Source organism: Apteryx mantelli, chromosome 1 (assembly GCF_036417845.1).
Source record: "Apteryx mantelli isolate bAptMan1 chromosome 1, bAptMan1.hap1, whole genome shotgun sequence".
NCBI classification, from domain to species: Eukaryota; Metazoa; Chordata; class Aves; order Apterygiformes; family Apterygidae; genus Apteryx; species Apteryx mantelli.
This window is the reverse complement of record NC_089978.1, coordinates 200,069,317-200,357,674: the sequence shown is the minus strand read 5'-3', so window position 1 is coordinate 200,357,674 and position 288,358 is coordinate 200,069,317. Positions and strand designations below refer to the sequence as shown.

The window sequence follows — 288,358 nt, the reverse complement described above, 5'->3', positions numbered from 1 at the left end:
AACCAGTCCTTAAATTACACCACTACCTTCTCCTTACTTTAAGATCACTTCCTGTGCAGTTATTTTCTCTCTCTCAAGGGGACCGAATCAAAGCTCATTATGTGAAAGTCTAAAGAGGTTTTGCAGTAGCTTTCTGAGCTGGACCCACAGCAGCTTTGTCTCCAGGCACCATCCACCTTCCTTGCAGCTGCCTGCCCCTGCGGCTGGGGGGGCTCACCGGGCCAGCGCTGCCTTTGTGACCTCTGCGGGCTGCCGCTCCAGGCGGGCAGCTCGCCACAGGCTTCCCAGCTGCGCTGGGGAAGTGCATCATCTACCTGCACTAATTAGTGTTACAAGCAACCAGAGATTTACTCTGTGTCAAACACCAACATACAAAATCGCTTGGCCAGGGAGGGTGGACAGTAGCAGAGGGCACAGAGGGAATCACTTTGAATTACAAAAGCATTTGCCCACAGAGTCAGATTTACAGCCAAACCTTCTCCAGCTGAGAAAGGCTTTTTATGTAGGGCTGCCAGCCCTACTTCGTTGTTTCAAAAGTCTATCTCTTACCTCCAAGGTTTTCTTTTTTGCATCGGACTAGAAAGTTCAACCTCTGGAGCAGCATCCATGGAAGGATGCAAAAGGCCTCCTGGTTACCAGGGGTGTGGGGAAGAGGCCTTGCACCTGGCACAGTGCACGGTCCCCACCATGGCATGAAGGACCCATGGCCAGGCTGGGAGCCCAGAGGAGGCATCTCTGCTGGAAAGTAGAACCTATGGCTGGTAGTTCTGTGATGACTTCTTTCTAGTCTCACCTGTTCCTCCCCTTATGAATCTAAAACAGACAGAAAAACCTTGGGTATGGTGACATACCTAACTGCTACCTCACGCTCAATCCAAATTCTAACTTAATCATTCTGTTTAGCCTATTTTTCTTTTCCTTTTTTATGAATGCCATTTTCTTCATCTCTTATTAAAACATTAAGGAGTCTAATGCGATGCTGTTCCGTGATGGGTGAACTTGCCCTTTAGCAGAAAATCTTTAGAGGTTCCCAAAGAAAGGTAAATATTCCCCACTACACCCTGTTATTAGCTTCTTTCTGACCATTCCTGACAGAAAAACAAAAATCAGTAGCTGTATAAATGGTTCTTACTGTTTGGGGGAGAACATTTCAAACCACTGGAGGTCAAAGGACCTTAAAGACTCTCAGCACCTTGTTAGTGTAGGCTTTTTGTGAAAAGGAAATTCCTTAAGAACGTGTCACATGCCGTTATAGTTTCTTTTCCCATCACCTCAGTATTAAAAGTAGTATCTACTTAGATCCAAACTTCTGGATAGCCAAAGCAATCATCATTTGACACAAAGGACACCTCTTGAAGACGCAGGTACAGATTCAGTTTTACAAAGGCAAGTATGTTATCACATAAAAGAAAACAAACAGTTAAAATACATTCAAAATATTCTGCATATGACTCTCAATCTTTTCCCTCTACAAAAGTTCATGAAGAACTTTTATAATATCTACCTCCTCTTCCAGCCTTCAACCCATCTGTGAGATTTAAAAAGTTGTTTGGATATTATTTTTTATTTTTAGGTAGACCTGTCACTATTTCTTTGTGACTTTCAAAAGAATAATGTACTTCTGTGAATGTTTACACAAGTACCACCATTAAAGGCATCAGATCTGGCAATATTTAAGGAAACAGCAGTTGCATCTGTAGTTGACGATGTATTAGCCTGGACAAAACTACACAATGTTTTAGGTTTATGGAGAGGTTGCTGTATAAATGGTCTTAAAAGGCACTGCTCTAAACTTGGAAGGGTATTCACCATATATTAAAATGCCGTAATAAATGTCAGCTTTTCCAAAAACAAAACATCCTAGCATACCTGAAGTGCTCCACCCCCATTGTAACATACCTCTTTCTCACTTGACTTCTTCTCCCCAAAAGCCTACAAAAACAGATGAGCTTTGAAGTATGCCCTGAAAAATGGTTTGGGTTATTTCAGATTAAAGAGGGAACTTCACAGTCTAGAATCTTTCAAGATACACAACAAAAAAAAACACCACTTTGTCAGCAGCCATCCTTAGTTAAATTAAAAAGTCTATTAACATGGAAATTCTTATATTGTCCTAAATCTACTCATTCATACAAGTAACTGAGCTAGGAGAAAAAGATAATCTGTATGGGAGATATCCCTTGTTTAAGGACAGATACATTTTTAAGTTTTGAAGATAGTGAGGAAAACAAATATATGAAAAGTAACATACCTAAAACCACATTTTTGTGAGTGAAAATACTTTCTTCAGATCCGTAGTATCTCCTATTATTTGGCAGATTGTTTGTTTACTGCTATTTTTTGCTTTGGCTGGCAGATCCTGTGTCTGGCCCCCTAGTTTTACGCTAACTCTTCACAACAGATGAAAGCAAAAGCCCCTTACCCCTTTAAACAGTCCAGAAATGGAAGCTTAATGGGAGAGAATTTTCTGTTTTTACCTCTCCAATTATGATGTCAATCCACATTCTGAGTTCCCACATAACAAAGTCTTTTATTTTATATAAAAGCAATGAGATGCAAAACAACTTTACAACTCCTACAAAAGTGAAGTATAAGCAAAAATATCAATTATGACTTGTACTCATAACTTTACAAAAGCATTTATCAGTTACACTTACTGCACAACTGCAGTTATAACAATCTCTTGCAAATATATGAAGCCTACTGCATATCGTCATATTTATTTATTCAAACTTTGCTATCAGCATAAATCCATGTGATTCATTACCTTGTTTCCAAAGGAATCTTTTAAAGCAACACTAAGATACAGATATCAACAGCAATGAAGTCCTTTACAGGTAAGATAGAGGTGTTAAAAATATTACCAATGTATTTCAAAATTATTAGAAAGATACGTTATTTACTGTATCATTTATTGGCTCCTACTGCTGTAACTATATTGCTGTTTATAAACCGAAAAGTTTCAAAGCCTTAATTCAAACAGTTGTATTATTGTATTGTATTGTCCGCATTTGTAGAATCCAAACTACTGAGCCATCTGCACCACAACTGCTTTCCAGGCTTTGTCTTTGTCAAAATCCTTTAAGGTATTATTGGAAACCTAAAAGAAAACAAATTTCAGACAAATGGAAACATGAAACAATGCAAATACTGAAGTTCAAGCAAGTAAATATTTGAGAGAATCACAGGGAATGTAAATAGGAATACCTGTAGTCTGAGCTATTAAAATATTCTATACATTGTAAACTGTGTAATTTTGTATATTGTACAGTACATGTTTATAATATACTATTTTATATATATATATATATATAAAAAATGTAATTTGCATTCAGATATTTGGGTCAATAAGATTTGTCCAAATCCCTATTTTAAACACGTTACAACATTTTTCCAAGATTTTTGTGAAAATGTGACTCAAAGCCCTAGCACCTAAATCCCTAAATCCAAAATCAGAAATCACCTACAGTGCAACTGAAGTAGGATTTATCTATGTACATGCAAGCAAACTAGAGTCTTGCCTAGGAACAACAGATGCCTGAGAAGCCATAGGAACCGAAGTCTTCACCCCTAACATTATTTATGTGTCTAAATGTTACAAAACACTCTAAAAAGGTGTTGTCTTTCTGGACAAAGTGCTTATTTTAGCATTTAATTCACATCTAGTTCCCCAGCAAGTCACAAACCAGGCATTTTACTTATGTAAATCCCCAGAAGAGAACAATTCAGCCATGTCACCACCCATACTCAAAAACTGGTAGCTGTGGAAGTGCTGCTGTGCTCCATCTTTTATATAAAATGTAATTCTTAGAACACAGATCCAGAAAATCAGCAACCTACACTGAACGCCCTTAGTAGCCTGAAGGGACTTATATCCACAGCTTCCACTTCCCATTACCAGAAGTAAAATGACTGGACTGAATTTCAGCCCCTGCTCCCAATACTTTATACCCAGTATCATTTCAATAGAGATGTCGTTTCCAGAGCAGAAACTGAATTCAGTACTCTCCCTTTCCAGTGCTGGGCCATACAGTAATCTTCCAGCTCACTTACTCTCTCCCAGGCTTTAAGAATATAGCATTTTGTTCTGTACAGCAGAGATGAGGAAAGACTAAAGGCTACAGTGCTGTGACAGGAGTTGGATGTAGCTGACCTTCACAGGCTGAAGAAAGCATTGAAGATGTGTTTCCCCAGTCCCTGAACACACACTCTAGCCCCGAATGACTATATGAGTATCAGCAATACTGGCACCACTAGGCTCTAAAAAAAAGTATGTGCTGAAGCTATATCTGAATGAATAGCTTGACCATACAAGTGCAGCAAGGAAATGGAGGATATGAGTTCTGATCTTTAAGATCACCAACTTCAACAGTGTAATGAGGACATGGAGAGACCTGGGAGTACAGCAACCCTCCTCTGCTCACTGTTTCACACTATCTGGCACAGGCAGCCACTCACTCGGTTTGCTGAGTGTTGTTGTTCTTATACTCTGGGTTCCCAGCTCTTCCATTCATAGTTTAGGGAACTTACACAACTAACTTGGGTTAGTAAATTCACTCCCCCGCAGCAGGTCTTGGAAAGGTACAATATTGAGCACTCATTTCATAGCTCAAAACTTCTGCTTATATTTAAAAGGTTAAGTCCATTCCTTTCTTGATAGATGCCTACCTCGTTATCAGAACATGGGCATGTGGGTCCCACCATCTTTTATATAACCTCATACTGATAAATAAATAGCTATTATGGATCTGTGGGGCAGGACTACGACTTTATCTTAGTACAATGATGGTCCTCATCCATAACTGGGAGCCCATAATACAAATAATCAGAACAAAGGGAGCTTTACCCTTACAACTGTTTTTTTCTCGTAACAGGACTTGTCACATATTTACAGATACTGAGTCTGTCATGCCGCAGTTAACATTTAACAAACAAAATATTACTCTATTCATTACCAAATTCATCACTGCATTAACATCTTTACATTTTTACAGGGCAGCTTTTAATCATGATCTGAATTAAATAACACCAAACATTGTAAAAAAAAATGTGTTTTAAATAAGATTTTTTTAAAATTTTAGAGGGGATACAAACATATACCTCTGTTGTTCTGTATTCCTGTTTTTTAACCTGTGAAGTTGTCCATGATGAATCATGCAATTTCATTTTTGTCTTGTAATTCACACACTGTATGACAGTGCCAATAGTAAGGCATGCCTGAATTAGCAGCATCAGCATCAGAAGCAACAAGAGCACATCATAAGATTGCTAAAAATAAATACACAGATACTTGTTAACCACTCAGATAAAATACTTTTTGCCTTTCCCGCTCCCATATTCTTGAGATTTGTATCTAGATTTCATTTTTTACCTCAAAATATAATTTAAACCTGACTTCAACATGAAGCTTCAGTTAAAAGTTAACTTGCAACTGTGCCTGCCTTTGCTCAGACTAGAACTGATGGGGAATTTTTAACCAAATGTTAATTTATCAAATGATCTTTTCCTCTAGAAATAGAACAGAATTGAGGAAACCATCATCTAATATATAAAATTTTGTTCAAAGCACAGAGATTCCTATACCTCAAGGACCAGGACACTCCCTAGAACACATGAGACTCAGATTCAAGTTCCTACTGTACTGGAACCTAGGTCTCTTGCATTCCATTGGATCCTGTTGGACTCAGTCTCTCCTCTTTGAATAAATAATTAAGCATTCCCTAGGTTACAAAGAAACCATCTTTTAACATAATGATCAGAAAGCTCACTGTGAATGTAAGAGACCACACTTAAGTCCCAACCTTATTTTACGTAAGTAGAATAATTCTAAGAGGAGAGAAATCTCTACATTAAAACCACCAATAGCCTGTTGGTCAGAACATGAAGTCCCTCGAATCTCCAACAGGTGTCCTACCTCCTAGATTACTTGACAGTCTGGTGGGTGTAACTGGGTATCTGCCCTTTTCTTTAAGAAAACAAGAAAACAGAAAAGCAGCTTGTTTTCTCAATGTTCAAAGGAACATTCCTTTAATCTAGAGAGTATGTGAAAACAAAGAACAACTTTCAATTAGTACCACTGATATATTTACACACTTCTATGCACTTTTCAAAAAATCTGGGCTGAATTTTGAGTTAGAATTAAACCAGAAATTTGGGTTATCTTTTCATGTCAGAAGATTTCACATCAAAAGGCTGTAATAATCTTTATTATCTGTTTTCTATCTCCTCACTACAGCTTTGGCCTGTATCTTCTCTTTGAACAACTTAGTGATACGTCTTTCCTCCTGCTCCCATTTACAAGAAAATCTAGGGTTCTAAAATGATGAGTTGACTAGACCTGCCATCTTGGGTTTTCTTCACTGATCCAAGACTAATCTGAAAGTTCAGTCTCATTTCATGAAATAACATTTCATTTCAAAAATAACATTTTCTTCCTTTAATTTTGCATATAGGTCTACTCCTACTTCATGATATTTAGTTAATATTTATGGTAAAAGAACATTACAGTAAATTTAGCTGAAGCATTTTTAATAAAAATACTTCTGTCCTGTTTCATGCAAGTAGTTCAGCGCATTACATCTGACTATTGCTATAATTAAGCTGCAAAATATAAACTGTTTTCTAATTAGTACAAGTTGGAAGAATTGTTCATGTTGTTCAGTCACTCTGCTTAATAGTCATGTTAAAAAGGCTTCTCGTCTGCCCAGCAGTACTATGCGGTAACAATCCAATTGATGTGGAAAAGCTTCAGACCAGGCTAGATTCCAGTGGCCTCACTCAGATCAAATACATCAGATATCAGAGCCTTAGCAAAGACTAAGAGGCAAACCTGCCTTACATATCCCACTGTGGCAAGTGCCCCTAAATTGGTTCAAATACACTCAAATCTCACAGGTTACTGCTGGCACTGCCCCAGGAAAGAGAATGCAGACTACCATTTGGGAAGAGAGAGTCACAGCACCGAGAACCAAACAACTGAGAAAACATTAAGGTCACTGAGCACCAGAATGATTTGCTATAGCTCTACCAATGTCACAGAAACTCCGTAAGAGCCTCAGAACCTCACAGAAATCAGATACCTATTTACGGAATAAGGTACTGTTCAATATGCTTGAACACCGCAGTCTGACCTGCTATATTCCGAATTTTACATTTTGTAATTTGAATCATTGATCAAAGTATCCCTTTTGGCAAAGTAGTATCAATACTTTCACAATCAAACTTTTGCTACCAAAAGAATTGTTATTTTGGATTTGCATTTTTCTTCCATATCCTAACACTCAAAGCATCTGGGTCCTGAATGCACCAACCTCTTCCCCCTTTCCTGGGGGCTTTGCTGCTGATGTTTAAGTTCAGTTCTGAACTATGTAAACCTGAATCAGACTGCTGTGGAAACAGCTAAACTATAAGAAAGCTTTTAGAAGCCTTGTTTGGGGCCTCCACCCTTTAGCTTGGGAGCTGCATTTAAGCTAAGGCCCTTGCTGTTGGTCCCTGCCTGAGCTACACTGTAGCTATGTCTGTGCCTGGCTTGTTCTGTGCTGACTCTGACCTTGCCTTGCTGACTTGACTTCCTAGCTGACCTCACACCTACCTCATTACTATGGACTTGTTTGGCAATCACTGGCCTGTTGGCTGAACCTGGTTACAGTTGCCGAATTTGCTTTATTCTTCTTTTTCAGGTACTATGGGATTGTGTCTCTTGTCAATAAGGTCACTGCCCCTCTTTGCCTTGCTGTCACCTTCAGCTCCTGTGCGCATCCTCCTTTGCAGAGCAGCCCGCTCTTGCTGCTCCCAGACACACAGTACCACAACAATGGAAGAAATGCTCTACGGGGTCATGCCAATAGTCTAGACAATCCAGTCTTCTGTCTCCAACACTTGCAACAAGAGACCACGTAATCCTTGGCCACCTTGAGGGCCAACAATGCCTGTCTCCAACACTGTCCACTATCAGAACAAGACCACATACTCAAAAGCTGGATTTCCAGTCCCTAAGACCTCAATTTAATCAACAGTTTCCCTCTCTTGTTCTAGAATTACAGAAGAACTTAGGGAGTGTGGGTACAAATGGCTGGGTCAAGACTCTTCTTCTAACACTACTTTAATCTCTGTAGATGGTCCTATTAACATCATCTCTAATCTCTAAACAGTTTGAGGCTATAGCCCTAGAAAGCCCTTCAGTGATGCACTGGTAATATTTCACATTGAAATGCCTTAAGTTTTGCAACCTTTTTTCTTCTCTGCCCCAGTCCTGGCTTTAAATAAGTCCAGGTGTAAGTTTATGATCCCATTATGCCACCTGTTAGTAGACATCCTAAGAAACAGAAAACTGTATTCTTCAAGTAAAGCTAGAACCTTGAATTTACATACTACAAATTTATAAAAACCTCAAGCAGTCCAAAATACTACACATTATTTTTACTGATTCTTTAGAACAATATCCCGTTGTCTTTAAACTAGAATTCCAGGGTGGCAGCAGATTTAACATTCTTTAAAATGTTATCTTTAGTTAAATATGAGTTTTTGAACAATTTCTGTAACATTTTATTCAGTCTCTTTACTGCAATACCTCGTCTTCTTATATTTCCTAATTCATTCTTGAGTTGCTCCCTGTAATCCTATTTTAACTGGTAGATGTTAATTTTGCAATTGCATAAGAATACATACTTTAACAGCAGGTGGATAATTTTTAAAGATGTCAACAACTTGCATGATACTAAAGGATAAGTATGCAGAAGCTGTGAACAACAATGGAGAGGTGACACTGCTAATGGCGATCAGGACCTCAACCTAATTAAAATAAGATAATAAATGTTAAACAGGAAAAAAACAAGTAACATTTTTTGTCTGAGCTGTGCATCCTTGAAGCAAACATAACAGAAACGTGTAACTAAGATTACACGAGACAAATCTTAAGAGCTATCCACACTGAAGATACAGAAGCAAAACTCTCAATAAATTAAGTTTCCTAGCCAAAACACTGTTGTTCTGTAATTCATTTTTCATTTAACAAGGATGAGGTTTTTTTGTTCACTTGATTTTAAGTGTCTTTCATATGCAGATAGAGGAAACAATACCAAATTCAGAGAGCTAGTACAGAAGGATCATTTATTTTTCAGTTTGTATGAAATAATGAGAATTAACTGCAGATATTACAGGCTTACAACCTAAAATAACTATGCAAATAGATTTGAGTGCTTTGAGGCAAATTTATTGCAATACAATAGCAGCCTAGTTTTCATTCAAATAATATTCTACAGGATAAAATTCTGACTTCAGTTGTGGTCATGCATCATTACTGACTTCAGTATGGTTGCATGACTGTAACTGAGAACAGCTGACTTATGGAGACTTAATTACACAGCTGGGACTCAAGGGATAAATGCACCATATTGAATATTCTTAGTCCTGGTTGCCAGTCATGCAGATCAGGAATCTGGTCAGAATATGTTCTAGGTCCACTGCAGCTTGCACACCTGATTTTCTTCTTTTACAAAAGACCATGGCACATAATAGCAGGGAAAGGGAAAAGGAATGGGAAGAAGTCTAGAGAGGAAGAAAGCAGATACATACCTCAGTCTCACTCTCATATCATGTTGGAAGTCTTGCATGCACCTTTATATTAGAAGGGTAGGTACCTCAGCTCAGGAACATGAAAGCACTTCCAGATATACCATATGAGGTACGTCCATTCCATATAGTAATATATAAAACTTTACCAAGGAATCAATACAAAAGAAAGCCTTTTGACTTCTTTTCTAGAATTGATGGAACTAAATCTCCAAAGGACCTGCTGGATTCCTTTTTAGGAATATCAGCTTACATTTGTGCTACATATTTCTATTACATTTTGTAAAAGTAATTAAAAGTAAATGGACAAACATGAGTAGTGCCCACTATCAGAGAAAGGCTTTTTTAGTATTATTCCACTCTAATGACAAAATCCAAGGATTTTACTCACTTACCAAACATTTGCTTGGATATTCAGCAGCTACATGACTTGCAATAGCACTTGGAAAGCACTAAATATAAGACAAAAAAGCATAACAAAATGAATCTTTACCTAGTTGAAAATTACACAAATTACAACAGAATTACACTGATTCCCACTAGTCACAGATCACATCCTGAATTTCCTGAAAAGGTAAAACCATATATGATTTTTTATGACAGTATTAGGAATCAAATAGTTAAATGGAGAGAAAATGAATCTCCATTTCACCTGCATTTAGTGAGTATCATGTATTAAACCTATGCACACTGAGATATGAGTATTATCCACATAACCTGATGTTTCTGCATAAAACCCTCATAAACCCAACTGAACTTTATGAGTTCTGAACACTGAAGAACCCTGCTGTTATTTTGTCCACTTCATGTTAAGGGATTTTCCAGGCATAGGAGCCATACAAAGCCTAGTATTCACTGCCTTCTTTCTCAGCCAGTCTCATCTGTGGGAAGTAGGGCAGCATATCATGCTCTGTGAATCCATGGCTTCAAGATACAGGCTGTTATTAGCGACAAGGATTAGCAATCACAGTCTCAGGCTTTTAAGACATTTAAGGCCGATGGGCAAAAAGTGATTTTCTAAGAATTCCGTGATGTTGTAACTAAACATCACTTTTTATTTTGCAGCCAGACATATTCTAATAACTAGGACTTGTTTGACAAAAGACTGCTTTTAATACTTTTAATACCCTTATTATTCATCTCCATTTTACTGAACTGAGGACTGAAAATTTATCAGAATATGTTATAAGGACCAAAGTATTATAAACTGAAATAGAAAAGAATATTGCATAATATATTAAGCATAATCAAGTGTTAATTTATTTGTTAAGCAGCAACTGTCAATTAATATTAGGGCCAAATAAACATCATGCTAGAGAAAAATAAAATAAAAGACATTCTTTTAAAAGATTATGTTCACTTTGCACTACTTACAGCAACTAAGATCCAAAAGAATGTTACTGAAAGATATGGACCTGAGACTAGAACATCCATATTCAAAGCAATTATTCCACCAAATACTGATGAAATTCCAATAATCACCTCAATTACCTGAAACAATGTAGAGCACACAAATTATTAACAGTGCATTTGAACAGCAAATTTTCTATCTGCATATAGAAAGAGACTCACTGGAAGAAGAAAAAATGCATTTATGATATTAGATATGCATGAAGTCAATGTTTTGCAAATGTAAATGTATTTATTAGCTCCACTGAAAAACAGTACTGTTTAAACTATTTATCCTCAAGTCATTAAGTAGTCTCTCTCCTCCTGTACATGGCAGTTATCATTTATCTTGCAACACTATAAAAGGAAATATTTTAGGATATATCTCATATTTCTGTCTCTAAGTCTGTTCTTTCCGTTATTACCTACACTGATCTTTTCCTGGCTTAAAATTAGTTTAGTACTTGGAAGGATGAAAGATGAGATAACAAACTGATTCAATGAAAGAAAACAATACTTTTCTTACAGAGTACGACTTCAGGATTCGAGTTGGAAAGCTGACATTGCTCAAAACAGTGGTATTGTCATATGCATTATTCTAGAGGGAAAAAAATCATGATCAGAAAAAGTATGCAAAGCAATGCATTTCTTCTAATATCCTGTACAATCTGTTATAGTTCCTACTGATTGCATGCAATGTCTGGTTGTCCCATCAGAGCTGACAGCGACATACCACGGTGTTCCTCAGTGTCAGACCACATCAATCAGACTAAAAACAAATGAGGTAGTCCCCGTTTAGCTGTTATACAACCACTATCCAATAATGAAAATGTTTATCTTCTCTCCCTTTTCCACCTGCAAAATCTCAACACACACGGTATCCCTCAGCTTTCCAAAGTTCTTCCAGATTTTGCTGGCATGGATAAACAGTAACTGAAAGAGGACACAGCTTTCTACATGACTTTGTCTAGCAAACAGTATTTCTACTGGAACACACAATGTTATAGCACAAATATTTGCTTCACTATTAGGTAAAGCAAGTACTGTTGTGGAAAATAGGGTGTGGGATTTGGGAGAGCACTTCTGACTAAAGATAAACAGAAAGTTTTATTTATAGACCCAAATCCTGAAACTAATATTCATTGTACAGATATCAGCAAATCTTCATATGTGAAGAATACTTTCTCCACCTCAGGGTTCAAAACATTGCTTGCATACATAGTCACAGTATTTTAGTATTTCATGAAGTTTTGCTCTACAAGATACAAACAAAACAGTTACCATGACTGTTTATAAGATATTCACACAACCCTGTGCTGCATAATTGCAACAGTTGCACTTTGCAGAAGGCCCACCGCACTCCTGAAGAAGAGAGTATTACCGTTTAGTATGGTACTTTTATTTATCAGACAAACCTAATTTTACCATGAAATACGAAATTATATACTGGAGTAACCAGTAACTTGTCAACTTACAGAATAAAGGAGAAATCTAATATTTTTAATGGTTACTTAGAAAAACAAGCAAAAAAAATCAAATAATGTTTTCATTCTTAAGGATACCTACTTTCTTCCTCATACAGCAGTCTTCAGTAGACCTAGCTGAAATGATCACAGTAGTTGCCATGAAGATTTCCAGCAGAATAAGTAGAATCAAGTTGAAATTTATCTGTCAGCAGAATCCCAGACATAAATGAGTTACATCTTCCATATTAAAAATATAAGAGGAGGTGGGATCCAGCTGTGACATTTAGACACCTCTATTAATTAGGTATATTGCTCAACTATTTTCTTGGTTCTTTGTAAATCCCTAGGGCAACCCTTAGTTGTGCACAGAAATACTCAGAAGCCTAATCTGAGAGACAGACATTCATTTCATTTATAGAAATACCCTGCCTGAAGAAGACTGTATTACTGTCTTCCAGGAGAGTACATATCCACCAGGGGGGTGGTCGCTTTGTATTCTTGTATTTTGCAACAGAACATCCCATGCGAAACCAGAGCACAGCAGTAAATCATGAACGATTCAGAGGACCAGAAAGAGGGCAAATGAGGGAGCATAACAAGCCCAGCAGTTAAGGCAATCCACTGGGAGGGAAGGAGGGTCATAGGCTTCCAGTCCCTACAGTGCAATCCCAATGGTGTAAAGTAATAGCTACTGCTGAAGTCAAACACAATCAGAAGAACTAGGTCGAGAATCCTAGGTGTGTGCTCTACTAACACAGTGCTAGGAGAGAGCCGATGAACAAGCTTTGGATACAGTTTCACAACTCTCACAGATCTGTAGAGATTATTATGCAAAAATGTGGGTCCTGCCACTCCTCCTGCCATTGCTCATCTTTAAGAGAAGACCAAGTGAATGGAGTACTTAACATTTCTTTTCAGTTCCTTATTGTCTCAAAAAAAGATACAACTATTTTAAGTGGGCTGAATCATTTTCTAGAACCACATAAGTCAGGCAGACTGGATTCCCCACCATAAGTCTTCAAAAGTACCATGTTTTTCCACTGGCAGCACAAGCAGACATTTAGTGGTTAGGTCAGGCCATTGGGCGAAGTACCAAAAGTTTAAGGAGACTGGATCTCCTGCAGAGCCTATGCAATTATAGCAAGCCATTGCTCAGTGACTTGGAACAGAATGATATTGTTCCCTCATGTCAGGCTTGCTTGGGGAAGATCACATCTTCAGTTCCTCTCCGACATGTGTCTTACAGCACAAGTTTTTTGAAAAAGATCATAAGCAGCAGATTTTAGAGCCTTTTGGGACTCTGGAATTCATCCTTCTCAGGAATTCGTAATTAGAACTACGTATCTAACAGCACATGACTGTACAGTTTTGCTAGAGCCACAAACAGCAATAAATGTCAGAGAGGTAAGTTTCTAGGGAAAGTGCTAGCCTGAAGAATAAAGACATTATTTGGCAGAAGAAGGGGTATCAAACGTGTGGCCTGCAGAACAACTTAATCTAGCCTGAAAATTCCCAGGATTTGGATGTGTTTTGACATGTAGTGCTGGCTCTGACGTGGGCTAGCAAGCCCACACTGTACAGTGCAGTGCCAAGCAAACATACAAGTTCAGGTCCAGATATCTTTACAATATTTTTTTCTGATGTGATGTATCCAGAATATCAGAAAGAACCTTCCACTCATAAAATTACTTCAACAGCCCTAAACCAAAGTGAAATTATCATCTCCAGTTCTGGAAATTTTCTTTTTTTAAAACAAATACAGCTAAAACTAGAAGTAAGCACCTTTTTAAACTATCTGTAATAGAGGAAAATAGGTTAGATTTCTAAGCAGTAAAGAAAATTCTCATTATAACTACCACTTGCTTATATAAATTCTATCTCTGGATAAAGAGAACCAAGTAAACTGTGTTCCTAATCCTCCTCCATGACAATGAACATGCAGTGTAACTGAGGAGAAAGTAGTGGATCATCACTACTTTAATCCAGTTTGCTCTGAACCTGGACCACATATTAAAAATGTGGTCCTTGGAACTGTATGATAAGTAGAATTCAGTTCAAGATTAAATCATTTCAAGTTCAATTTAGTTGCTTAAACACATACATTAGTACTATCTGAAACACGCTACAGATGTTCCAAGCTATCTCCATGAGTCTGACAGATGACAGAGGACCTACAGGAGACTGATGCCCTCCCGGACCAGTAGGTGGAGCCAGGCAGGATAAGCTAGGGCATAGCTAATGGTGGCAGACACTTAATGTTAACCACCTAAATCAGGCACATACAGTATCTACATGCAGCCAAGATGTCTAAGCTGCCATTCCGGTCAATGGAAATCTAGACAATACAGTCACTGAAGGGAACCCTGAAAGCTATTCAGTCAACCAGTCTCTAGGGATAGGATTAAGTTTTATAAACACAGGTTTCTAGTGCCATTTGAGATACTCAGGCATATTGCACATGCTTGCATGAATGGAACATATGACATGGGACTTATGGGAAATCCTCATGTGTCCAGAGCAGCAGCAGCAGGCACAAAGAATATGCCACACCACATAAAATGATAAGAGATGTCTGTGGCCACTGAATCCTGCCTTAGGCATCTACTTTGAGGTGAACAAGATCACAGGTTTGGGTTTCAGGGTCCCAAGCACAGGAACATGCATGAACGGCACATATGACATGGGACTACACTAGGAGTACAGACACCCAACTCACATGGAGACAATTAAATGCATGTACTTAATTTGGAGTTAATCTGAATCCCCTTCAAGGTCTGAACTCTTTTAGCTGCAGTAGCCAGCTTGCATGAGGTTCAATTCAAGCATGCTCTTTTTTGCCCAGCAGGCTTCTTAGTCTGAGAGCTGCAAAGGAACAGGGCGGCGGCAGCAGCAGGCAGTTACATCCTTTACACTTTGAAAGTTTCATCGGTAGCACACTGACTACAGAACTTCTCCACGCTACTGGAGTTGTATAACACAGTCACAATCTGGGATGTGGCTTATATTTTGAATTCCATTTATCTGTTTAAAGAAATTTTATAAAGTTATCCATCAACGTGAGTAAAGATGACCAAGAATTACCCAGGTCCTCTCTAACAGTATGGTTTTTTTTTAAATATTAATTGCCTTACTTAAATACTTTTTTTTTTTTAAATGAGCCTTACTGCTTCTAAATTACTGGCAATGATTTCACATCAGAGCCAATATTGTTTTCTTATGCAGTTTCCCATGGGAAGGGGAAAAAAATTGATGATGAAAGAACATTTAAAGAGATGGTATTCTACATGTTGTTTGCACCACGTGGTTAATGGAAAATAGCTGTACAAGTGAGCTGCCAAACAGTGAGACCAGTATAATGGTATCCTTCAAAAAGGAAAGCAAGTCAGCACCATAAGCTACTCTTATGATAGAAAGGTACAAAAAGGGTTCAAAGCCAGCTTTGCATACCTGGTTATTCTGACTTATCTTTATCCAGTGATCTAGAACATAGTAGTGACATACAACAGGCATGTGAAAAGTATGAAAATCACAAAAAACAAAGATGTCTCATGGATATTGCTGTAGATCACCAGCATCTGACAAATACAGAATTTAATTCATCTTGCTATAAATTTAATGTTTGACACACTTTTCTAGTCCTAATATAATCTCTTTTTCCAAAAGGTTTGTTTGGTCTGCCTTGAAAATACAAAAGCTTTTAATATTTAATAATACAAATCTTCAAGCAATCTAAAAACTACTCTGAAGAGAAAACATTTCAAAAGTAGGCAACTAAAGTTAAGTTCTTACATACAGGGCCAGCTCAAAGCTTCTTCAAAACATAAGCAAAATTAATTTTGTCACACAGGGGATCATGACAAAATAATTCATTGCAGCAGCAAAATGACTCCCTTGGGCCTATCTTTCCTGGGCAGACATAGCCATCCACTGTCCTGACAGTGCTGTGATCATGTGCATGCTTACTAGGGGAAGGGAATGTAAAGAGACTGATTCTTCTCCAGTCATACTTCTGTTCTCTCTCAAAATCTAGGACTGGTTTCTAACATTTGAACTGTCTACCCAGCAAAGAAAGGTAAAAGGGATAAAGCCAATATCCCTATGTCTGGTATATAATTAATTGAGTCCTAACAGCCCAAGACACTCAGAGAGAAAAATGCATGAGGAAGCTGCTATACTAGCAATAAGCTAGCAAAGGCTATGCAAAGAACTGTGGCTTGTATAAACCGAGAAACACATATAACCCAGGGGGGCATGACTATATACAGGCCTCAAAACATTTTATCACAGCTGAAAACAAAGCTGTAGTTTTATTGTTTGGCTCAGACTACCAAAACCAAATTTTAGAAGGTTGTGACTCAAAAAGATAGAACTTTTCCCAGCATGAAATATGTGTGCAACAGATAACATAACAGTCTTTTTCGCATTGTTGCTGACGTAAGGGAAAAAATGTTTGTCAAAAGTTTCTTTATTGGTGGTCTCCAAAGCAAAACTATCCATTAAATAATATCCAAGAAAGGATTATCTTAATCCGAAGATGAAATGTCCTAGAAGTAGCGTAGTTTGGGACGCCTTCTTATTTCAGGACAATTAAACCCTAACAATTGGCTAATCTACAGATGAGCCACCAATTTACTTTTGATTTTCTCTTCCAATCCTGCTCCTTAAAAAAAAAAGACAAACAAAAAAAACCCAAAAAATAACAAAAGTTATTACAGTCAACAAAAAGAGAAATAGCCAGCTGATCAAACTGGATCACATGTGATGATCTAATTTATGTTTTGGATTGACAGACAACTTCTATGAGAAGGCAGGAAAATCATCTCTATATTAATCTCCTCTAAGTTAGCTGCACTGTGCATCTTTTAGCCATATAAGGTTTTATCTCTGATCTCAATTTTCCAGTCTTGCCTTACTCAGAAGAGACAATTACTGCTAGGTAATCTCTTCACTTTGATGTATTAACAACAAGGTAACCACACATGATCTACACCTTTTCTATAAAGACAAATGGAGCATTAGTTAGTAATTATTTTAGTGACTTACATTTATAGCTGATGGATTGAGAACAAGTTTGCATCCAAACCAAATTAAACATGTTGTTGTAACAGCAAATGTAGAGACAAACAAAATCTGAAAACTGGGTATCTGAAAAACAATTTCAAAATATGTTTCTTTCTCATTTTAAGCACAGAAAAAAGATATAATTGCCAATAAAAATCTTACACTTACCACATTAATTTTATTCCTTGCTATAGCAAAGCTCACAACAGCTGAAGGAACACACTAGAAAAATTAAGAGAAGACTAGTGGAATATTCTGCAGAAAGATTTTTTTATATATTTCCATATATGCTTTTTATTGGGTATGGTTACATACTGTAGTTTAACAACTTAAGTGGAAGATCAGAAATTCTGAGAAAAAGCTGTCACTACTGTTTGAACTCAGTAACTACATTTGAAGATTACGAGCATTTTAAAAGAGCTTTCCATACCCCTCAGTTTTGACTAGCTACCTAGCACAACGTGATGAGTAAAGGAAAGAAGCGTTTCATGAGGCATTTCATGTCTTTGTTAGTTCTAATTAACTCTAGGAGGCCTGCAATCCAAAAGCAGGAAAAGAAAACACAACTATGACCATATTAGGCCTCCACACTTTTAAAAAGACAACGTCAGGGTTATTTAAGCTAAATTTTGGCCAATTTCAGCAATGGTACAGTTCTGAAGAACTTTGTAAAACTAATCTGTTGAGTCAAATTATGTTTTAAGAACTGTGCCTAGGATCTTCACTGTCTTAACTGGGAATTGTGTTTCTATACTTAGGGCCAGAGCTAGATCTTCAGCAAGTTGTACTGTACAGACCCAACTCTACCTTACACAAATATATAATGTTGCAACATACTTTTAAGCAAAACAAAGATACACTAAAAATATATTTAAAATGTTTCCATGTTAAAGAACGAATCCTGTAACAAATGCTGCATTTCTTCACTAATTATCTTTTTGCAATCTAAGCACTGACAGCTTAACAATAGAACCACTATAATTAGATTAATATCTACATCTAAAATATCTAAAATTCTTAGCAGCACTTCCTCAACACCAGCTGACCTATATTTAACATCATTAAAACTAATATATACGTCCTAGATACCCTGGAGTCTCTCAAACACAACATGACTATATCAGGCAACTGAATCCTATCCACAGTCAGGACAGTCAAAAAGCCTAGAGAGCAATTCAGTCCATCCTAACTAGACACTTAGTAGTCAGTCAGCCAAACAGCTCTCTAGGCTCTTCTGACTATATCGACTCCTTTATCTTTTGTGGGAGTTGGAACACCTTGCTCACAGACACCCAAATGTACACGTCTTCACGTAGAACTCAGTCCTGCCCACAGCGACCCATTCAAACCCAATGTAAAAGTGATTTGTCACCTAACCTTCTGCTCCTATCAGATCTTTGGAAATTCTGAAGGAATACAGAAAATTCGCAAAGTTCAAAAAGTCAAGATTTTGGGGCAGAAAGAGAGACATCTGAATAATGACAGTCCAAAGCATAATAGATCAGTGAAGATATTAACTTCACAAACTGCTTCAACTTTATTCATAACACCTCTAACAGAAACACAAGCGACAGTCCACTCATGGAGCAACTCCTGGGACGTAGTTTGTTTAAAGTAAAGTACCACTCTTGTACCTAACCTAAAGCAGACTTGCAAGTAGGGTTGCTAAAATAACAAAAAAAAACAGAATCTTGTCACAAACAAAGCAATTACATGAGATTTATCTTATCCACAGAGATCTGAAGTGTGGGTTAGGCATATATAATAGAGTAAGACAAAAATGACCTATTAAATAAATAGCAAAAATTATGGGACTTTGAAAAATGTAAGACATCTTTCATACATATTGTACTAATAAAACAATATTTAAGATAACTTTTTCAGGTTTTGTTCAATACTTGGATATTATGGCAAAATACCGTGAACAGCAGATATGTCTGAAATACATTCTGAGAGTATTTAGCCAAGAAATTCCACAAATCTATAACAATGCAAATTTTCTTACAATCAAGCACAGAAAAACTACTGAAAGTAACTGATAGATGGCTGCCTATTGTGATCTGGTTAAAAAACCACTGTCTATGACAACTGTTATTCCCTTAACGATACAATGAAAATTCATTAAATCTTCCATGAAGAAAGTTAGTATTAAAAAGACAGACAGAATGAAAATATATCCACAAAAAATGTTTACTACTGTTTTTGCTGTCAAACAGTTACAGCAAATAATTAAGAATGCTTACTGAACCTGCTGCACAACGTAAATAATCCATTTCAGATGGAAAAATATTTCCCAGATATAACGAAAATCCAGAAGTAATAAGGAGGCAAGTCTGCAAAGCAACAAAAAATGTAAATTAATATGAATAAAATGACTTCAAAAAGAGCAGCTAGTCAGATGGAAATCAATAATTCCTTTCAAATCGAGCTATTGTTGAACATTAATAATGCAGTCTTCACATGAAAAGTTTTGAAGCAAAATATCAAAATATGTTGAGTTCTGAAGAACATGTTTTGCTGGTTACCAAGACTTAACATTGAACAATAAAAGTACATTTGAATTAAGTATTGTGTACCAACTTGGCAAATAGCTAACGAGATGCTAAAAAGGTAATCGCAGACAGTTCGGTGGAAAAAATGAACTTTCAGAACCAGTTTCAGAAACCTCAACTAAGTGTCTACTTCACATTCTGTGCTTGGTTCTGCAAACATTCATTATGCATATGGGCAGCTGGGAAATTACCAACTGGAATACAGTAATAAAAATAATACTAGGATACACAGGTGGAAGAATCTTCACCAGTCTTCCTTTCTCCCTTCGTACTGCCTTCAGGCTTTGGTCCTGTGGTGCACCAATAAATGTTGAACTCCTGCTGCTTCCTTTGCTAAACATTTTGTTATTCCGTAATTATCAGAGAGCTACATTCTCAATATTAAATGACAAATATATTCTACTAATATTTTTTTGTTTTGCTTGTTTTTTCTCTGAGTAGACTTTCTTTGAAGCGGTTGAGGACGATGAGAGAATGAATGGCTCTTTTGTTTTATTTAGGCTTTTTTCATGTTGTAACATTATGCAGGTCTTAAAAGTCCTCTGCAAAAGACAGGTGAAAGAAAATTAGGACAGTGTATATGCGTGTATAAACACACACACAGACACGCAGAATTCTGGCACCCTGGAATAATGGTATTTATAGAACACAACTTGAAATTGTGCTTGAAGCATATTGAACTATTCCTGCACAAGAACAGTCTGTGCTGAAACTGGTTATGGAATACAAGTGGCAGACACTTTGATGTTACCCTATGGTATGCAACTGCTCCCTGAACCGTAATAGTTTTGTTCACTATGGAACTTTTGTTCCTTAGCACGTAGACTTTGCTTTATGGACCACTGTTTCAGATGAGTTGAGAGATTAACCACTGTAATATTTGGGATAAAAAAAAAAAAAAATTGGAATTTATCAGGTTGGTTTGTTAATAAAATTGCATTTTCATTTAGCCATAAAATTCATGCTTCTTGATAAACATGACTTCAGCAAATGAACATTAATCACAAGTAATGTCCAATCATGTACAACTTAGTAAACAAGAAAAATCTAATTAAAGAGAGTTATCCTTTTTGACAATTAAATTTGACAGTCTCTGAAAAGATTTAAAGCAAAGAAAGCCAGCTCTTCTTTTGCTCTTTTTATGTAATGGTACATCTGAAAGGAAACTCCAGATTCTCAAGCAAATCAAATTGTCAGAAAGGAAAAAGAGTTCAGATGTTTCCATCAAAGAAAGGCACTGCTTTCATTCATTATGCAAAAATAAGTAATTACTGTAGTAATGCTGAAATAAACGTTTTCAGCTCTGGTCAAAATTACTCTGCAAAACACACAGGCTAACAGAAAAAGGAAAATAAAAAGACAGTCATAATTGCTATAATAAACTTTAATTATCGTGGGCCAAAATATGAAGAAGCATATGGTGCACACGCAAGATCATAGTGCTCTATGATGCTAGTAGTGACACAAAAATTTAAATCATTATGATGTTCATGAAAAAAACAGAAGTATATAACTCACTACATAAAGATTCTACCAAAGAATCACATGACTATCAAACAGAGGAAGAAGCAGCAATCAAATATCATACATAGTTTTAATGCCAAAATGTTATTAGGGCAAGCAAACTACCTTTAATAGTTAAAAATATGTTAAAAGAAGGCATATGATGAGGCTACTTTACAAAAAAGCATTGCTTGTATGTGCATATGTACATATGTGGTCATATTTTACCACTACTACATTTACTCTCCGTTTATGCTGTAGGATTAACAGTAAAGATAAATTCATCCTTCAGATAGACTATTTGAGGAGCATAGAAGTATCCAAAAATTACCATTAGCCAAGAAGTGTTACATTCTATATTTGCTAAACATGTTCCATCTGTACCAATATTTATATTCAATACTATCAATGTCAAATTGTGATTCCCTGAATGATTTGAAAGAGGACAGATTCCTGGGCACTGAAATTTTTAAATTTAATATGATTTAAAGTACTCACTCCCATCAGCAAAGAAAAGATCCACGTTCTATAATTAAAACAAGGATGTAGCCGCTTTGATAGCTGAAGGTCACTAGATTTAATATCAGGTACATAACTTCCATTCTCTTGCTTTCCGCGCTCCAAAGTTGGCATCCTGTCATAGCTAAATTCTTCTCTGTAACCGTCTTCCCTGGTCATAACACTTCACAAAGGCAATTAAATGATAATAATAATGGCAAAGCAAATGATGCAGAAAGATCAAAAATACAATTTAGTTTCTTCACACACTTGGATCAGTGCTAAACTGGTTTTTAAGTCTATTTAGGACATGGTAAATAAAAGTAATAATTAGTATTGAGCTGTATTTACATTTAAAAATAGTTAAGCATACTAACAGCTGACTTGCATACAAGCATATTACATCCTATAGCCACAATTCATAATAATTTAGTATGAATACCAAAAAATTAAAGTTTGCTATCTATGATACTTCAATAGATGAAGATTTAAGAACAATCTTTGGAGGAATATTTTAAAAAAAACATAAAGTTAGCACTTATGACTAAAATGCTTAATTTGAGAATTACTCTATAACCAAAGCATTCTTTTCTTGTTAGGATAGTAGATTTTTAGATGTACTTAATTTTAACTTGTATTTGATTTAACACTTGTTATCAGACATCTACAATGATACGCTTCACTATGACTCAGATAAACTAATATACTCACAGTAACTCAGCTACAGCAGATTGTTTTTTCTAAATCACCTAGTATCAACCATTTTGCTTGTTCACTTAGCTCTGTTTTTACTCATCTCACTGCTTGCTAAGCTGTTCAAATACCTTGAGGAATATGTTATATTAAGGTAAGTTATAGCACATTTTTCAACAGTCAAAAACCTTCATGCTTACCTTCAAATGAAAAGTTAACTGTCACTTTAAAATAGTCTTGTGAAAACAGCTGCCTGTACACTTTGTGATATTCTCACCGTTCAGTGAGTCATGCAGTCTTTGAAAAGTTCTCCCTTACACTTTGGCTTCCAACAACATCTATTCATATACTGAACAAAAGCACAGCAAAAACTTCAGTTAAGCCAGGGAACAGGAAAATGCCTCCTGAATTTTAATTAACAGAATACACTAGAAAATGGCTGTACTACATTCTCACAAGGCTGCTTCCAAATCAGACCAACAAATTAAAAATGTTTCAAATCTCTTTTTTAATTGAGTGCTATCCTATAATTGGCTATTTAAATAAAATCTTTCTCATCAGTTTTAGTTATTATAGCAGCCACTGATGATATTCAACAATCTGGTTCTTGTTTCAAAAGAGCAAAAAATACTTAAAAATGCAATATTTAAACTATAGATAAAAAAGTTTCAAGTATCCCAACAAATAAGTTAGATACCTATAAAAAATTATCTTCTTCACTGTAGAATTCTTATTTATCTTTTTCTACTAATCCTACTTTTCTAGAATGTTCAGATAAACCCTGCACACTTGAATTGTACTGATATTTACAGAACACCATGATGATTAAACAATGCATTTAAAATCTAGCAGGCAGCAGCGACATGCAATGGCCAGTGTACACTGGAACCAGTCCTGCTGCTTAATAGGCAATAAAAAATAAAAGAATGCTTGTATCTTGAAGATGTTGTCATCCTGACAACTACAGCAATGACAGTGTCTTTTGTATACACTTTAAAGGCTGTTGTAATCAAGACACAATCAAATATTCAGTCCTCTGAAGAGCATCACCTTTTAAAGTATGCTAGAAACTTTTCAATTTGTACCGACTGTAGATTTTGTTCTTTTCAAAATATCAGCCAATACTGAAAAAAATATTAAAATGTTACAGTTGTTTGAATAGACTGAAGCATAGAAATTAATCATGCATTATATACAGCTGTAACTGCAAAAAAAATTTAAAAGAAACTGTGTATCCTGGCAAAACTTAAAGTAAGTCATTCTCATCTTCTTTGTTCATGGAAAAACATAACCCAAATATCTTCATGATCTGTATCCTTTTAGAGATTATATTTTAATGGAAAATAAGTAATACTTCACATCTTTTTCAGTGAATGCTAGGTGTGCTCTAATGTGAATTATAATAGATATAAAACAGGATCATATTTTATTCCTTATGACTGTTTTAGTCAATTGAGGGAGGTCAGTTTTTAGAAGAAACTGGTGAGATATTCAGGTATTTATTTGGTTTCACCTCTTTGAGTAAAAGGAATCTAGAGTCCTGCTTCCCTGAACAGAACAGGGCTCAGACACCGTGAGGCATCTTTGCTCACAGGTCCACACATTTCAGCTGGCACGGTACCTGAAAGCTCCCTCTCTCAAGAGTTGTGCTGCAGTATTTCCTCTGGTTACGCTGAGATTCCTTCTTCCCCCTTGCCTCTGCACTTCTCAGTATTTGCTACTTTCCTTTTGCACAGAGGTTTACCATGTGATTATTGTACCCGTTGCATTTGGCATCAGTTTCAATAGAAACCACTCAAACCACACAGTTCAGTTTCCACTCAACAACTCCTTCGGGGCCCTTATTTTAGGTTTCCTTAATTTCATGCTTCTGAATCCTAAAAAGGCTTCATCATTTCTGTGCATACACAACTACACAGGAAGATTTGGTAGTCAGAAGCCAAAGTCATCAGCCAAGACCCTATAACACTAGGTGCTATACAAACAGTAAAAAGATTCTTTCTAATACTAAAAAGCACATAAAAAACCTACACAAAGAATGCAGTGAATAATGTAGTAATGCTAACAGAACATTACAGGCTTCTGAAAAGACTTTACAAATGAAGTGTTTTTATTCTAAGTTAGGTCAAAAGGAGATGTCAAGGGAAGACAAATCAAATCAAACAGGCTATGAAGAGAGGCTATGAAGAACTTCTTACCTTTAAGCAAGAACTGGCCACTGAACAAGCTCAGGCTGCCTGAAGAAGCTGTATCAGTCACTAGGTCATTTGCTAGCACTCGGCCATACAAGCATCCTCTGCAGTAACCACAGAAGATAAAAACTGAAGATTACATCTGATCTGCCAAGGGACAACATGATAAAACAGGTACATAAACTTACTGTACTTGTAAGGTTTATATTAGTACTTAATAATAAAAAAAAAAGCACACTGCCCTGGAGCAGTTCCCCTGGTATTAAACCCAGGCTCATGCCAATATTCCTGTATCTAAATGCAACAATACACAACACCTGAGCTCAGGTGAATTTATTTTTACCATGCTGACCAACACTTCCTTCTTGAGTTTTTAATAGCTACACTACCAATGTATTCTTTCATACAATATATTACACTATTTAATTCATTACCTGTATTCCATCTTTAATATTTTCAGCTCTTAAAAACTTGGCTCTTTGAAGTATTCTGTTTTTCTGGAGCTGATTCCTCAAAACCCTTTTGTTCCCAGCTTACACCTGGGGGCCATGAACCAAACAAAGAGCAAAATGGGGGTCCAATAGCTTCAAAGGGATTTGTCTCCTCCCCCTTGTATAATACAAACTTTTTTTGGATTTACTGCCCTTCGCAGGAATCACCATCTGAAGAGTTCAAACAGGCTCAGTCAGTATTTGTCCTATCCACTTATTACTATTAAAAATATAAAATATTTCTAACTTTATGGATGTAATAAACAAATGCATCATGTTAGTATTTTAAAGGGCATCCAGATTAAATACTTGTCTTTCCTGCCTACGCCATTTGCTTTCATAAGATTTTTGAGGTGAGCAGCCAGCCTGGGAAGGCTGTCATATATTATGAGCTCAGGGACAGGGTCTTCAGGCAGAATTGCTGCGTGGGTAGCTACCCTCCCTGGTAAAACAATTTCCTTACTAGTTACACTCCTGCTGACCAACATTCATTCCTCTTTGGGGCTATACAGCTGGGACACCGAGATTAAACATAAATCTCTTCCTAGCAACTTAGACTTTTCCAAGTATCTGAGGAACACAGCCTTGGAAGCCTTTTAAATGTCACAAATATTTTGGAAAAGCCTAATTCACTCCAGATCGGCTCACACAGAATCAGACGACGTTTACCAAGTACAGACCGAACACCCAAACAGTGCCAGGTACGAGAGGGGAGAAGCGGGCAGAGGCTGCCAGGAGCCACCGGCGCGGGCGCTGCTCCCGAGGCAGCGCGCGCCCCCCCAGAGCGCGGCCTCGATGCGGCGGGGGGGCGGGGAAGGGGGTGCCGCTGCGCCACATCACACCCGACTCGCCCTTCAGCCGCGTGGCCTGCCTGCGCCGGGCCTCCGACGAGCTTGGTGCCGGACGAAGCTGCTCGGCTCCTGCCCCTGGGCCGCTAAACCCGCCGAATGCGCCCGCGCGCCGCAGGCGGGAAAGGGGCCACACTAGCCGTTAACGTCTCGCTTCCCCGGCCTCGGCCCCGTGGCCCCGGGGGGAGGGGCGGGCTCGCGCACGTGGCTAGGAGCGAGCCGCCTGATTGGCCGGCGGCCTCGCGGGGGCTCGAAGCGCGGCCGTTAGGAGCGTGTTGGTGGTGGTTTGGTTGTGGGGTTGGCGTTCCTCGGGATGTTTCGGTTGCTGTCTAAGGCACTCTCCTACTTCTGGAGGCGTGCGGGTGGCGAGGAAGGCCCAGATGGGAGGTGGGCGATCTCAGGTAGAAGTTTCCGGCCCTGTTGTGGGTCTGTGGTGCTGGGAGTGGGACCTGGTTGCAGCTTCAAGCTGGTGGAGTGTGGCTCTGGTGCTGAGGGTATTGGTGATCTGGCTTTGTGGGGCTTGGTCTAGGCCTACCCTTGCTTAAGGAAGGAGTAGGCGAACAGGAAAAGAAGACTGCTTTTTGACCTCAAAGCATGTGATACTGTTCCTAAAAGAAGTTTTTCATTTATCTTCTGAGTAGTTCTGATTGCTGTTACTGGTTAGTATGGTGTAAAAGGAATGTTGTGATAGTGGGTGACAGAGCTGGGTCACTTATCCTGTCTTCACAAATAAGTCTCTTTTGCTTCATTTCTATTGCACTGTAAAATGGTATAACTCTGATGTTTTGAGGCTTCAAAGTGTTGCTCATTTAAGGTACTTTCAAAAGTTATTCATGAGCTTTCTTTTAAAAAAGCAGCTCTACAATTAGATATGTGTATGAGAAAACAATAGGCATTGGTTTTTGTTCTTTTCCTAGGTCAGATTCTAAAAAAACTGTTTTAAAATACTTTCCTCTTGCTCAGGTCACTTAGGCTGTTCTGGACGTGAGTTCTGCTTATTGCATAATTGTGAGCAAGTTTCCATGTACAGTTCACTTTATCACAGGACTTGTGATCAACTTGTTGGCAATTTTCAAGTACCAAGTTTTGTTAACTAGAATTCTTTGAATATTGTTACACAAGCTCCCACAGGAATGTGTGTTTCTTAACCCCTGCCTTTATGAATTAGTTGCATCAAAATATGGAGGGTTGTGGCTTTTACAAGGCTGGAGGCTCACAATGTTTCTTACAGTGCTATTAGGGGTTTTTTTTGAAAAATACTGTCTTTTAGCTTTAAAAAAAATTATGGTTTTCAGTGTTAGGATTTTTTTCATGTATAATGGCAATATGTTTAGGCTGTAGGATAATACTGGCTCTTTTTTGGATTGGACTAGGAGAAATGGGGAGTGTAGGGAGGTTTAAGTAATTTGGAGGAGCTTTCCAGACAACCTAAACAAACACTAGGTTTCTTTGGTCAGCTGCAAGACAAACCCTAACTAGGATAAATGAAAAGATATCTTACAAATAGTGCATTATTCAAAGTAGGAGCAACTACTTAGGAGTACTAAAAGCAAGAGAGACAACTTGTATTAATAGCCTTGACTTTGAATATAGTTAGTTTATACTTACAATGGAAGTTATTAACATACTTCAGTCCAACTTTAAGCCTGAAATAGTGGTACAGTGCTGCTGAGTGAAAGTTATGTGATACATAAGTAGATAGTATTTTTAATCTGTAAGACTTGAAACTAGTGGATCTGTAAAGGAACAGCACCACTTCTCAGTTCTGATGCATATTAACTATGATATCACATAAACTACTTTTAAGAGTTCTGTTTGTGTAGCATCAGTGCTTGTTTACTTCTCCCACTTTCTGCAATATAGAAGCCTTAAATGTATTGCAAAAAATGCTGAGAATTGTTTATTTTGCTGTGGAAATTATTGAAAATAGTTGGCCCTTAGCTTTGGGGGGAAGTTGTTTAGCTTGCAGGTGTTTTAATCTTAAATTTTTAAAGGTGTGTTTTCATGTAGCTTAAAAAGAACATTGTAAAAACAAAATTGTTTGGATTTAACCGGCCTTTTTCATTAGTTGAAACCATAACAACTTATAAGAGACTTAAATGTGAAACTGATTAGTTGTGATTTGTTGGGGTTTTTTTTCAAGTTTGACAAGTGAATGACTTCTGTCAAAGTGATAGCACTTAAATAGCATTCCTTTTTATGTAGTTCTGTGAATAAGCAATCTGTCTTTATGCTAACACTTTTTCTCTGGATTCAGGTGATAAAGAATTAAAAACTGTACAAGGAGTAGTGACAAGATTTTGCCATGATTATGGGATGATAGATGACTTGATAATCTTCACAAATGATGCTGTTGTGAACAGTGTGCTGTTGACTGTTGGACAGAAAGTTATTGCCACTGTTGAAGAGGACAAAATATCAAGTGGCTTGAAGGCCATTAGGGTAAGAGATGAAGACAAGTGATAGTCTCACTTTCTCTGTGAAGTAATTCTTTCAGACTTTATTCTGGAGGTTACTATAGTTTTACACTTCTGAATGGTACAAAAATAGGAGAAATCGCCAGCCCTTCACCTAATAGGGGTGAGGTGGTTTTCCTGTGTGTGTTTTTTGGGGTGGCTTTTTTTAGATGTTTCCTTTACAGTGTTATCCGCTTTAATACTTATTCTCTGAATTTGAGTCTAGATGTGGTGAATATGAAACTATTGTTTGTGATAACTGCATCAGAATTTGTTTAATCATACCTAGTTCAAATCTATGTATACTATTCTTTTTTTAAATTCATAGTTTTATAAAGCTACTTTGTGAATGAATAGGAAAACAAGAACAGTGGCTGCAGAAAAGCAAGCTTATGGAAATGAATAAGAAGACAAATTTCAGAACCCTTTGTGCGACATTCTTTAGTTGCCTTTTTTTTTCTGCCCTAGAAAACAGACTTGTTTAAAAGATGTATAGATTTCAGTGCTGGTTTTACTCAACACTTCTGTAAACCTACTTCAAGCTTGATTATCTGTTGCTTCAACTTCGGGCTGCTGTAGTTTTCTTAAATCATATAGCCTGAACTCTCAGGTACCTGTGATAGCTTCTCTTACTCAGTCTAGCTCTCATACTCAAACTGCCCTTCTTAGTTTGGATATTACATAAACATGACTCTGGGGTTTCAAATGCTGACATTAGCACAGAAGGAGCTGATAACTGCTGGGTAGTACCAGACCCTCCTTCTTGGCTTCTGTCTACTGGGCTTAGCTGCATTATGCTTTGAGTACAGCACTGGACTAGCGTACTTAGCAATAAACTCTCCCTGGAAAAAAAAAGCTTGAGCCAAAGTAAGTAGATGTAGCTGGACTCAAACTGCCTGTTCAGAGCCAATCTCAGTATAGCTCTGCAGTTTGTAAGTTCATTTTAACTTTCTAGTAAGTATTTTATAATTAAGGATCTTTCCAACTCATGTTGTTTGTAAAGGATATAATCAAACAGAATGGCTTCAGGCTTAAAATTTCAAATAATGATTAGGCAAAGTATTCTAATGTTTCTAGTAATCTTGCTAATAAAGTTCTAATACACTGCTACAGTATGAGTAAGTTACCAGATTGAAGAGTTCATCATTAATATTTCTTTTACTACATTCTACTGGTAAATGATCCCATATAAATTGGGGAAAGAAAATCAAAATCCCGTACTGATTAGTATATAGTGTTTCTAATTCTTCATGCCTCACTTTCATGTCCAGTCCTGGTTTTGGTATGTCAGAGACATTTTAGTCAGTTGTCAGCAGCGTCCAGGCATAATCAACTGTTTTATGGAAGTGAGTTTGTACTATCTTGACACGCGTTGCAGTTTTGTTGATATCGAGCAGAGTATATTAGTAGGGTGAATTATAGTTCATTACTCCAGTGATACAAGCTATTTCAGATTGTACAATTTTCAAAATTAGTCTGTTGACCAATCCTGATGCTGTTCATTTTAATGGTAAGTAGGGATATATCTTTAAAAATGCTCTTCCACCTATCACCATGGGACTACTTTTCACTTATACTTATGTCCTGTTGGGCTTGGCTCTTATCTTTTCTTGATAAACTTGAGCAGATGAAGCTAGATTGGATTTCTGTGTGCACACTTCTTGAAAAGAATTTGGAGGCTTGTAAGTAAGGCCTGGAATATCAGGGGAGGTGTTGACATGTCCGAGGTTGTACAGTGCATCTTCTCTTTCTCCTCCTACCCTATCCCCCATCAAACTTTGAGGACTTGATTCAGCTATTTTTCCCAGGTATCTGGAAGTCAAGCTAAAACAGTAAACTACTGAATGAGCACTTGGAAATCCAGGGGATTGTATGCATGTGAAGAGGCCTCTGCAATGCATCTGTGATGTGCAGGGCATGTAACTGCTTTTGTGTCATTGCTGCATGAAACATCTAGTTAAAATTGAGAAGATGATGGATACTGTGGAAGGCGTGCTGTACATGTACATACAGCTCACATACACATATATGACTATGTGACGATAATGAAAATGGTAACATCGGCTGTTGCTGATGCTTGGTTTTTGAAGAGCTGCAGTATTAACCAGCAGATTCTCTGTAAGCAATGACCAAATACCACTGTAGACTGCCTTGTGAGTGACAACACAAATAGTTTAGTGCAATGCATTCTAGCCACTGTAAGTCTTCCCTTCATGCTGCTACAACGAGGCTTTAGTATGACTGCATTATCATGTGCATGAAAAAGAAATGAAGGAGTTTACTCTCTGTAAAAGTTTCCTCCTATGAATTGCATGTTATCACAGAGTAGTTGGGGATGGAAGGGGCCTCTGGAGATCATCCAGTTCAACCCCTGACTCAGGCAGGGACAGCTTTAGCAGATTGCCCAGGACCATGTGCAGTCGGGTTTTGAATATCTCCAAGGATGGAGACTCCACAAACACTCTGGGCTACCTGTTCCAGTGTTCAGCCACCCTCACAGTAAAGAATTGTTTTCCTGTGTTTAAGTGGGACTTGCTGTGTTTTAGTTTGTGCTCATTGCCTGTTGTCCTGTCACTGGGCACCACTGAGAAGAATCTGGCCCTGTCCCCTTGACACCCTTCCATCAGATACTTAACATTGACCTTCTCTGACCTGACTTCTGGCCTTCTCTTCTCCAGACTAAACAGTTCCAGCTCTCTTGGCTTCTGCTAATATAAGAGATGCTCCAGTTCCTTAATCATCTTTGTGGCCCTTCACTAGACTCGCTCCAGTAAATCAATGCATCCTGTATTGGGGAGCCAGAACAGGACACAGCACTCCAGAAGTGGCCTCACCAGTGCTGAGGAGAGGGGAAGGATCACCTCCCTCAACCTGCTGGCAATGCTCTTCCTAATGCACCCCAGGATATTGTTGGCCGCCTTTGCCACAAGGGTTCCTGTGTTCAACTTATTGTCCACCAGGACTCCCAGGTCCTTCTCTGCAAAGCTGTTCTCCAGCTGGTTGGGCCCCACCCTGTACTGATGCATGGGGTTGTTCCTCCCCAGGTGCAGGACCTTGCACTTCCCTTTGTTGAACTTCATGAGGCTCCTCTCTGCCCATTCCTCAAGCCTGTTGAGGTCCCTCTGAATAGCAGCACAACCAGCTCATGTATTAGTCGCTTCTCCCAGTTCTGCAGTGTCTGCAAACTTGCTGAGGGTGCATTTGATCCCCTTATTCAGGTCGTAAATGAAGATATTGAACAGTATTGGACTGAGTGTCAATCCCTGAGGCACACCACTAATGGCTGGCCTCTAGCTGGACTTCATGCTGCTGATCTCAACCCCCTGAGCTTGGCAGTTCAGCCAGTCTTCAGTCTACCTCACTGAGCACTTATTTAGTCCATATTTCATCAGCTTGTCTATGAGGATGTTATGGGAGACAGTGTCAAAAGCCTTACTGAAGTCAGTGTAAACAACATCCACTGCTCTCCCCTCATCCACCATGCCAGTCTCCTCATCATAGGAGGCTATCAGGTTGGCTAAGCATGATTTCCCCTTTGTAAATCCATGTTGACTACTCATGATCACTTGCTTGTTCTTTATGTGTCTGGAAATAGTATCCAGTATTAGTTGCTCCATCACCTTCCCAGGGATCGAGGTGAGGCTGTCTGGCCTGTAGTTTCCCAAATTCTTCTTCTTGCACTTCTTGAAGGTAGGAGTGACATTTATTCTCTTCCAGTCTTCAGGAAGACCATGATCACCATGACCTTTCAAAGATAATCGAAAGTGACCTTGCAATGACATTGGCCACCTCCCTCAGCACTCGCAGATGCATCCCACCATGGCCCATGAACTTGTGTATGTCCAGTTTAAGTGTTTCTTACCCTTGGAGGAGGAGGATCAGGTTAAGTCTTCATTGCTCCAGACTTCCCCTTTGTTCTCAATGGCTTGGGATTCCTGACGGTGTGCTCTTCCCCCCCCCCCGATGTGCTCTCTTCCCCTCAACCTGACCTCCCTGTAAACAGCATGTATGTAGGGGGCTAGTTGAGCATGCGCCAACTAAGGCCCGTCTAGTATGCAAATATGACTATGAGTCAGTCATCTCCCCCCCCTCCATAAATAGGGGGCAGCCCAGAGCCCGTTGAGCTCTCCTGCACGGCAGTGGGCTGCACTGCAGAACACCCTCTTGAGCAGGAATGCCTCTCAAGGTTACTCCTTGAGGCTGAGAGAGATTCCTTATCCATGACAGATCCTCAGTAAGTGATTAATAGCATGTTGAACTTTTGCGAACTTCGCAAAACTTTGCAGTTATATCTCTGACTAATTGCACACATAATTCCTTAGACATAAACCATTGACCAAGTCTGAGACTAGGACTGGATCCAGCCGCACCTAGGCTCCTCTCCAAAGGAGTTTAGAAAGCAAGGGGGTCCAGTCTGAACCTCATGACTCAATGGGAGGATCTCTGTTGCACACGCATCTGACCCTGTCCTTCATGCAGTAAATAACTGAGTGAACCTTGCCAATCGAACCTCGTTAAATCTTTCTTATTTACAATTGAACTTTGTTAAGTCACTGTCTTACTGCAATAAACGTAGTGCTGCTTCCCTCTTACGAGGGAAGTGCATCACTCCTTTCACGACAGATGGTCAGTCTTGCCACTGAAGATCGTGGTGAGGAAGGCTTTCAGTACCTCTGCCTTTTCTATGTCCTATGTCACAAGGTCTTCTGCCCCATTTAGCAGCAGGCCTGCATTTTCCCTATCCTTCCTTTTGCTGCTGCTGTACTTGTAGAAGCCTTTCTTGTTGCCCTTCTCACTGCTAGTCAGTTTCGACTCTGGGTGGCTTTAGCTCTCCTAACCCCATCCATGCATGCTCAGTGTTTCTATATTCCTCCTGGATCACCTGTCCATGCTTCCACCTCTTGTATACTGCAACCAGGTCTTGAAAACCTCCAAGACAATGACAAACCTTCTAAGAATGGAAGGAGACTGCACAACCTCTCTGGGCAGCTTCTTCCAATGCTTGGCTTTCTTCATGATGAAGAAATTTCTCCTTATATCCAGTCTGAAAGCTCTTGTTTCAATTTATGTCTGTTATCTCTTGTCCTCCTGCCATGCCCCACTCTCTGAAGAGCCTGGCTCTGTGTTCTCAGTGGCCTCCCTTTGGTCCTCCTGAAATCACTTCTTCTCCAGGCTGAACAAGCCCAGCTCCCTCAGCTTTCTTCACAGGGCAAGTGTTCTGGCCTGGCTGTTGCAGAGGCCCTCTGCTGAACTTGCTCTAGTTGACTGATGTTTTTCTTGGGTCAGAGGATGACAAACCTGGTCACAGTATTCTCTATGTGATCAAGCAAGTGCTTAGTAAAGGGGCATAATCACTTCCTTCAATCTACTGGCTTTTTTATGTTCCAGTGTATTTTGTAAGCTTTCTGAAATTAACTGATTTAGACTAATAATTCATAGTACATCTACTGTCATGGTTGCATCTCACTTGTGTAACAGTCACTGTAATGGGCTGTGCTGGAGTATGATCATCACTCCAGCCATTACCTCTACAATGGGCATATATCAGCTGTGGCAGTACATATGCAAGGTGGCTATCCAAGGACAGCTTTCCCTGCATAAACACTATGTAAAGCTTTAGACAATACTTGTATGTAGAATCCATTGACAGTTCCTTTGCCGAGCAAGTCTTCATTGTAAGAGAAGCCAGCTCATAGGCTAATTTAGGCAGTTCAGAGAGCTTCTCTCACTGTTATTCTGTAATGCCTTAGCCTCTAGAACAGGATCCATATGTTCAAGATAGAGCAGCTAATGTTCAAACTATCTCTTCTTGCTTTGTAATGTACTTGTGTTCTTAGTGAAAGCTGTGCTTCCAAGAAGTGCAACGCACAAGGGCAGTCACATCATATAAACAGTGTAAAACTCATTTTCGTATTTATCAAAAGTGCAAGTATGGAAGGACTGTTTTTCATCTGCATGCAGATATTGATCTGTAAAAGAGGACACTATATAGATTATTTTGCTAGTGTTTTACTTTTTTTACACTGTGCATTAAGAAGAGAAAATACTTTTTGTTCCAAGGTTCTAATCTTGAAGTAGAGGTGGAAACACTGCAGTTAACGATATTTTTTTTTTCTTCCTTCCAGTTAGGTTTTTTGGTTGCTCTTACCTGCATTATTCTGATTTCCCACTCAGTTTCTTTATTCTGATTGTGAATTTGTAAACATTTGGTTTTCTGAATATAAGGGTATGTGGAATGTGAGAGCATCTAATTGATTAAGGTTATCTGATCAAAGATCTCTTCAATACAAGAAGGATAATAAGTAAAGGGGGAAGCCAAAAACAAAACACACAGACTCAGACCTGAAAGACAAGGGATAACTCAGACAATGACAAAAACCAAAAGTCTCCAGTCACTAATTGATGTGACATTAAGGAACTGCTGACAGGGCCAACCTGGACTTTGTAAAGAAGGAAGAAACGAGATGAAAACAAGAATCTGGAGTCAGTGATTCTTGCTTGACAGTATCAAAGGTTTCTAGCCAGTGTCAATGGGAGTTGTTACTGGTTTCAGTAACCATTGCCAAAAGCAAGGAAGCTTTGAAGGACAAAAGTGATTGATTTGTAGAGCAGGAACTCCTGATCCCATGTTGGTGATGGCCCTTTGAAAGCAGGGAAGAGAAGTCACAACTCTAGGAATTCTTACTGTGTTTATGGAGTAATTAAGAGATGCTATATCCTTGCCCCAGCACAGCTGGGAAAAATGGGTTTGATTACATTAATGGTTTCTTCTGGCTTGTGTTCTGCATAGGGCTGCTTAAGCAAGTAAACTTACTTCTGAGGTGGTGATCTGGAGAGCCCATAAGAAGCAGCTCTCTTGTAGTATCTTAGTAGTATCTTGAACATGTACATTGTTTTCTGCAGTAGTGATACAGTAGTGGAACTAGAGCAAAATCAAATTGTTGTGTTTTGGGGGAGAAGTTCCTCTTGTCAGTGTTAAGATAAATCTTAGGATAGACCTAGGGCAAGAGGGAGCATAAGAAAGACTTGACAAATCAACGTATAATTCTAGTAGTTGCCAGTGCTGAAGCATTTAGCATACTTCTTAAAACAGGTTACTTACTGTTTACTACCTGCGTCTTTGTTTACAAAATGAAGAGCTAAAGTGGGTGTAGAATTGTCTAATAAGGGGCTTGGCTTTCAGAAGCAGTTGAAATTCTGGTATTTGTAATAGTAATATGTTTAACTTCGTGCTTTATAGAATAAACATATACAGTAACAGCTGTTTGAATGTTGGAGGTTTTTTGGGTTTCTTTTTGTTGTTTTTTTGTATTAATAGGTAGAAGCAGTCCAGAACACATGGGAAGACTCCAGTCCCACTTATGATGCTTCTGAAATGAATACAAAACTACTAATTGGTAATATTACCTTTCTCTCAAAGGATGGTGGCTGTATTAATCAGAAAACGTTTTTTGCAATGGAAGAAGTTTGTGAAGGTATGTAGAGGTTTTCTTGTTTGTGTGCCAAGAGTATGTGGAATGTGAGAGCATCTGATTGATTAAGGTTTAGAGAGAGAGAGAGAGAAAGAGAGAGAGAGAGAGAAAATCTTGTGATAAATGTGTAGTCCGCATCCCCAAAAAGTTCTAATAGAGTGTACAAGTGAAGCAAATGTAAGGATTTGGGTGAAGAAAGTTACCTATTCATTCTCACTCAGCATAATTTACATATGGTCCTGCTATAAGCAATTATATTTTCCACTGGCATCTCTTATGTACTTTGGCATAACCTACTGAGGATAAGAAGAATAGAAAAGAGAAGTTTAAGCTCTCAGTGAATCTGAATAATGCATTGTTCTGGCTGGTCACTTTTTAACTTAAACTAGTTCCATATGGCAGTAATGTGAATGCCTTCAGTAGCAATTAAACTTGAAAAATGTTCTGTTTTATATAGGTTTCAAACCTTATAAAGGTGACTGGGTGCAAGCTAAATATTTTATTAACCCAACAACGTGGAGCAGTGAAGCAGTTGCTGTAAAACCTTTGAGATACAAGCGAGTGGACAAGGTAGATGTTTGTGTGTTTGTTTTGGCAAGAAGAGTTTTGTGTGATGTGCAGGTTTTTTTGGGGTGTTCTTAAGTTGCTGATATTGGTAGATCTTTTATAACAGGCCTTTAATTAAAAGATAAAATATACTGACTCATTTATTTATAGGATTACTTCTAAAATAACATAGCCATTTGAAAAAGCATGCATGTTTTGTTTAGTGCGGGATGAATAACTGACACTTACTGGTCATCAATTGTTAATTTGGATGCTTACTGTGTTTTTGGCTATGGATTTTCAATTTTTTTTTTAATATTGACTATTAGTGCTTAAAGACTGTGGAATGTTATGTTTTATTTATCCAATTATTTTGTCTTAAAAAGGTAACTGTCTGTTTTTCTTATTCTGCTGAAAATATTTGTTCCCTCTATGTATACGTATATTGTTTTTATGACTTACTGTGTTTGACAGTTTTATATATTGGATAATATCTGCTTGTCAAGCATATAAAAAATTTTTTCTTCCTACTGTGATTGCTAAAATTGAAATGTAAATTAGATAAGTTTCAAGACAGGCATCACAATGAAGTCAAATATATGTATTGTAGCATATGCTTAAGTGGAACCTAATGCTTATCTGAAATTCTGGTGTGTGGGGTTTTTTTTTTGTTTTTTGTTTTTTTTTGTTTAATCTAAAGACAAACACAATGATTACAGATTAGAGCTGTATATTTATCTCCCTTGAATAACTGAAATTTAGATTAGAAATTAGAAATTTAGTTCTGTTAATGCATAATAGTAGAATGACTACTGCAGAAAACAACGTAGTGCTAGTATGCCTGTTAGCTTAAGTAATGATATCAAGAAAGACCGAATAACAAACTCTTACAGGTTCGTATTTCCAGCATCTGTGGAAGAAGTGGTACAATAGATGAGAATATATTTTTCACTTTGGATTCAGTGAGACTTCCTGATGGCTATTCACCTTGTGTACAAGATCTAGTGAATGTGATTGTGGTGGAAAGTAATCAGTCATGTTATATTTGGAGAGCTCTCTGTTTGGCTCCAGTCGACCAGAATGGGTAACATTCATTCTCTTGTTCTCTTTCTGCTTACTAACAACTAGAGATGAATTGTAATTATACAGATAAATTTTGTAGTGCATATTAAACAAGTAATACTGTGGTCTACTACTCTCCACTATTTGGCTAGAAGGTATGACATATCATTGGGAAGATCGCAGAGCGATATGTTTGACCCCTGCTTTTTTCCCATTCCTTTGAGGAGGTGGGAACATCCATACTCCTTAGAAAAGCAAGACCAGTGTCAGCGGAGCTCAGTGATACAGCTAGGCAAGGAAGGAATTTTGCAGTTTCATTAGAAAAATGCCAAGACCATGATCCTTTGTTGTGCTTCCTCTACTCTGTGTTATTCTACTAGTGAGAACTTCACTGCTTGAGAACTGAATGAAACTGTTGCAGTGAAACTGCTATGAAATGGATGTTTCCTTTAATCTATTTTGCTTAAGTATAGTTCTTCAGGAGGAAACACACTGAGTAATTCTTCAGAGCTGTCCTAAACAGAACAGTTTAATGATCTTAAATAATAGAGATTTGCTAGGTTTGCAAATATCATCAAATTGAGAGATTCTGCAAGCACTTTGGATGGCTAATTTGATCTGAGGAGGATCAAGGCAGACTGCAGAAGAGGTTGGAAAAAATAAGTATTATTCAGTATGGGGAAGAAGCAGAACATTTGCTCAGGCAGAAATAATCAACTGCACAAATGTAGAATGGAAAACAACTGCTTGGTAGCAGTTTTGAAGGAAAGATCTGGAGTTTGTGACTCGTGAGTTCAAATGTCTGTCCTTTGTGAAAAACACCACCCAAATGTGTATATATAGGGTTATTATTTGTAAAATCTGTCTTTCTCAGTGCTGATAAGGCTTTGGCAGGATTACTGAGTCTGATACTGGAGACCCGCCCCCACCCCCCTCAAAAAAAGTGTGGACCAATGGGAGAGGCTAAAGGAGAGCAGGACATTCATTCACATATCTAGAAACCATAGTCTTTGGGGGAACTTGCCTTGTTCCATCTTTAGGAAAGATGGCTAAAGGCAATACATGGATCTTCGAAGGAGCTAAGAAGAATGGAATGAGCTCTTTGTTTTCACTGAAGATAATGTAGCATATAATAGGCTTCATGTAAGTGTGCATGTTTAATGTCTAACCTGATTCTTTCTCATAGGAAGGAGAAATACTGAAAGTTTCTGTTGTGTTGGAATTGAAAGGGAGCTATGGAATTACCTCTGAAGGTTAGAAACTGGTCAGACAAATCTTGTCAGGAGTCATTTTGGTATAGCTGCCTATCCCTTTCTCTGCCTCCTGCCAAGTCAGAAATCAAATGGCCTCTCAGGACTCTAAAAGACGTCTTGAGTCCAACACTTGAGCAGTGTGTTGTTACACATAGTGATTCACTAATGAAGGTCACTTGCAGTGGCAGAATTTTATTGTAGCTTCAGGTGTTTTTTTTCCTTTACACAACTGTGCAATTTGTTCACCAGTTTTTCCAGTTGGACCTATTTTTAATCACTGATGGACTAGCCACAGAAAATTATTACTAAAGCCAAATTATAAAAGTAGACCTTATGTTTGTTTTCTCAAATTTAGCATATTTCCTAGCATATCAAAAACTGTGGCAGGGTGAACTGCAGGGGGAGACATCTAGTGGGCTTTCAGAGTAAACTCTGACATAGTAAATAACAGCAGCAGTAATTTTCTACTTTATTGCCTTAGATAACCAAGGAGTACTTAGGGTATGTAAATATTGGAGAGATCTTTAAAATACTTTGAAGTGTTTTAGTGCCATTCTATTATCTAACTGAATAGCTTATTAATTGTAGGATAAAAACATCACTTTTAAAACAGTGTTCTTTAGGTAGCTGAGACTGAGAGGTTAGCTACAGTCACTGCCTCAAAGAAGAGTGTGTGACTTCAGTTTGGTAGGCTCTTTTTGTCAGTAGTATGTGCAGTAGTGTTTAAGGATGCTTCTTGTTTTTCACCTTTTTTCAATTATTGTTCCTCGGTTTCCTGTTTCAGATTGTAGCCATAGGCAGAAGACATGATAAGCAGGTGCTTTGGGTACCTGCTTAAACATCACAGAAAAAGGAAATTAACCAGCATTCTCCAGTCTAGTCATCTTATCTCCTAAGCTCCAGTACTAAGCAGGACTCTTGCTAAGGACCTAGCTCTTTGTTGTTGTGTTTTGGTTCAGCTCTGAGAGAGATCCACAGGACTTACTAGCTTCATTTGCCATTTGGCTCAGCTCTTCGACAAAGACCAGCTAGCTTCTGAATCATTTTAATCTTGTAGTCAAAGTTTTGGCCCTGGTTTATTGAGTTGCTGTGGAAACGCTTGTTTTTAAATTGCTGCTTAAACTAGTAAAGGTAACTTGATGGTTTTGGAAGTATAAGTAGCTGAGTGTACCCTCTCACCTGCTTCCTCTTAAATACTGGGACAATATTTTAGTCTAGTAATTCCTAAACTTGTGGTGAATTGAAGATATTTCCTGAGTCTATTTGTGTTTCAAAATCACTGTATATAATTCTGTCTTCTTACAGACTGTCTCACTCTAATGGAGTGAATCTGGACGAGCCTTATGAAAACTTAATGAGAGACAAAGGAGGGTTGGAGGTATCAAGAATGACTAATTTTGGAACCCTGAAGCAGGGAGAATCTAAAAGCATGACCATTTGGATAGAGTAAGCCCTTTCAGTTGTTCCAAGCTTTCTTCCTTTCCACCATGCCATAGTCTGTACAACTGTCTCTCATACAGAAGCCTCCCATAGTTGGTCCTTGTGGTTTATAGCCTTCAAGTAACCCTCAGATATAATGGAATTAAAGAGGATTTTATATCGGGCTTAATGACATTATTGAGCAGACATCTTGCAGATAGTGCTTTGAGGTTCTCCCAATTCAATCCTAATAAAAATCCTTTCTGGAATGAGGACTAAAGTAAATGCTTTTATTTGTGTAGGTATGTTTAAATTAAGCTACAGATGTGCTGTGTTACCCAAATCTTAGGACAAGGAGACTGCTGCGTACTTGCACATTAAAAGCAGACCATTTTTTGGTTGTTGTTGTTGTTTTCTCCCCTCTTAAACTTGGATGCTGGAGAATTATTTTGGTGTATCCTTGGGGGGGGGGGCGTTGTGTTTTGGGGGGGATTTTTTTGTTCTTGTTTTGTTTTAATGGAATTTTTTTGTTTTCCACTTCTAGGCATAGAGGCTTAAATGAGGTCAGACCTGAATGGCCTCCATTTTGTTGCTATTTTTTTTCCTAAAGGTTAGCTGCCTATGATGAATTTTAAGTTACAATAGCTTCTTCTTTAATACACAGTATTTCTGTGTACTTATTGCTGATTCTTTTGCAGTATTTTATATGGTAGTTGATATGACCTGTAAGTATTGACATCTAGCAGAGGTTTTAGTTCTCATGAGTTAAAATTTGCCAAGCAATTTCTTTCTGAAGGAAATAGTCATTATGAAATAACCATGAACTGACCTACTACAGACTGTTGTATTTTACTTCAGGTAGAATTATGCTTCCCAAGAACATTAACTATGCATTTAATTATATAATTAACCACATAACTGCTTATAGGAATAAAGGGAGTGTACCACAGTCCTTAATCAGCTGCAGATTAGCTGGATGGGTAAAAGACAAGCAATTCCATTTTCAAATTCCTCAAAAATGCCAGAACAATTCAGCAGCATATCTGTCATCTCCTCCAATAAATCAAGAAAATGTCTCAAAAGCTACAATTAATTCATATAGTGACAGCAGAGGAACAACACATGAGTCATTGAATAATGCATCTATTACAAAGAATGAAGTCATTCCAGGTAGAGTGATGTTTTAACGTTTGAATTCTGAGTGTTTAACTCCTCAGAAGGCCCGTAGGGGTTTTTTTGAGGAGACTTGCCTATGCCAGCTATAGCAATTGTGATAATAGTACTATCATAATCTGTCTACTACAGAAGGAATTAATTCTCAGGATCCAAATTTTTCAAGGAAAAAAGAAAACTTTTCCTTGGTAGAAAATGAAAATCTACATAATGGAGTAAATGAGCAAAGAGAAGATGTGGAAGAACAATCGATAAATGAGGCTGGTATTACTGGAGAAATTGTCATACCACCGGGTGGAAAAACATTCATGGTGATGGTATGCACTGCCATGTAAGTGTTTCTTTGTTCTGACTTACATAATCAAATCATAAAAACTGACTTAATACTTCCCTTATTTGTGGCGCAGTTCCTCTTTGGTGTAATATAAAGTAAACCAGTATATATTAGCAAATGATATAGAGATCTATACTAGAGCTTGAAAGTAGTTAGCATTTTCAACGCTTGATTCTGATTTTTGTCCCAAGAAAATGGTGGTAATAGTAAATGAAGAAATACTGTCGGAGTAGATAGCTCCGGTAGAAATGGAAATAAGATGAAGAAAATGGCTACAGGTGGTTATATTCTATCTGGAAAAGCAGTTGCTCCATGAGCACTATAGTTGGTGTAGATTTGCTGTGGATTTTTGTGTTGTCTAATGTTTCTTTCAGACTCCGTATCCTGAAATCATCTTCAAGTCCCTGTCCAAATTTCTTAACTTCTCTGTCCTGTGATATTGAATGCCAGTTAGCTATGCTGGGGAAAAAAGCTTCCTTCCATCAAAGTATTGTTCATAAGGGGAATAGCTTTCAAGTCTTAGAAAACCCTTGAAAAACAAAAGTACTTTGCTGGACAAAATACATCTTGAAATAGTTAAGAAATAAAAAGGCTTGGCATCAATTGTGTGAGCTCCTTCGGAATTCAAGAAGGAACCTCATGCTGGAAAGCTTACTTTCACATACTTTGGGGGGTACTTCGAGCTGTAGCTGTACAAACTCTGCATACCACATCCATTGATCCTCATGATCATCATTTAAAGGTTGGACAGGGAAAAGCAAAATCAAATTTTTTCCATTCATCAAAGCAACTTTCAGATTACTTCTGCTCCATTTTAAATGGTGACATAGAGGGTTGAAATTCATGTAGGAGGATTATCTAGCTCCAGTTTCAAAGGTAAACTGTAGGCAGGGCCTGCCTTTGCAGAGAAAGACATGCATATAATTTCGCTGTAGAACTGTAAATGTCACAAAATCTGAGAGACTTCTAATAATACAAAACCATCCACACAATTCCATAGAATGCAGCATGATGATTTAACAAGTATTTGCTGACTTCTGCACTTAGGAGACCATAGACCCTGAAAATCTAGACCAGTTGTAGACAGTTCAGTTTCTGTATTGAGCTAGTGTACTGTAGATAAAATCAGGCTAGCTTTAACCTGAGTAAGTCATGTTAGTTAGCATGGAAAGTGATACTCCTGCCAAAAAAGAGAAAATAAGCTGAAATCCTCTCAGGATATTGTTGTTCCAGCTACTTAGTGACAGCATTGGACTATGTTGTTAGTGTTAAGGAGAGAATTTGGCTCTAGGCTGTGCTGGGATGAATTCAGTAAGGGATTACAGAGCAGATGGTGTGTGCAAGGACCTTTGGTCTTAAGTTCCTTGGAACCCGATTTGAAGAAACTAATTACCTGTGATCTTTTCCATTTGTCACTCCCCAAACCTTGCTTGCACATACAAAGTATCATTCTTCAGAAGATAAAGGATCCTTTCTTCCTTCTTCACTAGATGTGTTTGCAGTTAGGTTGAGTTCTGAGTAGCCTTGAGCAAGGTGGAGGAAAGCTGCTGCTGCACACAGTGAAGGAATATACTGTGGGTTCCTGTAATGGAACTGCTTGGCTAACCTTTTTCAGTTACAGTAAATACAAGATGTTTCTTGTGGGGAAAAAAATATTATTTTTGTACGTTGCATGTTGAGGAGGAAATATTGTTTGTTAATATCTAGGGTTTTTTGATGAAATTGGGATTTTGAGGTTTGTTTTCACTGTGTAAGATAACTGAAAGCCAGACTGCACTCAAGGTGGGGAGTGAATGTTGAGGAATTGCCCTAAATTATTAGTTCTCTTATGTTACTGAAAAGATAAACTACAATTTTGTTAAAATTACTTATAGCTGGGGGAAAGGAAGTGTGAATATCATGGTTTTAAGAACCTAACTTTTGCTTGCTTGAAGAAATCCCGGATATAATAAAGAACTCCTGTTGCTTGGTTTTTCTGATTTTGTTATTGGACGCTATATTGAAACCACTGTAACAAATGAAGAAGAATCACTAATAGCGCCTGTGGAACCATTTTCTCCAAGAAAGCCTAAAATTATTTCAGTGCCTCAGCAAAGGAAGACAACAGTTGTTGCAACTAAATACAGAAGGTACTGTGAATTAGAGAAAAAAATAACTTAGCAATGCTAAACACAATGGTAATGAATATCTCTGTTCTGTAATGCTGACAAAGGAAATGTAAAACTGGGAGTCTTTGTGCATTATATATGTACATTGTAAGCAAGATAATAACTGTGGACTTTACTGACAGAAAGCTTTTGGGTTTTTTTTTGTATACTTAAGAATATCTTTTTAGATCTGTTTGTATAGGAGCTCTTTAGACTGTATAATGTGGTGATAAACTTTTTAGAACTAGATTACTCTGCAACACTACAAGTAACAGTTGTTAGTGTCATTAAAAAAGATGGAAAATCTGAAATCATTTTCTGAGAGTAATTTCTTATGTAACTTCTCAAGCAACTTTACAACTGTATCTGATTCATTAGTTTGTGTGAACAGGAACATCTTTCTTCAGAAGAACTCTTCCTTTTGCGAGTAAACTTCCACAATACATATAGTATTTACTTAGTTATAAAATTATCCCTAAACGAGAAGAACATAAAAGCAGAGTACGTGATGTTTTAAAGTAATCTGTAACTGCAACACTTCATTCTCTTCCCAGTGTAGCAAGTTTCTAATTGTCACTTTGAAGCAATCACTGGGTTTGGCATGTTTTTTCATAGCATTGATGATAAGGCTTGCTAATTAGCTGTCCTTCACATACAATTTGAGAATACTAAATGATGTGGCATACTTCTTTTGTTTTAGAAATCGCAGAAGGCAGTTGCCAAGCTTTCTCCCATATTATACCATACCAGATGGATTAAGAAAATGTGTGGAGCAGAAATTAGACATACTGACTTTTCAGCCTCTCCTTGCAGAGGTACGCAAGTGTACATTTATATAAGAAAACATACTTTATGTAGGTTTTACGTTCATGCTGGCATTAATTTAGCAAAAATGTGTAGCTTTAAGTGTAGTGGAAGCTAAAGTAATAATATAACCAAGCAGATTAAGGTTTTAATCTGTATCCCTTAACCTAAGTGGGTTTTAATATGTCACAGAATCCAAGTTTATGTTGAATGCAAAAGGGTAAATGTGAAAAACCAAAAAGGAATTGGAAGTATACTGGAGAGGGATATTACAGCAAACTGAACAAAGATTCCTGCTCACTACCACTATTTAGGCATCATTAGAAAGTGTTTGTTATCATAGTAGTAGTCCAGCAACTCTGTTTCATAGGAAATAAAGCAGAATTTTTTAAGTTTTTTTTGTTTTTGTTTTTTTGAAGTAAAAGAGGATTCTTTTCTGGTTGCCCAAAAACAATTTATTTATTTTTTTAACCCTCAAGTGTAATTCACCACAGCTTGCTCAAGTTCTTCCTGCAAGTATAGCAATTTCAGAATATATAACAAGAGAACTGGAAGTCTAATAATAATATTAGTGATTCTTTCTCCAAAGCATTATGTTGTGATTTCTAGTAGGAAACATTGCAGCCACTTGCTTTTCTTATTTTTTTTCCAACTTTTTAAGGACTAAGGCTAAATAAAAGGTAAAGGCCAAATGCTATGTTGTCTTCTAAACATCTCGTCAAAAAAATAGAACTGAGGTGATTGCAGTGAGTTAGCAGGGCAGTGATTCTGGTTTTTTAAGACTTGTTTGAAATAATTTTATACTGACAGCCTATCAGTAATAGTGATATTTTTTACATGACACCTAAAGTCTCGTCTGATGCTGGTGAGGGTTCTGGTACAGAAAACAATGCTCATTCTACTTGTAGTTGGGCAAGAATATGTCTAATAGAAAACATTCTTTGCCAGTCACTGTTTAGATAGAGCTGTGTTTATGCTGTTGGAGAATGTCTTCAGCAAGATGCATTAAGCTCTGAGGGAGAAAGTTTAGATACTTTCAGATTTGTCATAAATTGTATAAGCATGAGGCAGACCAGAGACTGACATGACTTCATCCCTTCACCCATGTCTCCCCAGTATACTTAGATTTTATGTATTCTACGATTGCTGAGCACAGAATTCAGTTTGCAGACTGACCCCTACATTTAAGTGTTGAAACTCCCATGGTAGTCACGGGAGACCTGGTTTACTCTTCAGCTAACTGTTAGCTATTATGTCTGACCTCCAAGGTCTATATTAATTCTGCACTGACTACAGTGGGAGTTTAAAAGTTCAGCTAGCATGCAGATACCTGTATTTTGGTACCTTAATTGGTAAGCTGGTTGCTGCACAGTCTGTCTAAAGAGCTGTTTTATAGAACATTTAGAACAGTGGGGCCTGTATCTGAGTAGAAGCTACAGTTGTAGTGTATGCTGTTTTGTTTTTCAGCATCTTAATCTAGATAATTATAAAGCAAACTTTTCTACTCTCCTGTGGCTTGAAGAAATCCATGCAGAAATGGAGATAAAAGATTATAACATGAGTGGGATTACTTTGAAAAGGAATGGGAACTCTTTGGTGTTGGAAGTGCCAGGAGTGGAAGAAGGCAGACCTTCCTTGAGTATAGGTAGTAATTAATGTGAAATAAAGCCAAATAGCATGTTGTCAGTATCTTAAGTGCAGTATAAACTACAGTGCATTGTTGTTTGTTAAAATAGTCTTTCACACTTTTGAACACAAAATTAATCCAAGCTACCAGACATGTGAACTACGTTACTGGTGTCTCACTGTTTGTCTTGCAGTGGCTTGCTCTCTGAGGAAGCACTGCATGTGTCTGTTATTACGCTTGTTCTGATGTCTTCAGATTTTTCATGTACAAGAATTGATAGGGCTTTCCACAAAATTAAGCTGTGTAATGTAGTAATAACTAAAAGGCAAGAGGTGTTTCAAAACTAAAAGCAGGGAAAAGATTTGAAATTGAATTCAGAATCTCAAATGTTATGATTTATAGGATATTGTTTTCGGTAAGTGTTCCAGATTTGATGGCATCAATACTAGATGCCTTTTAAAAAGTTATACTCAATTCATATTCCAGTTCGGAACTAGGGCCTAAATGAAGTGCTGACATACTCATGAATAAGGCAACTTCACTGAAGTTAACGTTTGGCATCCTGCAAATTTCTAGTTTAACCATGCAAAAGAAGAAATTGTTAAGTGTTGCAGTGAGAATTTTACCATTTCTTGTAACCGTGTGTTGCTTTTTAACTTTGTTTATAATTAGGCGATAAGGTGATACTGAAAAGTCAGATCTACTCTGAGCATGTAATAGAGTATGTAGCCTATATTACTGAGGTAAGCAAGCTGTGTCTTCTGTTGAAAATACTGTGGTCAACAGGATTCTAAAGGGAAGCTGGCAATTCATGGAGGCCAGACTAGGGTTTTTAGGAGTTTGTTTTTGTTTGGTTTATGAAGTTAGATTTTTTTTTTTTAATCTACGTTCTAGTGGCTAGTAGGTTTCTACTTTTATTGTTTTATTATATCGTGAACTAGGGTTTGTTTTGGGGGCTTTTGGTGTTTTGTTTTTTGGGGGGTTGGGGTTTTTTTGTTTTTGGTTTGGGTGGTTTTTTTTTTTTTTTTTTTTTTTTTTTTTTTTTTTTTGAAGACTTCATAGGCTTCCCTTTTCTCTGTAGATTATAACTTTTATCTGCTCTGAAAGCACTCCATAATAATCTAGAAATGTAATATGTTGACAGTTAGTAAATCTAGTTTCATGGGTTTTTTTTAAATGCTTTCAAAGATACTTCTATACATGTATAAACTACTAAATGCCTTCATCAGTAAACTGACTTTTTTTTTTTTAATCCTTGCAACAGATTCATAATGAAGATGTTACTCTTAAATTTCATCCGGACTTTGAACAGGTTTACAACTCAGAACCCATGGATGTGGAATTTGTTCACTCTAGGTATTTTTATAGGTTTCCAAAAAGCTGCATTTCATGATTTCTCCAGTAAGGTTACTTTTAAACTATGCATGACTATTCAGTGGTTTATTCTAATGGATATAGATATGGGAAGGACACAACTAGGTTTTTTGGTGCCAAGAAGAAAAAACATACCAATATGGCTGCAAGATTATGAAAAAAGTTGCTGATGTTAACCACCTATACTTTTTTTAATACCAGCAATATCGTATTTCATTTATGGAATGTTATCTGTATTTAATTGCTTAATCTTCTCTGTAAAATTAGCTTTGTATGAAACTTATTTGAAAGACTACCTAATTCTGGAGTACATGGTTCTCTAGCTCTCCACTGAGACAAAGAGGATAAATGCATCAGAATGTTATTCATAGCAAAGCTTTTGATTAATATTTTTGCAGCCTATTTCTCAATAAATACTTAAATACTCCTATAGAAAATTCTTTTTTTATAAGCACTGGTGCATAGAAAATACTGGATGGCTTGTATGTGTATTCTGTTGTAGCTTTTGGAAATTTAAGCTTTTACTCTAATCCACAAATTACTATTCTAATAACAGGATTACCAGCAGGCGATGCCAGTTGGCAGTTGAGCAAGCTATGTATCTGGGTGAAAAAGGTATCCTTAAGTAGATTTAAACTGTCTAGAGGTGTTTGGTTGTGGGGAGTCTGTTGTTTTTCATTGCTTTCGCATCTGAGAAGTGATTCTTCTCAGATACTGAAGCATACTGAGAAGAATGCATTCTAGTCTGTTTTTAGAGGAATTTCCTAATATACATGTATATATAGATAAATAGATTTTAAAAGCAACTATTGGATGTAGAGTATGTGTTACTGGAATGATTTCATCTGTTTTCTATCACAAGGGAGAGGGCTTTACACTGTTTTTATGAGCAGTTTGAACCAATAAGAACTGTATAAATCATACTGTTGTAACAATATTATGTGAAATGCCAGTGTTTTCTGTTACCTCAAAATGTATTAGAATGCACTGATTCAATTATATGGATCATTCTGCTCAACTATAGTAAAGTCGCACAGATCTTTCTCACTAGTACGTTAGTTCTCATAAACCTATTTGGCAACTTGGAGCAAACCAGTGTATCAGCAGCAGTATGATTAACAGAACATGAATAAAGTATTTATGTGGCTTTCAGACTTCTTTCTCTTTTTCCTCTAAATTTAAAGTGTTATTTCCAGAAAGGCTCCTTTTACAATCACCACAAGTGGAATATTCTATTGTTGATGATGGCCTTGAACAAGGTTCCAAGCAGGAAAGTAAGGTAAATGTTTCTTAAAGTACTTAGAGCATTCAGATTAGTAAGATACCTACTGTAAAGCTATTTTTAGAAAGGACTTGTGTAATAGGGCATCAAAGAGTCAAAGTTGTATTCTGCTTTCTGATGATGGAAGTATTTGTTTACTGCTAGGGGGAAAAGAGGGGAGCCTATGATAACTGATTATTATTAGGCTAACACTCCCATCTAAAATGGAAAATGCTTATAAAAATCTTAATGGATTAGAACTGGAATTTTCAGATTTGTTTTAAACTAGTTTTCATAGCTTTTTTTTAACAAATACATTAAATTTCATCACTATGGCAGGAAATATTTTTATGATAAAATGTAATCATCCTATTCCAAAGAGATTTATCCAGGCTTCTTAACTGCTAGTTAAACTGTAAAAAGGAATCTTAGAAATCTTCCTTAGAAGGGACTCCAGAAGGTGACCTAGTGCAACTTCTATTTGAAGCAGGACTGTCACCAATACTAGATCAGGTCAGCTGTGGGAGGGGGTGTTTGTGTAGGGTTTGGGGGAGTTGTTTGTTTGTTTTTATTTTTTGTCTGGCAAAGTCTTTGAAACCTCCAAAGATGGAGATTCCACAGTCCCTGGATAACCTGTTCCTTACTGTTGATTCCTCTCTTCCCCCACTCCCTCTTCAAATGCCCAGTCTGAATTTTCCAGATAAAACTTGTGGATGTTGCCCCTTATTATATCATATGCTACTATTAAGAAGAGTTTGGTTCTGTCATTTTTTTGTAACTTGGATTTAAGTTGCTGTAGGTTATTAGACTACCTTTTCAACTTCTCCTCGCCAAACTAAAAAAGCCAAGCTCTCCCAACCTGTCCAGTTCATACCAAGAACATGCTGTTGGCACATACACAATCCTAGTATCCAGAGCAGCCCCAGGCCCTGAAAAGGGCCTGGGGATTACTGTGTGGCCAGTGGATACCCAGACAATATTGATTCGTGCAATTATTCCATTTTACTTCTCCTTATTGAATTTCATGAGTTTTCTGTTGGCTCAATTGTCAAGTCTCTCCTGGTCTGTCTGGATTGTTGATAGACCATGTGGCATTTCAGCACAACTCCTGGTTTTGTGTTGTCTGCAAACTTGGTAAGGGTATGTGTCTTATCCCATTCATTGAGGGAAGATAGTACTGACCCCAAAAGCAAACCTGGGATCCTCAGTTTGTGACCAACTTCCAGTTGAGTATCTAACTACTTGGGTTCAGTAGTTCAGTCAATTTTCAACCCATTTAGTAGTCGGTCTGTTGGGCTAGTATGTCCTCAGCCCACAGATAAGAATGCTGTGGTAAGTACACCATGTCAAAAGCTTTCCCAAAGTCAGTGAAGTCAAGGAATACTACAACTACTGCTTTTTGTTTGACCACATGATCAGTCACTTCGTAGAAGGAAATCAGGCTGGTCACGCAAGATCTGCCCCTTGGTATAGCCACATTGACTGTTCCTGGTGACCTTCTTTTCCAACTATGTGAAGAGCATGGAATCCAAAAGGATTTGCTGCATGGTCTTTTCAGGGATTGGAGTGAGGCTGACTGGCTGTAGTTCACCAGGTCTTCTTTCTTGTCTGTCTTAAATTGGAGTGTTGTTAGCCTTTTTCCTGTCACCAAAGACATGCTCTGACTGCTCATGATTTCTTTTTGTGCATAATAAGCAGAAGCATTGTCTTGGCAAATCATGGATGACCCTATGAATTTAAATACATTTATGTCTCCAAGCAGTTCCTAGCTTGTTCCTCCCTTTCTGTTACTAGTCCCTTTCTTTTCGAAGGTGGTTTGCACAGGAGTCTAGAGGCCTGCTTGTGAGGCAGAAAGCACATCAAATTATCCAGCCTTGTCCGTACCATCCATCAATAAGCTGTCTTCTCCCATGAGTTTACAGACCTATGTTTTCTTTACATTTTTTCAGCACAACATTTGCAGAAATCCTTCTTGCTCTGTTTCTGCCTAATTTTAGCTTTAGTTGGACTTTGATATCTTTGACCTGTCTGATTTTGTCCCCATGTGCTTTTGTACTTTGTTGCTTGTCCTTGTTTTCACTTCTGATAGCTGCTTTAGGAATTCAAGCAGCTCCATGCTTAGCTAAGTAGGCCTTCTGCTGAAATTCATAATTATCTTGTGCAACAGGGTGGCTTGTCCGAGTCTCAATAAGCAGATTTTAAACGAACAAAATCATCTAGCTTTCCTGGGCACCTTTTTCCCCTCCATGGTAGCTTCCCAGAAGACTTGGCTTAGCGATTCCCTAAAGAAACCAAAGTCTGTCCTTGAAAGTCCAGTGTTCTGACTCTGCAGCTTCTTAGGCTTCCTGCATATCCTGAACCCAGTCACCTTGCAATCTCTGCAACCCAAGCTGCTATATATGAACACATTTGCTGTTTCCTATGTGTGAGCAGCAGGTCAACTAGAGCATTATTCCTGATCAGTGCCTCTGCCATTTATGTTAGGAAGCTGTCACCAACTCGGTCTAGAAATATCCTGGGTTACTTGCAACAGGTGTGGAAATGATTGGAATCTCCCATGGACACCATGACCTGTGATCAGAAGACTATGCTAGTTGTTTGTGGAAAGTCTCATCCATGTTGTCCTCCTTGTCTGGTCTGTAACAACTGCCCACCACAACATAACCACTGTTCAATCTTCCTCTGATAACAGCTCAGCCACATCTCTGGTTTTGCAATGCAAAATGTCCCGTCAAGGAGCTCCTTCATGTAGACCCAGAGCCATGCTGGTAAATAGAAGTGGCACAGCGAGGAGTTGTTATGCAAGATGCCTGCTCCTACTGGGGCCTTTCTGTTTCCACAGAGAGCAGAGGAGAGCATCACCTGGACCCCTCATGCTTGCCCTAGAGCTATATCATACCCTGAAACTTTGATTTACTCAAGGTGTCATTAATACCCACATGGATAAGCATCAAAGGGGAGCAATCAGAAGGCCAACTGACCCTTGCAGTCTTTCCAAGACATGGCTCTGGGCAAGCAGCAGACATTCCTGGATGGTATGTTTGGCCAGCAAGCAAGCACACACCTGTGTCCTGTACAAGAAGGAGTAATCAACCACCACCACTTGTCACTTCACTGGATTAGGATCAGTATTATTAAGAAAACTGAGATATCAAGTCCTGAACCTGTTTCAGAAACTTTAAATATAAATTGGGAACTCTTAGCATCTTTTCCTTCTCTGTTCCATCTTCCTCTCTTCCCAGTAGATACCATATTTAATGAGATAGCACTATTGGAAAAATAAAAACCCAACAACTTTGAAAGTATTAGTGAAGATAGTTGCATGTCACCTTAAGATTATAAATGCATTTACCTTAGCTTGGTGATGTTTTCAGGTCAAAAATCTACAGAACAAACAGACAAAATGCATGGCATCAAGGGAGATGAACATACCAGATGTGGTGACAGTTCCTCCCCCAACAAGTCAACCTGGTATATTTTAATACTTCTTTATATTCAAGTATAACAAGCTCAGGATTGCAGTTACTTTGGTAAATCAGGGCTGATTAGGTGCTTTTTAGATGCCCTCCAGCTCTGTCTTTTTAAGAAACTGTAGAATAGTAGTGGCAGGAAATTTCCTACTTAGAAACATCTTCAGTTCAACAAGTAGCTAGTGTAATATTTTGTGGTCAGTAAATTATCATTTCCCAATCAGTACTTTACTGGAAAACTGTAATCTTCACACAAAGTATCTTATTTGTTACTGGGATGGTGTCTCATCTTTGGGATAGACATTTCATAAAGATATTAAAAACTTGACAAAAGTTTCAGAAAGTACAGGTCATTCCTATGCTTATCTGGAAAGTATGACTTGAAATACCAGTATACTTAATTTAATAGAAAGAGTGATTTTATCACATTATAGCAATAGGATCCCTAAATGAATAGGGAATACCTAGAGGCACTTCTATAGAAGGGTTGGTAAGGTACTGTCCTAGAAAGCCCATCTAAATCAGACAGGAGCAGTTGTCGTATCATTTACCACTTGTCACCAGTACTGGTATTATCCCTGAAAAGTTGCTTTTTAGCAACTTTTTTAGCTGTTCTAGGAAAAACAAATGTGGGTTTAACGCTTAAATTATTCAATACAGTTTTTATAGGATGTTAGAGTGGATAATCGTAGTCCTTTTCTGGCCTTCGATTTTATAAAAGATGCAATGCACTTTTGAAATCTTATTGGCCATTTTCTACATGCTGTTTTATGAAATGAGAGTTTCTGAGGGCTTCATTAACTGTTACCACTTGAAAAATGAACTTCTGTTCTTTAAATCATGATGTGAACTTGAAATTGCATTAATGTATGTATGTTAAAAAATATTTTTGTGTAGTTTTAATGTATGCTTATCTTACTGGATTACAGTCAGTGAAAGTGTGACACTTAAACAGACAGCAGGCAACTTTTTCAATCCTTTGCTGAATGAGCACCAGAAACTGGCAGTGAAAAGGATACTGGCTGGTGAATGTCGTCCAACTCCTTATGTCCTCTTTGGACCACCAGGAACAGGAAAAACGTTAACAATAATTGAAGCTATTTTACAGGTAATAGTGGATGACAAATCAGTCATCTCTCATCTTTTCAATATTAGAACACAGTAATTCTGCAAGTACAATTGTTTTGCTTCCAAATACCAAGAGTCTTTGAAATGTTCCTTTCAAAAATCTTTCTTTATAATTCAGTGAAAGAGGAAAGATCTAGATATGAATTTGTTAACAAATTCCTAAATGACTTATTTTCAAGGCTTCATATTTTTATATCTTTAAAGCTTTAGTAAATAGTATCTAACCAGTGGTTCCAATACTGCATAATAGGTTTATGAAGCACAAATATACTTTAATATGATGACTGTAAATTAATTTCAAATTCAGTGCACTCAGCTTGTGAATACTGAACAGTCTTGACTCTCAAGACTGGTGTTCTTGAACTGCAGAGGAGTGGATGAATATCATGTGTATACAAAACTCTTCTGAATTTTATATTCAGTGGCTATAAAATGACATGGGCCTATGTTTGAGCTATTGCTACTTATCCAAATACCTTTTCTTTAAATGTCTTTCTTCTTGAATGTAGATACATTATACTTTACCAGACAGTCGAATTTTGGTCTGTGCACCATCAAATACTGCAACAGATCTGATTTGCATGCGGCTGCATGAAAGCAATCTGTTAAAACCAGGAACCATGGTCCGAGTTAATGCTAGCTGCAGGTCTCCAGAGGTAAGTGTATAGATATCCACCAGTTAATATTTCCATTTTCACATGTTGATCTTAAAATACTGTTTTAATAACATACCACTGCTGTTTCTTAGGCTGATTATCCTTGTTCAGGATCCAGAGTAATTCACTGGAAAATGTTTGTCATAGCTCTTAAAACAATTGTACGAGCATAGAATCTGAGCCTATTTCCTGTAGCACATAACTCTACTAGGTAGCACATGATGTGTCAGTGGGGATTTTTAATGTGATAAGATTCTTTCAATCATGAAACAATCCCAAAATCTGTTATTCACGTCAAGCCTTTACCTCTCCAAATTAAGACTGCTTACATAGAAAAGTGAACAAGTAGAACTGTCATCTTTGTATCCAGAGTGTATGTTTGTGTATTTATACATATATGTTCAATTTTGTCCTTAAAATAAAGGAAGTGTGCCTTGCATAGGTACTATTTTATTCAGGCAAATTTGTGAAGAATTCATTTCAGTGAATGAATGGGTCCAAATCTAAGCATTCCTTAGTTTCTAAAATGAAGTTTTTAGTGGTCATTTTTTGATTCGTATTAAAATGTTTAGTTTGAGTGGCATCTTGTTTTACAAAATACTCTTTTCTGTTTCTGCAGCAAATTGATGACATAGTGAAGCCTTACTGCAAAGATGGTGATGATATTTGGAAAGCATTATGGTTCAGGATAATAATTACCACATGCAGCAGTGCAGGACTGTTCTATCAAACGGGAATACGGTACAGTACTACAGATATGAATATCACTGAGATAAACTTTGGATTTTGTAATATCCAGCTTAGATTTCCTCCATACTGTAACTTAAGCTGTTTTAATTTATTGCATGTACCTCTATTTAGACATTGCTGAGTCTCAACAGTTTCCTATCATAATTCTTGTTTTTTAGTAATGTTTCAGCTGAGACTTCCTCTATAGTAAATTTAAGAACTATCTTGAATAACATTAAAAGTTCTTGATACAGTAATTTTCCCTCTACTATGAGCAGGATCCTAGACAATTATGTTGCTGTTTGCAATCATGTTGGCCCAAAAGCATTTTGGGAGTTCATACTAAGACCATATTGTAGTTAGCTTTTCATCAAGTCACCTTTACTAGCTATAAAAATAAATTGTGTAAAGTATTATTAACTAAAGATTCCTGTGTGATTCTGCTTTTAACTGTGTAAAATGACACTTCTGAAATCTAACTCGCTCAAGTTGTTTTGCAATAACAGAGCCTAAAGGGATTGTGCATGCCAAACCAAGCGCATTATTCCAATTAAATAGCCAGAGGAAATTGAGAACAAGGAAGAATCTTCTAAATGTCATTAAACCTTTGTTTATAGCAAGGTTATTAAGATAAGCAGTGGTTGTGTATAGCAGACTACGTAAGAGAAATCACAGATGAGGACTTAAACATAGTAGGTTGCTTCTTCTACCTTTTATGTTGAAATACCTTTGATGTGTATGTGGAGTTGCCTGGTACACTTGAGCCAAGAAGTTTACATAATCGCTGAGGCCAACCACAGGGTGGCAGAATGAACTAATCTGAAAACAGCCCTGTTTGGGTCATGTTATTTAACTCTAGGCTTGGACACTTCACACATGTGATTTTGGATGAGGCAGGGCAAGCAAGTGAACCAGAGAGCCTGATTCCTCTTGGGTTGATTTCAGAAGCTAATGGACAGGTATTTCTCTTAGCATCATCTTCTGAAAGCATGAAAGTTTTGGCTTTTTCTTTTTTATCATTGTGAATGATGTCACATGACTTCTAATCACTTCATAATCTGCAATGCAAACTGCTATTTCCTGGTAATGAGTAAGAAATGCTGAATGCTTGTAATCTTATTAATACATGATTTTACTAACTTAATTTTAAATTTTGGACACAGTGTCCATTTCCCACACTTAAAAATAGTTGACTTACATCTTAAAAAGCCTACTTTGGTAGTACAGGATTCAGAGCATGGAATGTGTAAAAATAAAAATATGCTATTTTTAGAGCTTAATACAATAATATGTTGCTATTCTGGGCCTAGACCTTCCTCACAAAAACATTTTGGAGGAAAGCAGAAAACTTAATACAAATTGGCTTTTAAATTCTGAAGTGTGTAACTAGACTTTTAATCACTGTTTTAATACAAGATTTTCTTAACTGCATATACAGATAGTTCTTGTTGGAGATCCAAAGCAGTTAGGGCCAGTAATAAAATCTAAAGTTGCAGCGGCTTTTGGATTGAATATATCCTTGCTGGAAAGGCTGATGTCACGATCTATGTATCTGAGAGATGAGGATGCTTTTAGCGTCTGTGGATCATACAATCCTTTGTTGGTGAGTAAAAAAACAATTTTATTTTCTCGGATTAATCACAGGAGAAACTGTGGTTCCTGTTATCAGTTTCCTTACCACCTTTTTGCTCCCTTATGCATAGTAGTAAGTCTAGTTTGAGCATTGTTTTTTCAGGAAGACTTGAATATTTCAAGTATATACTCTGAATGGCAAGGATGCTTACCCCTTTAGCATGTTAAAACCCTTCTTTGAAGGGGTTCTCTATTTTTAGGCAAAATAAGCCAAATATGACACAAAGCATAACTGTAAAATTCCCTTGCATCTCCATTGTCTGGGCTTACCATAACTTTGTAACTTAATTCTCCACAGAAGAAGCAGCACAACTTCCACCTTTAACATAAAAAGACAAGCAAAACCTGTTCCTTAAAGATACAAAGATAATTTTGCAAAAATCATATTTCAGAAAGCAAGAAAAAAAAAGTACACTTATCCATTTCTCATTTCTTTATCTGTATTTATATTTTTCTCTGAAGGATTGCTTTCTGAATCTTTTTTTTTTTTTTTTCCCCCATACAAGCGTGAGAAAACAGTGTTTGCAGAGTAGCTGGAAATAACTGATACATAGTTTTATATCTTTCTATGCCACAAAAATATTTCTTCTACCTCTGAGTTGAAACTATATCTAGCAGCCCGGAACATCAACTGAAATATCAGAAGATTTTAGAAGCTAATTAACATTAGTGAAATCTGTTCAGGATTATAGGGTTAACACATTTTAGTGAGCACAAGTATATTTAGAAACCTTGATCTGGTAACCTGTTGATTATAACTTTGACCAAAGTAATCCCTTAATGCCATTCTGAAGTATAAATTTGAATTGAAGATTCTCTTAAATGGATCTATTGTGACTCTCCAGAACCATTTCCCCTTACCTGACAGATGATCTAGCCTGGTCTTATTTTGGGCCCCTGCTTAGCTCTAAAGGCTGATATGAGGGAAAAGAGTGAAAAGCTAGGGGCAAGAGCACTGTTTTGTCTTCATCCAAGATTTAATTGTCCAACTCTACACATGCACATTGCAAATTTCTTCCTTTACCCATGTGGAATATTAATAGTACTGTTTTTCTCTTTGTTTGAGCTAAATATTAGGAAGACCAGTCATAATTTGTCATTACAACCTCCCAGTACTCTTGTATGATAAAGTACCTAAAGTACCTGTGACGTGCCAGGGGTAGCATAACTCATGAGCAAGCATAGATGTTTCAGCTGCCTTAAGTTCTTGTCTGAATCTGAAATACAGGGATAAAGTTAGATTTACCTGTACTAAGATGCCTTTCCATTCTTGCAGTACTATAGTTTGAAGTATTAAACTAAAATTGAAAGCAAAGGGTGGCCAGGTGGGCAAAGGAGGAAATCTGGTGGCAGGCTTAGGAGAGGAGGAGGGTCTGAAAAACTTGTCATGTCTCCTCCTAAAATTTTATTGTAGCAAACTTCCATTCTTGTGTTCCTTATACAATACTGAAGAAGAACTAGCATTTTTGAGACTTAGAGAGCAGGAAGTGAAAGCTTTAAGGATCTTGTTGGACTTGTGTCATACGTCAGTCTTTTTACCAGACATAATTTTGTGGAGCTAATTATTATTGACTGGGATGCTTAGTAAAATCCTTAATGCCATTCTTTCATTTAAAGACAAATAAAAAAATTCTGTTTTCCAAGGCCAGCTTCTGATAACTGCTCAAGCTTTAGCTTCCCCACCAGACTACAAATATAAGACCCTGGTTGTAGGGGCAATCAGATGTGCTCTGTACTGTCTGAGGCCTATGCTGCACACTATAGGCCGAGGTTTCCTCTGCATGCAACCTCCCTGCCTGTCAAGATTTCCCCCCCCCCCCCAAAACAGGTTACTTCATTAGAAACCCAATGGAAAGAATCTGATTTGCATTAAAAAAAAGGATGGGCTTATAGATAAAATATCTAAGAAATAGGAGAATGGCTACTTCATCTTTCAGATTTATTCTCGCGCTCTCTCTCTCTTTTTTTTTTTTTTTGAGAAAGTGATGCTAGGAGTGATGTAGTGTTTGCTTATAGAAGATCACAGCTGCGATTATGCTTTCAATACAATTCTCTGGCAGCTTTTTAAAAAAAAAAACTAAATAGTGGAGGATGGTAAGATAGTGTCTCTATTAGAGCCATGTACTGTGAAGCTGGATGAATAATTGCGCGTTTCAGTTACGGATTTTGGGTTTTGTCTTTGCAGATCACAAAACTTGTGAAGAATTACAGGTCACACTCTGCATTGCTTACCTTACCATCTAAATTGTTTTATCATAAAGAGCTAGAAGTTTGTGCAGACGCTGGTGTCGTAACAACTTTGTTGCATTGGGGAAAATTGCCCAGGAAGGGATTTCCATTAATTTTTCATGGAATACGGGTATGTAAAATGTTTAATTAGTTAAGGTATGAATAATGAGACCTGATAGAAATTTGCTGATGATGTAGACGAGGGTTTTCTTTAGAGTAAATTTCATAAAGAATATAAAAGAAAAAAAATAAACTACTTTTTGCAAGAAGTATGACTTCTTGATCATCTGTGGGTTTTGGGGTGGGTTTTTGGTTTTTTGTTTTTCTGGGTTTTGGGGGTTTGGGGTGTGTTTGGTTTTTTTTAACAACAAATATATGCGAAGAACTTGAGCATCTGCCCCTTGTAGTGTATCGTTAGAGACATTTTGATTATAAATTTAAGTTCTTAATCAAGATTAATATCTAATCAAGATGGAGCTACAGGCAGCTGTCTTTATATTGCCTTTTGATATGAGTTTGCCACATTAGAATGTAGGCCACTAAAACTAGAGGATTATAGCAGTTAGAGGATTAAGCCTGAAAGCAAGCAGGAAAAAATACTAGTTTGAAATAATTTCTTTAGTCTTCCAAGAAGCTAGTAAAACAAAATCTGATCTACCCTCTGCTTGGAGAGGCTTGTTTCTGGACTCTTCTGCCTTGCACAGAAGCAAGGTACAAGGCTGCTAACCCCTGTTTTTCTGAGTAGACATTTAATTCCCACATCACACATTTAGAGCACTGTCATCTTAAATTCTTCAGCCAAAAAACAGTGGAGAATGTTAGGTGAGGCATGTTTATTGGAAAGAATATATAGCAGAGAAATTGTGTGTAACGTTACATCACAGCATTGAGCTCCATTACCAAACCTATCTTTATGGCGTGAAGGATGTATAATTATGTTGTCACTTGCCATACCTGGTCTTCATCTTCTAATTTCCTGTCCCCTAATGCAGGGCAATGAAACACGTGAAGGTCACAGTCCCTCGTGGTTTAATCCAACTGAAGCAGTTCAAGTAATGCGGTACTGTTGCCACCTTACTAAAAATGAAAACAGTGCAGTGCCAGTGATTGATATTGGAGTGATTACGCCATATCGTAAGCAGGTATACCTGGCTTTTAAAAGCTTAAAAGTTAAGCTGTATTTTTATCCTGTGGCTTTGCGTAGTTGCTGTGGTTCGTTAAAGCAGGGAGGCATATCTCAAACTTCACTGTATGTCATATTACATAGTGTTTTATCAATCCAGTAATGGTGTTTTCATTGAACTCTAAACTCTAAGAGAAAGATAACAGTAATGGTATTCTGCTTTTCTTGATTTTAAAAACCAGGAAGTGATTAGTGGGAGATCTGCTTGCAGTTTTGGAGACAGAAATAAACTTTTCAGTAATTGGGAGTAAAGAGTGTAACTCAATTTAGCATCCAACAGTTGATACAAATAGAATATATCTAATTAGTGATCCAATTCTATCAGTCACTCTATACTGAGCAGTGGAATGAAAAGGAAATGTAGTAAAGTAGAGGACATGTCACTTTGTGACTTTGAGGAAGCTAAAGGAATTAGGACTTCCTAGCTGTCCACAGGTTAGGCTAGAAGCTTGGGCTGCTATTTGAGCCTGTAAACAATGTTGAATGTCAACTTCAAATGCAATGCTTGATTTTTAGAATTGTTTATATTCAAGTCTGTGAAGTATGTGATGTGTGCTTTCACTTTTAAAATAGAGCTGAATCTCCTTACATTTCCATAGCAAGCTCTCAACAGGGTGGATATTGTTTTTCTTGGTGTTCACTATTTGGTATCTGTGGCCTTGCATGCTGTGGATTGGGGGAGACACCATGAGGCATATGGAAAATACCAGTCCATTTTGAAGAAATCTTACTTGCAAATTAGAGCTCTGTCCATGTTGACTCCATTCTTTGACATATACACCTGCCCCTGTTTATAGTTTACTATTTATTTTTCAAACATTTATATAGTATTTGTGTGACTGAATGTCTTGCACTCACTAAAACAGTTCATACCCTTAAATAAAATAAAGTTCTTCATCTGCCTCTGATGCAGGGCAAAGGATAGTAATGTCTGCTTCGAAACGTTGCGTTGTATTATGGGAACGCAGATCTGACAGTAGTCATTCTCTGTAGTCCTTGGCCTTCCCAGACGTGATAGTAGATTTCTTAGAACATTTAAAGTACAGTCTCCAGGCAGAGACTGGTAATATGCTGGTAATATGCTGATCGCAAGCATCCTCTTGTATACTGGAATGCAGATGACTCATGCTCATTCCCTTTTCTGGAGAGTGCTTAAGGTTCCCATCTCACCTCATGAAGCTGGAAAGCAAAGGTAGAATCTCTCCACAGTCCTCTTGAGGGTTTGGGGAAAGGTACTTGCCTTACCATATCCGTGGTAAGGCATGGTTTTGGACACACTGCACATTAGAAGAATTTATGTGTATAATCTCTAGGGTCTAAGTTTTCTCTAAAATCTGTATTATTAACAAAAAACTGTGTTGATTTCTATTTAAATGATGGTGTTCGGTACTTCACCTTTTAAGTCTTGTAATAAATGTGGTATTTCTCAGGTAAACTTTGTGCTTCATTTTAAAAAAAGACTTAATAGTTGATGTTGGATAACTTTGGCTAACTTTGGTGCAGGCATTCCCTGTGACATATCTATGTTAAACCACATATTTGTACCTAAAGTATGTTTTCACTTTTGAAGTAATCCACCCTCAAATGTAAAAATAAGTTCCTTCAAACATATTTTTGGTAGGTGGAAAAAATAAGATTTCTTCTGAGAAGTATTGATTTGGAAGATGTTAAAGTTGGCTCAGTAGAAGAGTTCCAAGGGCAGGAGTACTTGGTTATCATCTTATCAACGGTATGTATTCTATTGTGGTTCTGCAGAGTTTTTGTTAGTCTCTAACTCTTTATGGTGCTTTTTTTGATGTGGAGCTTTAAAAAAAGCCTGTATTTTTTTCAGTAGTCTATCACAGTATTTGAAAAAATACTTGCTTACTTTTAGGCATATGGTAACATCACAACATCGCTAATTTTGAGGTAAATTTTGTAAACCTTTGTAGATATTTACACTAAATTTATTTTACAGCCAGAGTTTCATGCAGGTAATGTACCTTTTACTTAAGAGAACATAGGGAGAGTGGAAACTGTCTGCATTTTAAATACTGCAGAGAAAACGGCATAAATCGTAATAATCAAAAGTAATTACTATTTGACTTACTGAAGTTGCTGTAGATTCTTATATTCTTTCCTCTCAGTTTGAGTATCATCACTTAATTGTATACAGTTGGCAGTTTCCCAGTCACCAATGCTGACTGTGCCTAGAAGCTGAATAGTCCTTTATTGCCATTTATTTGCATTAGTACGAGAGCGCCTGACAGTCCTTCAGGATCATCCTGATGATGCATTGTTGAGGTGTTCTGCTGATTGTGTTAGAGGGATACTGGTGAACATCTCTTCTAGGTTGCTAGTTGTTTGAATCTCAAGCTAGCAACTGCCTTGAAGAAAGTGTCGGGGAAAAAAACTTCCATGCGGTTAATGTGCTATAGTGGCACTTCAGCAGCACAATGGTCATGGGCCATCATTTTAACAACACATCATCTCCTTGATTCAGAGCTGTATTAGGTGGACTAAATGTATGTAAATATGAAGGTATAGAGGCACAAATTAACATCACTAGAAATTTTTAAATAACCATGAAAATGCAGAAGTGTTGTTTTTCACTCCTTGCAATATATGGATCTTTGAGAACGGTGCTGACTGAAGAGAGTGTTCTGCAAACATGGGAAGATGCAATGACATCTTAAAGTTTGGGGCAGTGATGTTTGGAGATTCGTGTTGAACTCATCCCCTGTCATTTGAGAAGGGAAAAAAGAAAGAGGAATGCGTTTTTGAGTACTGGGAGTTGCTGTTATTATTTGGATGCTGGCAGCCCTTGCCTCTCACTACTCCTTTGCAAACAGATGACCAATGTACTTTAGCAGATGTCTGGTTTTTGGAAATATCTCAGTGAATGTTATCTGCAGATGAAAGACATGGAAGAAGTCATAGTTTTCAGGCTGTTGACTAGAGTGTAGAAATCTGTTTGTAGCAGCTGATACTTTGGGCTTCAAAAGACTCTGTGAGGGGTTGAGCTCCACTCATCAGTGATTACCATACCTTGGTTTTGATCAGATGCAGGTGATGCCTTGTGATATCCAAAAAATAGCTTATGTGCTCCACTCATGCTGTTTTATATGTACTCTTCAGATGACTCTTCATCAATACCTCTTGTCAGCCCCTCTTTCTAAATACTAGGTATTACTCTGGTACATGCACATATCCTTGGCATTTGGATTTTCATGAAAGCGCCATAAGTGGAAGAACTACAGCAACTTTTTCTTGTCCTTTGTCTTCTCAGGCATGTAAGATTATTGGCCAGGGCTGTTGACAGCAGATTTTTGTGTATGCTGATAAGGAGAATTCTGAGTGGAGTGGAGACACTTTTGCAAGCAGCTGCTTTCTCCTGGAATATGGGATGCTGATCCTTGATTTTCTGGAACAACATCCAGTCAAATATGCTCCATTACATATGTGCATATAGATACACTGAACTCCTGGATAGGAGTAAAGAGCTGTGCTGGATCAGCAGAAGAGACAGTGGCCTGGGAAACATTAAAGCAATGCTAACTTACTACTTTAAACTGGTATCACTGCCTAATGTTCAGTGTATTTTTGTTTTTTTAGACTTTCTTTTGGTAGGCATTATAAGCCCTGCCTAGCTGTATTTCTAAAGTGTGAAATTCAGTTCAGAATACAAAAAATCTGCCTTTGCTGACATGTTTTTGATGCAATCAGCATCTAAATAAAGTAAGAGATTTAAGAGTCAGGAATGTGGAGTTCCTGAGGGGTTTGTGACCCTGGATCCTTCAGAGCTGTTCAAAAATATACAGTGCGGACATAGTCAGTTTAAATCTGGGAAATGGGATATAAGGCAAACTGATCAAAGGAGGAAATGTAGACTGAGAATGTGTAGCTGAAGATGTGACCAATATTAGACTTCTTTTAAGAGGAGAGCTTAGCATTTCCAGGAGATAGGAGGATGAAGTACCTATGAAAACAGCCAAGAGTCCACAAAGCAGGATGGCTTTTTTGTGTGTTTGGTGGTGGTATGTGTTTGGTGTTGGTGGTGTTTCCTTTTCCTCCTGAAGGCAGTGGTACCATGCTTACTTTGTTCATCATGCGTTATACCACAGCCTTCCAATCCAGCATTGTCTCTTAAAATAGTTCTAGATGCATACTATGGTCCCATCCACAAGAATTCATTATTTATGTGATGGAAAGCTTCTTACCTCAAAGATGGCCTCAAATATGGAGGAAATAAATGAACAGTTATAAATTTCAACGTGCAGTGGCAGTTTCTTCTAAGCTGAGTCAAGGCACCAGACTATTGGAGAAGGCTTGTAAAAAGACATTCTGTGAATTCTAATTCAGCTGTAGGACCTACAGAACCAGCAACTCTAGCATTACTTCTATGGAAAAGATAGATTCAGTGTCTGTTTCTTCTCATTAGGAAGCAGTGTTGATATCTTGTATTTTTAAATTGCAGTGGACAGTCCTGATGCTACAGTAGAGCCAAGGAACACTTCTCCTGAAATGGCTGAAGTTGCATTAGCAGACTGTTGGAGAATAGACCTTTTATGGGAAGATCAATGGTGGGAATGCAGTTAGCTACTTGAAAGTTGGATTATGAAGCTGAACATGCCTGTTGCTCGCACTTAGCAATGGTTTGCTGCAGTAATCAAATAATGTTAAAACTACACTATGGATAGGTGAGTTGCTTTCTCATTATTCCACTTCTAAAATTATCCATAATTAATTTTAGGTACGATCTAATGAAGGCTCATTTGGTGATGAGAAGTACTGTTTGGGCTTTCTCTCTAACCCGAAGCGATTTAATGTAGCAGTTACCAGAGCAAAAGCTTTGCTGATTGTGGTGGGAAATCCTCATGTTCTTGTAAAAGTAAGTAGCTTTTGGATCTTTGAGCTTATATGGTATTTGCCACGGTAAATGGTTGATTTGGGGTTTATTTGATGTGATGGAGCATCTTTTATATGTTTTCAGAAGTGCTATACTGTTCTAACTCTGCATTTGGGAGTATGTGATCTCCATAGGCTTCTCTGAATGTGGACGGTTTAGGCACCCATACAGTAGAATTCCAGGCACAAAGAAAATTTCAATGCTGATTTGTGCATGTGAGCACCTACCTCCTGTTTCTGTCTAGTAAAGGTCAGAACCTCAGTGTTGCAGTTCTCCGCCATTCTAAGTCCAATAAGTATGTTCTGAATATCCTTATGCAGTGCTAGCTTAGACTCCTAGTACTAGATTAGACTCCTTCACAGAATGTAGTTACCTCATTTTTAAAATGAAGGAAGATAGAAGTGATTGCTCTCTGTTACAGCTTGCCAGGTTGGTGGTCTCCTTCTTGAGCCTGTAGGTAGCCTTTCTTAGGGTAAAGGCATTTTAAGCTACATGTTTCATACTTGTATCTAACAGTTAATCAAGGTAGGTATACTCGTCATTCTCGAAGTACGTCGGGGTGTGTGGATATCTTAGTTATGGGGCCTGAAAAAGAATATGAAATCTACACTAGATATTAAGGTAGTCAAAAAGCACTGAAAGTCCAGGGGTTTGCTTTCTGCTGTTAGGATTTCCACATACACTTTGTAGCAAGCAATCACTGGACAAACAAGAAGACAATGTGATAGAGCCTTGAGCAGAACACTGGGACAGACGTTCTCACTATGTGAGCCATCATCTAATATAGTTATCAGCATTGTAATTTTAGGTGTGATTTTGGATGAAGCTGCAAGGCCTGTGGCTTTTGTGCTAGACTTACTGCTGTCCATGAGCGAAGAGGTCCAATTCCATCATATTTAAGTGATTTAGCTGTAGGAATGTAGGAATCCTAGTTAGGAATCCTAACTAGGATTATGGTGCCAGAATCTTAACCAAGATGATGTGCTGCTGAATGCATACAGCTAACAGAAACCTAATCACCTGAAGTGCTTTACCAATGAAAGTTTAAACATCTAAGAAACTAGGCAGGAGTACCAAAGTACCAGACTGCATTTCTCACACCTAATGCAGGGTTTAAATAAATCTTACTTCTATGATCTAGGCTTTAGGCTTCTGATCCCCCTGAAAAATGAATTGGGGTTACCTCTGGTCTTCCACAGAAATAAGACGGGCTCTTCTGATAAGCTGTTCTTTCTGTCCTTCCGGATATGAAGGAGGAAAGCAGTATTCCAGAAATAGTCTGAAAAGAAAGTTTTCTTCCCCCACCCACACGCAGCACATGTAACTTAAAGCAACTATATTTATCTTCCTCTCATGTACCTTCATGCTTGCACCATTTGCAGAGTTCTATTTCTGAAAAAGGTCCTTTTAAATTTCCTCCATTCTTGTGCCCCATTAATCTGTTTGAAAATTGATTATGCAAAGTAGCATGAGTTGAATTAAACATTCATCTTTTCTTGTAGGATCCCTGTTTTTGTGCACTGTTAGAGTACAGTTTAAAGAACAGAGTTTATATAGGTTGTGACCTGCCTTCTGAGCTGGAATGCCTGCATCAGTGAGTGTCTGTTTTTCACTTTAACCATATTAGATATGGAGCAGTGTGTTATACTTCTAAAGCTAGCATCTTGTGAAAGAATGCTAAATACAAAAATCTGTGCTACAATACGAACAAGATTTTGTGTGTGTGTGTGTGTGTGTTCTTAAATAGTAGTATAACTGTATTCTCCCCCATCCCATATGAAGAGTCTGAGCATTAAATACTGTGTGTTGTTGACTTTGGTCTTTTGCATATCCCGAAATGATGAATTGTGTATTTGGGGAACATACTGATTTGGCTTCTAGGGTTTTTTTGCAGGTGAAATGTTTAAGGTGGCATTGCTATAGTCAAAGAAACTATCTGAAAATTGATTTAGACGTGTCCCTTCTAGCAACACATAATACGTTGCTAAATGGGTGTGATCTTCTAGATAAACTATTTTTTTATCTAAATTGTTGTTCTTGTTCATGGAAAGGTAATAAAAATTGATGTTTACTTTATTCGCTTTAATTCACAGATGTGACTGATTTTTTCAGTGTTCAAAATGCATTCAGTTCTCATCTGTTTAGAAATGAAGAATACCTGACAGGAATTTGGTCTTCAGCAAATCCAGCAACTTTTGGCCTCAGGAAAAGGCACGTGTTTTGAAGTTGTTTGAAGTTTATACAAACAGGATTTTTATCTTTTCTTTAGAAATGAAAGAGTTGAAATTTGATAGTATAAAATAATAGCAATAATTCTTGCTTTACTGTTTAAAAAGTTTGTGAATATTTGATGCTTCTGGATAGAACTGTATGCCTTAGTCCTTCAAGCTTCTTAAAAGAAGAATATTGAAGACCTTTTATGTTAACTTATTTTATAATTTTTTCAGATTCTTAATTTTCTCAGACTATGTAACATCTCCTAAAACAGAACTGTCCCAAGAATATACATGTCTTGTAATTTTGTTATAGGTTGTTACAATCATATATCCACAATGCAAAGTAGAATGATTCATGAAGACTTCCACTTGGCTAATGTTGAGTATCTTAAGCCAACTGTGTTAAAAACTCTACTTTCCCCACTCTAAGGCCTTTACATATATAAATGTATAGCTTAGATCACACGGGATTCTCTTTTTTTCTAAACTGCCATCCAGAATCCACTATGGTGTATGTCAAAGCAATGCCTCAAATAGTGGGGTTTAAAAAAAAAAAAAGTTCTGGGTTTGCACAGATACATGGTAGAATAAAGTATCTTGTTTTACTTGGTTTGCTCTATTAGTGCAATTAATTTTACATAATTAAAAATAGCAGGAGTTCTGCTAACCCAGGAATTACCAGGTTCATTCTGCAATGTGCTGTCCCCTTAAACTGAGTATTTTTGTTGTTGTCCTCTCCTTGACTAAGTCTTTCCACACAATGCTTTAGAAGTAAGTTGGGCAATTAGCCACTGTGTTTAGGAACCACCAACTTTATGCAAACTTTAAACCAAATTACTAATTTTCATAGAAATAAATCTGGTACATGCTTTTGGGGGGGGGGGAATCTTCTGTGGAACATGTACATTATGAAAGGTGGAGGAATTCATTTATTTTCTCCCAATAACTATTCATACTATAACACCTTCCAGAACTAAAAAGTTTAATACCTTTTCCCTGAATTACAAAGAAGGACCACTGACAATCTGAAAAGTACTTCTGGAAAAGTGCTTAAGCCTCATTGAGATAGTGCAAGGTTACTTTGCACAGCTCTGTTTTGTTGAAGATGGGGAGAATGGGGGTTTCTATTCCTGCTTTTATTGTTACACATTTAAAACTACTTTCTTCTCTTTTTTTCAAATCACTACATGCTGCTTCCCATTAGTGACTGAGATGATGTACTGCACGATCTTGTAACTTTGTCTTCCCCCCTCTCTGGCATTGTTTCTCATCTCTTTCTGCCTACCCACCTACTCTAGTAAGTTGCCACTATGGAAAATCTTTTTTGAAAAAAAGACCTAGCCTTCTGAATTGTACAGTATTAAGCAGTGTTTACAGTAGTTTCTTTTGGCAGTCTGAGGTGCAGGTAGATTGTTCCAGAGGCTTTAGCATCAGTGCTCTGGTGCTCCTTTATCATGTAGACATTTGGCCTGTTAAGATGGAATGAGGAAAAAGGGGAGAAAACAGTTTGAGTTTTTCACTCTTGGTTAAAATAATTTTTCATATCCTTCTTTCCATATTTATTGTGCCAAAGATTTACATAATTAATTTCTTTTGGGATCTGCAAAAAAGAGACAGATCAGCCACTGCATTTAAGAGTAGTAATGACCACAGGTCACTTAAAGAGTCAATCTAACACGCACATACAGTGCAGTCCTACATGCTGCACTGGTACCATAAATATTGTATCTGATAAAGTCTTTCCGTATTCATGAAAACCATATTCCAGTTATTCAGTTCTGCTTACAAGAACAGTCTTTTTTCAAAAATAAAAAAAGTCTTTGCTGTGTGGCTGTTTCTAATTTATTAATCCCTTTCCTTATTAAAAAAATGTAGAAGCCAGAGGGGTTCTAACATGTCTTGAAGAGCAAATTATAGGTACATCTATGATATAGATGCATCAGATAGTATGATGGTACATATGTGATACATCAGATAGCATTGGAACACTTACAGATTTCTCTCCTGCCCTATCCTGCAAAGAATATTGAATTAAACATCACTAGATTAAGAAAAGCAAGAGACTGCTAGAGAGGCAGTCTGTAAAGCAGCCAATTCCAGAGCCGTTTAACATAAGCAGTTATGAGTTGAGATTAAAAAAAATACCTTTGAGAGACCAGTCAAGACATATGAGAAGTAGAGAAAAACAGAGGTTTTCTGGATAATCAAAGCATGCACGTACTAAATCTTGAACGGGTTCTTGTTGATTCCTCAGTATGTTTGAAACACTAGCGAAGTTTTGAGGGGTATGTTCTACTTTGTAGCTGTTGCAACTTTACTAGTAGCCCAACAGTTAAATTCTACAGCAAGGCTACAAGAGTTCGCTTAATGAATGGTCTTTGCTTTTGAAAATAATTCCTTAGCCTATTACTGTCTCCATTTAGATTACAAATAAAAAGCATGCACTTCTAGTAGTAATTTAAAATATGAGAGCTTTATCAGGGTAGCAGTCAATCCCTAATATTGCTTATTATAGTCTTCCACTGAATATTTTAAATGTTTTTGAGTTCTCATGAAAGTGCTACCATTCATCTGTTCACACTGGGGCAGACCAAACATATGCATTAATTACTATGCAAGGGTTGGATCTGTGTGAAGGAGTCTGGATATTTTTTGCCTCTGTGAAAGAGTGATTATTAATGCATAGAATATGACAAAGTTGCAGAAACATGGTTATTGCTACTTCTCCTTTCCTTGCTGACAGGGGTGGCAGCGGTCAGTAGTTAGGAGGAATAGGGTGTGAAGTGTGGTGGTTCTGGCTGTGTGAGCTTGGTCCCAGGCATCCCTGAAGGTAGAGTCAGGCTACCCCCTTCTTCAGGCAGAAGTGGATGAGTTTTATGAGGTGGAGAACATCTTCCAGACCGATGTTTACAGGTTGGTGGACTGCTGCGAGCTATTGCTCATTGATTGGTATAGGAGTTGCTGGGCAAATATTTTTACTAAAGTTTCATTCTGCTGTTTCTGCTAGTTGTGCCTTTTTTTCATAACAACTGTAATTGTGCTTATCAAACAAAAGTTAAATCCCTAACAACTACATAGCAATGTACTGAAGGTCAATCTGTGGACCTCTGACATGAGCCTAATGATTCCAGTTAAGGCAGCTCAGTAGGCCAAGACACATGTGCATGGCTGGATGCCACACTGGACAGGTTTCACAGCTATGTTATGTGTATTCTACCAGATAATGGGGGGTCTGGAGCCCTGTTCATCCTTTCTACCCTTCACCCTCCTGAAAACTGGTCAATCTACACTTGAAAGGAGGAAGAAAAAAAACAAAACTGCCAAAGAAAATTCAGGTTGTAATTGCAATTTGAATTACCCATTTTGTGTGATCTCATTTTTTCCCATAGAACCCTATACCAGTAAGGACACTGGATGAAATGGATAAGGAATAGAATTCACAGTATGCAGATGACTACATCTGGTATTTACCATCTTCCAGAACCTTGACTTTATAATGTTATAAACATTTAATACACTTTTCTTCTTTAAATAAAATAGCTTTAAGGTGTCAGGAGCACTGTGCTGCATATTCTGAAGCTCAGATAAGAGAAGAATGGGTATTCTAAATCTTAATAAGAAACAGACTCTTTTAAAAAGGAATATTTTTTTTTGCAACCAAAAAAGGGAGCATTAACTTTCATTCACAGAATCAGAACAACTCATTTGTCTCAGTTTTACCAGACTGGCTAAAATTTATATACTATGATTATTTAAACAGTTGGCTTTTTTTTCCAATAGTAATGATAAGGAACATAGAATAAGCCTGTAAGCTAGGAGGGTAGGGTGTTCTTTCAGCACATGGTAAAGATTAGGAGTGTAAAATAATCCTTTTAAACCGTTTAAATTTCATTACAGCTTTAATGTTGTTACATTTTAATACCTCTTTTAAGACAATTCAAAATCAGTTTCTTAAGAATTGCTCTATAAGGGCAAAAGGAAAAGCTTTAATTGCAGTGTCTCACAAAAGTGCAGTCAGTGAGGAAGTGATGTGCTATAGAAGAAACAGTGGAATGAACAACTGTATACAAGCAGAGGACAAAGTATTGTGAAAATGTTGAATTTGAAAAGGCTTGGAATTTGACCAAAAGGCACAACTGAATATAATAGTTCTTTTAATAGTTCTTTTAAGGAATACTAATGATAAGGAAATAAAAATCAGGAGCCAGAAAAGATGATTGATAATGAAAAAATATAGTCATCAAAGGGAAAATGGAGAAATGATTTTTTTCTTTAAAAAACAACAGCAACAACAAAAAGCCTCCCAAAAAACAGAATGAGTCACTTTTTCTAACCTTAATTCTGTTTAATACTCTGCTCGTGCGACTTCTCTTCCTCTTGCCCAACTGGAAGGTCTAGACTGTATGGAAGTGCTAGAACTAAACAGAAGATCCTCATCTGTCATCTGGTACATATACATCTGCAAATTTAAATGCCTGAAAACAGTGTTTGGGCTAGATTGTCCAGACTAGCTTTCTAACTAATGGTGAGTGTTTTCTAACTAATGGATGGTGTTTTACTTCATCCTAAAATGTGTCTAGAATATGTGAATGAATCTCCAAAGGTGCTCATCTATCTCCGCTGACTGTGGAAGGTGCCTAGGCACTAACTGAAACAAACCAACTAAGTTCTAGATAACGGAAGGTAGGTGAGAGAAAACATGCCTTAACTGCTGTATTGTCTTTCCTAGAAGCACAGGAAGCAGTTCTTTTCCTAGAAATTAATGAAAAGCAGTACAGCTAAGAAGTGATATGGACACTGTTTGGCAAAATGACAAAATTGGAATTTATTTTTTCTGATCTTGCTCAGGAAGTAGAAGTTGCTGATGTGGAGGTAAAACTGTTTTACTTCTATGAAGAATACAATATTGCAAAATTAAATGTTTAAGTGATCTTTACCTACTGAAAAGCTGCATTAGTGGTAGAAGAAAAAATATGAGTCATGATTCTGATGGAAAAGCTCAGTACATTTTAACCTCAGATATCATTAACAAGTGATTGAAAAATTAACGTGCAATTGATAACAGTGACTGCATGGAAAATAAAGTAAGGTCTCTTTAAGGACAGTCTTACTAGGTTTACTCATACATTTGCAAAGAGCTTGTATCAAGGAACTTGGTTTATTGTGAACTGCAGGGAGCTACTCACTATGATAGCACTTCCCAAATAATGAAATCCATACTGCGAGTCCAAGAGACTTCTCTGAATTATCTTCGATCACTTTAAAATGAATGAACACTTTAGAATAAAATATTTGTGGTGTGGAATAAAAATAGGGGAGATCATCAGCTGTTTAGATGTATAGCCTTTCTAATGTGAAATAATGCTCCCAAGCTTGGAGCTTTGTCAAGGATATGATTTGGGTCATTTTTCATTTGTCTTTGACATCCTGTAATATGATAGAATTTGTTTACAATCTTAAACAAGCTTTTCTTTTTTTTTACATCTTGGAGTACACACAGTATAAACGATAAAAGCCCAGAAGTAGTGTTGTATTTGCACATAGGTATCGGAAGATGTAGCTGCTATTCTAGCTGGTGGGCAGGGGGACAGGGCAGGTAGCACTTGTCAGTTTGTGGCTTTTCAGCTCTTTCATAAAATCACGCAGTTGATAATGCAGGGGGGAGTCCATGAAAGGTGCTCTGTGTGTCAGATTTTAACACACTTGGGCATATGTCTTTAGTGGAATACATTAAGGTTCCAGTAAATGCTTTGGTTCAGTAAAAGGTGGGCTCTTTGACTGCTTTTTGTGAATGGAAAGCTCTCCCTTGATGCACTTTTCAGTACATTGATACTTAGCAAAAGCATGTGTTCTCACAGAAGATCAGTGTATTCCTAATATTATGTCTGAGAAGCAACAAAATGCGTCCCTGTGTGAATAACGGGTAGAAGAGCCCAGTCCCTATCAGCCTGGCCAGTCATCACTGTCAGAATATTTGAGTGTGCTTAGAGGGGTCATAGCAGCCAGAAAGAGCTGCCACAAGTAAGTGGCAAACAGGAAGCAAAGTTGCCCTTAAGACTGTGAAGGATAAGCACCTGCATGTATCAGATGGGCAGAAAGACAGAAATGCGCTCCAGAGGACAAGCCCTAATGCAGCAATGGTTGTGATTTCTGCCGGTGGTGGACAGCAGGATTGCTCACCCTCCCACCGCCCTGGGGCTGGTGCTGAGGCAGGCAGGCCCTGCGCCCCTGGAGCCAGTGGGGCTGCCCTGAGCACAGGAGGCTCTGCCCCGGCCTGCGTGTGCCCGGGATGCACCCATGCAGATCCCCTGGGGGCGTAACATGAACATACATGTGCAGGCAGCTCTTGGTGGTTTGCTGAAAGGGAAGTCAAGGGACCTAATGCGGTGTTTTCTGTTCTGTTGCTAATAGCCATACCCTGGGGCAACAAAGAGGAAAGAATAGTGAGGACAGAAGGAGAGTAAAAATTTCCCTTTTGGCTTCCCTTAAATTAATGAGCAAACAGCACAGATGGGATACATGAGGCGGAAGAAGAAATCCAGGGTAAACGTTCCCTGTAGAGTGGCCAAAATGAAGACATTCCTTGTATGGAATAGGACAGTGACCAGAAGGCATTTTAACCTCTATTGTTGCCATTTTGGGGAGAGCTGTCTGAAGACTGTTCAGGTCTTCGCTATACAAAGGAACAGCAATTGTAATTATCAGCCCCCTAACCTTACTGATGTGTATCTCTATCCTCAAAAAGTGTATTTTTCACAGCATGCTACCTCTGCCGTCAGCCCCACCAGCTGTGAAGAAAGCAATAGTCATACTGGTGGGGATAGAGCCGGGGTAGTTCAGTGCATGCTGCAGTAAAGCATACTTCAAGCTGGCAGGTGATGGAATTCATTTAACCTATCCAAAAAATTGCCAGAGTCTGGAGGTTGTGCTAGAGTTGCCTGGTTGAACACCTGATGTTTGTCAAATGTGGCGATTTTCAACTTGAGATCCAAGGAGCAAGGAACTGCTGTAATAGGATAGTAAATAACGAGCAAATAACTTTGAGGCTGTTCATCAGTTTTACTTAAGCCATACACATTTTTAACACAGCTTTTTTGCCTTTTTTTTGACAGTATAATGAAACAGAAAAATCAAAAGAAAGTTGGATTTTTTTCCCCAAAGAGCAAAGATAATAAGAAACTGGTAATGATACAACATTAAAGGACAAGAATTTGTTAATGCGCAGGCCAGATTTCTTCATTCAGTATAATACTATCAAACTTTTATTTTCAGTGTGTTGTATAGATACTAACTAGGTAATGATAAGTCTTCCGAAATATATTTCAGGCGAATGTTACTGTCTCATTTGCACTGAAAATAGCAACTGTAATATTATTCCTTTATATTTAAGAATGTTTTGAAATTCAGTCTTAAAATTATTGTGTGTTCTGAGCATATGTAGCCTTTTATGGCAGTGCCCTATACATTAACCTCATTTGTGTGTGGAGTCATTGTTACCACACTACCACTGTGGAAAAATCTAGTAAGAGTAAATTTAAAGAGCAGATCTTTTTTAAAAAAAAAAAAAAAGTGAGTCATCATAGAAATACACCTGGGAAGAAACGGAAGATAGTAGGAGAGCTGAATTAATGTTTTCATAATTTTTAAGAATAGAAATAAAAATAAGATTATTACAAGCAGATTAATGCTGCCATGTGTAAATTATTGTGTAATCTTTATCCAGATTAAACTGCAGTTTTGCCTGGGGAAAAAATGATTTGGACTTGAAGTCAGCAAGATTAGGTCCAGACTCAAAAGTCAATCTTTATTGTCCTGTATATCTGCTTTTAGAGATATCCTGAAATAAAATAAATTAACATTTCCTCAGAGTGGGGGGAAGTTTTAACAGTTCATGATGCCTCTCCCTTTTGTTTTTCATTCTTGCATCCGCGTGTTTCTATCACTCTGCATAGCCATGCAAGAGCATAGTGCTATCTTTAGTCATAACATACTGAGGAAGATTAATGCATATTGACCAAGAATTGGCCCTGCATATACCATCACTGAAGAGTGATAGCAAACAGTTTGGTGACAGTGGTCAGAACTGCACATTAGTGTGGTTTCAAATATTTTCTTGTTCCTTGTATAAATGATGCCTCAGGCCTTTTAAAAATAAATTATTTAAAGAACTAGCTGGAAATAAACTGTTATCTCACATTGTAGGTTCATTTTAAATATCTCTTTTGAAGATGATAAAGTGCTTTAAAAGTACACTCTCCACTCCTTCCTTCTGTTACAGCTCCCAGTACATCAAACTCATCATTATTTCCTACAAAGTAAAATTATGTTTGTGATCCTGGAGCAACTGTGTTTTGAAAATGTCGATTTTAGTAGCTCACTGGACTCCTAATGTAGAAAGAATTTGCTATTTCCACATCTTCATAATGTGCGTATTCACACTGGGCTTGTGGCTGGAAAGCCAAAGCAAGCCATACTTTGTAATCTACAAGCCTGATTTAGCAGGTATCTGTATTCAGATAAAATTCCAAATAAAATTTGTGTCAACAAGCCTGCAGCTGAATGACAAAACAAGAACTTGGGATTACTCAATGTAATCTGAAAACAAGGCCTAGAAACAAAAAAGTATAATTTGCTCATGTGAGCAAAGCCATTGAAATTCGGGGGGGGGGGGGGTTCTGGACAGTGCAGAGCACTCCATCCCCAAAGAATAACCTAATAGAAGCTTGTGACTAACCTCATTGACTTAACATACTTCTGAACATGTTTTTGAGAAGCAAAGGGAGACCACAGAATTACTGGTTTCAAGACTTTAAATGTTTTTTTCCCCCATCTCCCCTTTGTGCAGTAGTTTAGGGATGTATGCAGAACACTTGCTGATGTTTGAAGAAGAAATTCTCTCAGTCTCCTAAGTGTCTGAATGCAAATGTAGGCAATTAGTGGTATGCAAAAAGGGAGATCAAAACCACAATTTGCATGCAGTCAGACCTGTGGGGCACTCAGTCTACCTAATTCACTTTAAAGGTTGGGAACTGCAGAAATAGGTTTAGAACATGAAGAATGAAGCCATCCCAGTTTTCCAGTTAAAGGTTATCCCAAACATTAATTTTTAAAGAGTTAGAAATCTTGGAAGGATTTCAGTATCTACATATCCTTTTTGTTAGTTCTATGCACTGTTTGCATCTGGAAGGCCATATTCTTATTAAGTATCTTTGATGCTTTGAAAAGTGTACTTTGACAAACAGCAATTGCTTTGCATAGTGCAGATGCAAGCTCTGTAAAAGGACCTCATCCACTCTCCACTGACAGCAAAGGAAGGAATCCCATTATAGGCTTTGGAACATGAAGTAATATAATAAAAAAGGTACAAGTAAATTTTTCAGGAAGTGCGTTGTCTTCACATCAGTATGAATTTCCCCGTATCAGGACTGAAAACCTTTAAAGGATGGTTTTTCGTCAGCTTATCATAGAATCTCTCCCCTTTTAATCAGAATATTACAGATTTAATACAAATTTTTGAACAGCTGTCCAGGTGTTTTGTGGTAGATGTATACAGTTTAATAATGCATTAACACCTGAGCAATTCCATTACCACAGACAGAATAAGACAGGTACCTAAGCAATTTTTCCAGCTCACTGACATCTGCGTCAGCAGTGCCTGGGGAGACATATGCCTCCCTTTACAGCAAAGTAAGAAATGACTTCATGCCCTCTGCAGTGCATCAATCTGATCAAATTCATTGCATTTAAAGAAATTGTATAGTGACTTAACTCCAACTGCCACCAGTTTCATGCTATGTATCTAAGACTTGGTAGAATTACTCCTAGTTTCTATTAGGTGATGTAGACCGAGGTTTACATAAGCATCAGGTTTCTTCCTTCATCTATTATGTCAGGTTTTTGGCTGATTTGAACAGGATAACTGGTAAAGATTGTTGCTACTATGACATTCCTTTAATAATTTTTTTCCAGTTTCTTGTATTTTACTAATGAAAAAATGTGTATTATACCTCCAGATAAGAAAATATATTACAGTTTAATATTGCAAAGACTAATTTACATTTTGTGGCTTTGGGATCATGAGGAACAACTACAGCCCACAAATACTAAGCTGAATGCCCTAAGAGCAGCATCAGAATTTTTGCAGGCATTATTATTTGTCTTGCTTTAGACTTTTTTCTTCTAATGTGAAAACATCATTATGTATTTAATTTAATTTAATCCTTCTCCAGCAGGAGCTTCACTGAATAACCTGACTCTATAAGCTTTTTCCATCAAATATCTGTGCTGTTTATTTAGCAGCTTGTGAATCTGCATGAAACACGTTATTTTTACTCTGTAATTTTCTGTACTGAAAGTTCATATGGGTATATGATCTTTATAATATCTTATGCCTTCAAAAAGTATTGCATCAAGTAATTATTTCAGAGTTTATCAACAAAATTTGTAATTTTATTCAAATGTATTTCACGAATTTTGCTTCAGGTGTGGATTTCTGGATTCCTAGTATAACACCTGGTCTTCTCTTTAGCTTCTCAACAAAATATATCAGTTATAAGAAGCTATAGAGAAATTACAGCACTATGCAGAGCTGGAAAGCACGTGATTTCTGGCAGTGGAAAGCACATGATTTCTGGCAGCAGAAAACATTAGATGATCTGATGTTAGAAGGGTTAGGGAGAAGCCTCAGCCCTTGCATTTGTGCCCTCCACACCTTCACCCTGGGGCTGTATGCCCTGATCTTGTTGACTGACATTAATTATGATACTGTCTACAGCATGCTCTCTACAGTTTTTCCTTAGGGCAGACTACACGGCCTGCAGCTCCCTATGTCTTTGCAGTCACCTGTTTTAATTACGGGCAAAACAGTATATTTTTTGCAGACTTAGAGAACTTCCTCAGGATTCAAGCAGCTGTTCAAAATTATTCAGATTATTTTTAATTAACTCCTTAATAAACTGGCTACAAATTAACTGGTTCTCTTGATTTGTCTTTTTTTCACATGACTAGTTATTTTTAGCAAGCGCCAATAGATAATGATGGAATACAAAACATTTCCCTATTACTGCAATATATAAATTTATCTTCCTACTTCCCAAAGAAAATGCAAATTCAGTATAACACTATTTTCTGCATAATGACTGACAAATTTACTCTCCTTGCCCACTATTTGGTCTGTTGGTTGTTAAGGTTTCATTTGTTCCAAGTCTTTGTAAAGGATTTCTCTGAAGTCCTTATTCCTGTAAACAAAAGTGTTTTAATCAACGATTTTAGCTTTGCTTTACTCTTTTACTTCAGCAGAATCACTAGTATTTTATAACACAAATTCAGCATGATCAGAAACAATTCAACCATTATGTTCTATATTCAGAATAAATAGCTCAGAACAATCAAGTTAATATTGGATACTTCCACATTATTTACACCTAGAATAAAGTACAGTATACAATAGTGTCTCAAGAGAGCTCAGCCACACTGGAGCCAGCTTGTGCTAAAAACTGTGCAGATGTAGACCATTTGCAAGCACATGTGCAATGGCTTAACCTTACTAATGTGAATATTTCCACTGTTTTCCATACAACTGACTGTGTCGGACAACTAAATTAAGAAAGTGCCTCAGTGTTTACAGGACGAGGAACATGCTCATCAGCATATGCAGGTTTGCCAAAACTAACAACTACATGAAGTTAAAATGATCTGCCCAAGGCTACGGAACTACATTTAAAGGACAAGAAAACCAGTAAAATTGTATTTATAGATGAGAATCCAGCTCTTCAGGAGATGAGTGTTGCATGAAATCTTACCCGAATAGCTCTTGGGGGTGACACCACTTACAAAGGAAAATGTTTGCAGCCATTAGTGGAAGGACATGATTTGCAGCAGCTAACCAGCACTTCACAGTAGCTCTCAAAGGCATATTTGCTTTCTGGGTTTGGGCATCTTTCCAGATGTAACAGGGAGGTGAATGCTATCTGTATAACACAAGGTCACAGAATAGTTTTTGGGTTGGAAGGGACCTCTGGAGATTGTCTAGTCCAACATCCTGCGCAGAGCAGATCCAACCAGGTCAGGTTGCTCAAGGGCATGTCCAGTCGGGTTTTGAATATATGCAGGGACGGGCACTCCACAGCTTCTCTGGCCATCCTGTTTCAGTGTTTCACCACCCTTATGGTAAATTCTTTTTTCTTAGATCTAATTAGAATTGCTATCATTCCTACTTGTGTCCATTGCCTCTTGTGCTATCACTTCTCTATACTCTCCCATTAGCACAGTGAAGAGAAGAATGTTTCTTCAATAATGTTCTGAAATAAACCAAATAAAATAAAGCCAAAAATTAAAACTTGTATGAACTGTCTGAAGGAAGCAGAAATTCTTTACAATGTATCTGGGAGGATTTGTTTCTGATACATTTGCAATTTTATACTTTACTTTAAACTTATCAGCTTAGTTTGTTTTGTGACAATTTAAGACCCCAAATTTGTTTATGCTTCTTTTTAAACTTAAGTCAATAGAACTGCTCAGAGAACATAAATTTGAGAAAGTGTATTTACTATTCAGGTTTTGAACTGTAGTTCCACTTAGTTCCAGGACATCAGAGGTTAGGATATTCCAGATAGCAGTAAAATCTAGATAATACACATGCAGACAGCAAAAACTACAGTCACACTAATGACCTTGCATGGCATTGCCCAGCACTTCAGATTGCTGGGGAAGCAGTTTCAATACTTCCCCCGCCCCGGCAGGTTTCTTGCCTTTATCCTGCACTGCACCTGAGCTAATAAACCTCATGGACAGGGCTACCGGGTGAACTGGAAGGACTTTCAGTGTTTGCCCATTATTTTCAGGTGCTGGGCAGTTTCGCTGGAGTAAAGGTTCCAGCCAAGGTGCTGGAAATCCTGGACACAGGACTATTGTGCATGTGTAGATCAGCTCTGTAATGGGGACACCATGACTTTGTAGATGCAAACACTACCCAGCAGTGCACACACAGCCTGGTAGTACATAGCAAACCTGGTGTCTTTGGGACATACAGGAGCAGGCATGTACAGGCAATAGGTGTGGCATGCATGCAGAAGTTTTGAGGGGTCCCATGTGTGACAGATGTCATCTGCTTCTGTCAAGGAAATCACAAACAGGAACACAGCAGTCTTACCGTAGGATGCAATGCAGACTGTGCTTACTACTTCCAGGCTCAAGCTGATTCTGATGGGGTAAAAACTTTTTTTCATTGTGCTACCTAAGACAATATCTGAGCACAGGAATTTCTGACCTCGATCATTCCTGTTGAGAACTGACTCTATTTCTCACAAATATTTGGATTCCATTTTTTTCAAGAAATGTTGCATGAATGTTTCCCTTCTCTTTTCTTTAGCCACTTCTAACTCTCTCAGCTGAAATTAATCCAAAATACTCATGTAAAGGATACAGTCAAAGCTAATTTGGATAGTTTAAAGGGGAAAAGATGATCACAAGTTCTTGAATAATGAAAATAGTACAGATTCTATTTTAAGTCATTCTTATTATCTTTGTTGCTATATTATTATTAAAAATGGCTGTAATATTAGCTAAGCTAATATTAAAGTACTGGTTTTATTAGAAGCTTTCCTCTAGTCTCATTGTTCCAGGAACATATGTTTTGACATCCATGAGAAAATTTGCCCACATCTGGAAATAAATACCAAAACTCCATTTGTACATGCTCATTTGCAAACATCAGACAGCAAAAGTCATTGAAGATTATATTATGGTTCTGCATTACCTTTTCTGTGATATTTTCTTCTAACAACGAAGAAGGTCATCAGCTGAAATCTTCTGGACACTGAGCCCTTGCAGTATCTGGTTCAGTTTGCACTGGAACATCTCTGAGGGTAAGCTGACGCCCACAGTAATTCATATTACAGCACCTATAAATAATAATACAGCACCTACCAAAGGATGTGACAAAAGCTGTCCAACCCCTATAACTCAATGTACAACAACCAGTTCTCGACCTTATGAGGCAGGTCCATAAGGGAAGTATACACACGTTTGCACATGTGGATGCCAAGCTTAAGGCAGGTGAGCCCCCTTCACTCCCACACGCACTGTCTGGCCTAACAGGCTCTAACCAATGGTTATCAGTGCTCATGCCATACCTAACAGCCCTTATGACAATTGGTAGGGGCACATCCCACCCTCTCCCTGACAATGCAGAGCTGTTCCCAGGAGGACTCTTTCCTGTGGTGCATTGTGAGACTTGCCTTTTCTTAACAGGCTCAAGGGCAGAAGCTGTGTTAGTCCGCATATGGCTTTGCTAGGCCTGCCTTATTCTGTATTTACTGGCAGTTGCGGTTTGGGACACTAGATCAGAGAGACAATTCAGAATTATGGGAAGGCATTGAGTATGGAGACTGAACACAGAGCATATGATAAATCTGGCAAAGATGAATGCTGTCATGCATCCACTGCTTTCTCATCCATCAACATTTAAGGAGCAGCGGAACAAGGCACAGCATGGTAGGTGGGATTATACTGCCTTGCTGACATGGGATGACCAATAATGGCTCCACAATGTCCACAAAAAGAGGCATACCCTCACTGATGTCTATAAGGGAGGTACTCCAGTCTTCCAGGGCCATGGTACATGACTGAAGAAATCTATTCAAATACAGAAACAGGCTCTCGGCAATTTCGCTTTGCAGTTCCAGTTCCCTTAGCAGTTTCAGGGTGGAGCAGGCCTGAGCATCTGGAACACAAAGGCAAAATGGCACTGGCTTGAAGAATCACCTGGATGCAAAGATTGCATAATGAGCTGTGACTTGTTTTGTCATGGTCTGTATCTGGAAAACTAGAGGTGAGTATTTTGCATGGAGCATAACCTAGATACTGAGGGATCCATTAACCAAAGAATGCTCCCTTGTAAGAACAATACACTTAAGGTTAAAGCAGGCAAGTAAAATTAGGGATGCCATATGTGCTCAAGTTCATGCCATGTCACGCATGACAATTTTAATGAGTAATTGATTGCAAATGTGTGTGCTGCTTTGTGGCTTGTGAACTGCTGTTAGGCATACTATACCCATAGGCTGCAGATTCTAAAGTACTTGTTTTGCCTTTTGGGGGTCTTTTTTTTTTCTTTTTAAGCTCCTGGGATGAGGTCACTGCTAATCTTTATGGAGTACTTTTTGTACCTAATTAATTGTAAGGACTGAGGTAGCTGAGTGCTTTTATTTTCCTTTACTGAATAAAATATCAATTAAAATGTAAATCTCTGCGATTGCTGGCTTGAGGACATGGGGCTGCTTATAATTGAACTCTGTAGATTACTCACTGTTTTCAGATACTTTAATAATAAAATGTTGGCATAGCTGCTGCTTCTCATTTCCGTACAATTAAATGGACAATATCAAGTGTTAAACACAAACAATGACCTATATTAATCTTGCCAATGTAGCCAAGGGGGGGAAAATAGCTATGCAGTCAGAGCAGCTGATTGATAATAAGTTAATGGTCCCTATCAAAAAAAGTGCAGTGTGCAAGAAAAAAACTCATGAAACATGTAGGTAATTTCACTTATCTCCTTGCCTCTCCTCATTTCATTTCCCTTTCACATCTTTACTTGGACATGCGATACAGAGCCAGCTAGAGACTACCTGGATGAGAACTGTTTCCCCCATTCGCTTGCCTGAGCTGTCCATCTCACTGGAATTGTCTTCACACTGTGGTAGCAGGAATGGATAGGCTACATTAACCCTCTGTTAAGCACTTGCAGAGGAACCTTTGCACTGAAAAGCACAGAACAACATACATAAGTCTGACCCATGGGGGGAAGAGGTGGGGCTGCATACTCAGAATTGCAGGCCCTCAAGAAAATATATGCTGGAAGTTGTTTGAATTGCTGTAGGGTTGCTGTGAACCAGCATCACCATCCGTTAGCTTTACTCTGCCCTCCCTCTTCTTGTTCTATGAACCTGTGCAAAATGCTCTGCTCTGTTCCTCCTGTGCTTCTGTACCTCCTTGAACCTGGCCTCTCCCTTTTGCCTCTGCAGCAGTATCTTCTGCAACCCTCTTCCTATGCTCCCTTCCCGGTAACAGCAGTGTGCTCAGGCTCTTGGCAGCACAGCTTGTCTTTCAGATCTCAGAGCTCCTTGCAAAAGCCATTCAGCTATAATTGCTCAGAAAATATGTAAGAAAAGGAATCTCCCAGTACTATTTCTGCATGACAAGGGTTAACACTATCCTCATTTTTAATACACCATTTGTTTGAAGGTTGATGTACAAAAATAGCAAGACAACAGTCAAGCATAACTGAATGCCCCGAGCAACTGTAAGATCACAACGTAAATATTTGCCTTTTCTTTTTCTTTAATGTCTTTCTGACATCCTGTACCAGAGGACACAACATGATATCCCAGGGGTTAGAGCACTTATCTGGGAAGCGGGAAATTTGAGTTTTAGGCCTTCTTCAGCCTGAAGGATTTGAATCTGTACTTCTCAATAAAATGCCTAATCATGCTACAAAATAGGCTAGAACAGTGTTGTTCTCTATCCCTCCTGCTGAAACTGAGCCAATGTACAGCAAAGAGTGTAAGATTAACAGGGCCATAGAGAGAGGATAAGCAAAAGGGGAACTGTGTGTAGCACAGTGAGATGGGGGCTCCCAGGGATTTATGAGCCCTGGACAGTTTTGCTTCTTGCTCCAACGGATGTTTATGTATTATTTCAGCCAGGGATGCTTGAACTAGCAGGACAGCAGCAGGGATCAAGTCTCTTACCCCCACTTAGGGTTTAATGAAAAAAGCCATCACCATCTCGTCTGTATGTCTTTATTCATTTGCATTATGAGTTTACTTCAACTTTAAATGCTCCTTGCTTCACTGCACTGGAATTATGACGGCTTTCCATGGGATATTTAATACCATTGCCTGGCAGGATGAAGTCTTTACTTTGCAAACTTCAGACTGGAATTTGAATGAATATTGCTGATTTCAATACCTATTGAGCAAAACAGTTAAGCATGTGCTTTAATTTCTTTTCAGAATTTGAAATTTTCAGGCAGAAGAAGAAAGAAGAAACATCCTATCTTCTGGCAACAAAGAGAAACAAGTATAAAGACACTATCAACTAAGATCTCACATTTTACATTTGTGTATTTAGTCTCCTTTGGCAGTCTCCTGCCAAATTAAATTAGAATAAAATTTTTAAATGCTTTTTTTTTTCTTGGTATTATTTTCTATACTTCAGTGGCTCTGTCTAAACCTATCTTCAGTCTCACATTGGTAATTTCATTTCCAAGTTACATGCATTAACGTGCCCAAACTTTGTAATACTTTGAACATTTCCTGACATGAGCAATCTGTATATAGCTGTGGTCTCTACAACCGAATCATTTCAGCATCTTGTCTCACTGTCTTCAGCTGCAGTATTGAGCCTCCACACAACATCCACAGCTGGACTCTATGCAGCCTTTTGGCTAGCACCATGGGAAGCACTTTTAACTTCACAGTGATCAACTCCATAAAAACATGGGAATAAAAACACTAAGTCAACATTGCATGAAGTCCCATATCACAGAACATAAATGTATTCCTGGTTTCATCTTCTTGGTTGCTGCTGATAACCAGTTGGGAAGTCTCTGAGAAATGAAGTATTTGTAGCTTTTTGCCTGTAAAACAGCTTTAAAAATAGTGATCATAGTGTATGTGTTACTGCCTTAGTCTGACTCTTCCCGTTTAGATTGGAGACTTGAGACATAACCAGTTGAAACAGTTATGATGTTTATTGATTAAGCAACACAACACTAAGAGACTAGTAATACCTTAACTGGCTAATAAATAAACCACTGTTGTTAGTAGTATTCATTCACAACCATATCACTACAAACAACATTGAGTTACAATTCTATTGCATATTATTACTAGTAGTATTAATTCACCATTATATTACTATAAAGTCTTATAAATCACATGCAAACTCCATTAAGTTACAGTTCTACTGCCTTCCCTTCTCTACTTAGTATTAGGGTAAAAGCCTATCCCTTCTTATTCCACCCTTCTGCACCAAGTCTTTTGGACATAAACCTGATGAGAGTCCAGTGGGTGTCCCAACGGGGTTGGTTCCCTCCAGCAACCTGGGGGGTTTGGGCCTAGCCATCCACACTCCTACTGTCAGAAGGATCCTTCTTTGTTCTCCACCTGATTATACCTTATTTTCATGAACTCACCTTTTCACCACCCCTGAACCTCCTTTTCTCTGCCCAGACTCCTACCAGATAAATGATCTGCACCTACTTATTTTTTCCTCATTGATCCCAATTCTGCTACATCCATACCCAAATTTGGTGTTTCTAACACTGTTACCTAGGCAGTTTCGACCCAACATTGTATGACTGATACAGTTATCTAGATGAGGGCAGCCTTGTGTCCCAAGACTCCCTTCCAACCCTTTGGTTCATGCTGGTTACATTTCATCTGTATCACATGCTATTTGGCCAGAATTATCCTACTTTAGCCTTGATTCCCCTAACCCTAATTCAGCACAAATAGTTTCTCATCTCATGCACAGACAGCTTGCATACCAGAGCAACAGAATAACCCATTTTGTGCTCACACAGTATCTTTGCCCTTGAATAGTTTCCATCACCCTCCTGGTTCCCATCAGAGGCTTTAGCTAGTCATGAAGCCCAATGCTGCAGCGGGACCTCTTGCTCACAGTGTGCTCCTGCATGTGCCAGTGCTTCCACCCAAGTGGATCCCTTCACATGACAAGGAGACAGTGCAGAAGTAGCTAAGAGAACGTCTTGCTGCTTTAAAGCCTCATCACAGGCCTTTCTTAGCACAAGAGGACACAAGAAAGAAAGGAGGCAAAGAGGAAGGCAGAAACAGGTCCTTTTCGACCTGCACTGCTGACAGGCCAGCAGATGAAAAGGCAAAAGATGTAGGCAGTGAGGGAGAACCCAGGCGAGATGATTTCTGCCTGCAGCAATGCAAAGGCAGGGATCAGGTGCCTTCCCTAGAGAAATCCTCTGTGCAGAAGAGAGAAACTGAAGTTGAAGCAGCAGGAGAGACAGAGCAGCCAGCCAGCCCAGTGCTCTGGTGTCACCTGCCAGGCCTGCAGGGTCAGCACGATTTCCTGTCACCTGCATGATTCTTTTTTGTTTGAATATTTTCCCAACACTCAGTAGATAGGAAAGGGATAGGGACCTGAAATCGGTACTCCTTCACCAGACATTTTAATGAGGCTGGTTGTATGATCTCTTCATGCCTTCTTATTTCATCTGAATAGAATGGATCAAAATTTGCTTTTGATCACTCACTTCTGCTTGAGAAATAACATACAGCACAGTGAAGAGTAACTTTTAAGGCCCAGTTGAACAGGATTCCCCAGGGAACTGTGGGACTGCAAGGATGAAGGACATAATCCTCAGAAGTTGAGGTCCATTAGCAAGTGCACTGCTGCAAAAAATACTTCAGCTCTGTCAGCAACAGAATCACATCTTACTGCTAAGAGTCACATTTTCTTGACAGGGAGCACAGAGCCTCCTTTTCCTGCCAAAGCCTCATCTCAATGCCAACAGCAACAGCCAGGCTGCACTGCCACTTACCACTTCCCTCTGTCATCTGGCATCTCACTTCATTTTTCCTTCCCAAACCCTCACCTCACTGCTTAAACCCACTGCCACAGTCACTGCCAACCACCAGTTCCCATTGCCAACATACGCAGTCTCATCTGACGGGGTACATCTACACCACAACCAAAAGCATGACCGCTGCTTATGCAAACACAGAGCAGTACCTACAGAGCTGCGGTTGCACTGACTGAGCACCCTGCCCAGCAGGAGCATCGGTGCAGCCACAGCAGTGACTGGTCAGCATCGAGGCCACACTGCTCCCACGCTGCTGCCCAGTGAGCTATGCAATTCCAGAGGTGGGCTGGCAGGGTTAAGTCTACAAAAATTAGAGTCACAGCCTTGACTGGAGATAAGAAAACACCCCATAGCCACTTCCCAACCCTTCTGCTCATCCCAGCCTTAACAGGGAAGTTTCTTCCTCTCCCTAATGACGTCCTGGGGCCCTGCATGAGGTACGTATGGTAGTGTGATTGATGTTACAACAACCAGAAAAAAAGGCAGTACTTCTAAAGTGACTACAAAGTGATTTTTAGTGACTGCAGGCAATTACCCGTGGGGAAATGGCTGAGCTGGATCAAGATACAATTTATATCACAGAGGGGGGGTAGGATCCGTGTGTAAATGTGGACACCTACAACAAGGAGATCATTCATCTCATCCTGAAGAGGACATCTGAATCTGGTCAGATGAAATGCACCATTAAATTACTTACTTCTCCTCTCGAACTATTCAGAAACAGCATTCTGCAACATCTAGCTCAGATGTAGACCTTCAGGTTTGAAGAGAGAAATCTCACCCTTTGTCTAGAGGTAGTGTACCCTCTCCTTAAAACATATATTCTGGAGGCTACAGAATTTGCAATCAATCTCTCACTTTTACTCACTGCTTTTAAATTTCAGAACTTTCAGAAAATAAAATTTAAAGTGTATCTCCAAAAGTATGTATTGACCCATTTTAATCCATCTTAACATGAAGTTTAAGTGAAAAGGTTCACTTATATATATATAAATGCATAAATTTACAAAGTTATTATATATTTTTCATTTCCATATGTATTTAATAGACAATAGAAATATTAACCTGCATTTTTACTGTGTAACTTTTAAAATGACAAAGCATTGAATTTAGCAAAATAGCAATTAAGCTGTAAAGCTGAGTTATATATTCCAATATGCAGTATGAATACCTATGATTTGAATAAAACCACTCTGCATGGTTATGTGCATGGTTATACTCTTTTGTATTGGTTAGGGTTTCTTGACCTTCCTTCCAGAAAGCAAGACACACAGGCTCACCTCCTACAAAACTAACATTTTACCTTCAAGAAGCAATATATTTTTAAATGACAATACCAAATCATTTATCAAAGTGTGTTTATCAAATAATAGTCCTTTTTTTATCTTTTGTTAGAATTAATTAGAATTCATTCACATGGTTTCCCACTTTGATCTATAAATCAAATTCTGACCCTAACAGCAGCTTGTGAAATATTTATTAGCACAGGATTATTATCACAGCCTGATTATTGTCTAGATTATCCAGTAGCATACATTCCTGCATGTTATTGCCAAGAAACTTGGCTTTGGTGTTGGACTATATATTATGACAGTAATTTCCCTTCTACGGGTTTCTATTTACCCACATGTTTGGTTTCACAGTACTGTTCCATCTTGACTGTCTCTTTGGCTTGCTATAGAGACATAAATTCTCCAAGCAAGATTATAAAATCGATATGACTAAATCAAATAATGAAGAAAGCTTTAAAAAGATATATTCAAGTTACTCACAGATGTCATATTTATTTTTAAAATTGAGTGACTGATTTATGGTTATTTTTCTTTGGTAGTGGAACTAGATGCAATTTAGGAGGAGGATATAATAGATGACAGCACAGCTGTCCTTATGTTCTTAAACTTCACAGATGTTCACACTGAGCTTCCCAGAAGTGGGTACTGGAGGTTGGCATTACTTCCTCACAGGAAAAGAGAGTCAACCTCTAGATAGTGGACAAGTGATAAAGGCTTAGGCAGGGGAAGACAGGAGGAGAAATACCACAAAGGCTGGTGAGAGCAAAAAGCATGCAGCTTGTTTTTAATGAGGTAACTGGACGAGCAAAGGAGAGGATTCAAAAAGGAGACGACAAAGCGAGGATTAAAAAAATTGTCTTTTCAGCAACATTCTCAATGTGTAGGGCAAGACTGTCAACAGCAAAGAAAAGCACGATGAAATGATTAAGATGCTGAAAGTCTGAACAAAAGCTTTGCAGATCAGCTGTACTGGCTTAGGGCATCAGTCCACCTTGCTCAAGATCCTCCCTCTGGCAGCAGCTGTGACAAAGGCATAAGAAATATGTTTGTTTTTAGAAAGGAAAACCTGCATCTGAGAGAACCAGTAAGATTTATACGTAGCCCAGATAAAGTCATCACAAGGGAATCTGGCACATCCATCCTGCACCCCAGGTAAGAAGGATCAGGGTGCAGACACTATAGAGGGATTTGGTAGTGTTTGCAAGGTCTGCCAAGAGGCTTGAGAGAGCCTGAGCCAGCCCCCCTCACCCTCCATATGTGGCAATGACACGGAGTGGACTCTCTCTCTGAGTTCACTGCACCAAACTCCTCACTGCTCAGCCTCCTACCGAGCCCTGCCTACTCTGCTGCCAGGATACAGCTGGTGATGAAGAATCTCTGCTATGCTATGCCTTGGACATGCAGGTGACAAGAGCAGCCCTTTTCTCCCTGTCTTCTGAGCCTTCCTTCAGCTCACGAGGCAGAGACTGCATGTTGGTTACCTACCAGTTCCCTCAGGCAGCAGAATCTCAGTTCTGCAGCCAGTCACTATGTCCTTACAGCCACCTCTGGTCACTGTTGCCACAAAGTCTATGGCAGGTGAGGAGGAGGGAAAGCAAAGCAAGTGATGGTGACAGCTTTCAGATTTAGTCTATCCTACCTTCCCTCTCTCAGTGTTATTGAGGAGCAAGTGGCAATGACAGCTCTGTGTCTGCTGCCTGGGCTGCTTCTTCATCAGGGCTCTTGTCAGCAGGACATCCCTCTTGCCTTGCTCATTACATCCCTGTCTGGATGGAAGCACCCCTACAGAGGAGTATGATTTGAAGTTTGCATGCAACAGTTAAACTTGAATAACAAGCAGGATCATAGTATTTTCACTGGCGAAAGGGAGATTTCAAGGCAAGGATGAAAATCTCTGCCTTAGTCATGCTGCGTTGCAGATGACAACCAAAGACCTTTGAGAAAAATGTCAGAGATATTTGTTTAGGAGTATCTCCCATTTTCACCTAAGTACTGCTAAATATAGTCTATAAACAACTTGGCAATAAGGAACTGGGACCTGGATCTTCTGTCTGACTGCCATTGCTGCTGGCTATGATGCAGCATGCATGTCCTTCGATGCACTGTGGTCCAGCTTTTGCTGAGAGGGATAATAGATACTTTGCCTATTCCAGAGACAGACAGGTCAGCCTCTGTGAAGATACAGGTCTGACTCCCTTTAGGCCGAGGTAAGCTGAGAGCTGTCCTCCTGATTTCTAGACAAGCTCTCTAACCCTTAGGCTATTAAATCAGGTGTAACTAACCCTACATAAGCTTTAAAAAGCGAGCAGCTGGAAAGGTTTCTGATAGGAGCACCTAATCCCCACAGCGTCCACCAGCCGTCCCTTCAGGGAACAGTGTGCTCGGCCGGAGGTCTCCGCTCTTCCCCGACCACCACCCCACTCAGCCTAGCCCCCGCGCTGGAGAGACCCCGCCGCACCGGGGCCCGGGCTCCCCTGCGCGCAACGCGGCAGCCTGGGGAAGGAGACGGGAGCCGCGGGCTTCTCCTGCCGGGGTCACCGCCCGCCCCTCCCGGCTCCTCCAGGCACCCGCAGAGCCCCCTCCCCTCCCCTCCCCCAACCATGGCCCCGTCCCTCCGCCTCCTCGCCCGCCTCAGCGCCCCTCTCCCCACAGAGACCCACCACAGGCCGCCGTGACACCCCCCCCCCCTCACGCCGGGGCCGCCCGCCCCCGCCAGGACCCGGCGCCCGCGCGCCCCCAGAGCGGCACCAGCGCATGCGCAGTGCGGCCGCGCGGCGGCTCCTGCAGGGACGCTGCCGCTGCCGCCGCCGCCGCTGCCGCCGCCCGGGCTGCCGCGAGCCGCCGCCGAAACGTGTTGCGCGCCCCGCGCTGCAGCCGCTCTGTGTATCGTGCCTGCACCGATGCCTCCGGCCGGCCGCGCACCGCCCAGCCGCCCTGCTGCTGCTTCCAGCTGAGCAGGCTCCAGATGTTCTCCCCAAAACCTTAAAGGACCTCTGCGTTCAGGCAGTTCATTCCGGTGCTGCTCTCGCCTCCTCCTCCTCACGGCTGCTGCTGCAAGCCCCTTCTTGAATTGCTCTGCACGTTACTGCTGCTCGGTGCAGACAGACATTTCCATGCAAGCGCCAGCCACCCGCTGCAATAACAAGCATCAGTACATCATTCGCCTCCCGCCCCGAACCCGGAGCTATTTTATTACTTGGGGAGGTGCAGGGACCTTTTTCCGGCAGGGAGGTACAGTGTAAGTTTTTTTTGCAGCTTCCGCTGTTATTTACAAGTCATCGTTTTGTTCACCATCCCCTGGGAACCGAGGAAACCAAAGTTGCCAGGTAAATGCCCTCTTCCTTGTCTGCAGCACTTTACCAGAGGCAGCTCCAGTTTTTCTTTACTGCATGACTGTTTCACTCCTATTATATAGCATGAATTGTAAAGCGGAGGCTGCATTTAATTGCATAGCTGTCACTGGTTAATTCCTTTTATTGCCCGCCTCTCATGACATTTCTTTGCAGAGCTCTTTAGAGGCTGCATTTTATCGCACAGCTGCCGCTGCCTGACTCCGGTTGCATTTGCCCGCACGATTTCCTCCTGCACTCCTCTGACTGCATCATTATTTCGGCCTGTTTGCAACTGCTCTCCCGAGGGCAGCGGGGAGGCGGGGGAGGGTCGGGGCATGCCCTCGGAAGGCAGCTGTTGGCAGCAGAGCTGCGCGCAGGACCGTGCAGGATGCCGGGGATAACTGCAGTCTCAGCAGGGGCAGCATCCCGGCGACCTAAAGATGGTGCCGCTGCCGCAGACCAGCTCGACGGCACCTCCGCGGGCTCGCCGCCGGCCGCGGCCCTGCCATTACTATTGTCGGTGTTGTCCCCGCAGGCCGGGCGGCCGGTGCCCGCAGCAAGCCGCCCACCCCGGGGAGGCCCGGCGGCCTGAGGCCGCCCGCCGCCGCTTATGCAACACATCATCGATAACCACCCCGACATGGCCACCGCGCTGCTGGCGGGCGAGAAGCTGAAGGAGCTCATCCTGCCGGGGCAGCAGGATGACAAGGCGGGCGCGCTGGCGGCTCTGCTCCTCCAGCTGAAGCTGGAGCTGCCGTTCGACCGCGTGGTCACCATCGGCACCGTCCTCATCCCCATCCTGCTCGTCACCCTCGTCTTCACCAAGAACTTCGCTGGTAAGGGCAGCGGGCCGCCGCCAGGCCCTGCCCGGCCCCGTGCGGCGGCACCGCCCCTCAGCGGCCGCGCGCGGGCGGGCGGGGCGGTGACACTCCCTAACGGCCGTCTTCACGGGCGGGGCGGCTCCGCCACGGGGGGCCACATCCTAACGGCCCCCAGCGCCGTGACGCCTCGTCTTCACGGGCAGGGCGGCTCCGCCACGGGGGGGGGGGGGGGGGTCACGCCCTAACGGCCGCCAGCGCTGAGGGGGCTGCGAGCGCCTTTCCTCGCAGCACTGCCTTTAGCGACGGGGATCCGCGGCCCCTTTTGCTCGGCGGGCAGCCCAGAATCGCTGCAGGGAGCTCTGTGGAGCAGAGGGAGTTTTCACTTTCCTGTGACAGCTGGCAGCCAGTGTGAGTGGCCCTGTATGAATTTATGTACCTTATCAGGTGGATCTTAGATGGATCCAGAGCTGAGCCATGGCTGATTTTAAGCATTTTTCCTAATGTTAATTCGGGCATGCACAACATGTGTGTTTAACTAGCCTGCTAGGTAAAGATGGATGCTTTTATACAGACTGATGCAATGATTACATACAGGCACATACATATTTTGTCATATTGGGATAATGGAAATCACTGGTATTTGTCCCAGTTAAAGGCCTACATATTGCATACAGGCTTTTTTACACTTAAAAAAGCCCACTCTGATTGCCTGTCACAGCCAGTGTAGAGGCCTTCCAGTCTAGGAAGGAAGTTTTAAGTCTTGATGAACTTTTGAAAATGAGTGACCCAGTAAATTGTTAGGTCTACTTTCAGGTCATTAGCACAGGGTATGAATAGTGTGTAGTTTGTGAAGTATCAGCCTGATGAATGGAGCTACTAGATTGTGACTGCATTTATTGGATTGCCACAAGGTGCCCTAAAGCTCCATACTGAAGGTCCTTGTGAAATTACTAGCACTTAAATATACAGGATTGACCTTGCAGTCTGTAGCCTATATGGTTAGTGGGAACTGGCAGTATTTAGTAAGAATTCTGCTGGACTAAGCATATCAAAATCAGACCCTTGTTTTCCATGCTTTGGGATCAACTTCTAATACTTGCGTATCCTTGTTTTCGTTATGAGATGTGATTACACTACCTGGAGGAATATCTGCTTATGCACAGAGTCTTGGTGGAAATTTTTCTTAATTGTAATTAAAATATTTTAAATATGTACCTCATTTTTTAAACTTAACATTTACAGCTCAAGATCTTCAGCAACAGTTAGTGGTAAGAACCTCGTTTTGTGAGTGGTCATCTGGAGATGACTTAAAGAGGGCAGATTTTCAGGGGGTGCTGAGCTTGTTGAACCTCTGAAAGCTGTCTCCTTATAGTGACTGAAAGTCAGAATGCAGAGTCACTTTTACAGATCTTCAGTGTAGAATGCAGAAGTGTTTGGCTGCCTTCTTCTGTTTGGTGTGTGGAGAAGTAAACTGTAATAAAAAGGCAATCCTTCAGAAGGTCATGCGGGTGTATACTTATGTATGTGCCATCATACTGTATGAGATTTGCAGGTTTGAATCTCTAATGATAACCTTGGGCACAAGAAAGGGCCCCCCTTCATGTATGTGCCTTTCCATAGTGTGGATTTCCTAACAGAAATGCTTTCAGGACTCACTGCTTGTGTAGATAGCAGTAATGTGCTCCATATGAACAAATTCTCAGAGAGCAGGTTGTGGAGGAAACTGCAGGTCCGAGACTGAGTTTTATAGAATAGATGTCCCTCCGCAAGCCTCAACTATGGCCCACACAGGTATATGCAAGTCTACTGATTTTACTCACTACTTGCATCTGCCCATATTCCTGCAATCGGGTTTATTTTATGCTGTGGAATACTGCTGTCTAGGATAACAGTTGTGACCTTAAATGTACCAAATTTGTTTTTCAGAAGTACCAAAAGCAAAATCATTTAAGCCTAGTCACAGACTTTGTATGCTAATTTGACCCTAGAATTATGAAGCAGTAACCTGTGATGTCCTGACAGGACAAAGCATTAAAGCTTTTGGAAAGCTGCCTTTGGAAAACTGTAGGACAACATTTTTCTCTCATATGGTGTCATGTGGTTGTTCAGATAATCTACAGTTAGAAAATAAATATGACAAAAAGGAAAAAAAGATACTCTACAAGAGAAAAATGGAGCGGACAAGAGAATGTAATACAAACACTGTAAGGGACTGATGAAACTATGCAAATTCCTTTTTGAGGTGAAGTCAAAGAGCCCAGGATTAGGGAATTCAATCCTGCTTCCACTGAGTTCAAGAGCAAAACTCCTACTAATTTTAACGTGACCTGAATCAGGTCATAATTTCTCTGTTACCAAGATAATATTTACTCAGACTTCTTCACTAAGCTAAACTTGTCCAGAAACAGTTAAGTATAGTAATAACAACAATCCTGCTGAATACGTGTTTATTCTTGATCTGCAGTTTGTGTTGTGTTTCACCTATGCACTGCCACTAATCATTAAAGAATCTAATTTTGTTTTCTCGCTTTGGATACAGCTCCCTCTGTGCAATTTAAGTAATACGTATGAAAAGTGTGAACTTTGCTGGCAAAATTGAGTGCTTTTCCTACTGCTCCTTTGGTTGTGAATACCATAGTAGCTTCCCAATTGTGTGTGTGCCATCAGTTACTGCTTCAGATTAGAAAATAAAAACTGATGCTTATTTTATTCCTATTTCTATTAATGATATTCAGTGCAAGCCATTTAAGCCACCACCATGCCACTAAACTGAAAATAATACCCCTTTCTGGGTTCTATCCCATATTAAGTAAACTTCGTTGGTAAAGCTCTTAGAATAATGTGTGTGCATTCAAGACATTAATGTAGTGATCAAAAAGCAGTGGTTTCTCACTATCCTTAACTTAGCATCAAGCGTCTGCATGATTAGTGTGTAGAAGACATAAAGCCCTCTATACTTCTAATCTACCTTGGCGTTTATGTAGTAAGATCAAGCTGAGTTTAAAGAGTAGTCAAAATCACCTGTACAAAGCAGTAGAACAAGTGTAGTAAAATCTACTTGACTGAGCAGCTTGTGCGTCTTGCACTGGTAGTGTGCAGAAGGAACCCTATCACAGTAAGCCTGGGTATCCCAGTGCAACGCTAAGCCTTCTGGCCTAGAGACTATTATGAAACATATATGAAATCACAGTTCAGTCTCAGAACACAAGAAAAAGAAAGAATGTATTATGGTAGACATATTTATTTAAAAGATGATAATCCATTAACAGTCATAAAGATTATTATGTCTATTGTATAACTTATTATATACTATATATATTGTATATATATATATATATAATTATACTATATACTATAGAGTTCCCCTGTGGGTGAAGATAAAGTTATTTAATTACATTGTTTTAATTCCATCAGCAAAGTGCTTGTTTAGGTAACACATTTGCTATTCATGTAAGTGATTCATTTGTGCTCATATTTAAGTGTTCTGATCTTTACATCACCTTTGAGAAATTAAACCATGATTTTTTGTTTCAGTAATTTTAGTAGCATAAAAGGCAAGACCTATTTGTTTAGCAGGTACTGATCTGAAGCAAATGTTGATTTCCTGAATAAATCATAATCTAGCTGAACTTCATACATTACAAAAGACTTTAAATTAGGTATCGGACTTTTCTTCCATTACATGTATCCTTATGGTCTGACTTGATGTAAAAAAAGCAGACTGTCATCCTTGGTTCACTTTTGCCGGATGAGAGAATCCGTAATGTAATCAAAAGTTTATCAGGAGCTGAAATCTTCTTTCCAAACTTCACTACTACATGACAGTGCATTGGGGGTGAAATTCATCTCTCTGCAGAGGGAAAGTGTAAGTCATATACATCACTTGCTCCTGAGAGGGAAATTCAGGATGCATAGGGGTCAGTAAGAGTTTTGCTGTTGATTTCAATGGGACCAGGATTTAACTCTAATGGCTGAAGTGAGGTTCCTTCTTGCATAGGCCCTTCTGCAAAGGAATGAATACTGCCTTTCTTTGCACCTCTAGACTTGCTTTCACAAGAGAAAGTCCTTCAGCTAACCTGTTACACTACCATTACTGAGTCTCCCAATTCTCTTTTAATGTTTTTCAAGCAAACCAGTGTGATTCCTAGAAATAATAAAATATTTCCATGTGCCATATTTATACTGGGCATAAGATATTCATAGAGTCATTTGGGAACAATAGTCAGCTTCCTCACACAGAGAAAGTCTATATCCCAAAGGAGCACCCACAAGAGAAGAAAGATGCTGTCTCCCTTTCTAAAACTCACCCCCCCAACCCCCTGGACAGACGTCATACAAAACTAGGACATCTTGTGTTTAAGGGCTAGTGTATGTTGGCCTTTACTTTAAAGAGGAAAGGTTTGGATACATGATTCTCTGATTCAGTGGATGGACAGTATTTAAATGGAATCGACTTTCCAAAATCATAGGGCTCCAAGTTCGGATTAGAAGAATGCCTACAACAGCCAGTATAGGCTCAAAGAAACCTCTCCAGTAGGGATGTCCTTGTTGAGAACAACAATGTGCATAGTTGATAGGCCCAAGGGAATTTGCTTGATTTTGTTATGTTTTCTTTCAGAAATTACTACTTTAAAGTTAAAGATAACAATTTATTTATTTAAATATGAATGCCAATATGTGGATGTTTGGACCCTTTCAGATGTTTGAATTTCTGTCAGAACAGTCGCATGATCCTAGTCATACCGTATATAATTTTAAGCATCTGCTTGCAGCATTCACACAAATTCATATGTGGTCCTTTTAAAAGGTCCATGCTTGTATCTGATTCCTCAGAGGCTTGATTTGTCATATCTGAAGATTTTACATACAGAAGCCTTGTTGTTCCTAGGCACTTTGAATGGTTATTTATACCTGTGCAACTCAAGAGTAAAATACCACCAATAATCTATCAATGGAGAGTTTTGATTTTGTATTGTCACTTTTCTTCTTACATTTTAGCTGTGTTGGAGCCTGCTGGATTGTTTTCTTTCACGTGATAAAGGGTTTGGGTTTGTTTTTTTTCCAATTTCTTTATAAAGAAATTATTTAAAGTGTCTTCTTGCTAAAGCAGACTTGTTCCATATTAAGTTAATATTTACTGAAAAATGATAAAATACCAAACTTTAATTAATGATGTTAGTAGCTGAGGCTCTAAGATATGTAGTTCCAGTCCAGCCATAGTCTGTAGCAGTGTTCAGCAATTGTTCTTAGATTTGATGTTACAGTATCTTCTATCAAGAGATGGTCCTGTTGGGGAAGTTTGGATCTAGATCAGAAGAGACAGATATTTTAAGATACACATATCCATTTTCACTTACTTTCTAAAAGGCCTAGAATGCAGAGTATTAGACTGTAACATTCATTCTTAGTTTGAAGTGGATCTGTTTTGTGTCCCATGTTTTTATTCATCCTTTCATCTGCTCTGCCCATTTTTCCCATGGAACCAGTACACCAAACCACAGCCATGAGTAGGACATTGTTGGATATTTAATGCTTGTCTTCATCAGCAAGTGCTGCTTTCTATCCTCTATGACCAGCAACAATGCTACTGACAGCAAGTGGCAGCCTTTTATAGTGAAACTTCTCACGACATTTGCTGAAATTCCAAGAGACTGTTCTACAACCCAGTAGAGTAAAAAATACTTGGTCTTCATTATGAGCAGCTTAGTTTGTTTGCATCATTTAATTTTTTTACTAAGTGTTTTAAATATTATTGCTCAGTGTTGTGCTGCATTCAGAAACAACAGTATCAGTGATGTCTGTGGGAGGTTTTCTGCTAAGGGACCAAAGAGAGGTGGGCCCCAAAGGAGAATATGTTTTGGTCTTCACAGGATTGAAGTGTGTTGTTACCCAGACTTTCAAAAGCTTTGGGATTGATGTGACCAATTACAGGGATTGCTAAATCGTACCCATCTTGTACAGTGCCTTGTGCTTGTGCTTTTAGTTGCAGTGAATTGTTCTTTCTATATTGCAGTCATGTTTGCTTTTCCCTTCAAAGCTGTTAAACACCAATACTTCATTAAAATAGAGCAAAACAGTCAAGATTTTATACTTTAGTCAAAAGTCAAGCTTTGGCATAGGTTTTCTTGCTACGTTTTTAAAATAGTTCCTACAAAATACCAAAAAGTTGCTCATACATACTGTATTTCTATGTCTCCTAGCAGTTACGTAGCTCAGCCCTCTACACCCTTCTGCTAGAAAAGTCTCATGAGGAAGTAATGGAAGGAGACAGTAAGTTGAATGGCTGATGAGTCAGTTCAAGTTTTATGTTTTATTTCCTAATTTGTAATCATTGTGCATAAGCAATGCTTATTTCACTGTGTAGTACAGCATATGCGTGCGTTCAATGTCTTTTTATACATTTCACCCTACAGTATGTTTAAAGCAGTACATGTTGAGGATTTCTGTATTATAAAATGATTTTATTTTGTATTCCAGTCAATTTTTTCTAATTCATACTTCTGTTTCAAGTTGTAGGCAGCACGTTTACATATGCTCACTTACCTGACTTACCTGTTAGATGGCTTTTGAGCTTATTTTCCATTTTTTCTTTCTAACTGCACTTAAAGCAGCCTATAGTAGGAAAGTGAGGATGACATTTTTCCAAATGATTATTGTTAGTGCTAAAAGTATGAGGCCAGATTCTGTTATATTTGCATAAGGACAGTTAGATGCAGAAATTGGTTCTGAGGTGATATTACCTGTGATATGAGAATTTAAGGAGTCTCTCAGTATTACATGTGTTTAAAAGGACTGAAATTGTACAAGCAGCCACAGGCTGGCTGTGGTTCGGCCACTGTCTGTTCGCACTGCTGATGGAATTTTGCCCAGAGAGTAAGGACAGTTACACCACACACACGCACACCCACACACACACTTGTCAGGAGCTTGACTCAGTTAAAGACTTGCAGTTACCCAGTTGAGTGTTAAATAAAAAGGTAACCTTGAGGAAATGCATGAACCTCACATCTGAAATAATTCCACTGTAATTTCTAGAGGCCACAGACGTTTTCTGTCTTGAGTTCCATTTCTCAAAAACTTCATTGATACATACACATCGTCTTCTTCTCATATGTACTTTGGTGACCCTGCCTGCACTATTAACACGTCATCTTCTCCAGTGTCACATACATGAAGAGATCCAAAACATGGATGAGGTTTATCTTAACACATATTTTAAAATAACTTAATTTGAATAGATGTTCAGAAAAATTTTTGTTTAAACACTGCTTAATTCATTCATCTTAGTCAGGAGGAAACCTTGTGTAGCAAGTTTGAGGCTTTTTTTCAAAGCTATCCAGAAGGATTTTGAGGCTTTTTTGTCACTAAACTAGATAGAAATTATGCATCCATGTTCTAGAAGAAACCTCAGCTTGTATTGTTTCTTAGAGCTGTGAAATATTTCAAGAAGAATCAATATCATCATGGAGTTCCTTGGGTTTTGTCAGCGTTAAAAATGACTGCAATGAGCAGTTTCAGTAGGTATACATATTTAATTACAAAACTAGGTTATTTCACAGTAGACTGGCATGATTCTTGTAGAGGTTCCCTTTGTTTCACATAATGGTATAGGTTTTATTATAAGAAAAATGCTGAAATGAATGCAGGTATTTCCATCATAATGGATTTTGTCCCAGTCCTATATTATACTCTTGCATTAGAACTGGGAAATACAAAATTCATTATGATAGCAAGGTTTGGGGGTTGGTTTGTTTTTGACTGGCACCATACCTATCATACAGACTCATAAGAAGTTAACAAGAGCAGCAGTGCAGCCAGGTGCTGAGATATGTAATGTATTTTTGCAGCTTGGAGCTCAGTGACTATTTCCAGAGCATTTTAGTTATATACTTAAGTAATTATTTTTGCATTTTGGAGTTGAGGTACCTTGTCTTCTGCAGGATTTTTGACCTCTTTCAGGAGGGCAGGAAACTTCCACAATGGAACTGTCAGAGTCCCTGGGACCCTTGGGGGCTGATGCTCATGGCTAGATCAAGCACAGCTCTGATACTTTACAAAATCCATTTTTTTTTATACGTGGAAGAACCAGTTTTCCAAAGAACAGAAGACCAGTCATCTCTGACTCAGAATTACTACGCTGTTAAAATAACATAATTATTTAATGAGCTAATTATTTGCATTTTTCTTCTTTTTTAATATGAAGTTTTTGTGGTAGTATATATATGCCAAGAGGTACTTAACACAAGCCGTCTTTATCATTTCTAATCATTAAATAACAATAATGCAGTAGAACAAACCTGCTGTTTCCTGTGTTTGTATTTTGCACTTGACCCTTGGATTAAGAAGCCACAATTGTCTATGTATCATTAGTTTCACTGAATTTTCATAATTCATTTCACTTTGGCACTTATGTGCTTTTGCAGTTTGTTTTAGGTGTTAATCTGGTCTGCATTATCACACTATCTGAATGCCTGTGTAGTTATTTTGAGGTTTCATTACTGGAGGGGAATTTTAGAATTACCCCAAAATATCGTTTTGATCTTTTGATAACATTAAAACATTTATTTTCCTACAAGATTGCTTTTACCCTTGTAAAGAAGATCTGTGCATCACCAAGATTCCACTTACCTCCTCTTATTAGGACTATTCATTGTAGAAGTAATTATTATGCAGATCTCTTTGTAGGGCTACCTGCATAACTGAATTTCACTCATTAGACTTTGATGAATGCATTCTTTTAAATTCATATCTAACCTTCCCTCTAATCTTAACATAATACAAAGTAATGTTATATTACAGAAACATACCTTTAGGCACCAATATAAGCAATGTCATTTCCTTCCAGGTGTTTTCTGTTTTCTTGCAGAGCTATGTTTAGCAGAGGAAGAAATGCTTGTAACGAGATTCAACAGCACAGTCACTATAAATAAACTCTCTTTCCAATGATGTTACCACCATATTGCATGGCCATCACGCGATGGATGTTAGCTCATTATTGAGGAAACATTCCTCTGTAGAAGCAGCCTAAGGGATTTCATTTGGGAGTTTCTGCACCTTCTGCATAACAGTTGCCATTTCTGAAATAATCTTCTCCCATAGACTTCCACATAATCAACTAAGTAGGAGTAGGTATCTTTCTTTCCTGAATTAGGCTGGCAGACACTTCAGCGTACTAGCTATTTTTAAAAGAGCTAATGTCTATTACATACAATGAATATAGTCCTATAAATTTATGTACCTGTTAGGAAAGTGCATTACTAATCTAGTGACTCTGCAGATCCAAAATACATGCAGTTCAAGCAGCAGTCCTGCAAGGGAAAAACCCCAAATTGTAAATATGGGGACATCTACTGCTGTCCTTACATTGCAATTACCCATGTGGGTAACCAGTTACCTATCAGTCATTGAAACTGCTTATCTACATTTCATCCATTATGACTAAGCCTTATTGAATATGGGCCATTAAAACTTGCAAGCAGCAGTGGTTTCCTGTCTCATTTTTAGGGACTTTCTTTTTAAGATTTTTTTCTTAAACAGGACAAGTGGTTTCAGAAAGTGAGCAAAAAAGGCTATACCTTACCTTGTTGATCATGGAGAAATTTGTACCTTAGGAGGACTTCATGGGCATGGAACCTATATTCAGATTTGGAAAGAATATTCCCTAACAAAGGTAAAGGTATTGTCTTTTTATTTTGATAAAAGTAATAATACTTAATAATTAGATTGCTAACTTAAGGCTTAGTTCTGTGAATGCTTTATTTACTTACTCATATGAGTAAACTCAGTGAGTTAAATAGGACTGTATGACTACAGTTGATATACACAAGTAATTTCAGGAATCCATCCTCATGCTATACTAATATTCTAACCTTTAAATACCCTTTAAATAAAGTAGTTGAAATAAACCTGTTAAATTAAGGGAGTTTTTCCTTTGGCTTTGAACTAATTTGGATATTAGTGAGCATTTGTTAAAATCACACCCAAAGGAGAGAGTTACATATTCTTATGGAAGTTTCTGGCTGGGATGGAAAATTTGGTTACTGTTTAGAAAACATTACACTTTCTTAGACTACATTTTCAACCTTAATAACATGAATGTTTTTGTTCTGTTTTTCCAGAGAGAAGAGGATCCAGGACATTCTTCTTTTCCCTTCAAAAATACTGAAAACTACTAAATAAATTACATCTGTTTCTCAAAATAAACACTTTTTGCTACCTGCTTTTTTGTGCATTCTTTTAAGTACCCAAGGTGAATGAAGTATGTATGTCTGATTGCTTGCCCAATTGTGACAATGTAGGGAAGGGCAGTATAATAGGACTGTTCTTGTCAAATACTATCATTTATTGCTGAATTCAGAAAGCTTCTCATTTATCTTGGCTATTAGAAACTTGTGCTCAAGAGTCAAACACTCTGCATTTCAGTTTTAGCCGCTGCATATACGTACACCCAAATAAAAGAAAGCGTCTTTGTGGTAGTGCCCCATATTTAAGGGAATTACGCTTCTTTACTATTGCCCAGTGAGGGCTTGGTCTTATAGGAAGCTGAATGCCTTTGTTTTTTTCTGACTGCACTCGTTGCTCAACACGAGCAAGTTTAGTAGAAGTATTTACATACATACATACTGTTGACTTGTGGTTCTAGTCCGACTGCCTGCTGTAGGTGCCAAACTTTGGCACTGCCACACCCAAGTAGTAGGCATCTGATCAGCAGGGAAGTTCAGATATCCTACCTAAGTGCTGAATTTCTCCTTACGGTCAGTGGAGAGGACCTTCCAAAGAATGCTTTAGAGGACTTGACTGAAATGCTAGCTTTTCTTCATAGGCAGCTTGGGCGCCTTCATGAGGATGATTTAGTAGTGCTGCTCAAGAGGGCAGAAAGCCAACTGGTGGGAAGCACTAGACTCAGGATGAATCTGTGTAGACACTTAACTGAGGTCTCTAGAGTCAGTATCTCCTCCCCAGTGGAGTTCTGCATGAGGCTGTCTGATAGAGTCAGGGCATGAGGGTTAAAGTGCTTGCTCAGGAACTGGAAGATCTAGGAAGTCTGGCAGCCTGTTTTTCAGAACCTAAGCTCCATCTCTACTGCCTGCACCCAGTCTAGTGCCATAGTGGTCAGGCTGTTTACTTTCAGATCTTAAAGAGCTATCTCCACAAGAGACATGTACTTCTGTCTTGGAATAGTCTGCACAAGGATTTTTAGCTTTTTCATTTTTCAAATATTTTTTCTGAAAACTGGGTTCCTTTTTTTTCTTTTTTCTGTTTGCTGTTAGAAAATAGTTCTGTTACTCCTACATTATTGAATCATTGCTGAAGAATACTGAATTCATGGAATTTAGCCAGAAGATTAATGAGGTGTGCTTTCTTTTTCCAGAGTAAATTCTAATAGCTGGAGGTCACAGGAGACATACACAATTCGTTATTATGGTTTATAGTTTGCTTTTGGTGAATGTACTTTATTTCATTGGGAATATTATAATATAATATATATTATATAATGTATTCTTTTTTTACTTTTCAAGGTCTACTGAAAGCCTTTTAAATATATTTTCCATATTTATTCAAATAACTTTTGACTACTGCTTCTAATAATACTTTAGAAGCTTGAAATTGAACCCCCTATAGCACCAGTCCTTCAAAGAGAAATGCACATGCTTAATTTTATGCACTGTGAGTAATCCCATTGGCTTCAAAGGAACTGCTCAATGTATAAAGTCACTTAAGTCTTTTTCAGGAGGAGGGCCTAATTTTTTTACATTATTGAATTCTAAGAGGTTGATATTGTTATATTCTATTTAAAAGGATATATGAATGTTTATGCTAGATAAAATTCACCCTCTTTTCCAGGAAGACCTGTAAAAACTGAACTTTTTGCAAAGACAGAGTAAAGGAGAAGGACACACATCTACCAGCTAGACCATGTCTTGGCAGTGTCTTCTCAATGTACTGTACACGAGCTCACTTTTACTTTGCTAGGTTAATTTTTTTTTTATAGGCAAATACACACGCACACACACATGCAGCCTCCTTGGTGGACTGTGCTGTTGATACCTCTTCCTTCGGATGAGATGTAATACTGGGACCTGAACTCCAGCCATTTATATTGTAATGCTAGCCTTCTAGCTATATTTCACCTGAAGTGTTCCTGATGCCACTGGCCATTGCATTCATTCTTGGGAATGGCCACTTCTCAGAAGTGAAAGAAGTGACTCCTGCATAAATCAGAGCCATCCTTGTCAGATGTGACCTAAAAAGAAAATTCATCTTGAGGACAGTCAAGCATTGGGAAAGGTTGCCCAGAAAGTTTGTGCAGTCCCCATCTTTGGAAGTTTTCAGACTGGACAAAGCCCTGACAAACCTGATCTGAATTTGGTGTTCATCCTACTTTGAGCAGAAGGTGGGATCCAAGGTTCCTTCCAGTCTGAATGTGATTCTGCATTGGGGTGTAACTTGATGCAATGGTCTAAAACAGCAGTTATCACATTTTTCTGTTGTTAACTCCATTTCCAGATCTGAGATTGATTTTTGCAGTTGAACTTTCACAGGGGTTCCAGCCCCAAACCTCAGCACCACAGCCCCTCATTCTGCTGAAGTATATGGAGGCTGGAGACTCAGTGAAAGAAGGTGACTTGGGATGGGAACAGAGTGTAGACAAGGGAGCATATGCCTGCTGAAAGCCCACAAACATTTCCTGGAGCCTTTACTAAAAGTCAGCAGATTGGGCAGCTCCTAGCTTCCATAGTTTACATTCACTCCTTCCCCCCATACTGTGTGTTTAGATTCCTTCCAAGCCAGAGTTTTTTGAGCACATCCCCTTCATTCATCACAGACCTTACCTCAGCTATCTTCTCCCAACCGTGTCCTCTATTCATTCCCATTAAGTGTGCCCTTTGTGCCACAATATTTCCTGCAAGTCATTTTTTTCTCCACTTAAGTATTTCTTAAACTGATGGGATGAGATGGCACAGAATGTATTCTGGTAGAGCATATGAGAAAGCTTAGCTGTCGCAGGATTTTAACTTTTTAAGTGACGTAACACAATTATATTAAACACTGACTAAATAATTCTACTTTGACTATTTCATCTTGTCTGTATGTCCCCCAAAATTGGGTGAGATCTCCTCCATACTTTATTCATGAGACTAGTGTTGAGGACTTCTAGAAGTTACTCATGTGCACAGTGAGCAGGATAAATGTATTCATGTATAACTGTTGAAAACATCTGATGTAGTGCTGCTGTGATGGGCTAACAGTAGCTAAAAAGGCAGGCTAAACTTCCTAGTATGCATCTTTATACCCAAGTCAGTATCAGATAAAGTATAACATACTTTAAAATATATTAATATCAAGGATTTTTTCCCCCAATGAAGTAGTTTTATTTGCACAGCATTAGCACAGACTTACTTATTCTCTTAAAAATTGTTCAAATGGAACATTCCTGGGAATGACAGTGACTGTAGGTAGGTATTACTAAAGGCAGGATTTGGCCTTAGGTATTATAAGTGATTTTTTTTTCTGAACAATTGTGTTGAGCTTGATCTGTTGGCATGTAGTAAGTGAATTTGTGTAGGTAGACCTAAGGGCAGACTTTCAGACTTTGAACTTAATGAAATTTTACTCTGAACATCAGCACTGATAATCTTGCAGTAGGCCATTACATTTAATACAGAAATGTTTGGCTCCTTAGCATTCCAGCCCCCAATAAGAAAGGCAGGTTAGTTAGGCAGTATTTTGTTATTTTCTGTCTGGGCTGCAGATTCACGCATGCACAAGTCACAGATACATCTGTGCCTTGAACACTCTTTTCATTATTGTTTGGAACTAGCAAAAGATTGTTTTGGAAATGATGACTTTACTATCCATTTTGCTGTAGGAATTTCTGTCTGGGCTCACAAGAATATAGTCCTCAAGGAGAGTGGCGGGATGGATGTACTTATGTGCTCAAATGTAGACAACACTCAGAAGGAGACCAAACCCCTCAGCCATAATAATGTCCCCTAAGCTTTGCAAAAACTTTCCTTACAGCATCTTACTCTACTGTCTTTTCCTATGCAGTTGAATAATTCTGCCATATGCAGTTAATCTGCCAGTCTTGCATGGGGGATAGCTGCATTTCATGGTGGCTGGAGTGATTATATGAAAGTTCTCAAATTGCTTTTAGGATTTTCAGGGTCAAATATGAGTATCCGTAGAAATGCTCTATATTCATGAATATAAAGTTAAAAGCAAATATTTTTTTTTGTATTGCATGATCCAGCATCAGAGCTATGATTGTAACACTCTCATGTTACATATCTATCAACATAGATGTTACTTACCTATCAAGAGAACATTGTAAAAGAAAAAAATATATCTGCTGTGCCTTTTTGAAACTGAATGTGGGTTAAGTAAGGCCCTCACCTAAGTGAGAGCTGTATGTGTGAGAAAAACTTAAGAATTACTCCCCCATCCTCATCAGATCTTCATGTTGAGATCCAGCTATAAGTTACTGCTGTCTTTCATAACAAACAAGATTAATTATTGACACAGTGCTTTTCTTTTTCACTTATTCCTGACTGACACAGATTGCAGTAGGGGAGAAACAGGTTCATACCCTCCTATGATAGGATTACACACCTTCTTGGTGTTAGATGCTTGGTTAAATGCATGGTAAAATGCTGCCATCACCTATGAAGGAATATTCACAAAAACTTGATGTTTTAAGTGTCAATTTAAACTATGTTTAATCTTTAAACCAGGTTTAAATGGCAGTCTGGCTTGACAGCCTCTGTAGTCAGTGGAGAGAGAGAGGTGATGGCTAAACTGGGCTCTTTCTTTGAATCACTTACTGGAAGGGCCTTCCTTTCCTCTTCGTTGTCTAGATAAATAAGCTTCCCAAGGCTGATGCTGTTTTGTGAGTCGTGTCCTGTGCTGAGAAGGTTAAGCTAAACTCACCTCTGAAGTAACTTTACCAAAATCAGTGACATCATTAACTGACAGTGAGTTTGGCTCAAACATTTTAGAAACTTGTTTAAATAAAATTGCCTTGTAACCCTGCCCCCATCTCAGTAAGTTCCACTGGCTTCACTGTGGATAGAGTTTCATCTGAAGAATCTTAGTATTTACATGGCTCATAAAGAGAATCATCAAAGTAAATAAATATGCAAAGAAAACATTAGACTAGTATCAGAAAACATTAGACTAGCATGAGTAAATAACAAAACATCGAATAAGAATGGAACACCATGCTTATCCATCCCAATAAATTACAGATTTCTCACAACTTAACAGGTAATGGGAACAGCTAATGAAAATACTTAACAGAGGAAAAGCAAACAAATTGCTGTAAAATGGCATTTGCTTTCTTTACTGGACTGGACAACCCCATTTTTGAAATAGCCTCTATTTAACCCGTTCAGTCCAAACCAGAGCTGTGTTTTTCACGGAAACAGCGGAAAGGAACAGAGTGCAGTTAGTATCTAAGCAATCTGTCCAACATAAATATAAATGTTAAGTTAAAATATTTTGATTTGTTTCCTTTGTTTATTTATGAGTTAAATAATTTTTTGATTGTTGCTATATATTTAAAATTTTTGCAGGAGTCACCTCAGCTTTTCAGGCCTCAGTGAAGAGAATTGATCAGTTTATTTGGTAGTAGCAACTGATACATGAATCCAAAAATAATCTATATGGATGCTTTGTATGAACGCTTACATGCAGTCTTCCCAAGTATTTCTGATGCTGAAATTCAGGAGAAATGAACCCATGTATGCCACAGGAAACTTATTTTTATGTCGGCAGGCTCCGATAGGCATAAGGACACCCAATTCAAAATATTTCTGCTTATCAGAAACACTCCAAGCTTCTTTGCCTTTTTTCCCCATGGGAACATTTTCACATAGGAATCTACTCTGTCTCCTGGGAAACTGTACAGTAACTCTTTGACAGTAGGAGTTGAAATTTTTTGTATGCATCCCTTCATGGCCAGCAATGGGGCAGTATGCAATTACTGAAGACAATCAGTGTTTTTCTTGTAATAGATGGCTGTGAATATACAAAAATTAGACTAAATGGGAAGTTGTGTAACATTAGAGTGCTTTAAGCTCTTCTCCGAGAAAGGTCAAAGCTAGATCATTTTGAAGTAGTCTTCAAAAGTGATTTTAAAGAATATATGGGGCTTATGTTACATGTTGTCTTGAATAGTATCATTTATTCTAAGAACTCTGTCCAAATTGGTTATATCTTTAGAAAAGAATCTTCACTGAATCGCTCAAAAGGAAAAGCAATTTTTTTGCAGACCTGGTGGGTGGCTCAGCACATAAGCAGATCAGGGAATATGTTTACACCTTAACATTTCACCAAAGCACTAGTAAATGCTTTGGTTTTGCTTGAATATGAGAAGCAGTTGGTCTGGTAGGGAGTTCTCTATTATGCCAAAAGGATTAGGGATTTTTTGCCTGTTTGTTAATTTTTAATATTTTAGTTATTTTTCTCAAATGTCTTTTTATTATTTATCTTAATGATTTGTATTATTAAGAGAACAGTACCACCACTTTCTTCAATAAGCTGTTCTTGATCTGAATTGTAGACTGCGTTCAGAACTGGAACAAGCTTGGTGTTCTTGAGCCATTCTAAATTCAAAAAGGAACATGCCTCTTCCTGTGGATCTCACATTAGGAAAATTTTTAAAGATATACCAGAAAACTGTAAAATCTATCCCCTTTGTTCTACCTACCATTAAAATACAGTCTTCCTGTTTGGAAAGCATGTTTTGATAATAGTCATTGCTATTTGAGCAGTTAATACCACTCTAGCTTTCACAAGTTTTTCCACATTATGTTCATGTCTGCTGCTAGAAAAACATAATTACATAGGAACATAATCTATCTATTGGGTCAAGACAAATATCCTTTTAGCCCAATATCCTGTCTCTGATGGCAGCAAATAGCAAATGCTTAGGAAGGAGTATAAAAGTAGACAAGCATATGGTATTACTTTCTTTGATAAACCCTCCCACCTTCCAGCAGCCTGTGGCTTAAAGATGTCCTGAGAGAAAAGTTGCATCACTATCTGTGTATTTAATAATCCTTGCTATGCTTTTCCTTCCATTATTTTGTCTGATCACTTTCTTGATCCATAATACTTTATGACAGCAATTTCCATCATTTAATTGTACACTGTGTAAAAAACAGTGTTACATATTTAAATGTAAAATTAAATATTCACAGTGATAAATACAGTTAACAGACCAGATTCTGTCTTTGAATGTGAAAGTGTTAGCTGGGATACAGTTGACTAAATGCATATGTGCCTTTAAGTTGCAATTTTTTCTACCTTATCCAATGAGCAGACTTTGTTAATAAGGATTAAACATATTGCCTGCAGCTATAGCTAACTAACTATTTAGAAGAGCATTTAGCTGGAATGGGCCTTAAATTTCACTTAAATGAGCCTTTCAGTGTTTGCACATATTCTAACATAACATTCTCAGTTATTGTATAGTGGATAAGAGTATTAAGACTCTTAGCTTCCCAGAGTTAGGCTGCAGTTTCTTAGGATATTGTTCTAGGAGAGGTAACTGACCCAAAATACGTAATTTTCACTAACATTTATAGCTCAGGTTCATTATAAAACTTTCAGGTAAATAGTTTTGCCTGGAGGCAAAGGCTGTTGTATGTAGACTGAGCTGTCTAGTAGACATTGTGGGCTTAGTGGTCATGTAAAGATACAGAAAAATAAAATTGATGTAATTTGAAATGTTTATTTTCCAGAGCTCCTTTTGTAGATTAAATGCACAGCAGTGACTTTTCTCTCTGTTATACAGAGGAGCCAATATACTGTTATACACCACACAACTTCACCCGCGATCAAGCCTTGTATGCCAGAGGATATTGTTGGACAGAACTAAAAGATGCTTTGCCAGGAGTTGATGCCAGCCACTGGCCCTCCTTGTTTGAGCATAAGTTCCTACCTTATGCACTGCTGGCTTTTGCTGGGATAATGTACATTCCAGCTCTGGGCTGGGAATTTCTGGCCTCCACTCGACTCACTTCCGAGCTTAATTTTTTGCTTCAGGAGATTGACAATTGTTACCACCGTGCAGCTGAAGGGCGGGCACCAAAAATAGAGAAACAAATCCAGTCCAAAGGCCCAGGCATCACTGAGAGAGAGAAGAGAGAAATTATTGAGAATGCAGAGAAAGAAAAAAGCCCCGAACAAAACTTGTTTGAGAAATACCTGGAAAGAAGAGGACGAAGTAACTTTTTAGCTAAGCTTTATCTTGCAAGACATTTATTCATCATCTTTTTAAGCATCATACCAATTACATACTTATCCACCTACTATGCTACACAGAAGCAAAATGAATTTACGTGTGCACTAGGAGAGCCTCCAGACAAAACAAGCAGCTCCAAGTTGCACATCAGAGTGAACTGTAAACTGCCATCTGTCCAGCTGCAACGGATTATTGCTGGTGTAGATATTGTTCTCCTCTGCTTTATGAACTTGATAATCCTCATCAATTTAATCCATCTCTTCATATTTCGCAAGTCCAACTTCATATTTGATAAATTAAACAAAGTTGGAATAAAGACCAAGAAACAGTGGCAGAAGTCCCAATTTTGTGACATCAATATTTTGGCCATGTTTTGTAATGAAAATCGGGACCACATAAAATCATTAAACCGTCTGGATTTCATTACAAATGAAAGTGATCTGATGTATGACAATGTGGTACGCCAGCTGCTTGCAGCATTGGCCCAGTCCAATCACGATGCCACGCCAACCATGCGTGATTCAGGGATCCAAACAATAGACCCAAGTGTTGATCCAGCAGACATCGATGCTAATGAACAGCTCATCATTAAGAGACCAAGAAAGAAGATGAAATGGATCCCAACTACCAATCCACTTCCTCAGCCATTCAAGGAGCAGCTAGCCATTATGAAGGTTGAAAACCATAAACCTGAAAAGCCTAAACCTGTGCGGAGAAAAACAGCAACTGATAGCCTTATAGCTCCTCTGTTAGAGTCCACTGCAAAAACCTCACAGCAATCATCAGCCCATAAAACCGAGTCAAATGCCATCCCAAGTACAAGTACTGAAAAAAAACACACACGACACTTTTCCTTGGATGTTCATCCATATATACTTAGTAGTAAAAAACCCAAGCCAGAGATTCAAGCAATCCCCTCGATGCCTACGTCAAAAAGCCAAGAGGGTGGATTTTTAAACCAGGAAGAGAATGTCATAGTACATGTCACCTCCTCCCTCAAAGGTACAGTATGTCTCTCCAGTATGACCTCCACAGACCATAATTTTCATAGCAATCTGAACTCAAAGCTTATCATCTGAACTGTTTGACCTACCTTACTAGATTTTGGAATAGCTAATAATATTAGGACTTGTAGGCCTCAGAAGTAGTGGTTCTCTCTTTCCTTCTCTCTGTCTGAATACATTTTATATAGAGTATAAGCAGTATTACAGGTAGAGCTGTAGAAAACAGCCTCCCTTCTTTGTGCAGGTAATTTTCCAAATGTAAACAGATTTTCACAATTATGAATGTGGTTGTGCCTTTGCCAAGGAAATAAGGAGGATTTGGCCTCCATGATACCCTTCCTGCTCTACCAGCACCTGGAATATTTCAAATGTGCCTTAATTTCAAGCCATATAGAAAAGGCCATGGTAGATCAAACCAGGAATCCCACTTGTCCCAGTACTCTGACCAGCAATAGCCACTTCTTAGGAATGTTGCCTGAAACTGCTAAAGAGAGTTAAAGCTGCCTGTAAAAAAAAATCCTCCTTAACTACCAGTCCTCAGGGGTTGGCCTGTGTTTGTCACCTGAGGGATTAAAACTCAGATAATTTATATTGTTTTTCAACCAAGAGACATTTTAAATTGCCCTTTGTCTTCTGTATGGACCAGAGAGTGGATGGTCCAAAATGTGGGTGCTGGTCTGGGATTCAGGAGTTCTGCTATTCACTTCCTGTGTGGCCTCACAGGAGACACTCTTTCTGTGCCTCAGTCCCCTGTGCCTGTCTTGGAAATCCTATCCCTTTTCTGCCTCAAAGGAGTGTTCCAAATATATCAAAGATTGTGAGATGCTAGGATGATGGGGCAAGCCATGTAAGCACTAAGAACAGCAACAGAACAGAAGATAAACTGATAGACAGGTAGATATCTTCTTGTTTATTATTGTAAGCTACTGACATAAGAAAGAAGAACTATGCAGTTGAAGTTATAGAAAACTTTGTACATACTTAAAGCAATGGCTCTCATCTCATTACAAGCTAAGACCTCCCTTTGGGCCTCGACAGACTGACAGCTACCGTCACCCCACTGCCCAGCAAAGAAGTGATTTGAGGTATAAAAGTTTCTGTCACTTCCAAATCCTTATGCTCCCTTAGAGCCCTCCAATTCCCCAATGTGCATGTGAGCTATTCTACAGTGTTTTGTAGCCAGTCACCTGCTCTGATTTCAACTCCTCAAAACTACTGGGGTTTTCTGGTCTTAATTACCTTGATCTAAATTAGCGCTTGAATATTTTACATTAAGAGCAAAAAATAATTACTGTAGTTTTGGGGCTCTGTTAAACTCCCCATTCCCTTTAAAAATATTCAGCTTTGCTTTTGAGTTAGACCAACATTACAGTCCATCAGGTAAGGTAGAGCTCTAAATTCTAGAAAGAGACATCAGTTAACTACAAATTGCTGAGTTCTTTCTAAAAACTAGTGGCTTACAATATGTAACCACTATTTTTTCCCATTGAAAATACCAGTTTTTTGTATTCCATCTTGTGGATTTCAGCATTCATATTGTTTGTCAAAACATTAAATCATAACATTTATAAAACACCCGCCAGAACATAGAGGAGAAGAAAAATACTTTTCAGTTGCTTTTTGTTCGTGTTATGAAAATACCATTCATATATGGAAGCATGAGCATGCATAAAAAGAGAGTGAGATTTACCAAACCTGTTTGTTGTTTGTCCTATTTCCCTGAGTTTACAATCCTATTGTTATGAAACAGTCCTGTTGGATTTCTCAAAGGCCCCAAGAAAATTCATTTTGGGGTCTGGACCCATTTTCAATGGGTCTTCCATTGAAATCAGTGGCAAAACTGCCAATGACTTACTGGTTCAGGACGCTACTCTGTGATGGATTGGAAAGGATGGTGAAAGACTACCCATCTTTTTACTGGCTTTTTTGTTTTCTTTTAGACACCCCTCATCCTGCGAAGGAGATCCTATACTCATCTGAGACATGCAGAACTGTGCCTGCTGCCGGAGCTTTTGTCACATGTAACCACAACCACATAGCCACACCTGCTGCTACAAGTATGACTTTGAATCAAGTCAAGCCAGAACCAACACCTGCACTGAACTGCAACCCAACCCACCCGTTGCTGCACATCAATACACTGTATGAAGATCACGAGGAAGAAGTTTCAAACGTAATAGACAATGGTATCCACTCACCCACTGACACAGGGGAAATCCTCTCCATCCCTACCCCAAAGCAGATAAGGTTGGCCACATTTGATGAACCAATGGCAATAGTGAGCTCTGTGGAGTACTGAAGACCACAGCTGTCCAGCTGCGCCCTCATGGCCAGGCCCCAGACCACTGCAGTGCAAACCGTGGTTCCCCCAGCAATGCAATTCACTGCATGAGAGCATGGAGAATTTTGCATACAGACTATAGCTTTTGGTAATAATACCAAACAGTTTTCCAGAATCACATCATGAGCACTGTCAGTCATTTGCAAAATAGAATAAAGAAAATCTGGTGGACATACACCTACAACACCAAGACAACCCTTAGTTCTAACTATAAACTATAGCTTCCTGATTTAAATGGGAATTAGCACAACTTCTGAACATTAAGAGTCTGATGTCATGCCACAGTAATTTTAGTGAGCATTTAAATCCTTTGTATTCAGAATCACTGATCAAAGTTGAAACAACATGGAGGTGAGGTGTATCTTCTGTTGTAATGGCAGCAGTTAAATAAGAGGTTTTTTCTAAGCAGAGGGGATTTTTTTTAATTCAACATTATGAAAAAGTTATATGCAAGCAAAATTTTTGTTTGTTTCTTTAGCTCACTACTGTTGAGCTTGATGGAGACTTAGCTTAAAGGGCCTTACTACCACCAGCATTTAAGTGCAAAAAGAATTGATATACGTCAATTTCTTGCATTTATAAATGAGAATACCTGAGGTATACCCTGCCCTTTAACAAGCTTATATGTTTGATGGAAGATGATGAAATGAAGAGTTTATTTTTTTAAATATATTTTACCATGGGAAAAAATTACTTTAATAACTTTTCAAATCAGGTGTTGCTTTTAACAAAATGGGTAGACGAGAGTCATTGTAGCTGCTTATTTTTTCATAGTGTATTTATGAACCAGGTTAGAAACTTTCATGGGTGCTTCACTGATATGAAAAATCTTACAAAGGTTGTTACAAAATACCTTACAAAATATGAAACCAGCAAAACTCTTCAAATAACACACAGTTATCAAAGTCTATGAATTTAGGTCTGCAGACTTGGCTAGTCCCTGATCCAGCAAACACTTAAGGCCATGGATGTCACTGAGTCAACTCATATGTCTAAAGTTAAGCACATACTGAAATGGCTTTGCTGGATCCAGATTCTAGCGCAGGCAGACAGTAATCCTGCAGTATGTGCTATCACTCTGATTCAATATTTGCCTTCCTTGGCTCAAAGCACATCTTCATGCCCATCTTCCTGTAACTTCAATATTTGTGATTTAATAGAAAACTCTAGTATAAATAAAACATCTATTAAAAGTGTATCATGCAATAACCATTCTCAGCAAAATTATAGTGAAACAAAAAGTGATTGTGTTAAAATAATATTCCTAGCTGCATTCAAAATTATGGACTATGTGTGTTTGCTTCAAAATTATGTATAATGGTAGAAAAAATATGCAGCACAAATACGGGACTGAAATCTTGAATTTATTTTTAATTTATTACCTCAGACATGGATATATGATACAAGTATTTAATGAAAATAGCACTGAAAATAAATACATATTATTCTGAATATTTTAATGTGTACTACTTCCTAGCTTAACTACCTACAGCAAGTGGAATTCTATTAGTAGTAGTAGATGGGACATATAAAACCACTATTCCCCCATATATTATTTCAGCTATGCCCAACCTTTTTGGCCTGAAAAGCCAAGTACCAAAAGGGCAGCAAAGCACAGGACATGTACCACAGCTTTGAGAGGGAGCTCTGGGAACAGCTGACGGATGTGACTGTAACTTCCAGAGGTCTCAGTGGTGCATGAGTGGGCTGGGAGTGACAGGGCCCGGGAAGCTCTGCCCTGGGCGACTGGGAGCTGCTTGCTGCATAGCCGTTGCTGCACTGTTCCCTTGCAGAGCCCAGGACTTTGACGTACCCAGCAGCCCTCACACCAGCAGAGCCCTCTAAGTGACATAGCCCTGGGATGGGCAAGGTTTTGAGCTGCTTACAAGCTACCTATGGCTCAAGGGCTGCAGATCAATCTCCTCTCTTCTGACCCATTAGAGTACAAACTCCAGGGTGTTTGGCGTCACTGTCCTCTGCATACATGACTTCCTAAGTAGTTGCTAAAGCAGCGTGAAGTTTTTAAACTACAAATATGCACTTGCATAGTCAGGGCCTAATTCTACCCCTTGTACACTAGCTTTCTCTAGCTAGAGACCCCAAGAGTGGAGTTTGACCCATGAAACGACCGCAAGCAAGGTCTCTGCTCTGCCTGATGAGTAACTGCCACCCATTCGGATTCATTTGAAATCAACAGCACATCAAGACTTCAGAGGTAAGTTGAATGTACTACTATCTTATATTCACACGGACATGCAATTCTGCAGTTAGAACTAGTTTTTCAGGCAAATTAAAACCATTATAGTTCAGTACTTCTTAAATGCCTGTAAAAATTTAGAAAAATTATGGAAAATTGTCTCAAGAAAATCAGGAACCCATTAATAAAAACAGTGAAAGAATAGGACTCTGAGGCCAGATTTAAAGAGATGCAAATCCTTTATGCCACTGTAGTTTCAAGTGTCTGAAGTCTGTGTGCTGAATTTCTTCCTGTTTGCAATAACTCAAATGACAATGTTATATATGCATGAAGCAATTTTGGGGGTTGCCTGTTTGCTCTCCGCTTGGTATCTTACATCATTGAGCAAAAAGTCAACCGTGTTGGCCTGTAGCTAAAGTTATATACCCATATATGCATATACCACTAAGTCTAAAAAAAGGTAAGGATCCAAACTTCCGTTTGTAGTACATTAAAAATAGCTACATTCAGTGGATCTTCATGACACAAAAAATGCAGGGCTGGATTTTTGGGCAGATATACATACCAATATAATAAGAGTGTTTCCTAGGAATGATTGTCCAGTAAAGTTGCACATGCCCCTGATTCATTCAAGATCAAGGCTGTGTGGACATACTGTCATTCTCAGTGATATTGCTGAATTCTGCTGAATTAGGATCTGCTGGTACTCTTTTAGAAATCAGTATCACACTAGACTAGACTGACTTAAAAAAAGAAAGAAAAGCATATAGTTCCTCATCCCTGGGAACAAACCAGGAAACAAACTAAAGTCAGAGAATTACCATTTTACTTACCTTTCCCTGCTGTGTTACAGGATTGCTGCACCATCATCTTTCACAAGTTGGAAGCTGTGGATATACAGCACACAAAGTTGCGAATGCTTACACACTATCTACTTGATAAATGCAGGACGGTGGTTCAGACACGACATTTAATAGAGCAAGCAAGCAGAGAGTGAGTGTAACTTAGTCTTGGCTAATGTGGGCTGGATATCACTGATGAAGGCACATAACAAACATCATCTTGTTGGAGGACTGAAAGGAAAATGTCTGTGTCCTACTCAGAGGAAATTATCTGAACTAATGACCAAAATAATGGAAAGATGCAGTCCCATTTTAAAATATCTCTTTAAATCTGAATGACATTATTAACTCCATCTGCCTATTCTCTGCTCTGATGGTTTCGATTTGATAAATCAGATGACTCATGTTCTTTGAGGACCTGCTGTCCCACTCAGATTAATGGCTACTTTCCCATTAACTTCACTGGGACAAGTACTGGATCTTGAGAGCACAGAAACCCCTTTTTTCCTCCTATTCAGAGTGCATTTGATAACCAAACAGAAGAGACAAGTGTGTCAGAAGCATCTTCTAAGCTATTTTTAGACTGCCCAAACCCAATAGGACATCAGCACTTTCTGTCTCACAGCCAAAGTGCTTCTTTTGGAAATTTTTAGTGCAGCAATACTTTTTAGTATGGATTTTACTAACATTTAGCTGTATTGAGTAAATGTGCACATACACGCACACATGCAGATTTATATATATCAACCATATACTTACAAATTCTACATACACATGTAAATATGTATCTATTGCATAGAAAATGTTCATCATCTCTGCTTTGTAAATAAGCCATACAAACAAGTCTGTTCATTTCCCATTATCAGGCTTTAGGCCCAATACAGCAATATGTTATGCATCTCTCTGACTCCACTGGGATTTTCTGATGCTCAGTGTCTTAGTGAAGATGCTCCATTCCCAGCAGAATTAGGTCTGCTGGGTGTTTTTTTTTTTTATATTTTGGTATTGACAGTGAATCAGGTCCTGACCTTGAGAGTCCTTTTGTGCATGGTGCTTACTATGACTCCTTGGCACCAAAATACAGAACAACATTTATCCCTGTGCTGGGGATGTGGTCAGTATAGCACAGAGCTGTTTTGCACATCCTTTGTAACTTCAGTGCAATGTCTTCCAAAGCTGGTGTTGAACCCTGATGCAAGCAAGGCAGACTTAAAGTTGCTTTTGCTTGCCATGGTTACCAGTCACGAGGTTGTCTGATAATTGGAAATACACTAGGGATAGTACTCACAGGCTCCAGGTCTGTAAGTCACTGCACTGGGCGACTGTAGCTTTGAGCTTCATCTGGAGCTTTAAGAAAGCTTATCACACTGCTCTTTCACGCTTTCACCCAAAAGAGCACTAATCAAGAGGTGGGTCTTTGAGAGCATGAACCTATGCTCCTGAAGCCAGTAACTTAGGGAAAACTGAAGTAAGCACTTCATCCAGTGCTGCACAGAGGAAAAATAAGATTTTTCCCTCTACATCAGAGGGATAGAGAACACCCAACTTCAACTTTTCAGTCAGAGAGTTCAAGAAGCTTTAGAAGACATGCATCATCCTTGCCCTCTGCTTACAGATAAAGACACTGTGGCATACAGAAGTGAAACAATTTGTCCCAAAGTTACTTAGACTGTGTATAAACTGTCTAACCTAGAACTGAGAATATGCCCTAGATAGGACACTGTCCTATATTCCAGTGTAAGCAAGTGAGGATGTCTCTGGGTGCTGCCATAAAGCTCTGTGAATTCCTTTCCAACCAGAAAACACTGTTTTTTTTCTAGCAGAAACATTGTGGAGTATTGATCACAGAATATTTTGCTTTAAAAAAGGAATAATTTTCTCCTAAAATCATTCTGCTAAAATACAAGCCACAGAACACACTGGGAGTTTTACACAGGACAATTATTTTTCAGACACCTTCCAGTATTTTCTGGCTTCTAATGAGCAATGTTCCGCTCAGCCTGTAAACAGACTGCAGCTAACAGGAGAATACTCTATGTACATTATTTACAAGCAACAACCTTTCAGATTTTGCTATTCACTGAACAGTTTTAAAGCATTTCTTAGCTATTTTGCAATGTTATACAAATAGAAAAATATTATGAATGACTCTGCTACACCAATGAGAATCTCAGTGCTCTAGTGATCAGATTCAAGGAAATGCTAGTCCACCAATCTTGTTGCCTGCAGTGGTTATTGATGTTTCTGACTTCGTACTTCACTGCATTGCTATTTGTTCAAAGACTGAGTTTACCCAGAGTCAGAGCCAGCTTAATGTGAAAGAAGAAATTGTTGGGCCTCCTGCTGGGCTCCAGAGCAAAGAAGTTTATTGAATTTTTTTTGATGACTAGGAATCATTTTGGTGTATAATCTCAGAGCTCATAGAATTCACCAATCTTTCCAAACACATATCCAGGGAGTGTGCTGAATGCACAATAAATCCATGGAAGAAGAATGCGTGATTCACAAGTGAAATCTTACATAAGTCCTACATAAAAAGAGATAGAAAACTACTCTACACCCTCCACTGCAAATGCCTGCCTGTAAAGAAAAAATAATATGCTCAAAAGATTTTACTGGTTTCTGTTCCAGTAGCTTTTATACTAAGTCAATGAAGCTGTGACAGTTTACCAGAGTTGTTAGTCTGGGTTGACAGCCCTGTACCCAGGCCCAAGGGTGCACAGCAGAAGAGATAGATGGGTGCATTTCGTTGCTGAGTGAAAGAGTTTTTGAGAGCAGTTCAGGAACTTCTTTTTCAAACTGACGGATATGTTCTCATACAAGAAAAGCTGGAAAAATGCTTTACCAGAATGGGGGCTAAGAAAGTTCTATACTATTTGTCCTATATGTACAGTCCTGCTGACTTTACAAGGACAGATTTATTCTGTTATTGGAAAGGCCTAAATGATGTAAAGGAGTGACTACAAGTACAGAAGAAATGAGCCAGAAAACAAAGCTGTATACTATATTAGCACTGCCAAGTACAGCATGTGTTGATTGGCTCTAGTCATGTAAATATGCAGTACTTACCTATCATGAAGCAAGACCTTGATTCTGGGGGTCTTTCATACCCAAGCTACTCAATATTAACTGAATTTGCCAGAATGGGCTGTGTTTTCTCTCCCATTTCTGAGTAACCATTCAATTGTTTCACCTAATGTGTCTCCCAGGTTTTCCAGGCTGATTGACTGAACAGTACTGGTAATAAATATATATTTCTGAATAGCGATCATTATGAGAAAAGAGAAATCCCTCCAGAATCATCTGGAACATCGATGTATTACAGTGTTTGTCCCATTTGTACAGTTCTGCTGACTGTACATTGACAGATTTATTCTGCTACTGGAAAGGCCTGAAAGATGTGAAGGAGTTACTACAAGTACAGAAGAAATGAGCCGGAAAGCAAAGGAGATAGTCCAGGACAGCAGAGGTAAGAGCCTGAGGACTAAAAGGATCACAGCAAGCAAAGGGGAGCTTCAGCTGACCCCGAGAGCTGAAAAAGAGTCAAAGGTGCTTCTGAGAGAAGCTTGAAGCATGAGAACAGCTTGAGGGGCAGCAGGAGCCCTACGGCGGCTGAAGGCACCTGAGGAGCACAGGCGGAGGCAGGGGAGAGCCCCCTTGCCCCGCGGCAGCGCCCACGGGGACGGAGGGCGGGCAAGAGGGCCGCAGCCATGACGGCGCGCTGAGGTGGGGAGGGCAGCAGGGCCGGACACCGTGGGAAGAGCAGCAGGGACTGGCTGGTGGGTCTGGGAAGCATCCCTCGAACCAGGCAGCTGCCCCGGTGGGGAAGCGTGTCACGTTAGCGCCATCGTAAAAGAGGGGCCAGGCCCTGCCCCGGCGAGGCCCCGTGCTGCCGGGCAGCTCTCGCGGCACCTGGGGCCTTGTGCCAGCCCCTGTCCGCTCCCTTTCCACCAAGGAAAGGGCGTTTCAGCTGTCAGGTTTAGCGATACTTGGAGTTTCACATCCAAAAGTGACGAGAGCTGAATTTCTGAGTAGCTGCTGTTATTGCTCTGGTATACAGCAAACATCCCTAAAGCACAAAATCGTTGCAAAATAGTATTTGTCAACACTGAAACTATGCTGTATATAACCTTTCAGCTAGACAGGTAGTGGCAGTAGAAGGGACTGCAGTCACTGCACATGGGGTCTTTGCTGTCGTGTAAACCTGCAAGTCTAGGTTCCCTTAGCAGGCCAGCTATCCCCGGTGAGTATGCTCAGACTGCGTGAAAACAAGGAACTCTTTATTGTAGAAAGGGAGCATGGTCATCAACAAGGAAAAAACAGCAGTAAAATACATATGCAAATATGTATTTTTACCTCCATATTCCAGTATCTTTGCAAAAGTCTGTTTAACTCTTTTTCCCCACAAATTAGTAAGAATGTCCCACAGCAGCAGTCAAAATATTTCTCTGCAAGGCTGTCTTTACTTATAAGAATTGCTGGCTTGGCCTGCCACTGCTTAATTTGTTCCAAATCATCAGTTTTTACTCAAGTGCTGGGAAGGCCTGGTCTCTTGCCATAGTTCCTTTTGTTTAAACAAAGTCCCATATTAAACTAACCACAGAATAGGAACTAAGGGCAGATCCAAGAGCAGTCTTGGAAAGAAATGCTTGGCAATAGAGTAAGAGCTACTTCTTTTCCTTATTTTCCCTTTTACTATCTAAGTGCAGGTTTATGTCATGCTGAATCTCTGGGAATCACTAGAAGAAATGTGAGTAGGCAAATGAAATGTCCTCTGGAGGCATGCTCCTCTTTTTCCCAGCAGAGTGAGTACTTCTTCTGGAGGTTCTGGCCCTAGGCTTTACATAGTCATAATTAAAACTTTATATTTGTGAAATGTACTGACTTCCTCAGCAAATACATATTAAAATAGAAATGTCATTTTCAGTGCAAATGGGAATTTGCTTTTTGATTTTTACCCTAAGCATTGAAACCAAAATCCATAAAAGATTATCTAATTTCTGCAAGTTTTATATTGTATAATTAAGCTGTGTGAGTTGTGTAATGAATGTGTAAGTTGTGTAATGAATTAAGATGTGTAAATCACTGCTACTTTTTAAATATTTCTTGCTCTGGCTAACAATAAATTGCAAGATAGTTGATGACAGGTTACATGTGCAAAATCAAGGCAGGAAATTTTCAACATTCTGGTGAGATAACTTACTAATTTATTATATATTATTACCTAGTATTTGGCTAGGAGTAACACTTAGGAGCTGCTGTTATGACCAGGAACACAATGGCAGCTCAGGCCAAGACGCCAGCAAGCCTATAGCCCTTATACTGCTCCTGAGCAGTCAGCATTGCCTGTTTGCCTCTCCTTGGAGAGGCCCTTCTTGGAGGACTCCTAGGCAAGCATTGACCAGCCTCAGCTTTTTAGTTAATAAACTCACCCTCTATTTCTGGAGGGCTGCCCATTTCTTTGTTTCTGCAGGCCAAAATATTATCCATTGAGAAATGAAACCCCATGATTCTGCTGCCTTTGGTATATGTACACAAGGGCACCAGAGAGATTGCTTGGCCTGCTGGCATTCAGGAGAGAGCAGGCAGTGTCTAGAAAGCATGTGGCTCAGGGCCCAGAGTGGAGGATAGGCCAAAGTCATGTGCAGAGAGGTTAGACATAGCCAAAGGCTGTGCAGCCAGTACTTGTCCTGTACTGGACAAGCCACTTACTTATTTTCACTCCCTTTCTCCTTCACCCAAAGGCCACATTCTTCTTCCAGAATTAAGACCTCCCTGCCTATTGAGCCCTCTACTGAAATCCTATGCTCTTTCTCCAGTATAGCCCTCTCTCCACAAGAAAGCTCTTCTTCTGAAGCCAGTTCTTACAGACGCTGCGCCTAGGTTTCACTGGCTACATCTTCCTTAACGAGTAATTCAGTGCAATAGGAGCAGATCGGTAGATTGAAGCAGTCAGTGCTGATGCCCTTAGTGCTCCAGTATATGCAGTCTGGGAGTTTACCATCAGACTACATGTGGTTTGCTGCCCTGGACCAAATATTCCAACCAGTCGCTTGTTTGGACCCTTGTTTCTTTATTAAAGGTTGGTGTGCACCTGGAGTGGAGTTTCCAGGACTGTTTTCTCCTAGAGGAGCTGAATTCACACCAGAACCACTCTGCAAACTGAACCAGTGCATAGCTGGTAGGTCCATCAGGGAATTTTCTACCGAACGTCATTGGTCTTCCAAACCAAAATGCTAAAGTTGATACTGCTTTTATAGTCTCTTCTCTACTACTGTGCCTTCCCCAGTTATCCTCATGATACCTTATTCCTAGAGCTACAAATCATATCTTAGCTGTGCAACACCTTGCTCTGTCTTTGACTCCCCTGACTGCCTGCCCAGCTGCAGTACACCACCACAACTGACACAGAGAGGCTGCAGAGCTGTGTCCCTTAGAGGGAATGAAGACACTTGGGAGGACTGACACGTGCTAATAACGTGAACCAGGTCAACAGAACTGAATCCAGTGGAATTATACTAGTTCCTGTGCAAGGTGAATTCTACCTGCAGGGTAAGATTATGCATATGAACCATCATAATGTTCAGCTTTGCATGTTGAACAGGGCAATGTTCAACTACCACAAAATTAAATTAGATTGTGGATTTATGGTATATTAACTGTCTCTGTGTGATAAATGCCCATGTGTGTACTCTAACCCTGTAGTAAATGTTAAATAATTCCCTCATTCTCACTGAAGAGCAAGCTATGCTTTACCATGAGATAGACACATGTACATGACTAACTACCACAGAGTACCTAATACCTCCTAAATCCATGTCCTAGCCTTCTTTCTAGAAGCCATGCCCTCATTTTCTAGCTAAAAGATACCTCTTCAGAGTTCTTTTTAAAGGCAAAACTTGTATTCTCTGGATTTGACTCCACTGGGAAATTCCTTAGATACAGGAACACTAATGTCTCCATCGCAATGTTATTTGCTAGTTTTGCTTAGGAAGCCAATGACCATGTGATAAGTGATACCAAATGTTTCCAAATAAACTATGATCATGCTGAGCAGCCTGTCAGGTTCAGAATAGTAAATGACTACACAAATAGGTAGCTTTAATGATGTTTAAAAATGTCTCTGCAGATTTATAGCAGAAATAGATTTATAGCAGAAATAAAACCCCAAAACATTTGGCTCTCGAGGAACATTGATAAGACTTGTTTATCATGGATGGCTGATACATAAAGATTTTATGGCATAGAAGTTACTATATCTGAAAGCAAATGGACGATTTAATGGCATCGTTTCCTTTTTCTTCCCCCAGAATGTTAATTAGGCAGCAAATGTGTGAATAAGATAACATTGATTCTGTTAGCAGGTTGGCAATCAGCTAATCCACTTTTTCTGTCCACTAGGTAATATGTATATGGTGGTCCAATTATCTCTTTTACCCTTGGGGAAATAATCCCTAATATTTAGCAAAAGAGCTTTTCCAATGATACATTACCTCCAAATGTTCCTGTTAAAATTTCTTCCTCCTGATAGCTCCCTTAATTGCCTTGTGAAATGTTAACATGTATCTGTTCTTCTGTTGATATATTAAATCCTTTTCTTTTAACTGGAGAGTTCAAAGACAAAAGCTTTGCAAATGAGATGGAGTCAACTTCTCTAAATTAGCCTGGACTATTTATATGGAAATCAGCTGGGTTGGACCAGGAGCTATTCTCCACTGCCTTGCCAAGTACAAATCCTGCTGGTCAGTCAGGATGGGCTCCTGCGCGTTCAGCGAGACAGAGGCAACGAATGTGTTGCCCTTAGTCCTCAGAAAGGCTGTGGTCATTAATCTGCCGCTGAGTGCCCTTCACCAGAGCAACTTGTTCAGCTGAAGTTTGTACTTCCATGGCATAACTGAACCATAAATTTTAAGCCGCAGAAGTTCAGATGGATGTAATGATGATGTTAAGATGGACTCAGGTGGATATAAACTGCTTTTTTTCACACAGAATCCACACAGGACATATTTCATAACCTATAAATAATTTTTAAGGTTAGCCGGAGATATGTGGGAGCACATTAACCTAATACATTTGGTTTTGGCAGGAGAATAAGAAAAAAAGTAGAAGCACACTTGTGAAATATTTTCCCAGGTAGTGCTCTTTCTCCATCCTCTGCAAAAATGCTGATGGTCATGGGAACGAAAACACCTGACCCAAACAGTACAGAGCTGAAAGAGAGAAGACAGCAGGTACATGTGTGAAATTACTAAATGAAAACTCAGTAAAAACATGACAAAACCAGCTTGCATTCTCCTGTCATAAATGCAAGCTGTGCAAAATTGTATGTTTACTTGTCCTGTTAGAGGGTGCAAGTTAAATAAAGAAATGCTATATGCCATGCCTAAACTAAATGTCAAAATCAAGTGCCAGACTGCAAAGTACTCAACACTCCTCTGTGAAATAAGTTTTTATTGACCTTCCTGTATCACTCCTCTTTTCTTTCCCCCTTCACCTCTCCAACACACTTCTAAACAGTGTGGCAAGATGGTGCTGGTTTTGGGAAAGGGGTTTGGTGGGTTGAGTCCTTAGTGGGTTTTGATGGGTTAAGAGGTCAGGATTGTTATCTGGCTGGTTTTACAATGGACAGGTCTGTTGCCATTTGAATTATCATACACAAAGACATTCACCTGGGCAGGCATAACTGCCCTTTGTCTGCGGGGGTTAGCGTTTTTTAATTCAGAGGTAGCAAGACAAGCTGAGGCATCCCTACACTGTACATCCCAGGCCCTGAGATCACTACATTTTAGCCAGTGGTATGTGCAAACCTGGAGAAAGCTGGGGTGCCAGGCTCCCACCAGAGTCCTTTGGGGATTCCCAAACTAGACTTCAGCTACCTATCTCACTTGCAAAAGCCAGCCAGCAATTATCTGAGGCTGCCTAAAAAAGACAGTTCTCCACTTCCGAGACTTTTAGGGTGGACTATATGATACAGGCACATATACTGATTTACTCAATAGTACAGGAGTTGCAACAATTCCATCCCCTTCCCATACCTGATATGAAGCAAAGACTTCAGCTCAGTACTTTCATTTCCTAAAAAATATATATACAATTTAAAATGTACGTGGTAATTTTGGAGCAATGGATAAAAAACACTGAAGTAAAGTGATTTTTTTCCCTTCTCTAGGCGTCCAGTATTTTGAAGTAGGATAGGGCTCTTTCTTTCCATACCAACTCTACTTTACTGTAGAAACTGGTCTGATCATTAAGAATCTAGCAGTAAGAAAGCTGCCAGTAAGAAGATGGCCAGAAAAGATCTAGCAGTAAGTCTGATATCTTTACTAAGCCAGAGATCAAGTTCAGGAGCCGCAGCATGACTTATGTTGAGCTAAAAAGGTGCTGTTCAACATTCACTTTCAACCTGACTGGAGTCTGATAGGTCTGCTCAATCAGAGTCCGAGTGACTGACACTGTATGCACGTGGTATATATACATACAAAACATTTCTACATACAATACATAACAAGCATTTCTAATTAGCTCATGCCATCTCCTCCATCTCCCCGTCTCTCCAGGAGAGTTTAATAGTGTTGACAGTTGCTGACGATACCAAACTGGGAGGAGTGGCTGATACACCAGAGGGCTGTGCTGCCATTCAGAGAGACCTGGACAGGCTGGAGAGGTGGGCGGAGAGGAACCTCCTGAAGTTCAACAAAGGCAAGTGCAGGGTCCTGCACCTGGGGAGGAACAACCCCATGCACCAGGACAGGTTGGGGGCTGACCTGCTGGAAAGCAGCTCTGCGGAGAAGGACCTGGGAGTGCTGGTGGACACCAAGTTAAGCATGAGGCAGCAATGTGCCCTTGTGGCCAAGAAGGCCAATGGGATCCTGGGGTGCATCAGGAAGAGTGTTGCCAGCAGGTCGAGGGAGGTGATTCTCCCCCTCTCCTCAGCCCTGGTGAGGCCACATCTGGAGTACTGCGTCCAGTTCTGGGCTCCCCGGTACAAGAGAGACATGGAGCTACCAGAGAGAGTCCAGCGAAGGGCTACAAAGATGATTAGGGGACTGGAGCATCTCTCTTATGAGGAAAGGCTGAGAGAGCTGGGCCTGTTTAGCCTGGAGAAGAGAAGGCTGAGAGGAGATCTTATCAACGTGTACAAGTATCTGAAGGGAGGGTGTCAAGAGGATGGGACCAGACTCTTCTCAGTGGTGCCCAGTGACAGGATGAGAGGCAACAGGTACAAACTGAAGCACAGGCAGTTCCATTCTTTACTGTGAGGGTGACTGAGCACTGAAATAGGTTGCCCAGGCAGTTTGTGGAGTCTCCTTCCTTGGAGATATTCAAAAGCTGTCTGGACACAATCTTGTGCAACGTGCTCTAGGTGACCCTGCTTGAGCAGGGGGGTTGGACTAGATGATCTCCAGAGGTCCCTTCCAACCTCAACCTTTCTGTGATTCTGTGGTAGGAGCTAAATTCAGCACATGCATGGAAATGTCTCCATTAACTTCAAAATTGCATTTAATCATAATCAATGGGTTGAAGTAGAAATGAAAGGTTCAGAAAGGAGCAACTTTCTATTCCCTCTGATGAACTGATCAAAAAGCTGATATTTTGTATGTGATTTAACTAACTTGAGCATGAACCAGTCCTGACTATATTCATTAAATGTCCATTTTGTTGGTTAATACAGAACCCTACAGAATCCATTACTAATGTCATTAGAAGAGATAAAACATTAAAATTCATTAAATCTATCATATGAGCAATTCCGACCAGTAGTAAAAAGTATTTGTAACAATCTCAGCTGTTATTCAGGTAACTAATATCAACAACAGGCTTCCTAAATGAGCTATAAGAACAATTAATTAGACATTACCTTAATTACATATTGCATTAATTATACATTCACCTAGTTGCAGCAATTAAAATTCAAGCCTTGCCTGAAGGTAGACTTAAGAATCAACAAATACATTCTTAACAGCTGAAAGCTAAAATCACCTTTTATGTTTATCAAAAGATAAACATAATATTGCAAGTAATTTGCAGACAGGTCATTTATCTGAATTTTTTCATACATATCCATTTTTTGTTATTATCCATTTTTAACTGTCTAGTTTGCTACACATCTTCACACATGTTGTGCAATCTTATCTATCTAGAGACTTATAATCAGTTTGTCAGGAAAAAATTATAATTTAAAAAAAGCAAAGATAAATCCAAAGCTCTCTCAACTGTAGATGACAGAAATAGGGAAAATGTGTTTTTACAAAGCTTGTGTAAAAGGATCTGAATTAATGTCAGTAATGGACAGGGAGTAGAAATTCTTGTTTTACTAAGTCTTCTGCAAAAAAGATACCCTCCTAGCAACAAATGGCAAGGTTTATTCCTTTGCTATCACAAGGCATATATAGCTCAAAATATTTATCCCTGAGTTGTGAGCCTTCATTCACAGCTTCTTTAAATAATATATTAATATTGCAAAGGAAGAACTTGGAATAGTTTTCCATATATCTATCATGTGTGCTTTGTGTTTATGTTAATTTATTTTATGGATTTAGAGTGCTCCCAGTGGTACTGCAATGAAATCAGGCAGTCATTGTAATCAGATTTACCATGCAGGAGGAAAGGTCAGATTTTGAAAAAAGAAAGAATTATTTTACCTTCCTTTTATCAGCAAGACTCCTCTCAGATGTGTTTGCATTAAGCTTCAATTCCCAGTTCTTTCGTTGATCAACAATTTTATTCCATTCTGCTTGAAAAAGCAAGAGTAACCCTCAGCTGAAAGCCTTTCCCAGATGCATTTAGAAATCATTTTACTCACTTCTGAAGTGCAATCACCACGAGTGAAGTGAAATGGCTTTTCTAATAGAAAGCAGCAAGAGAGAATTTCAAAGTGAAATTTCAGGGGGAATGGAGGGAAGCCAGCTTGTAATTACACCTGGTGAAAATTACCCGGGATCGAGAACATCTCTTCTGGAGTCTCACGGGAACTTCTAAGCCACCGAAAGCAGCAGAGAATTCCCATCCCCGGGCGATGGGACCAACGAGGGGGAACAGGTGGAGAAAAACAGATATGTGATGGGCCAGAGCTAAGGCAAAGGATTCAGGGAGTCCCCGAGCAGTTGCTGAGGCTGGCCCAAACTGCTGAGCAGTGTAACCGCTAGCTCAGGCGCAGCCCTGCCTGGCTGACAGTGCTTTCAGGCTTTCACCACTTTCAGGCCTACACTGCTTTCAGGATTAGCTTGCACCTTACACTGCTTTCAGGCCTGCACTAGTATATGTGTGTGGCACCACGGGCCTCCGCTTGCACACGCCAGCTCCAGCCAGGGCTTACTCAGGAGTTTCTATGCCTCCATGTGGTGTGTTCTTGCACTCTGAAGCACCTGATTTCTAGATATCCTGGGACCCCAAGGGTTACCAGGGAAATTAAACGGGGTTTTCCAGACAGACTTTACTGAAAATCAGTCTAGAGTTAAACTCCATTTTGGAAAATCTTAACTTTGTATAAACCAAACTCTCTATAAACCAAACTTATATAAACATGGTATGAGACTGGATTCACAGCTGGCATAAGTCGCTCCAGGTAGGGTAAGTGACAGCAGCTGACAACTCAGCCCATATGCAGAAAGCATCTGCAGTGTGCAGTAAATATAATACAACTGTAACCAGTTTTTTCTTCAGCCCTCTGTGTCCCTAGCTGCAAGAAAGATTAAACATTTTTTACTTGTATATTTTTTGATGGGCAAAGTCAGCCTCTGAACTGATGGGTATTTGATCATGTTATGCCTGAATACAAGTGTAAGTGACCCATGAAATTAAAGCACATTTTTGCACATTCATCCAGGACAGCTTAAGTTTCCTGGTGTTATATCAGTCTGGAAAGTCCTAGCAACAAGGAGAAGATATTCATCTCTAGGTGGAAGAAATAGCCGAAGTAAAAATATACAAACAGGAAGAGCCTAACTTGAATCTTGAAAAAGTGTTTTTTTCCAAATAGAGAAAAAATGCAACAGAGGGGAAAAAAAAGAATTCTACAGATAGATTGTCTTGAAACCTTTAAGGTACTGATACTACACAACATCAGTGACTAGGGCTGTTTACAGGGGACACTGGGCACAAGCACTGGAGGTCCTGCAGAGACTTGTTTTTTGCCTGGTCTTTGGCAGGATTTAAGTCATCGGCCTCTGTGAGGAGGGACCAGCCTGCTGGAGGAATTGCCTCTTTCCCTGTGTCATCCTGCAACGGTGGTGATCAATGCGGATGCCTCTGTGACACTTCTCCTCATCAGAGAGTCCAAGATTGCTTACTCTGGGACATGTAGCTCTGCTGCCCTCTGACTCTGGATCTCTCTAGATTTGGTGATCCACTGAACTAGGGTTTAGGAAAGACAGCTTGGGTCTGCCTTTGTGCTACAGGGCTTTTGGAGAGGCTTCGCACAGTATCTGTCTGACCTAGCCCTTGAAAAACAGGGGTTGGTGGCTGTTGATGGCTTAATATCCAGTACCTCTTGGATATCACTGTGTCCATTATATTGTTAAAAACCTGCTGGAGTACCTACGGCCATATAGCCATAGCTGTCTTTTTAATAATATTAATAAATATATTTCAGAAAATTTGTTAAGGTATAACAGCATCCATCAGCTGTAACAGCCCAAACTGGCCTATTAGATGAATTCCAAAACTTGTGTATTTCTTGGGCGCCTAAAAATAGATGGTCTCTAAACAGGAAGATAGGAATTACTTTTCAAACACAAAACCTGAAGGACCTGACTAATGTCTGCATCAAGCAAAGTGTTCACGTCAGCTTTCTAATATCTAATGCAGCATGTCAAACACTGACTTTTTCTATTGCCTCAGAAGCCCCATCCATGAAAATGTGCCCATGCACCGTTTTAATCTGAACTATGAGCAGCACTGCTGGGCATCACAGTGACCCGCCACACCTGCCTGGTCTTTCCAGTCCCTGTCACACTCATAATATCACCTAGTGTACAAGTGGAGATTTGCAAGAGGAGGAAAAAACAGCTCAGCATGAAACTGTGTAGTACAGTTCCTGTTGCCAGAAATGGCATTAATATTAGAGACAAATACCTGCTCTGTCAAAGTAGAAAAAATTTCCTACAGCTTTATAAAACATGTAAGATACTCTGCCCAGAAATGAAATGCCTTGGAATTAAGTGAACAACCGACTTTTTGTCTGTTCTTTACATAAGGGCCTTTGTGGATCTTACTTATTCCAAAAGAAATATGGATTTCAAAGCTGGTAATTACATGTTTTAAATGCAGAAGTTTGTTAAAAATAAAGAATAAACCAGGAAATCATTACATAAGGGCTTTATGAAAAGGTTCCTGGGATTAATAAGCTAGGCTTAAATCATACAATATTGATGTTTTTTTCTAGTGTTCTATAATCAGTTTTTCAGAAAGATGTTCCATTAACCTATTGAATTACTGTATTTGTTCCAAATTTTAAAATAGAGAGCTAAGGTATTTATTTCTCTTACTTATTATCTTCCCCCTAGAAAAAGGGCTAACTGGATTTTGTGATTTAGCTGTAGTCCCTATCAATGAATGCAAAAGGACACAGTCAGCCAGTAAAGAGTATATAGGCCAGTAAAGGTATTTGGGGTCTTCTAATTTCATTTTTGTGCATTCCAGATTTTCAAGCACTGTGTAGACTAGAATAAGTCCATCAAACTGCTCTGATTTTCAGTAACCTCTTCATAGCTCCCAGTGCGAAGGTCTGTAGCCCAGCAGAGTCAAGCCATTTCCTCTCACACTCTCAACATGTTCTTTGTAGCCCACAATGGTTGAAGTCTACATGAGACATGGGCATACGGCTGGTCTTCTGCTATTTCTGACATAAAAAATGTCTCTTCCTGCTCTTCCTGCCTCCTCTAAGTCTTCCTTACTGCTTCCAGCATAGTGAGTGGGGCAAAAATATCTGTATTTCCAATAGCTTTTTGATTTGAAACATTACTAGCCAACAATGTACTGATAGCTTAGTATTTACTGTCTTTCCGAGTAGCTGTCAATTCACAAAGCCCCTTAGATATTAACCTTGTTTTATTTGTGTTATAGATATACCTATGCCCCTTGCCTAACTAGAGAAACAGCAAGATTGGGAGTGTGCAGGCTGCCATTTTTACGTTCCATGTCCTTCTTTCAGATGAAAACTGGCTTAGAAATGGCTACTCAATTCTGCATATCAGTGGAATTTTTTGATTTACTTCCATTGTAAAGTCAGTAATCTTCACTGAGCATTTAATGGCCATCTAAAGTACCTAGCACTGAATACATATGAAAAGGTAACCATATAACTGCCTTATATATTACATGTATACATGAATGTATACATTAAAGGCATGGATTTCATTGGAGGGGGGCTTGCCCTCCCAAGGCCAAGCTTAATGTCAGTGTTCAGTGCTAATGTTACGATCTGAATTTGCTTGCAGTCTACTGCTGCACAAAGGACTTAACTGAAAGGAAACCTTCCCGTTTGTGTCTATGAAAATCCTGTTTCCATAAAAGCATTGTCCCAGCAGGCAGTATGTGTCAGCAAAGTGCATAAGGGTGCTTCCTGAGATAATATCTTTGTTCTCCTGCTTTCTAAAAAGTGCCCACACAAATAAAAGTACCCAACTGTAATTTCAAGGCACACTGGTTAGTAAGTACAGTAGCATAATGTGAGCTTCAAAGCATTTTACAGAACCTTATCACAAAGAAAACATAGCTGAACATTTATGTGCCAGAAAGCATATATTGTAGCATGTTTTCAATACCCAATTTCTCTTTTCAGGTTAGGATTTATAATACATTTGTAATCAGCATTTATCCTGGCCTCTTCAGAGTGTGTAACACATTCCCAGGATGTATAAAATAAAGATACAGGACTGTGTTTAGCTATATTCTAGCCAAAAAGCTGCTGCATGCCAAGGCAAGACATCAAGAACACTTGATTGGTTTAGTCACATCTGTTACTATTCAGTGATTATTGTTCAACATTTGGTTATATTTTTCAAGAAGTTTGATTCAGTCCTTCTACGAACCCGAGGCTTGACTCATGTGTACACAATGAGTACAGACTCATCCAAGCTGGTAACTGCAGTGAGTAAACCCCAGAAGTGGCAGGCAGAGACGCTTCAGCTAGCTCTGTGGGAGCCATCACTGCAACTGGAAGCCTGGTTCCCTACGCCAGTGCGTGCTCTGCGCCGGCTAGACAGACCTGCCAAGAAGCTTCAAGACCCAGGCTGGCAGATTCACATGGTGCTTTGCTGAGCCACAGGGACTCAGCAGCTGGGATGTCTCTGCGCTTCTGCTCCTGGCCATACCATAGCTTTTCAGTCCCTTCTAAGTGGAAAACCTCCACCAGAACGGGTGAGGGAAGGACAACTGCACAAAAGGAGCTTGTACCTCTTCAACCAGAGTGCCCCTGCTCCGCACAGTTTCCAATCAATCCTGTCTTGGGAACAGGAACTGGAGATGATGAATTAGGTACAAAATCTCTGGTTATACATATAAAATGAGTTGTCCTGAAATGGCTGGATAAGGTAGTGAAATAGCCACAGCTTCTTGTCCCAGACATACCGGTACTGAATTTAAGCATTCATCTTCCTTGTAAGATAGATTGCCATGATCTCTCTGGAGGTGCAATGCTGTGACTTCCTAGTGGTAATTTCCCATACACTTTGTTTGCTCAAAGTTTGTTCTTTCCCCCTTGGTTTTGCCTCAAACTTGAAGTGTGACTATCATGTGCCTCAGTTCCTGTATGAGTGATCACTGTGTGATAAACATGGGGTGCAGGATCTGCAAATTAGGCAGCTCTAGTATGCACAAAACTGCATATTGGGCATGCTAAAGCATGCTGCAAGACAGGTGAAGACAGCAATCTGACCTGCTGCCAAGTCTCCTCTTCTTCAAGCTGAACAAACCCAGCTCCCTCAGCCGCTCCTCATATATCATGCTCTCCAGCCCCCAAACAGTCTTGGTGGCCTTCCTCGTACTGCAGGGCCCATAACTGGATACAGCACTCAAGATGCAGCCTCATGAGTGCCAGAAAGAGAATGGATCACTTGCCCAGACCTGCTGGCTATACTTTCCCTAATACAGCCCAGGACGTGGCTGGCTGCCTTTGCTGCAAGAAAACTCTGTTGACTCTTGTTCAACTCGTCCTCCACAGCTGCTGCATCTTCTGCAAAGCTGAAAATGGAACAAATTCCTGAAACAAGGGACTTTAAGAAATCCCAAAGAGGATGATTTAATATTTTCTTCTCATCTCTAGTGTCTGTGCTTTGCTGAATTCACATCCTGTTACATTCCCATTTTGGATTAGCTCCTTATTTCTGAACATATGCTCACCCATGTCAGCAAACAGACTCTACATCAGCTATAATCGCTCACTGTGCCAGCACGACACAGCTAACATTGTACTGACCCTCTCCACATAGAATATGCTGTTTATACAGACTATGAAAAGACAGCACCAAAAGGTGTAAAATCACCAGGATGCTGCTGCTCCCACAAGCCCTGCGTAAATGAGCATGGATTTAGGGAACTGCAGTGGGACAGATTCAGTGAGGCATGTTTTCTCCTTGCTGTCCAGCAGATGGGGATGCATCCTTCATATAAGGCGTCTATCCAACTCATTTGCTCCACAGCAAGACAAATGCAAATGCTTCATTTTCCTGTTGCCACCTGTTGCTCAATACCTGCACTGACCAAATTCAGGGAGAAACATTTAAGAAAAGCGTTTCATATTGCCCAGCACTGACAGTGACAGAATGAGGAGAGGGTATTTCTCCCTTTTCTTTGTTTTCTTCCCCTGCTGCTAAACATATTGTAACTGGCTGCTTTTAGAGGTCCAGCTGTATTGCCAGAACACCTTTGGCCCAGGCCACCAATAACTGCGCACCCTGCAAACTTTTCAAGGGCTGATATCTGATGGATTGCACAATCATATTCTTTATGCTCATGTATGTAGGTCTCCATCAATAGTGATAAAAAACAAATGAACCTAAAGACCCTACTTTTGAGGAACAAAGTTTTGCTTTATTTTAAGTTGCCAGTGGCTTCCAGCTTTGTGCCAGCCGGCTCTGGAAAAGAGTTTCAAGGTTCAGCATTGTTAATCAAGTTAAATATGAAATAATTGATCTGAGATTTAGGGAGTCAAATGTGTTTTTAAATCTCATTTGAAGCAAAGCAGCATGTCCTGAAGATATTTAAATACCAGATAGAAATAATCAATATGATAAAAGCCAGGGTGAAAAACAAAGAAAATGCAACTCCTAAAAATGTAACAACCAAGGAGCTACCCAGCAGCATGATGATTGTATGTACTACAATGTCATAACTAAAAGCTGAAAAGGAAGCAGCAACAGGAGAATTACATTAATAAAGTTTAGATGGTACTATTGAGCAAACTCAGAAAAATAAATGGCTTAGAGGCAAGCAACACTTTTTATATGATAAAAGGCTCTGTGGACAAGAAGATTAATCTGTGTTTCATATTATAAATTAGAATCAAACAAGATATTGTACAGCATAAGCTTGATGAAAAATAGTGCTGTCTTTTTTAACAAAGGATGAAATCTATAGGAACTATTTGAGAAACCTCAATGGATCAACTTAGAGACAGAAATGATGGTTCAACACTGGAGTTAAGCTTCCTGCAAAAGGAAAAGAGCATGATGAAAATTGTCTTGAGCCAAAAATTGAGTAATAAATAAATGTGAATGTTATAAGCACACAAGGAACATCATACAGAATGGAAATAAATGATGACAGACCTGGCACATTGGAAGCATGACATATACAATGTATACTAGAAAGCTGGCTTTAAAACAGCACAGATTAACACATTAATTAGAATTAATTTCTATTCTGCTTTCAAACTATAAAACTCAGTTTCTGGGAGTCGAGAACACATCTGGGAGAGACCTGAATTCTATCTCCACTTTCTCCAGAAAGTATCTGATGACACCTTTTTTTTTCTGATGAGTTTGCTCAATGGTACCTTCTAAATGTTATTAATTAAATTTATTAACATAATCACTAAACTTGGTCAAAACATTTATTTTCCTTGTAAAATTATCAGTTTAGCTTTTCTTAGATTTCCCAGAGCATTATCATTTTAAAAAAGCAACAACAACAAACTCTACCAACAAGCCAACCAAGAAGATATGGGGAGGGGCAATTGTTCTGGTAGGAAATGAATGTTATCTAAAAGAAAAACAGCTGTCTAAAAATACTGTTTAATTACTACTTTCTACCAAAATTTTCATATGATTAAAAAAATGCAAAGGTGACTATTAGAACTAGAAAGCGGTTGTTACTAAATCCAGGCAAATCAAGGAGGCAGGAGGAATTTCTTTATAGAAACCATTCCAGCCAGGAGCTCAGACCTGGATGGACTGCCCGACTATCCTTTCAATAAATAACAATGAACATTTTTTAAAACAACACAAAAATAAATTTTATAAAAAGTAAATAATCTGACTTTGGAATAAAGAAATCCATTGCCTGGAGAGGCTTCCTTTACATACTGGCAAGGATGTATAAGGCCCAGTAAGTAGAACACTGTATTGCTCAGATCATTTTTCCAACACTACTGTTCTGTTACTTTACCTGCAAATTATTAAAAGGTAGTAGGCACCATACATAGTGGTGTCTGCAAGGTCAGGAAATTATACAGCACAGAAGGAGAACTGGAAGAAGCACTCAGAATTGTAAGAAATCAGTAGGACTATTCTCATCGACAGATGTTTTATCCAAGGCATCATCAATCCTGGCTCTCCAGTCAGTCCTAGAACTGACCAGGGATAGCCCCAGCACCCTCTCTTCATGACCTGAAAGAAGTGGAGCTACCAGCAGCCATTAAGCACTAAGCATGAAAGGTCTCTTTTCTTAGGTTTTGTTATGAAAGTATATTGCAGCTTTAAAATGCTAGCAGCTTAAGATGGATGCATCTCATGTAGTCAGCTGTAGGACTGACATTCTGGGCAATCTAATAATGTTAATCACCAAGCTCTGTCTGACTGATTTGTTGCAATGTTGGGATATGATACTTTTCTAAGAATCTCCAGTTCCAGAGTTGCCTCTCTTGATCAACATGGGCACTGCAGCTCCCTTTATTTTGCTGTGGGCTTTTCTAAGACACAACATATTGTTGAAAAACAACAAACACAAACATAATATTCGTAATGTAGCAGTTTGAGTACCCTGAAATTATAAAACAGAGTTAATATTTATAAAATGGGAAGCCTAAGATTCAGGCTTCAAGCACTATTTATCTCAAAATTTTGCTGCTGTGAATGCAGCCTAAGAGTGACTCTAGACATTAACAGCACAGGAGAAACAAGGCTTTATAGAAATTGCTTCAAGCAGATTAGAGAAATCTTTATAGAATTACATCCTTTGAAATAATGCTTAATTCAATAATTTTAATCCTGTAGCCCAGATAAGATTCTCTACTAAATTCTATTATAGGGATTAAAATCATTAACAGAGGATTTCCTCTCTACAATAGACAGTACATGGTGTACTGAAAGCTAATATCAAGGACAGAATGATATGTTGGGTAGATACCTTTTCTTTTTCCTATTGCTGTCTCATCCACAGGCAGATCTCCCTATTTGACCAATAAATACAGAGCTTCTGAAAATGCATTTGTGTTTGTGTCCTGTTTGATAATGTGGGACCATTATATTCTTTGATATTTGATATTTGAATTTTACTTGTTCATAAAGTAGATCAGGACAGTGAAGGGCACAAAAAACATGGTTAAATCGTGATATTTTCATCAATTTCTCAGCAAACTACAGTGGCATATTAAGTGGATTGAAATTTATGGTCTAACAATCATTGATTTGTGCAGGGGCATGTATTCTATCATTTTGAAGCATAATGGATGCATGATGAAGTATTAACTGCAATAAAATTACGCCAATAGATATGTTTAGCCAATTAACATACCAGTGTCAAAAATCTTGTCTTACAAAGACAGTCAGCTTCTAAAGCAGAGGGAAACACAGAAGCACCACAAGAGATCTTACCACTGACATGGTTGTTTTACACTCTGGTTTGCTCTGCATATATTTTCCAGTTTATCATTCTGAAAAGCATAAAATTCAAGGGTACAATGGTTTCTATAGTGACTCCCATTAACTTTTCATGGTGCACAAACAAAATAATGTCATTAAAAATTATACACTGCCAGTATTGGAAGGCTAATGGAAAAAGAGATTTACTCATACTGAAATCTTTTTCACAGTTCATGCTTAGATTCTGCTCAGAAAATAGTTTCTTTATTACAGTCCAGAACTTACCACTGTTTTCTCCTCCTTTGCAGTCTCACTGTCACCAGACTTGCCTTCACCTTTGGACATTTTTTTGTTTTCTTCCTCCTTCGAGTCTCTAGTCAGATCTAAACTCTTTTAGCTGTACTTCTGCCCACCATGCATTCATGCTTTGACTCCTGACCAAAAAGCCCATGAAATCATACGCGTGCAAAATAAACCAGTGTGGACTGTCTGCTTTCCTGATGAAAAGATCCTTTCCCACAAATAAATGCTTTCTTCAATTGTTTGAGACATAATTTGAGGTGTCATGGGGAAGCGACCATGGCTTTGACAGGACCCCTGATGCAGAGGTATGTGGTGAAGGTTGGATGGAGGAGAGGGACTGGACATGTAACATCTTTACAGACGTTCCTCAGATGTTATATGGACCTTTAGAAACCACAGCTGTCTTTTTAAAGTTAGAGTATCTTATAACTTGCTCTGTTCCATGCTGCTGCCAGCACAGCTCAGCCAAGAAAATAAACAAAACAGTGCTACTTTTCCAGTGGTACCTACCATCCTCCTCAGCTGAAGAGATTTCAGGCAAAAAGAAAATCTTGGACTCTGTAGTCGTGTGACTTATGTCTTAGCTTTTGGCTGACATTCTGTGCTGCTTCAAAACAAGACTGTGGTAAGACTTCTTAACTTGACCTCCCAAACTTTCTCTGGACATGCTTTTTTTATTAGTATCCAAAATATTTTATTAGGAAAACACTGAATTTCCAGCTCTGTTCCCATTCTATCTGAGTTACCAAAATCTCCTGTAGGTTGCTGGATATTTACTGTAATTTACTGTAATTTAATTGTGGAAATAATAGGATGATTACTCTTCTTGTCAAGGTCTTTATACAATATCAGCTGATATCAGTGGAAATCACAGAGGTAGTAAGTGATTGCTAAGATAAATAGAGAAGCATGAAAATCACATTTTCACGGACAAAATCTTTTTTCTTCTCTGATTTAGCCAATCTTACCACTAATATCTAAATTTAAGGAAAACCAGGAAAACCATCTCTTCTCTAAGAATTTATGATGCATTATAAGGCCCATTTTTAGTTCTGGTTATCTGTAATGTGGAGTTACGGTATACGCAAGTACAGTAAATAACTCATGCTAGACAAAAGATCAGCATCAAAGCGTTCTTGAAGTTTGAAAGAGTCATATTCTTGGCATTCACTTAACAGAAAAAATAGATCAACATCATAAAATATTCCTTGTTTCATAACAAGGCCTAATCCTACCACCTTGTCAATGCTAAATCTGTTTGCTCAGACAATAAAACTATTGTTTCTACTATTGCAACATAGCTTGTTCTTATATTGGTATATTTTTAACTGATCAGATAATCCCTAGTTCTATAACTGAGTTCAGCTTTTTGTAGAAGATAGCATCAGCCTTCATTTAAAATAAACCATTTTGTTGAGTGACATGTTGAAGGAGATGACAAAAAACAAATACATATTTGAGCAAGGGGGAGATTGTGCTGTCTGGTGTAACATTTTCCAGTTCCAGTTCCAGTTCCAGAAAAAAATTAACCTTGAATCTAGACCATTTTGAGAATTAAATTAAAATTGGTTCACTGGTGGGGTAAAAGCTACTGGTGGGGTAAATGTGGATTCATTCTGGGAATTAATTTGAAAAGAATGATATTTCTTCCATACCTTTACAAAAGTTAATGTTGTTTATTATTATTCTATGAACTAGCAAAAACATTTCTGTTAAAACCCACAGCAAGTCAATGAACTTTTCAGTGATATAAATATGCTTAACCTTGTGTGATCATATGCAGAGGTTTATGGCTATTTCAGTGACTGTAGGCCAAGAAAGGAGAGTGACAGTTTACCTTTTGAATTATTCATTATATTAAGCTGATGTCCTCAGATTCAGGTCTGACCTCCATACAAACATGCACTGGTATGCTTAGAACTGTGTCATTCCTATTTTAATTAAAAATTCTTTTAGCAACTTAAAAAAAAAAACCTACTGAAGCGAACATCTACACAAGCTTTTTGACAAAATGAGTTTTAACAACATCCTTCATTCTGATTGAGTGCATGTGTCATATAATGCAATCAGGATCAATATCAGAAATAATTTTAATAATCAAAATCAGTGTAGCAAGAAAAAAGCAATGCCGTATTCTTGCAAGTTTTCACAGCTTATTGATTCAAATGAAGAAGACCGTAGTGATAAACTCAGTGCAACTCCATGCCCCTTCCCCAACCCTCTCCACAACATTTGTGTTATTGGTTCTTTAATGGATCTTTCTGAATATGAAACCACAGTAGGTTTCTGTCTTTACATTCAGTGTACATTTCATTTATATTTCACTTGTACTTAGTTGAACCATGAAGAGACATACAGAAATACAAGTTTTGAGTCAGTTTTTAAATGGAACCTCGCATGATTCGACTCAGTCTACAGTGACCTCACATCTGCCTATATAAAATATAGACAGCTTCACTCATAACACTTGCTAGACTTTAGTTCTGAAATACTAATACAAACTGTACTTTTTGCCCATTGTTAAAACTGTACGAAATGACTTTGAATTCTGGAAAACAAGAGGACTTCCACTAGTACATAACTCCAAAGAGAAGCAGCATTAGTAAGGGGACGTTTACAAACAAAAATAAAAACGAAGGTATGTAAAAGAATAAACATTAAAAAACAGTGATTAAAAAAACAAAACACTTTTCTCTATAAAGAGATATCCCAAAACATCTCCTGAGTCTACCTATGCAGATGAATAAACAAATGACTATAAGAAGCCTGTTTACACTGCACTTTTCACCTGGAACATGATTATCATATTACTTAGTTACATAGTCATCTAATATCTGGACAAATGGGCAATCAAGCCACAACTAACACCCAAACACAGCATAAGCATTAATCCAGAATCGCTCTTCAGTTTACAGACAAGGCTCCATCCATGCAGACTAGAACTGCTCTCCAAACAGGCATACTACAGACCCTTTATATCTTAAGCAAGGCTTTGTAAATCTTCCTAACATGAGGACACCTTACTCCTCCCAACTGCTAACACTTCAAAAAAAACCCAGAGATTATCATAACAGAACTCCGTCTTTCTTTTTATACTTTTAACCTCCTGAGCTTTGGTCAGAAGAACTGACCCCCAGGGGATTACATAATTGATCTTTGCTCTTGGAACTAAATAGAGTAGCAAAATCAATTTGTACTCCAGTGTGTGCCAGACATTTCTGGCTGCTCCTTGTAGATTTTTGTTTGTAAACACTGTTCTGGATTCAAGCAGTCCTTATCTGAAACTTATTTCAAACTTTAGCCTACTTTATATATCTGGTGAGCAATGTCACCTACACTATTTACATTATATTTTTTTTTATATTCTCATCTGCCATCAAGCTTGAGCAATTGTTAATGTAAATCACAGCAATTCCCTTTATGGCTTCTGAGCAAGCCTGCTGCAATCTTCAGGAATACTGCACCTTTAGGAGAGCAGGCCAGCAAGTCAGGGGCTGTTATCAACACAACAAACTGCAGCACTATCCCCAGGCAGGAAAGAGCTACGAACCTGCAGGTGCGGCAGATTCACAGTACAGTCGAGCAAACCCTCTCCCAAAAAAGGAGACTGATGGAGGACAAAAAGGGGCTTCATTGCCCTTCATGAAGGGATAGTATTTCCAGGTATTTTTAACTGGTATAAACCATCAAAAGCAGGAAAGATATCTAAAATCAGAATCCTTTGGAGTGAATATGACCTCTTCCCTGGCTTCACCCCCAGGAGTACTGTCAAACAAAATCCTAGAAGTCTATTTTCAGTGAGGACTGAAGATCTCCAAGGGGGAAAAACAGAAATACCGGGGCAGGATTGCTTTAGGTACAGAAATTGCAAGGATTTAAACAGCAGGAGGAGGGTTAGCACCGCATCTCACATGATCCTTCCCCTGATGGAGTCCCCGGGACATGTTCTGGGAGCTGGCTGCAACGCGGGAGAGCTCTTGCAGGATGGGGCTGAGGGAGGGCCAGGGTTTTCCATCTGTTTTTCCCCACGGAAAGGCAGCAATCGGTTTGCTGCTCCCTTTGCACGTCTCACCTGAGGGAGCAGGCACTGGTCAAAACAGCGGGCTGGGACAAGCTCCATGCTCTGCTGCTCTCGTCTCCCTCACGAGCAGGATGGAGCCTCCGCCTGGCTAGTCCTAGCAATCAAGCAATCGCCCTCCAGTGGGGGGAGAAGAGAAAGCCAGAGAACTAGTAAAAAGTAGTAAAACCAAGCGATAAAGAAAATGATCAGAGCCTTCCTTGCTCCCCACCCCATGCACTCAATGCTGGGGCAGCAGTGCTTTACTTCTAATCCCCTTTCCCTGAGAGGAACTCCAGTCCTCCCTCCGAAGTGATCACTCATTTCCTTCTTCACTGCAGATTACCTGTCTTGCTGGTATTTGTTAGCATTTGCCTTTTCTTCACAGTTTTGCTAGCTAAGTTCCCAAAAGATGCCAAATCCTGGACTTCCTTTACAGTTTTTGGTTCTTTTCTGAAATCCTCTCCCTCCCCAGTTTGCTAGATAAGATGAGTGTTCAGCATATCTTTGAGCCTGGAGGTGGAGGAACAGGTAAAAAGCCCAGTTCAAAGATTTTTAAGAAGTAGGAGGAAAGGGGAGGGAAGCATTAAAAGTTCATGACTCTAAAATACAGAACTTGCTTTTCCTAAGGCTCTGAATACAAGCCTGAAACTGCTGCGAAAAACAAAATTCATTAGATTTGCACTGCTTTCCATCCTGTGCAGAGCCAGGGCTACACAGCAAGTCTTGGAGTCTTCTGCTTACTCTCAGGTTATATAGATCTGGCTTCGAAAATGGGAGGCAGAGGGAACCTCAGGGACAAATCTTTTGAAAAAAAGAAAAAGTCAACAATTCTGAAGGTCAATTTTTAGATCTGTTTTACAGTCTGTTCCACTCCCTGAAGCCAATAGCAAAAGTTCAAAAGAAACTTTTGAAGGAAAGATGCTCTCCCCACTTCTCACCACCCCTAGCCAGATCTGGTTCTACTGCTTTTGCCATCCTCTTCTATGACAGGGACCCAGGTTTAAGGCCTGCTCAGCCCTGCAGAGACGTAACCAGCAAAGCACTGGCTAAGAGAACGAGCGCGTCCTAAAGGAGGGAGTAGTAGCACTTACAGCTCCTCTAGATGGAGATTGGGATCAGAAATATCATGGCAGGAAAAGCACCCGTGGCAGCTGGATAGCTTTAACCTGTACAAAACACATATAGGAAATCTTTGCACAGGAGTACAGTGCAGGGGACCTGCCAGAGAGCAAAACACAGTGGTGGCTCGTGCAGTGTCTGGGCAGTTCCTCATGCAGCCCCTGACGGCAGCTGCTGGCATAGCTGTCCAGGAGCCCACTGACCAGTCCTGCACCTTTGGCAGTCCAGTAGCTGCAATTGCCGATCACTTTTCAGTAACATCATGCTGTCACCAGTTCCCAGTCTCAGAAGAAAACTCACCCCACGTAACGCTGAAAGACATCTCTCTTGTCCTCATAGATTCCTCTTCTCACTCCTGGGCCCCATTTCTGTGCCTTGGTATGTTTACATCAGCAGGACAACTGGTGAGCCTTGACCCAGCTGTCCATGCTGCCCCAGATGGTGACATCTGCCCCTGCTGCCACTGCTGTCTGTGGAAGGCATCCAGAGGCTCCAGAGGGGCAGTGGGGACCTGCCACCATGCAGGGGGCACAGCCAGGAGGGGAGGCACCTTCCCAGCTCTGAGAGGCTGTGGAGCCACTGTATTTCCAGGGCTACAGTGTAGGGGATTTGGAGATGCCTGCAGTGTTGATGCCTCTGGCACAGGCTCCAGAAGAGGAATGGGATTTGGTGGAGGAAGCTCAGGTGGAACTGGGGACTATGGAGGAATGATTTTCCACACGGGGAGCACCCAGATCTCCTGGGTCTGGGGGAAGGAAGGGGCCTGGAAGGGAGAAGGGGACCCCGGCGGGTCTCAGCGGGGGCTGGTGATGCCCAGCGGGTGGGCAGGGATGCGGGCAGCCAGCAGGCAGGCTAGCACAATGCCAATGAGCTGCAGCAGTGCCAGCCCCAGGGCAGCCGTGGCAACATAGAACATGTTGCTGCTGACGAAGGCCGAGACCTTGCTGAAACAGCCATCGCGGTGCAGCCCGTGGGCGTTGGGCAGCCGATGCTGGCAGCCACGGCGGGCCCGGCAGCAGCTGAGAGGCACGGAGCCGTTTTGTTCCACCGCCCAGGGGGAGGCGAGCCAGTCGCGGTAGCTCTCTACGCCGCAGCAGGCCAAGGCGCGCTGCAAAGCGTCCAGCGCATCCGCCTTCCCCTCGTCCTCACCGTAGGCACGCAGGGCCTCATGTAGCCCTTCCTGGAAGCCCTGCGCGATGTCCTGGCGGTAGAGGAGTCCTGAGAGCCCTGCCACCAGCCCAGCCACCAGCACAGCGGTCAGAAAGGCGCCATAGGTGCACAGGAGGCCCCGATGCTCTGTGGCAGCGCTGAAGCAGCCTAGGAAGCCCCAGATGATGACGGCGGCGCCCGTGGCCAGCAAAATGGTGGGCGCTTTGGGGCAGTCGCTGGCCGACAGCACCAGGTAGCTGCCTAGCGACACCTTGGCCCAGAGGCCGATGATGAGCATGGTCAGCCCCGCCGCCCAGAAGACGAAGCTGAAGGCCATGAGGGAGAGCTTGAGCACAGTCATGGTGCCCTCGCCCCGCGGCGCTCGTGGCCCAGCCCGCGGCCGCCGGTGCCGCCGGGCGGTGAGGGGGGACTCGCGTCCTCCTCGGCTGCTTCTCCCGCGCCGCCGCCGCCGCGAGTCGCGGCTCTTCCGCCCCGTCCCTTTTACCCGGCGCGGCGCGGGGGCGCGGCTCCCGCCGCCGCCTGATCCCGCGGCGGGGCTCGGCGGCGGTAGGCGGGACGAGCGGCACCGTGGGCGCCGAGCCGAGCCGCGCCGCGCCGAGGCCTGCCGAGCCGAGCCGAGCCGAGCCGCGCCGAGCCGCGCCGAGCCGAGCCGCGCCGAGCCGAGCCGAGCCGCGCCGAGCCGCGCCGAGCAGAGGCAAGGAAGCAGGACGGGGCTTCTGGAGTATAACTGAAACAATAAATAATAAACTAGCTTCACCTTATGAAAAATAATCAGACTAGAAGAGTTTGATTTTTTCAGAGATTGGCAGAATCATAAAATATGTTTGCATCTTAGTAAGAAAACTGTTATAGACTCTCATGAAATCACACTAGCGAACAAATGTTCATGATATTGCATGTGATACATGGACTGACAGCTTGATGAAAGAGGAGTGATATTATCTATATGTCGTTTTGGAAAGCAAAGCATCTTGGAAATACCACGAGAAGTGAGGATCCAGAAGTGCCCAGCCCACCACTGAGAGCTGCAATATTGAGTGTCAACGAGTGTTTACAAACATGAACAGCAAATACAGCGAGATTGACCTTGGAAAGTACAAACTAATATATTTTGGAGAAAAACAGTACTTAGTGGCAGGAAGCAACCTGCCAAACAGTACATCTGAAGGATATGTGGGTGATAGGAGTTGGCTAATTAGACAGCAACTTGCAGTCCCATTTGGCAAGGAAAATGCAGTCTGACTGAAGCGTAAATTTTCCTCTTTCTTTACTACTTCGCTATGGGCATGCCTGAAGTGTCGCATCTCACTGGCAGCGGCATGATGCTTTTCCATATCCACTGTCTGTGATTTTTCTCCCCAAGTTTACACCTGCAATTCTGATGGGACTATTCCCAACCAGTGCACAACAGAGGGAAAACAGTGCTGTGATTCTTCATGGCGTTTCGGGGAGTTAGGTACTTTTGTGACCCTGAGTTCATGGCTTTCTAAGCTCTTTTAGTTCCAGGTACAAAAACAAATGGCAGGACTGACCTGGATAACAAGATTAGATAGGTAGGACTTTTGTCATAAAAGTATGGGTAATAAGGGTAACTTCAGAAAAAGCAAGGTTAGTTTACAGTTCATCTATCATAAAATACTTATTTTGGTGTTTGAGACTTCACATTTAAAAAACAGAATTGTGGAAAATGCGTTCCCTTGTTTTAGGCTTGTCTCACATTTGATCATAAATCATGAAAAAGTCTGTAGATATCCTGCTTGAATTGAACTGCAGATCTACATATTTCAAGACAACTGTATTTTCTCCACAAAATAATATTATTTTATTGCTCCTAGCACTTCTGTAATGATGTTCTCAACAGTCTCCTCCTTTAAAGCCCCTGTGAGAGAGATTTGGTCAAAAGTGCAAAGTATAGATTTCTCTTGATTGCTGGTGGGAAAATTAGATTTGAAACTATATGGCTGGCTGCTAGCAACAGCTAAATTCACAAAAGGGATGAAGTATCCAGAGCTTAGATCCTGAAAAATTCCCACCCAGTTGCAGTCTACATTTGGAAGCAGTTTGATTTTTCTAGCTGTGCAATTTTCTGTGAAAGTTCCTTTATGTTTGTTCTGGGGATTTTTTGGAAGTGCTTAATGACCTGGTATGCAGCTCAAACCTCCGTCTCAGTGAGTCCACAAAAATAGCTGCTCTTCCTGCTACCTTATGCGAAGGGTCTGTCTGGCTTGGTAACTATCTCACACACAACACAGAAGGAAGGAAGTGTGTCCTTCCCTGCCCACCCTACAGCCTGGGGTACTGCCTGCAAGGATACGGGATCACTACAGGGTGCAGAGGGAAGAGCATTCAGGGATTGTACTAGACCTTTTGGGGGATATTTAGGAGAAAAACCAAAGGTGGGGAAAGGGAGGGATCAAGGTGGTATAGGGAGGAACAAGCATGGGAAAATAGAGGGATAAGGGGATAAATGGAGCTGGCTGCATGTAAAAGGGGGGGGGGGAGGCTGGTCAGTATGCTGGTCTGGCCATGTCCTGAGCCTGATGAGCGCAGTCTGTCCTGTCTTCTTACTAAACTCCATTTCTACTATCTGGGTATCTGGGTGAGGGGCTCTCTATTCTGTGTCCATGTGTGTGTGGAGGTCAAGGTGCCACCACTGGTGTGGGACCACGAGTCCAGGGGCCCGTGTGCCTGGGGTGCTGGCACCTGGCAAGAGCAGAGCATGTGCATATTGCGCAGGTGTGTGTGTCGGTGTGTAATCACTAGCAAACATTGAGCTGGGCGAGCTGGCAAGTAGGACAAGAGGCTGGGAGCCAACTTTTGGGGCGGCCGTAAGTCCAGGCCAGGTCCTGGAGGGATCAGCAGGTCTGAGAGTTGGCTACTGGAGGAGCAGGAGGTCCAAACCAGCTCCTGGAGAGGCCGCAGGACCTGGAGGTCGGCTACTGGTAAGGCCATAAATCGGGACCAGCTACAGGAGAGACCTGTTCACATGTGTGTATGTGAGACGGCTGGGAGACCCGGGGATGCAGGGGGCATCTACTGGGTAGACTGGGTGTCTAAGGCCAGTTACTGGTGGGATCCGTAATGTGTGTGTGTGTGTGTGTGCACATGTGCGCAAGGGGGTCTGAGTATCAGCAGCTGGAGGGGGACTATGGGCCTGGGGACACATATGTCCAGGTGCCAGTGACTGGGGAGACCTGGGATCCAGGGACAGCTACTGCATTGGCTTCTGGAGGGATCCACATTATATATATGTGTATATACGTATATGTGTATGTTTGCCACTAACAGACCTTCACCCCAATCAGCCAGATTCTCAGAATAAAGACAGTGTTCAAATGAAGTCTGCCTTCCTTAGGCACCTGAATGAGATTTTTCATGTCACTATTCACAGAGATGTACTGTAGCTACCAAAGTACCTGTGTTTATCTTGGGGAAAATGAGAACTTTTGTGATGCCCTCATAGTGTTTTGCTGATGCTATACCAATGTATTTCTGATGCTTTAACTACTTATTATCAGTATTTGCCTGTCCTGTGATATGCTTAAGAACTCCCATCACGGACAAGATCCTTACTGGGTGGGGTACTTACAAATACAGAACAAAAAGATTTTTTTATGTTAAAGTCCAATTTTGTCACCTTTGTCATGTTGGGTAATACCTTACTTAATTCCATTGAATTCAATAGAACTGTTATTAGGAAAACGACCTATTCAGTCTAAGGAAAGTTATCAAGATCAAACTGAACTCATTTTTTACATAAAACTGAGTGATACCTTTATTTTAAATCGAATCAACTGGGACTGAATCATAGTTCTACACTTTCCTGGTGAACACTATACAGCACGTATCTGGTGCAAGCCCAGGCTAGAGGAAAAAGAACATGGATTGAGAGGAGGAGAGAATTTCCCCTTGATCTTCCCATTAACTCTGGGAAGGGAGTATGTTAACTTTGTATAACACAGCTGACTTCCAGCTGTGGGTCCCTTCAGGTATTTAGAAGATTATGAAATACCACACACTCTTGGCCCCTTTACAAACCCTTGATCCAAGAGGAAATATTGGATAAATTGCTCCTGCTTTATCTACGAGACTGAGAGATATGCAGCCTGAGCCAACTGGCATCAAAATGCAATGGAGTTCTCGCTAGCTTGCATACTCGAGCAGGAAACATGTCTTAGCCTATAGCAAGTACGATCTGCAACCCGCTGTTTCTTGGAATGTGCTTTACAAAACAGTAATAGCAAGAGTGCTATTTTTTTCAGACTGAATTAATTTTAGAAACCGAGATGTTCAATCTGTATTACAGATCAGCTACTTTACTATTAATAGCAAGGATCAGAACTCCTTTGGGTTAATGATTTACATCTAATGTGTTTTTTAACCTAAAAATAAAGTACAAAATTTAATTCTAGCTGTAGCTTTGCAATAGCTACAAAGGATAATATGATCCATGCCTTGAGCAAGTCTAACTTTCAAGGTAAATTCAATGCACTTCCCAGTTACCATGCAGAAAAATATTTATATGCTGAACATCAGATATGTTTCAATGCTAGTGTATCCAAACAGCATGCAGGCTAGATGAGTGGGAAAAACTGACAAAGTACATTGCACCACATTAGAGGTAATAAAAAAGAATCAGGTCTTTAGGTTTTTCTTTTTAGGGAGCAGTGGGAAGACAAGACCATCTTAAACATAACCAGATGTTATGCCTGATCTTAAAAAGTTCTGAATATATTACTATTAATTCTCAATTCCCACTTGTTATGTTAGGAGCTGGGGGCATAAAGTATTTCACATACTGGGATCTATGTAATGTATATGTTGTCAGCAGTTAGGTGTACTTAGCAGGTCATCAGTCATGTAATACTTACCTATATTTATCAGTATGGATATCCATATATAAGGGGGATTTCCAGGATATGCAGTAGCAAGAATATTCTCCTTTTCATTTGATTGCTATAACTTTATATCACCTTCACTTGTTTTGAAAATTAAAGATCTTGCTTCTTTAAAACCCCTTTTCTTTTTCCACCCGATCTTAAACTAATCTCATTTTACTAATTATGGAGTAGCCAATCCCCTCAAAAATGAATTAGGGTAAATTAGAAAGTCATGTAGCATAGCACAACCACCTCCCTGTCCCCTTCTGTCACAACACTGGAGGCTACCAGTTCATGAATGCTGAATATCCAGGATATATGGTGTAAGGAAAAAGACCTATGGATGCATACAATAGACCTCAATAGGCTATGTAATATTACTTTAATATATTAATGAATGGACAGTAGACTTTTTAGTAGTACTGTAAATGTGGCTTTATAGAATGAACACCTGGCATTCTATAATGATTGCATTAAAAGTATTATGTGCACAGAAGGATATATGAAGGTGATCAACAGGTTGCCCGCAATGCAACAGATAGATAGTTGTTTATATCAACAAATATCTACCAGTAGTTGTTTCTTCCTTCCTAGTGCTTGGCATAAAGGTCAGTGGAGGAAGAGGAATATTTGATTATAAGCAAGCTTCATGGTTTCTAGGTCTTTGACCTGGTCAGGGATTGGAAAATCCCATGAATAATTGCCACAGTTAAAGTATCCAGTAAGAAAAATGAAGTCCAGCAAAAAATTGGGGTCCAGTATCAACGCAGGGATTTCATATGCACAGGCTTATTCAGAGTGGCACATATATCCTCTTTATCTTTGCCATGTTTTCAAGTCTTGGAGAAAATGTCATCACAGATAGAGGACAACCATGCACCCTGCGTTGAGTGCTTAAAGGAAGCCATGGGGCACAGTCTGTTTTCCTGGGATCACTGAAACCTCTGTGTGCCTTCTAAGGTGAATGGTTAGAGAGTTTCCATAGTACTGCAACATTAGAGCACAGGATTTTCCAAGCCTTGGGGTCTGGATCCACAGACTTTTATAGCTTCCTTGTATTGCTCAGGTAGAACATGCTTTCCTCAAGCAAGCATCACACTTACCTGTTGAAAAGGTCATGGAAAGCCTTTTTTAAAATGAAACATTCTGCATGCAAACAACACATCACACTGGCATCATTGCCTTAATCAGTGTAATCATTTGTCAACATGCCTGTCATTTCTCCTATGATGGTAACATGTTGAAGATTTTTACTATGATTTTCCTTGGAAAATGCCTGTTGCATCATTTGTTAAATGTTATAGCTTGTCTGCATGCAATAAAGCATATACCAACATGATAGTGAATACGTAGATTACAGGCAGTTCTGGAGCTTCCTATAGGGATGACTGCTGGAATACTTTCTTTTTACTTACTTAACACAATTTTCAAGTACTTTTAAGGTTGCAGATCTTTAACTCCTGGTCTGAAATTTTCCAAGGCAGATATTTATCTAAGTCTGAATTGCTTTTTTTTTTAACTTTCAGCAACATTGGTTCTGCAAAAGATGTCTAAAAAAGCTTTAGAGGAAGAAACAGTATTTTTCTGCTTTAAAAATATTACTGCAACCATCTCCTTAAAGCACTTCCAGGCTTGAAATTTGGCAAAGGAATAGGAAGGGTTTTTTTTCTGTAATTCTCACATGAAACTGATTAAATTTGGCCAGCTATAAAACTCTGCAACTAACTTGCTTCACACTTCCTCAGTCAAGTTGGTACCTTTTGTCTGAAACTGCTGGAGATTCCCTCTGCGCTGAGCATGGTTCAGGCCAGGCTTTCAGTTTCTTCCCTGAAATCTGTGCTCTTAGGTACTTTCATGCCCCTTGGCAAAGTACTGATACTCTTAACTTTCTTATGCTCTCAGTGCTCCTGCTGACAGTACCCAGGCAGGCAGGAGAAAGAAACTGTATGATGCAAATACAATGACAAAAGTTTGTCCGAGACAAAAGTTTGGCTTGGGAAAAGGGGTGACATGATAGTAAATCGGGAGAAGGACCTGGAAAATGGAACTAGAGCCTATCTGAATATACTAATAGAAATAAACTGGGTAGGGAGAGGCTTGGACTAGGAAATCAGAAGGAGAGGAAGAGGAAGGAAATGTGGAGACAGTCATGGTCTCCCCATTCAGACTATCCTGTCTGGCCAAGGGGACTGTGAGTAGACGCTAAGAGCTGTAAGCATGTTTAGTTTTAATTTATAATGTTAATTTTAAATACTCTGAAAAAATCAAACCTTAGATGTCTCAAATGCAATATTTGAAATTAGTGCACAGTTCCTCATTTAAAAATTTCATCTCATCTCCTCTGACACAGTATAATGCAAATAAATTAATCCAGACTTGTAAAACAAACTGGAATTAATAGACAGTGAGAAAATCAGAATATCAGACACTGGAAAAAAAAGAGCATTTTTATTTTGTATAAGTAATGCACCAAATTTTTGCAGTGAAACTTAACTATAGACAATTCTTTCTTTCTTCTTCCTTGATGAAGAACAAGGGATGTTGCAATCAGCTCAGGGGTGGCTATTTCTTCTCTAAAATAACAAGTACAATTACCCATCCTTAATCTTACAGATGCAAAAGACACTTGAGCTAAAGGAAGATTTCTGCTACAGAACAATATTTAAATTACTTCAAATCAAGTGGATACAGCAGAACATACCCCAAGGCCTCTAACACTCAATTTTTCACTGCCTGAGACAGTCATTCATTAAAAAGGAGCCCAAATTTGAGTATAGCAGTATTGGAGTGATGCAAAGCCACAGTAACACAGGAATCAAGTCCCATAAACTGTGATGGGAACTCTAACTTCCTTTTCATCACAGTTCATAATATCTAGATGTTACAGTCACCTGCCACATCTCTAATTTGCCCCCCTTTACCTGTTCTGCAACAGTAGCTTAGACCTATCTTTCTTTGATAGCACTTCTGACAGCTTTGTAGAAAACTATCTCATTAAATGAAAAAGATGACCTGGAACCCAAGCTCCTCATCTTCTTGCTCAGTTATTCAAAGTGTTTAGGAGTAATTCCAGCTTTAGCTAGCAGATCACAGCTCTCTCTAACACAATGCTGGTCACTATTACCATCCCCAAGAGACGTTTACTTTGTGAAGAACTTGACTTTTGATATGGAACCTCCACGTGTGTGAAAATGAGTTCCCAACTCAAACTGGGTTTAGTCACAACTGTTTATAAATATTGTATCACAAATTATTCTGCTCTGTAATGGCAGCTCTAGGATGTGTCAACAGGACATTTATCATGCCAAGTAAAGCTCTTGGCAGTGACATTTACCATCTGTGAGTTTGCAAAGTCCTCTTCATTAGTGTCTTCAGCCTACTTCTTTAAAGGCTAAGTAACCTCACTTCACAATCTTCCGCTGACAGCAAGGTAAACTACGCAAGAAAATGAACTCCAGGTCAATATTTTTATTAGAACACTTATAAGACATCTTCATTAATCCCAGTGTGCCATCTGTAAACATGGATTTAAAACAATCTGTTTTGTATGGTGCATAAGTCATAGGCATCATACACTTCTATACTGTTGTAGTTTTTTTCCCACAGGGAAGCACAGTGAGCTTAGGAAGCAGCCTGACTGGGGCCATTCTGTTTTTCAGATCTTTGCTGATGAAAAATTTTGTTGCAGGGCACAATAGCCCTTAAGCAAGCAGTTTAGGAAGTTATTGCTGTTAGTTCCTAGATTCTCATCTGAGATGGAAGAACAGATTATAAATGTGCTTCCAGGATACTGTCAGGCCAGGCCAGGTACAGGATTTGCATAAGCCCTCACAAGCTCAGTGAGCATTTCAGCTAGGGGCAGTAACCTCTAAATGAAGGGTGGTAACTTTTTAAACAATTGTACCAGAACCACAAGTCCTAATGCAGGGTAGAAGGAAGCTGTCTGTTGTGGTCACATGATAGTTTTCACCTTTTTTTGCCCGAACAGAGTCCTCTTCAATCTTGTCTTTGTTTCCCTTTCAAGTTCTCCGCTTTCTCAGAAGACATTTACCTTAAGGTGAAAGTCTGCATCAAGATCATAAGCGTGTTCAAGACCCTCTTCTTCCACACCTTCAGCTTAAGTTCAACAAAGCAAATAAGGAACGTTGCTCTTTCTTGACAATATCTCCTTCCTTCTCATCATTCTTATGCTTAGGTGCATGTCCCAGGATTTTCTGCAGCAAGTTTGAACAAGTTTTATTTCTGGGAGCTCGCAACTCTTCATTTCAAGGTCTGTAATAGGACACAGGCACAGGAACTGACATTTTAACTCAAATCCATGGACCAGGTAATCAAATATCCTGATATGCAATAGCTTTAACTGTGAATTTTAGGTTGGGATTCCGCATTGTACAATTATTCCTTGCAACTGAAACACATGAACATAGGGTTTGTGTAAGACAGACTAATTCCTCTGGCAGTGACTTAACTTTTCCAGGAGAAAAGCATTGTGATGGAACTTTTCAGGAGTCAGGCACTTTTCCCATCTAATCTACAATGGGAAAAGCAGCTGACATTTGTGAATCAGAATATTTCTAGATAGTACTAATAAAGGGATTGTAACAAAATGTCAAGCTTGATTTTTTTTAATCAAGTAAAACAACTTAGAGAAACATCACGTTAATAGTATTGATTCTCTCCAGCCTTACCTTACCTGCAGGACTCACAACCATATGACTGAATTGTTATTAGTTAATTATTTCAATTTTTAAGAATATCACAAGATGCCTGAGATTCTGTCCCAGTCCCAATTTTCTCTGTAAGTACAGCTCAGTACTTTACAAGTTATCCTAAAGTCAGATTAACACCACAGGTAACTCCTGGCAAAGCATCAGGAAAACATGTCTTCAGCTGGCCCCATTTCCTACCTGCCCTTTCTAACCTTGACCATAGTTTCAGTTGGCTATTAGAACTGTCTAGTGTTCTTCACCCAAAGGAGAAAACAAGGAGCAGCCTTTCATATCCCACCTGAGATCTGCCAGTAGGCTTTTCAGAGCTCTTCTGTCTCTAGACTCATCACACTAGTTGCATATCCTCACTGGTGATTTTCAGAACTGCGAGTGTCTCAGATGGCACGTTAGGAGGAAAACTAATTGACTTTGTGCCCTAATATGGTTCAAAAGTGTGTGAAGAAAATGCACATTTTGTGGAGAGCTACCTATGCTTTATATTAGCCATTCAGGTATTTTTTTGCCGTGGAAGGCTCCCTGAAAACTGGAAAACTAATGGAGTCATGGCATTAGAAGTCAAAAAGCTAAAAGCCAAGCAGTTGAGTAGAACAAATTACTTTACCACATTGTTTAAAACGCATTTAAGCACATTTCAGCTCCTCTGAAATAAATAACAAAACTCCAATAACTTGAGCAAGAACAGGATTCATTTTAACTTCATTAACTGAATAGTCTTCTGGATAAAAGACATTTCTGTAAAATTTCAAGACTCCATCATTTCCCATGGAAGATGTCAATAAACTTGATTATTCTACTGGTACAAGTTAGTCAGGAACCTTTTGTGGACTGTCTCCTAGCGCCAGATTCTGTAGCTGCTGAAGTGAGACAGAATTTTGCCACTGACTTCACTTCTGCAAGATATGTCCTTAAACGAACCCACATAGAAATAAAGAGTCTTAGAGCTCATCCCAATGGGGGAATTCATCAGTGAACAGGCTATTTGGTATTAATCTCCCATAGGGATATGGGGAAGCCCCTGCATCACCTACTCCAAAACTAACTTGGCGTTTGCTTGGAACATCCCCCTGGGGAGTCAGTGGAGAGCAGTCAGCACCCTGGTGACTTCACACCCCAGCTTTATTTGTTGTAAGACAAGCTGCTAGTCTTTATTTATTTTCCAAAGCTGTTAGTGCACATGTAAAAAGGAAAGAATTTAACATAAAAGTCTCATTGCTAAAAAAAAGTTTTCAATATAACTTTAAATTAAGATTTTGGACCCATTCTTTCATTCCTTGTGTCCACATCTCCCATTGGCATCAACAGTGATTTTCAGTGCTTCACAATCCTGCCTTTTTAACTCATTTATTTATTTACAGGGATTACACCAAAAAACCTTCCATACAGCCACCCTACAGCTTTCAAATCTGATGCAGAATATTGTGTGCTAAGGATTGCAAGTTGGCTTTAGCCCAGACTTTTCTGCTCTGTAGCTCTAATCCAGACTGTTATTATTTGAAGACAGCATTGTACAATAATTGTTCCTCTATAGGAACAAGACCATATATAATAGCTCCATTGTTTCTCCTTGTCTTCCACAGCTTAGCAGCATTTTATTCTGTTGTGGGACTTCTGGTTACCTCTAATGAACAGAAAGATTAATTTGTGCAGTCCAAGGCTCCCTTACAGACACGTCTGCCTCCTTTTCTAGCCTTTCCTGCGAAGAAGCACGAGCTCTGACTTGCTTCCCGGTGATGCAGGAGTGTGCTGAACTCCGGGACAAGAAAAGCCCTGAGCATGTCTCGCACATCCCTCTAGCTGTCACTAGCAATAACGCACTGCTCCCTCCGCACCCTTCCCACACAAAAGAGCCTGAGAACAGCCCTGTGCTGACACAGCTAACAGCTCCTGCCACCCAAGCTGTGTTACTTAGAGCTGAGCAACCATTTGTGACAGACTGACCCCAAACTTCGTAAGAATTTTACAGGTAAATTGCAGAATTCAGAGGAGGCGGAGGCAGGCCAGTATACAGTTTGGCCGTTCTGGTTTACCTAATCAGTTTTAATGGAAACAGGTGTAGCCACATTAGACAGCTCTCGGTCGACGATGCAGCACTGAAGAGACAAGTTTGAAATATTCACAGTGCTGCTGTAGGTTGTAACCTTCGGGAGCAGGTAAACTCATACTACATAGGTTATTGGCTCTGGCTGGCAACCTTTTCATACGGTAACCCGCAGTCTCTAGCCTGGCCTGACCTTCTTTGCATGAGTAATAGGCAATATCACTTTTGGTAGCAGTAGAGTTTTACTTTAATTTCCTTCTCTGCAGATTTAATGCAGTTTAGACAAGGCTCCCTTCTCTGGAGCAACAAAAATACGCTCCATACTTTGGAGCTCACTGTAGAGTATGAAGGATTTTAGGGTTGGTCTGTGGATTGCTTTTCTAAATAATAACAAAAATACAAAGAGCGAGGTTCAAACGTCTGTCTGTCTCCCAGCGAAGTCAGAATCAAGCAAATTCTACGGAGCTGGAACAATTTATTCTACCTACAGTTCTTGTTCGTGCCTGCACTCAGAAACGGCCTCTCTAAAACCCAAGTCCGAGAAGAAAGTGATTGCGGGGGTTTTGAAGTGATCGAGGACGGGGGGTGTCGTCCCGTCTGAACGAGACCGGCCCGGGACGGCGGGCGCCGCCGCCGAAGCGCCGCCGGGGGCCGCCAGGGGGCGCGGCCGCCCGCAAAGCCGCGGCCGCCTCCCGCGCCGCCGCGGGCCCCCTCGGGGCGGCTCTGCGGCCACGCCCTCTCCCCTCCTGACAGGGCTGCTTCCCGCCAAGGAGCCCTGCCAGTAAATCCAACCGTTCGGCCGGTGCCAGCTGTTCTGGAGAGAGTTCAGCCGCCTTGGCATGCAGAGGCATTTTCTTTCAGGGCCCAAAATCTGTACATGCAGTAACACTGAAGCAGCTTCTCCAAAGCAGAACAGGATTTATTTTGCCAGAGGCTGCACAGGATGCAGCGAAAGGCCTTGTAATCACAGAGGCACGCGGCTACTGCTTGGCTCGTGGCACGAGACATCGCTCCCTAGGCCCCTAGGACAGCGTGGCGGTGCCGTCCCTCCACTTGGCGCTATGTTTACAGCCAGCGCCCCAAAACCCCTGGCCTCCACATGCCTGTGTCCGCCTGCGGCAGCTATCAACCATGCCTCAGTCCTCAGGGTGGACTAAAACCCATCAGTGTGTCCTGGTCTCCCGGTTCTTAGTGAAACAGCACCATCTTCCTCATCCAGGCCTTGTTGTTTTTTTTTTTTTTGGCTTGTTTCTTTAATAACACTCTTCTTGTCTAGCTTAGGTGCAGATAACCCACCCTGAATGCCCACACTGGGAACAGTGTTTCTAAGCAATATTGTATTTCCTTATTTTCCATGCTAGTCTCCCAAACCCAGTAATGTTCAAAACAGAATATCCTGACTAGTGATGGGGCCCTGGCTCTCGCAGGTGGGACAGTCCTACCCTGCCTATGCCATTTCTGCAGGGATCTTGCAGATGGCCAAAGAAGTGCCAGAGAATGAAATGCAAGTGCCTTCTCTTAAACGCGGACATGGCCAGGAACTTACAGCCACAAGCTGTTATAGTTTTGTGGCCTGCAATGGATGTCTCAAACCTGTGCCCAGCCCCCAGCATTGTAAAAATCACATCATCTTAATAAAGGGCAAAGGGGTGAAAAAAGGACAGCAGTAAATGATGGGAAATTTAGGGCTAGAGAGGGCAGAAAATAAAAGTGGAGTAAAGGAAACTTGGAGACATCTGGACACTACAAGGGGGAGGAGGGAAGCAAAAACAGAAAGACAAAAAACCCTGGGAAGGCAAGAGTCATGCTCTCTTCAGAAGCCTCTGTATACAGTCAGACTGGGAGAACTGCTGCCAGATAAACTCTTTAGTCATCAGAGGTAATGGGGGAGATAGGGAGAAGCAGAGTCACTTTGTTATCAAATAAGCATTTTTAAGATCTTGTCCTGTTATTCACAAACTCTGAAATGAGTCACGATGTACAGCATTACAGATAACTGGATCAGAGACACAGCACGTACTTCATAAAGCCAGCTTTACTCAGTAATCATGAGGCAAGGGTCACCAAAGCCCTCCAAGTTTGTTTCCTGGCCTGTATTTTTCACTGCCATCCCAATTTGCCTGTAAAACAGATCTGTTCTGTATTTTTACAGGATACTGTAGGCCCCTCCAAACTCCTGCAATTCAAACAGTAGTAGTCACATGGACGGTAGCAGGTTTACTCATGTGCTTAAAATGCCAGATGTGGTAAAGTATCCTGCCAAACTGTGATCTTAGCAATGGTCTGCTCAAGTGCATTTAACAGGTAATGGTCAAAGCCCAGCTGTGGTACATAGTACCAGCTCCAGCCTAGCACCCATCTCCACTGTCTAGCATCCATGACTCATGAAGAAAATTGTAAGATTGACTAGTCTGGAGAATGCAAAAGGAGACATGATAATATTTAAACAGGTGACAACTGCTACAAAGACATGGGGAGTAAGCTGTCCTTCACAGCTGCAGTGAGGAAGACAAGAACTACTAGGCATAAATTCAAGCAAACACCAATTTAGGTTAGACACTTGAACAACCTTCCCAATGCTAAGAATTTCTAATGCTAGAATTCTTTTCGGTGGTGCCGATTCCTTTATTACTGAAAGTCCTTAAGAACATGTTAGGAAAGGGATAGACAAATGCCCATCTCTGATGACTCACCCTGCAACTGGTTAAGGGTCTGGATTCAAATCTCTCACAAGGTCTCTATTTTCTATGAACCAGAGATAATGGAAGACAACAGAACGACTCTAGCTAACGTCATAATCACTGTTATCAGTTCCTAAGAAACCTATGTAAAAATAATTTGTCAAGAAAAAGAGAAAGAAAAGAGAGGGAGAAAGAAGAGAGGAAGAGAGGGAAGGAAGAGGGAGGGAAGGAAAAAAGAAAAGAGAGGGAGGGAGGGTGGAAGTGCACTCAGCCTCTCCACCCCAATCTCGGAAACACTTATGCCTAAAGCAGTCACATGCATACCACACATTAATAAAGTGACCTCAAATGTATTCTGCTGTGGCTGATAACTATTCAGCAAGGCTCAGTTTTGGTCAAAACGAATGCATTTTAAGGACAGTTAAAATGCTGAAAAAATACATGAATCAGCTGCCAAGGCCCCTCTTGACTATTGACGTCTGAATCCCTTCAGCATTGACCTCAAAACAATCCCAGGATCTGAGGGGTTTTAAGAATCGGATTTATTTATTACACTAGGCCACTTAGCAGACACTAGTGACCCATCTTGTAATTGCTAATTAATGGGGCATTCAATTACAGCAACCCTCTGCAAACATGGATCAGAGCACAATTTACAGTCATGTACACTCCAGCAACCACACCACAGCTATCAGTGATGTCAGCTGCATCACTTGCACAAGTCTGGCGGAGAACTGTTCTAACGATACTAGCATGTCTGCTGCTGTCAGCAGCCGTGCAGTCCTGCACCCCCGGCATAGCTGGCCATAGAAATGCCAAAGTCTCTTGTTTGATAAACTTCCTCCTGTTTCAGTACTCTCAGCATTGCAGGACAGACGAGGCGGAAACAGCGCAGACAGAATCACCAAAAGCATTGTTTCGTTTCAGAAGATACCTGCGTCTTACCTTGGTCCTTGTAAAAGCATGTTCAAGCACCATTCTGCTCTTGCTGAGCCAGTAGAGCTAACAATGCCTGAAGTAATCATAAGTGAAAGCGCTGATACTGTTGACATAATTAGCGTGCAGCATCATGAACTAAAGGAAAAACAGGTTAGCAAGGTTCACGGTATTGCCACAAGCAGAGGAATTGCCAAATCACATCAGGTCAGATTAGGTCTCTTCTGCAGGCTAAGGCAAGTGCTACCCAGCCCTGAATAAAATCTAATTGTTGTACTTTTGCAAGTGAAATAATAGGAAGCTTAGGAATATGACCATAGTCTGTCAAAGGGCTCAAAATGTTGGCAAAAGACACCAGTGGTGTTGTAGCAGGAGGAGGTGCAGCTCTAAAAATGTTAAATTCTCACTTAAGATGTACAGGTTGAATTGAACACATTGCTCTGCAAATAACTTGGGCCTGAGTATATGCCTGGCACCCGGTTAAAGTAGTTGAGCAAATCAGAATAAAAGAGGATAAAATGAATGATCAGCTGTGTAAGGGACTTATTGCAGGTGTATGACTTAGATTCAGGTTGCTGGGAAGCGGGACTCACACGCGGCTTGGTCCGCACAAACAGTGTTATACCCGCTACCTACCATGCTGCAGCTGAGTGATGAATCCAGTGTCATGGAAAGCTTGTTCCTGGGCAAGGCTGAGTAAATCTGACCCTAGAAAAGGTGGTATTAGAAACAGACTCAGAAGCAGCTAACTGTGGTTAGTGGGGGGCAGCTGCATCTCGAAACATCAGTATTTGTGGGGGGAATGTCTTTGGATGCAAATAAAGCCTTTTGGCACAATTCCTGAAAGGAGCAGCCAACTTTCTCCTGTCTAGTACAGCGGCTCATCTTTTTCAGTGGCCTTCAGCAATCAGGTTCTGGGGAAAAAAAAAGTATTTGAAATCTTAGTGTGGACAGCATTATATTAAAATGCACAGAGTGAAATTTTCCTCTTAATTTTTCAGACATCAGATGTCTTTTTTCAGAAGTATGAAGGTCTGAGTACCTGATACATTTACTTGATATTTTGAGAGTTCATGCTACCCTTCATGCAATGCCTAAACTGTGCTTTTATAGCAAGTTGAAGCTATTATTACACCAAATAGGAAGTGAAATTCCCTACTGTATCAACATGTCCGTACATGATTTCTACATACCACATGCTTCTGAAACTCAGCCAGTCCTAAGCGAGCCCTTAGCCAGAATATATCCATTAATATTTGAGAAAAAGAACAAAAAATGAGAAAATGTACTCCTGAATCTGTTCTAATAAAAACTGTATTTAGATAATAATTTTTTGCTTAGACTAAATGGGTGTTTTAGTCATACTTTCATTAAATTGACCTACCCAAAACAGAACAGAGGAGCAGGAAAAAGCGTGGAGACAGTTTCTGAAAATAATCACTTTCTATAATCAACCCCTGACACATCTTTCTTGAAAACATTTTCCTGACCAGTAAAACGTTTGTATGTGCCTGTCTGCCTTGTAATTTAAGTATCATCAAATGCAGCTTGTGCTTAAACAGGTTCTGCAATGTTGATTTTTGAAGTTTCCCAAGTGAAACATTAACTATCCAGCAGAAGACGAAAGGTCCACTGGGAAAGACAGTAAATGGGATAGCAGGGACAGAGGTAAAAAGCTGGACTGCAACAAAAAGAAACAGCAGGTAGGTTCTGAGATGAAGTCATTCTGAATTTGATTTCACAGTTACTTCTGTCTACATCATGCCTATGATATCAAACTGTCTTCACATATACACCCCTCGCAGTCCGTGATGTAAGCTTTTTTTGTCCCTCATGCCTGTATATATCTTTCCAAAGTGCTGGCAACAGCGGCAACGCAAAGGCCAGCACAGCCGAGCAGGAGACTTTTTGCTAAGGATAACCGAGGAAAATGTTAGTCCTCCGGGAAGTGCTGCAGGTCAAAGCCCGGGACGTCGGGGTGGGGATGGAGACGCACCTTCCGCTCCCGGGCAGAGCCTGGCTCACCTGGAAAAGGGCTTAAAGATCCTGCCGGGATTCAGGGAAACGTCCTAAAAAAGGATGCGACTGGATCCCCTTTCAAGGGATCCAATCCTTTGGACCCACCGCCCCCCAGGACAGGCAGCTCTCGGGACGCAGGCCCCCACCCCGGTCGGGGGCGCCCCGGCCTCCGCCGGCCTCGCCGCGGCCCCACGAGCGAGGGGCGCCCGCGGCGCGGGGCGGCGGTGCCGGGGGAGGCGGAAGGAACGCGCCCGCCCCGCCGCGAGGACGCCGCGGCGCCACGGCCCATGCGCCCGCCCGCGCCCTGGGAGCTGTAGTCCGCCTGCCCCCGCCGCCGCCACCCGCCGAGGGGGCGGCGAGGGCGGGGGACTACAGCACCCAGGCTGCCGCGCGGCGCCGGCCGCCCCCGCCCCGCCCCGCCCGGTGAGTGACTAGAGCCGCATGTTGGGCGGCTGCTGTGCCCGCAGCAGCGCCCGCGCCGCGCCGCGCCGCCTGCAGCGCCTCCGCGAGCGGCGGCACCCGCTGCTCCGGGCGGGCCGCGGCCGCCGCGCCGCCCAGCAACAGCAAGTGAGTGCGGCGGCGGCGGCGCTTCCTGCCGGGGCGGGGGGCGGCGATGCCATGTTGGGGCCGAGCCACGGGGCCGGGGCCGGGCGCGGGGCCGAGCGGGGGTGTGTGTGTGTGTCGGGGGGGGGGGGGGGGAGGTCGCGGCTCCCCCGTCGCGGCTCCCCGCGGGGGCCCGCGCCGGCAGGGAAGTCGGCCGCGGCGGCGGGGCCGGGGCAGGGCAGGCGGGGCCCGTCCCGGGGCGGCGGGGCGCGACACGCGGTGTGCGGCGCGGCGGCGGCGGCGACGCCGGGGCTGCGGGCCGCGCCGGGGCCTCCCGGCGGGGCCGCGGCGGCTTGAGCGGGGCCTCGCGGCGCGTCCAAGGCGCTGGAGGAGGCGGGGGAGCCGGGGTCAGCCGCGGCTCAGCCCTGCCCGCGGGCGGACCTGTCGGTGGTGAGTGTTTGAAAACGCCGTTCCGGCCTCTTTCCCACGCTTTTTTTGTTGTGCTGCGGGTGGGGCAGCGCAGACTCGCGGGTGGGGGCCCGTTGCGGGGCCCGGGGCCGCGTTGCGGCCCGCGGGGAGGCAGCCGCGGTGGCCGGGGGCCGCGGCAGGGCCTGTCCCCGCGGCGGGGCAGCGGGAGCGCGGAGCCGAGGGCGGGTGGGCGCCCTGCGGGCTCGTCCCCAGGTCCGGCACGCTGCCGCCGGCCGCCGCACCTGCCCTGCGCTTCATTACGGCCGTTTTCCGGCGTGGGAGTTCACAGCAGCGGCAGCATGGGGTGGTCAGAGCATTCCTGCTTATTCTATGTTTTTAAAGTATAATAATAACGGCTTTGGATTCGCTTGTGATTTTGGTCATGACAGTCACCTGGAGGAGAGAAAAACAAAGCCTCACTTTTTTTTGTGTGTGTGTGTGTCTCTGAACATTTGGGACTCTTTCAGATTGTCAGTGTTGTGCATCACGTACAGTAAGCTGTAAAATCAAGATTTTGAAAATAGCTCTAGTTAACCCAGGTCTGGGAAAACAAAACTTTGTCCAAAGCATAGTCTGGCCTCCTCCACTGAGGAAAATGCATGCACAGATAATCCTGTATGCTAGTATATGCAGAATAGGCATATTTATTTTTAGCTAGCTTTCAGGAAGAGAAAATGTTTTTGTTCAGTAAAACTTTGCAGAGAGTTGCAACTGAGTGGTTAGTGCCAAGTTGGAAAAGCAAGGGGATTTGCTTTTAGAAGTCAGACGCTACTGTGTGCGAATAACGGTGTTGGTAGTAGTCCCAAGAAATACCATAGGTGCCTGGAATGGCCACATTTCTCCATCTTGTATAGATGCATATCAGTGCAGGTAATGTCCTTCAGCTAGCTAATAACACGTATTCTTTCTCGGAAAGCTAACTGAATTAAGCAAAAAATATATAAGGTCAGACTTTAGGGTTTTCATTGCTGTTTTTAGCAGAGAATAGACCATAGGCAGTTGAGGAAAAGCACATGCATAATTAAATATCTTAAGCTAAATTAATACATTGATTGAAAATACAGGGTTTTGGCTGTGACAGTTGTTTGTGCTTTACCTGTTTGTGGTTTATGGTAGAATTTCAAGTTTCAATAACTTGGCTGACAAGTACATGTCAGCAGGTCATAACAGTGTCTGGCACTTCTGCGTTTTTAACTGTAGATTCAGATATTGTTTAATTCAGTGATGGCAGTTATACATGTTTTTCAGTGCACTTTTTCTTCCATATGGTAAATATGGTGAAACATTGCTGCTGCCGCCACCACAGCTGTAAATATAGCACAGTGATATTGGCATCTTATTTGTGGGAGAGTCATCTGATCACTTTTTAAAAAATGCCTTTTAGAAAGTAGCTTCTCTTTGCTTATTTGCTACTTGGGAAAACTGGGGAAATAGATATGGGCATTTTCCTGGAAAATGGAAAAACTGGAGAAAGCCAGGAATAAATATACTTCAGATTTAATGGGAGAGGTGTATAGCTACAGCTGTATGAAGTGATATGAGAGCATGTACTTTACCAGCTGATACTAGTAGAAAAGAGGGATTCTGCAGCTCTGTTTGTCCTGCTATGATAAATTCATGCTGGCACCAGTTGTTTATCATACAATATTTAGTACTAGATTCCACAAATACATTCTGTTAGTAATGGTTGTTACTAGATGAGTATTTGCAGATAGTAACCAGGACTTTCAATATGAATGTTTCTGAGGTGGGACCTTCAATTATTGAAGATTTTTGTAAGAGGCCAGTCAAACTTGAGACACTATGAACATGTTAATACTGTAATTCTGCATTTGAACTTGCAAACTCTATAAATAAAAAGTGATTTTTTTTTCTGCTTGCAAAATGATTCAGGTGCATGTAGTTGAATATTAACCGAAATCTATAGATTTCAAGTATGAAAACATGCGTGCATTTGGTGACAAACTCCCTTCCTTTTTGACTTCTTTAAAAATAAATAAATAAAAAGTTAGAGGGGCTGTTTTCTTCCCCCTCCCTTCCTTTTATTTCCTCCTAGTTGATATGCTGTGCCATTTGATTGAACTTGCTGAGAGATACAGGGACTTAGGATCTCCACACATAAGAACTTAAATGTCACAATAATACCTCATACCAAGCTACAGGAGAAATTGCATTAGATCTCCGGGATCTCCTGTCTCCTGCTTGCTAAACCCTGCAGACTGTCTGCAAAGTAACCTTGTCTGTCTGGACAGTGCAGTGTTGCACATCTGTGTTCAGAGGCATGTGTCTGTGCAGGAAGGGTGTGTGCATGTGCGAGAGGGAGCAAGAGCTTGCAACACTGTTGAATAGCAGCCGTAAATGCTGACAAAGTTGAAAATGGCCTTGTGCCTCCTGCGTGGTAGGTATGGAGATCCTGAATCTTGGCACGCTAGGAGTTGTATCTCACATTTTGCACAACTGGAAACCATCCTTCAATAAGACAGTAAAATAGCTAGTTACAGGCTAGCCAATAGAGAGGGCCTGTGCTTGAGGAATTTAGGATCAGAAATTGCTGAGGGTGGTTTTTTGGTTTTGTTTTTTTAGAGGGCAGCAGATGGGAATAGGAATGGAGTTATCTTTCAAGGGAAGATCTTTTTATTACTGTGCCTGTCAGAGGCAGGCTACTTTGCACAGTAAATGAGCAGTGCAGCAGCTGGATGGAGTTGCAAGCAAGGTGTCTTTGTGGGTAGGCAAGCGTCTGTAGTACTCTATGGTCAGTGTTAACATGTGGGGCTCCTGCATCGGCAAGCTGACAGGCTGGAATTAGCTTGCTTGCTTGGTGCTTTGTCTGTGTTAGTTAGGTCTGTCCTGAAACCTAACCCCCCTCCTCCAGTTCTCTGCCACAGCAGAGCTCTGTGCCGTTTGCTTGTTGCTAGCGCGTGGGCCCATGTCAAATAACAATGTCTTCAGCTTTTGTGATCACCTAACAATTTTGAAAAAGAGTAGATCAGCTAGTTCTCAGCTACTGTTGGGAGACTAGGATGGAAGGGGCAGGCAGAAGAGCATTGGTAAATAATGTATTTGGCAGTTAGACAAAATTACGTAGCCCTACAGAATCCTAATTTTACCATTATAAGGTTCCATTTAAAAGTGTTCATAATAAAATTAATGCGTGTGAGTGTTTGCCTGCACTCTCAGGACCCAGCTCCTGAGTATGTCAGCAGACAGTCACTGATACGTACCTGCATGGGAATAAATGTGTGTGTGAGTTTAAGCAGCCTCTTGCTACTGTTTTGTGGACCACAGTCAAGTAACTTCCAAGCCACCGGTTGCGCATAGCATAACTTCTCTAGCCATCAACTTTGCTGCCTATTTGTAGCTAATGATTAGAGTAGGTGAAAAAGTTGTTCCTTGTAGGACTCCCTAGAAACTGTGCAAGCAGCCACTGCATGGTTTTCCTGCTGCTGTGCTTGGGAGTGCTTTGCAGAGAAGTGTCATTTGGTTAATTGTTTTGGATGGTCTGGAGGCATCCGGAGAGAGAAGAGATGCTGAATGGATACCTTCTGCTGATAGCAAGAGAGTCCAGTAAAATGGGTGTGGTTCCAAATCCTTTCCTGAATACAGATGATTCATATTGTAATAAAATGGAAAATTAACTTGAGCAGATCTATAGAGTCTAAGAGAGTGCAAGTTCCCCAGTGGCTGGCCGGGCATGGGCTGCATCACTTCTGTCTTTTTGTCCCATGTTTCTAAATTTAGCAACCTCTTTCCAGCCTCCTAACACCTTACAGATTTGGCCTGTTTATTTTTAGTTCTACTCCATATTAGCATCCTGATTCAACTCATTTATTCAGTTCATCTGGTAGCCCTAGTGAATGTAATAGCAATAATTTATGAAAACATAAAATACAGGAAGCCTCTTGCTTTTTTTTGTCTTTCATTGATAAAGAATGCTAGTGTGCAGTTTTTGCAGAACTGTAGAACTTAAACCAGACTGGAATCAATTTTTGTCTTAACTATTCATGTGGAGCAATACAAGTTTTTTCTTTCTTGCTATGTAATTTACATTGCATTTGTTATGCCCTAACTTACATGCAAGGCTAATTTAGTGATAGCGTAATCTAGAATGACAAACCAGAGTGTGTTTTCAGTGCATCAGTGTCCCAGGCTGGCTATAAGGTTGCAACACCTGTCAAAGAAAATGAATCTGGTTGTCTGTGACTTTTATCTTTTAGCTTCCAAAGTATGCAAATGGATGTTGGCTCCAGCATGCAGCTACCTGAGTTCAGGCTGCGTACATTGGCAGAGTTTGCTTTGCAGGAACGTCTGATTGATGCTCAAAGGGTAAAATGTGTATTTTGAAGTTTATGAACTTCTGAGTCATGAGAAACCAGAGCCACAATCTCCAGCCATCTGTGATCACAGAACCAGTTGCTCAGTTAAGTTTTGAAGGCGTGGGTGGTGTCAAAGAAATATGTGCAATATGTAGAATAGGTCACCTTGGTGATGGTTTTGAAATAAGTTCCAATTCCTGAATTTGTGGCTGTTGCATTACTTGGCAGTCAGATTTCAGCTGGTGCATCCTTCTGAGTATGAGCAGTCTATGAACAGAGAAGAGACACCATTTGGAGCTGATGATAATTTGTTTGTAAACATTTGTAAAATTTCTATGCATAAGCAAGAAAAAAATCCGATCAACCTTAAATACTTAGTCTGCTTCTGTTGCCAAGTACGGTACTGACACAGAAGTGTGTATCTGTTAATTGGTTTTAGCCTCTGTAGTAGGTAAAATGTTCGGTGTGGAAGGTACTGTGTAGGCACTCAAAATAGTGAGCAATGAGTGTAATGGTTTGTCAGTGAGAGAAAGGTCATATCTGTATCTTCTGGTCCAAATTATTGATGTGCCTCTTCTATTTACATAAAAGAAGTTATCCTGTTAATGGGTAGCAGCATTCAGATGAGACATACTTATGCGGTGTGTAATACGAACCCAGAGTACACAGACCGTACCAGCTAAACTCGGTGTCCATTGCTAATGAAAGTACAGTTTTAGAATGTGAAAGGAATGTGGCTAGATGTAAATAAATTTTTATTGCTGTGTCTCATGACAGACAAGCGTGTGTGTTCTGGCCAGGAATACCAGTGTTGCAGGACTGGGTCAGGAGGTTGTTAATGAAATAGTCATTTGCGTGTGCCTGTGGTTTGAGTCCAGCACAGGTCAGTGATGTCAAGCATTTGAGTGGGATGGCTACAGCATGATCTGGGTGGCACATACTAGCACCTCAACTTTATTTCCACAGAACCCCTGCTTTACTGTTCAACATCTTGCTCTCGAAGCAAATTCAGTCCTCAGCCTAATTCTCATCTTTCGCACAGTGACTCTAGATGAACAAGGTTGAGTTATATTGGCATGTTATAGTGAGGAAGTGTTGTCCCAGAGGTGCCGCGGAGAAGCTTCTTCTTAAGGGTCGTCGGTTGAAAACAAAGGAAAATTCAAGTTACAAACTGAAATTCTTTGAAAGCTCCAATAGGCTCCAATCTACTTGTTTGGATACCAAAGGCGAGATTTGTAGATCTATTTAAGTATTCATATGCCTCAGTTCCTTACTGTAAAACAGGAAAGTATGTTTAATCCTATCTCAGAGATTGCAGGATTAATACTCCATGTGCTGTGAGATGTGGTTACCTTCTGCAGCACTGGTGTATATAGTAAGTATCTAAAGTAATAATACAAGCAATTAAACTGGGGGAAAAAAGGCATAAAAATTGTTGGCTTTCTGTTTCAATAAATGGTGAAACAATTTGTAGTGGTTTTGTGGCCCATAATTTCTTACTGATTATTCTGATGTTTGTGTTCAGAGCATGGAAAATACAGAATAATTTTAGGACTACAGAGAACTTTATTTCCTTTTTGCAATGTCAACTTGTTGAGGAAAGAAAATGTGCGTGAACTTCTGTGTAGCTCTGAATAAAGAAAACATATTCAATAGAAGTCTTTTTTTTTTTTTTTTAAGGAATAGCTGGCTATTGTTTTATAAGTAGAAATTTAAGAGGTTTTTTAAAGCTTTTTATTGATTCACTGTCTGAAGGAAGCAAATTCGGACAGGCAATACAGGATCAAATTCAGTTCTACTGTAGGAGGATATCTTAATGAACTGCTTATCCATCTTTTGTCTTGTGCTTGAATTTGTTACTAAACCAACTAGTTGTGGCAATAAAATGGGGAAGGATAGTCTTTCTTTAATGATAGCTCATGTGTTAGTGCCTGGTATTTGTCTTGATAGAACACCTGATTTGTGAGCATACCTCTTCTCTCTGAGACTGAGAGCTAGGAGGGAGTTTCAGATGCCTAAATATGCAGCTAGAACTGAAACACTTTGGTCAGCTAAGACTACCCAGTATGAAAAATGAGAATGAGCTGTAGCCTGTAGTTCATCAGTAGATTTCACAGAGAGGGAGCTCTGCTGAAGCTATTTAACATCAGGAAGGCTGGGGGATTAACATGAGATAGCACGGTAGTAAAATCTTTCCTATTCCACTTTTGTCAGCCGTTGTGCAGGATAAGCAGTGGCATCGCTAGAAGGTATTGCGCTTACATACGTGTTCCCTCCCCAGTTGGGGGAGAAAAAAGAAAGAGAATCTCAGAAGTGTAGGGGAAGAACGTAGTCCCTTGTCTCCAGTGCTCTTGTTGGTGTGAATGATTGGCCTAACAGCACACACTGGCCAAGGAGAAGACCTTGAAAGGAAATATGTGCCCACCAATAAGATAAGTAATGACTAAATTTTAGGTTTGTGGTTCATTGAGTGGTCTCCAAAACTCCTGTTTAGTTGCCTAGACATCTTTAGTAGATGAGGGGAAGGTCTTCGTTTGTGTGTATATATAAAGAACACTTTTTTAATCACTTGGGGGGGGCGCCTAGCAGAGGGCCACCTAGGCATGGCAAACAAGAAACAAGCACAGGAATTCCCCTTTTCTTGGGGGGAAAAAAGTGATTGAATCAGGGATTCAATCATTAAATAGTCCTTTGAGGAAAATTCCAGAGGTAAAACCCACAATTTCTGGATCATAAGTCTCCAGGTCAAGCTGCTGCTTGTTTCTTCTGGCTCCAGGAATTTTGCTTTCTTGGTTGTGATATCAGCAGGAGGAATGAATGCCAGATTAAGACAGTCTCTTGGGAGTTAAGAGAACAGAAATATTTTCTAATATCTGGTTCTTGGAGGAGCCTAGAAGCCACATCTCCCACTTCCTTTGAAAGAAATCCACTGTCATATCTAAGACTTCTTCCATGTGTGATCTCATGAAGACTGTTACAGGCCTTTGAAGTAGAGGGAGTGGTTTGATTGGTTTCAGTTTTTCATGCCAAATCCCATGGTAAGTAGAAGAATTTGAGGTTTTGTGATGTTGTGATTTTATTTTTATTTATATATATATGAATGAAATACAATAAATAATTATCTGAACAGCTTACTTTGCCTGTGGCTTTACAACTTGTGGTTGAATTCCCTTCAGTTCCCTGGCAGGTTCTCCCAGCACCTTTTTTGTGCACGCATGCGCCCACACACATGCTACTGTAATCTTCAGTAATATTTTTTCCCCTGAGGAGCAATGCTTTATAGACCTGATCTAAATACTTAACAATTTTGAGACTCTTACCTCCCTGCCAGATTTGTTTAAAATTCACGTATTGGTTAGCAGGCACAAGACATACAGGTGCACAGACAGCTTTATTAGCTAGTGTCATTTCTTTAGGAAGTTAGACTTTACTTAAAAGGAAATCCAAACGATCTCCCCCACTCTCTCCAAGGTTGAAAAATCAAGCACTGAAAAATTTGGAAATGCTTGAATTCAGGCTGCCTGGGAATTTGTCAGGATCTGGTGGCCATCTAGAGCTGAGTCAACAAGCTTGTCCTGGCAGTTGCACTCCCTCCCGCTTTGTCCATGTGGATTCACATGCTTCACTTCCTTATCTGTAAAACAGGAAGTGCAATTAATCCTTTCTCAGAGGCCCCAGGATTAATAGCTCAATTATTGTTACATGTGGCTATCTTCTGTGAGTACATACATCTACAAGGCACAGTTACTTCTCTTTATGGAAGAACTAGGTCAGCCTGGAGTCTAAGGTGTCCATCTAGTTCCCAGCATATACGTGCTTTCTCCTAAGTTGTTGGTGAGGGCACTGGCCCTCTAGCCACTGACTTTGTGCTCTGGCATTAGTCTGTGTTTTGTCCCTGTTGCCCATCACGCTGAATAAACAAGTGCAAACTAGCTTTAACACACACAGATTTTCATGGCAGTCTTTCTGTTTAAGTTTTAGGTTCCAGCCAGTTACAACAATTGTCTTAATGTTGACTGAATAATGTGAATTCCGAAGCATGTTCTAAGGAAAAATTTTCAGAGAGTTCTTCTGCATGGGAAATTTCACCTCCAGTTGAACTTCAACAAATCTAAGCACCTAACAACAAGATCTTCTAAAAGAAGTTGGTGGCAGACTTGCCTATAGAAGTGGCTACCCAGTGTCTTGCCTAAGTCTTACAATATTGTGCAGTGTGTTCCTTACAGAGACTGGAACCCCTTCTGTGATGGGACTAGGAATCACACTGAAAAGCTTTGCTTTCTCCAAAGGTTGTACAGGTCAGATAAAAAGTAGAGTGCTAATTAGCATGAGTAAATTCAGAGTTGTCTCCAGTATTGGGCACATCCCCTCTCAGTGGTGAGAATGGGGGAGGGATCTAAAGTTTCACTTGGAGGAAAATCATTTGGTGCTTCTGCACAGGACTTTAATCTTTAGCTGAAACTTGCAGTTTACTATTTTTAGCAGTGTTCCCATAGATAAGAGAGACTTTCAAACTGAGGTGAGCCTTCAAACGGGCTTAGTACTTCAGTCTGTATTTAGGTCAGCTAATTCACTAACAGAAAAATGCTTAGTATTTTCCCCATAAATAAACAGGTAGAGAGCCAAGTTCAGGGTTGAGTATCTAGGTGTCTGTACATCTAACTGATGCTATAGTTGGACAAATGCTTTTTCAGAGAGCAGTGCTGGCTGAAGCACATCAGTTCCTATACTGTCCACTCAGTTTTGCTGGTGCAGTTGTTCACGTGAATTCAGTCAACTGTAGCTGAGCTTAAAATGCATTACTAGGGGAAAAGAAAGAAAGAAGTTGTTTTTTTTAACCCGAACCTGTTCCCCGGTCTGATTTGCCCAACCGCATAAGTAGTTAAACCAGTGTAATGGGGACAGGGCAGCATATAAACAGGCATTAGGTTTGCTAAAGCCAACACTGCCACCAGAAAGCTGGTGAAGCCCCCAGGCCTGCGGTGTGCAGGGGGTTAGCCTGTGTCAGTTCAGGCTGGCTGCCTTGGGGGAGGAGTGCCCTTCTGCTGCACTTCTGTAGAGTAGCCCACAATGCAAATAAATCATGATGACACTGAAAAGCAGATAGAGCAGCAGTTCAGCTCACCTGCTATTTCAGCTTACACTCACATCCAGGTTTTATGCACTTGACTACTTACAAAGGAGAAGGCAAGGTTGCTCTTCTAAAATTTGTATTGCACACTGCAGCAAAACCAATACATGATGTAAAAATGTAAGTTGTCATTTATGTTACGTGTGCAGAATTCTTGTATGTGTTTGGACAAATAATCTGTTATTGAAACTCTTAGACTGTTTTTAAGGTGTAGTTCTTGCTTTAACAAGGTAACTTGCCTCATGGCTTGAGAGCTATGTGTGTAGTTGTTGCCTGCGTGGGACGCAGAGCTCTGGATTTTATGGGGGTTTTGTCTCCAAAGAGAGGGCAGAGCCAGGCTTCTAGTCTCCCTGGATTTGTGTTGTCTAAACTGCAGCTGTGATCTCCAGTTCACTGGGTGGCCATGAGTGGTGGATGATGCTCAGGTGTGAGTTGTTAAAGTCTCTCTCTACGAGTGTAGAGAGAGACACATCACCTGTTGAATTAGTTTTCCATTTCTTGCTGTCCAGACAAATACTCTTTCTATAGAAACATATTTTAAGCACAGCTAGAAAGCAGTACAACTGCTTTTGAAATAAAGGCAAGGTGATTTGGTGAGGCATTGCATACTGTTGCTTCAGGCAGACAGATACGGTGAAGGGTAAAACCAGGCAAGGTGTCATTGGTGTGCGTGGGGCTGCCCAGCCCCTGCAGGAAAACTTGGTTGGTGGTGTAACAGAGTACTGCGTGGGTGCTGTGGAGTAGGTCAGAGGGATAAAACACAAAATGCTATAGTGGCGTCATCTTTTATGAGTGCTTTGATTTTAGTGGGATAGCGGTAACAATGAGCAGAGTGAGCATTTGTCATTACTTCACTGCCTTTTGCCATCTCTTAGAATACTGTCAAAGTCGGTTCAGAGCACTCTAAGTTTCAGGGATAACTTCAATATTTTAAGCATATGTACAAAGAAGAAATCTTAAAACCAAGATAAGGAAGCATTCAGCAAGGGTTTGAAAACCTGATTCTTAGGGTCCTTTATTACCAGTGTGACCTTACTGATGTTCTGTCACCAGCATATTTGTAACCTCACGTGTGATAACATGACACAGACCAGATTCCAGTGCATGTTGCCCTCTGGATGAGTACTAGGACTGAGATTGCTTTCCTATTCCTTGCAGTGGTGAAGTCCCAGAAATACAGAAGATGATTTCTAAATTTTGCCTGAAAATTGTCTTAATGTAGATTACATTGTGGACAAGACAAAACAGATCAATCTGGTTGAACAAGAGTTTTGTTGTTGCTGAAACCTTTTGCTTGGCTAGTCTGTATTTCTGATTGTTTATGAGAAAAATGGTATTTTTGCAGAATGTTAGGCAGCAAATATGGCAAATTCTGAACTCCCACAAAATCTGTTCCTGTTTTATCAAAGTATTCTCAGTGTGTCTGGAAAACATGTCATTGGTCTGGATTTAGATCCAGCTTAAAAATTGGATTAATGAGACAGGTTAGTTTTACCCTACAAATATATATATATATTTTTTTTTATTATTTTTTTTTACACCAGCAGGGTTGAAAAGTTGGTATGTGTACATCTTTGGTTTGCTGCTTTTATTACTTCAGCTTTTATCAAAGAAATGGTAGATACACACCTCTGCTTTTTTTTTTTCTTGCAGTTCTTAAATATTCTGGTATTTGCCCTTAATTTTTAATTCTCTTCCATTCCTTTTACTTCTTGCAGTTCTTGTGTGATTGGAGACAATAAGCCTGCGTTCCAGGGATGCAGGAGGAGCAACAGCCTGAGGTAGGGCTCGGAGTTGAAGTTTTTCCAATAGAATTATGGGGAAGCTCAAGATTCAGCATCAGCCAGGTTCTTAAGCTCGTGCCTAGGGAAGGTCTCCAAAGTGAAGGATCAAAACTACCACTGAGAGACCCCTTTTAAAATAGGGGGCTTTTTAAGTTTTGTTGTTTTGATACTTTTACAAACATCTTTTCAGTGTTCTTTTTCCTTGCAATTGCAAGAGCTAGAAACGTGTGTGTGGTTGTTTTGGGGTTTTTTTGTTTGTTTTTTGTATTAATTTATTTGCAAGTGAGGAATTGTGCAAAATAGTCTAATCTATGAGTTTAGACCTTCAGGAGAAAAAAATCTTGTGATTACTACATGTTTGTATATGGATGCTCCCACTGTTTTCTAAGTACCTTGCTGAATTAAACAGAGGTGCCTTTCTTTCTACCCTTTCTGTTTCTTTTCTTCTCCTTTCATCTCCATTTATCTCAAAACCTTTCCCAGTGTAATAGCCTAAAGTTCATGAAGTTTTACTATGAAAGTTAAGAATGTGTTCATGTGTCCTCTGTTAATTAAAAAAGAAGGGAATGGCAGACTGTTAATGTGTTCATTAGTGCTTTTCCACTTCAACGTTGTTATGATGACAAAGCCAGCATACGTGACAACTGTAACATACGGAATTAGACTGATACGTTTTTCAAAATATTCTTTGACTAGAATTGCTTATGCAAGGACTAGAGTTCAGCCATATGTCATGATCAAAAGCTGAGCTGGCATTAGATGAGATTTGTGTGTGTAATTGCAATTTGCAGTTGTCCATGAACAGACTTTTGCTTTGTAGTGAAAGGGGTGATACGCTGCTGGGAGTGTTTTAAGCTTTGCACTGTAGAGCTGTTTTACTTTTTGGTCTTACTGCATGAATTGTAATGACAAATTTTGCCTTGCCTTCAGTGCAGCCAAGGTAAGACACTCAGGACTTTATATCTGAAAATTACTGTATGGCATAATGGAATACAAAAAGAAATTAGTCTTGTTGAAAGATCTTAACAATTGCTTTGTACAGTCCTGTTTTAAATCAGGTTAAGTACAAAGTAAATAAACCAGCTACCCTAGCTAAAAAGTTGATCTCCTTTAGGAGTTTGGCTGCCTGCTTGCTGACTCATACGGCCTTTCGTTTGGAAGCATGTTGAACAATTATGGATTCACATCCTGTGTCTAACTTTGACTTAATATTGTTAAAGAATTGCAGATTTTCCCAAGAATCACTCCGACAGAACTTTGAATTAATGCAGTTGCCTAAATATAGCTTACATTTGGGCTTTCCCTTGTTCTTAACTCTCTTTCTGCACTAACTGTGCTTCTCCAGCCTGGATGACTGGTTTACCCTAGGCAGAATAAGTGAAAAGGTTTGGATTCTGTGCTAAGGTTTTAAAACTTGCACGTAATGAATAAGAAGGATTTTGCTAGTCAAAGACCTGCCTAATGTACTTTTAGTGATAATGTTTAAAAGTCAGTCTTTGGAAATCTTGTCAATTAACTTCTAATCCATTGTGGGGGAAAAACATGTGCAGACTTCTCATCCTTTTGACTTTGATTTCTGATAAATATCAGAAATCAATATATGCCTAAATTTTATAAGATTGGGCCTGCCTGTATGTGTAATTACCCTACGCTAACAGTAACAGTATGACATACTTAATCAGACTCCTTCTGAATGGATGTGTGTGTTCTTGTGAGTGTTGGTTCATGTTGTCAGACTCCTGACAGTCTAATGCTGACTGGTTGGTAACTAAGTAAAATATGCCATCTGATAAGTGGCAATGTTTTTATCATCTGTGCACATTTTCATTTCCAGTACAGAAAATTCCATCGTATCGTTAGAGATAAATTTGTGCTATTCTAGAATCAGATTTTTTTAACTCCATGTCAGGTGTAAATACTATCTTTTTGAAACAGACATTAAATGTTCAGTCTTAATACGCTATTTAGCATGCATATCCAGCTATGAGGAAAAACAGTTGTAAAACCACAGATATTCTGAACCCTGACACTGCTTAAATTATTTAGTTGCTTGAATATTATATGTAGGTTCAAATCAAGCAGACTCACAAGGGGAAAAAGGTATTAAAACACTTCATTTTAATTCCCAGCCTTCTTTGAATTTGTTTCTCACAGGCTGCTGCAGACCCAATGTCTTCCTCAGAAGCACCAGAAGATGGCCCAAAGGAAACGTCAAGTGTATCGCAGAATATCTGTATGTTTCTGGTTTGACTGGGGAGGGTGTGTCACATTGGAAGAACATTAAGCTAAATGTTCGTGCCTTTTCCTTACCTAATAAGGATGTGGTTGTTAGCACAAAAGGGAGATACGAGCAAGGTCATATCTGACTTATTCTGTTCATGATTTGTAGAAAGGCCCAGTTGCATAAACCACATCTGAAAAGAGCAATGACATATTGATTGTCAGTTTTCTGCTCCCATGCTTTCAAAAGAAAGTAAATTGGTTTTTGATTTAATAGATATATCCAGCTATTGTTTTAAGCTTGGTCCTGCTCTGTAAGCCAAATTTAGATACGTGCATGTTTGATTCAGTGTTCTGGCATCTGCTGTTGTGAAGTTGAATCAGTTGTCACAGATGAAAAATTTTGCTCATTCCAACATCATGATAATTTTTTGATATGAAGACCGAGCCTGCAGGATGTGGGAATAGAACTGTTTCAGCCAGAACTGTCTTAGGAAGCTCAGGAAGAGTATCAATCTTTACCCTTTAGTGGTGAGGATCAGATAATGAGAGACATTTCTCTTTCAGGAGAAAAAAAGAAAGGCTTCTTAGGATATGCTTTTTGTTTATTGATATACTGCTGTGCTGTTAATACATACGATCCTCCTCTTGAACAATAGGAGCATTCAGATTGTGCTTTCTGGCAAATAATAGGCTAAGAACCACCCTCGGGCAAGTTAGCATGTAACAGCAACGTTTCTATAATGCTGAAGTTGCTGAATAGTCCCTGGAGACTATAGCTTTCAGAAATAGCAATCATGGGAGCAAACGAGAGCCTTAACCAAGGAATGGAAGAAGCATTCAAACCTAAAGAAGCAGATTAATTTTTTTTATGGTCCTTTTTTCCCCAGATATAGCAGTTGGTTTAATAAAAACTGTAGCTGCTCCTGAGAATGTTTTCCTTGATTATGTCTTGAAATGATAACATCTGTTACTGCACTGTTCTAACAGTTTTTTTCACATGAAACACGATTCAGTCCAGTTTTGAATGTATATATGAGGTGGAGGCTGGAAAAACTAGTGGAAAGGAAATCCATTAAGGGTTACTGAGTACATAGAAACCACCTTCAACTTAGAGAATCTGAGACATAAATGGCTGGTGGCTAGGAGCATATTTGGGGAAAGTATTGTGTTTGCTTCCCTAGTTCTTTTGCTTTTCCCTAGAAATCCACTTTTGACCACTGTGGGAGACAGGATCCTTAACTAGGTGGCTGCTTTTGCAGTCATGTGGCTGAAGGTGCTATGGAACAGCCTTACCCCTTTTCCTTTCCTTTTACAGTCATGCTTTCCCTACCTGCTCCTTTGCCTTAGATTCATTTCAGCAGCCACATGGTCTTAGATCAGCTTATACTGATTTCACACCCAGGTTCTTGGGTGTTGACCATAAAGTAGTAGGCTGCTAAAATGCTAATTAAAGAAGGATGCTGGAGGGTGGTTTTTGTTGTGGGTTTTGAGGTTTGTTTTTTTTGTTTGTTTTTTTTTTTTTAATCCTACAAGACAGGTATTTGTGGGACAGATTGGGGAGTTGGAGCCATATGGTTAAACCACAGAATCATGAGAAGAAAGAGAATGTATAGTAGCCATCTGTAATTTATCTGTATCTTTGACATCCTGCCTACACACTGTTCATTAACCTTTTTCTCCTGGGATTGCAATCCTATTCTAGGCTTCTGGACTACTTCAGACCTCTGCTAACTTGTGTAGCAGCTTGCCAGAGAGAGTTGATTGGAAACAAAACTCTACTTTTCCACTTGATTTTTTTTGTTTGTTTCTTTTTTTTTTTTTCCTAAGACCCATTACAGCATAAGAATAATTAATTCAAAGTTACAACATTTCCCATTGATGTAAGACTGAAGCTTCTCTATCTCAATGAGTCAAGCTTCCTGGCATTCCCCAAGCAACTGTGATGGTTATGATAGATCTTTCTATATTTCCATGGCAAGCTCAATATAAATAGGCTGAATTCATGTTGTACTGTTTTGGCTTAAATAGTTTGTTGTTGAAACTAGGGAAGAATGCCTGGTTTTCTGACCTGAATGCCTCTTTAAGTGTTTAATTTTCAATTGTGTACTGATCCATTGTTTATTAGTCACAAAAGAGGCTAAGATTGGTACTGGTAGGTATGCTACATGCTCCCATATGTACAGATGACTTTACCAGCATAACTCGTACCAGTATAAATATGTTGCTATTGTTTATACAGATAAAATTCCAAAAGGGAACACTTTTGTTCTAGAATTAAAAAAATGCCTTTTTTTCCAATTTAGTGTATACCTTTTCTAAGTATTCTCTGCTTCTCTATCCACCTCACCTGCCACACAGCTTCTCTCTTTCCCTTACTGGACTGCGTGGACAACCTGTCCCAGTGTCCACAGGGTAGGAAACCTGGACTGAGACCCATGCTTGGAGGCAGCCTCTCCAGTGGTGGCACTCTCAATGATGTAGCCTCAGAATTGAATGTAAGATTACAGTGGTAAATCAATGGCCTTTTAGCTCTGCTCTGCTGTTTAGTGGTGACATTTTTTGTTTTTCTGTTTTACTTACCTGCATTTCATAGTCATGTGTGCTTTTTTGTTTTGTTTTTTTTCCTAACTTTTATAGCTGATGCAGATGCATTTAAAATTCTTCTGGAGATGAAGATGAAGAAGAGGCAGAAAATACCCACTTTACCAAGCACTGTGACTGAACTTGACACAGAGGATGGTTCTAAAGTCTATGTGGTTGGAACAGCCCACTTCAGTGACAGCAGCAAAAAGGATGTAGTGAAGGTAAATGTCAAGGAGGAGCCCTTCAGCAGTGTGTTTATGATGTTGTCAACTTAGCATTAAGTATGTCACAAAGTAGAATAGGGCCCAGCTCTCTTGACTTGATTCTGTGCTGTAACCTCCAGACTCTGTTTCTGAAGTTAGCTGTTGGGGGGCTGACAGCACTGTGGGATGAAATAAGAGGCAGCCATATTATCTTGATAATTTTTTGACCCAGTAGCTTGTTCTCCAATCCCAAATACTCACATTTGTCCTCTAAACAGCAAATGCTTTAAAAAGTGCTAGTGTTAGAAGTAGGAATCTCACTCTTGAAGCTTACCTTTCATGTCAAATTATAGCATCACATCAGGCTGACAGTGCGTTCTGTGTTTATTGCATAATCACTGGGATGGAGACAAGCTGAGAAGATGCAAAGCCCAGAGCAGAAACTGGAGTTCTCAGCTTCCCTACGTGACAGGCATGTAATACAGACCTGGAAAACCATGGTGCCCAAAATTTCAGAATACAGTCCAAGATGCAAATAGGGCTGAAGTTCTAGTGAAAGTAGGAGCTGTTTGAGACAGTACCTTGTGCAGAGTCTGCAATTTAGACTGGCTTTGTCATCTGGGAACTTGAGGGGGAGAAATCTCTTGCCAGATTCATCAGTTCTGGCTCTTATAAGGCTCATTCCAACTCAGATTATAAATGGTCACAAAGTACGGTTAAAGGAACTGTGCAAATGTGAAAGGAAAGTTTAACATCAGTGTTTTCTGTCCCCCCCCCCACACACACACACACTACAATTTGGATTCCATCTTCCTGTCTCAGAGTATCCAGCAATTAAAGTATTTCACTGGTATCTACTTTTTTTCCCAATAGTTATTTGGTAAAGCCTTATATATGTTTTCACTGTTCTGTTAATGGAAAGTGATTGGTAGAGTGGGCTTTTGTTATACCCAGTGCCTTGCCAGTACTGATCTTTCAGGAGAGTAATTTGCTGCATAGCTGTTTAATCTTTCCTAAACTGGTGTAATAAATTCATCTTTTTCAGACAATACAAGAAGTGCAGCCTGATGTAGTTGTGGTGGAACTATGCCAGTACAGAGTTTCTATGTTAAAGATGGATGAAAAGACATTACTAAAAGAAGCCAAAGAAATAAATCTGGAAAAACTTCAACAAGCTATAAAGCAGGTATGATTTCCGCAGTGAGAATTAAAGGTTTGTATTAAGAAGTAATTTATCAAATTACAACCAGAAACAGTGTTCCTGCCAGCTGTCAACCTAACAGTTTTCATCCGGGGAGAGTGCAGTTAGAGTGGCAAAGTTAGGTTTGGTATTTTGCTTTTAGCTTCGTTATGGAAGGCTTCTGTTCCACAGTAGGGTTGTCTAGGCAGTCATTGACTGCCTCAAGACTCTTCATGGGTTTAACAGTTGCTCTATTTGCAGGACACAAGTTTAGCTTTGTAATTGTAATGTTCCACTAATACATTTAAACATGAATATAATCCCCAGGATTTGTATCTGTATCACAGCTATTTAAGGAGCATTTGACTTTGGTATTGTTTGTGGTGATCTGTTGAGTTGCATTCCTTCTTCATCTTAGTGTGTTGCTCTTCTGTGTGTGTTCTTTTTTTTTAATTCCACTCTACTTCTCTTCCCAGTAGTTTGTTATTGACAATAGACCTTGGGAGGTTTTTGAAAAATTTGGGCAGAGTGGCTAACTATTTGGTTTGTAACTGGTTTGGCAATCTGTCCGTGTTTGGATGTGTGTGCAAAACATGACTCTTGTCCTGTATTTTCAGTTTCACGCAGTTAGCTTGTATTTGAGTAATTTTAAACTAAGCACAGTGAGATGATACAAAGTTGATCTTAAAATGATAATGGATGTTTAATTAGAATGGCAGCATCTGGTCAGTAGTCATAAGTGTGTTTCCAGAGTTCAGCTGAATGAACAAATTCAGTTCATATTTTCATTGTGTGGTGCAGGCGCATCATCACAGTTACTTATTTTGTTGATGTCATTGGGGAATTTCCAGGATTGCAGCCCTAGTAAGAGCATAACCTACATCCGTGTGTGGAAGCACGTGCAGTGGCTAGAGGCTAGTCTATTTTGTGTGTGTATATATACACAGTTTCCCAATACAGTCTTTGACTCATATGGTTAAGCAATAATGAACCTTCCCAGTTTTCTTTATTTATGTCCTATCAAAGAATAGAACATCGCAAAACATTTGAATATTGCATTAATTATTGTATACATCTATTTGTTTTAGGTAAGGTGGTTTGTTTTGATGCATGTAGCCAAAGAAATTAATCTTCTCAGCAACCTATGCAGTGTAATTGGGGGTTCTGACCTGATAAACAGGCACATAAGCTTTCTTTTTATATCAATACTAAATGCAACAGTTCTTGCTTTACTACTCTGGGGCAGAAGGTCAGTGAAAATCAAATAGAAAACTTATTCCTCTGTGAGGAAAATTCACGTTGGCAGTTTTGTAGTGTAGTTGGCAGTTTCTGCTGGGACTTGGAGTGATTATCTGTGCAGCCACTAGGCAGCGCAGCTTGTGCTGGCTCCAAAACCAGAGAATAATAAGACTTCTTTCTACTGCTTACAGCTCAATCTTACTTTCCTTTGTCACCAGGAATAATGCAAATAATAATAACTTGGACATCCTGCTTTTTAAATAATATATTTTTCTATGTATAATCCCAACAATAAAACAGAGCAATCCCTCTCCCCTTGATTCGGCAGCAGTGTGGTTTATACAGGTGTAGGGAAAAGTAGGAAAAACACTCCATGAACTGTCTCACACTGAATTATAGTGTCTTTATTCTTCTCCTAGTAGAAATCAAATCAGCCACTGAGTTGCTCCATCCTCCTAGATGCTTCAGTTGCGCGCTCTCATTTCACATTGATCAAATAAGCACTCAGGTCCAAAAGTTGCACCAAAAGTCAAAACTGCATATAATCCTGTACTATAAAACTAGAAAAAGAAAAGTCTCTTTTGTACTTGCTTGTGTAAATCTTAAGCAGTTAAGTTATATTTTATTACTCTTAATTGAAGCTGGAAACTGAGCTATTAATAGAAAATTATTACACACTTGCAATGGATCATTAGTATTCACAGCTTATCCAGCATTATTACAGGTTAAAAATAGCCTTCTTCCAGCTCCTCCTTTGCTTTGAAACCTGTGCAGTGGTTTACAAAGAGCTGTCCATTAAGCAGGGCAACCCAGAGCGGACTGGAATCTGGCTCAAATGAGGATTACCTGAAGGTGCGCTGTAACAATTGGCTTAAACCAAACTGGTAAGACTGGTTTTGTCTTCTCCTCTGCCTTTGTCTTTCCACTGTCCCTTCTGTGTCTGCACCAGAGCTCGCATGGCCATGTGGCAGTCTGAATAGGGCTTGCTTTTTAGCTGGGTCATGTCCCTATGTGGCTGTATGATTGCTGGTCCTGACACAAAGGAGGAGGTGGGAAACCTTGTCCTCAGGGAGAGGAGAAAGTTGGCTGGTAGCAGCAAAATGTTAGCTCAATCTCTTTCCCCCCCACCCCCTTAGGATGAAGTTACCTGTGTAAAAATATACAGTAGTGATCTTTCTAGCCAGTGAAAAAGCTCTCATTTTGCACAGCATAATGCAGCTCTCCATGTTCAGGTAACCTACAGTATATCCGTTTTATTTAACAGATAATTGTGTGAATTGTTAGAGGAAAGGTATCTCCACACGGACTGCAGGTTGCAGTCACGTGCTGTCTTCACTTGCAGTATGAAGGCAAACTTCTCTAGTGTGTTTGCAAGTAGTAGGAAAACCAGTTCCAGGCTGCGAGGCTGTCTGTACAAGACTGTCCATGACAATTAGTCTTTCTGAAAGAAGAAATCCAGGGGACTGTAATATATTGCCTGTGTATATCCCCAGTTCCACAGTTACGGTGTTGGATTTGTAACTTGTTACACAGTTGGAGGATTAGTTGCAAGCCCCCCTCCCCAGACTATGTTCCCATACACAGCATAAGGATGGCTGTGCTGAGTCTAGTGGGAGACTTGGCTGCTCCAGAAGCCCTCTGGCAGTGGCTAGTAACAAATGCTTAGGGAAGAGTAGAAGCATTTGTGGTCATACTTTGGCCTGATACTCCTCTCTTCTTCCACCCTTTTTACTGCATCCATACTAGCCACGACGTCCTGTATACTCTGTCTTCATTAGTCATCCTTTTCAGAGTTTGATGAGTGTTTAATATAGTTAATCTCCTCTCATACATTTCTCTATACATTTTCTAGTTCAAATATGTTGTCTTCAAGACACAAGTCCATCAGAGATTGTACAGTAGCACACTGTTTCTAACTCGTTCCTTTTCTGATAATCCCTATCATTCTTCTTGCTTTCTGACTGCTGTTAAACACTGAGTTGACGAACTCAGTATTCCACATTCTCTCTCCTGCGTGCCAATAGCTCTGCATTATGTTGCATGTGCAGTCAAGTTTGTCTTTTCACACGTGCATGGCTTTGTTTATGGCTGTTGCATCTAACCTGAGAATTTATTGCCAGTCACTCGGGGTTTAATTCTCTTTTGTAGTCAGCTTTCCTTTTTCTGACACTGAATAATGTTGTATTGATAATAACCTCCTGTGGTATTTTGCTCCCATCAATACTGCTGTGCTGTGCTCTTTATCCCCCAACACTCTGTCTGGTCAGTTGTTGCTGTTTGCTGCTACGTACTGCTGCTTGTCACTTCTAATCTCCTTGATGTTGAGCAAATATGGGAGGCACTGAGTTTTATGCAGGGTTAAGAGCACAAATGACTCGGACATGCTTCAAAGTTGCATCCATTTGATACTCAGCAGGATGAATCTTTCTTCACTGTGTAAAAAATCCAAACCTCAAACACATCCAGTCCTGAAGGGGCAGAACCCCACAGATGACCTCAGACTGCATTATCTTAGTTTTCTTCTCTTTGTGGGGATCTTTTCTGAACCTTTGGAAACCCTTGTCCTCAGGGCTTTTGAACTGAATCTCAAGAATGCTGAAAACTGCTTCTCATTGTCCTCTTCCTCATCTCTCCCCAGGAGCACTGTGCCCTGTCTTTCTGCTTAGCATGTTCATTTGATGGCTTCCTACTCCTGTTTGTCATTCAGTTGTTCTTGCAACATGCCCTGCTTGCTGTTTTGTGGCATGGTGAAGCACTCAATTGGCTTTGGAGATAGCACCTCTCTTTTGCCAGTTCTCATCCTCAATGATTCTGCAGTTCACTTAACTGCAGAAAACTTGTGACCTCCTTTGGAGGGGTCCCGCAAGCATCAGAGCTGGCACTGGGTGCATTGTTTGAGCATGGCTTTGGGAGGGAGGAAGGGGACCGGCACCTTCCTGTGATAACTTCAGGCAGTTACATTAACTTGAGCGATCCCCTCTAACCTCATCTTCAGTCACATGAAGCAGCTGATCCAGCAGAGAACCTTTGGGGAAGGAGGGGGGGGGACGGGACTGCCCCTTGTGGCAGTAGTGTGGACTGATGCCAAATTGCAGGAGATGCCTAACTAGGACTTGGTTTGCCCCTGGAGGTAAGTAACACTCAGCCACTGAGTCTCAGCAGTTCTTAAGGACTGGTTCAGGAAGAGCCAGAACTGGACTGAGAACAGAAGTAACAGCACTGAGTGGATTTGTGTGAGAGTTGTTTTTTCATTTCTTTAAGAAGAATAAAAAAAGAGAAATTTTAGAGAAGCGTAGGTAAGACTCCCCTCCTCCCCCCCTTTTTTTTTAAGTGGGGGTCTCAGCCTCTGTCCTTTGCACAAGGAGGAGTCTTCAATGTGCTTGTGGGAGTGAGTCATACCCAAGACTGACAGTTTTCCTAAGGTTTCATGCGCTGAAGTCATGCACAGCAAATTCTTGCACAAGGCTGGGTGCTCTGTTTCTGCAACTGCTAACTCAACTAGTGCTCTGTACAGTGTTTCCCTGGGATTGTGGGAGTGTTTATGACTAGACCACTAGATATTTCCCTTTCAGTATCCCTATAATGTGGAATTCAGTGTACATTCAGTGGAATGTACTCTTATATTCTGGCCTCTTTTCCAATCAGGGAGGTTAAGAAAAAGTAAATGTGCAGTATGAGCTATTTTACCATTCAGTTATTCAGACACTTCCTTCAAGCAGGTGGAATAAACATAGGAAGAAAAGCAGCCAGTCTTGCTGGCCTTCCCTGTTGTGCATTTTTGTTGAAAGGGAAAATACACTGATTATACACTGAAGTGAAAAGCCACTTTATAAATGATAGAAGCTGAAATAAAAGGTCTGTATTCATCACTGAATTGGCTCCAAAGGGTAGCTTCAGTATTTCTTCTTCACCAAGGTAATTAACATTTTTATGATTGTGAACAGTGCATTCTTCTCAGAAATCCAAACAGCTTATTGGATTTTTTAATGTTTTTCTTCCTTTTCCACTAGAATGGAGTCATGTCTGGATTGATGCAAATGCTTCTTCTGAAAGTGTCTGCTCACATCACAGAACAGCTGGGAATGGCCCCAGGCGGAGAATTCAGGGAGGCTTTCAAAGAGGTGAGGACTTGAAATGGTTCTTTGAGGTCACATTACTGGCCTTTGACTCCCAGAGTCAAACTAAATAAAGCCATTTGTTAGTTACTGGAAAAAGAGTACTCTGCTGGTATTTGCACTGAAGCCTATGAGGTAAGAGTTATCTTTAACTTCAAAGTATACTCAATGCTGCAGAGGTTTGTAGCCCTGAGTGATGCAAAGACAGCTCCAAAAAGGCTTTAAATGTTAAGGTTTTATCCTGATGATATGTTAATGGCATGTGTTTTAGTTTTAATAATAAAATTTACTTTTTTTTATTCTTGTTGAATAACTCTTGTCAGATAGTGAAATCATAACAGTAAGACCACCAACAGAAACTGAAGGGTCTAGCTATTTGTTTTGGATAGAGTTCTTTCTCTTTAACTACTCAATTTTTGTGGTCATCCGCCCCATGCCTACACAAGCTGATGTCTTTGTCTAGCTTTTGAGATACCCAGGTAAATTAAATCAAACAAATGCCCCCAAACATGCACTGAGTTTCACTGTCTTGCACTTCTTCCGGCAAAGGATTGGAGAGTTGTTTTGTTTTCAATCTGTCATGAGGGCAACACTGTCCTGTTTACCAGATCACAGTTTGCTGATCTACACCCATATGTTCCAAGGTGAAGAGTGACAGACTTTATTGAAAAATATTTCTCTCTTTTATGTTGAAGTCCAGGTGAAATCAAAACAAAGTCATAGCTGGTAAAGAAAATTTGTGCTTGTCAGCAGTTCTTTTCTTTTTCACTTCTTAAAACTTGAATGGTTTTTTGTTTTGTTTTTTTACTTAAAACAAACAAGGTGGGTTAAAGTAAGATTTGATAGTATCTGCTTGAAGACTTACTGTTTCAGGGCACTTTGTAATCTCTCTTTTTAGATTTTTTTGTAATCTATTAATAAGCTAAATGTTAAGCTATGCTTTTGGATTTGCTTGAGTAATTTTGTGAGGATATGTAAAACTGACCATCAGTCCTTGGAAGATACAATTTAAGTAATATGAATGTCTAACTTCCTAAATAATTTTAGTTGTCAGTGATACATGATAGAATTATTCACCTCATCTAATTTAAGTTGTTTAGAAGTTAAGTGTTTAGTCTGTCTCGATAATCAATTGGAGGCACCAATATGCACTTCTAGGGAGCTATCTAGTAGTGGCTTTCTTCCTTTGCTGCTTCTCCTCCTCCATTGAGTGTACCAGCATACTGGACAGCTACTTAGTTTTAATGACGGGTATGCAAATGCATCCAGCCCCTGGAATTGATTCATGGAGCAAATGATAATTTTTTTTTTTTTTAAGATAACCTTTGAAAGGCTCATCTTTTATCATCCTGATTTGTGTATATTTCTCTGAACTGAATACTTGTGTTCTTAATTGGATCAAGTGACTATGTGGTAATGAAAACTTTGTATATCAATCCTGGTCCCACCATTGGTGTTGTCAGGATTTCAACCTGGGGAAACCATCTTTGGCATTAATGAGATCTAATACATTCATCCAAAAAGATTGTTTGGGGAAGCAGAATATCTCACTGGTCTTAGTACTATCTGTTCTTTTAACGTGCCCTTTTGTCTTACTGCCAGCTGTGGTATTAGGAAGTAAATAGTAGCTGGACTTCTACTATGAGTTAAAGCCACTTTTGTTGTTGTCTGAAAATACTGAAAGGCTATTTCCACTGTATATATCTGCCTTCCAGAATGTATCTTTCTGGATTGTCTAAATTAGCTGCTAGTAGCGAAATTTTAAATGGTGGAACACACCATAGCTGCCAAAGACTGTGGAATAATTCTGTGCATTTATCCATAATAAAAATGTTTCAAGGCCCATTTTCCTGAGCATTCCGGACCAGACTTTTTTTTCCCCCCAAAAAACAGAGTTAAAATAATACCAGCTCTATCTCCTTCTAAAATGGTTGCTTGAAATTTTTTACAACTAATATTTAACAAGGCGTTTTCTAGTACTGTAATATAGCTTTGGTTGACAAATATTTTAGCAAAATCTCACCTGACATTGCAGTGTGGTATCTGGCGTTAGTCTTTGTTTCATAAGCTCCTTCAGCTATGAATTTATTGTATCATCACAAACGGTTTGACAGGTTTGTGATCCTGACAAATCCTAGTTAAAAGCCAAATGATCAAAGTCATTTTACTTGGGACTTTATTCAGATCTGGATAGGTATTCAGCCCCATCTGTTCACCTGAAGTAGTCGCAAACAGGAGCTTTCTATTTAGGTAACAGTAAAATAAAAGAGGGTGGCATTACAGTTTATGGTTTTATTATAAATCTACTACAACTCATGGCTGATGTATTCCTTTATGAAGTGGTATATTGAAAAAGTTATTCACTGCCAAGCCAAGAACTTTCTTGATGTTGAATTATAACACTACTTTGCTGCCTTTTTTTTTTTTTTTTCTTTAAGATACCTTGGATAACATAAGACAAACATTCTCTTTACAGCACTATACACTGTCAGGTTATGTGAAATGTTGCATGGTAACTTGTATCTTCTCTTTCAGGCTAGTAAAGTACCTTTCTGTAAATTTCATCTTGGAGACAGACCCATCCCTGTTACTTTTAAGAGAGCAATTGCTGCACTTTCTTTCTGGCAAAAAGTCAAGCTTGCTTGGGGCCTTTGCTTCTTGTCTGACCCAATCAGGTATGAATACATATCCCATCTGATTATCAAGGGTGAATTCTTCAGCTCTTCAGTTTGACTTTAGTAGGTGCTGAAAGTTCTCATTACGCAACCTGATGTAATGAACCCTTAAGTCAGTAAGGATAAATATACAAACTACCCTCTAAATAATCATATTTTTAAAAAGGCTGGTATTCTGATCCTGTTCCTCCCTTTTTTTATTATTTTTTTGATTCAGTGCTTCCAGGTTGTGGATGATATTTGTGAAGTCAGGGATTCAGTGCTGGAGGATCCCTAGCTTTACTCAAACAACCCCCCCCCCCCTTTTTTTTCTTCAGTTTATGCTGAACAGAAAATCTTTCCCACTACCAGCGTGTAGATTTTCTACATGGAGGAGAGTAGGACTTCCCTGTGCTAACATATACTTCACGAAGGTTTCCAAAGGACTTGGGCCTACTGTGCTAAGTCACATCTGGATCAGGGCAGCTTGAGAACCGAATCAACATCATCTGCTGTCTGAGCAGATTTTTGGAACAAGAGAAAACATTTAAAGTTTGTGGGCAACGTGTGACTTGATGAATACTGCCTTTATAAAGGGGTATTGTTAAGAACTCCTGCCTTATGGTAATACTTCTCAGACAGTTATTGTCTTGCTCAGTTTGGTTTCCTCTGCCCTTCAGAGAAAACATTGTGCCAAGTTTGTTTCCTTTCTGCTTCTGGCCCAAGTAAGTGTGAGAACTTGGACTGAGTGAGAGAATATATGCCCAGCTGTCCTCCTAAATTCCTTGTGTTCCTAGCAGGCTTGCAGTGGTGGTAGGTTTGCCAGAAACTCGTTGCCAATACACGTTCCCTGAATCTCAGTGCCTGCCTTGTTGCCTGTGACTGGAGCTATGCATAGCTCAAGTGAACAAGGTCAATTTTTCAGGCGTTTAAAATTGGGCCAAGACTCAAACTATAGTAGGAGCAATCAAGCCTGCCTTGATGCAGTTTTAGCTTTTATTTATTGTTGTTTCCTGTAAATGCTTGCTATTACATTTAGCTATAAAATGAGTTTAAACCTTTTTCAATCTATTAACTGCAGTTCATGTGCAAAATAAGCTTTATTACTTGTCTAATACAAGGATGAAACTATTTGCAGATTTAGGGGAGGAGGGGTAGGCACTGGAGGGTGTATTTCTCTGCAACTTTTCCCATTCCTTCACTTATCCTGAGAAGATTTTGGTTTTCAACTGCAATATTAACCTATAATCATGACAGATGAATGCTAGCTTCCCACACAGATGAACTTCAAATTTGGATGTAATAACATCTAAATTGTTGTCATACAATTGATTGATCTGTGAAATTTATGATTTTACGAATAATGTGGGTAGGAGTGAAAAAGGAAAGATGGTTATAATAAGGAGGGGGGGGTGTATTGTGTAGACGTGATCACTGAGCCATCAGTAAGTGGCTCTACTGAAAAGGGAGTAATAATTCAACATCAAATTTGTCGGTTTGGTGTTTGGGTGATTTGTTGAAAGCTAAGAATGTGTTTTTCCTTTTGGCTGTCCCTGTTTCCATTTGTAGTGTGCTTTTGATCTCAGAAGCTGAGTAAAGAAAGCATATGGTAGGATCATTCTTCAGTAGACAGTAATGCAAAACCACTTATCTGTTGCTACAAACTATGACTGTACCATAACCCTGGGAACAAACAGAAGGTTAACAGCACCTGTAAAAGATATAGAAGCTCATTATATTTGTTCCTGCATTTCTTACCCTCTTTATTCCCTGCTCATCTCACATTCTCCTGTTCAAGGAATTAAAAATGTATAACTTTGACTTCCCTGCTGAAGACCCATGATTAATGCAAGAAACCTGCAGAACTCTTTCTGTCTCCTCAGACTGCCTCCATGCAGTGTGTGTGTGGTGGTGGGGGGAGTTGTTTGTTTCTTAAATACAGCTTCTTTGGGTGATCAGATCCACTTCCTCAGGAGTGGTCTACGTTGCCTCTTTTAAGCTTATTAATATACAATGAGAAGTAGGGAGCTGTGATTACTTCTTTTGAATCCCTGTGCTTTTGCTCAGTTTACTTGTTAGCTTTCAAACTGGAAAGGGTGAAAATCCATTCAGTTGAACTGCCTAAAGGCAAGTGACCTCTCTTGTCTTTTCCTTTCCCTGACTTCAGAGGCATTGTTAAGTATCCAGTTTTACAGGTTTAGGGAGATTGTTTTCATTTTGGAGAGGAGAACTGTATAGCATATATTTACCTGTATAACATGAATGACCCCTTAAAGTTCCTGGGTTTTTGTCAGTCTGTCTCTTTTGGACTTTAAAATCATTAAATAGTTACTGAGAAAACTTATTTTTGTTTCAGTAAAGATGATGTGGAGAAATGCAAACAGAAGGATTTATTGGAGCAGATGATGGCAGAAATGATTGGAGAATTTCCTGATCTTCATCGAACAATTGTCTCGGAACGAGATATTTACTTGACCTACATGTTGAAGCAAGCAGCAAAGCAGATAGAACTACCTCGAGCTTCAGAAAGTAATTGTTTTATAGTAGATACCGTAACCAGCAAGGTGTTCTTAGTGGGACACTCCACAATTTCAGTTCTTCTCAGGAAATCTGGAATTTTCTGTGGGTTTATTTTATAGACAGATGCCACATGTCCCAGAAGATTACAGTGCTTAAAAGAAAAAAATATAGTGGTGGTGGTGTTCTATTGCAATGACCTCTTCTAGAAGTAAAGAATTTTTGTAGAGGAATGAACTCTGAATCATGATCTCTTTCTCATTGTGCTATTTAAAACTGGGAAATACTAATTAGCCTGACAAATTTTGAAAAAGGCAGGTGTCTGGTATTACAGCACAGCATGGGGCAGTCTAGGTTTATGTTGCCTATCTCGCTTCCCCCCTCTTATCTCACCAAATTCACTGTCACCAACAGCTGCTCAGGAACATATTTCCTGTTAAACTAATTGCCTCTATTTGCAGTGTTCTTCATATCTTGCTTCGTGTTATAAATTGGGCTGCTAGAAACCCTGATGACATAACATATATAGACTCTGCATATTTCAGTGAGGTATGGGCATACGGGGTAGTTGTATTTGTCTGGTCTTTGAAAGCATTTTGCCCTTATGTGTGGTCTGCATGCCCTTGGGATATATAAGCATACCAAGGTATGGGTTACTCTTTATTTGCTGTTTCAAGAAGATACTGTTTGTAATCACTTCAGTGCAAAACTTCTGGCACAGTCTTGTGATTTGAAAAAAAGCTTAAGAGTGGGGATATTGCACCTGTATTCTTGCATCTCTCTTGTCTAGTTTTACCTCAGTGCCACCATCATAAGGTTTGTCAGAATACATAGTATCTCCTGTTAGCCCAGCTGGTACAGCTGAAAAAGGCACACGTGCATTCAGTCACATTGTCCAAAAAGACTACCTTCTTAGAAAATATAGGATAAGTCTCTGGATAACTGGTTTAGTGGATGCCTGTAGAACTGGAAGGGGCTTATATGCATTTGAAGGATTTAAAATAGAAGATGGGACCACAAAAAATAAGAATGCAAGGAGCAACCTGACTGATAGTCCTGTGTTTCAATCTCCTGATAAATAAGAGACGATCCCAGAGATGGCTTTGTTTAGAAGCTGTGCATATATACATACATAAAATCTGCTCCAGGTACTCATGCTTATGAAAGGCAAAAAGAAAAAAAATGCCCAGTAGTATACTGAAGATTTGTAATATAAGACCAAATCCCACAATTGCAATGAGCAGAAATAGAGCAGCAGCAGCATTGTCCAAATCCTTTGCTATTTTAGGGACCTAATCAGGGGAAATTCCTAGTTACCCTTTGCAGTACTGTAACATACTTTTGGTCTGATTTAGTCCTTAACTAGGTCTGATTTATTCTGAGGCTTGGCCTCTGACTTTCTGCTTGGGGAACTCTTCCAAAGAGCTTGCACATGAAACTTTCACATTTAGTTTTTCATTCTATCCTTACCCACATAGAATATTCTGAGAGAGGGATAAAGCTGCTTCAGGGACTGTTTCAGATCAGTCTGTTTAAACATGATTGGTAATAGCCTTGAATTCTGCCCATGAGCAGATAGGGTAGGATAAGAGTAGAGACTGGAGCTGATGTGATGAACTGGGGACAGCCCGTTCTGCTGAGACACTGTGGTCTGCCTCTCCTGCAGTGGTAACTGGTTTAGAGAAGCCCTAAAGCAGGCTGAGAAAAGGCAAGTTCAAAGAAAAACCTTTCCTTTTTCACTTTGCTGAAAATATGTATAATAGTTTTAGATGCTTTTAATAGTTTTGTTTCACTTCATGGCAGGGGAACTGCTTTCCAAATTTTTTGTTTCACTATGAAAATTGGGGGTTGGTATTTAAAGCAAGATAGTGGATTGACAGACGCTTTCTGTCAGACATTCTGAATTGTCTCTTAAACATATTTTCTCACTTTTATATATTTATGTATATATCTATTTTTCTTGCCCCCCCTCCAACCAGAATACTTGTAATTATTGTTATTTAGTACAAAGAAAATTTTATGTGAATTACTTTTATTCTGGCAGAAATTACTTTTTTTTTCATTGGGGGAGTGGTGATCCCAAAACTTGCAGGAACATTTTGACTTCTAGTGGGCTCTGTGGAATTTCGATCCTAGATTGGAGGTGAGGATGAGAGCTGGCACATGTTAGAGTGGTCTAATGTGGACTTTCTAGCCTGCTGCTGCACACAAGGTATCGGTTTTGCTGCTACTTGCTGAGGCAAAGTTGCACTAGCAAATGAAACAGGGCCAGGTGTGGTCTCAAGCACTGTTTCCAATTGTTTGTTCTGCTTATTTGTTAGCCTGTGTCTTGGCACAATTTTGATGCGTGCCATCTACCACTGTCCAGGGCTGTGCAGACTGTTCAGGAGACAGCAAAGACCAGGGCTGTTCCCAATAAGCAGTACGGAAACCGAACTCATGTAGGGTAGGAAAGAAAGGAATTTAGCTGTAAAGCTCTACTGAGCCGCTCACCCTGAGGCTGGAGTACAAGTCCTGGTCCATTTTGTGTACTAGAACAAACATTTCCTGCAAATCCAAACATCGCAGTGAATTCGTTCAGACTTGGAACACGAGAGGCAGTAGGAGAAATAAGTATTAACTTTTACTATGTAATGTTAAATTTTAATGTATAGTGTTACGAGTACCTGCCTCTTGGAAAATTCTGCTTTGTAATCTCACACGTTGCCTTTATAGCTTGCAATTAGTTCTTTTACTGATGTGTTCCTTTTTCTCCGTCTCTCTCTTTAGCTGAACCTAGACAATACATCCCATCTGTTGTAGTTGGTGTTGTTGGGATGGGTCATGTACCTGGAATTGAAAAGAACTGGAACTCTGACTTAAACATCCAGGAAATAATGAGGTAAGTTATCCTTTCCTATGTGGTGAGGTTGCCAGCTCCCCTTGCTGAAAGTTGGCAATGATTTGTTGTTTGCTTGTCACAGCTTAAAGAGACATTGCTACTGTCATCCCTGCCCCATCAGCTTGCTGACTTGCTGGGTAATGCTTGAAGATCGTGCTTGCAGTAAAAGAAAAGGAACTGTCAAAGGGGAAAAAAAAGTAAATAGTTGGATAAAAAAAGTAAATAGTTGGATATCCAGGCTAATTATGAGAAAATAGCGTTGTCTAGAAAGAAAATGTCTCAATCCATGTCTGAGGCTTTTAAAATCAGAATTCAAGTGAGCCTTGTAGGAGGTGGCAGAGGCAAAAACAGGCTTCACTCCAGCTTAGGTAAATAGAAACTGTTGATTTCAAAGCTTTTATAGTGTCAGGGCACTGATGGCTCTGGGAAGCATAAAATCACAGTTGCTCATAATTTATTTTTCACTGTATATGTAAATAATATGATCTTTTAAAGCTTATGCTTAATTATGGGATGATTTAAGCCACGTATGTGGAGAACTCTTGCTTAAAAGTACCTACAAAAATAGATGTGGTGTCTGCTTTATAGAAAGGGGAATTGAAGAACCAAAATGTTCAGACTGTGTATATTCTATAAAGCCACAAGGGTCAGGACTTTCGAAGTGTAGGAAAAATTATAAGACAAGGTGGTGAGAGTGGTCTGCAGTGGGTTTAGGATAACAGAGCCTTTCAAAAATTAACACTTCATTATATTACATCTATTTAGTGTGTTATATAAGCACCTCATGGAATGCTCCCATTTCATAAGAGGCTCTGAATTACAGGGGGAAAAAAGCTATAGCCTCATTAAACAGAGTATTTAGGCATCTAAGATATGATTTAGAGGGAGTTTTGGTATCTGGATCCAAGAATGCAATGTGCAGAAGCTCTGTCTAACTGTTTAGAAGTCTGCTTTTCCAGCAAATGTTTCCTAGGCATCCGGAAAACTGCCTCCCTCTTGGATGTTCTGAGCAGCCTCTCAAATGGCCTGCAAAATGGGGTTTCCGAAATCCCTGTAATTGTATGGTTAATGTTGGTTGCACCATTGACATTATAGAATTGAATGGCCCAAAGCCTGACTGCTTGCCTTTATGTTTACATACAGGATCATTTCCAAAGTTCAGGCTCTTTGACCTGATTGTCTTTACCATACCAGTGCCGTAACTAAGTGGAAGGGTTACCAGCATCTTTCGTAAGATGCTAACATTGCATGAACTTGACTTTCTAAAATAATACAAAATATAAATAATATGAAGCAAATGACATTCATAAGATGACATTCAGATTATATCAAGACCCCCATTTCTTGTTAATCTTTTTGTTTTATGGTGTTGTCACATTGCAGTTGCAGAGCAAAATTATGCTTTTTGTGTTAATGATTGTCACCTCCCTAAAGTGAGAAGTTCTTAAGATATTACAGGTACCTAATTACATTTTACAAGTTGCAAAATGATCTTGAAAATGATGTAAATAAAAACATGCGTTTCCCATGCTCTTCCAATTTTTAGGTTCTCACATTAAACCTGACCCTAGGCAGACCTTACTGTTTTCTTCCTGTTATACTACTAAAATTGCGCTGAGGGACTGAAACTGAGGAAGAATAGAGTATAAACAGGTGTAAAGAGATGTTTTACCCCATCCTTTGTTCAATGTATATGCTGCTCTTAAACTTTTCTGATATGTTTCCTTAACATGCAAGATCTCATCAGTAATAACTTTTCTCTAGTTTAATCAAATGGATCTAAACTCAGTTGAGTTTTCTCCTGTTAGCACACCCTGCCTGGTCTGAGTGTGCCTGTTACAGTTTTGCACTACAGTAACTGCTTGTAAATGTATTAGATATGTTTTCCAGAGATAAATAAATGAGAGAACTTGGGAATCCTTTGAAGACACATAGAGAGAGCTCTCTATCACCTTAGAGAGGATTATTTGAGTTGTAACATATGCATGCCATGTGTGCAGAGCCCACCGAAGTACTGCAGAGCCTATTAGTTAAAGGAACAGGACTATGTGCATATGGCTCTGCTTTCAAAGCCAGCTTAATTTTGAAAGCAGTATTCCTGTTTGCCTAATGCACAATGCTAGTAACACTGCTTGAAAGCAGGTCTAGAGCTGGTGTGCTTCTCCACTGCCCTCCCAATGCCCGGAGCCTGACGCAGGGGTTCCTGAGTGGCTCTGTGAGGATGCCAGGCTAGTTTAATTTACTTGTAATGTAATTTAATTACACCTGCTAGACCTGAGACAGCTTCACGTGAAGCTTCTCTGATTTACCTGCACTGGGAGCTGCAGCTGGGCTGGCTTGGCTGCCTGGCATCCCAGGGCACACCTTGCTGAAAAACCTCCCTGAATCTGCAGAGGCCAGGCTGGCTTCAGACATCTCTGAGACTGGCCGTATAGGATAGGAACACGTGAATAGGAGCAGATCCCACGCAAGTGTACCCTTATGCAGAGTATCAAAGCTCCACCTTCCTCCATTACCCTGAATGATGGTGAGTTAATTGCACAGATGTTGGACTTGAACTGGCCTACACTTCTTCTGAGTTTTTTGCTCTGTGCCAAGATATGCATAGTAATGTTAAAAACAGTTCTACAAACAATATTTAATTTCTAGTGTTCCTCAAGAAGTCTTGGTGTCGTCTTGGTTATTTTGATGGGGTGATGGGCAAGACGGGGCCCCTAGCTGTTAACAGTGGTACCGTACGTAAGTGGAGGAGTTGTCTATTGCTTAAATTTGGATGTAGCCTATGAACATGGAAGAATAGATTGCTCATCTGTAAGACATCTGTTTTCTGAAAGGTCTCCTGCACTAGAAAGGAAGGGGAAAAATGACCATCGTTTTGGTCAGAAAGTACCTGTTTTTTTTTCCAGATATGCAGTGTTAACATTGTTTTATATCTTCTGTTTCAGTGTGCCTCCTCCATCAGCTTCAAGTAAGATTTTCAGATTTGTCATAAAAGCAACAGTTTTTGGACTGATGGGATATGGTTGCTACCGAATAGGTCAAAGGACAGTTCAGTTTATTCTCTCAATGCCAGCAGCACAGAGCTATCTTCAGAAGCTGACAGAAATAAGATCTCGGCATTGAACATCAAGTAGAGGCACTATATGAAGAAGGTGGCTGAAAAGGGTGTTAGAGGCAACAAATACAAAGTGGACTGAAAGAAGAGGGAAATGAAAATTGTAGTCAGAGATGGTTGATGCTGAACAAAGCTGAATTGCTGTGTAATAAAGTATTGATACTAAAAGCTACACCAGCTATGATATAATGAATAAGTTTGATCCTTGGTAAGTGTATTGCATGAAAGCACATGATTCTGGATTGAGGTGAATGAAATATATACACAAATATATATTATATATATACAAATACATGCTGTATATATAATATATAAATGGTGTAGTGCAGACAGCTTAAAGAGTATGTGCTCAAGACTTTTTTCAGAGGAACAGAAAAACAGAGTAGCTTAATTGGGTGCATCTGCTCAGAAGTTCAGGGACACCTGTGATTTTTAGGGGTTTTTTTTCTTAGGTATAGTAATACCTAATGATCATTTCTGGTGCCAGGCACTCTTACGCATAATTTAGAAGGACATCTTCTCTGTAAGTGTTTTATACTTAAAACATTTAAGCTTTTTTTTTAAAACTTAAGAGCTTTCCAAAAACTTCAGAATTGTACAGGCTGTCATACATACACTGCTGAAATTTTTTACAAGCCTTACTGAAAAACAGAAGTGTTGCCTTTAGATTGCATCCCTTGTTACAGCTGCTAGTTGAGTTTTTTTCTCCTGCATAGAGAAGGTATAGCCACAGCATCAGAATTCAGTGTCGTTAGTGTCAGATGTTTACAGGACACTCTGTTCCTTTAGATTAGGTTATTTAATCTGTACTAGTTAGCCAAATCCTGCTGGAATCAGTATTGTAAATTTAAGAGACTAGAACTACTGTACAATTTACTTTTATTTCTCAGACCTTTCATTATTGGGACAAGAAGTCTGGAACTGATAGTACCTGCCCCTCATTTTTGATACATGAAAGTATTTTATTTATCAATATAATTTCTCAGTGGATAAATATTTTAATCTATTTAATAGAAAATCAAAGCTCAGTTTACAGCCACTAACTTTCAAACTAGCTGTGGTGTTTTATTTGGGCTTCTTGCTATTTATACAAAGAATTATGGGTACTTCAAACTGCTGTGATTTTTAAAATTTTCCAAGATAACCATCCATCATCCATCTTTTTTTTTTTTTTAATCCTAGGCTAATATTTAATAGGATTTTTTTGGTATACTTTATACAGGCTTGTCCTTGATTGTAAAGTGCCCTCTGCAATCAGCTAGTCCCAGTCCAACAGTACAAATAACTGTCATATCAAAATTCTAATATGATATATTTAAACAAGAGTCCCATTTGCTCCTCAGGCTCCTATGCAATTGCTAATTGACTTAAGTTCATATCTGTATTAATCTCGTTGGGGGGCATGTCAGAAGGGAAAGGGTGTGTGAGACAGGAGGAAGAAAAGGTGAAGGGTGTGTGTGTGTGTGTTCTTTTTTTTTTTCCTCCTTCAGGTTTGTTCAATAAAATCAGCTGCTTTGTTTAGAGGGTAAATTTCCAAAGCCTTGTGTTGGAAATATTCCCACACAGTCTGTTTGCCAAAAGTATGTGCATGTATCTGTGCAGTGTTGTCTTTTTCAAGCTTTTTTACTGAAATTAAGGGTCTAATGCGCTTTACAGTGGCATTGACTTTGCTGGGAGCTGGTCTGTCCATGCAACCTGATGCTTTTCTGCCTTGCACCTTGCTATTTTTATGGGTCCCAGTGCATCTATCATTTAAGTGCATGTTTATCTTTAAGGCTACTATTAAATTTAACCCAATTCTGCAGAGCTCTTAAGATGATGCTTAGGTGCTTTTCTGGATCAGGGCCTTACAGTTGTGCAGGGAATAAACCTTAGCAAATAAGAATGGCAGCAATTCCCACTTTGATACAAAATGTAAATGATAATACAGAATACTGTGGAGTCAGGACCTTTGTCTTTCATTTTCCATCAGTTAGTGCTTAAGAAAAAAAACCAGACATCTCTAGCAGGATCAAAAGCAACATTTATAAACAGTTTATAGAAAACTAGAGTGACTGCCTGAATTTTGATTCCTGTTTGGGTTTTTTTGGTAAAGGTTTAATATATTGTTTACTATTAAGCAGTCCTATTTGAATAAATGTATTACATTTTATGTACATTTTTTAAAGATGAAAGCAAAAGCTTAAGCTCATTCTTCTCCTGGCTTTACTGACATACCAAAAGATTATTATTATTTTTTTTTTATTTCTGAGATCTTTCTAGCTGGTGGAGTTCAATATATTAATGTTTTGCTTTAAGATATCTACAGATTTTTAAGGTATCTGCAGATATTTTAAAAGCTCTGCAGATCTTTGATATCTGTACTCAGGTAATTTTACACAAAAGAAAACAAATCTAAGGTAAATTTTAGAAAAATGAGCCTTAAACTTGGGTGGGACTAATGCTAAATGATTGTCATGGAGCATTCCTGCAGACTTAATGTTTTATGCTTTTTAGCCAGAAATTATTACCATGTAAGTTGTCCTTTTGTTATTCAGTCTTTATCTACAATTAATATTTTAGAAGTCTATTGTTTCATCCTTTTTTACAAAGCTTATCAGCAGATTCTTCAAGGAGGCTGTTTGTGGATGGAGAATTTGTAATCTGTCTTCCCACTATTGCAAACTGGCAGATCATATGCATACACTGCTTACCCAGTGGCACTTGAAAGCCTGATGAATTTGCAGAACTAACAATCCTATTAATCCATACATGAATGCTCAGTGTTGTAAATTCAGTGTGTTGTGCTATTTATGTAACATAATCAGTGTTTTAGATCCATTCTTTTCTGTTCTAGTCAGTTTTTTCAGTGTTAAAAGCATCCTGTAAAATTTAAATATGCATTGAATTGTCCCAGCCCCGCCTCAACCTTATGAAGCCATATTGTATTTTTTTGGTGATTGTACATCTGCTTTATGCATTTGTACATCTGATGTAAATTTGAAGTATTTTTAACAATGCGTGCCTTTAATCTAAAGTGGTTTAAAGTAAACAGCAGTATGTTCTATGATATAAAAAAAAATAAAATATTTTAACCACCATTTCTGTCAAAGGCATTTATTTTCTGTATTAATCATTATTTCTCTGAAAATGAGCACAAGTACACAATCTCACAATATGCAATACACAGTTTTGCTGAATGAGAACTTCAGTTGGAATAAATACCTCCCTATGTGAGGCATTGGTCTTTAATGCTGAATTAGGGAACCAAGTTCTTCTACCCTTATATAATCAGTGAATAGAAAAGGATGTTTTTCCCTGTGTATTGCTGTTTGATGGGTGTTTTCAGCCCTCTTGAACACACAGGGAGTGTAGGGAGACTTAACTTCTCAGTATAAGCACCTGAGCTCGGAGTCCAGAATTGGGCATGGAGAGTGACTTTCTGGTGCTGCTTTTTTTTTTCTTGGTTGTTTTTTTTTTTGTGTGTGTGTTTTTGTGGGGGGGGGGGGGTGCAGAGTTGGGGGGGGGGTAAGCTTCTTGCCCATGCTCAGTCCTGCAAGATGCTGGACTTCTTAGTCCCAGTCTAGCAAAGAGCTTGAACAGCACTTAATGTGCTCTGCTTGGAACCCTTTAAGTGGAAAAGGGGTTGAGTTAATTATTCAAATTGAGACATGTAAATCAATATGATTAAAAAAAAAAAAAAGACCCTGTGTGATACTGAAAGCAAGTATTTTTCAAACAGTATTGCGTACAGATAATGTACTGAGTAGTCGGCTGACTGTACATTTTGTCAATCGATTGTCTGTACTCGTCAATCGTACATAAGCGTGCAAAGGGAAGGATGGCGGGTGCAGGCCTGTTGTCCTTGAGCAGGCAGAGTTCCCAGCGACGGCGCGCTGAGCTGGGGCTGGGGAGGAGCGGTGCTACGCAAGCCATTTAGATGGTAGAAGAAAACATGTTAAAATCATTGCAAGCAAAGCACTGCCTCAGTTGGGCAGCACTGAGTATCAGGGCAACAGCCGCCTCTTCTATTTCATCTCCAGACTCTTGTTATGCTGCCAAAACATATGCAATGGGAAGAAAGGAGGACTTCTGCTGTTAAAATAATGAGTAAATTTCCTAGAAAATAACATCATCTCAGTGGTTAGAGCTTCCTGTAACAGTAATAAACACTGATTAGGAGTTTGGGGCTTGGATATTTTGAGGACACTTTGAAAGATGCTTTCTCTTTTCACCTCTATCCCTTTTACGCACACTCACTCGCTCCCTCACTCCTCTCTGAACTGTGTTTTACTTCTCTCCTGGGGGAATGGAGGATGCTTGTTTTCCAAGTGAATTGCTTACCCATGTAGTATGCATACATAGCCAAGGTTATGTTTATGAGGCACTTTTTTTTTTTTATACTGAGTACTGAACCAAATTAAGTAATTGATTTTGAGGTGAATTAAGATTGCCTGGATTTGCACTGGAAGCTGTTTCTGTGTGTGCAATGTAAAAAACTCTAAAAAGCACTGACTGACAAATATATCAAGTTGTCTCAAGGTGCCAGGCAGTAGTGGGAACTACACAGTGAAAAGAAACAACATACTGTCACTCGTGTAATTCTGACATACTCGTGTACTTATTTTATTGTTTCCTTCTAAAACCAAAATAAACTTTAATTTTGGACTTAAGTGTTTGGGGACTGACTTTTTTTTTTTAAGTATTTGCAGGAGAAGAGTCACTTCTTCAGCTCTGACAGACCAAATTCAGAATGGTGCTGAGCGCTTTCAGTTGTCCTCTAAAATATACAGTGAAAATTTCAACCACAGAACACAAATAACTGGAAAAACTGTAGAGCTGGAATAGGTCTAGTGCCTGTTCAGGTGAAAAAAGGCAACTAGTTGTGTGTTTTCCATAGCAGCACACGTCCACCAACAGCCCCATTGTGTCAATTCCCATGCAAGGGGAGATGGGGAGCAGCTGAAGCGGCCGTTGTGCCCAGCAAGTCCTGATCTGAAGCAGACGTGGGGTTGTCTCGTTATTCCATGCATTGTCATTCAGCTTCTGCATGCCCTAATCTTACCAAAAGGGAGCAAATATCCTAGGGGGAGACAACAGCAGCGAAGTGGGGCTAGTGTGGCCCAGGCCCAGGGAGTGCGGGGGTCTCTGTCTCCGTGGTCCTCAGTATCACTCCCACCCAGGATGCTTGGGACTGATGCGTTGAGATTGTTCGATGCGTGAGGGAAAGTGGAAAAAGAATCAGACTTCATTTTCAAAAAGCTCTCTTTGTGTAAATATTTTAGTAGATTGTATCTCCTCCCAGCTAAGTGAATGTCTTTCGAACAGTAATGGTAAAAAAGTCCCTGCTTCTGGCTATGCAGATGACTTTCAAATTGGACAAAGTGATGAAAAGTCAAATTTTGATTAGCACTTGTTGGTTGTCAACACAGACCATGACTCTGCAGAGACCAAAGTGCCTACCTGCCAGCTTCAGTGGCAGCAGGAGTGTCTGTAAAGTCCTAGGCATCCTCAGGGCAGGTAAGGCAGAGCGGCTTTGTGATTTAGCTTCGACAAGTGCAGAATGTCTCTGGCCGCTCACGGCCTGTTGGGGAAAATCTCTGTATTTCCCTATCCATCTGTTTGTATCCATGTGCTGTCTCTTGACTTCAGATTACTTTATGAGTTCTTTGGAGTGGAGAATAGGTGTTTATCCCACCGTCTGATTTAGCTGGAAAATGCAAGTAATAGTAATAATGGAGTGCCATCTACAGACTGCAAGTGGTATACCTTGTTTCTTATTTTTAAGTGTAAGAATGTGCTGGGCTTTGAAGATGTCCTTCAGAGAAGAGGTAAGTGTGCATACCTTGGAGAGGTTTGGTTTTGACTTATCACCATTGTTATAGCTGATATTAACTATAACAACACAAAATAGAAGCATTCTAAGTAATTACTGGTTTATAGTATACTTCCATATATTTATTGTTCTTTTTGGTGTGATTATATTGATATTTGAGAGGAAGCTTCTTGAGTCAGGAACAATGTATTGACTTATGCCATTTAAATACATATATATATATATATATATGAAAAAAGGTTGATTATGTTGTGTTTATGCTATTTTATGGGAAATACAGAGAAGGAGCATGACAAGAAAAAGAACTTCCTTATTAAATTTTATTTTTACTCTTTTGTAAGACTCATATTTTTAAACAATTGAAATTAATGTGGATTGCTTCATTTGAAATGTTTTGAGGATAGACTTAGTCTGTCCCTAATGTAAGACCCAGCATCAGGAGAAGCTAAAGCTCTACTCTCACTCTTACTTTTGCAAGTCGAACATACTTTAGCTGGTCAAACTGAGGGACCGCTGCTCTTCTCAGGCAGCTGGAGATGCTGGGTGTCCCACTGAAGACCACATCTGCTATGACAGCTTTGGCTGGCTTTTGGTGCCTCTCTTTCACATGGGGCAGAGTGGGAACTGTGGAAGAATGGTTAAGTGAAAAGGGGCATGATCTCTTAGAAGTGAGCAATCCTGCCTTCATGATGAAGGGAGGGCCTCACATCTCTGTGAGCTGTCCTTGAACATTCCTAGACCATTACAGAAGGGGAAGACAAGTAGTGGTAAACAAGTAAAGGAGGGGGCCGACAAGCCCCTCCACGTGAACGGCAACTTTGCACCAATCATGTATTCGCTTTAGGCACGTGAACAGAGACTGTAAACCAATCATATAGCTATTGCTAGCACATGCTCTATCGCCTGTCTATATATACTCTGTGTAAGCTCTAATAAAGGGAGAACGACCATACTCACATTGAGACTCATCGTTACTCCAGGCCCGTCCCCCCACTCCGACATCTGGTAGCAGAGGATGGTTTACTTCCATGACTACTGACATCTGGTAGCAGAGGATGGTTTACTTCCGTGACTACCGACAGGGAACATTTTGGGAACTAGCTCTAGCCTGCATGTTTTGTCATGGTTATCAGCAATTTGAACCTGGCCACTACATCCTTAGGGATCTCTACCTATTCAGCTGTGCACAGGCACATTAATAATGGCATTCCTGTGCATGTGCCGTTCAGACATTCTTGTGCTTTCTGGGATGTCCAGGCCTGCTGCCCAGATATGTTTAGGGAAGGTTTGTGGCACACAGCCCTCTCCTGGTGTGGACCACACTCTGCGACAGTGACAAGGTTTGGCACTCAACCCCTTCAGATCAGAGACATGAGACATAACTGAAGCAAGCTGACTAGGACATTTATTGATTGATGAACACACAACCAGGAAACTGGCAAAGCAGCGAAATGATCAATAAGCTATGTAACATACCACTAAGATTAATTCACAGTTACATAGTTATGCAGACCATAATGCGAAAATATGTCGCTGTGAGTTATAGATCATAAATCTAATCAATCACATGTATGGCCAATGTTCAATTAAAGTTCTTTAGGTATTGAAGTGTCAGTCTGTTCCCCCATACCAAGCCTTACGGTCACACACTGACAGAGTCCAGCGGGTTATCCCGGGCGGCTCCCTCAGCGTCCTGGTGGCCTTGGGTCCACAGGTCAGCGTTGCTGCCAGCTGTAGGCATCCACACTCCTGCTGCTGGAAAAGCTACCCTCTGTTGGTTTTTGATTTTATACCTTCTCCTTCATTTTTCCTGCGTTTGGACCCACCTTTTTGCCACCAATGCACCTCCTTTCCTCTGACCAAACCATTCTGAAATAATTACTTTCTACCCATTGCTCCCAGTTTTGCTACATCCATACCTAAATTTGGTATTCCTGATACCATTACCTAGGCAATCGTGGCCTTATATGGTATTACTGATACAGTTACCTAAGCGTGGGGAGCCTGGCTCCCTTAAACTCCCCTATACTTATCTGGTTGGATTTAGTTTACTTCATCCAGTGACTAGACATAACTATTCTACTTTAGCCTTGATTCTTCTATGAGCTCTAGCTGAGTGCATGCAGGTCTTTATCTGCCAGTTTACATACCAGAGCAGCAGAGAAACTTGTTTTTTGCACCTCTGCCATGGGCAGCTGCTCGGGCCTCAGCTCCTGGGGGCGGTGCACTCCAGCGGGATCTCTTACTCACAAGTCACCCCCTGGTCTGACTGACCTCCTCCAAGGACGCTCAGACCACTCCGGATGCTCATAAGCTCAATCCCTTCCGGCTGGAATCCGCCACGTCTGTTAGGATATCAGCATACGTAAGAGATTCAACTGGGCATTCTTTTCTTTTGAACCAAGCAAAGCATACGTATAAAGAATAACAGATAGATATGGATAGAATAAAAGAATAAAAGGATAAAGAAAAACAATACTTCTATCATAACTAATAACAGCTGCAGGATTAAGTGCATTAAGTGTAGTGTAACAGCAGTCTTTGGAGGCCAACCCATGAATACGTCATACCAATGACGTACAATTAACAGTTCACTATCAGTCCTCAGTTTTAAGTTTCTTGTTCTCTAAGGTGATCATCAGGCTTGCAACTTGTTGTCTGCTCTCTGGTTTGTCAGCTTCTTTCTGTACGCTGTCATTTTGTCTGAGTATCTCATCCCCTGTGAGGTCAGTCAGTTCCCAGACAGATGCCATTAGTCCACTGGACTGAAACAGAACTCTGCTTTTGAGAAAGTACAGTCTGCAGGGCAACCAAATATACAACACCAGCTACAGTGACAAATAAGATACCACATTTACGTTCTTCTACTGGAGGTAGAGAGGTTATGTTATCCTTCCATTCTACCATTACAAGTGAGGCAAAATGTACACAACCCACACTCTTACCAAATACCAATGGAGTTCCCATGCTGACTTGTTTCCATTGACATATGACAATACCCTCTTGTGGTCCACAAGGCTCAATAGATCATGCAGAACTAATACATACATATCATTTAGTTGTCCATTTTCAACCACTGGGTGGTCAAACTTCTTGTATTCTTATGTGCACACCATTCCCTTATTAACTGATGTTCCCATAATCCTTTACCCAAGACTTTTGGTAAACTGAAGCAAGGTTTAATATCCCATTGTTCATGTCCTTCTTGTAATTCATCTCCTAACCCCAGCCCATCACTGAAGAGCCAAATCAAGATGAAAAGCTGTATCACCCATCTCTTAAACCTTGTAATATGGGATCTCTTTGTTGTACTCCTGATGAGAAAGAAGTTAATCCATTACAAAAGCTTCTAAACACCGATTCACTGTTTCAATAGCTAACAATTGTGCTTGAATACAATAGATGGCCAGAGATCTTGTACAAAAACTCTCAAAGGTTTTTTGTTTTATTTTTTAACTTGGCAGTTGCTTTAACCGCATGCCACATTTGGCTATTCCAGGTAGTTATTGTGGTGCGTCAGACAACAGTCTGAAATTTGTTACCAATTTACCTTATACACAACTCAAAATTCCCCCCATTTTACTTTAGGTGTGAGCATTTCAATGTCAAATTAATTTAGTATTCCAGTTTCTGCACCAATTTCTCCTACAATGGTGCTTGCTAAATCTCAAGCCATCTAGACCTTCTATACAGTTTCTATGATATTTGCCAGGCAGCCATTATGCCATGTAGATAAGGGGCACACTCTGGATGTATTCTAGAATAGTTCCAATCTAAATATCTAACTTACTAGTTCCATCATGTTGTTCAGTCCATGCTCCTTTAAAGATAAAATCAGTTATTTCTGGAAGGTCTATTAACAAATACTTACTATTAGGAAACCAAGCATTCGAGGACCTTCCCATTGTCTCAAGGCTTAGTGTTAAAATTCTGTTGATATCTTTCCCTGAGGAAATACAATTATTAACAGCAGCAGTGATGGTCCATGTCCAAACTGTTGCTTTTACACTAGAAGCCAGCAGAAGAAAACTGAACAGGGCCCAGAATGCTTTGAGAATATTCCTGGCACCGTCTTAAATCGATGATGAGCACCTTGAAGAAGATGGTTCTTGTTGAGGCTCTCTGTGGTCCACAGCTGTGATCAATCCCACACCCACATTCAATCCAGAAAATTAATCCTACTTAAACATTAGTCAGAAACATTCTCTTTGACTTCCCAGCAGTGGGTCCCATCTACCCATATAATCTCTCCTTCTTTGTTTCCAGTTAGCACTGAGTTTCCCCATCCATGAGCCAGAATCACCCCTAAATTTTCTCTTGGCCTTCCCTTTGTATCTGAGGAGTCCACAGGACCATGGCTCCCAGTGGGGGTCGATTTTCCCATTGCTTTATGTTGGTCCTTTTGTGTTCATGAGCTGTGTAATTCCGGACAGCTATATGGGCCCATGCTCTTAGTTGAGCTGATTGCTCCAGGATCAAAGCAGTATCTGGAGCACCTGACTGTTTAGCCCATTTACTAACATCACCACAGATCTTGTCCATTTGTGGGGGATGGCCACGTACCAGCTCATAAGGGCTATATCCAGTATCTAGCACGTTCTTGGTTCGCATGGCCCAGCACACAAATGGAAGTGCTTCGTCCCAGCTCAGTCCTCTTTCTTCAGCAATTAACTTCAGTCTTAACTTGATGGACCTATTAGCTATTTCCACTGTCCTGGAGGACTGTGAATGGTAGGAAATATGGGTTAATTGATGCACCCCCATCCCTTTAAGGAATTTCTGTACTGCTGCATCTGTGAAGTGGCCTTCTTTATCTGAAAAAATTAAGAATGGAGGGCCAAATCTGTTCATTATTTCACGCAGACACTGAACTGTGGTATTAGCAGTAGCTTCACGTACTGCCATTGCCTCTATCCATCTTGTTGTTCTGTCAATGGCAACAAATATGAATTGATTGCCCCTCTTTGATCTTTTTAAGGGACCCACATAATCAATTTGCCACTGTTCAAATGGTGCCCATTCCCAGGTGTTGAAGGCATTACCCAGGGCAGGCTTACGATTCTTTGCAAGGGGTTTCCACTGTCCACGTACTCCACATCCCTGGATTTCTGCAGAAATTGTGGGAATAGGGATTCTAAATCCAATCCTATTAAGCCTTCGTCGTACCCCCTGAGCATCCTCATGACCCCTCTGTGCTTCTGTACTGTACCGGTACTGGGAATGGAAGACAGGGTCTCTGGTTGGAGTCGCCTCATATTCTTCATTTACTAGCCCTGCTCCTGTTCTGCTTTTAGTCCAGTACTTCACCGACCTGGTGACTCCTGGGATCTCTTCATTTTCTGAGGCAGCAACACAATATAATTTTCCCTTGGACAAATCTACCTTGAACTGAGACAGGAAATTCATTCCTAAAATGTTTGGCCCTCCTTTAATCAGAATTATCTGTCCCTCCAATTTATCTTCCCCTATGCACAGCCGAGCTTCTACTTCTTTTCCCTTCATTCTTCCCCCTCCTACTCCCAAAATCCAGACCGATTTACCAGCAAGTGGAGGACCCTGGTAATCTAGTAAAGTTGCTTCTGATCCTGTATCAACTAAGAAAGTATTTACAACTTCCCACCCCCCCTTCAACAGACATCGTACCTCCACGTAGCCCCTTCCCCCTGAATCCCAAGTCAGTGTGGTGGAGGTTAATCCCACTGACGCCAGGGGTAGGGACTCCTAATCTTTAAGGTCCCTTAAGGATGGATATAGTTTTCTCTTTGGAATAGGAGGAGGAGCTGATGGCTTCATCTGCTCCAGTTTTTCCCAGACCTCCTCTTGCTTCATCCCCTTTTCCTGAAGGATTTTCTTCATTTTGGCAAGTAAAACTCCTGTGGGCTGACTATCTAGCTCTTCTTCATTCACCCCCTGATTTATCAAAAATCTCCAAATTGTTCCTCTAGGAATGTACTTCCTGGTCTTTGCCCCTGTCGCTCCCTTCTTTGCCTCTCCTTTCCCCCCTGCTCCCATAAGTGTCCCCACATTCTCTAAGGTAGCCATGCATTCACCAAGGGGCCGACCAATTAAAGTAGATCCCAGGCTGATGAAAAATCCCTTATGCAGTTCTGGAGCACGGCAGGCCAATACCCCTATGTCTCCCTGTTCGGCATTCACTCCATATATGTCAAAGTCAGGGGTCACCGGTTTCTCCCTTTGCTTTAGTACCCGGAGTAGTACATTCCCACACACATAGGCTGACGCCTCCTGGACATCTGTCCAGGGTGCCCCCTCCATGTTATCTTTGAGGGGCTCATACTCTCCCAGATTTCTAATCACCAGCCTTAGGATTTCTCCCCCAGATGTCTCGCTGGCAGGCAAGGCTCTGATGATTGCCCCTACCTTTGGCCAAGGTAGCCCTATGGCTGTCACCACCCGCTTAGCCTCCTCATACGTGAAAGCAGTGCACTGTTCTAAAGTCCAAATCCTGTTTACCCACACAGGCCAACCCTCCTTCTGCTTCTTCCAGACCTTCTCTTTTCGGGACATATCCCCCACTCCCTGGGTTTTTAAAGCTATGTCTCCCTCCGCTGGTCTTATTTTTCTAGTAACCACAGCAGCTACGCCTTGCGCTGCAGAGTTCTCCTTGTCCTCCACATTCCAAATATCCCCATCCCACGTCTCTGGGTCCCAATCCGTCTTACTCAAAGCTGCTACTTTCCTATGATCTAAACCTTTCCCTAGAGCTAACAGCGTACCCAGGCACTGCACTTTTTTTCTTAATCGGGCATTATCAGCATTCTCTGCCCTTAGTTTTTCTTTCAATTCTCTTAATTGCTCGGCCTGTTCATTTAGCAGAGTGTTATCACACCGTAGTGCTAGTATCTCATTGTGAGCCACTTGCAAATTATTTTGCAAGTTCTTTATACATTGCTCTTTTTCTTCTGTTGCCGTTTGTAAGGCACCTGCCAGATCAAACAATAGCCACTGCAGCGCTGAGCATTTCTTTTCTCCTTTAGGATGATACATGGATATATAATTCACCCAGTGTCTTTCAGCAGCTTTGAGAGTGGGATCCTGGCCAATAACTTTATAATCCCAAGGATCTCCTCCATGTTCTAGCATAGCCTGTACTAACAGACCTCTCTCCTCCTGATTGAGAGAGCTTTCAGACTCCTCTTTCTCCTTCGATTTGCCCCCCCTCGTTAACCAGGACATCTTGTATCACTCAGCTCAGGTCCTGAGCTGCAGTGTCCTGGACAAGCGCACGCTCACCGCTGACGTCTGGCACTCAAACCCCTGCAGATCAGCGGCTTGAGACGTAACTGAAGCAAACTGATTACCAAGTTTACCGAATGAGGAGCGCACGACGAGGAAACTGGCCACGCAGCAAAATAATCTATAACCTAAGTAACACACCACTAAGACCGATTCACAGTTGCGTAGTTATGCAGACCATGATGCAGAGCTGTGAGCTGCAGAGCTTAAACCTGACGAGCCGCACGTACGGCCAACACCGAACTGCAGCTCCGCAAACGCCCAAGCGCCAGCCCGCTGCCCCGCGCCGAGCCTTACGGTCGCAGGCCACGGAGCGCGTCCGGCGGCTGGGTTATCCCGGCGGCTCCCTCGGCGCCCGCGGGGCTGCCGGCCAGCGGGGCGGCCGCGCTCCCACGCCGCAAAGCCTTCCCGCTCCGCTCGTCGGTCCTCTGCCTCCACCTCGGTCCTCCTGCCTCTGGACCCACCTTGCTGCCGCCGTCGCACCTCCTTCTGCTGGCCAACCCCTCCCCGACAAACAGCCTGCCCAGAGCTGCCTGCTCCCCATTGGCGCCGGTCTTGCTACATCCGTACCTCAGTGTGGCGTTTCTGACACCGCCACCGGGGCGTGACCGGGTCACCCCGGCCCGCCGCTGCCTCCCCGGCGGCTAGGCAGCACCATTCCCCGCTCGCCCTGCTGCTTCCCCGCGCTCCGGCACGTCCTCATCTCCCAGCGCACGCACCAGGGCCGCGAGGAAACGCGCCCCCGCCGCGCGCCCCTCGCGGCATGCCCCGCCCCTCGCGGGGTGCGGGCCGGGCAGCGGGCGGGGCTTGGCCGCGGCGCGCCCCGCGATAGGGCGGTCAGCTGGCGGGGCCGCCCCGTGGGCGGGGACGGCAGGAGCCCCGCCCCCCGCCCCGTCCCGTCGCAGCGGGGGGGGCGCATGGCCGCGGCTCTGCGCAGCGGGCGCCGCTTGTTCCCGCCGCTCGGCCTGGGCTCCCCCGGCTGGCTCGGCCCCCTCGGCGCCGCCATGCAGCAGCCCCCGGGCAGCCCCGAGCGCGGCGCCGCGGCGGCGGCGGGGAGCGGCGGCTGGCTGGGGGCGCTGCGCTTCGACAACCTGGCGCTGCGCTCGCTGCCTGTGGACGCCTCCGAGGACAGCGCGCCGCGGCCGGTGCCCGGCGCCTGCTTCTGCCGGGTGCGGCCCAGCCCGGTGCAGAACCCGCAGCTGGTGGCCATGTCGCTGCCGGCCTTGGCGCTGCTGGGGCTGGAGGCGGCCCCTTCCGCGGCCGAGCGGGCGGCGCTGGAGGCCGAGGCGGCGCTGTACTTCAGCGGGAACCGGCTGCTGCCGGGCTCGGAGCCGGCGGCGCACTGCTACTGCGGCCACCAGTTCGGCAGCTTCGCGGGGCAGCTGGGCGACGGCGCCGCCATGTACCTGGGCGAGGTGCTGGGCCCGCGGGGCGAGCGCTGGGAGGTGCAGCTGAAGGGCGCCGGGCTCACGCCCTTCTCCCGGTAGGTGCGCGGCTGCCGGGCCCCCCTCCCCCAACCGACCGCTGCTCCCCGCAGGGCCCCCCGCGCTCGCGCCGGCCGTTGCCGCCCGCTTCCGCCCGGCAGGCCGCGGCGGGGGGGGGGGCGGGCGGGCGGCGCGGCGCGGAGCGGCCCCCGGCCGGGTCTGGCGGGGCGGAGGCCGGCGGGGCAATGCGAGTGGCCCTCGGGGAAGGGCTCCTGTGCCCGCCGTAGTGCTTCTCACGCAGCTTCCGCACGGCGGGCTGTGCTTAAGGCAGAGAGCGTCTCCTAAACCTTAATGTTATTAAAAACGAGGGTGTTTATTCTGTTTATGCTACTGTTTGTTCAGGCTGCTGCTGGTGGTGGAACTCTTCTTGTTTCCCTAGTCCTAGGAATAACGGGAAAGTCTAGGGAAATGTCATGCTGACCAGGTGCCTGTAAGGGGTGGATGTCGTCTTTTACTGACTTGAGCCTGCACGGCTTTAAATCTTCCAAGTCAATTTTCCATTTTCATTTCCTCTGTTTTCTGTTTCAGCAGTGCCCAGACTTAATTACACTTTAGTTATATACATTGGAGACCTGCAAAAGGCCTGCAGAGTGTATGAAGGTTAATACCATTTGATCCAAGAAAATCCCAAACAATGGAATTTCCAGTTTTGCTGCTAACATACTATGTGCCCTCTGGGAAGCTCTTCTGTTTTTACCTTCTGAAATGATCAGAGTATAGTTTGAGAGCCACCAATGCAGTTTATGTTCTATATATTTGACCTGTATGAAATAAACTACGTGAATATTAGCTATCTTTTCATTTTGTCAGGCAACTATGTCAGTATTTAATGTCCCATTTCTAGCTCACTTCTCCGGAGAGATCCAAAATAATAATATTTTTCAAGAGACGTAACAGCAGCCATTTTATTAATAAAGAAAACTTGAATTTAAAAATATAAATAACCTCTTATTTTTGTTGTTTGCTGCTTTGCTTTTCTTGCAGTATGAACAATAAAAACTGATTTTTATTTATGAACAGCTAGAGTGTTAGTTAAAATTCTGCAGCGCATTAGTTGCATATTGAAAAAATACTGATTCTTAAAACAGTAGAAATGAGGAGCAGTTCTGATCTGAATTATTTTAGCAGTGTATTCTACACTATTTAAAGGTTTATTTGTCTATTCTTTTTTTTTTAATTTTTTTGAAAGAATATACTGAGTCTATAAAAACAGTGAAGCTGATGATTGGAAGGGATATCACTAACTGGACAATACTTCCTTCTGTTACATGTGGTCTTCATTGCAAGTGTGTCCTGTCCATCTAATCTGAACTTTGAAAGCCGAATCTTCTGTTATTCTCAGATCCACCACTAACTTGTTTTGTGATTGTGGACAGTGCGCTTCACTTTTGTTTTTTTCTTTTCTTTTCTTTTTTTTTTTTTCCTCCACCACTAAACTGGAAACAGGAATTCCTTCCTTTGTAGCCTAAAACTAAGGTCTATCAATGTTTTCTGTTACAGGCAAGCTGATGGTCGTAAAGTGCTGCGGTCAAGTATACGAGAATTCCTGTGTAGCGAGGCTATGTTTCACCTAGGAATACCAACAACAAGAGCTGGAACATGTGTGACATCTGACTCCAAAGTTGTTCGTGACATATTTTATGATGGAAATCCAAAAAATGAAAGGTGTACAGTTGTCCTGAGAATAGCTTCAACATTTATAAGGTAGAAAGAAGCCTACTTAATTTGTTTGTGTTAAAACCAAATGCTGCAGCTTTTGAAGTGTGTGTGTGTGCATGCATATACATATATGTGTGTGTGTGTGCGCATGCGTTTATTTCCATAATGGTGTCATTTGTATATTTCTTATTCTGGGATATTGGAACTTCTTTATTAAACTGCAGAAATCTGCCCTTTCTGTCCAAAGGATGAGGTGAGCCAACATCTTTGCATACAGGGAAATAAACACTAAGTGTGCTGGCACATACAAAGCAGAACTAAGTTCTGCAGATATAGGAAGAGATTTTTCATGTTTATGCCTGTAACTGCAAAGAATACACACTTTTTGATGTTGGTAGTGTTGGTTGCTTGTTTATAGTTTTACCCTTAATTTTAAAGCTGTTCTAAAGATACAATACTGTAGAAGTCTAGATCCTTCTAAGAGTGCCTTATGAGGGTGCTTTTGTTGCCTGAGAACTGTACAGAGTTCCTGCTCCAGTGCAAAACACTAGGAGCTTCAGGAAGATGCATAGTTCCTTGTAAGGCAATCAAATGTTAGAGAATGGTGAGGCATAGGGAATGTGTATGACATGGAAAAATGTATCTTAAACCCTTGATGCAGTGTTGTATTTCAGATTAGTTCTGTTCCTGTATGTTTACTCAGAATAAGGATTTTTCTGCAGGAGAGTTTGTAAGAACCTGTAATGAGCTGGTCTTCAGTGCTAGCTAGGGCTCTGATCTGTCAGTCTTCTAGGCGTCGATGTTTATGCTTCCTTGCCTTGAGTCACTGAGCCACATTAGTTTCAGAGTAGAAATCTGTCAGGTCTCTTCTCTGTCAATTGAAGGATTGATGGTATTAAACTCAAGAGATTGTTACATTGTTACAATAGCACTGAATTTTTTTACTGCATGTAAAATCAAATAAAGCTAATAGCATCTAATAATATTAAAGCATTTTTATTATTTTAAAACAGGTTTGGATCCTTTGAAATTTTTAAGCCTACTGATGAATATACAGGGCGCAAAGGTCCTAGTGTTAACCGAAATGATATTCGAATACAAATGCTTGATTATGTGATCGGCACTTTCTATCCAGAAATCCAGGAGGCTTATTCTGACAACAGTATTCAGAGAAATGCTGCCTTCTTTAAAGAGGTAGGAAAGATAAGTTTCTTTTAATAAATTTGTAGCGGTAGACTTTAAGAACTTCATCTGTGAGCATAGATGACTGGAGTCAGTTAATATCTTGAGTCTTTTGATTACTTGAACTATTCTTCTTCTTGGATAAAGCACTCTTAATAGAACTGTTTATTGATGAAAGTAATATTGATATTGATGAAACTGATGTAAGCAGTTTTACCTCTTTACTGTTAAACTGTTTTTTCCCAGCTCTTGGAGAGCTTCCCGAGACTGTTTTCTCAATTTACTAAGAGTATTTCAGAATGCAAAGGGAAATTCTGGCCCTGATGAGTTAATGGTACTGAAATATCATTTGTAAGGTAAAATATTGAGAATGTTCAGTCAATTCCTGCCTCTTATTTTCCAAATGAAAATTAACTTCAGGCTTAGTGCTTGCCTGCCTTTAAACACTTGAATTCTGAGAGAGTTTACTTGAGGAAGTTGCAAAACCTCCAACTTTGGGAATGGTAAGATCAGAAGAGATAAATATGTCCCAGGAATGGTGTAGTTTTAGGTGATTCTATAGTGGCCCAGAGGTGAGGCTAGATGATTTCTCAGAGTCCCATTTTTGATCCAGTTTGCAATTACTGTATAAATTCAGAACTTCTGGTTTCTGGAGAATCATAATAAAAGTTGAACTTTTAAACATAGCACTTGTAAATATAGCATTGCTATATTTACCTTTGAAGTAAAATATACCTGAATTACTTGGTATCCAAACTTTATCTCTTGAATATATATTTCCACCTCACAGTTGATACTGGGTTGTTATTCCTGACACTGAATTTCTTTTAATATTCCTTTGTCTGAGTGAGCAAGAAAATAATTAGAGGAAAAAAAAAATAGCTTATGTTCATGTCTCAGTGATCAGTGTACAGCAATACACAAGGGATCTAGCCTAAAGTTACTGGAGAACTGTAAAGGTTCTGACTGGGATCACTTGAAGTTCAAATGAAGTTTATAACCAAAATAAGAATGTAATATATATGTATAATTATTCTGATTATTGAGTAGCTATAACAGTCTTAACTAGTCTATGTAAAAACTATTATGAAGTCTGATAAAATTATCAGTTTAGAGACTGAAATCATGTAACACAATGAATGTCCATAATGGACAAGTTAGGGGTCAAAAGGCAGACTTAAAATCTGACATTTTTCTAACTTTTCTGAGTTTTTGAATTTGTGTTTTGACACAGCTTGTCTTTTAAAGAACTAAAGCAATTAAACACAACTGTTGCATGGTTCACCGCTGGTGCTGAAGGGTTTAATTTTGCTGAACAGACCTTTCATGCTTTAATAGAACGGTGATGATGATTGTGGGTTGTCACCCACTGTGGGCTTGTGCTACTCGCTAGCTGATGGCATGTTTACTTTCTGATGGCAGAGGAGTGATGGGACTCAAGGATCTCTGCAGCACTGTGTGAACAAAGATTATTTTACCCTCAACTCCCTTCTTGTCCCATCTTCCCCAGCCCAGTCTTACCTCACTGCTGCTTTTGGCTTCTTTTCCTAGTCTCCTGGCCCAGTTGCTTCCAACCTATTGCTGCTCCTCTGGCATGCCCTCCTTGTGCCCCCGGCTCTCTGTCTCATCTCCTTTGCTGGGCTCTTCTGGTCTGTGTCTCTCCTCACTTCTTGTCCCAGCCAGCCTTGTATTTCTTATGTTTTGTCTGCTCTGTAGTGCAAACTTCCTGTACCTGTCTCTGTCTGAAACTTACTTCAATCCCACATCTTATTTTCCTAACACTTCTATCTTTCTAATAGCAGAAAAATGCTGTCAGCTCCACTCTAACATGCTTTTATATTTCTTTCTGCACTGTGGAAGAAACAGACCGGAAAGGGGAGTACAAGTGACTGCACTTGACAGCACTGTCTATAAAATAAACATCATTATCTCTACTTTTCAAATACTTTGTAGCTGTTGCTTAAATTTAAAGAACTGTGATTTTTTTTAAATAGTGTTTTTGTTTATATATGGCACACTTGTTTCTGGGCATGGCTATAATATTAGCAGCAGTAGAAAAATGTGGTTAAAAAGAATAAAGGTTGACCTGAGTTGCAAAGCTGTCTCTTTCTAATCAATAACCCGCCTTTGAGTGGCAGCCAAGCTCACTTGCTTATGCACATGCGTGCTTTTTCTCTCCTGTGCACACATGCTTGCTCTCACTCTCTTGCACGTGCTCTCCCTTCATTTTTTTTCCCCTAGTTTTACCATCTCAGATAGCACGGAGCCATCATACAGAGTTGTCTCTTAGTGGCTTACTGCGTGCTAATAATTAGTTTTGCACACATATAGCTACTTGGAATGCCTTCTGGCATCTGACTTCTACTCTGGGAAGCAGCATTTAGGAAAACAGTTTAAAGTACCTAACATGAGAAATTACAAGACAATAGACTTTCAAGTTAAATGTAGATGTAAAGAAGAGAGAGCAAACAAAAATGGGAGATATAGGAACTAGGCAGTTAATAAAAGGAGAGAGGAAAGCATCCTTTAGCCTATTGTTTTTTATGCATATAGCACACAAGCCAGAATCTGCTTCCATCAGAGCTGGAGAAAGATCACTTCAAAATAGCAGTTGCTTGGTAATATAAGAACATTTATAAGTTGTGTTTGAAAAACGAAAAAAAATTCTCTTTTTAGATAACAAAACGGACAGCAAGATTGGTTGCTGAGTGGCAGTGCGTTGGTTTTTGCCATGGTGTGCTGAATACAGATAACATGAGTATAGTTGGACTAACTATTGACTATGGCCCTTTTGGATTTATGGACAGGTCAGTGTGGTGTAATTGAAATATGCATATGTATTTGCTGTGTAGAGCAATCTCAACACTGTTTGCTATTGCTTCAATATTTTTAACTCACTAGTGGATTTATGAACTCTATTTATAGTAAAGTAGATTAAATTAGCCCTAGCTGTCCTATATTCTTCCCTTCAACCTTTATATATACAACTGTGTTGCTGACATTGCTTCTGTTAGACTGGTTTTGTTTGTAGCGTGTGGGTTTTCTCACATTTGAGAGGGCGGTAAAATGCCTAATTAGCTTTGGGAGAAGAAAGTCCCATAACGAGATGTTCTACTCCTTTTGGCTTTTCTGGTCTTCTTAGTATTGGTGTCCAGATAACTAGAAGAATGCTAACTATTTCTTTATTTGTAGATATGACCCTGAACACATTTGCAATGGTTCTGATAATACAGGGCGCTATGCTTACAGCAAGCAGCCAGAAATTTGCAAGTGGAATCTAGGGAAGCTTGCTGAAGCTTTAGTTCCAGAGCTGCCTCTGGAAATAAGTGAACTCATCCTGGAAGAGGAATATGATGCAGAATTTGAGAAACATTATTTGCAGAAGATGAGGAAGAAGCTAGGCCTAATTCAGCTGGAATTAGAAGATGATAATAAGCTGGTGTCTGAACTTCTTGAAACTATGCATCTCACAGGTTGGTGAGGAACACAGCAAGTTGTTACTTAGTAGCCCATAAATATTTTACAATCAAACCAAAATGTAATTCTTGTCTTGACTTTATAAGAAAGAGGCCTTGTGTGACTACATCATCATCTGAAAGAAGAGCAAAAGACTAAAAGATATTTAATTTCTTGTGAACTGTGTGACAGTTGGTGCCTTGATGCAGGGCTCTCCCTGTATCATGTCTTCACCCTGGCTGAGCAAGTGGCAAGCAGAAGTTAGCTGCTATGTATTTTATCTGTCTGTCTAGATTAGCCACCCACACGGCTCCTGGAGGTTAGGGAAGGAATTTGTGGGACCTATTTTTCTACAGGTTTGTTAGTTCCATTACTCATAGAATTTATTTTTTTCAGGTGGGGACTTCACAAATATTTTCTACTTGCTGAGTTCATTCTTAGTGGATTTTGATCCTTCACGACTGGAAGATTTCTTAGAGAAGCTAGCAGGTCAGTGTGCTTCCTTGGAAGAATTGAAAGTTGCTTTCAAACCTCAGATGGATCCAAGGTAATACTGTTACAGACTTCAGTGCTTTTGGACAGTGATTTTAATTTTATCATTATAATAATGAACTTTGCATGCTCTGTAATATTTAACTGATTTTGAATTTGGAAACTTCACTGTTAAGTAGATGCATCATGATATACAGCAGTGCAAACTTTTGTGTGTTTTGTGGCTGATGAATTCTCAGAAATCAGCTCTGGGCCTGAAACTGTCTGGATTGGTTTTGTTTTTCTTTTTTTCCCACTTTGTTGACAAAGCCAATGAGAGTGCCAGATGGTGAGGCGATGCAGTAATATTTTATAAGGAGATGGATTTAAACAAAATCTTTCATGTGTTCTGCCAATGCACTGTTAGCTAATAATCATTTTCAGCCACCAATGTTCTGGGCTAAGTACAACTCAAATGCACACTCTATACTCAGATAGTGTTTGGTGCCATCCAAGTCTCTTTTGATGGGCCAGATTGTCCAGTCCAGCTGCTGTGAGAATGGGAAAGTAGTAAATCTTGTTCAGCTGCTGTTTATATGGGGCCTGCATGTATTTTTCCACTTTTTGGAGTAGTGGAAAGCAGGTAATGAATGTGATGCCTGAATTTTTCCTTTCTTTCTAGCATTTTCCCAGATGCGGAAAAAATTACAGCTTGGGATATTCTGAGTAGGGTTTTCAGGGAACGTTTCCTAAATGGAGAGAGGTGAATGTAATGAACCAACTGAATTCTTTAGTTCTTCTCTGTCTGCTGGTATCACACTTGCCAATTTGGGTAAAGCAGATAACTGAGAAGATGGACTCATTCTGGCTGCTGTGGTGTGAAATTTGTTTATACAAGTTTGATAATGCACAAAGATGACTGGCTGTAGTCATTTATCATTCTGGAGATGATATTGGGTGTTTAAGTTTTAGCAATGATGCACTAAATTGAAAGAGGAAGAAATTAAGAAGGTTTAGGATGCTGCTTATTTAATTAACTTTCAGATTTCAGCTCCTTTGAAATTATAAACATATGTCAAGTGATGTGAAGACAGTCTGTGTGACAAATATGAGACAATCCTTTTTCAAAGGATTGTTACGTTTGGACTTAGAGGAGCGTGAAAGGTAGCAATGAATCATTATATGCGTGTAAAGCCCTGGGGTGGGGGTGGAGTATTTCACTAAGCAGAATGCATCATTGATTTTTATCACAGCACTTGGATATCGTAGAGCTGGGTACATCAGATTTGGATGATGCTTTATATATACTGAAAAAGTCAAAGCACCTAGCTTATCTCTGTTTATATCAGATTATATTTTACTACTTTTAGTAATGTTTTTGTCTGTTGGTTTTCAAGGTTGGGAATAATGTCTCTTCTCTCCTTTATTTATACGTGCATTCACAGAAAGAAATGAAAAGATGTAGAGTATATTCTGATACCCTGTAACTTACATTATTTGTTTTATTGTGTTTTACTTTTTGCGATATTGCAGTTATTTATATCAGGAAAAATAAAAATTGGCTAATGTGATGTTCAGAATATGGTGAAGCTACTGTACAGCACCAGTTAATGCAGCCTTATGTAAAAGAATAAAATCCTAATCAAACGCGCAGCAAAATAGCTTGGATGTTTTTAGGAATTTACTACCACAAAACAGTTTCCATTCTATAATTTAGATTGGTTAAAGTTGCTTAAATTAAAAAAATAAAATAGAAAAACTGTCTTATATGACTTAAGTGTCTTTTCCCTATGTCATTTTGGATTTTTAGTATCAGTAAGATTAATGTTAGAGCTTTGTTCTGAATGCTATTACATTAATTCCCAATTTATAAAACTGTATGTTAGAAAAAGAATCAAAAAAATGGATTCTGTGTTATTCTGGTACCTAAGTAAGATCAAATTCCATATACTGAATTCTGTATAAAAGTGTTGTATAAAAGTTTCAAAGTGTCTAGGTTGTTTTGAGAATTGTGCATCTAAACCCAGTTGGTAGTTTTGAGTCTGAAAAGTCTGAAAGTCTGTGCTTTATGCACCACAGAAATGTAAATTGAACAGACTGCAAAAGAAAATGAAACAATAAAATGAGCACAATCTATTACAAATTTGTTTTGTAAAATATAAAGTACTGGTATTTAACCTCTTTACCAAAATCATAGGTTATTGTGAATGTTTTTGTTTACGGTTGCAAAAGATAGGTCTTGACAGGCAGCTTGGATTTAATATCTATGTGTTTTTATTCCTCTTGTTTCCAGACAACTGTCAATGATGCTAATGTTGGCTCAGTCTAATCCTCAGTTGTTTGCATTAATTGGAACAAAAGCTAATATAAATAAAGAATTAGAGCGCATTGAACAATTCTCTAAACTGCAGCAGTTAACAGCAGCTGATTTACTCAGTAGAAATCAAAGACATTGGAAAGAATGGCTGGAGAAATACAGGTAAGGTGTGTCAATATCCATAGTAGAATATTTGTTCTGCTTTTTATTCAAGAACAATGTATCTGTCGTATTGAAATGATCCTCTCTTGAGAAGTATGTGGGTGTAGGAAAGAAAACCAAAGCCATTGACTGTTATTAATCTACTTAAAGTTAAGTATCTGTGTTGCTGTGAAAATTAAAGGACTCTTGTGTATTTTGTTTATTAGATTTCTGAGGAGGAGAATTAACTATCATTAAATCTGCTATTAAAAGCACTTCTAGAATGTTGATCTTGAGTCTAGTAGGCATTAATTTCAGCTGTGAACTACTTGATGCTGAATAACTAGAACTGGCTGACCTCTGAGCATCTTACCATTTACAAGATTTTTTTTTTCCTGGGAAAAAAAAAATCTGTGCATTGGTATATAAAGCAGGTAAAAGTATTTCTAGTCAAACAGTAACTGTAATAGAAGTCAAGGCCAGAAAAATAAGTCCCATCTGTTCTAATGTGCATTACTTAGAAGCCTAAAAACTCAGGGCTAGCTGGATATTTTCTATAAAGAAAACCTCCTGTAGAGCATTAGTTGTCTCTGCTGCATGGATTAATTCAGGACTCTTTTCCTTGCCGGGCTGGCTGTGATCTTCTTTTCCAGTGGGTCTGAGAATTTTGGCAAGTGTACCTGCTAGCTGGTAGATCAAACTGCCTCAGCTGTATTGCATCCCTTTACTTTTATAAGAACATCAAAGACTTAACCAATAAACAAGCATTGAAATATATAGAAGCCAGGTCCTGAAGGCATGGGTTTTTGCAGAGTAGTGCACAACAGACCATGCACCAACGAGGGCAGGTCTTGAACACGGACTTTTCAGAGAGATGCTGGGTGTGTGGCACTTGCTAAAGTACCATCAGGATTTTCTGATGGGCGGTAATGCTGCTTTTAAATGACATGGGAAGTGTCATTTTGTATTTTATTGCTGGATTTTTAAATTGAAAGGATTATAGGTTGTGTAGTACCTGTATTGAGATCCTTAGTTTGCAGCTCTTAATATTTCAAGAAAATGGGTCAATTTTTACATGTGATTCTTGGACCAAACAAAATTATTTGTTTATTTGCTTATTTTCAGGGTCCGTTTACAAAAAGAAATAGAAAATGTTAGCAATGCTGATGTCTGGAATACCGATCGTGTGAAGGTTATGAGTTCAAATAATCCAAAATACATCTTGAGAAATTATATTGCCCAGAATGCAATAGAAGCAGCTGAAAATGGCGATTTCTCAGAGGTATGATATTATATCCACACAAACCTATAAAGATGGTATGTAGTATAGTGGTATTTCTGATGATTTGACATTATGCTAAAGGAACTTGAAACACAGGTGAGATTCATTATGGCATGTTAGGCAGTAAGGCAATTGGGAATTTAATATTATGAAGGCCTGTAATATTTTTGAGGTAGCTGTGGTTTTAATGACTGCAGAACAAAGAAGGAAGCTGAAAATCTACATCTGAACTTCACTAGCTTTTGCAGGCTGATCCTAGGACAAGACATTTACCCTTGTTCTCACGTCTTTCACGCCTTCGCTTCTGGTGTTTGTCTTGGGAGATTGTTGGGGATTAATTTATACTTGTATCTTTCTGTGACAAATGGTGTCTTTTAAAAGTGATGGCTTTTACCTGTAGAGTTCAGTGTGCAGATTGTTACATGCAGAATGCAGACAAATTAACATATTTTTGAGAAGAGCAACATGAGAATTTGTATTTAAGATTTGCTATTGAAGTTATTTGAACTTGAGTTCCACACAAATACAAATTCAACCAGTTATAATTTTAGAATTTTCAGCTTGTTTGGTACCTGTACCGCTCATTTATTTCACGGTTGGCTCTTTCTTCCTCTGGAGGTTGTGTATTAATTACAATAAACTCAAACATTATTTGGTTTAAGGTTTTCTACACCATTTTGCCTTTACTTTGTAAATTCTCATAACTATGCTATGTTTTCTCTCTAGGTAAGAAATGTATTGAAACTTTTAGAGAATCCATTCCAAGAAACAGAAGGTTTCAGGGAGGTAAAGGAAGAAGCAGAAGCAGAAGAGGAGGGAGCAACTGCTGCAGCAGCTGCTTGTGCTCAAGTGACCGGAAGCAGACTACCATATTGCAGTAAACCTCCACTGTGGGCTTCAGAGCTGTGTGTTACATGATCTTCGTAACTGCCTTGTTTTATTTTTTGCTGTAAACTGAAGATTCTCATTCTTCTTCAGCAGTGAAGAATTCAGCAAGGCAAACATGAAAGTGCTATGAAGTTACTGAAAACAACCCTACATTTGGATGTATGTGCAACAATCTTCAGCTGTGCTTAATTTGAAGCAATCATGGATCATGAGTTTAACCAAACCAATGACAATTGACAGACCATATACATCATTAATTTAAATGTTTAGAGACTGAAAAACTTCTGTGTATTCATACTGCACTGCAAGTAGCAAACAATATCTTATGTTGAAGCACACAGAACTTTGAATATCCAAATGGAGTTGTTCTTATGTGAAGACAAAAATAGCAAGTCAGGAATCTGATCTGTTTTTGTCCGATGTCTTAACTAATAGTACTTCTACCATTTATTTACTGCTTTTTCTATGCAGGGACTTCTGATACTCTTTAATGGAGGAATAGGTTCAGTGTTGCTTGTTTGAAGCTATGTTTCACTTAATTATGTAGTTCATTTCTTGTGAACCTTCAGAATGATATTTAATCATTATCTATTTTTAGAGAATTTGTGCAGGCTGGGGTTTGGGGGGGAGCAATCAAATCTTTTTCTTTGTAATACACAAAGAGCAGAATTAAGGGAGAATATTTATTTGCACTTGAAAATCATGGTGGAAAAGTTTATTCAGGTTCAGTATGTTTGCATATAATATACACATGTATAAATACTTATTAAAAATCATGGCTGCAGTTTATGAGCTAGCTGATTAAGTCAAGGTCAGTTAGCCAAACTAGCTTAAACCCTATAAACTAACCAGTACTCAAATACAGGTTCATTGGCTGGTTTACCTGTATATTCTTAACGTAGTATGTTAAGCATGCAAAGTGCAGTACCTGTTTGTTCACACTGGTCAGTGGGATTCTTCCATTCCCACTTTGGTCTTGTACCACTTAGTTTCCTTCCATGGTCTTCAAAAACTTCTACACTGAACATTGCCATTCAACAACAGCGTATTTGAGCTTTTGTAAAGGATTTTCTACTTGTTAATTTTATGCTGTTTTGTTTTGAGACTGTTCAAATACTTGAGGTAGTTAGGGAGAACTGAACACTGTTGATATCAACCTACTTGTAATACTAGAAGATTCCCTTTTGCTAAAACTATCTAACAGGCCATCAGAAGTAGGTATGAATATAGAAAATGAACAGAGAAAGTGTTTTGCTTAAAACTTGTTTAGCGTGAGTATTACAGGGAGAATGAAGCAATGCAAGCTGAATAAATGTAAACATTCGAGAAAGGAGGATGCTTGTTTTAAAGTTGATAGTGAGAATAAGACAAACTTTTAATAACAACTGTGCTTGAAGCTTTCTCTTGTTTCTAGTCAGCTCAGACTGTTGCAGAGGTCTCTAAGAATATGAAACTGTCTTACTTAGGCACAGTAGTAGTAACTTGCTCAGATATTACCCACTGCTAGTATTTTATTTCTGCTTTATTTTCTTGTGTCTAACTTAACCAGTAAAATTGATCTTCCATACCTGATTAAGGCTATTATTGCTATAATCTCTTAAGCATTTCTCACTTGCCTATTTTCAATGATGCTATATACGTATCTTGCCTATGAAAATAATGGGAAACCATCGGATTGACAGCAAATGTAGAAGTCTGTTCTTGGCTGAGTGTGGTGTGGTGTTTTGTTTTGTTTTTTTAAGAAGGTAGAATAGCACTAAACTTCCATATTATGAGTAGTTTCTGCTCGAGTTGTCAGAATCTCTGATCCTCCTGAGGGAAGTTGGTTGCTATTATTGCCATCTCAGTTAAAAGGGGAAAAATTGATCTTTTCTGTTCCATAGTTAAAGTTAGTACTTAGCTTTCTGAACCTCTTTGTAGAGGGAACTGTTACTGGTGCAGACATCTGAAAACTTCGAAAAAGCGTGGTTTCATGCAAAGATTTCACTTTTCCAAAGAGACCACTGTCTTTCACTGTGAGTTTAAGTGTACTCTAAATTATTCCTCCTCCCTGCCTTCAAATGCAGGTTTGGTATTAACTCAGGTTGAATTGTTCTAAGTCTTCCTCAAAATATGAACTATGGAAAAAACAGAACAGTTGAGCTACTGTTTATCTGTCTGCATTAATAATCCATTTGTCCTGGTTGCTACCACGATAAATAGCTGATGCCTTGAATGGGAACATTCAGTCCTGTCTTGCCTTTGACCTAGCGAAAGTGATGCTAAGTAGTATTGTGACAGATTGGAATCTGTGACGAACATGATGTTTCCTGTGACGTTTCAGAGTTTTTACAGAGAAGGAGAATTTGAAGGTGTGTTTACCTAGTCCATGAAAGAATGGAATAGTTGAAAGAGGAAGTACCCTTAAGTGAGCAGAGGTAGGTAATCCTGGCTGGTACAGCTGGTTTTCTTCTAGGAATAATCCATTTCTGTAGGAGTTTCAGACTGCTGAAATGACTGCCAACAGGGGTTATGGTCTCTCTGAAGACGAGGGTACTGAAACCAAACTAATTCATGGAAGTTTTAACAAAGTCAGTGCTGGGTAAAAAGGACTTAAAGGGAGGGACAGGGAAGGGAAATATGCTGGCAAGATGAAAGACAATTCAAACATACTTCTGATTGAAATTTTCAGAAACTATGGTCTCTTATGCTGTGTCTGATCTACAAGGAATTAAAAAAAAAAAAAAAAAAGTTGCTCCAAGCTGATCAACATAACTCTGTGCTGGTTTTCTGTCTCTGTATATATCTATTCTTGGAGGCAGATGGAAAGGAATAGTGCTTTGGAGGATCTCTGTTATCAGGCTTTCAGCTTAATAGAATGACCTAAAAAGTAGTGATCTTACATGATACCTAAGAGATCAAGTATCTGAAACAGCATTCTGATGTAGTTTAGTTCTTTTATTGGTGCTTGAGTAGATTTCTATTAAAATGGTATAGAGAATGGTGTTATGGCAGTGGATTTGGACATGGTAAATCTTGAATTAAATGCCAAATTGTTTTGCATAAGGAGATGCAAATTATTTTGCATCTAGAAAGCATTTAAAAGCCTACAGAGTCAGAGCCTTAAAATCTGACTTTCAGATCTGCTGTAATTTTTGTGCCTGAATTTTAATTTATCGCTAAATGCATCTTTGGTTGGATTGGAAGTATGATCTTCTTACGTGGGGGCTGCTTCTTGTGTGTCTGTGCAGCATATGCTACAGTTTGGCTCTAGGTTAATGGTCATTGCCATAATGCAGCTCGTATAGAGAATAGATACATTCCAACACTACATTTTTGTCATTTGTTTCACATAAATGTAGATAGTTGCTGGTGAGAATAGGTGACTGTCTCAGAAATTGTGTTGCTTTTTGTGGGGGGTAGGGTAGGGGGAGGAAGCAATACTCTTAATTGCTGAATGAGCTGTGATTTTTTTTGAATATGCAAAGACATCATAATGCTTAATCTTGTTAGCTGGCAAGCTTGTCACATCTATTTTAAAAAAGCACCCATACGTCAATTCTGTTGATGCTGTATTCAATGCAGTGTTTAAGATGGCCCATTTCACAGTGTATCAATGTTAAGTTGTCCTGCTTACAATAGATGAGAGAATATGTTACGCTGATGGGGAGAGAGATACTTCAAAACAACTTGCTAGCAATTTTATCCTTAAATGGGAAATCAAATGTAAGAGTGAAGAATGACTGAAAACGTGATGTATGTATCCTGCTAAATGCATACTCTGCTTACATGTAGATCAAGTGCAGAAGGCCTAACAATGCTTGAACTGTGAATGGAGACCTTTGGCTTGGTTGCCTTGAGCACCACTTAGTAAAGCTATACTAGTAATACAAGGCAGTATGTTCACAGACTGGTAGAAATATAAGCGGATATTCACACAGTTTGACTCTGCTGTACCTTTTCTTCTCCCTTAGTTGTTTAAGCTTTCATGGCACTGAAGCACTTGTTTTTTCAATGTATGCAATAATATTGATACTTTTGTATTTGAAGGACAATGATGACTGGAAGCCAAATAGAATAATTGTACTCTTCTGGCATCCTCATTCCAGAAGGTGGATAGTAGTTTCACAGCACAGCACTGCTGATGATAGTGAGTTTTTCTTCCTTTCTTGTTCCTGGAGCAGTGTGCAAGTGGGTGATTCAGGACTATTAGACTAAATTTAGTTCAGTTAAGAACTTGGTCTTTTGGTGCAGATCGTCAAAGAGAAGGGAATAAAACATACAACTTTGGGGATTCCAAATACTTGAATCATAAATTGCCTCCTGATTTTACAACTTGCATTTGCAACAGATAAAACTGAAAATAATATTTATTACTGATCAAATATTCTGCTTGTATAAAACTCAGTTTGTCCTTAAAATGATTTGGTGACTCTCAACATTAGCAGTTTTCAATGGAAACATTAGACTTAGTCCTGTGAGTATACAGACTGAATTACCCTTGCATAAATGCAGGTTGCAACCAGATTATAAAATTGAAATGAGAAGCTCTTAGAGACATGTCTCTGGATAGTCTCATATGGCAGAGGGTCTTTCCTCACGACTTTATAAGATTTTACCATAACTCTGTGTTTTGTGAGCTTGTAGATTTACAATTACCTAAATGTTTTACCATCAAACCTCATTTTGGAATGTTTTTTCAAACTATAAGTGCTACTTCTTCTTTTTGTTTAAAAAAAAAATCAAAAATGCAGCTTTAATATCTGTGTCCATGCCTTTTATTTCCTGAAAGAGTTTTGCTGTGTTTACCATACTGTTTAGAAGACTGCTTTAGAAGTATTAACTCTGTATTAACATTAGACTACCAGATCACATCACGAAAGTCTGAGTATTTTTGCAGTGTCTTCTGAGAAGCAGATTGTCACAGGTGTACTCTCCTGCCTCCACAGTAATTTTGGAGTAATTTTGGCTTGGAGCAGGGTGAGGGTCTTCACCTTTTCAAAGAGAAACCTCCCTCTTTCAGTGTAGGTCTTATGCCAAGTAACTAAGACACCTCTGTAATCCCAAGGGAATAAGAAGAAAAAATAATGTGAACGGATACAGGATGAGCTTTAAACTTTAAACTCTGCTCACAGAAATATTCCTTTGGGTTGAAGGTGAAGAAGTATTCTGGTTGTATGTTAAGTTTAAATAAACTGGATAGACTGGTTTATGCAGTTTAAATCACTTTTCAAAGACCTAAGCAATACAGAGAATAGGACTCTTCAGAGAGTAAAACTTCTGGTATAGAGTACTTTGGATGAGATGGATGGCCTGGCCTGTGGTCAAACTACACATGATGAAATAAAGTGTTGGGATTTAGCAATCTGTTAATTAGTTCTGTGGCATTTAGACCCTCTTCTTATTCCTACAGTCAGGGAGTAAAGAGGGGATTTCCCTGCAAGCTGAGAGACTGGTTTATTGGTGAAGATCACTCTTGATTTACTATAAAGCCAAGGGATTTAGGCAGTCCCATGCTTGTCTTTAAGCCAAAACCTAATCTGTATTGTTACATCAGATATTTTAACAACATCACTTGAAGCTGAATTGTTTGTGCTGTCCTTGAGCAAAGCTTTGATTCCTTTTCCTTGGTAATGTTGACAAGGGAGGCAGAGAAAGAAGTGAGTTTGAAGTAAACAAGTAATACTTGCCCTGGCAGCCAGATCATCAACTGCGTGCAATTGTTATGAGGCTTGGTATTGCTGTAGTCAAAAATTGGTTCTGGACAGTGTGGCACATGTTATATATGATCCAAGACTGTATGCATGGCGTGCAAGGAGAGTTCAAGGTGGGGGAATCAAAATTCTGAGTTGTAGGTGTTGCTGGATAACTCTCCTTTCAATCCACTATGCTCAGAAGTTTTACTATGCAAATAGAGTACAGCTGCAACCATTTCTATACAAGTTCTCATAATATCACTAAGTTGAAAATAACACTAAGTTGAAAATCAGTTTTTCTAGTTTGAGATGGTTCATAATCTTTCCCATTTACCATTTCTAAAAGAGGAATATTTCCCAAATCAAAAGTAATTAATCAAAATTAATTAATCTTTTTTTTTCTAAAGAAAGCCTCTAAAGAAAGCTGTTTTGACTGTAAGGAAGGAATTCGTCACTGTAAGACTGTACTTAAAGTCCTAACTAACTAACTTTGCTGCTAGCTTCCTCACAATATGCCTACAAAGAGAATGAATTTAGATAAATAAAACAACCACCATTACAGAGCTAGAGATGGGGAGTGGGATGCAAACAGATTCAAACAGCAGCACTTAAACTGAATCAGAAGACTGTCAGAATCACAGAATATTTGAAGTTGGAAGGAATCTCTGGAGCTCATCTAGCCCAACCCTCAAGCTCCCCCCCCCCCCCCAAAAAAAAAATCACTGGCTTTATAAATGTTGGAAAAAGGGAAATAGCAAGATGGAAAAAGTATAAGAGATTAAGAAAATAATAAAGCATGCACTTCAGGTTAAGTTTAAGGTAAACTAGTCTATGTCAGCGTAGTGTATCTTTCATCAACATGGGAATGACATATGCTGCAAGTATAGCAGTAGGTCAGGCAAGTTTTATAACACCATATAGGAGACCCTGCAGCAGCATACAGTGGGAAGATGACAAGCTGTATTTAAAGCTTGCATTTGACAAGTCTATGATTTCTAGCTACTGCTAAACTTACTTACTTACTTGCTATCTCTTTCCTTCATCGTACAGGACTCCTTTAGAAGGCAAATGAGAGGAGGAGATTCCTCATAAGGGTTCCCACAATTTAATTAGGTGCTCTGAATCACGCTTTCATTTTTTCCCTATTTCCACCCTCTTTGGTGCCTGTATCAGTAGCCTGCTTTGGCACTTCAGGCAACTGAGGTGCTTGACTACAGGTCTTTGGTGTCCTTCCTCCAAAAGTTAGACTGGGTTCATGGGAAAGCTAAAGCTTTGTCCTTCTGCAATTACACTGCAGTTCTGAGCTTTGAAATCCCAAATGTCTGCTACTCCCTACTGAAGATGTGTGGCTGCTCGCTAGTGGAGAGTCATGGCTCAGGACAGGCATCAGTCTGTAAAAGACAGCAAACTCGCACATAAGGCTACTGTGCCTTAGTTTATTTCCTGAAGAGCAAGTCCGTCAGACAAACTGATCGCTACCTGCTCAGGTAGCATAACAGCTAAATCTGCAAGCCACGTGCTCTTTCAGTCTCCTATTCTGTACAGCAGTAGGAAGATAGTTACATACAGCACAGATAGGAGAGAGAGAAACAGAATACTAGGCTTTTGCTACAATAGCATATTACCTCAGCTTTTATACTGACTTTGTTCCTGCTCCTGCAGAGAAGCAAGCTCTGGTGCTATTCAAGTCAACTTTACAGTTGGTATTGTCTGACTCCAATGCTTAATTTCTATTTATTTCAGAAAAAAAAACCAAACCCATAAGTCTATTTACATATCACTGAAGAAACACCATACTGAATATCCCACAGTAGTGGTAATATGTTGGCTATGCCTGTACCTTTAGTTAAGTGACTGTTAATTAGACACTGAGATTCTAATGAGTATATCTACATTTTTAAGCAGCTGTGACTTCATAATCTCAAAATCCCATTATTTTGAACGTGACAGTTTCAAAGCAGATGACTGCTCCTCTGCTTTGAACAATTTCATACCATGGAGAAAAAGTTCAATGGTTTCTTTGGAATATGGAGAAAGGAAAAAAAAAAAAAAAAAAACACCACCACCACAAGGAAAACTTGGAACATTATGAACAAATCAAAAATGTGAGCTTGCAGTTGAAACCACTGGAATTTGGAATTAGTTTTACCTTAATGATGCTGTATTTTTGTTTTGCTGTTTTACATAATCAGCTAAAATATGGTGTACAGTGTACACCAAACTTATTTTTCTTATCTCTGTTTTAAGTGATCCAACAATTATGAAATGCTTGAATAATCCAATACTAATCTCCTTGTCAGGTCTCCTCAATGTGATGTATTTTTATTATGTTCTCTTTCACTGTGACTAATAGTCTTAAAATTAACTACCACGCTTAGATTGAGAATATCAATTTGAAAATAAAACAAATAAATAGATATTTACATGTCTGAGCATTTGTACCTCATACTCATCTCTCAGAAGTTTTAAAAGTATCTTTTAATTTATTTCACATGTGTATTTACATTGGAGTAAATTCACAACACTGAAAATAAGACATTTACACATTCACAGATATACAGTTTTACACTCTCTTCCCTGTGAAGACTAGGCACTCATCTTTTCTATCCTTGTAATAATGACAACATCAATTCTCAGTGGACTGAACAACTGGTAGGTGTTATGGATTTTAAAGGGCATAATTTTCTATATGTGGTGGTTATATTCTTCAAGCTGCTAGATGATGGATTATTTCATTGAAGAAAAATGCCTCTTGCATGACATTTGCATAAGCTTCTATAAATCATAAGCATATAAGTTTATCTATTTCTCTTTACCATGCTATCAGTGATCCTAACACTGCACTAGATCTCAGTTATCCTTGTAGTAGTTATTAAAGTTGATTCGCAGCAGAAAGTCCTCCAAATGTGGTTGGTATCCTCTATTTACAAGCTTTGTTACCACTGGAAGAAAAGGAAAAGAAATAAAATAAGTTTCAACTAAGGTTTATATACTGAAGTCAGTCTTTTCTTGACAGTATCTGTACATTTTAATAAAATAAATTTAAAAAAGCCCTACTGCAAAAATCTGAAGACAATGCAAAAAACCATGTAATTTTGCATAAGGAAAGCAGTTCAGTGCCTCTTTCTGAAAATATAAAGTATTTCAAAAAAGATGTGAGAGAAAGACTACATGTGTCAATCCTAAGTAGAACTGTGTTCTTCCAACTAAGAATATACTTTCTCCAAGCTGCTTTCACAATAAGGTGGTATGTTCTTATCATAATGATGTCAGTTGACCAGGAACCGTGTTTAGGTCCTGCTGTGACCTCTGTCAAAGGAGGGCTGCTGAAGTCTTCCTGAGCAAAGTCCATTGTGATAGAGGAAATCAAAGAGAAATTCCTGGGACAAACCCCTCAGCTCTATGAATGAATAAACTGACTGGTCTAAACATCCTTAATAACAAAGGAAGAACCCTTCTAATGAGCGTACTTAAAAGGCAACAAGACCTCTCTAATCTCATGAACATCCCATGCACTAATATGAAGTGAATTAGCAAGCAGCAGTAACATGCAAGGAAGAAGGGAAGGTGTATAGCTACAGGTTAGGGCCTGAGCCAAAGCCCTGGAAGTCTACAGACTTTGTTTTGTGTTTCAATGGATTCTGGGTCAACCCAGTGTGCAAGAGAGCATTTTACAATACACGGTGACTGGGGGAACACGTGTAGATGAACAAGCACATATTTGTTTTGCAGTGCTTAATAAAGAGGGTGTAAAGAACTAGGTCACTCAGCGTATTTTCTTACAGAATGGTCTATTAATCTCTGTCCATGAAGCAACCATAGATCTCGTAGTAGGGGCTTAGGTAGCTCCCAGAGGTGTTCTGACTTCCTGTAGAATTTGGAAACAGCCATTCTAACTCATCCTGAAATATTTGTTTTTGATCCTTTGACACCATTTTTGGACAGCCTTAAAGAATAAAAAGGGCAGCTCACTTCCTGAGGAATATAGTCTGACTAGAAGAATATTCTAGAAAATATATCTAAGGAAAACAGTTGCACGTCCCTTGGGTACTGGGATTTCTAAACAAAACAAAACAAATCATGAACTACCTTTGTATTCAGGGAAAGTATAAGTAACTTTTAGTTAAAAAAAAAGCAAGCAAGGTCCGAAAAGAAAAAAGGGGAGGAAAGACAGATCAACCACGTCTTCGTATTATAGGCTAAGGTGACAGCCAAAAGAAAATTTATCATGTTAAAAGACACAAAGAATTTGCCAAATGATCTAGGTAGCTGAAGAATACTTGCCTGGAGCACTCTACATAAGCTCCTACTAGCGCTAGGAGACTCTCTGAGCCTTAGTCCAAAATGGGAATCAACATTTTCAAAGCTAATAATAACATTAATATTCAAGTAATGCAGATAAATATAAAATTACTTTTAAGCTGTAGCTAACTCTCACTGCTGCCAATAATGAGTCCCAAAAGTCAATTCCAGAGAAAATGAAAATGTAAGCACATATATAGCTAAATATCCAATTTTATTTTGCAAACTAGCAAAGATTTATGGTCAGTGTTGGGATATCTGTTAGATGGCAGGTGTGGGGACTTTAACTGATAGATATGCAGATCTCTGCTATGGCACACAGACCAAGAAACTCAGTTTTCATTTGCAGACTGCAGAAACACACTAAGCACACACATCTTACTACTGTTATGCTATACTTCCAAAACCTTTTTAAGGATTTTTCAGTTGTGAGTTGACCAATATCATCTATCTTAGTCCCTAATTTATGCAATTTCTTACCTTTGAATAAGAAGTGGGAGTAATACTTGAAGGTATTGTAAGACTGCTGCATCAAACCAAAGTTGGGATGAACAGCCATTTGCTTCCCTGCATCGAAACTCCAAGACTGAGAGATCAATTGGCTGCGGAACTTCAAAATGAGGCTGAAGATGCTATGAATAATGTTCATCACAGGAGCTGCCTTCTCAGTCAACAGACCTCTAGCAAAACAAAAACCTTTAAAAAATTAGTTGAATCATTTATTTGCTGTAAGAAGGAAAAAAGGGGGTAACCATCCTTTAGGTTTTCTCTAAAGTTGCTTAAAAAAATAAAAATAAGCCCACAAGACTGCAGCCAGCTGTAATGGTGATTTCGCAAACGGTGCCCAAGCCTAAAATAGTTTGACTGGCCTTCTAAGAAACTGACTTTTGCATTAGTATATCTGATTTCTAGAATGATTTCTGCATTGCAAAAAGGATGACATTTAAAAACGTATCATGCTGAGTTTCTTCAGACTTGAATCCCCTTTCATCCCATCACTTTGTATCCAGACAGCAGCTTTAGATAAGTTATTCTTATTAAAACTGAAAAAAGAGACACAAAAGGACACGTTTCTTCTCCTGTTTACCATTTCTGTTCTTTATCATCTCTTCTGCCTTCCTCTCCCCACCTCTGTGTCATTTCAGCCTCTATTGTTGAAGAACAAACTGAACAGCTTTAGCTGCTCTGCTCTTCTTCCCATCCCCTTCCTTCTCACTCTGCTCTATTATAAACCTTAAGGGATCATACAGTTTGCTAGTAATTACACACCTCATACACAGCAACCAAAGGTCTAAAAGCCTGTGATTTCTAAAAGACTCTTGTGCTGCTCATGAATTTGGATGGAGGCATTAGGTCACGTTTGCTCCTTCAAAGAGCAGTCCTGCACACTGCACATGTATTAAAGGCATGTATAATGTACAGAGGGAGCATTTTACAATCCTTTAACCAGGATTATTTGTGCACACTACTCATGCAGAATGAACTAACATTCATTTATAGAGGCTATAACAACAACAGGGTGAGAGAAAAACCAAACCAGGCCAAACGTGCTCTCTAGCCTTCAGGTTAGAGCTGTGTAACTTGGATGGACTTGAGGCTTGCAGAAGCAGAGTGAATGGGAGGTGGAGGCAACTCCAAGGAGTCTGGGGGAATGAAGAGGATGAGTAGCTGAGGAAAAGCATTAAAATATGGATCTCATTATGTGTCAAGAATTTCCTTTCCCCTTCATAAGAGCAACTCTACTCTAGGCGCTTTCACATGTAAAGACTACTTAGTGTGTCAGGTAGAAGTCAGTTTTGCACAAACACATTAGCCCAAATGGATCGGTAAGCTGGCCACTCCATTAACTTAAATATTTGAAGTAAAAATAAGCGTGCTAGTTTACCTGAAGATTGCTTTGTTAAGGTATTCAGCATGCGTTCTGTGAATTTCTTCTAGGTTGCCCACAGAAGACAGTTTGTTTCCAAATTCACACCATGTAACGTGAAGAATCTGATTAGCAATGTAACCTTGAATAACTTTCACAAAATGCTGCATTTCATGTTTATACAGCTGGAGCTGTCGAAACTGAACAGAATTTGATGCATGACTCACTAAAGCTGAAAATAAAAACAGAAATACACTATCATCAGCACCCATTGAGACTGTCTGAAACCAGAATTTTTAAACGAATGAAGGTTTCTATTAGTAGAACCTGTTTAAAATGCCAAAGAAGTTTCTTTAATCAATTTTGGCTTTTGAAGCTTCACATGACCACTTTAAATAGTATGTTTATAATCAATTCTCTAGCAGAGGGCGCTAAAAGCATTTTAAACAGTATGCTCTCTAGTTCACTTATTATTCTTACCAGTGCGTTTTAAATGAAACCAAACATCCTTGAGAGTCCACACCATGTGCTTCAATTGTAGCAAGAAAGAGAAGATCTTGTTGTATTTATTCATGCAGCTCTCAGTGATGACAATATTCAGAGGCCAGTCAACCTAAAAGAAATAACTGAGTGGTGATCATACTACATTTTCATGTTAGAGATGACTATTTTGGAATACTTCAGATACAAGTATTTTAGGGATGTATAAAACATTAATATATGTATTTTAATAATGTAATAAAATGCCCAGGATAAGTAAATCCTATAATTTCAATTACACAATTCTTGGACTCCATTTTTAAAGGTATTCCATTATTAAGAACATACTCTCTCTACCATGGTACCTAAGAATCATGGTATAATTGCAAGACTCCTTCTTTTCTGCATACTTTCTTACCTTGTATCTTAGCTCTAAGCAGCTCAGAGCATCAGGTGCATTGGGCTTGAACACTTCTGGAAGGTACTTGAGTGCAAAAGAAAGATTGGAAGCAAGCTTGGTGTCACCATGAAGACTGTACTGTAATGATTTATTTAGGATAGAATTAAGAACCAGTGGATTCAGCAGTTCACCAGGTGTTTGTCCTGATCCAAGCTACCAAAAAAAAAAAAAAAAAAAAATCTAATTACGCAGTATTAATCTAATGGTGTTGACTTCTGAACACAGGTGAATTAAAGTGGGATAGTAAAGTGGTGACTATCCTTTCTTGCGTACCATTCTCACAACCTCTGCAGCAGTTTCTGTCTCTGCAGGAGGGATGCACAAGCAGGATATGATGCAACTTCTGAACTATTTACTCTCCAGAGTATCAGGGCAATCTGATACCTGCACCAATTTTCTTTGATATGTTGGACTGCAGTTTGCTGTGGTTCAGGAGCTGCTAATTATCCCTACTACAGGGAACATAGCCTTTAGGCTCTGGTGGGACAGAATACCCAGGACAGGACCTGCATCAGCTATCTGACTCCTGTCTGCCTGTCTCACCAACCTGGCACCCTCAGAGATATACAAATCAAGGTACTTATGCAGCCTAAATCCCTAAGTGCTTTCCCTTGCTGGGTACAAAGCATTCTTAGGGTTTGGAGAGATGGATTAACTATCCTACAGCCGTGTATCTTCACTGGCAACCAGATACATTAACACAGGCTATCACTCCTACCTTGCTGCCTCACCCAAGAACACAGGGATAAGTCACAAGAATACCATCTCGTCAGAGGGCCCAGCACTCTCTTCAGATGCCCTCCACACTGCAGGATGTTTGACATGAGAGTGTGCATTTTACAACATGAGCCTCTGTGCTGGGTCTCAGCCAATGGCAACAGGCTCTTCCAGTTTTGCTGCAAGCTGATGGGAAGGGACAGAGCAATAGTGTAGTAGCATTAATAGCACAATCTCACAGGAAAGAGTGAAATTCCCTTCCATACCTGCTGATCTGGCAAAATTAGAAATTATCATCCTCAGTGTAACAAATCATTGTACTCTCTTTATTGCTAGGATTAGCAATAGGAAATATTACTCTCTTCTTTGGGACTTCCTTGGGGCATGGGCATCCCTTCTGAGTACTTCTGAGAGAAGAGCTTCTTTCGCTTCAGTCCTTACAGCCTTAACAGAGTTCCTTACTACCAGATTTATTGACATGGCATAAAGAGGAAAACGGCACAAGCCAGGATTCTAATTCACACCATCCACTCATTTCCATTCAAATTCATCCAGAGGTATCAAGCCAAGGCAGACAACCAAAAAACCAAAGGGTTAAGAAGACACAGCAAATACCTTCTCAAACAGCAGGTCACTGAGCGACTGAGCAAACTCCCCATCTTCCATTAACAAAAAGTGTCTCAGTGCCTCAAAATGCTTCTCTACATTCAGTTCCACAAAGTAGTAATCAACTATTGCTTTGTTCACAAGAGAAACGCTAAGAACAAAAACACAAAAAAAGAGAATAGTTTGTAAGAATAATCCTTCTTTACTGTTAAAATTCAGCCACAGCTACAGCAATCAAATTAACACTCCAGTACTTACTCTGATATCCAAGACTGCATGACATTCACATAAACAAAAGAAAATGAGAGGAAGCTTATGCTCAAAATTCTTCATCCAGAGTATGCCAGAAATAAAACCTACCACTTTAGAGAACTGAGTTTTGAAGTATTTGAAGACTGGCTACTTGAACAGTATTGCAGAAGTATCTGAAGACTGGCTACACATAATGATCTTCAGAACATGCTGCTGAGCCTGGAGAAACATTTTTTCAGTAGCCTTCTCTCTGTCACCTCCATGAACAGATTAGGTAGAACTATTAAATCCTTGCTAAGAATATCCTAATGAATAAAGCTCTCACACTAGATACTGAGAGCAGGTCTATACTATAGTTTGCAGTATAGTATAGGTACTCAAACTAGCATTAAACTAATTTGCATATCAGGAATAGTCTAATTCTGCCAGCACACAACTCAGGCTCACTCACTTCGCTCTTTCATTTTGCTGAATACATGCATCTGTATACAGATAGCTCTGGTAGCCAATTTGGATGTTTAAAACTAAATTAGATCTTTCTACATTGCAATAAAAATTTGAATTATAGCATACTTAGTAAAAGGAAACCCAAAACCTACAAGAAAGAAGATTCTAAACCAGAAAGCATTTCAACACATCTGTGAATAATGGTTTTCTTGACAGAAGCTGATCTTTTATGTATTAACAAACTTTTGTTAATATACCATTAGAAATACTAGGAAAATGATCCAACACATATGTAGTTTCCCTATTTATTCCAACAAGAACAACTTCTATTAAACTTCAAAACAGCCTTGAAGAAGCTGGAATGCCCACAGGAACACAAAATATGTCCTGATCACATTTCAACATTCATGAGTTTTCACATAATCAAAAGATTTTCTCTCCTCTTTCAATCTTTCATCTGCTGTTTTTCTTCTCATCATCAGTCTTCATGGATAAAACCAAATATAAACCAGTAAAAATAATATAAATAACACACTTTCTTTTAAAAGAACAAGGAAGCTGATGGTGACAAATCCATTGCTCCAAAATCCAGGAGTCTGAGAGAAAACACTTGTCTCCAAGCCCTTATATTTCAAATAGACCTTCACATTTGTAAGTTTACGTTACTACTTATAATGTAAATCTGAGCTTTTCAGTTAGTAGTGGACCATCCACTGAACCACTTCTGGAAGCAGAAAGAAAATTTAAGAGAACAGATCTGTGCGCAACTCTTGTCTCAGAAAAGGACTAATAACACTAAATAAGTTGCTAAATTAAGGATTCATTATTTCTAACTAATACTCACTGAGATACAAGTGGAGCAGTAATAGAGCGTTTCATCAGCACTGGCAGAGATAAGAGCTCACTCAGTTGTACAGCTGTTTCATCTGTTGCTGGCTGTACCGTAGGATCCACGGGAAAAGTGTATGACCTTGGTATCACATGATGCAAGAGATGAGACACTGGTAGTTCTGCTAAATTTAAAAATATTTGAACTTTGTAAGTTTTTAAGCATTTAAGTATTTAAGCAATTTGATCATCTTTTTTTTACTGATCTCTCCAAACTGTTCTGGAGTAGAAAATCGTAATGTGTCAAAATGTATTTCACATCTTTATGCCTAGAAACAGATTATTTGATTGCTACAGTTTGTAATATCGGTAATTTACTGGTAATTCAGATATTTTTTCTTGTGCTCAGCTTTCTTGCTCAAGTTTACCACATTTTCCTATTGATCTACTATTCCAAGCGTTCTACTCACACATTAAATCGTAACTATCTTGGTATTTTTCAATACAATATTGGTCCGATAAAGCTTTCAAATAAGCTTGTTCTTTCTTCCATGCATCCTCTCCCTCTTCCTCCTCCTTAATCTTGGGAGCATTAGCTTCAGAAGTCAAAGCTGCTTGAAGCACAGTATCTTGTGGAATTGTTGTTTCAGGTTCTTCTGCCTAAAAGAAAAAAATGGACAAATTAGTCTTATGAAAGCTATTGGCTTCAATTATTCACACTCAGTGTGTTCTTACAGGAAACTGAATTGCTGTTCCCATTGAAAATAATACAGCTTGCTTACCTGTATTTTTTCGGACATGTAAAACAATATGGTTTTACAGTAATTAATAAATTAAGAGAGAAACTCATTACCTTAACTACCAGACTGCTTAATCTTTTGAAGAAATGGGAAGTCTTCTCCACAACTACCTTGTTTCTTACCTGTAAGCTCTGTGAGGAATCTGGGGAAGAGTCCTTTTTGACCACATTTGCAATTACTGTAATTACAAATAAATTAAAGACAGCAATTACTTAGAACTGCTTGTAATTTTTAGTTCATACTACAGATCTGTCCCTGAAGCACTCCAAAACTTCTCTAAAGAATATAGATTGTCACAAAAATAACGACCCCAGTAACAGTTCTTCTCCATAGACTAGCCCAGGCAGTTTTGTGCTTCTCCTCTTCACTGTATTAACACTGTTAGCATCAAATTATTTAAAAGAGAGAAAGAATTTCTTTTAAATTCAGAACACAAGTGGTCTACTCAAGATCATGTTAGGCCTTGCTTTGCAAAGTTTCAGATCAGAATTTTTTTTAATGCTGTAGTAGGATAGGAAATGAGAATAAGCTGAAATTCTTGTCTCTGTATTCTAATAGTGTCTAAAAGCATATGCAAGAAATTAAGAAGTACATACCCATTGAACATAAATATTTTCAGTTTCTTTCATGAGGTCTTAAACAAATGCTGGATGAATAAACTTAATTTTATTTTACCTTCTTGATTCTCTTCTGTTATGTCTTCTTTATTGTCATCTTTAGCACTAGTGTCAGGAAAGACTGGAACACTGTCAGGTGACTGTGACTGTGGTAAAGTCTTTTTCTTGGCTTGTGATGTTTTTACTTCCTTTCTACTTCCTTCAGCAGGAGATAACTCTTCATTGTACAGAAGTACCTGAACTGTGGAGCTGGATGAGGGACCAGAAATGGTTTTACGATGAGGTATTGGGTCATTTTCTGTAGATGGGGCCCACTTCCCTATTTGGATGCTTGACTGGGATGCATGGCCAAATGGGCTCCAACGAGATTTCAGAGGCTCTGTATCTGAAACTAGCTCTCCAATTTTAATGTGCGATTGTGATGCATGCCCATGGATATTCCAGCGAGGTCTAGCTGAGACAGCCTCTGACACATTTTCACCAATCTTAATATTAGCATCAGATGCATGACCATGGATGTTCCACCGAGGCCTTGCAGGTGCTACATTTGACACATACTCACCAACCTTAATATTGGCTTCTGAAGCATGTCCATGAATATTCCACCTGGGCCTTGAGGGCTCTACCTCTGAAGCGTATTCCCCAATTTTAATATGAGCTTCAGAAACATGCCCGTGAACATTCCATCGGGGTCGGTGAGACTGAACATCAGAAGTATAGCTGCTGATTTTTATGTGGGAGTCTGAAGAATGCCCATAAGGATGTGAATGTGGCTGGTAAGTGTCCACATGAGGCACATATTCTCCCACTCCAATGCTGGCATCAGATGCATGGCCATGAATATTCCACCGAGGCCTTTTAGAGTCTACATCAAACACATTTTCTCCAACTCTAATGTGTCCCTGCCAAACAGCAGATGGTCTGAGAACTGTACTAAAATCATACTCATTTTGCTGATATAATGGTGTATCGCCTTCTTCTTCCAGTGCTCCTCTCAAAAGAGGCTGATTTTTACTTATTCGAGAAGTCTCAGAAAGATCAGAGTTAATGTTTTGAAATGCTTCATCTAGCAAAGATCCTTCTATGTTAATGGCAACAGGTTGTTCATCTTGTGGTTTGGATAAAAAGTCTTCTATATTCACATCGGGTTCAGGCAAGGAATTAGCACTGTATAGAGGGCTGCATGCCTGCTCTGAACTTTGGAAATGGTGTTCAGATCCTGCTTTAGGCTGAAAATGCTGATCAGCCTTATCTTTTGTCGGATGTGGCATGGTCAACGCTTTGTCAGTAGAAGCAATATATTCTAGGCCAGGTTCAGATTCTTTTCTGCCACATCTCTCATTAGAATGCAGAAGTTTCACAGATGACACCTAAAACAGAAGTAATTATTACACTCTATGGCTAGTCATATAATCAAGATATTTATTAGGACACAACATTATTACACATAAGGTTTTCAAATTTCCAGTTTTTCAGAGGTACTACAAATCCTGTGATAATACTCACTATGCCGCTACAGTGAATCTTCTGTTTACTGAACTGAAATGAACCAATTCACTTCAGGGAAACTTGCGACAGCGATGGGGAGCTTATGTAAGAAAATAAACCCACCTGTGAACGTGGATCTTCCACAACAATGTTTGTATCTAAAGCCAATGGGCACTGTTCATAAGGAATAATATCTAATTTTCTCCTACAGTTTCCATCTGGAAGTTTTTCAAGCATTTCCTATACATAAAAATGACAGAACCAAAAGCTTTTAATATACCAATTACTGAATGTTCTAAATAACATTCCTTTAAATCCTTTTAGAAGATACCTCGATTCGCTTTTGATCTTCTAACAGGAACTTGAGACGGGCTGTTTCCAACTTGTGTCGCTGGATTTTCCATAAAGCTCTTTGTTCCCTACGGGCTGCATCATCAGAAAGTTTGCTATAATGGTCAATTAATTCTTGCCTAAATGAAGGTAAAAATAAAACTAAGTTACTGATTTTGATCTTACCTTCTGAAGAATGAGAGCTTTTTATACTTCAGAAATGAGAAATCAATTTTTAAAACTAAAAGTCACGGAGTAGAAACAAATGGAGAAAACAAGACTGTATTCTTAGTCAATATGTGTTTCTATAACTATGCTAGTAGGTCACTCTTTTTTCATAAGTATGTTTAGATATAACAGAAGAAGAAGAAACACAACTAGATGTATAACAGGGGTAATATAAATAATTAATTATCAACATAATTTCTCTGTCTGCTTTTTATTTCTGGTTAGACATATATTTGACCATTTTTGCTGTGGTCTCCATTTTTAATTGTAAGACTTATTTAAAGTTTTTCCTCAAACTCTGATCATTGCAAAAAACAAACTGCGCAGTGTTGGTGCAAATCAGTGGTTCCCAATTTTTTGAACTACTGACCATTCCTAAATCATAAATTTGCTCACAGACTACCAAAAATCCTTACATCCGTCTTTTTGCTGGCAACACTACTCTTGTAGAGCAACATCCGGGAACTGCTAGTACCATAAATTGTAATGTAAGATAATTTTTCCTGAGGTCTTTATAATGATTACAGAGTTTCCAAGTTTTGGTAGACTAGTCATAGATACATTTACCTTGCCTTTTTTTCCAGTTCCTCTTCTAAAGCTTTCAGTCTTTTTTCCCTCTCTCTGAGCTCTCGGGCATAGCTGAAATCATCATCAATCTCCTCTTGTTTTATAGCAAGGCGACGCTGTATAAATATATAAAACTCTTAAAAGCCACTCTCAACACCAGCAGAGATGTATACAACTGCAAGAAGTTCTTATTTGTACCTCACAAGCTATCCATGTAACTTCAGTACAGTAAATCAAAATATTCTTTCAATTATTTGCCTAGAAAATACACTTAGCCTTTAGAAATACACAAAGAAATACCTCTTGGTCTTTTGCAAACTGCTCTTTCAACTTCTGAAACTGTTCCCGTTTCTTTGCATCCAAAGTCATTCGCTCTGATATTTGTTGATCTGTATTATAATAAAGATATCGTTATTTCACATTAACAAACACATGAAAAAAAAAAAAAAACACAAAACTTCATCACAACTTACCATTAATGGCTTTTAGTACTTTGCTAGCAGTTTCTCGAGCATGAACAATTAACTCTTGTTTGGCTATTTCCATGCGCAAATCCTAAAAAACAAATACTGGGTGGGAATTTTTCTATTGTTTTAGACTTGAAAATACACTGTTGCAATGACAGGTGCACACTTTGAAATGGTTATTAATCTACAGTCACTGTACATGTGTATGAATAATGCAAATAATTAAATAGAAAGTCTATATTTTATTATTTAAATTAATATTGAAATTTTATTAATACCCCAGACATTACATTGAACCAAATCAGTCTGATTTATACACTAGGTTGATGGCATCTGACAGACAATCTGTTAATACTAAGAGTGTTTGAACAAAATAATTTGCCAATAAGGAGAGACCTGGTTACTAATTAGCTTGTTGCATTTGTCAAATTATAATCTAACAGAAACTTTTGAAAACTTTCCAATGGAAGTCCAAAACTCATTAAAAATATGAAAATACCATCAAATAACAACATGCCACCTAATTTTTTAAAAAATTATGTTAAAAGTTTATTTGCTATGATAGCAGTTCAAAACGCAATTGGTCAACAGGAAAATTCTGATCACGAATGCAAATTCTTTCAAAGTCACAATAAATACAAAAAATGAGTATTTAAGAAAACAAATCCCAACAATAAGATCTTTATTCTTTTATTCTTTTATTCATTTACCTTTTCTTCCTTGCTTATTGAACTGTATCGGGCAATTCTTTCCATACGACCTACGTACACTGCACAATCTCTCTCTATTTCTTTCAGCTCCTCCAGGGAAAAAATAACTGAAATCCGGGGAACCGGTATGTCTGACCAACATATATAATGCTGAAAAATAATGAGAAGTTTCCATTTAAAAACATTTTTAAAATTGTAAAACGTTAAATTATTAACTCACATTATATATATATTTTTTAACTTAGCAACATTTCAAGATATTGAAACAAGACTCTCCGCACAGGATCTAAAATTTTTAATGATAAACCTTTTGAGCATGCTATAGCATTCAAAGGAGACAGAAGTACTGGTCAAAGTTCAATTCTCACACCTCCTCCCCTGAAACTGCATAGGCATTTAAAATCTGAGATACATTTATACTAGTAATGTTCTAAATGCCTAAAATTCTGCTTTTCTGAATATCAAAATTGACTGAGAATGAGTAACTCAGCACTGAATGCGTCTCTCATATCAAAAGTGATCTTAATTAGATTTTTGTTTACTTATATCCCCTACAGACTCTCAATTAATAGGAACAGTTTGGAACATAACTAACACACACCTACAAGAGTAAGCTCTACACAAAACATGTCAGTCAGAAATATGGCCAGTGCACATCACAGAGTACTTATTCTGTAAGCTAAGTATCTTAGTTCCTTGTGCTCCACCTTCCCCTCCCTAAACCTCTGAAGCGGTTCTACTCAGCACAGAAAACAGATCAGTGAACCTTAAAAAGAGAGTGTACAAGCATACTCACACTTGGATTCTCCAACCTAATGTCAAAGGCCAGAAGATGGGATGCCCAGAGCTACGTTCCTGGGACTGTGTTAGCCTCAGCAAGAGGGAAAAGCCATTTGTTTAGGACACTTTCGTGGAAAGGGATGAAATGTGGCTGGCACTCTCAAACAGACGGAGGATGTTTGAACCTGGGCCCCCATATCCTGGGGGAATGTTCTATTAAAATACTGTCTTAGTGACTGACAAAGCTGTCACTGTTTTATAATGGAAATGACAACTGATGCTGCTTTATGCAGAGCCCAGTACTATGGGCACACCTGAATCATGGTTTCAGAACACTTACTGGAGCAGCCTGCTAGGAGAACTAGCAGAGGAGACATCTCACTTGAGGCATTAGGCTTATGCATGATGGAGATGCTGAGCTGCTCAGTTCTGACAAGATTGGGCAGCTTGGACCTTACACAGAAATAGAACTCAAGTCACTCGGCAAAGAGTGCCCACACACTTCAGAAGCCTCTGCGGTTGTTTCATCATTAGAGATACTTAAAGAAGAGGGAAGACACTAAGCAGTTTAACATATTCTTCTTATCAAGAAGACTTGTTCTGCAAAATAGGAATGAACTACTTAAGTGTTTCTCAGAAATGTAGTAGTAGACAGAGCTGAAATAAAAGAGCTATGCAAAACTGAGTCAAGACCTGGTAACAGGTGTTTTTAAATAGAGAAACAACAGTATGAGTTGTGTGAAGAATGGAGGGTACTTGTGTGGAAGCATAAAACATTCTTGCTTTCAATACAACGGAAAATTGGAAGTCTAGAATGTACATGGGATATCTTAAATTTGATGCTATTCAAATTTATATTTATGCACTGAGGTATTAGCAAGTAGAGTAGATAATCAGCTCACAAATATCTGAGAGTAAATAATTATTGTACATGAACCAACATCATGCTTATGCAATACCACTATCAATAAAAGAGCAAATTTGCTAAAAACCTTGAAACTTGCTCTAAAGAGTCATGGTTTTCCTCAATGTAGTAAGAACCAAACCAGTACTTACCCTAGGACAACACAATTTCAATAAGTTTATGGTTTTCCCACATATGTACACATCATTAGCAATATGTTTAAGAAATACAGGGACACAATCTTCTACTTCTTTTGAAATCAAAACGTAGCCATGAGTCCAGTAATGTTTATCTGCACATCAGACAAAAGGATGAAAGTAGAAATTTTTGATTATTTAATTAAAACAGTACAGATTGCATAAATTAAAAATGTGCCATATATATATATATCATACCTCTGAAACAAAGATAATCCTCATTCACCTGGATCATGAATTCACCATAAACATCCCTGAATACACCACTGTATACCCAATCATAGATAAATCTAAAAAAAAAATAAAAATTATAGCATATTGAAAATCAATCCTCTTGCCTTTTCAAATTTATTGCAACCAAATAATAATAAGTATATTCTTTAAAACATCAAAGCATACCAAGCTATAACCAGGATAAAAATGAGCAATAAAGCGCTCTCGCACTGATATTAATCTAAAGATATACACGAGACTGTATCCTTGCTTTCTTTCTCAAAAGAAACTGCCTTTATATTGCACATTTCAGTGAAAAATATTTAAGATCAAAGAGCATTGCCTGAACTAAAACAATCTTTTTATATCTGTACATTAAATTACTAAGTGTATATTAAAAAATCTCTAGAAATCTATCGGGCACATCAAAAGCACAGGGAAAGAAAAGCAGGAAGGATTTATTTTCAAGAGATATAACTCTAGCAGGCAGAAACAGGAAAGAGTATAAAACGATGATACAATACCAAACACTTTTTCCTTGGAACCAGAGACATTTTTAATACATATGCAGAAATGAGAACTACTATTTTGGAATATTTGTTCATGCTTTTTCATATTTCCTCTCTGTGACAAAAAGCTTTTGAATAAATAAAAAATATAATTATCTGAAGCTATAGATAAAAAAGTTCAGAGCACCTTCAAGCTAATACTTTGTCTTCCTACTAGTTGCAATACTAGCACTGTTTCTAGACGTTGGTTCAGTATAAGAAAAAGAGAAATGTTAAGCATAGAAACCACAGTTCAATTTTAAGTTTATAAGTAAAAAGTTAAGACCTTTTTACATGTCAAAACTCATGTTTGTATGATTTATATAAGCAACAACAACTTCTATTAGTTTGTTTTTTCAGGTTAATGAATGACGGGGCTAACACTTTCTTCAGACAACAGGTGCCTCCTTCCATGGCAGCCCTGATTGCTTATATGACTGATGTTTTGATAGTGATCTGCAACAAATTTAGGTGTCAGTCCCATAAATACTATGTATGAGTAACTGTACTTTTATATTTTTAGGTTTGTAGTGATGCCTGGACATCCTGCCCTTGGTATTTAAGGAATGTGACTAAACGCCGTAAACTGCAGGACAGGAGCTACAATCAGATATTGCAGTCTTTTGGTAAACTGAGGAAATCTGAAATTAATTTCTCTGAAGAAGAGTTTAAGCAGAAGGAAGAAAAAACAAGAAGGGTGGTCATGGGAGGAATATTAAGTTTAGAACATCTTGAATTTTTTTTTTTTAATATTGTTGCATCTATTAAATATGATTGTAAACTGATAATGGACTACACCTATAATCTCTATAAATACCTATTTTTAAAAATTTACTAACTAATATCTCTTCAGAAGTATACAAACTAACAACTTCTAAATTGATGAGTACTGCTCAACAAAACTGTTGCAATCCAAGGAAATCTATTTCCTAGTGCTACTTAGTTATACCTACTTAATGAATAACAGATTTATTTTACTTTATTTTTGTTTACTGAAAAGCCCACATAGAAAAAACAGTGGAAATGAGCACGAACTTTTCTGGTTTGTGCAACAAGAGAAAGCTGTTGCCAGTGTCAGGATTCTACTAGAAGTGATGGTATGTGAGAAGAAAAATTAAAAGTTTATATGAGTCTTAGATTTCAGTGTGAATTTTCAAGGCCAGCAGCAAAAAAACAAAAACAAAAACAAAACCAACCTCTTATTTACATGTATTTATTTACTAATATAGTCATACATAAAGGCTTTATGTTGTTAATGGGTTGGAAAAGTGGGGGAAAGAAGGAAGGCAGTAAAATGAATGAATTTCTATGTGCGTTTTGCAGACAGCGCCACAGCTTAGATTCCCTCTGAAAATGTTAAAAGGCATTGTTAAATTAGCGGAGTTACTCACCAGATTACTAATTCAGAACTGCTCTTAAACACAATTATGCAGAGAACAGTATGCACACACCTTGTGTACGGTTCACAGCTGGTCTTTAACAGAGACAGAAGAACTGGATAATGCTCATTGCTACAGTTGTTGAGAGCCTCTTTGTACAGATATGAAAGCAATTTCACACCCTGAAAAAATGAAGAATATTCTAATGTTAGACAACAAATTCCATTATAATGCCAGTAAGAAAAGATTCATAAATATACATCTTTACATCTGTTCCACTAGACACAGAGGACAGGATTTGTCTCACTTTAGATATCTGCAGTTAAGAACACTTTATCTGAGCTAACTATTCCAGCTCCCTTTATGGTCGCTGGAGAGAAATAGGCGTATTTGGAACTGGATTCTTTTGACTTGCTACAGACATCTCCCTTAGGATGAGATGAAATACACTCCAAGGCCTATTTTGAGTCCTTTGTTTACTTCACAGGATAAAATTTCAAAGTTTAAAATATCTGGAGAAAGGACCATGGCATTCTAAGTGTAGGCTCCAAGGTTCATTTCATATCTGCCTTGGCCTGAGAGGCAAAAGATCATTTCAAGATACATCCTTTCTTCAAAACAACTCTTCTAATCAAAACTTAAATAAAGATTGATTTGAGCCTTTTTTGTGTGACAGCATGATTTAGAAATGATCTGATTTTTCTGGTTTGTGACTATAAATATTTTCATATTTGCAAAGGCACATATAGATGCAGAACACAAAAAATTAATAAGTAACATCCCTTGAAATTGTTCTGTTTCATTTCATACTGCACCTGCAGATTTTCAAAGCATTTCAATACCGGCTCAGCGGTATTTTTACTCAAGTCAAGCATCATTTTTTTCTGTTTTTTTTTTTGTAACCGAGTGAGACCAACACTAAATATTTTATATAAAATCCTACCTAATTTTATTTGAAGCATTTTAATATTTGAACCCAAGCCAAACATAAAAACATGAAATCAATTATCACCGTAGGAAATGCAGCACCAGCTCCGCCACTGATCCCCAGTGTTGTTGTTCCTATGCCACAAAGTTCAGCTAAGTATCTGAAACACAGTAGTATTGAAACATACGTAATATCTTTCAATCAGAAGCCTCTGAGATCGCAGTGATGGGAAGTTTGCTATAGTTGAATATCACACAACCACTGTGTAGTATCATCTGAATGATAACACGGATAACAAAGAAATGGAACACTGAAATACAAATTACAAAAGAAATGTAGGTTCACCTAGTTTAAAAGACTTCACATGCTTTCCCTAGATCTTTCTGGGACATAAATTTTTCCACAAAAATACAGGAAAAATGCTGAAGACTGTGTAACAATGTCTGTCTAATATTGTCCCTTTTAGCATATACAAAGAAAGAGACTGCATTTTTCTTCACTGAATAGCTTAAATATTTAATATTATTATCTTACCTCAACTGACGACCTAGTTTTCTGAAGAGAAAGGTGATTGTTAGAAGACTTAAAGTAGGAGGTGTTGACAAAACACAGGCTCGGTAATACTGAAGATACTTTCTCAGCCCACTTGTGAATGCCTAGTATCAATAGAAAAATATTTACAAAGTCTTATTGTTAAAGCTGTTAATAGCCTACCTATGTCTCACATCAGTTACATCAACAGGAAAACAAACCCTTTTCCAAAAAAATTTCTGTCCAAAATAAGAGGGAAATACTCTCACCATGCAACTTAAGACATCCAAGTTAGCCAGCTGGCTCCTCTATACCCTTGCTACATCCAATGCACAGAGACTATACTCTGGCAGAGTATAATAAAGCGTCTTGGTTCAGCTTCTTTGAATTGCCATTTTGAGGAGCTACGCACTCTCCAACAGCTATAAGATGAACCTAGGGAAACCTGTATCCTTATTTTCATGTATAAATTGGGTTTTGAAAAGAAATTTCCCTAAATGTCTAACTTTTTCTAGCAAGACAGAGACTTTCTTTTCTCCTTTTGAAATACATACACCATTTCTATTTACATTACTGTAAATCAAATATTCAGAAGGAATGCATTTTCACAGCCGATCCTCACTGAATTCTATGCCTTAGAAAGAGATGAATTCACCTAATATTACACAGTGCACATATAGTTCAGCATAATACACAGATGACTGTTAGGGAAAATTTATATTAAGAAATAACTATGGATGGTGAAGAAGTAATTAAAGCTATTGAACATCATGTTTATTTTATTTATTTCAGTTTAAAAGTAATATACATATTTTTACATACATATTTACACACATACACACATTCTGTATTTAGAAAGCTATTGTATTTTAATGTATAAATATGTAATGTCTAAAATGTCTAAAAAATGGCATTCCTTTAGTTCTCAAGAGAACAACAGGACTAAACAAATCACACTTCAGGTAATGAAGCGCTTTCATCTCTTGTTTCAATGCCTGCAAGCCCTAGATACACACAGCTCTGATTTAAACAGGGCTTCACAACGGCAATGCTCACTGCAGAACTGGGATCAGCAAACAAATACTTGTACTGAAAATGCTTTGCAGTTCTGCAGAGTGCAGGCATTCCAGCTTCACCTGAAATCAGTTATCTTCTCTATCTAAAACAATCAGCTCACTCAATTTAGATGATTTAGTAAGATTGTATTACCTGAAATACAAGCCCTTTGCTGTATGAAGAATCTAAGACCGGCTGAAGAGAGAAACGACTTAGTCGTGTGTAGTATGTCCCATATTCTGCCACTTCTGAGAGTAGATTGTGCATCGTCTCTGGTGAGGTTCCAGATACGTAAACCCCCTCCTTTATCACAAATGTTTGAGCAGCCTAAAATGATACAGGGAAAAAAAAAAGCAGCTTCAAGTACTTCACAGCTGTATTCTGATTTAAAATAGCAAATGTTTACATACAAAAATAGCAGCAGATGAACATATACTTCAGGTACTCTCGTTACTGAGACTCTATAGCTAGGACAGCAAGATAAGCATATTAAATTTTCGCAAAATTTCAGGAGTGTCAATGATATTTTCAGATATACAGACTACCTAATGCTTTAATGAAAACCCAATCTACAAAACTATTTACATTTCTATGTTCAAGAATTCTCAAACCAATTTTCACTTAGAGGACTACAAACATTCTTTGACAATTGCATTACAATAACATCACTGTTGCAACATATCAATACTGCCTTGCTGCATTAAGGTCACATTTACCTTTTTAACAACACCCATCACTGTAAGATCTCAAAAGAAGCAAGTCTAATTCTTCTGAGGAAATCTCTACTAAAGCTTAGATGCAACTAAGAACTGCAGTTAAAGCGTCTTCCATACCTGATTGAGCGAAAACGTAGCAGATACCACACCAATGAGGACATTCAAGACATCCTTAACCAGTTCAGGTTCTTTCATTAGCACAAGCTGTGGAAGCTGAAGTACAGTGTTACTAAATAGCTGCAATTCCCCTTCTCGAAGTTTGTAAAATTTGTCAAAAGCTTCTCTCCCAGCTTCAGTAAGGTATGGTTCCTCTTTTTTACCCGGTGGGCTGTGTGAGAGTAAACAAAACATTAAAAGGTGATTATATGAAAAGAAGGAAATATACCTCCTAAAAAAAAGCAAAAAGACATTTCTGATTTTTACACAGTCAGTAATATGTATTGTTCACAGAAAAAAACTGCTACTAGTATCATACTACTTATAGTGGTATGTTAATTTGAACATCTGTTCAGAGACAGAAAACTTGATGGAGAATTACCAAGCTTCTCTGGTGGCTTTCCCTGCTGCAGTTTTCACATTAGGAAAACGAGGGCAATACATACCAGACTTCCAGGGTTATTGTATTATTAATAGTCAAATACTTTAAAAAGAAATATGCTCAAAACACTATTATGACACATATTAACACATTTTAGTTCTTGCTGGTGAGGATAGCTATTCCCTCCCAAACACATTCTCCTTCCACTGCTTCCAAAAATAATGAATTCTAGCAGCATTCATTCCATTGAGGCTGTCAGGCATATGGGCTTTCTTTAAATCTGAGAGCCTTACAGACTAAATGCATCAAGAAAAACTGTCTTGTACCATGAACAAAGCTAGACAGAGCTACAGTAGATTTGGAAAATCAGATTGGGGGAACAGAAATGAGCTTCTGAGGATTGGAATTGAAAAAAACATCATATGACATTGCAACAGATGCAGTACTAGACTATCACTTAAAAAAGAAAATCACAGAAGATATAAAGAGCAAGGTTTCCCTGAGAATTAGGCACACCACCATCCAGCAGGAATGGAAGAGAGACATCTGCCATCTGTACTTTTCTTCCCTTTTCAGATTAAAGCACTAAGAAGCTTTTAACAGGACTATATAGAGCCTTCTTTCAGGAGATGTATCTTCTGTTCAATAGCTAGAAGAACTATGAGTCTAATAATACCATAAAGAAATCAGTTATAAAGTTTCTGTTTTGGTTACAGACACAGGAAAAAGGAATACAATACTGGGAGATATGGGTTTAAGTCTTTTAGCGCAACTACCATTTTCTCTTTTGAAACTGAAAATATGGAATAATTTTTGATTGAAAGGAATTGCATAGTCCACAAGAAGTCTGATAAATAAGAAAAACATTTCATTTCACACAAGCAGTAATTGTTCCATTAATCCCTTTGGTATCTTTGATAAATACGATTTTTTAATCTCCTCCTATGAAATGGTTAGCTGCAGTCTTAAGAACTAGTTTGGAGGAACTAAAGGACCTTTTTTCCCCTCTCTATCATTACGGCAGTATATTGAATTTTGTGTATTAAATTTGCACACTTCCTTATTTATACTGACGTCACTTGGAACTGAGATGAAATGCACCTTCACACACATGCAGATGATGCACAGTAAATTTGCTAGTAACATCGGACACATACTATCCAATTCTTTCCCAACATCTTCGTTTGCTGGGTCCGTAGGTAAGCACTGCATCCCACAAGTCTATGTCTGGCGTCATGCTGGGCTCTGACTGAGAATCAGGAGTCAGATTGGATGCTGACTGGAACCCCTCATCTTCTGACTGGTCTATACTTTGAGGAACCTGTCGAAAGAGTTCATATACTATACATGAAATCATACTACTGCAGAAACGTAGGCTAATAAAGAATAGGTTTTGCTATCATTTGTGATCCAGTGACTCAATGTTTTAATCTGTTTTTCCCTTTTATATTAAGTTTCTTGTGTAAGCATTCTTCCATTTGTTACATCTGTGGGTACCAATGCCTATACATTAAACAACAATCATCATCAAAATAATACATTTTGTTGGTATTAAAACTGAAACTTACTCCTTTTGTAAGCATACCAGCTGACTGAGAATCTCATCTCTGGACATTCAACAATATGCAACTCTCCAGTAAAATCATACTGCTCAGAATTTCTTTTCAACAAATGGTTCAGGCCCTAATTCTTCAAATTTGTATACATTTTGTCAACTATGACTAATTCCATTTGTTAAAATCTATTCACATGCAGAAAATGCGTAGGTATCGGTACCCTCAGTACCACACCCTCAACTCTTGCCCATTTCTACAGGAGCTGTACGTGCATTTTACTAAAACACCCGGTTTTAGTAAAAGCCAACCTTGACAAGACACACCCATGTAAAACACAGCATGTTCCTCAAGAAATTTTCCAGTCTGATGGAAAGGGTACAGTGCTCATCGAAAAAGGCTATTCCTCCCCTCAATTGCAAACTACATCGATGGGCAGACATTAAATGGCACAAGGGCTTTCTTTTTTAATGTGTCTGCCTTCAGGCTTCTATTAAGACATCAAATAATGGGAATTGCAAAAGCTACCCATTATGTTAAACAGAAGGAACAAAACAATGATTAAAAGTCCAGAAACATAAAAAACCTACCTACACATTGAATAAACTGGAAAGAAGGGAAAAAAGAACAAATCTGTTTATCTAGTACCTAGTAGTGTTATATGAGAATATAACATAACAAAAATAAATAGAATGGACAGCAAAAGGAAAATAAGATGCAGTAGAAACTGTACACGCTGAAAAGGTATAAGGACAGTGGGAAATACAAGGTTCAATGAAAAATAACAACTGAAACAACTGGTTTAAGATACAATAAACCAAGAAAACACAACAAGTAAGGCAGCGTAATCTGAACAGCAAAACACGTACATTCAGACAGGAATGCTTATGCAATCAGTCGGAACAGTAACAAACAACAACGCAAAGAAGCTCAATATATAAAGCAGGCAAAAACATAAGCAAAAGATTACCAAGGCTGGGAAGGAACAGATATAGCTGATGGCTTAACTTCATACGGCCTATGGCCAGACGACTTTTTTAGCACATCGCTACAGATGCCACCAAGATTTTCATCATCATACTTCTCTGTATCTGAAAAGCCTATTTGGCTCTCAACAAAGAAAAGAATCCCTGTTCCAACTTAAATTCAACCACTGTCATGTTTCTATTACACACAAAAAAAAGACTACATATATTTAAAAAGAGTTTCAAAATAACATATTGGAAGCATGCATTCACTCTGAATCAAAAACAAATGATACCATACTTTAATTGCAAGTCCAGACAAATCTGCATTGTCAGGCACTGGTGGTAAATCCAGCTTGATGTCCATATCGTATGTACGGCTGTGGACCAGAGCACCGAAGAGCGAGACCCGCGTTTCCTTCTCAAACTTGTCACCAGCAGGATAGTTTTGCGAGAACAACCCGATCGCAGGGAGTCCCGTTCCAGGTGCAGCCTCCATTATCTGAAGTGTCTTCTGAATAGTGTCATTGAATTGACACTCTTCATTTGTGATTAGAGATTGTATATCAGCTTCAAATACACTCACATCATAATAATCATAACCCTGATATTTGACATTTCTCCCAACATACTTGTTGTTTATAAAATAGTCCTTTTTCTGCGGTACAAGCTGAGGCGGGCCTGTTCCAGCAAGCTGTACTAAGAGATCCAAGACAGCATTAACTTCAGTAAAAGGCAAACAATCAGCTGTCTCCAGTTCTTCCACAAGACTCTCCAGCCTGTCTGCTTGAGCACCTAGACTGCCAACTCTCAGGTTGAAAGACAGCATCAAAATTTTGTTTTTCACTGGAAGCCTGGAAACGTTCGACTGCAGCTTACGAGCCTCATCTTGAAAAAGGTTCGTGAACAGCGCATTGTACGCAACCCTCTTCAGATTTTGCTTAGCCCTCCTCTTGCAGATCTTCCGTCTCCCCAGGTGGACCTTCCACGACAAACCTGCCAGGTGGGCTTCACACAGATCACTGAACAGCTGTGTAATGCTCTCCATTTCAAATCCAACTGTCAGCTTACAGCAATTACAGTTTTAAGCTGGATCTCTGGTTTCATCTGAAGACCTAGAAAATACCAGCAGAGGAGACAACTTGCAGCTGTCCATGCATATGAGAACTCCGCACGTTTTAACCTAAACTGAAACAGAGATAACCCAAAATGAGAGAGAAGAAAACTAACCTAGCACATATTTAAAATACTTAGCTATAATGAGTTATAAAAACAACACTGGCTCTGACCTCAAGCTTATCTTACGGCGGTGCAAGCACAGCCGCAGGCGCCTGATGCTGCTACGCAGACTGAAGGACAGGGGACCGGCCGCTCGCAGCGCGGACTCCCCTGCCACCCTCGCCCTCAGCCCCCGAGGCGCGCTGCCCCCCGCCCGCCCGCGCGCGCAGCCCTGGGCGGCCGGCGCGGGGCAGGGCCGCGCAGCCCCCCGCCGCGGCGCTCAGCCCCGCAGCCAGCCGGGCCCGGCGCCCCCCGCACCCCGGGAACGGGCGCCGGCCGCGCGTCACCCCGGCCGGTCGGCGCGGCGGCCATGAGCACCCTCCAAGCGCAGCTCCCCGCCCCGCGGGCAGCCCGACGACCCCGGCCCCCCGCCCCCAAGCCTGCTGCCCCGCGCCGGCACGGCCCGGCCCGGCCGCCCCTCCCGTACCTGGCGGGCGCCGCCGCCGCCGCCGGGTCCCTGCGCAGGCCGCGGTCCCCCGGCCTCGGCGCGGCTCGCAGCGCCGCCACGTCACGGCAGCGCGACGGCGGCGGGAAGCGGCCGCGCTCCCCCCGCGGCGGGCGCCGCGCTGCCCCCGAGGCCCCTCCCGCGCCCAGCAGCCGCGCAGCGGCCCGGCGGAACCGGCTGTTTCCCCCGGTCCCGGCCAGCGCGGAGGGAGGCGGCGGCGGCGGCGGCGGGCGCGGCCTCCCGGGGGGCCGCGGGCGGCCCTGCGCGTCCCCCCCCCCCCCCGCCGCCCGCAGGGCTGCAGCGACCCGACGCGTTCGCCGAGGGAGCAGGTCCGGGTGCCGAACCCGCGCGCAGGCAGCTTTGGGAACCGAGTGTTACCCGTTTTACTCGTTTTTAACATTTTTACTCATACTCCTTTCAGGCGGGCTAAGTTAACAACAAATACGCTATTGCCATAAAGATGCAAACCGTGTTTATTTTACATTTTTTGCCCTGATCTGCAGAACACAACTGCACACAACTTCCCGACATTTGTAAAATAACTTTACTGAAAATATACACAGTTCTTTTTCCCTAGTTCACATCTTAGAATCATCATCTTAGAAAAATACGTATCAAAATACCACATTCGTATCATTCGCAAACTAGCTATAGAAATTTATAGCTCGGTGAAAGGAGGTAAAATGGTGTGAGAATGGAATGTTTTTGAGAAAATGCTTTCTCCTAGAAATGCTGATATTTTTTTCCTCGAGGGAGGAGAGAGGATGAGAGAAGAGTAAACTCCAATAAATCTTCTCTTTTGGAAATTTTTTGAACCTTAAGTTTGGCAGTTGCCCAGATAACCTAATTTTTTAGGTTCTAATGTGTCCAAATAAGCTTTCAATTTAAAGTGACTTTTCCTAACAGTTTACAGTTAAGCTTATTTTAAATTAATGGAATTCTGAATGGAAACAGAAGAACATGGTGGTTTTCAACTTTTCTGTTTGTAAAAAATATTTGATATGACTTTTACTCTCTTTTGGAATAGATTTGCTTTGCATTTCAAAACTTCCAAGGATTAGAAACCATTTCCCATCCAGCAATAACTGAAAATCAGTATGAACTAGAAGAGTATGACTTAGCACAGTTATGAAAAAAGGACCATGAAAAATGATTTAGTTATTCAAATTATTACTGTATTCAAATAATGTATTATAGTATTATTTATAGTAATTATAGCATTCAAATTATGATCCCAGTACCAACACTGGTAGTTGTGGGAAACCTGTGGAAATGTGCATAAACATAACTTTTAAGTCACAGAGAAGTGCTCTTCAAAATGAGCACCAAATGGTACCTGGGGTGATGTAAAACAAGACACTCATTACTGCCATTGCTTCAGGCTGCTTATGTCTGACATTATGTCAGCCCTAAGCCCTTCCCAAATCCACAGGGGATTTTTTTGTTGTCGTTATTCAGAAATTTAATGTTTGAAAGAGGGGAGAATTAAGTCCCTTATCCACAGAATATTTACAGCATAGAGAGGAGCAATGTTTCAAAAAAGACAGAGAGGTTGCGTGTAGACTTACAGTCAGCCTTTCATCTAGTTCCTGAAAATTGGCAAGGGCAGCGGTGGTAACTACTTCAATATAAACTGTTACTCAAACACTCAACAACAAATCAAGACTTTTCAGGCTACCAACTATCTCCTTTAAAGATACTGCCAAAGTTGAAACAACCAAACCCTGTGTCAGAATGTAGTCCCAGTAATGCTGCATTTAATAACACTGCTCCCTATTTCCGCAGAGCTTTTCCATTTTAAAATGCTTCATGTAAATATGACCTATTTAAATTGGAGAGGGGAGCAACATTACTTTTCACAGGTGAAGAAATGAAACCAGAAAGATAAAGGGGATAGCTGAAGTCACAGAAGAAACTGCTAATAAAGGGATGTTAAATCAGGAATGTCTTGCTTCCTTGTTCAATAGATTTAATAAACAAATATAGGTACTAAAAAGGCTCCCTCTTGCATATATGTTATTTTAATCTTTTCATTACTTTATTCAATTATATATTTGTAAATTATATGTATGCAAAATATTTTTATATCTTTCCTCTCTTATGTCCTATATAGTTCAGGAAACTGAATTTAATCTCAACCACTCAGGTGAGATTTAGGAAATACAAATATTATAGCTGTTCACTGTTTTTCTTTCTTAATTTCCTGCAACTTAACCAGACAATTATTTATCAGAAAAATCAAGAGAAAAGTCCATGTTAGGAGAATCCATTAAATCAGAAGAAAGATTTCATTAGTCTGAGGGATCTGCCATTGTTTAAACTCCCATTAAAAGAGTAGTGGTGGCAGTAGTGCAAGCATTTTGATATTATGTTGAACAATTTTAAAGTATTTTGGATATTATGATTGCCCATTTCAATTCCTATCTTCTAGACTACTCTGCTTTCATGTAGTCAAGCTACTGCATATACAATCCTGACTTCACAGTCACAAATAACATCGGCCCCAAGGCGCAATGATGAAGGTGCAGGGGTAGGTTTTCAAGAGTCAGTCTTACATAATTGGTGCCAATACAGAATTTGTGTGTACAATTCCCTAGACATAGAGATGAAAATATGGATTTTACATTTTAAAGAGATGAAGCAATTGTTAATGGCTCTTGTTCTGGCTACAGATTGACCATGATGATTTCCTGATGATTTAAAAAGCAAACCAAACAGCAACACATTTTCTTCTGCTGCTGCTGTGGAAAATGATTCTAAAGTGGAGTCAATTTCCTGAAATCCCATTCTTCACTAAAAAAGAACAGCAATAAAAAACCACCAGTTATTAGTCAAGCTCACACTGTAATTCCCAAACTCTTAAGAACATTTTTATCAGAATGAGACCACTGCTATTGACCATTTCCTCTGAAAGAGAGAGGAGGACATCTTATTTCAGAGAGGTATGCCCACCTTTAGCATTACTTCTTTAAGTTTATGGCATTTCTGCTAAAAAACATGAGTTCTTCAATAGAGAAATACTTCTAGAGAAGTATGCTTCAAAGCATATACACCTGCTTAATCTGATTCCTATACAAATAGAGTACCTGATCCTCAACTACTTATGAATGTACTTTAAGTAAGAATAATCACTACTGAGTTATGCGGAATTTGTGGAGTCCAGTTAAACACATAAAAATGTTAGCTGGTTCTGAGCTATATTCAGAAAACAAGTAAACAATCAGAGCCAGTGTACATCTTATAACGATTCTTTAAAGTATTTTGGTAGTTTCATCTCAGGATAAATAATATAAAATATTGGAATAACAATTCTGAAAGTTCCTTAGAGTAGTTACTCTGCTACAGTTTAGCGCTTTCTGGCTTAAGTGGCAGAATCAAATGCATTTAAAATTTCATCCTGTTCCCATTAGATCAGTGAAGAACTCCCACTGACTTTAATGTTATAGGATCTAGCTGTATTTTATTGTCTTTCAGAAATTTACCCGTATTAGTAAGAACTAAAGATAAAGAGATGACTTACCTGAACACTGAAGCATCTTCCATTCCTGCTGAAGCTGGTCTCTTAATATTTTTATTTTACGTACTTTTTCTTGGGTAGGAGGTGCATAGACTCCGAAGTCAGGTGTAGAATCACCCACTAAGGCTTTAGCTACACTTTGCATTAGATTCATCTCTGTGTTCTATTGCAGGAGAAAAAAATACTCTAGGATCAAAACATTCGTTGTTTCAGTAATACATAAAATATTTTAAAACAAGTTTTTGTAATGAAGTTGGTAGTATTAGTAGCAAGAACGAGCAACTTCCAATTTTTCAATGAAAAGGTGCTAAAATGGCAATTTTTCTGAAAAAGAATTAATTTTAATCTCTTGCAAAGCTTGTTTTTTTCAAACAGAGAAAGAATCTCAGTTTTCCTTTTATGAGGGAAAAGAAATAATCCTGGATTAAGGGTAGAAAATGTTAGAAAGGGAGGGAAGGAAAGAATGGAGCTTGTTTGCTTCATGCATTATTTATAGTGGTATATTTTGCTTCAGTCTAAATCCATGTCATTTGCTCACAGAAATTATTTTCTGAAGTATCCATAATATATGAAGATTATTAACAACTATTTTGAAAAAACGTAACTCTATTTTATTTTAAATGGATGAAAGTGAATTTTCAATTATTCTAAAAAGCAAAGCACACATTAGAAAATCCACATGCATTAGAAAATCCTGTTATGGGGTTACCTGGAAATTACCAACATAAAACTTTGTATTTCAGTTATTTCTTCAAGGCATATGTTTAACTTTAGTTTCTGCATGATGGAAGTTGTGTGTGATAGAGCACAGCATGGGACAGAGACAGAGAGGAAATCTAGTGTTTTAGGATAAGCAGAACAATGTGCTGCTTTCAGCCACTGCTGATGAAAAGAGACCATATCACTTCTTTAACAGATGAGAGCGAGTGTTCGTTTTTGGGAGAGAACCCTGAGCTGTGGAATCCCAAGTGGACAGGGAAGCTAAACCCCAAGCTGAGGCTAATTATCAGAACAACCTCTGTTCTCTACAGACATAACCATTAGTTCAAGCATTGCCTTCATGCCGCAGCTTCTCAATCATGCAGATTCTCTACAGCTTGGTACGTATTTCTGTCTGCTCTGGTTCTCAGGCATAGGGATGGCAATAGCTTATACTCAAGCTCTGACCCCACACATAGAAGCTTGGGCTATTTGTGCCATGAACTCAGAGGTACCAAAGACAGTGCAGATACAACCAGTATTTTCTACTGGGCAGCTCTAGGCAGTTGCATGCCAGGCACGCTGCTGCTCAATCTGAAATCTGTCCTACACACTTTGAATGATCATAGCTTAATACCATTTCTTACCTCAATCACTGCAAGAATTCGAGACTCAGCTAATCCTCGTAGTAAACCAAAAAGTAAAGAAATCCCATTTATTCCAAGGCTCCTATTTGGTCCAACAGCTATTACTGTTAAGTTAGCTTGATAACTATATGCTACAGGAAGAATGAATCCAAATACAGCAGAAAAGAAGTCATTTCCTTCAGCACCCTTTAACAAAAATGAGAAACAGTTCAGCACAAATGTAAAGGTCAAAATTCACAGATGTAAAACAGAGAAATAAGGTGAACCTCAAAAAACTTGTAATTGGCCTAGGAAATAGGATACTGATCTGTTTTCACAACAATCTATTAAAAATGCAGCTTTATTCAATACGGATTACTCATCTCCTCCTTACTCTCTTCACACTGTGACTCTGCCTTCTTGAAGATGAGAAGTAGCAGCTACTAAAGTTTTCCTCAAACCTATGCATTCTAACATAGACTAAAGACCTGTGAAGGAGAAGCAAAAGGGACAGGGCAAAAAGGAAACATTTTCAAATATTCAAATTTCAGTGAGGAATATAATTCTCAGTGTCATCGTATGAATCTGTAAATATATTCTATTCATTCTGTTAAAAAAAAAAAAAAAAACTTTTTACCTTATGAAAGTGAACCTTACCTCCTTCCAGTTCAGTGAAATATAGTGTTTGGAGTTGGTCTTTTCAGATTGTTGTTTTTCACAAATATGTATCATGAGTATTCTTCTGTAAATAAAAAGCACATCCCAGTATTTAACCAAAAACTTCCAATAAGATAAAAAAAGTCCTTTTATCATTCTTTAAACACTAATTCATATCTCAGTAGCAAGTAAGTTATCTACACTATTACATGCCATAATGCTGATGGCAATTAAAATTGAAATCTTACTTTTTTCATATTTTAAAAAAAGCATTGAAGACTACAGACAAATCAGTTTTAAGAAAAAGGGGAGCTGGCAAAGAAAGATACAGATATGTAAAGATGACTTTCAATAAAGAACTCAACATCAGCAGCACGTGCCCCTTACAGTGAGTACACAGTACATGTAACAGGCTGCAGCAGACTGTTTACTCTCTGTAGCAAAGGCAATGTAAAAATGGGCATCCTTGACGCATCTTGGCATGGTATTTGACAAGGTATGTCTGTAACAGATGCCTGGTGCCAGCTGCAGCTCTGGAATAGTTAACTGATAGTGTCTTCAATAAATCAAGGACCTACACAATGTTTTGTGAATACACACAGATCTAGACTTGAAGATGCAGTTCTGTCTGGTACAGATCAGCTGAAGAAAATCATCCATTCTCTGAAACTCATATGGACTTTGGGAAACAGTGAGAGGCTACAGCTACTTGCACGGAAATCTTGTGTTTCTGTCCGCTTCCTTGACAAGGTGAATTAAGGATGGCTGGGGAACAATGTATGAAGTCCCAGTCCTGTCCATTCCTTCTGATTTCTGTCTCTGCTTCCTCTCTGTGCATATCCAGTCACTCATAAAATCCATTTAACTCTGGGTAAGAACAAACATTTTGTTTTCTGAGTTGTTTTATATATATTTCTCTAGTATGTAGCCAGCTTTCCTAACTGTTCAACAGACTAATCAAGACCTGGGCCTTTATTGGAGCGTCTTTTATTACTCTTGCAGTCGGACACAGTCCTGGATTACTTCTGCATAAGGACTTGAAATGTATCTGTCCTGACCTGTGGTTCACAAGTGGATAGATACAGGTTACACTTTGTACACCTTTATTAATATATGTCATATTTGTGATTTCAATTTGTTCATATGCAATTTCATTTTTATCAGTGATTTTAACATAATGTATACTTTCTTTCCTATCTTTTCTCACCATTTTAAATTTCCTTTTAAATATTGCCATCTTTTTGCTTACATATTCAGTAGCAATCTAAATTTCAATTGCTATAAAAGGATAACACTTTAAACCTACCACTAAACTCATGAGGTGCCATTTAGAAATAGAGGTTTGTCTTTAGAGATATATTTGGGGATGTTTTGTATTGTGTCTCAGGTTAAAATTAATAAACATCAGTTCCTGAGTGATTCCTTAGTGCACTTCATCACGCACAGAGACACTTAGGAACATTTATAAAGTATTTGGGATCTGATTCCCTGACATAAAGAGAAACCTTACCCATCTTCTGTGTTTGGTATGATTTCCATGTCTCCAACAAATATGCAAAGCACTCTGCAGAATACAAAGTAAAATCATGTATACATACACTTACATTTATGAGTAATTTTTTTAAGTTAGTGCTATTTTTTTTTTAAAGGAGTTTGCATGTAGATTAGATACATAAAAAAGGAAATTGTTTCTGTACTTGGTCCATTAGAAATATAAAGAAAATATATCCAGGACAGCTCAAGTGAATGCCTTCTCTCCTGTCAAACACTGGGGGGGGGGGGGGAATGCCCTCAGGGAAAAGACAATCAAAATCTGACACAGAAAGCCTGGGCTAGCACAGCAGTAATCCTTAAAAGTGTTTTGCCTTTGGTAAGACAAGAGGCTTTTGGCAGTATAGACAATATTGACTGCATTAAATGAAAATGAAAACGCTATGCCTTTGGAGGTGCTATTTGTTTAAAAATGAAGCTTTTCAAAGACAAATTGCAATAGTTTATACACTTTTATCATATTTTTATGTTTTGTCAAAGGGCCCCAAATGCAAAAGACACAAATTCACCTTTGAAATCCAAAACGAACAGAATGTCTTAGTGCAACAGCAACAGAAACAGAAGCTGTGGGTGATTCTGCAATTCCATTGCACACCTAGAAAATATTTTTTTTATTCAGGAATAATTAGTGCTGCACAATACCATGCCATTTCTATTTGTAAAAAATGTTTCTATTTTTTATTTGTATATAGGTATCATTCAAGACAAAAGACAAAACTCTGAGCACTAGGACAGGAATAATTTGTGACGTTTCTTGCTCAAATTTCTTGCTGCTGCTCGGTGTTTTTTTGACAGAAAAGTTCCTGCTCCCCTCAACTGCAAGAGTGAATATCTGGCTCACCCATGTATCTAAGGGTGATGAGAAGGTTCTTACTGCCTCATCTGCTGTGGCTGCAGAAAAGCAGGGCGATATATCGCCCAAAGATCATTAGAAAAATATCTTGGAGTTAACAACGATTCCTAAATCTTTTCTGATCTTGCATACACACTCTTGTAACTCAGAACAATCTAGCTAAGACTAGCAGGGTTGCGAAGGACATAGTAACTAATCTATTGATGACAAAACAGTAGAAGTTGAAATCAGAAGAAACCAGCCCCAAATAATCAGATTATTATTACCTGCTTCGTAAGTATTTTATCTAGGACAGCCAACATACTCCCAAGAGAAAGCAAAGTTTCATCCTCTTTCACAAGGTCTGCATAAAAGGCACTGTAAAATAAATTAAATGAAGAAAAACCAGGTTAAGGACAAAAATCCAGTGCTTTTGAAGAGGACACTGACATGGTACTTTGCAGTAGTACCGATAGGGTACATTTTGTGTGCTGCACAATTCTTGAAGACAGCTCTAGCAGGAAGATGATAATGCTCTTGCCAGACAATCCTGAACTCACTAAACCTGTTTCCATTTTGCACTCGAAAGAAAAATATAAATGTCTGAATATATTCAGGAAATAGAGTTCTATCAGAATTGGACTTTCTAAGTCAAAAAGTTGAGCTTCTCAGATCAGGCCAGTTTGGGTGTTTTTTTAGCTAAAAGCGACCACAGAGCTTTAAGAGACCTTCCTAACAAAACCTCTCTCTAAATGAATATGCTTGCATTAACTGCTCTATCACCCTTGAAATAATTTTCTCTAAGACATTCTGGCTCTTTCTACAAAGGGCTTTAAGGATATGAGTGGTAACCAACACCAATTTCTTCATTTTTCAGAGGGAGAAACTCTGGCTAAGATTGAGTAGACTGAGGCCAAAAAAGACCATGGCAGAGACGGAACTAGATGACAGTCTGTGCCAAAACCTCTCGTGCTCATAATTATGTTGAGAATTAGACAAATAGGGCCAACCTGACAAGAGCTTTAACTTCATTCATGTCCATTTCCTTCACCACACGAACGGATAGTGGGAGCAAATGTGCTGAAGCTTCAGACTCAATTGTTGCTGCTGTTTTGATGGGAGGCACTGGAAATAGAATATTTTTCATGTGCAATTCCAAAAACCTTTCTACTTTGACCATTTCATCTTTGTTGGTTATCTTAGACTCGTGTTCTGTGGAGGGATTTGTATTAACCTTCTCTAGTAGGTGTGATTTGGTGCTCAGATTTTGTAAAAAAGATGTGTCTAGAGAAAAAAGAAAAACAATGAGGGGTTTCACATGTATTAATTCCTGATCAGTGTTAATATTTAGCTATATTTACTTACAAAACAGAGTATATTTATATTAGTAGTGTGCATATTTATTTCCATGTGCAATGTTTCTTGCCACAGATGTTACTCTCCAGTGCTGATGCATTTATTTTAATCTAGTGAAAAGGTCTTAAACGATCAAGAATCCTATGCCCATAGTTTTGGCACAGAATACAGAATCCTCAAAAAAAAAAGATATCAAAGGAGTATTTTTTGGTCTGATGTTTACCAGCTTCACTCAGAAGTCAACTAAACAATACCACTGCAGATCAGCTGTGGATTTAACCCTGAATGAAGCCTCAGTGTTTCATCAGTCATTTGATGAATAACCCATTGGCATTAATTTTAATCATTTTGAGTTTCAGTATGAATCTGTTTACTGATCACATTTGCTTGAAGAAAGAGAAGAGTAATTACCTTCATACATCAAACATTTCCAGTAGGGTTTATGTGCTGCTCTCACATTTTGAATAGATTCAATAGCACTACAAAAGAAACAGAATTAACAACATCAGCAATAATGAAAGTACGGAGAACATGATTCACCCCAATGAAAAAAAAACTCTGAAAATGAACAAACTCTAGTCTATTCCAAAAATGCAGAACAGAAAAACAGAGCATGCGAATCAACAGGCAAATCACTTGGAGAGATTAGATGAAAGAGTCAAAAAAAAAAAAAAAGTGAAGAATATATTTTGAACACATACAGTAACTGATTTTTAAGTGCACATTTACACACATTGAGTGAAATCCTGACACTGTTGTTTGAGGAGATAAAAGTCTCCCTGACTTCAGGAAAGGCAGGATTTCACTTGTTACTCTTTGGTCCATCAGAGATTTAAACTACAGAACGTCAAGGTGCAATTAGATTCATCCAAACCCTCAGAGAGCCCTTGCTAAACCAATGAGGCTTTGCAACAGCAAAATTATCTGTTAAGGAAGATTCAAAGCGGGGCAGAAACTAAGTAAATCACATTCCTTGATATTCTCTGTGTTGAAATCTCTCCTTCCTGTTACCACTATTATTTGCAGCACTATAAGCAATGGCTCCCATTACACTAGCTATCATACAAACATAATTCAGGTCATGTTAAATCTAGGACAAATTTCGTATGTTTGGAGATTATCTGTAAGTTGCTTGGGGCTGGACTGATATAACAAGATGAATATGTAATTAAATCTCTACTATCAAGGATGGTAACAACCTGAAATACTACAGTTGGTAAAGGAGTAAAAGAGCTGATGATACAGGTACTATGGGATGTACTGGGAGTGCAATACAGAGATACCCAGGTTGAAATAACCAGCTTTGACCCATCAGAGCTTACAAACCCAACTCTGCCCAGAGGCCTGTATACATCGACATTGCTTCCCTGGCTGATCTGAGTTTTTAATTTAAATAATACAGCCAACCAGTAGGTGCTGCCTTCTACCCACCCAAATGCAAGAGGGATATTACTGCTGAGGAAAGTCACAGGACAGCTACTGAGGTAGGAGAGAGACTGAAGATAGGATACTTGGAGGTGTGCAGAAGATAGTACAGAAAGATGTAGAAAGACACTATTTAGAAGTGAGACTGGTACAGGCCCAAGGTTCAGAATGCTTTACTAGGTCAGACGCACTACTGTGCAAAGGCAATTTTACTATCTCAAAAAAGAAGTTGGGCCCAAAGTTTAATTATCTCAGTATAGCTCCACACAGTTGACTACCTTAGCACCACAGGTCTCAACACTTCGCAGAAAATAGTATATTATAAAGTATCATATTAAAATCTTGTTTCAGCAAAATGTTTGAAGCATGTACATCTTCAGTTTCTTTGATAAGTACATGAGATATTGTAAAATTCTTTATAGGCTTACCTTAGGCAAGGTGCCATTTCTCCAGTTATTTGAGGTACAGGATCTCCAAGCAAAGTTTTTACAGTCATGCAGACCGATTCAGACAGCGACTTCAAATGGTATCCACCCTAGAAAAACAAATAAAAAAATTGTGCCACATAACAAATACTTGTAAAATTTATGTGAAAAGCATTGTGGGAAATAAGATAACCTTTTGAAATATATCTGAATTTGCAGAAATGGAAAATTATACACAAACGCATCTAAAGTCAATAGTTTTCAATCTGAAAACAGTAAGTTAAGAGGCAACTTGGTGAACTTCACTGGTGTCACATGATTCAACTCACTTTAGCATGGTTGGATCAGCTTTGGAAACTCTTACTTTGCCATGGAAACACTGGAAATATATCCCTTCCCTAATCCTATCCATGACATGCCACCTTCAACAATTCTTGTGGAAGATTCCTTAGAAGGCAAATACTATCACTGTCATCTAAAATGTCAGTACAAGGGAAATACTGCATAGCCTGACACTTTAAGATCTAGTTGACCTGATGGTTTGGCAGAAGTCAAAGAAGGACTAGATTTAAGACTGCTAGATTGGGGATGGTGGACCGCTTCCTGCACACCACCAGTAGAGCAGTTACATCATCAGCATTGGGAGGGGGAAAAATGTTGATACAGCAAAAACATCCATAATGCAGCTTATTCATCAAATACATTTCAATGAGTTTGAGACTGTCCAGAGCAGCAGTCTAGTCACTGTGCACAAGAATTGAACGCGCCTGTGGAGGATGTGTTTTTTGAACAATTAGTACAGGCTCCTTCGCTTCAAAATTACAAATTAAAAAACATCAGTTTTTAAGATGTACATTTCTTTCAATGCGTAAGAGCATTGTCAAATCATACTCATTACTGATTTTCAAAAGAAATATAAAAAGAATAAATTATTTTGTTAAGAGGTTTGTCTTTCTAGTGTCTAGCTAGGCCTATATGGCTCTAATACAAAGACCCTTCCCCAGCAAGCTTACCTCCAGAATAACACACAGCTTTCCATTAGCTAGCTGCATCAGGAAGTGGGTAAGGTGGGCAAAAACATCAGGAGTGGCATTCATTTGACCCTAAAACAAAGAAAATTATTAGTAAGAGCTGAAACCCTGACTCAAAATGTCAGTAAAAAAAAGACAAAAATTGACAATCTGAAATACTGGAACACTTATCTCTGATAGTATGCATCTAACAAAAATGCCGAACCAACCGTTTTAAAGGAAGGTGCAAAAAACAACATATAAATTACACACAGGGGATAATCTGGTCTTTACAAGTCTCATCATAATATTTAATGAGCTGGAGTCACTTAAAGACTCAAACACTTGTTTAGTCAAAGTGAATTCCACCTAGCAATCACTAGACATTTAAGATGCAGAAATATTTTACAAACAGATTTATGACCGACAGCACAAAGGCCACAGCAAGTTACTTACTTCAGGGTCTCCAATTCCTGAATCATATCCAGAGGACACAAGAACCAGTTCAGGATCAAACTGTTGTAAAACAGAGAGATAGCTGTCTCCATTCTTAAGTCCTATCTTCCACTTTGTACTGGATTTCAACTATACCACGTTTAACTGTATTTCAACTAGACCATAAACAGGAATAAAAACTCTTCTTGAATAAAAGCAAAGATTGCCTCTAACTCCTGCTGGAGAAGTTACAGATCTTTATATTGAATATTTAAAAATTAAACATTTCATAAATATTTAGTTCATTTGGACATCATTCATACCAGCAGAAATAAAGTATTACTTGCATTACTGGTAGGTACTGCACTTCTACAAAATATTCAAAGGTACCTGCTTAAAATGTATTTAGGAAATAGTCTTTGGTTTCACTATTCAAATAACAGAGCAAAAAAAAAATTTACCTCAAAAGCCACTGGAAGCAAGACATGAAAAAAAGCAGCAAGATAATCTGAATTTCCCATGCCAACCTGCAAAACATAATATAATAACATATAATATTAAATAATATTAAAAAATATAAATACACATACATATATGCAAATAATATGTCAATAACATGTAAAAAGATATATAATATGTATTAATAAAAATATAATAAAGGTCATATTCTTCTGTCAGAATAACAGATTTTCTAAGGTTCTTCGAGACATTATGGAAAGACAGTATCAAGAGTTAAAGATGAAGAAACTTTAAGAAGCCAATTAAACAAAATCCATTTAAGTAAAGTACATTAATTTCCATCATTTTTGGTCTTGAGTATGAGCTTCAGTTCTCTGCTGAGCAATGATGGATATAACCATATCCTGAAACACTTTCTGATTTGATGTCTAGGCAAGATATTGGTGAAAACAGAATATATGCATATTTTTCTCTCTCTCCCTTTTTTTTTAAAAAAAAACATTATCACATTCTGAGACATATTTCTCAACAGACATTCCGCAACAGAAATGAGGTGCACTGTGCCGTGACATCTGCCAAGTAAGTGAAGCAGTGCACTTTTCAGAAAAAGTGTTACCTAATGTATAAGAAATAAAGCTGCTGCATTCATCTTTTTATGCTGTAAACAATATTTACCTTATTCCAAGGCAAATTTATATTACTTCCTTTTCCTCGTCCCAGACCTACAGCATCATAATCAGATTCCTTGAGTGATGGCCAGAATTCCTGATGTTCATAGCGATGCCAGGAAAAATACAAAACACTGAAAGACAAAAGAAACAAATAAAACGTGATGAAAATGTGCCAAGACTGACATTATATCCTGAACCTGGAGGCCCTACTGACCGAAAGCATGAAAACAGAATCCTCCTTTCCCCTTAGCTCTCTGAACAGACCAGAACTGTGAAAATTCGTATCGTAGGTCCTATACCAAAATTAACTTAGGACAACTGCTACAGATTTCTTGTACGAGTTCCTTTAAGATGAAACACAGGGCATTTTCAGAAAAGGAGACTTGTTTCAAGAACCTAATTCTATAGCTTTTCAGAAAGCAATATAAAACTAATGGGTTTTGTCCAACTATTACGTGAGTACTTGAACAGAGAGATTCCTGAATAGGCAGAATAGACAGATTACTCGAACACTGGCTTAACAAGATTTTTCCACTGACAAACCAAGGTAGTCATATTGCTCATTCTGTGCTACTCTTTAGGGTAGATTTATATATTTCTTTTTGTTAGATTTTTTCCCCATTTGATAACAAATAAAAAGTGAATGATATAGTAACTAAAACAGCCAAGAGAATGAAAGGCATTCTGCAAGATTTTCTATTTCTAGAATGTTAAGACAAACAATATATAACTATCTAACATAAAAATAAACAAAACATCCTACAAACCTTGGATCCTCTTCAAATATATATTGAGTTCCTTGCCCGTGGTGCACATCCCAGTCAACAATTAGGATTCTGCATAGATCAGTAAAAGAAAATACTGAATGGAATAACCACAGCATCCCAGTCTAATGGAGGTACAGATGAACAGAGATGATTTTCATACAGAAAAGGTACATGACACCCAAGAAACTCTAGATGTTAATCTAAAATGGTACAGTATCAAATGGTATCTAAATGCCATTGAATACACCTATGAAAAGCTTCTCCAGAGTCAACCATGCACTTACCTCTGTAGACCATATTTTCTTTTTGCATATTCTGCTGCAATAGCAACATTGTTGAATAAACAGAACCCATTAGCTGCATTCCTCTGGCTGTGGTGACCTGGAGGCCTAAAATAAAGTTTTACATGGTTATTCACAACAAAGGAAATTTTGCTGAAAAGCAAAGACTTTCTCAGGTATTTTCTTACCTTACTAATGCCATTCCATTGCACACTTTTCCTGACATCACAGAGTCTACCAGCTGCAAACCTGCTCCTACTGCTATTCTGGCACAGCGGTAAGTGCTCTAAAAAATGAAATCTCATGGTTATCATCAATCACTCGCCAGCTTGTTTTTAAACTAATCATACATGACATACTTTGCACCACAACGGCAAGTTGTCTTGACATAGGTCTACTCTACTGAAGTTGTATGCGGGTAACTGAAAGCAGAATTTTACAGCATAAATTCTAACGTGATTTCTACTAGGTTTATTTGTGATCATCATATCCTTTATAAGGACAGTCTCTCTAGAGTATATAGGAAACATGAGATGGACGTATTGAATTGACTAGTGGAATGACATGGTATCCTTGAAAATAAGGTACGAAACCTTACAGAAGAAAAGTACAAAAGACTTCCGCTCCTTTACCTGAAACAGCATTTTAGAGTGACTGTTAACAAAATGTGATTTGCGGGTCACTAATGGTCTTCAATGATGTGGCTAACTGACTAAAATAAGGAGATAACATTGGTAAGTGTGCTATACTGGCAAGATATAATTAGAGAATAGATGACAGAACACTTAACCAATTTAAATTACAGCATTATAATAAACTTGAAACAGATACAGTAATACCATAAATACATCCAAGTGTATTTAAACAGCAAAAAACGTATTGCCAGTTTTCCCCTATTTGGAAAAGTGCCATTCAGACACAATAATACAAATGCTTGTAACTCCCAAAAGAAGAAGCAGTTTAACTTGCACACCGGATGAAAGAAAAAAGCATCATAATTCCCAGAGACTCTTTTCAGTTCCTCTTCATTCATTGTCTGGGTGCTTTTTGCAACTTCCAAGTGTTCTGAACTGCAGAGGAGAGAAAGAAATTAACACACCATTTAACTAGGCAAATATACCTATAAAGATTTTTTTTATGCAAAATGTAATGAGAAGTAACAGAATTTATGTTAAAATGTTTTTTTGTGAGACTTCATAAGTCCAACAGGAACTCTGGAATGTTAGTTGCAGCATGTAGTGAAGAAAACAAGGACTAGCTAAGAAAGCACGGGTTCTTGTTTGTTAAAAGAATATGAGAACATTCTTTTCCCTTTTCCAGTGGTAAGAGCAATGAGTCTTGCTATCATAAAAAGACTGTTCATTCATCATGCAACAGTCTATTTTGCAATATATCATATATATAGTTACCACTCCAACGAGAACTAAATTATGATTTTGACAGTCATCAGTGTACATTATGACCCTGATGGAAAAAAGGTATTTGAATCAGTCCCTTACCAGGTGTGTATCATCTTCCTCTTTTCACTAGTTCAAGAGTGCACTAAGTCCTAAGGCACTGGAATCAACATTTCACCCATTCTCTGCCACTGCTTTCCTGCTCTTGTCTAGTGCGATATAAAGGAGGCCGATAGCCTCTACTCTCCTATCTGTGCCATAGCTCAGAATATAATGACCATATGTTTGTTCCTCTTGGTTGTCAATGCCAAAGCAACCAGAATTTCACCACACAGAATGAGACACACTGCTGCCATCTGATAGAAATAAAGCAAAACAGTGGCTTCAAAATGAATGAGTTAACGGATTAAAATGACAAGAACCTGAATGGCTGTATAATTACTAGCTGAACTTCACCATCAGCCTCAGCCTAACTGTGAACACATACAAAACACTTCCATAGTAGTTATATATTTGTCACTTATATGTCTGTTTCAGTCTAAAAGTGTTTTGTTTAGTGATTAGTTTAAAATCTAAAGAAAGGAGAAAGCACTACTATCTCTAGCTTATCCATGGAAACCAAGACAAGACTCAGTGAAATAATCTATCTCAAGTCATCTAACAGGAACTGAGAATAGTAATCAAGTCTCTTTAGTACCCAATCAGCAATATATTTAACATAATTTTTTATTTGTATATGGCACTAATTGCATTCTAATGAACAAGTACTGTCTGAGGAAAAATACCATTCTGCAAGCTGAATTATTTTAAGCATGCCTCAGGATCAAGCTATGGTCTCACTACAAGTGTCAAGGCATCCCTCCCCTCCTGGGGGTTTGGCTGCTGGGTTCAGGAGCAATTTAGAGATAGTACAGCTGGTGGCCAGGAAAGAAAGAGCTAGAAGCCTCAGCGGAGGCCCCCTCCAAACCGCTCTGCTAAGAAATCTCAGCAGGGACTCCCCCTCCTTCCCTTAGGAGCTGCTTTTAAGGTAAGGCTCTCACCCTTGGCTACACTGCAGCTGTGCTGCAGCAATGTCCATGCCTGGCCATGAACCCTGTTGATCTGGACCCTGACCCGAGGACAGACTCCCTAGCTTGACCTCAGACTTGTCACTATGGACTTGTCTGGCAATCCAGACTCTTGGCTGAACCTGGTTACCATCCTGGGACCTGCACTGTGCACCTCACTCGGGTACTGTTAGTATCCATGAGGCCACTGCCTCTGCCTGTCTTGTCACCCTGCTCTGCTCCCAACTCCCCTTCCCTTTCGGAGAAGTCTACCCTTGCTGCTACCTGCTAAGAAGGGAAAACAAGCACACAAACAACATGCACGTCCGTTGCAGAATCATCACACAAAGGCGACAAACACCAGAGCAGACTTCATCGCCATGGCTTCAGAACAGGCATGTTGCTGTCCCTCTGAACTCCCCCCAGAAAATTAGCTGCAAAGCTTTTCTTTTTGGTTAACTCTACCTCAGAGAAGTTTGGAAGAAAGAGGAGAAAATCTTTCTAAAGAAATACCCATTATTTGGTCCTTTTTAGGTCTTTTCCCAATTTTTATTAGAAATTACTTTTCATGCTGTGCATAAATCAACATTCATAGCTCAAGAGAATTCAAAAAGTGAGAAAGGGGATTTAGTGGAATAGCACCTACACTACACTCAGCATTACTTATCTTCCATTGAAATTTCTGGAAGTCATTGAGTTTTGGATCAGACTTTTACAAATGGAGGAAAATACGATCTGGAGGTATGAGGGTCTGTTATTTCACTGAATTAATCTGAAAGGTGAGGAAGGTAAATTTCAGACCTGTGAACCAACAGGATCTCCTCCTCGCTTCCTTCTCTGGCAGGCACACAGACACATCTTTCCACAAGATGGTAACATTTAAGCTGCTCATAAGAGAATGACAGTCTTTCTGGCACTTCGATATCACAAATTGGACTAAAAATAAGCAATAATCACATTACTATCATACCAAATCAGCATGGCTTACAAATACATTTCATAATGCTTAGGCTGAAACTTCCCATTGTAAGAAGATTTGTTATCCTCATAAAAAGATGTGAGAGTAAATACATCTTCAAGCACTCTTTAGTTTGGAATTGAGCCAAAAAACAATTGGTTATAAAATACATAAGCAAAAATAATGTATATAGTTCTTAAATAAAAAAAGAAACACATTAGCATTGTTCTCTCTTTCCTCTCTCACTACTGAGACTACCAACACTTACTACAAACACACCAAAACTGAACTGAAATGAAAAGCAGTAGGTTAAGACAAAGGTCAACAGAGGAGAAGTTGGCTTGGGAGAGGAGTGAACTTCTATTTTGAGCATAGTATCAAAGATATTGGTCTAATTTATCTAAAATTTAGGAAAGTGGTATTTATCCATGTCTAATCTGGGCAACAGTGAATCTACCACTAAACTACTAGAAAAAGGGTTTCTGTTAGTATACCTACATATTTTTCCCAAGGTCCCAATTTTGTTACATTTCAGCTTTATAAGCAATTTAATTAGCTTAAAGTACTTTTTTCAGAGGATTACTCAGATGCCTACAACTAAACACTTCTTATTAAGGCCTACTGGACCGAAGGCCAACAGCCTGTCAAATCCAGCTTCAGATTCTCATTACGGCATCTGGACACAAGTTGGCAATAAAGTTTTTCTACAAAAGGAAAGATTTCCTATTTATGAAGAAAGTGACAGGATATCTGTCACTAGGTATTTCATGTAAACTGAGACAAAATTATATTTACATGATACCTCTCTTAGAAGCCCTAATAAGAATCTATTCATAAAAAGGACAAGATGTTATTGACTTACTCATTCCAAAGTAGTTTATGACTGGTCATTTCCTCATCATAAATCAATGCTGTTCCTGAAGCCATTGCTATAGACAAAACAAGATAAAAATCCCAAGACACATATTTCAGGCAAGCAGTAAATGTACATTAAAACATTATTATATTACTTAATGAGAAGATAATATACGTACATACTGTATCTGCTTGTATGACAATTTTGCACTTCAGGCTTTGTAATTACAAAATGAAATCAAAGAAAATCGTTTAGGAGGAACTCTGTCAAGATTGATTAGTGAGGAAGCAGTGCAAAAGTCATGGCACTGATCTCGAAACCGGATCATGCACAGGCAGACTTCCTGCTTGTCTGAATTTTCAGGTATTTGTGGTGCAGACAAAAGGATGGGACAATCTCCCCAAGTGCCTCTAGCCCCTGTTAGGGCCTTATGAACACTGCTGAGGCTCTGAGCACCGGCCTGGACTTATCTTCCTGTCTCAGCTACAACACAGAGCCACTTACCTGTCAGGGCTGATGAGAAATGAGGTATTTGTGAAAACCTGCACTATAAACCCACAACATTTAAAAAATATGATTGCATATACCATAGATACCACAGTTACAGGGACCTGTTATGTTTACAACTTTTTTATAGGTCTTTTAAAAGATGCAAAAGAGACATTTATTTAGGGGGGAAAAAAACTTTTTAAAGAAATTAAAATGCCCAGTGAACCGCTGAGGCACCTTATCGAGGCCGAGGAGCAAACCTGGCCCCCCCGGCTCCTCTGCCTCACGCCCGCTGGGGAAGCCTGTCACCCCGAAGCGCCCTGATATGGGGCTCCCCGGCCCCGCAGCGGCCCCGGGCGGCTCCGCCGGGCCCCGCAGCGGGTCGAGGGCGGCGGCGGCCTCCCCGCGCCCAGGCGCCGCGCTCCCTCACCTGCCCGCGCCGCGGGGCGGGAGCCCGGAGCCCCTCCGCGGCCCCGCCGCGTCCGTGAGCGCTGCGGCCGCGGCGGCGGAGCAGGCACCAGGCCCAAGCCAGGGCGGGGGCAGGGGCGAGGGCGAGGCCGCTCCCCTCAGCGCCGCCCCGCGGCGGCGGCAGGGCGGGGCGGGTCCGGCGAAGGGCGGGGCGTGCCCGGCGAAGGGCGTGCCCGGCGGGGGGGGCGTGCCCGGCGGGGGGCGTGCCCGGCGGGGGGCGTGCCCGGTGAGGGTCGCCTGGGCCTGAGGCGGCGGCTACCGCCTGGCGTGGGTTGAACCCGCGGGACTAAACCAGCGCAGAAAGCCACAGGCGAGGCGCGTTGGGCGATTATGCCTGGGGTGAGACTGCCTTTTATTCTGCTTTTTCTGGTTTTTTTGTTTTTGTTTTTTTTCGAAAGCAGAATCCTGGTCCAGGACTGGTGGCTCTACCTACTGTAATTGTAGTTATCATCATCAGTGAATGGCAGCATTTGTATTTTTTAAATTACAAGGTATCACTGTGACATGTTCTAAGAAATCCCCCTCTGCTAGGAGAAGACGTGTTGCAAAGCCTGCTCTGGAGGTAAATCTTCCACGGGCATTTCTCTTATGAGCACTTCTCTGACGCTTGTGGAGTGACAATTTCTCAAAACCTCCTAGATTTCATTTTCACTGGCTCTAATGCTGCTTTACGTTTCATTGGTATATAATGGAAGGTCTTAAACTGGACATAAATAAAAATTATCTTTGCTGTAAGGCCCCCTTACTTTGTCAGGGCTCTGTAAAGCAGGCCTGACAATCCAAATTGTATTTTAATGCCAATGACAGTTGAACTAGAATTATTTTATTAAGCTTTTAGTGTATAACAAACCCAAGAGCAAAAACCCCTGAACTCTAAAGGAACAGGAAATTTAAAAAATGAGCTAAAACTATTATTCCTTTATTTTTAGAGAGGAACGAGAATCTAATTCTCAGAAACTGTATCTTCCACAGCAAAACCTGGTTATTGCTGTTTCTGCCACACTTCGTAACTGGGTCACTCGCTGCTGGGTCCGCACGCCACGCTGACACGAAGCTGCACCAGCCGCCCTCTGGAGCAGCTGGCGTACGTAAACAGCGACAGCCGCCTTTAAATATTTACTCTTTTACCAGCAGAGACCAACACAGACTCAGCAGGATCAAATGAACTGCGCTTTTGAACAACCTACTTTCTTCTAAACTGTAACTTCGTTATGCAATACAAATTGAATATAGGTTGTTTCATCTTCTCTTTTTTCCTCAGTTTCTACTAGTTTTCCAGTTCATGGTAGGAAGTGATGGAGCAAGTGTCATCAGGAGCGTGTGCACAGGCCTACATTCACTGAGGACAGGAACACAGACTGGCCTTTTAGAAAGCTGCTGGCCATAAACTTTTCCAGTATTTGTTTCAAAAAATACAACAACAACAGACACTATATTACTGAAACAGCTTCTAATTTACATATTGTCAGTTACCTGGTTTTGCGACTATTACGCATCTTTATGGAAGTAAACTAAAATTAAGCCAAGTTTTGTCTATCTTCATGTGCTCTTTGGTAGCAGCTCAGAATATTGCACTGCAACTGAGGATGCCAAATATGTGGCCATTGTAATGTTCTGCATTTCTTGAATTGTTATCATTCCCTTAACCCCCTATAGTTTTCTTAGTAACGTTCCTGAATTGACTTTTTTAATGTGTCTAATGCTTTATTTCAGCTAGGAAAATGAAAATGGACAATTCATTAGAGGAGGCTGATGAGATTCCAGTTGAACTGTGTAAGTTCAGGATGGTCACTCAAGAAGAAAAATATTCAAAAATGCATTTAGCCTATGCTCTCATGTTACCACTGAGACAATGTCAACACTATCATTGTAAAATGACACCAAATAACCAAATCTTACTGTGGTTAGGGGCTAACCACGGAGTGTTTACAGTTATTTATTCCTATTTATTCTATTTTGATTCCTGCAAAAGTGACCAGCAGAGGGCCACCTTCTTTTACAATACTCTAATAGGAGAAAATGAAGTGGATTAAGTAAACATTAAGGAAAAATGTAGGTAACTCCAAGAAAATGGCAGGAAGAACAGTACGGAAAACTACATTAAATGTACTTGGCTATGATCTGAATTAAAACTGTTTTACATCAGGTTTCATACATATTTTAAAACATTTTTGAAATAAAGAAACATTTTTATGTGGTTGACCAAGTTCAAACTTGATGTGAACAGCTGGAACACCTGAGAAAATAGACCTGCTTACATGGAGTTTGAGTTCAACTTATAATACATTTTAAAAGGAAAAGAAGACTTTACATTCCGCTTATAGTACATTTCTATTTACAAGATAGGTTTGGCATGAGAAGTGTAATAATCTTTTTTACAGATAATAAGATAAATATTTACAAGCATTTATGGTATCTCCACTTCTGAGTGGCCAAAGTCAGCTGGGAGTCCCTCCTCTGCCAGCGATAAACTTGATTTACTAAAATGACACCCTCTTCAATATTCCCCACAAGGAGATACACCATAGGACGATGGGTCTGAGTCATCCTTTCTGTGCAGTTTTCATTGATAAGCAGCCACTGTTGTATCATATTCTGCGTTTCATAAGGCAGAAGTGACCCCTGGATAATGAATTCCACTCGACATTCAATGTTATACTCTTGGTTACTGAGTACTGTTCTCTTTTTGGACAGCCTTACTTTCACTGCTAAGGAAAAAAAAGAAAACATGTAAATCACTCCATTTACTCAAATGTAATAAGAAACACTACCAGTTAAAGTGGGAAAATTCCTTAAAAATACTATTGTAATTTATGATGATAGAGTATGGTGATGTGTTCTCCAGCAGCAATATACACTTTAAAACATTTTTTAAATAAAGGCTATGTTGTTGAGAATTTTTTCACTGAATCATGCAACTAAGAAAACATAATATTTTCCTGAAGATGACTAATATATTTTTATTGTCACGGCGTATGTTAGACTTTGTGGATAATTAGATATTCTAAGCTTATTAATTAGATATTCTAAGTGTTATTCTAACATCAGAAGGCAGCCCAAGTCACCCATGCAATTCTACTGAAACTCACTTTTTTGATGTTATGAACCATTCAGCAAAAATAGCTGGTAATTCTGCTGATAACATCCTTTTTAGCTATTCCCTTTTCATTACAGGCATCTACCTCTCCCACTTAACTCTACCAACACTTGATCTATCACTAGGAGTGTCTGCATTGACTTCAAAGGGCTTTGCAGGAAGTTTCTAGGGCAAACTCAAAAGTATTGCCTGTCACTCCAATATGACAACATGAGGCAAGAATTTCTTTTACTGTTATAAAAGAAATTTCTTTTACTGTTATAATTCTCTGAGTCTTCTTTTGATTAAGCTGTGTGACATTAATACAACTCATGCATACAAGTAACAAGGACTCTTACTTTGCGTTTAACCACTAATAAGACAGATCTTCTTATTTGGCTGCTTTTGCCACACATATTTTCCATTTTACAATGTATCCAACCAGACAAGAATAGAAAAGCTACTTGGTTGTAAAATAGATCATAAAAAAACCTTTCATGCAAAATAAATCCTCCTTATATTTTGTTTAGAAAGAACATAGTCTAAAAAATAACCTAGGGTTGGTTAAGTCAGCAACCAAACTCTCAGGATTTAGACTTTGAAATCCCAGCAGAAACTGCCAGTTATTTTAATCCTAATTTTAAAGCATTTTAGAAGAGCTATTAGTTTCTTTAATAGCAGTCATATTAGCAAGAACTTACCAAAGTTATTGTCACAGAAAACTTCAAGTACTCTTTTGTGTGTAAAGAATTCTTCCACTGCTGGGCAGGTCTGGCACGCAGGCCTTGGCAGCACTGGTAAGAAATATTGAAGTCGCATTATTACCTGTTAGAATCTTTTGTGTTACTTTGCGGCTGGGAAAGCTGGGAGCCCACTTTTTAGCCATAGGTATGACAAAGAAAATATGCAAATGGACAGTGATAATGTAAATGTCTGCATGCTACCCTGAAAACATGGCTAATGATGAAAAGGAATTTAGTTTTCCATGCCTGTTCAGTCCTTGTTCAGACTGACAAAGTCAGTCATCAGCATCAAATGCTGTATTATTTTTTAGACAGCTATGGTGGGTAGGGAACAGGTTAGGTGAACAATTCTGTTAGTGATCCTGGGTTCAGCTGGACTAGGGCTGTGAATATATGAATTTGGATGTGCCAATATCAACCAGTTTCTACTCTTTTCTACAGAAGTTAATAAGCCTGAGCACATTTGAGGATTTGAACATCAATCTCACAGTGTCTCAGGTTTCCCTAAGGAAAATCATATAATAATTCCTCCCAACTTTTCTGAGCTGATCTAAGACCAATTCATTGTGTATATGAGTTTATCAGACCCCACAGTGATAAGGGCCATTGAAAAATTTATAAATAGACTGCAAAATAAATCAAGTATGCTGTAGTGGATATGATACAGACTGTATCTGTGCAGGATGATAATCACCTTCCTCCATTTACTAGACTATCTACATGTTATTTTATTGAGACTATGCTGATTAATACCAGCTGAAATCTGATCTAGATTACACTGCAATATTAGCCCTTTCCCCTGCTATATGCACAAACAGGATACACAAGTATGCATCGACATGACCCCATCTACAAAATTACACCGTCTGGGAACCAGATACCATTGTCTCTTCTTGATTCTGTGGAATACACTGTATGGCCACCTTCCCCTTTCCCCTCTCCCATCTTCCATCTACCTTTGTGCAGGTATTTATGTTCTTTTGCAAGAGATGCCAGACACATGTCCTCGTCTGCAGGGAATCGATCACAGTCCAGACTGTCAGGCCAAGAGTGCCCGTGGCAGGCCAGCACAGGTGCACAGCTGTCATGAACAGCAATGCACATACTCCTGCAAGGATGGATAAACCTGCGCCAAAGGAAATATCAGGCTGAATCAGTTAAACTCACTCAGAGATAACAGAAACTATGAAACTATTTCAACAGTAATTTCTGTGCAAAGTACATCATCTTCATTGATATTTAACATTCTCCAATAATAATACAGTTCTAGAAGGGGTAGCTGTGCATATTTTATGCAAGTGGTCTGTATATGGACTGGACTATGCTTATAGAATTAAGTCATAAGTTTTTAAAAATTTTTTATTACTATCTCAGAAAAGATTCGGTAAAAGCATAACTTTATTCACAATAGGTGTTTCATTTCAGAGGCACCTAGGTTCAACCCCAGATTAAAAACAAGAGTAACATTCTGACTGTAACAAAATAAAACATGACATTATTTGGCAACAGCATTCTTTCTCCCTAAGCAAACTAAAGTTTAAGTGGAACATGTTTGCGGTACATTTTTCTCCAATGAGCAGGAAAAAAGTTAACAAAATTATTTCAGATAAATAATTGGACTGGAGGTCACCTTTAGATTAAGATAAACACGCATTTGATTTGATCCCTGTTCTGGCAAAGAGGTTGGATTTTTGTACTGTGATGTGGTACTTACGTATCTAAACAGATGGGTGCAAAGAGAGAGCACAGGAAGGTCCTCACGTGAGGGTGACAGTCAGTGTGCACCAGGTGCTGCCAGGTGGTGGACTTCAGAATAACCTCTGCCATGCTCGTGTGTCCCATCAGGTTGGGAAGCCTCATTTCAGAGTACCCGATCTTGTGGCACATATCCATCTCCTTAGGTATCACTACACATTTGGTGGATAATCCAATGTCAAAGCCTGTGGCCATTCTTAGGAAACTGCTCAGAGCGAAAGCAAGCATCTTTGCTGTCCAGAACATCTTCCAGTGACTCCTGGGCTGCTAGATAGGAGTTGTCAAAACCCCCAAAGCATAGGGGCACACTGAAAGCCTTGTGGCTTATATACCCCAAGAGCTGAATGAAGCATTGGTTATCAACTGCTTACCAAATCACTTGAGACAAGACCTGGTCTTATTGCCTGCTCAAGCGATTGTTGTGATAACCAGGGAGGTGGAGACAAAAGCATACAAGTATGTTCCTTAAAGACACAGATTTGATAGAGGATTTCACATGCCTGACAGCGTTGGTTGCTGCAGCGTGCTATGTGGCATATTAAATTTTGACACTTAGAAACCTTGCTGTGTGCTTTCTAAATCAAATGAAGAGATCCCCTGGAAAGATGGTTGGGCAGACAAGCTGTCTCCTAGGGCTGCTGCGTCTCCTTTGGTTTCAGACACTGCTGACTGGGCAGAAAAAACAGCCCAGATTGACTTATCACGTGGAAATGTTTTGCTTGTGCTAATTGCTCGTGTCTCTTGCACTGTTTCACAATGTAGGAGAGATACTTTCTTTATTTCATCTAGTACTACAAAAAAACAGCCTTACGATATTAAGATAGCATTTTGTCTGGAAATTTAGATCCCTATACCATGACATGGTAAAAGTTTTAGCTTCTATTAATTTCAATAGGCACCCTAAAGTAAAGAATTGTTTTACTGATTAGGGTATCTGACTATCAGCTGGCTACAGAACTTGAACCTTTCATGTATTCAAGTTCAGTGGTGGATCAAATCTCTTCTGACAGAAAAATATTGTAGGACTACTGTGACTATTGATATTTATTTGAAATGAAAAGATGGTTAAGCATATGAAGTTTTGTTATTATTTCAGATGAACATAGCTCCCCTTACAAATGCTCAAATAATTCAGTATTTCACATATTTTATTAAGTAATTATAATTATATGAAGATATGTGAAAGCAAATACCAGGTGTGTACTTTTTCCATTTGTAGCATAAAAGCCAGTATTAGTTTCTTAAATAATAAATTAAAAAAAAAAACAGAATTACTGACACAGTACATCATTATTATTCTTCGTGTAGCACTGAAGAACAGCTTGTTAGCTGTAGAGGTGAGGTTGAGGAGTGACAGAGAATCTGATCAATATGTAGCTTACCTCTTATGAATAGAAAAGTTTCATCATGAAACAGATAAAGGAGTAGAAGATTTTAAAAACAGATTTGATGAAAGCATTTTTTCCAATTAGATATGAGTGGTCCTTTTTATTTCCATTTCTTATTATATGATTTATTAGAATACATTTTTAGATATCAATAACATGCTGGTGGATTTACTAATATTAAATCTATTGTAAAATGTATGGCTTGATTAATAGATTAAAATAAGAATGTTCATAACAGCACAGCAGCTAGTAATTACTGATGTTTCATTAAAATACATTGTTCAGAAACAGCAGATTTTTACGCTTATAGATAGATGTAGTACACTTAGACAATGTGGTGCATGTCATCTATGTGATTATACCTAAATGTTAGATTCTTAATCCTAGCATCAATGAAATCACTTAAATCAATGAAAACCCCCCACTGATTTCTCCTTACCTGTTTTCTTTATTCTAAGCTACTGGAAAAATTACAGTTTCTGTTTAAATATGCTGAAAAAAATGACAGCACGCAAGGTTCTAGGATCTAAATACATATTTAAAAAGAGAAATGCTCCGTTTTTCTTTTCATGTTTTGTTTCTGGCTCTGAGTTTCTTCCAATTAATGTGGTTTCTTGGTATCTCTTATCTCACTTCAAAGCAGAGGAACCTAATACCTAACCAGGCTGATTTGGCCCGATAAAACACCTCACGGTAGTATCCTTTTGTCAGGTGCTTCATGCATTCCATAAGAAGTTAAAGAGCCTTGTTTAAAACTCAGTGAAAGTCCTGTTCTTGCTATATCTATATGGGTATCACCGGGAGCCACAATTTCACATGGCTGTTCCTAGTATCATTTTGCAACAAAAAATATGGCAGAAAGCTGTCTCAAACAGAGGGAAGAAGCCAGGCTTATGCTCCAAACCAACTGCAAAGCTGCTTTGAACTGGTCTTTCATATGATCTGGCTCTCAAGCATATGCCAAGCTAAGCTGGAAGCCCAACTTCTATGCATGCGCATAACTACCATTGAAGTCAATAGGAATTTTACTATTACCTTTAATTGGCAAGGGAAGCAGGAATTCACCCAGCACAGTAGCCTAGGGATATTTTGTGCCTTGGCCATCCCCCCCCCCCAGCTGTAAAAACAGCTTGGGGCTATTGGCAGGTGGTGTAACTGGAGAGAGACTCACCTTGTGCACAGCTCACACAGGTTCAAGAGATCTTACAGACACCTTGACATCCCTGACCCTGAGAGTGACCGTGGCATTCAGCAACAGGAGTGAAACTGAACTTAAATGTACATACAAATGTCCTCCCTTATGCAGCAGACTTCTGCATCCATCCATGTTGTAGATGTCTTTACAAAGTCAACCCTTAATTTTATGAAATTAATCAAATCCCTCTCTGTCCATAATAGCATTATTTTGCAGTGCTTTTCTCATTTGGTTGTTACCTGAAATTAGGTGGCAAGATTTCTGGGGAAGGAACCCTTTCCATTGCATGTGTGGCCTGGCATTATACACACATTTCTGAGTGACGTAAGATATATATTAAGAAAAGGTATTTGGTCTCTTAATAATTTAGATGTTTCTCTCTGTGACTGTCTCACAGCTAACAGAAAAACTTGACTGATCCACAAAATAGAATCAGCTCTGTTATTCCAAATAATGAGGGGTTGGAAAATCTCATCTGATGGAGAAAAAAAGCAAAAGAAAAAAAAAGAAAGCAACTGCTAATATGTTTTCGGGTCACCTTGCAGAATTGCTTGCCAGGCTCTGGATGGAGGCAGCTTGGACTTCATAGGCCTAGGTACCTGAAAGGGAATTTCTCAACCCGACATGCTTTGGAGGGAGCACAGCTGCATGCTTACAGCCCTGCACGCAAGCTAAAGAGCACATTTATATCCAGCAGCAGTAATCTGGCAGGCACTAGCTGTTCCCACAAGAGAGGCCTCGGCGGTGCCCGCAGAGGGGCTGCTGCTGCCCTGGCTGCCTGCGTCCCAGTCCTGTCCCCAGTCTGGCGATGGCCCTCGCACCAGCTCTCGGCCGCCGCCGGGCTCCAGTCGCACCTGAAATCAGGCTTGCAGACTTACAGAAGGAGAGATCTGCTTTTGAGAGCTCCCCTGGAGCCATTAATAGACAGAATAGACATAATGAGGGGTGATCTCATAAGAGCTAATACCTCCCCTAACAAACCTTGTCTCCACAGGAACTTTCTTAGAAATAAATAATTGTGCATCTCTGAGTCACGGTTTCTTACTGGGGTTTCTCAAGGGGTAAATCATTTATGAACCACCATACAGAGAGCTGTACCTTACAGTTTCTTTTAGCCTCGGCTATGTCTCAAGGGAAGTTAACTGTCTTTGGATTTCTTGCTTTTGGTGAGCTGACTTTCAGTGGGTCATAATTTTATAATTCTAAAGAAAATAATTTTTCTTTGCGTGAGTGCACTGGTATATTTGGAGGCTGATGGCTTGACCACTCTGGAGACTTAAGGCCTCAGTACATGGGAAAGGAGCAGCACAAGTTACTGCTCCACGCTGTCTGGCAAAGTGCTTCAGCTGTGAACCTGCAGGATTCATGGGCAGAAGGGGAAGAAACTCCCTGATTTTATAGACTGGTGCAGACTGTCACAAGAATCACACAGTGGCTACCCTTCTACATTGCTTCTGTTTCTTCTTGTTTTACTGTTTCCTTATTGTTTTGACTAAAGTACTCCCAGGGAAATGACAAGACTTTATGTATTTGTCATAAATTATGAAGCATGATGATTCTAAAGGCCCTTGACACAGCTGAAGAATTATTGCTGGCTCTGAGAACAAAAAAACCCACACAAATGTCTTTGTTTGCTATCTGTCATAGGTTAAGGCTGGAGCTGAAGCTGTAGCATTATCCATAACTCCAGTCAGTCATTTTTGTTAGCCATCTTCTGTCAGAAAAGAGGATCATTTGGGGGAACTTCTGGTTCTGGTCTCTGACAGTCACTGGATTCAAGAGGTTAGCTGAGTCAAATTGCTTAGCCTGTACTAGTTTCAGCATCATCATTTACTAAGGAATTTATCAGTTTGACACTTCTTTTCCCTACATTCACAAGTCACTTTTAAGCATGCGCAAGATTTTGGCTATGTTTCTGCGCTGACTTAATTATTTTGATATTCTTCACGAGAGGATGCCACCTTGAAACTCAGTTTGACAGCAAGCCATTATCATTTATCATTTTTAGCAAGAGTCTTGTAGAGCTGTTATTAAAAAGGCACATGCAAATCACTGTTGCTTGGAAAGTGCTTCAGGTCAGTCCTATGTTGACTCCTTGGCAAAAGTGTGAGCTACAGCACCCAGTGTTGCTATACCATGGTTTCTCTTTTTTTGCAAACACTTAGCTGCTCATTGACTTAGTGTTGAAAAAACTATCATGCAGTTATACACGCAGCTTGCTTTTAGGAACACAGTAATCTGTTATTTACTGTTATCACACCAACTAAACATTTTAATGCAAATTATGTAATAGCTGAAAGGGCTGCAGTATTTCTAATAGTAGTGACTTCTATGCACAGGTTGCCTGAATAAAGATTGTATAACATAAAAAAAATATTGTTGAGCAAACTATCAAAAGAATTGCAGATGCCCAGTCAAAATGTAAGACTTGAAGTTCAGAGAAACTTTTGTTTCAAAGTCTGGATTCCAGCTAATTCTCTTTGAAACTTTTGAAGAAAGCTGTGTGGTTGTTCCATTAGCCACAGGCTGTATTTATTGTTCCTGGATATGAGAAACGGTCACCTGCTGATGGACCCTGATAACATGAATAGTTGTTGGAGACTACCTCCCTGCCCACCTCTGTTTCGCTTCCTTTGACTGTTACCAGGGAGACAGACAGAGATTAACCAGGAGCCGCTCATCAGACCCTATAAGAAATGGGACCGAAATTTTCTTCAAAGAAACTAGGAGTTTGAGAGCAAGCTAGCAGACCTAGGGCTTTTTGTTTTTAATCTAAACATTTGTTGCAATATTCAGCTGCAGTCATTTTTATCTCAAGTGTAATTGCAGAAATGCAAGACTCTTAGACAAGGATCAAAGCTTGTAACCATACATTCAGAGTCCTAAAAGGGGGCTTCAGACAGGCAGTTGTCACTGAGATGACAGCTTTGCTGCATCAACATGCTTACTCTGTGGGGTGTCATTTATAATTTTTTATTTTATTAAAAAACAATTAGGCCATGTATGGTCTCTGCAAAACAACAAAGGAAAAGTTGTGGATAGTTTTGAAAACGCCTCTTTAATTTACTCATCACAATGGCTTTTGCATTGCTTCAATTTTTAAAAAAACAGAAGTACAATTTTTTCTTAAAAATCCTTGTAAATCTTTAATGCAAATAGTTAAGGGCTCACTGCCCTGGCATGCTAAGTTTTATCCTTACTACTGTTAATTGATTAATTGAGAGGAAATTTTGTTTAATAGTGAAAGAGAAAGTTTAGGCTTTGGGTGACCCAAATTTAGTTTCTTACTCTGCCACAGGCTTCCTGTATAACCTTTAACCCCACTGTATTTACTCCTCCACATACAGAATTAGGATAATAGTACTTCCTTATTTGAGGGGATGTAGGAAGTTAAGTGTATTAGAATATGAAGTGTTCAGATACTACAAAAGTGGGGAGGAGGCATATAAATACCTCCACATATTCCAACAATATTCCTTAGAGGCACAAGTGTGCTGAATACTACACAAAACCTGGGTAAGTGCATTTCCTAAGTAGACCAGGTAAATCAGTGATGGAAAGATTAGATGACTGGTTAATCAGCTGCAGCAAAAGCAGGCACACAACTCAAAGCTTTGTTATTCGAATGCAGTGCGATATTCATTGACCCATTCAGCTCTCAGGTCTCCGCTCCAGCAATATTTTGCTCACAGCTTAGTGGGACAAGTCATGTAAAGAGATTTTAGCATAAGAACTCAGATGCTGTGCTGACCTACAGACTAGCAGCACTTCTCAAAACTATACTCAGGCAATATCCATTGCGCTGCAACACAAGATCTTATGATAAAGACAGTATTGGTCAAATGCTGTATTTGCTTTCAATGCCGTTTACTTTCAAGATAACAGGAAGGAGAAGGAAACACTGGGAAGATTATCATCAAGAAAGTGGAATTTTTGATATTCAATCATAAGCAGTGTGGCAGACTCAGCATTTTTGTTATTTTTGCTACAGTTTTAAGGTCTTGGAAGCAAATTCAAGATTATGGCTTTCAGGTAGGAGCAAAATAGTCTGTCTGAATTTAGTTTTTTACACTATCGATCATGTACTACATAAACACCTTTACATGAAGTCAGCAGTAATAGTCACTCTTTGTTTTCCCTGAGGTAAAAAAATTAAACCTCTCTTTTTTTGTTATTGGTTTGCTGCTTTGGCTAATTTTGCCTCTGTTTCCTTTTAATTTTTAATTAGTTTTACTGGGTTTCAATCTAGTTTTGCTTAATTTCTCTTTGTGGATGAAGGGCCATTTGGCAGATGGAGTTTTACATATTTTGGATGTAATCCTGCTATGCAGAAAAGCTCGTTTGTTTTTTAAACTTGAGAAACAATTTTTGTAGTCTTCTAGGGTTGATTCTGTTTTTTCCTTGTTTATCACAGAAATTTATTTCATAGTTGAGTCCCCTCCCATGTGTAGTTTTTAGTAAGCAACTACAAATAAAATAAAAAGCTAGGTTAAAAGGAGAATGTGTTGAATGATTTCCAAACTTC

The 288,358-nt window shown here is 39.5% G+C and overlaps 9 protein-coding genes and 2 long non-coding RNA genes across 21 annotated transcripts; 4 read left to right on the top strand and 7 right to left on the bottom strand.

Moving 5' to 3' along the window:
- Positions 1 to 3,025: 3,025 nt before the first annotated feature.
- MLC1 (modulator of VRAC current 1) lies at positions 3,026 to 22,219 on the bottom strand. The gene is made up of 11 exons (XM_013956471.2): positions 22,040 to 22,219; positions 19,730 to 19,819; positions 17,655 to 17,708; positions 17,469 to 17,570; positions 12,526 to 12,627; positions 11,486 to 11,557; positions 10,945 to 11,061; positions 9,966 to 10,022; positions 8,668 to 8,790; positions 5,101 to 5,268; positions 3,026 to 3,100 (listed from the first exon to the last, which is right to left on the bottom strand). Exons 1-11 carry the CDS (start codon positions 22,217 to 22,219, stop codon positions 3,026 to 3,028), a joined length of 1,140 nt encoding a protein of 379 aa, XP_013811925.1.
- A 4,357-nt stretch (positions 22,220 to 26,576) lies between these two features.
- On the top strand, positions 26,577 to 66,704 carry MOV10L1 (Mov10 like RNA helicase 1). The gene is made up of 26 exons (XM_013956466.2): positions 26,577 to 26,664; positions 28,521 to 28,705; positions 36,038 to 36,194; positions 36,649 to 36,761; positions 37,631 to 37,821; positions 40,358 to 40,498; positions 41,400 to 41,641; positions 41,777 to 41,975; positions 43,913 to 44,107; positions 44,826 to 44,940; positions 46,397 to 46,574; positions 47,229 to 47,299; positions 47,821 to 47,912; positions 48,487 to 48,545; positions 49,115 to 49,209; positions 52,566 to 52,662; positions 53,591 to 53,769; positions 54,299 to 54,445; positions 55,065 to 55,186; positions 56,034 to 56,133; positions 56,613 to 56,777; positions 58,992 to 59,165; positions 60,028 to 60,177; positions 61,840 to 61,947; positions 64,951 to 65,088; positions 66,609 to 66,704. The coding sequence occupies exons 1-26, from the start codon at positions 26,577 to 26,579 to the stop codon at positions 66,702 to 66,704; spliced, it is 3,597 nt and encodes a 1,198-aa protein (XP_013811920.2).
- A 24,350-nt stretch (positions 66,705 to 91,054) lies between these two features.
- On the top strand, positions 91,055 to 114,066 carry PANX2 (pannexin 2). 5 transcript variants are annotated; one of them, XM_067289973.1, is made up of 4 exons: positions 91,055 to 91,561; positions 92,103 to 92,403; positions 110,189 to 111,640; positions 113,583 to 114,066. In XM_067289973.1, the coding sequence occupies exons 2-4, from the start codon at positions 92,178 to 92,180 to the stop codon at positions 113,939 to 113,941; spliced, it is 2,037 nt and encodes a 678-aa protein (XP_067146074.1). In that variant the 5' UTR covers positions 91,055 to 91,561; positions 92,103 to 92,177; the 3' UTR covers positions 113,942 to 114,066. The 5 variants fall into 5 exon arrangements, 1 of the variants encoding a protein (XP_067146074.1); XR_010883213.1 differs by lacking the exons at positions 91,055 to 91,561; positions 110,189 to 111,640; positions 113,583 to 114,066 and adding exons at positions 98,589 to 98,658; positions 101,926 to 102,058; positions 102,507 to 102,608 and having other exon boundaries at positions 92,324 to 92,403; XR_010883214.1 differs by lacking the exons at positions 91,055 to 91,561; positions 110,189 to 111,640; positions 113,583 to 114,066 and adding exons at positions 98,589 to 98,658; positions 101,234 to 102,058; positions 102,507 to 102,608 and having other exon boundaries at positions 92,324 to 92,403.
- Positions 114,067 to 144,268: 30,202 nt separating this feature from the next.
- On the bottom strand, positions 144,269 to 145,034 carry LOC106495916 (tetraspanin-7-like). The gene has a single exon (XM_013956476.2). The coding sequence runs from the start codon at positions 145,032 to 145,034 to the stop codon at positions 144,318 to 144,320; it is 717 nt and encodes a 238-aa protein (XP_013811930.1). The 3' UTR covers positions 144,269 to 144,317.
- Positions 145,035 to 152,981: 7,947 nt separating this feature from the next.
- Positions 152,982 to 162,109, bottom strand: LOC106495912 (uncharacterized). The gene is made up of 4 exons (XR_001294508.1): positions 161,985 to 162,109; positions 160,596 to 160,873; positions 159,969 to 160,097; positions 152,982 to 153,846 (listed from the first exon to the last, which is right to left on the bottom strand). It is a non-coding gene; the product is annotated as an uncharacterized lncRNA (long non-coding RNA).
- Positions 162,110 to 162,459: 350 nt separating this feature from the next.
- TRABD (TraB domain containing) lies at positions 162,460 to 200,005 on the top strand. 2 transcript variants are annotated; one of them, XM_067315712.1, is made up of 10 exons: positions 162,460 to 162,545; positions 174,152 to 174,214; positions 176,372 to 176,450; positions 179,078 to 179,244; positions 180,272 to 180,412; positions 185,656 to 185,766; positions 188,296 to 188,435; positions 190,771 to 190,943; positions 193,701 to 193,812; positions 196,758 to 200,005. In XM_067315712.1, exons 2-10 carry the CDS (start codon positions 174,191 to 174,193, stop codon positions 196,933 to 196,935), a joined length of 1,125 nt encoding a protein of 374 aa, XP_067171813.1. In that variant the 5' UTR covers positions 162,460 to 162,545; positions 174,152 to 174,190; the 3' UTR covers positions 196,936 to 200,005. The 2 variants fall into 2 exon arrangements, with proteins under 2 accessions (XP_067171813.1, XP_013811965.1); XM_013956511.2 differs by lacking the exons at positions 162,460 to 162,545; positions 174,152 to 174,214 and adding an exon at positions 178,799 to 178,935 and having other exon boundaries at positions 176,385 to 176,450.
- A 4,120-nt stretch (positions 200,006 to 204,125) lies between these two features.
- Positions 204,126 to 210,690, bottom strand: LOC136995314 (uncharacterized). The gene is made up of 2 exons (XR_010886881.1): positions 210,570 to 210,690; positions 204,126 to 206,056 (listed from the first exon to the last, which is right to left on the bottom strand). It is a non-coding gene; the product is annotated as an uncharacterized lncRNA (long non-coding RNA).
- Positions 210,691 to 210,916: 226 nt separating this feature from the next.
- SELENOO (selenoprotein O) lies at positions 210,917 to 227,732 on the top strand. Its single transcript, XM_067315694.1, has 9 exons — positions 210,917 to 211,482; positions 212,984 to 213,187; positions 214,156 to 214,336; positions 217,001 to 217,131; positions 217,517 to 217,797; positions 218,177 to 218,327; positions 220,545 to 220,730; positions 221,835 to 221,991; positions 222,718 to 227,732. Exons 1-9 carry the CDS (start codon positions 210,917 to 210,919, stop codon positions 222,916 to 222,918), a joined length of 2,058 nt encoding a protein of 685 aa, XP_067171795.1. The 3' UTR covers positions 222,919 to 227,732.
- A 3,285-nt stretch (positions 227,733 to 231,017) lies between these two features.
- TUBGCP6 (tubulin gamma complex component 6) lies at positions 231,018 to 255,076 on the bottom strand. Of its 3 annotated transcripts, XM_067315630.1 has the most exons (25): positions 254,330 to 255,076; positions 252,668 to 252,831; positions 251,090 to 251,300; positions 250,410 to 250,583; positions 249,204 to 249,325; positions 248,754 to 248,829; positions 247,814 to 247,923; positions 245,800 to 245,891; positions 245,557 to 245,696; positions 243,721 to 243,870; positions 243,017 to 243,098; positions 242,844 to 242,932; positions 242,544 to 242,659; positions 241,750 to 241,888; positions 241,542 to 241,658; positions 239,989 to 241,300; positions 239,436 to 239,491; positions 238,984 to 239,173; positions 238,530 to 238,698; positions 236,996 to 237,137; positions 235,622 to 235,816; positions 235,204 to 235,336; positions 234,742 to 234,955; positions 233,337 to 233,536; positions 231,018 to 231,496 (listed from the first exon to the last, which is right to left on the bottom strand). In XM_067315630.1, the coding sequence occupies exons 1-25, from the start codon at positions 255,074 to 255,076 to the stop codon at positions 231,405 to 231,407; spliced, it is 5,232 nt and encodes a 1,743-aa protein (XP_067171731.1). In that variant the 3' UTR covers positions 231,018 to 231,404. The 3 variants fall into 3 exon arrangements, with proteins under 3 accessions (XP_067171731.1, XP_067171748.1, XP_067171740.1); XM_067315647.1 differs by lacking the exon at positions 252,668 to 252,831 and having other exon boundaries at positions 254,330 to 254,413; XM_067315639.1 differs by lacking the exon at positions 231,018 to 231,496 and having other exon boundaries at positions 233,470 to 233,552.
- A 14-nt stretch (positions 255,077 to 255,090) lies between these two features.
- On the bottom strand, positions 255,091 to 275,709 carry HDAC10 (histone deacetylase 10). Of its 4 annotated transcripts, none has more exons than XM_067315657.1 (21): positions 275,639 to 275,709; positions 274,726 to 274,792; positions 273,707 to 273,841; positions 271,436 to 271,532; positions 270,651 to 270,748; positions 270,466 to 270,570; positions 270,182 to 270,250; positions 269,419 to 269,545; positions 268,746 to 268,811; positions 268,306 to 268,365; positions 267,853 to 267,942; positions 266,843 to 266,949; positions 265,401 to 265,468; positions 264,644 to 264,917; positions 263,921 to 264,011; positions 263,311 to 263,396; positions 262,761 to 262,814; positions 261,251 to 261,335; positions 260,615 to 260,800; positions 259,272 to 259,431; positions 255,091 to 255,143 (listed from the first exon to the last, which is right to left on the bottom strand). In XM_067315657.1, the coding sequence occupies exons 2-21, from the start codon at positions 274,788 to 274,790 to the stop codon at positions 255,091 to 255,093; spliced, it is 2,076 nt and encodes a 691-aa protein (XP_067171758.1). In that variant the 5' UTR covers positions 274,791 to 274,792; positions 275,639 to 275,709. The 4 variants fall into 4 exon arrangements, with proteins under 4 accessions (XP_067171758.1, XP_067171774.1, XP_067171766.1 ...); XM_067315673.1 differs by having other exon boundaries at positions 264,644 to 264,758; XM_067315665.1 differs by lacking the exon at positions 255,091 to 255,143 and adding an exon at positions 256,201 to 258,544.
- Positions 275,710 to 278,071: 2,362 nt separating this feature from the next.
- LOC106495914 (secreted frizzled-related protein 2-like) lies at positions 278,072 to 281,496 on the bottom strand. The gene is made up of 4 exons (XM_013956474.2): positions 281,210 to 281,496; positions 280,452 to 280,621; positions 279,454 to 279,546; positions 278,072 to 278,384 (listed from the first exon to the last, which is right to left on the bottom strand). The coding sequence occupies exons 1-4, from the start codon at positions 281,494 to 281,496 to the stop codon at positions 278,074 to 278,076; spliced, it is 861 nt and encodes a 286-aa protein (XP_013811928.1). The 3' UTR covers positions 278,072 to 278,073.
- Between the last annotated feature and the right edge of the window lie 6,862 nt (positions 281,497 to 288,358).

Coding starts and splice junctions, on each gene's coding strand:
- MLC1 (XM_013956471.2), bottom strand. CDS start 22,219: ATGACCAGGGAAGACGGTTACAGAGAAGAATTTAGCTATGACAGGATG. Junction 17,709..19,729: donor TACGTTGTGCAGCAGGTTCA/GTAAGCATTCTT, acceptor TAATTTTTCTAG/TGTGTTCCTTCAGCTGTTGT. Junction 11,062..11,485: donor GAATCCTGAAGTCGTACTCT/GTAAGAAAAGTA, acceptor ACATTGTTTCAG/GTAATTGAGGTGATTATTGG.
- MOV10L1 (XM_013956466.2), top strand. CDS start 26,577: ATGTTTCGGTTGCTGTCTAAGGCACTCTCCTACTTCTGGAGGCGTGCG. Junction 44,941..46,396: donor TTCAGCCTCTCCTTGCAGAG/GTACGCAAGTGT, acceptor TTTGTTTTTCAG/CATCTTAATCTAGATAATTA. Junction 56,778..58,991: donor GATCATACAATCCTTTGTTG/GTGAGTAAAAAA, acceptor TTGTCTTTGCAG/ATCACAAAACTTGTGAAGAA.
- PANX2 (XM_067289973.1), top strand. CDS start 92,178: ATGCAACACATCATCGATAACCACCCCGACATGGCCACCGCGCTGCTG. Junction 92,404..110,188: donor CTTCACCAAGAACTTCGCTG/GTAAGGGCAGCG, acceptor TCTGTTATACAG/AGGAGCCAATATACTGTTAT. Junction 111,641..113,582: donor TGTCACCTCCTCCCTCAAAG/GTACAGTATGTC, acceptor GTTTTCTTTTAG/ACACCCCTCATCCTGCGAAG.
- LOC106495916 (XM_013956476.2), bottom strand. CDS start 145,034: ATGACTGTGCTCAAGCTCTCCCTCATGGCCTTCAGCTTCGTCTTCTGG.
- TRABD (XM_067315712.1), top strand. CDS start 174,191: ATGCAGGAGGAGCAACAGCCTGAG. Junction 176,451..179,077: donor AAGTGTATCGCAGAATATCT/GTATGTTTCTGG, acceptor TAACTTTTATAG/CTGATGCAGATGCATTTAAA. Junction 179,245..180,271: donor GCAAAAAGGATGTAGTGAAG/GTAAATGTCAAG, acceptor CATCTTTTTCAG/ACAATACAAGAAGTGCAGCC.
- TUBGCP6 (XM_067315630.1), bottom strand. CDS start 255,076: ATGGAGAGCATTACACAGCTGTTCAGTGATCTGTGTGAAGCCCACCTG. Junction 251,301..252,667: donor TGTTGGGAAAGAATTGGATA/GTATGTGTCCGA, acceptor ACTCTCACACAG/CCCACCGGGTAAAAAAGAGG. Junction 234,956..235,203: donor GTTTCATTTAAAACGCACTG/GTAAGAATAATA, acceptor TTTTATTTTCAG/CTTTAGTGAGTCATGCATCA.
- HDAC10 (XM_067315657.1), bottom strand. CDS start 274,790: ATGGCTTCAGGAACAGCATTGATTTATGATGAGGAAATGACCAGTCAT. Junction 263,397..263,920: donor ATAAAATACTTACGAAGCAG/GTAATAATAATC, acceptor AATATTTTCTAG/GTGTGCAATGGAATTGCAGA. Junction 262,815..263,310: donor GTTCGTTTTGGATTTCAAAG/GTGAATTTGTGT, acceptor TGTATTCTGCAG/AGTGCTTTGCATATTTGTTG.
- LOC106495914 (XM_013956474.2), bottom strand. CDS start 281,496: ATGTTCTGGACAGCAAAGATGCTTGCTTTCGCTCTGAGCAGTTTCCTA. Junction 280,622..281,209: donor GCACCCATCTGTTTAGATAC/GTAAGTACCACA, acceptor CCTTTGGCGCAG/GTTTATCCATCCTTGCAGGA. Junction 279,547..280,451: donor ACATAAATACCTGCACAAAG/GTAGATGGAAGA, acceptor ATTTCTTACCAG/TGCTGCCAAGGCCTGCGTGC.